The sequence below is a fragment of the Cibotium barometz genome, chromosome 26 (assembly GCF_041138505.1).
Source record: "Cibotium barometz isolate CiBa-2024 chromosome 26, ASM4113850v1, whole genome shotgun sequence".
NCBI classification, from domain to species: Eukaryota; Viridiplantae; Streptophyta; class Polypodiopsida; order Cyatheales; family Cibotiaceae; genus Cibotium; species Cibotium barometz.
Window position 1 is genome coordinate 13,033,570 of NC_141071.1, and position 288,358 is coordinate 13,321,927.

The 288,358-nt window shown below is 41.8% G+C and overlaps 2 protein-coding genes across 6 annotated transcripts; one reads left to right on the forward strand and one right to left on the reverse strand.

Moving 5' to 3' along the window:
* Positions 1–66,058: 66,058 nt before the first annotated feature.
* On the reverse strand, positions 66,059–67,392 carry LOC147623682 (uncharacterized). Its single transcript, XM_086820877.1, has 5 exons — positions 67,136–67,392; positions 66,982–67,048; positions 66,558–66,606; positions 66,417–66,461; positions 66,059–66,299 (listed from the first exon to the last, which is right to left on the reverse strand). The coding sequence occupies exons 1-5, from the start codon at positions 67,325–67,327 to the stop codon at positions 66,233–66,235; spliced, it is 420 nt and encodes a 139-aa protein (XP_086677003.1). The 5' UTR covers positions 67,328–67,392; the 3' UTR covers positions 66,059–66,232.
* Positions 67,393–90,202: 22,810 nt separating this feature from the next.
* LOC147623683 (transducin family protein / WD-40 repeat family protein) lies at positions 90,203–227,364 on the forward strand. Of its 5 annotated transcripts, none has more exons than XM_086820271.1 (18): positions 90,203–90,561; positions 90,683–90,710; positions 95,489–95,589; positions 134,545–134,748; positions 135,913–136,156; positions 167,720–167,895; positions 168,818–168,900; positions 211,003–211,075; positions 211,400–211,465; positions 211,623–211,805; positions 211,900–212,112; positions 212,254–212,338; positions 212,466–212,760; positions 212,853–213,135; positions 213,561–213,792; positions 213,893–214,107; positions 214,305–214,476; positions 227,250–227,364. In XM_086820271.1, the coding sequence occupies exons 1-17, from the start codon at positions 90,436–90,438 to the stop codon at positions 214,452–214,454; spliced, it is 2,757 nt and encodes a 918-aa protein (XP_086676397.1). In that variant the 5' UTR covers positions 90,203–90,435; the 3' UTR covers positions 214,455–214,476; positions 227,250–227,364. The 5 variants fall into 5 exon arrangements, with proteins under 5 accessions (XP_086676397.1, XP_086676398.1, XP_086676399.1 ...); XM_086820272.1 differs by lacking the exon at positions 227,250–227,364 and adding an exon at positions 216,188–217,861; XM_086820273.1 differs by lacking the exon at positions 227,250–227,364 and adding an exon at positions 214,598–214,679.
* Positions 227,365–288,358: the final 60,994 nt, after the last annotated feature.

The following is a 288,358-nucleotide window of genomic DNA, read 5'->3' on the forward strand; positions in this document are numbered from 1 at the left end:
CCTCTGGGACAACATCATAGATTGGCCTAGCGTAGCTAGATCCTCCTTTATTTGTTGGCCTCTTGGCATCTCCACTCCTCCACTAGAAACCTCCATAGAGATTTTCCCCTTCTTTGTGCTCACCATCTTCTCCCTAAATTCAAACAACCTCTTTTTTCCCTGACCTAAGGTGGTTGGTTTTCGAGACCTTTTGGATGGCTTTGAGCTTAGCCCTTCTCCTTTTCCTTCTCCACTCCTAGCTGAATCCTACCTTTGAAGAGAGCGTAAAGTTACGGCCCAATTTTTATTTTTGTGTTTAGCCTAGTGAGCTTCCGGACCTCCTTTTTGAGATTGTGGTAGAGCACTTCTACACATGCCACCCTTGCTTTTGCTTTTGCAACTTTCCCTATGCCAAATGTTTCCTGGACATGCAGTAGGGTTTGTGAGTGAGATCTCCACCACAAACCTCATCTGTTCCTACTACCTATCCTCATCAGTAGTTCCAATTATTTTGTACTCTTTGTCTTTTCCTTCAAATGGGCTTGAAAGATCCTTGCTTGCTCCTCCGCGCAACAAATTCTGGGGTGCTAGCAGTGGAAGTAGCACTTCTTGCACAGCACAGAGTCTCCCACTCGGGGCCTCTCACCCACGGATATCCGGATAAGAGACTAATCCCTCAGTTATTTCAAAACTAAATCCGAAAAGCCTTCCCTCACCCAATAGACATAGGTGAGTCCACCAGGAAAAATCTATTCTAACATAGTCAAGAGCCTTAACTAACCAAGCTGATCTGACCAAACCCGTAAGTCACATGATCAGATCAAGGAAGAGACTTGTACTTGGATCATAGAGACCAACGCTTTTTCCTCATCAAGAGGCACAGCCCTTGATTCGTTTCCATAGAACAAGGACTATCCGGGATTCGCTTCAACTATCGTAACTTAACAGAGTTGAGTCTTATTTAAGGGATCCATCAGTCCAGCCTAACCCCATCCAATCCCATGGGTTAGCCAACCGCTGTAAGGGATCCATCAGTCCAGCCTAACCCCATCCAATCCCATGGGTTAGCCAACTACCCAACCACTGTAGTGATAAGATCCATTTAGGAATTTGGTTATGTTTTGCCCCGGCGGGTACCAGGAAAAAGAGTTCCCAGGCCCCCTAGCCGGTGCTTCAAGGCTAACTTCAAGATAGTCACACCACTGACACACCCAGTATGAAATTGCCTGTTTCACAGATTCAGCTGTTAAATTGCATGTTTCACAGATTCAGCTATCTTTAAAACAATCTTTTAAAGAAACCATAGTATCACTAATCATAATCCTCCAAAATATCTAGCTTGAATTTTAATTTCCAATCATTCCTTCATTGGTGTACCTATGGCATCCTTGGTGGCAATCCAGAACGCTCACCGCCTGTTCACTCACTCAGGGGCTTTTTCAATAGTTCCTAGCTGGAACTATTGAAAATCGAGATGGACTCTCCATTGTAGATCAGCAAGATCAACCAACAGATCCATATAAAAGAGCCATGGACTCATCCGTTGAGGACCAGCAAGGCCAATCAACCAGATCCATGCCCGAGTTTAAAAAACATCTAACTCCTTGTTCTATTTTTTTCCTCGATGCACACGTGCGTATCTTTGGCAACCCAGAGCTTGAGCATCGTATGGTCAGTACCCTCTAGGCTCCTTCTTGCAGGTCACCTAGCACTTCACTCATAGGCCGCTTCCTTGGTCCCTCATCCACCATACCAAAAGCTCACTATTTAAATTGAACCGAGGTTGGTCAAGACCTCGGCCGACCTTGCTATGCGAGACGTCCTCCATTGACTCTCCGTCAGCTGTTTATGGGGAAAAAAGCATTGGTTTCTATGATCCAAGTGCAAGTTTCTTCCTTGATCTGACCAAGTGACTCACAGGTTTGGTCGGATCAATTTGGTTAGTAAAATGACCCTAACTACGTTAGAGTACATATATCCTGGTGGAATCGCCCGTGCTTTCCGGTAGGGGGAAGTTTTTTCGGGTTCAGTTTTTGAAGAACCAAGGGATTAGTCTCTTGACCAGATATCTGTGGGGGCGAGGCCCCGAGTGGAGAATCCGGTCCCATGTAAGAAGTGCTACTTTCGCTGCTAGCACCCCCAAATTCATTGCATGGAGAGGGCATGGATCTTTCAGCTCTGGTAGTATCAGAGTGAATTAACTAGAGTGGATCAACTGAGAAGCCAAAAATGTCAAAAATTTGTGAAGTGATAGTAAAGGTTGTAATTGTGTGATAAAATTCATACAAAAAATTGATATTCAGAATGAAGATTCATAAAATTGAAAGTGGACCTTCAGATGCAGTACCGCAATTGTATGGAAATCCCTAATGAGGCCTAGTCATGATGGTATTTACCTTATAATTCTAAGGACCGTGACTAGCCGTATATACCGAGGGTATAACTGCAACTCTTTACTAGAAGTATATACGAGTAAATCTAAGACCTTAAAATTATAAGTAAAAATGCTATCCAGATGATGAATTCAAATGTGGTTGATATGATTTTAAAATTCTGGTTGAGAATTAATGAGTTGATTTGGATTCTTATTGAAAACAAGATGATTCCTGAATTTTGGTTGAAAAGCGATCAGTTGAACAAAGCCACAATGAATGGGATGAGTCCCTGTGATGATGCTCGTACTAGAATGACAATAATGACTTCAGAAAATCACTACGAGATCAGTGGATTGTGCTGACAGATTGCTACTGTTAACACTTGACCTAGTGGATCCACTTAAGGGATGACAAATTAAAAACCTACATAACTGAAACTTCCATGGAGGAATATTCAAATGGAATTTTCGGCCTGATGGACCATTATTGTGTTAAGAATATGAATGATATGTTTTGAATGAATTGTTATCTTATAATGAGTTCTATATAAGGGATCTTTATCCCATGATTCTATGGAGAGCTGACCAATCTAAAGAACCCCAGAATCAGTTGGATCTAAAATCAGATTTGAATTGTAAATAAAAGGACTCAACAAGAATTTTTGTATTGATAGGATCATGGAACGAGGTCGTCGTGGTAGGAATGATAACCCCCAACTCGATGAGGAGGAAGAGCTCACTTGGATGTTCGTAAAACTCTTCATAGATCGCAACCTGAACCTTTCAAGGGTGAAGGGGAAAACTTGGGCGAGACTGTGTAGAAGTGGATCGAAGCAATGGAAGACTACTTCGATATCACCGGGTACAATGATAAGAGCAAAATGGCTCTTACAAGGCTGAAGATAGTAGAAACAGCTAGAGTAGTATGGAGAAACCACTGCAAGACAAACCGTGTGTATCGAAACACTCAAACATGGAATGATCTCAAAATTTACCTAAGGAAGAGATTCTGTCCTCCCGGCTTTTTGGTAACAAAAGATGAATGAATTCTTAGAGTTAACTCAGGGGAGCAGAACTATTGAAGTATATCACCAAGCGTTCGCTCTCCTCCTCAAATACTCGCCACCCTTGGATGAAGAACAACTGATGGCCAGGTTCATTCGGGGACTGAAGGAACCTTTTAATATCCTAGTAAAGAATGCCAAGCCTGTTTCAATGGCCGAAGCAGTGTGGATGGTGAAGGATTTCGCTAAGGCCTTTGATGTCAAGGTCCCTCCGAAGCCAGAGCACCATCCCCTTTCAAAAGGTTTTTAACTCCAGAAGGTGATTCCAACCTTCCATCATCTATGAGATATAAGGGTCAAAGCCCAAGATATGGGAAGTTCTAGAATGGAAGAAATGTCCTTTTCCGGGAACTCAATCCCTTGGAATTCAACTTCATAAGTTCCACCCTTGAACAAGGGAGTGAAATGCTATAACTGTCAAGGATTTGGACATCGCAGTATGGATTGCCCAACTCCTTTTGGAACAAGGTTTTCAGAGCGAGAAAATCAAGGATCAAGATTCCAGAATCCAGCTCCTTCCTTCCAAAATAATCAGATTTCTTTGTGCCAAAATCAAAGAAATCCCAGAGGTAGACCCTCTAACCAACTCGCAATTTTAATCCAAAGTAATGCTCTCCGCCTCAGAATAGGGGAAGTCAAAGAGAGATGTTTCCAAATGGGCTGTCCACTTCCAAGGCAATAACGCTGGAAGTGATTGAAGAAGAAGAAGAAGATGAAAGAGATCATACTCCACCTACACGAGATGAGGACATCTTGCATTTTTTAAGTAGGGTAGGATGTAAGATTCCTCCCTCCAGCTTTCGAGGTGTACAGATGTAAGAACCTCCCCTCCAGCTTTTGAGGTGTATAGATGTAAGAACCTCCTCTTCTGATCTTGTAATTATTCCCCTCTTTGAAATAAAAGAAAGATTCTGTTTTACCCTGTCTTGACCTAGAGAGAGAAAATGTCTAGAGAGAGGTAATCCAAAATTGAGATATTTTTTGATATAAAAATCCTCCTAGTGTCTAAAATGGATTTCCCCTGAAACAAAAATTCAAAAACAACTTTCCAATGTGCAATTGGAATTAATTAAAAATGGATAAAAAGGACCTTAGCCCAAGGGTCCAGATTTTCAAAAATTTTTGAATTATGCTCCAATTAAGGTTCCTATGGACCAATAAGATTAATCCAAATGTAGGGAAGAGATAAATTGAAGAATAAAAGAAAAACCCCCAAAAATAAGTAAATGCTCACATAAGATGAAGAGTTGACTAAGGACAAGGTTTATTAGTAAAAAAAACTATGAATATTACTAAAAAATTGAGATATTTTGGGTATAACGATTCAATTTTGACACCTTGGTAATAAGGAGAAGGGGACTCTTCAAGGAGGCGCCTATTTCACATGTGCGGTGGTGTTTTAAACTCAAAAATATTGTGATATTTTTATCTCTCCTCTCTCCTAGATCAAACCAAATCAAAAGGGAGCCAAACTAGGTCCAAATCTTGTCCAAATTCAACCAAACTGAACCTGGAAAATTCTAGAATGAATGAGATGTGATGTGATGTGAATCGGGATGTGAATGAATGAGATGTGATGTCATGCAAATGGGATGTAAATGTATGATATGGGATGTGAATGGATGAGATGTGATATGATGTGAATCGGGATAAGAATGAATGAGATAAGATGTGAAATGAATGAGATGAGATGTGATGTAAATTGAGATAGATGTGAAATGAATGAGGTGTGATAGGATGTGAATATGGGTTGATGCGAGTGGATGAGATGTGATGAGAATAAATGAGGAAAGATGTGATGAGATGAAACATAATGAGAATAGGAATACATATGAATTGGATGAGAATAGGAATACATATGAATTGGATATGGATTAAGTAATGTGGACAGATATGGAACAATGTGAAAGATGAGAGTTCATTATAGAAACTGTATTTATGACCTGTTTTCAAATGATTGTTTTATGCCAATAATGTTGGGAAAGCATTTTGTCCGTGTCTTGAGAATGAGGTCGTGGAGACTTAACTGATAAAGTTGCAATAGCTGACGGAGAGTCAACGAAGGACGTCTCGCGTAGCAAGGTCGATCGAGGTCTTGACCAGCCTCGGTTCGTTTTAAATGGTGAGCTTCCGGTACGGTGGATGAGGGACCAAGGAAGCGGCCTATAAGTGAAGCGCTAGGTGACCTGTGAAGAATCCTAGAGGGTGCTGACCATACAGTGCTCGGGCTCTGGGGGGGTCGCCGAAGATACCCACATGTGCATCGTGGGTGGGAAAGATATTGGAACAAGGAGTAAGAGTTGTTTTCTAAAATCAGGCATGGATCTGGTTGATTGACCTTGCTGGTCCTCAACGTATGATTCCATGGCTCTTTTATATGGATCTATTGGTTGATCTCGCTGATCTTCAACAGAGAGTCCATCTTGATTTTTATAAGTGAATTTATTTTGTCAAGTACTATGAGCTAGGAACTATCGAAAAGGCCCCTAAGGGACAAGTGGTGAGTGCTGTGGTTGCCAATGATGCCATAGGTACATCGATGATGAAGGAATGATTGGAAATTAGGATTCAACAAGATATTTTGGAGGATTATGATCAGTGACACTATGGTTTCATTAAATGATTGTTTTAAAGATAGTTGAATCTATGAAAAAGGCAATTTCATATTGGGTGTGTAAGTGGTACGACTGGCGTTAAATTTACATGAATATCCAGCTAGGGGGCCTGGGAACTCTTTTCCCTGGTACCCGAGACAAAACCTAACCAAATTCCTAATTGGATCCCATCACTACAGTGGTTGGGCGGCTGGATAACCCATGGGACTGGATGGGGTTAGGTTGGACTGATGGATCCATAAAATAAGACTCAATTCTGTTATGGTATGATAGATGAAGTAAATCCCGGATAGTAATTGTTCTATGGAAAAAGAATCAACGGCTGTGCCGCTCGATGGGAAAAAAAGCATTGGTTCCTATGATCCAAGTGCAAGTTTCTTCCTTGATCGGACCAAGTGACTTATAGGTTCGATCGAATCAGTTTGGTCAGTAATGACCGTAACTACGTAGTTAGAGGACTCTAACTACGCTAGAGTACAAATATACTGGTGGAATTGCCTGTGCTTTCCGGTAGGGGGAAGTTTTTTCGGGTTCGGTTTTTGAAGAACCAAGGGATTAGTCTCTTGACCGGATATCCATGGGCGAGGCCCCGAGTGAAGGATCCTAGCCCGTGCAAGAAGTGCTACTTCCGTTGCTAGCACCCCCAAATTCGTTGCACAGAGAGGGCAGGGATCTTTCAGCCTGGTAGTATCAAAGCGAATTGACTAAAGTGGATCAACTGAGAAGCCAAAAATGTCTAAAATTTGTGAAGTAATAGTAAAAGGTTGTAATTGTGTGATAAAATTCACACAAATTGATATTCGGAATGAAGATTCATAAAATTGAAAGTGGACCTTCAGATGCAGTACCGCAATTGTATGGAAATCCCTAACTTGCTTGAGGCCTAGTCATGATGGTATTTACCTTATAATTCCAAGGACCGTGACTATGCGTATATATCGAGGTTATAAACTGCAGCTTTTTACTACTGGCAGTATATACGAGTAAATCTAAGACCTTGAAATTATAAGTAAAAATGCTATCTAGATGATAAATTCGAATGTGGTTGATATGATTTTAAAATACTGTTGAGAATTCATGAGTTGATTTGGATTCTGATTGAAAAAAAGTTGATTCCTAAATTTTGGTTGAAAAGCGATCAGTTGAACAAAGCCACAATGAGGATGAATGGGATGAGTCCCTTTGATGATGTTCGTAATTGGAATGACGATAATGACTTCAAAAAATCACTACAAGATTAATGGATTGTGCTGACAGATTGCTACTGTTAACACTTGACCTAGTGTATCCAGTTAAGGGATGACAAATTAAAAACCTGTATAACTGAAACTTCCATGGAGGAATGTTCAAATGGAATTTTCGGTGTGATGGACCATTATTGTGTTAAGAATATGAATTTTCAGTCTAATGGACCATTCCATGGAGGAATGTTCAGATGGAATTTTCGATCTGATGGACCATTATCGTGTTAAGAATATGAATGATATGTTTTGCATGAATTGTTATCTGATAATGAGTTCTATATAAGGGATCTTTATCCCATGGTTCTGTGGAGAGCTGACCAATCTAAAGAACCCCAGAATCAGTTGGATCTAAAATCGGATTTGAATTGTAAATCAAAGGACTCGACAAGAATTTTTGTATTGATAGGATCATGGATCGAGGTCGTCGTGGTAGGAATATCACCCCCAACTCGATGAGAAAGAGCTCGACTTGGATGTTCCTAAAACTCTCCATAGATTGTAGCTTAAACCTTTCAAGGGTGAAGAGGAAAACTTGGGCGAGACTGTGTAGAAAGAATCCCATGAGAAAATCAGGGATCAAGATTCCAAACTCCAGCTCCTTCCTTCCAGAATAATCAGATTTCTTTCCGCCAAAATCAGAGACATCCCAGAGGTAGACCCTCTAACCAACTGCATTTTTAATCCAAAGTAATGCAAGACCTCAACCTCAGAATAGGGGAAGTCAAAGAGAGATGTTCCCAAATCGGTTGTCCACTTCCAAGGCAGTAACGCTGGAAGTGATTGTTGAAGAAGAAGAAGAAGATAAAAGAGATCATACTCCACCTACACGAGATAAGGACATCTCGCGTTTTTTAAGTGGGGTAGGATGTAAGATTCCTCCCTCCAGCTTTTGAGGTGTACAGGTGTAAGAACCTCCCTTCTGATCTTGTAATTATTCCCCTCTTTGAAATAAAAGAAAGATTCTGTTTTACCCTGTCTTGACCTAGAGAGCGAAAATGTCTAGAGGGAGGTAATCCAAAATTGAGATTATTTTATATATAAAAATAGTGTCTAAAATGGGTTCCCCTGAAATAGAAATTTAAAAAGAACTTTCCAATGTGCAATTGGAATTAATTGAAAATGGGTAAAACGGACCTTAGCCTAAGGGTCCAAATTTTCAGAAATTTTTGAATTATGCTCCAATTAAGGTTCCTATGGACTAATAAGATTAATCCAAATGTAGGGAGGAGATAAATTGAAGAATAAAAGAAAAACCCCCAAAAATAAGTAAATGCTCACATAAGATGAAGAGTTGACTAAGGACAAGTTTTATTAATAAAAAAACTATGAATATTACTAAAAATTTGAGATATTTTGGGTATAATGATTCAATTTTGACACCTTGGTAAGGAGAAGGGGACTCTTCAAGGAGGTGCCTATTTCACATGTGTGGTGGAGTTTTAAACTCAAAAACATTGTGATATTTTTATCTCTCCTCTCTCCTAGATCAAACCAAATCAAAAGGGCGCCAAACTAGGTCCAAATCTTGTTCAAATTCAGCAAACTGAACTTGGAAAATTCTAGAAACTAGTTGGACTTGGTTAGAGGCCTCCCTCACCTATAAATAGATCCTTAGCCCTTTGTAAAAAAAATATGAGAACTATACCATGCCAGTATTATATTGAAATAATGATATTTTCTATTATCTAAAAATCCTCTACTAAGAGATTGGAGCTTCTCTCTCTCTTCAATCTTCCTTGGAGTCTTCATCAACATACCAAACCAATTGATTGGTTGGGGGCCTCTACTTTGATCAAAGAATCAAGCAATTTAGGAGGTAAATTATGGTTTATGATTTTTTTTCTTTAATCTCCAAATGTTTCTCTCTTCTCAACCCCTCTCGAGGTTGAGAAGCATTTAATTGAATGGCTTTTTAATACAATTGAGGTTCTTTAATGAATTGTGGTGATAAAATACATAAATTTTCATTTATGCTTAAATTAAATGTTTTTTTAAGCATGTCTCTCTCTCCCCCAAAGAATGGTCATTCCTATGACCTATTCTATATTCAAATGAAGCTTCTCATGAAGCAATTCTCTAATCTAAAAGTAATTTCTATGCTTGTCAAATTGAGGCCAAATAAGTTACTTTTTAATGCTTTTATGCTATTTAATTTATGGAAAAATTAGAAATCAATTCCATAATTGGACAATGATCCAATTAGTGGTTATTCTATCATATGATATTACTAATTTTTATGCTTTCAAAATTATTGAGATTTATCAGTAATAGTAGCAAAGCAATGGTAAAATTTCTGAAAAATTAACACATAAATCATTTTCATTCATAATATGAAAAGAGGACTTCCTATCATATTCTAGGATTAATCATCCTAGGTTAATTGATTAATTCTCATCATAACCATGGATAAATTAATTTTAATGTTTATGCACAAATAGTTGTTATTAGCAAAAAGAGAAATTTCTAGTAATATATTTAAATGTTAAAAGAGAAATTCCTATGACATTTGGAATTCCATCATTGAGATGGGAAAAGAGAAATTTCTAGAATATTGGAATTAATGAGTGTTTTAATTAAATTCAAAGATGAAATTTAGATAAATTTATTTTATCTATGAGAAATATTTAAATGTTAAAAGAGGAATTCCTATGACATTTGGAATTCCATCATTGAGATGGGAAGAGAGAAATTTCTAGCATATTGAATTAATGTGTATTTTATTTTAGATGAAATTACTTTATGAGAAATATTTGATGAGATAAAAGAGGAATACCCATGACATTGAATGCAATTAATTAAATGCAAAAAGAGAAATTTCCATGGTATTTGAGATCCACGAAATTAAATGAGAAGAAGAGGAATTTTTAGTATAATTCAATTTAGGATTATTTATCAAAAGTGGCAATATGGGTAGAATTGATTTCTGTAAATCCCATGAATTCTTTTATTCAAAATAGGAATATTGAATATAATTCATTTGAGAAGTTGAGAATGAATATGAAAATAGTCGTCTTGAAAAAAGGAACCTTTAATTAGGCCAAGTAGTTGACAGAAATTTAGAAAAAGTCCCATTATTGAGATCAACCTAGAAAAAGCTATTAAATGGGAATAGCATTTGAATGGATAAGATGAGGTGAAAATAGGATGCGATAAGATGTGTATGGGATGTGATAAGATGTAAACGGGATGCGATAGGATGAAAATGGATGTGATAATATGTATATGGGATGTGATAGGATGTGATAAGATGTGATGTAATGAGAATGATTGTGGATGTGTATGTGGAAGAATGAATGTGGATGCGTATGTGGGAAGAATGGACATGGATGTGTATGTGGAATAATGAATGTGGATGTATATGTGGAAGAATGAATGTGGATGTGTGTGTGGAAGAATGAATGTGGATGTATGTGGATGTGTATGTGGAAGAATGGATGCGGATGTGTATGTGGAAGAATGGATGTGGATGTATATGTGCAAGAATGGATGTGGATGTATATGTGCAAGAATGAATGCGGATGTGTATGTGAAAGAATGAATGTGGATGTGTATGTGGAAGAATGAATGTGGATGTGTATAAGGATGTGTATGTATGTGGATGTGTATGTGAAAGAATGGATGTGGATGTGTATGTGGGAGAATGAATGTGGATGTGTATGTGGAAGAACGAATGCGGATGTGTATGTGGAAGAATATATGTGGATGTGGTGTATGTGGAAGAATGAATGTGGATGTATGTGGATGTGTATGTGGAAGAATGGATGTGGATGTATAAGTGGGAGAATGAATGTGGATGTGTATGTGGAAGAATGAATGTGGATGTGTATGTGGAAGAATGAATGTGGATGTGTATGTGGAAGAATGGATGTGGATGTGTATGTGGAAGAATGAATGTGGATGTGTATGTCGAAGAACGGATGTGGATGTGGATGTTTATGTGAAAGGATGTGATGTTGATGTGAGTGAATGAATGAGATGTGATGTGATGTGAATCGAGATGTGAATGAATGAGATGTGATGTCATGCAAATCGGATGTAAATGTATGATATGGGATGTGAATGGATGAGATGAGATGTGAAATGAATGAGATGAGATGTGAAGAGAATGAGATGAGATGTAATGTAAATTGAGATAGATGTGAAATGAATGAGGTGTGATAGGATGTGAATATGGGTTTATGCGAGTGGATAAGATGTGATCATGAATAAAATGAGGAAAGATTTGATGAGATGAACAAATAATGTGATTGGATGAGAATAGGAATACATATGAATTGGATATGGATTAAGTAATGTGGACAAATGTGGAACAATGTGAAAGACGAGAGTTCATTATAGAATCTATATTTATGACCTGTTTTTAAATGGTTGTTTTATGTCAATAATGCTGGGGAAGCATTTTGACTGTCTTGAGAATGAGGTCATGTGGAGACTTAATTGATAAAGTTGCAACAGCTGACGGAGAGCCAACGGAGGACTTCTCATGTAGCAAGGTCGGTCGAGGTCTTGACCAACCTTGGTTCGTTTTAAATGGTGAGCTTCCGGTACGGTGGATGAGGGACCAAGGAAGCGGCCTATGAGTGAAGCACTAGGTGACTTGCAAAGAATCCTAGAGGGTGCTGAGATACGATGCTCGGGCTTTGGGTCACCGAAGATACCCACACATGCATCGTGGAAGATATTGGAACAAGGAGTAAGAGTTGTTTTTTGAAATCAGGCATGGATCTGGTTGATTGACCTTGTTGGTCTCCTCGATGGATGAGTCCATGGCTCTTTTATATGGATCTGTTGGTTGATCTTGCTGATCTTCAACGGAGAGTCCATCTTAGTTTTTTATAAGTGAATATATTGTCGGGTACTATAAGCTAGGAACTATCGAAGGCCCCTGAGGGACAAGTGGTGAGTGTTCTGGTTGCCAATAATGCCATAGGTACACCGATGAAGGAATGATTAGAAATTATCCAACTGCAAGTTTCTTCCTTGATCTCACCAAGTGACTCACAGGTTCGGTCGGATCAGTTTGGTCTGTAATGACCCTCACTACATTAGAGTACAAATATCCTGGTGGAATCACCCGTGCTTTCCGGTAGGGGAAAGTTTTTCCAGGTTCGGTTTTTGAAGAACCAAGGGATTAGTCTCTTGACCGGATATCTATGGGCGAGGCCCCGACGAGTGAAGGATCCTGGCCTGCGCAAGAAGTGCTACTTTCACTGCTAGCACCCCCGAATTCGTTACGCGAAGAGGGTAGGGATCTTTCAGCTATATCAGAGCGAATTGACTAAAGTGGATCAACTAAGAAGCCAAAAATGTCAAAAATTTGTGAAGTAATAGTAAAAGGTTATAATTGTGTGATAAAATTCATACAAATTGATATTCGGAATGAAGATTCATAAAATTGAAAGTGGACCTTCAGATGCAGTACCGCAATTGTATGGAAATCCCTGACTTACTTGAGGCCTAGTCATGATGGTATTTACCTTATAATTCCAAGGACCGTGACTATGCATATATACCGAGGGTATAACTGCAGCTCTTTACATGCAGTATATACGAGTAAATCTAAGACCTTTATTTTATAAGTAAAAATGCTATCTAGATGATGAATTCGAATGTGGTTGATATGAGTTTAAAATTCTGGTGGAGAATTGATGAGTTGATTTAGATTCTAATTGAAAAAAAAAAGATGATTCCTGAATTTTGGTTGAAAAGCGATCAGTTGAACAAAGCCACAATGAGTATGAATGGGACGAGTCCCTATGATGATGTTCGTAACTGGAATGATGATAATGACTTCAGATAATCACTACAAGATTAGTGGATTATGCTGACAAATTGCTACTGTTAACACTTGACCTAGTGGATCCAGTTAAGGGATGACAAATTAAAAACCTGCATAACTAAAACTTCCATGGAGCAATGTTCAGATGGAATTTTCGGTCTCATGGACCATTATTGTGTTAAGAATATGAATGATATATTTTGAATGAATTGTTATCTTATAATGAGTTCTATATAAGGAATCTTTATTCCATGATTCAGTGGAGAGCTGATCAATCTAAAGAACCCCAGACTCAGTTGGATCTAAAGTCGGATTTGAATTGTAAATAAAAGGACTCAACAAGAATTTTCATATTGATAGGATCATGGATCGAGGTCGTCGTGGTAGGAATGATAACCCCCAACTCGATGAGGAAGAGCTCGACTTGGATGTTCGTAAAACTCTTCATAGATCGCAACCTAAACCTCTCAAGGGTGAAGGGGAAAACTTGGACAAGACTGTGGAGAAGTGGATCGCAGCAATGGAAGAGTACTTCGATGTCACCGGGTACAATGAGAAGAGCAAAATGGCTCTTGCAAGGCTGAAGATAGTAGAAACAGCCAAAGTAGCATGGAGAAACCACTGCGAGACAAACCGTGTGTATCGAAACACTCAGACATGGAATGATCTCAAAATTTACCTAAGGAAGAGATTTTGTCCCCGACTTTTTGGAAACAAAGATGAACGAATTCTTAGAGTTAACTCACGGGAGCAGAACTATTGAAGTATATCATCAAGCATTTGCTCTCCTCCTCAAATACTCGCCATTGCTGGATGAAGAACAACTGATTGGCCAGGTTCATTCAGGGACTGAACAAACCTTTGAATATCCTAGTAAAGAATGCCAAGCCAGTTTCCATGGCCAAAGCACTGCGGATGGCAAAGGATTTCGCCAAGGCCTTTGATGTCAAGGTCCCACTGAAGCCAGCACCATCCCCTTTCAAAAGGTTTTTAGCTCCAAAAGGTGATTCCAACCTTCCATCGTCTAAGAGATATAAGGGTCAAGCCCAAGATATGGGAAGTTCTAGAATGGAAGAAATGTCCTTTTCCGAGAACTCAATCCCTTGGAATTCAACTTCATAAGTTTCACCCTTGAAGAAGGGAGTGAAATGCTATAACTGTCAAGGATTTGGACATCGCAGTATGGATTGCCCAACTCCTTTTGGAACAAGGTTTTTAGGGCGAGAAAATCAAGGATCAAGATTCTAGACTCCAGCTCCTTCCTTCCAAAATAATCAAATTTCTTTCCCCAAAAATCAAAGAAATCCCAAAGGTAGACCCTCTAACCAACCTGCAGTTTTAATCCAAAGTAATGCAAGACCTCCGCCTCAGAATAGGGGAAGTCAAAGAGAGATGTTCCCAAATCCGCTGTCCACTTCCAAGGCAGTAACGCTGGAAGTGATTGAAGAAGAAGATGATGATGAAAGAGATCATACTCCACCTACACGAGATGAGGACATCTCGCATTTTTTTAATTGGGATAGGATGTAAGATTCCTCGCTCCAGCTTTTGAGGTATACATGTGTAAGAACCTCCCCTTCTGATCTTGTAATTATTCCCCTCTTTGAAATAAAAGAAAGATTATGTTTTACCCTGTCTTGACCTAGATAGAGAAAATGTCTAAAGGGAGGTAATCCAAAATTGAGATATTTTTTGATATAAAAATCCTCCTAGTGTCTAAAATGGGTTCCCCTAAAATAGAAATTCAAAAAGAACTTTCCAATGTACAATTGGAATTAATTGAAAATAGGTAAAAAGGACCTTAGCCTAAGGGTCCAGATTTTCAAAAAAAATTGAATTATGGTCCAATTAGCTCTCCTCCTCAAATACTCGCCACCCTTGGATGAAGAACAACTGATGGCCACCTTCATTCAGGGACTGAACAAACCTTTCAATATCCTAGTGAAGAATGCTAAGCCAGTTTCCATGGCCGAAGCAGTGCGGATGGCGAAGGATTTTGCCAAGGCCTTTGATGTCAAGGTCCCGCCGAAGCTAGCACCATCCCCTTTCAAAAGGTTTTTAGCTCCAGAAGGTGATTCAAGCTTTCCATCGTCTAAGAGATATAAGGGTCAAGCCCAGGATATGGGAAGTTTCAGAATGGAATAAATGTCCTTTTCCGGGAACTCAATCCCTTGGAATTCAACTTCATAAGTTCCACCCTTGAACAAGGGAGTGAAATGCTATAACTGTCAAAGGATTTGGACATCTTAGTATGGATTGCCCATTTCCTTTTGGAACAAGGTTTTCAAGGCGAGAAAATCAAGGATCAAGATTCCAGACTCCAGCTCCTTTCTTCCAGAATAATCAGATTTCTTTCTGCCAAAATCAGAGAAATCTTGGAGGTAGACCCTCTAACCAACCTATAGTTTTAATCCAAAGTAATGCAAGACCTCTGCCTCAGAATAGGGGAAGTCAAAGAGAGATGTTTCCAAATCGGCTGTCCACTTCAAGGCAATAACGCTGGAAGTGATTGAAGAAGAAGAAGAAGATGAAAGAGATCATACTCCATCTACACGATGAAAGAGATCATACTCCATCTACACGATGAGGACATCTCGTGTTTTTTAAGTGGGGTAGGATGTAAGATTCCTCCCTCCAGCTTTTGAGGTGTATAAGTGTGACAACCTCCCCTTTTGATCTTGTAATTATTCCCCTCTTTGAAATAAAAGAAAGATTCTCTTTTACCCTGTCTTGACCTAGAGAGAGATAATGTCTAGAGGGAGGTAATCCAAAATTGAGATATTTTTTTATATAAAAATCCTCCTAGTGTCTAAAATGGGTTCCCCTAAAACAAAAATTCAAAAAGAACTTTTCGATGGGTAAAAAGGACCTTAGTCTAAGGGTCCAGATTTTCAAAAATTTTTGAATTATGCTCTAATTAAGGTTCCTATGGACCAATAAGATTAATCCAAATGTAGGGAGGAGATAAATTGAAGAATAAAATAAAAACCCCCCAAAAATGAGTAAATGCTCACATAAGATGAAGAGTTGACTAAGGACAAGGTTTATTAGTTAAAAAAAACTATGAATATTACTAAAAACATGAGATATTTTGGGTATATTGATTCAATTTTGACACCTTGGTAAGAAGAAGGGGACTCTTCAAGGAGGCACCTATTTCACATGTGTGGTGGATTTTTAAACTCAAAAATATTGTGATATTTTTATCTCTCCTCTCTCCTCTCTCCTCGATCAAACCAAATCAAAAGGATGCCAAACTAGGTCCAAATCTTGTCTAAATTCAGCCAAACTGAACCTGAAAATTTCTAAAAACTAGTTGGACTTGGTTAGAGGCCTCCCTCACCTATAAATAGATCCTTAGCCATATGAAAACTATACCATGCTAGTATTATAGTGAAATAATGATATTTTTTATAGTGAAATACCATGCTAGTATTATAGTGAAATAATGATATTTTTTATTATCCTCTAAAAATCCTCTATAAATTGAAGAGATTGGAGCTTCTCTCTCTCTTCAATCTTCTTTGGAGTCTTTATCAACATACCAAACCAATTGATTGTTAGGGGCCTCTACTTTGATCAAAGAATCAAGCAATTTAGGAGGTAAATTATGGTTTATGGTCTTTTTTCTTTAATCTCCAAATGTTTCTCTCTTCTCAACCCCTCTCAAGCTTGAGAAGCATTTAATTGAATGGCTTTTTAATACAATTGAAGTTCTTTAATGAATTGTGGTGATAAAACACATAAATTTTTATTTATGCTTAAATTAAATGTTTTTTTAAGCATGTCTCTCTCTCCCCCAAAGAATGGTCATTCCTATGACCTATTCTATATTCAAATGAAGCTTCTCATGAAGCAATTCTCTAATCTAAAAGTAATTTCTATGCTTGTCAAATTGAGGCCAAATAAGTTACTTTTTAATGCTTTTATGCTATTTAATTTATGGAAAAATTAGAAATCAATTCCATAATTGGACAATGATCCAATTAGTGGTTATTCTATCATATGATATTACTAATTTTTATGCTTTCAAAATTATTGAGATTTATCAGTAATAGTAGCAAAGCAATGGTAAAATTTTTGAAAAATTAACACATAAATCATTTTCATTCATAATATGAAAAGAGGACTTCCTATCATATTCTAGGATTAATCATCCTAGGTTAATTGATTAATTCTCATCATAACCATGGATAAATTAATTTTAATGTTTATGCACAAATAGTTGTTAGCAAAAAGAGGAATTTCTAGTAATATATTTAAATGTTAAAAGAGGAATCCCTATGACATTTGGAATTCCATCATTGAGATGGGAAAAGAGAAATTCCTAGTATATTGGAATTAATGAGTATCTTAATTAAATTCAAAGATGAAATTTAGATAAATTTATTTTATCTATGAGAACTATTTAAATGTTAAAAGAGGAATTCCTATGACATTTGGAATTCCATCATTGAGATGGGAAAAGAGAAATTCCTAGCATATTGAATTAACGTGTATTTTATTTTAGATGTAATATGCAAAAAGAGGAATTCTCATGACATTGAATGCAATTAATTAAATGTAGAAGAACGAATGTGGATGTGTATAAGGATGTGTATGTGTATGTATGTGGATGTGTATGTGGAAGAATGGATGTGGATGGATGTCTATGTGGGAGAATGAATGTGGATGTGTATGTGGAAGAATGAATGCGGATGTGTATGTGGAAGAATGTATGTGGATGTGTATGTGGAAGAATGAATGTGGATGTGTATGTGTATGTATGTAGATGTGTATGTGGAAGAATGGATGTGGATGTGTATGTGGGAGAATGGATGTGGATGTGTATGTGGAAGAATGGATGTGGATGTGTATGTGGGACAATGGATGTGGATGTGTATGTAGGAGAATGGATGTGGATGTGTATGTGGAAGAATAAATGTGGATGTGTATGTGGAAGAATGGATGTAGATGTTTATGTGAAAGGATGTGATGTCGGTGTGAGTGAATGAATGAGATGTGGTGTGATGTGAATCAGGATGTGAATGAATGAGATGTGATGTCATGCGAATCAGATGTAAATGTATGATATGGGATGCGAATGGATGAGATGTGATGTGATGTGAATCGGGACAAGAATGAATGAGATGAGATGTGAAATGAATGAGATGAGATGTGATGTAAATTGAGATAGATGTGAAATGAATGAGGTGTGATAGGATGTGAATATGGGTTGATGTGAGTGGATGAGATGTGAATATGGGTTGATGTGAGTGGATGAGATGTGATGAGAATAAATGAGGAAAGATGTGATGAGATGAAAAATAATGTAATTGGATGAAAAATAATGTAATTGGATGAGAATAATGTGATTGGATGAGAATAATGTGTTAGGATGAGAATAAATGAGGAAAGATGTGATGAGATGAAAAATAATGTGATTGGATGAGAATAGGAATACATATGAATTGGATATGGATTAAGTAATGTGGACAGATGTGGAACAATGTGATTGGATGAGAATAAATGAGGAAAGATGTGATGAGATGAAAAATAATGTGATTGGATGAGGAAAGGAATACATATGAATTGGATATGGATTAAGTAATATGGACAGATGTGGAACAATGTGAAAGATGAGAGTTCATTATAGAAACTGTATTTATGACCTGTTTTTAAATGACTGTTTTATGTCAATAATGCTGGGGAAGCATTTTGATCGTCTTGAGAATGAGGTCGTGTGGAGACCTAACTGATAAAGTTGCAGCAGCAGCAGCAGCAGGTTGACGGAGAGTCAATGGAGGACGTCTCGCGTAGCAAGGTCAGTCGAGGTCTTGACCAGCTTGGAAGTTCAGAATGACCAATTCTGAAAGATCCCTTCCCTCTTCGCGCAACGAATTCGGGGGTGCTAACAGCGGAAGTAGCACTTCTTGCGTTGTACAAACCTTGTCTGCACTTCCAAAATGCACCGTTGCACTGCAATAACCAGATTTCGAGCAGAAACAGTTCTCTACCAGAACTTCCAGAAAACTACCGAAAATACCCTGCAGTGACAAAACTGGGCCCGTAACGCGCCCGAAACGCGATTTTGGCCAAAAAAATTTCATCCAATAGGATAATATACCTGTCTTATAGATTCGCTCCCGCGAAGACAGCTCCAACAATCGGAGATGTGTAGCTTCCAGAGCTACTGAGGGGGTGTTGTACCTAAACCAAGAAGGGGAAAGAGATGATGGTGGCCTTACCCATGTAGTACCGCTTCCTTCCTTGCTTGTTCTTGCCTCTTGCTTTCCTCCTTAGCTCTCACACAAACCAGGCTCTGATATACCATAAAGAGAATGTGGGGGAGAGGGAGAGCTTCAAACCCTAGCAAGCAAACACACACACACAAGAGAGAGCAAGACACAAGAGAGAGCTGGATAGCTGAATTTTCTTCTATCTTCTTCTTCTCTACTCAACCAACATAACATAAAGATAAGAGTACACACTATATGGGTTAGTACTCAACTACTACAACATACAAGGGTCGGTCCATAATGTGAACCCAACTAAATGAGCTAGTGCTATAACTATGTCAGTTTCAGTAATCTAAAATTGCTATCACACAGCGTGTCATCCCACTGGCCGCATATCACCCATAATCTCATCGACCATGCTAGTGGTGTAGATGCGGAATCTATCACTCAGGTGGGTCATCCCGCCATAGCACTAGTTGAGCTCGATATCTCAACAGGTTTGGTGTATGATTGGGACTTAACCCAGATCTACTTACAAAAAAGATGCCCAAGTTCTAAAGGTGGATTTACAAACTCGTGTGAAACGTGTGATATACTCTGTGAATACATGTGACGTGTAGTATGAAAACATTGTGAGTGAATCCAATGTAGGAGTTTGATTGTGAGTGAATCCGATCAACTCTAAGACACGTGTGATGCGTGCAAAGGTTCAGTTTGAGTAGTGAATCCGATCAACTCTAAGACACGTGCGACACATGTGAGGATATTGGGAGTGAATCCAATTAATTATTGTGAGTGAATCCAATTAATTATGTAAAGACATTGAGAGTGAATCCAATGTGAACAATTAATGTGTGTTGATAGTTATTATACCGAGGATGGTTGTCTCCTAAACTGGGAGGATTGTCATGGGAGTGATATTTTTGAAATATTTTAATCAATTTTTTGTAAAAGGAAATCTTGTAGAGAAAGCTTGGGCTAAAATAGCCATGCATCCTATTTTTTGTAAAAAGGAAGCTTGTAGAGCAATCTTGGGCTAAAATAGCCATGTATCCCATTTTTTATGGAATAAAAATCTATAAAAATACTCAAGTGGGGACGCTTTGAGCACACGCTTGGGGGGGGCAATTGGGACCCAATCTTGTTTTCTTTCTCAGTTGTGTATTTTCTATGTACACGCTTCTCAAGGTCTCGATTTTCTCATTTCAACCCCAGCCATGTGTCCACCATAGCTCCTCCTAGAAAGGGCAGGTTGCTTCTCACCTTACCTCCCACCATCCCACCATACCTCCTCCTAGAAAGGGCAAGTTGCTTCTCACCTTACCTCCCACCATCCCCTTTCCATGTGTGACCATACTCGGGGCAGTCAAAACAATGAGCAATGGATTGAGTGGAGATAGAAATTGAGAAAAATGGACCGAGTGAGAATGCATACACTCTCACATTACCTCATGAAACAATGGTGAATAACATTTACATCAATGTGGATAGCATTTGCCCATGGACCACATTCAACATGACTTGCATCTAACATTGTAGACACCATCTCTCATCTTATATAATCCATACTTGATTATACAACGATTAGAATCTCTCTCAAGAGAAGCAAGCGCATTTAACAATCCACATTTCCATGCCAATTAAATTGCAATAACTTAGAATTGAAATGTAATAACTCTTATCTCCTCTTTTATATCAACAAAATACACATATGGCAAGATATTAAAACCAAAAATTTTCTCAATAAAAACATACATATTTTACATTTAAGTATTCATAACTTGGAGCCAACAAAATTTGACCTACATAAATGAAAACATTACATTTCATGGATGAAATACAAAAATAATCCACCACCAAAACAAAGATCAATAGTTCCCAATAATATGGATGTAAATGCACTTAAAAAAAGATAATTTCTAGAGTACATCAATCATCTTCATAGTCTATATCCACAAATGAACAATGCATGGGATATTGGTCTCACGCAATGCAAACATACTAAGCGAACATACCAGGGGTCAATGGACATCTTCCTAGCCACAAACTCCACACAAGATGGAAGAACACTACATACAAATCAATGAAAGAAGAATATAAGAAAACATAATAGATAAGTATCATAAAAATCCAAAAAGTAGCATGACCAAAAGTTCACAAATCTCATGGAGTCCAAGTTTTAATAGAGGGCATGGAGAGTAATACTAGTCGAAAGGGCGACCCAGGGGTCTTATTGCATCATCCTCATCCACTTCAGGAACCACCTCATGGAAGCATGCATGCTTGGGAATCACACTCTCCACAAGAGGGGAGACTACAACCTCAATAATGTTGGCATTACTATCAAAAAAAAGTAGCATGGTCTGGCATGCTCTCAAAAGAGGAGTTATAACACAACCCATTTACATAGAAAGCCCTTTAGAAGGGCAAAAGAGTTCAAGGTAGCACCACACAAAGCTCATGCTTCTCTCAACACCACCTTGGACTGCTGAATGAAGAATAAGAACCTATACACCTATTACCATGAGGCAAGAATTGGGTGACGACGTGATGAGAGAAGTCGAATCCCAAGTCATCAAACCACTTCTTGCTCTCGACCATCTCTTGACCACCTAAAGATGTGGACTATATTCCTTCCTTTGCAGTATGTATAGCATAAAGGAATCCACCTATTTTTGAAGATGAAGTCTTAAAAACCAACCAAAATATTATAATAATTGGTCCAAATAAAAAATGATCTCATTCAATAATGAGATGAAAGACTTCCATGTCCTATCTACTAATAGTATTTATCTTCTCCCATGACCTAGAAGGACCCATAAGATATGTGAATTACCATAACCTCCTCATGGGGTTTAATACCAAGTAATGTAACACTAACTAAACTTGAGAATATTAAGAAAATCAACAAATACTTGACATGCTATTAATAGTATAGTCTAAAAGGATAAATACCTATGATCAATCTTAACATAACAAGCCAGCCTAAGTCTAAAAGCATCACATTTTCCACACCCATCCCATGCCTAACGTGATCTTCTATGAGCTCGTTTTCTAAGTAGGCATGCCTCCATGCTCCATCCATGCTTTGTAAGAGGCAATCCAAGGTGATGAAGTCCATAGATATTGGAGTCCATTTTCCTCGTGGAATACGGATGAAGTAGGCCACTTGGCTTATAAGTAAAATCCTTGTTTTGTTGGCAAGGTAAGCATTTGGAAACATAGTCATATATGTCCCTTCATAAGCCTTTACAATAGAAGCTTTGCCTCACTTTTCATAGACTTTGTAGAGACCCAAATTACCAAATAGTGGTGAAGAATGCATTTCTTGTAACACCCTTTCCTTATATGAAGAGTTAGGAACCAAATACACCTTCAGATGTGATACCATAGAAGGCCACCACTGTGCACCTTATAATGAGGAAACTTACCACTAGCACCATGCTATAATTTCTGAAACATTGGGCCAGCCACCACCACTTAATCGAGTAGGTACTCCTCTTCTATTTCCATAATCCAATCTTTGTAAACCTCCCAAATAGAAGACAAAGTACATGTTTAGGGAAGTCGTAGCTTCACAACAAGCATGTCGACACCAAGCAGTACAAACCCGTTTAAAGTTTTGAGTGATGATAGCACATTAGTCATAGGAATGGAAACCTCAAGCATGGTCAAGATCTCAAGCTCTACTGAACCAATGCTTGGACCTCCATAACCCAATCACACATGAGGGAGAAGCTAGCAATCTTCCTCTCTATTCACTCCATCTCTCTTTCTCTCTCTCTCAATCGCACTCCACATCTAGGTAATTTCAAGCAAGGTTACCTCAAGCACACTCAAGCACTCACACATGCATGCAAGCAACTCAACAAGATGCCATAGTCAAATACAAATAAAAACATGTAAGCATGTAAGAATTAAGAAGAGAACAAGATAAGCAAGAAGGAAGGAGTTCCCAAGCTTGAGCTCAATAGTAGATTATATTACGTAAAGTGTTCTTACACACCCTCATAAGTCACTTATATATAAGTGGGCTTTGCTTGGCCTGCTCACACTTATGAGGTGCCCAAAACATGTCCTAATTATATATATAAGCCTTATATGGCTGGCTTTCATTACAAAGATAAACCTTTAGCCATATACATAGGAGATACAATGCAAAGCATCTTAGCTAAGGTGGGGACTACAAAAAGTATTTGAAAAAGGAGTAACAACCTCTCCCTACACCTAGTCTACCTCCCATCCTCTGATGAGTAGTGTGAGCGAGAAGCTTTGGATGGCATCATGTCAAAGTAGAGGATTGACAAAAAAATCTTTGACGTGTTACACTAGAAAAATTCAGTCATCATGAAACACTCCTTGAATGTTCTTTGATAATAAGACGGGAGGTATCAGACTTAATTGTAGTAGCCGTATATTTGTCTCAGAGTTAGGGTGATGGCAAAATCAAATGCTAATTTTTACACTTCACTTTAATGATATATGTGCCACCCCTAAAATCTTTGAGGCATGTAGCCAACATGTGGAAGATTTTTCAAGTAACTTGGACATGTAGGTCTTCAAATCTTTCAAGTGACTTAGACATGTGGAAGATTTTTCAAGTAACTTGGACATGTAGGTCTTCAAATTTTTCAAGTGACTTAGACATGTAGTTCTTTAGATTCCTTGCACTTGCCCATGAACATGCTTGTCACTTTGAGCACCCATTGTTCAATGATAGCTTCACACGTTGGTAGTGGGGAGAGGGTAGGTTCAAAAAGTTGATCAAAAAAGAATTTGTTGCTTGCCAAATCTGAGAAGATGCCTATCTCAAACACAAATCTCTCAAGATCAACATCATCTAATCTACTAAGAATATGCTCTATGTGCATAATCTTTCCTCTCCTAAGAGCCCTCACCTCAACAAAGCCATCACTCCCCTTGTACTATATTCCTGACTACTCAAATACATGAACTATATCCACACAAATGCTTCCAAGTAAGCTATGAGAATGAGGAGCAGTGGTGGGTGGTCGAATCAAGAATGAACCCACATGTGTAATCCCTAGAAGAATATCCTGACACATATAACACAAGAATATTAGGCCTATGCTCATAGGTATCCCATGAACCCACATGTGAAGGATCATTAACCTTGTGTGTAACAATGGATGCATCACTAATCTCAAAACCTCTACTTGATTCTCATGATCATCTAATGCATCTAAAAGAACCCTAGGAAAGTAGGTAGGCATAAGCATATTATCATCCATAATGCTCGATGCCATCCCTACCCTCGAGATCATGTCCACATGATCTACCTCACACACATAACTATCACATGCATCATCATCATGTGCATATGTATCAAAATCATCATGTGCACATGTATCAATATCATCATGCACATATGTATCATCATGTGCACGTTTATCAATATCATCATGAGTATGTTTGTGCAATACAACATCATATGTATGTGTGTGCAACACATCATCATAATCATATAAATCTATGTTAAAGTGTTCTACATCCTCAAAAACATAATCAAGATGGTTCAAGAGTGTAGGAAACTCATCAACTCTGCAAAATAAGAATCATCCCATGTGAACAATGCCGAACCTTCCATGGCAAGGTATCCAAGAAATGAATCAATAAAGTTGTAATACACAGACCATTTGGACCATCTAGCACATACATCCACCTCATCTGTAAGGTTCCTCCCTTCAAAAATGGGAGAAACACTTAAGATAGTCCACTAAGTCTTATCTTGGGAAAAATTTCCTATTCATCGACACCTTGACCCTGTAGAGATTCAAGGATACGATTTATAGGTATGACCTAGCTCTATCCCGCAGGGGAAGCGTGATTTTTCTAAACATCAAATCACCCATAGGGCAATTGATCATAAATTGGGCAACTATTAGACTTGATTTCTAGAGACAACGCTTTTTTCCTCATCTTATGCAAGGCATAGCCGCTGGCCTAGTCTTCTATAATAGAGTTGCCCAAGAACCTAATTATCTAGCGTAGGGCTTTCACTTAATCTGTTGGAAAGTTACCCGACTAATCGGGTCCACCCGTCCGTAGGATGGTGCCATCGGGGCATTCCATCCTCCCACTTTCCACCCTACTCACGTATCAATTTGTTTTCTAATTAATCCTACCACATTGTTTAACATAAATAAACATATTCCTTGATTAAGGCCCTTTTTCACAAGGTTCGTTAAAACTGCCTTTTTACACAATGAAATCATACCAAAGACAAGATATATTTATATAAAAAGTTTATACATGAACCAATTCCATACAAGCCAAACCGGCTCTCTTATTCTTATACTACCGATGATCTAGAATTCGGCCTTCCAACCTCTACATGCTGGGCAAAACTCTACGGGACCATACACCTCATCGCTCTCGCTGGCGAGGACTCAAGCCGGCCTGTCGCCCTCTCAGGCTCCATCGCTCGATCCTCCCGCCCCTCAGATGGATGTCTGCACACTATTTACCGCACTAGCCTGGGCCCTCAGAACTAGGCAGCCTCATAATCTCTCGCCTCAATCGGCGATCCTTATTCTCCCAATGGTATGAGGGATACCTTGGGCCATTCTCGGGCTTTGCTAACGACACCACCCGGCTACACAAGCACGGAACGAAATTAGTGTTGAAGCCAAAAAAAATCTTGAATTCTAAAGATAACAACTTGGTCTCTGGATGATAAGCTGTGCTAAAGCAAAGTTGAGTTCCCAGGGCTTGAAATAAGGACTGCCAGAACTTTGAAGTGAAGTCGGAATCCCGATCACTTACTATCCTTTTTGGGAGACCATGAAGTTTGAGGACTTCCTTGATGAATATTCAAGCAACATCAGAAGCTTTGAAGGTCTTCTTTGCTGGTATAAGGTGAGCTACTTTGGTAAGTAAGTCCACTACTACCAGAATGGAGTCATATCCTCCTTGAATAGTGGGGAGACTTGTGACAAAATCCATACTAATGCACTCCCACTTCATTTGGGGAATATCTAAGGGTTGAAGTTTTCCATGCATCTTGACTCTTTCAGCTTTGATCCTTTGGCATGAGAGACATTGCTTCAAGTACCGAAGGACATCATTTTTCAAGCCTGCCTAATGAAAGCTCCTTCTTACGGCATTTAATGTTTTTGCATAGCCTGGGTGTCCTGTAGAGCAGGGCTATCATGAGCTTCATGGAGGATTAGTTTCTTTAAAGCAGGATCCTTAGTAGGGATACATAGCCTGTGATTGAAGTAGAGGCTTCCTTCGTGAGTGGAGTATCCTTTGATTAGATTCTTCTCTTTCTCTGAATGTCTCCCTTCTTCTACTAACTTTATCATCCTCTGATAATCTGGATCATGAGATGAGACTTCCAACTTGACCAGAATGGGATTATTTGGCATTGAAATAGCACTCAAGAAAGATTTGCGGCTAAGTGCATCTGCTACCACATTATCTTTCCCAGGGCGAAATTTGATGTCGAAGTCATATTCTTGTAGAATTTCAATCCATCTCCTTTGCCGCATGTTGAGGTTAGGCTAGGTGAAGATCCACTTTAGACTTTTGTGGTCAGTTACAAGCTGGAATTTGCCCCCCAAGAGATAATGTCTCCATAATTTGAGGCAATGAACAACTGCTAAGAGTTCCAAATCATGGGTGGCATAATTTGCTTCATATTGCTTCAGCTTGCGGGAAGTATAAGCAACTGGTCTTCCTTCTTGGCCTAAGACACCACCAAGTGCTAGACTACTAGCATCGGTAACCACTTCAAATCCTTTGGAGAAATCAGGAAGCTTTAAGACTGGGGCAGAAGTAATAATGACCTTCAGCTGATCAAAGCTATTTTGATGGATTGGCATCCACACTATTTTGCAATCCTTCTTAAGAAGATCTGTCAAAGGTGCAGCTACCAATGCATAATCTTTGATAAAAATCCTATACCATCCCGTGATTCCCAAAAACCCACAAACTTCACGAACTGATTTAGGGGGTGGCCATTCTAGAATATCCTTGACCTTGGCGGGGTCTACTGAGATGCCATCTTTGGAGACGATGAATCCAAGATACTCAATTTGATGAGTAAAGAAGGTACATTTGCTTTTCTTGGCATAGAGTTTGTGTCTGCGTAGCAATTGCAGAACTCTACGAACATGCTCCTCATGCTCTTTCATTGATTTGGAGTAGATTAAGATGTCATCAAAGAAAACAAGCACATATATCTTGCATTAGGCAGTTGAAGGCTGCAGGAGCATTGGTTAACCCGAATGACATTACAGTAAACTCATAGTGGCCATAATAGGTATTGAAGGCTGTTTTGGGTACATCTGCTTCCTTGACTTTGATCTGATAGTAACCAGACCTCAAATCTATTTTTGAGAAGACTTTGGCCCCATGAAGCCTGTCAAGAAGTTCGTCGATGCGAGGGATAGGATACTTATTCTTGACAATGACTTGATTTAGCCCTCGATAATCTATGCAGAGGCGGAGAGTCCCGTCCTTCTTCTTTTGGAAAGCTACAGGTGCTCCCCAAGGAGAGCTACTGGGGCGTACAAATCCTTGTTCAATGAGTTGGGAAAGTTTCTCCTTAAGTTCAATGGCTTCAGGAAGGGACATTTTATAGGGAGTTTTTGAGACAGGTTGAGCTCCAGGGATCACCTCGATTTCATGATCGACTTCTCGAGGAGGCGGTAACCCTGTAAGCTCGTCAGGGAAGATGTCAGAGAATTCTTGGAGCCAAGAGGGTTCTGTCTCCATACTAGGTTCAATGACTTTGTTGAGTTTGACTAAGAAAACTTGCTGACCCTTACGTGTTCCCTTGAGAAGATGTTTTGCCTTGACTACCCTAGATTTAGGTTTTCCTGTGATCCTCTAAACAGATATTACTTGGCCATGCTCATTTTCAAAAGTGATACTCCCCTGGTTACAATGAATACTAGCTTTGTTTGCAATTAACCAGTCCATCCCAAGGATTCCATCATAAATTCCTAATGGCAAGACTCTAAAGTGGCCCCATGAGTTTGTTCATTACCCAGCTCAAAATCAAGGTTTCCTATAGAGTGGCGAGATACTACTTCTTTTCCACTGGCTAACTCTAAAATCATTCTTCTAGCTGTTTTTTGACCCAAGTTTAATTTTTGTAAACACCTAGGAGAAAGGAATGAATGGGTACTGCCACAATCAATCAAAAGCTGAAATGGCTTACCGTGATGAGTGGCGGGGGTTTGGATTACACCAAATTATTTATTCGGACCTTGGTGTTCTACTGCCGCATGGACGGTGGCGCGCTCTTCTTCAGCCGTTTCCAAGGTCGGTTCTTCACTTATAACACAGGCAGTCCTAGCAACTGTTCCTCCGCGGCCTCTGCCACGGCCACTGCCTCTTGCACCTTGGTGGATAGGGGTTCCACGGCCTTGATTTCCTCTGCTACCTTGGGGAAATGATATTGCCATCTTGGGACAGTTGGCTCTAAAGTGCCCCGACTCATTGCACTCAAAACACAGAGGACCTTCTCTAGAAGAAGCAGCATACGAGCGGGGGACAGAAGAGTTGCCTTGTCGCCCTCTATTGTAGTAGGGAAAATTCTGTTGAGGTTTCTTGTAGGGTTGATCTTTAAGATTTGCCTCAGGGTAAGATCTCTTTTGATTCTTCGTTTTGTTAGCCTTCATTTCTTTCACAAGGGGCTTTGCTCGTATGAGAGCATCCAGTAATGTGCTTGGCATCATTGCTTCAAGGTGGGAATCTAAGGGTTCATTTAGCCCTTGGCAGAAATGAGCCACTTGCTGGGAAGTAGTCATAACTGGGGCAGGGTGATAAATTTGGAATAGTAGTCCTCAAGAGTTAAGCTGCACTGCCTAAGACTAAAAAACTCATTCATCTTTATGGATTCATGGGATGGGGGAAGATATCTTTCCTTCACTGCCTGCTTGATGTCTTCCCATGTTTGAGAATGCTCGATGACTTCCTTGTCACGGCACCACTGTTTCCACCAGAGCGTAGCATCTCCGATGAGGCGAAACCGTGCGAACATAGACTGATTTGCTACTCCAGTACCGGCGGTAGAGAAATAATCATCCATCGCCTCAATCCAGACTTCAGCATCCTTCTCAACCTTTGAACCTTCTCCTTTAAAGGAGGGAGGTTGCATTTGCTTGAGCAGGAGCTTCTTCTCCTGGGTATCAGTGTAAAGTGCATTGGGAAGTGGAGGGTGATCGTCCTGGCCAACATTATAAAAACAATTTTTAAGATTGCAAGATTCATATTTGCACAACGCTTATTTTTAGAGAGTAAAACATTGAAATTATTTTATTTCTAAATATTTACAAGGACAGGTTTTATTACAAAGATCTGAGACTAATATAATTAGTCTTATTTGCTATCAAAGGAAATTCCTAAGCTTGACTATGACATAAGGGTAGAGCGGTCCACATAGGTGAAATATGGGGGTTCCGCTATAGTTTCTAAGACTCTAAAAACTGATGGTAAGGGTGGTAGACTCTGGATTGGGGTAGATCCCAACACAATTAGGTAAGACCTGCATCACTTTGTCATACACCCAGCGATCCTAAGGTATACGAACCCCATCTATAGTCATAGAGGTGTCGGCCCTGGGGGTACCGACAAACCAAAATAAACGGATCATCTTCAACTTCTCAATCCAACGAATTCGCTTTAGGTCGGTGGTAAGGTTCCCAATTTGATCTACTTGGATGAAGAAGTATCTCGGCCCACGACTCCAGAAACCTCTACCCCATCCTCTTTGAATACGAGAGAAATGAGGGAGGGACATCTTCTCTAATATCTGTACCATGGTGTCGCGGAACTCGAAATTCGAGGAGTGACAGCAGGCAGTCTCGAAGATGCATTGGAAAACTAGAAACTTGGAGTAGGCATCTTCCTCTTCCTACAATCATTCAAACATCAATTCAACTTATTTGTTTTAGTAGGATGTTTTTACTAATTAGCATTACGTTAGGTAAAACATTCATTGCAAAACAATCCTTGAATGACAATTCCTAGGAGCTAAGATCGGCTCTGATACCAATTGTAAGGTTCCTCCCTTCAAAAATGGGAGAAACACTTAAGATAGTCCACTAAGTCTTATCTTGGGAAAAATTTCATATTCATCGACACCTTGACCCTGTAGAGATTCAAGGATATGATTTATAGGTATAACCTAGCTCTATCCCGCAGGGGGAGCGTGATTTTTCTAAACATCAAATCACCCATAGGGCAATTGATCATAAATTGGGCAACTACTAGACTTGATTTCTAGAGACAACGCTTTTTTCCTCATCTTATGCAAGGCACAGTCGCCACTGGCCTAGTCTTCTAGAATAGAGTTGCCCAAGAACCTAATTATCTAGCATAGGGCTTTCACTTAATCTGTTGGAAAGCTACCCGACTAATCGGGTCCACCCGTCCGTAGGATGGTGCCGTTGGGGCATTCCATCCTCTCACTTTCCACCCTACTCACGCATCAATTTGTTTTCTAATTAATCCTACTACACTGTTTGACATAAATAAACATATTCTTTGATTAAGGCCCTTTTTCACAAGGTTCGTTAAAACAGCCTTTTTACACAATGCAATCATACCACAAAGACAAGATATATTTATATAAAAAGTTTGTACATGAACCAATTCCATACAAGCCAAACCGGCTCTCTTATTCTTATACTGTTGATGATCTAGAATTCGGCCTTCCGGCCTCTACATGCTGGGAAAAACCCTATGGGACCATACACCTCATCGTCGGCTGCTGTGGCGAGGACTCAAGCCGACCTGTCACCCTCTCAGGCTCCATCGCTCGATCCTCCCACCCCTCAGAGAGATGTCTGCACACTAGGGTGGGCTTATTTACCGCACTAGCCTGGGCCCTCAGAACTAGGCAACCTCATAATCTCTCGCTTCAATCGGCTATCCTTATTCTCCCAATGGTATGAGGGATACCTTGGGCCATTCCCAGGCTTTGCTAACGACGCCGCCCAGCTACACAAGCACGGAACGAAGTTAGCGTTGAAGCCAAAAAAAATCTTGAATTCTAAAGATAACAACTTCAATGCAATTTATTAACTACAGCATTCACAATTCGTGAAGATAACAATTTCAACGCAATCTAAAGATAACAATTTCAACGCAATTTATCGAATACAGCATTACATAATTCGTAACTTCATACAATTTTTATGTTGTCATTTTAAAAGGAAAAGATACCATTCATTAACACTAATTTAAGGAAATTATCTTCTTTTAAAAATTAACCAAGCTAACCTGGCCACCATTTCCTTGGGGAGCTTGAAAATGGAGGGCTAGAGCCACATTGGGAGCATCTTCCCTCATGTCGTTATTGCGCGCTCCTCTTGAGGCAATATTTTGATGTCTCCGAGAAGAGGCCATCTTAGGCATCACCTTGTAGAGCTCGCTACTGCGATCGAAACACTTCAATCGGATCTTATTTCTGAGCTCGTTTGCTCACCGTATGAGCAAAAGAATATGGCGCACGTACCCTTTCTTGAGGCAAAAAACCCTTATTAAAGTCTACGCAAATGGGGGGGAATTGTGAGATAAGGGCAAAAACGTGGAGAGGGTTGGGAGGGGCTACTGGAAGTCTCTTCACATGGGGGGGAGGGAGAAGAGTTAAGGACACTGCCTCTAAGGAAGAGGGGGATGGAGGAATTTTAGCTTATTTGAAAATACCCAAATGAGGGGGTGTGAGAGGGGTGGCTGCAAGGGGCGGCTGTACTGCAGCAAGTACGCCACACAGGGGAGGACGGACAGCGGTACGAACGACGGCACAACAGGGCATACGCAACACAGAAATGCGTGCCGTCTGTGGAGCACCCCGGGGGTTTATATAGCTGAGGGGTGAGGGTACGAGCGTTGCACAAAGCAAGGATGAAAGGACGGTGTACCGTCAAAGCCTATGGATCAGTGGCCTGCATGGGTCTAGGGGAAAGGTACGGTGTCGGTTATCCGGGAAAGGAGTGGTACGCATGTACCTTATCTGGTCTGGGGCAGCATGGGTGTCCACGTAGGGGTACGTGGGGACCATACAGTGGGTGGTCGTCCTTTGGTTCTTGGGCGGCCATCGTACGGGCACCCTAGTAAGTGTGTACGGACTAAATTTTGGGACGGGGTACCTAAATTTGGGACGCTTGCCTCGATTTGCGTGTCGAATCGCCCCTGGAGGCGAAAAATTTTTTTGTCCGGGAGGTTCTCCTGGTCGTAGGGGTTCAGACCGTTCGTCAATCGGACGCCCGGTCGTGCATTTATTAAGGTTTAAATGTCACCGTTTTTTAACTAAAATGATTGAAATTTGCGTATAAGCTTGATCCGATGTCCGTTTTGGATGCTGTAAAATCCTATATTAGGGTAAAATCGCGCACAGATTCCAAATTTGGATTCAAAATTTGAAGATTCTAAGTATAAATGACTCAAATAATAAAATCATTGATTTTTATACCATAAAAACTCAGAATTACATGGACATTTCTTTATTAGTGAAGATGGGTATGTTACATCATCAAACAAATTCCAAGTGGCTAGTCATCAAACTCTATAGCTTGAACATCCAGCCATAGCATGAGTATGCTACATTGTCATAGCATGAAGTTGGTGAATGAGGATCTAGAGGTCTAAGCCTCAAAGTGCCAAAGGTATATGTAAACTTAGAAAAAGAGATACAAACCATGACACAAATTGAAACTCGAGATATCGGGCATAAAGCCATGATGACAATGCATGAGCACATCTCCTACAATTAAAATCTGACATGGTATCAAAATGATCTCAATATTTGGATGGCGATGATGGTGTGCACAAAAGACCTTGAAAACAAGGGAGAATATTTAACTACGTCTTCTACTCATACATCAAGGAGAAGGAGAAGGGCTAAGAGAGTAGGTCAAGGAGACTCTGTCGTTGATGATACAGGACGGTTCTGAGGAGGCAACAATCAATACTACATACATTGAGTCAACAAGCCAAGAGAATGTGTTGGCAAGAAGAAAGGAAGTGGGTAACAAGAAGAAGCCAAATGAGCCATTGAACCAAAAACACCAAGAGGGGTGGGTGATTACCCAAATGAGCCATTGAACCCAAAACACCAAGAGGGGTGGGTGACTACCCAAATGCCTAAAAGGAGATAGAGAAACTAGAGGCAACGCAATCCCTAGTTTGGGAAAGCTAGTTTAAGAAACGGTTGCAAGCCATTCGGGCCACTAAAACGATCTATCATGGATGAAACACTATGTAGGAATCAAAATAGTTGAATGTGCCAAAGCTTGGGCAAGAACACGTCGACTGACCCTCAAGAAGATGGGAAGAATGATTTGTCCTCAAGTATGTTTGAGGAAAGAGGAAACTATTCTCCGTATGACTCGATAAATCCTAACCTAGAATCTTACGATAACAAAGTTGGTCAAGTCCAAACTCCCATAAATATGGCAAGGCTAGCAGTGTATCTCTCTCCATAAATAAAAATGCCAATTGGAGCCTAGTTGAGGGAAAACCCCCAACTATGGACTAATTTAAAAGACTGGATGGAAGAAAGAATGCAAGCCAAGCCGCCAACCAAGGGAGAATTACCCTTTCCTATTGAGGAATAATTGGAATTGGTAGAAGGAAGGGAGTACCTACCAGAATTAGCTCAAATTTCAATCAACCAAATGGGAAAGTATTATGAGAGTGATGACACAAATGTAACACTTCCAATGGTGTATAAGGGTTATCTAGCTCTTGCAATCCTTAATGTGGAGCAATAGTGAGCATCAAACGAGACAATGTTGGGGGGAAAGTGGGGAAAACTAGCCTTAGAGAGAAAAAACCTCATTGTAAATAATACCATGTCATGACCTATAGAGGGGTTTTGCATAACATGAAGATGAAGTCTTCTCATTCCATTTCTGCCATACATTTGTGGTCATGAACTTTAGTGGATGCACGGATTTGTACAATGTGATACTAGGTAAACCTTTTGTGAGGAGTGTTAAGGTAGTTCACAATTGGGCTACGAATCACATTTATCTAACGAAAGGGCTCACAAATCCTGCAGGTAGATGTGCAGACATGGAAAACTCATCCCATGGAAGGGGAATTGTTTGGAAATGCTTCTGGGACCACGAAAAGGACAACCTCGATACAATTATGTTCAACCAACGGACAATAAAGAGAATCACAAGAAGAGGACATCTTGTATGGCCCACTTTTGAATGATGATTTTTGTGAAAACTAGATGTATGTACTGGCAACAATCGATGTCATGGGAAAGATTAAGACAAAGTATGTGGAGCCAAATTGGGAGAATGAAGAGATAGTCACACCACAATGTGCATGATGAGACTATATGTGATGGGACAAATATCATGGGGAAGCTCATTGTTGGAACAGCAAGATTCTGAAAGGAAGAGACTTTAGATTCAACTGCAAGGTTAAAGTTCTAAATATGAATAAAGAAGAAGCGTTATCATGCTAACCATAGTGACATTATTAGAAGAAAACCCATAGAATGCTCCATGGCTAAGATACGTCAAGGCCATGAAAATTCATGTGGAGTTCTCTAAGCATTGGAGAGAAGAGATGTTAATCCCATTTTGGATTAACAAACATGATCCTCCAATTAAGGACATTAATAAGTGTCATGAAAGGGCGCACTATAAAAGTTGTACATTATGAGATATTGGCCACCCAAGTAAGTTTTGGGGGGCGCCCAAGTGTGAATAAGGGCCAAATGTATATAAGGCATTTTCTCATAATGAAAAGACACAATCCCCTTTGTGCTATAGAGAGCTCTTCCTTGTGTCTTGAGAGAGATTGAGAGAGAGAGAGAATTCTAGCATTGTTCCTTTTCTATGCTTGTGTGATTCATGCTTGTGTGGAAAAGTGAGAGAGAGAGAGAGTGATTGCCTTATGCGACGGTGCGAGCGACTCTATAGTGACAGAGTGGAGGTGCAGCTTGGAGGATGGAGCTTAACAAGCGAGCTTGAAGGCCTCAAGGGACTCAAGTTCTAAGCATTGGTAAAAGTGCCCTACGACAGTTGTGATCTATTTCTCATCCTTTAGGTGAATGTGTTGAGTTCCCTCTTGGAGGTGTGGTAGCCCATAACATTTTTGGCGCTACTGCCCCAGGGGAAACACCTTTGTTTCTTCCATCCTCTTGGAGTTTCAGCTCCCATTGCATAAGATTCATGATTGCCCTTGCATTCTGGTAGTGCATTATGTAGAAAATGAAAGGATAAGATTTGTGTGGTAGGAAGAAATCATGAGAAATTGGTTGTGATTGTGTGTGTGTGGTGGAGTGGTCTTAGGATAGAGCTTCACTATTTATTCTTGTTAATTCTGATATTTGCATCATTGGAAGCACCAACGTGAACGAACAAGTTGGTGTTCTGTTTTTCTTCTTTTTCAAAAATTCACAAAAATCAAAAACATAAGAAGCCATAGACTATGCCAAGAACTTGCATTCCATTCCTTAGGCGTGGCACAATCAATTTGGGATCAGTTGGATAAGTATTTTTCACCCAAAAACATAAATTTCGACGTGGGAAGTTTGACGTGAAACTGTAGAAAAACGTTCACGCTGTGAACTTTTTCTACAACTTCATCCCGCGAATCGCCCCCGACATCAACGCCGCAAATCACGAGATTGCCTTGTAAAAAAAGGAAATCTTATCCTGACACTTGTGACGCCACGAAGTCTGACAAAATTTTTAATCACGTGAAAGTTCAGAAAAACGTTCATGCTATGAACTTTTTCAGAAAATCTTCACGATGTGAACCCCTTTGTGTTCACGATCGACATGAACTTTTTCTGCATACTCACGGTTTAGTCCAATCCAATGAATATTTATGCCAAGGCCACGAAGGTTGGTAAGGGAGGGACGCCTATAGCAAAGAAGAGGGGGTCTGACCCTAAAAAAAAAATCTTTGAGCATGTGAAAGTGCAAAATAACATTCATGCCGTGAAACTTTTTCTGACACTTCACACCGTGAACCATTCTCTGCAGTTTCACGACTTTAGAAATAGAACGATAGAATCGGAAGCAAAATCAAATTGGGTCGACAAAGTAGCTTATCAAATCGTACATACATGCACTTAAGATCTGGAAACTCGTCGAAGAACGATCTTACACCTGACGATAGTGTATCGAATCACCCAGGATCTTCCTATCAAAGAAGTGTGGGATCAAGACATTCCGCAAGCACACACATGAGTGTTTTAAGAAACCTGACCACCGTTGAAACTAGTAGCGAAGAGTCCATGATGAAAGGAGGGCTAAGATACGCTGGGTTTGGGGAAGAGGAGAAACCCACCTCCCCAACCAGGTCCAATGGTATCATTGATATCCCCCGGGGATTTTTTGGTCTCCAAACCAGTCATGAATGAAGAAGCGTAATCTGTAGGCATGGTTCCATCAACTAGCACTGGACTCGGACCACAACAAGAAGTGCCCATCCAAACGTCAAATTCTAGGCTGTCAAATACCGGCACCCCCTAAATGAGACGGGTCATGGAAAGTGCGGCCAGGATGGGTCAAATATTCTGAGTTAGATCTCAGAAGGAGCGAGGTGGAATGACAGCTATACGAGAACTGAGCTGAACGAAACAAGAGCTCGATACTCAAAGGGTGAGAGCTCAGCAAACAGAAACGGGAAGTTTAAACCCACTCCAATCACGAGGTAAGTAACCAGAATTGGTTATGGGAAGAAGTGAGGGAGAAATTCCAAACTTGGAACCCATAAATGAGGAATCCAGAGTGGAGGAAGGTTTTACAACCATAGAAGAGAAGGATAACCTAGCAAGAGTGGCGGGTGAAGTAGAGGACCGTTTGTACACCAAATAGGATATTCAGCAGATGATCAATCACCCTACATTCCTACAAGAGATGGAACTTCTGATTCTGCAAAGATATACGGAGGCGACTAATGATGAGCCACTCCAAGGTACAACGGCATGACCATCCCATCATGGACTAGAAATACCAAAAAGAGCCAATACAGGAAGGGGATGAGGTCTAGGAAGGGGGGGAGAAATTCCTCAAGGCCAAGGATGGATCCAACCAAGGACAAATCTGCTAAATATGGTAGCAGAGATGGGCCGAGGAATGGTCAGAGAACTAGGCACTACTCTAGAATCCCGACTCTCCCAGATAAAACCACATATCGTTTTCAAACTCATCCAAAAATTCTGTAGGGATGGAGATCCTATCCAACATGTAGAGATTTTTGAATCCACATGTGAAACCTGCAAGCCTATTAGTGATGTGACAATGATTCATGCCTTCTCACTGACCTTGGAAGAAAAAGCTCATCAATGGTTTCGAACCCTCAATCCTAAGGATAAGGTTAATTTCACAAGACTCAAGAACGTTTTTGTGCCCAATTTTACCCGAAGTGGTGACAGATGGAGCCATGTGGCATAGTTATATAATATCAAACAAAAGGAAGTTGAGTCGATGAGAGACTATATATCTCGTCTTAAGCACTTAAATTCAAGGTGCAAACTACGAGAGAGGTTAACTGATGATTAGTTATTTCCTTGCTTCCGGAGAGGGGTTAGAGACCATAAAATGCATGATTACCTGGTACTAGCCCAACCTGCTACCCTTGGTGTATGTTGCAAACTAGCAATTAAATATGAAGATAATATGCTAGAATTGCCCGCAACAACCGGAAGATGTCAAAACATCTTCAGCAACTACGACTTCTCGTGCCTTGAGTCACCAAGAAATTGGAACTCGAAGAAAGCAAGTGGAAAACATGATGGTGGATGAGCTCAGTAATTCCATATTAGATAAATTGAAAGTAAAGGAGGGAAGAGAAACATCTAGGCATGGGCATAATCATCTTTACCCCCGCAAGGAATTAGTGTGGTGCTCTATGTGTAAATTGAATCACACTACCACCAAGTGTCCACAATTAAGAGCAAGGCCATTATTCTATTGTGCCCACTGTGTAAAATTAGGAAATCATGACAATTCAATGTACAGATTTCCAAGATTTCAAAATGTTGCACAACTACTAGCACTTAGAGCCCCATTGGCTTTACCTGCGCCACCTATACAGATCATTGCTACTGTTGGACAACCCAACTCTTCCTACTTATCTACTAGGGGGATGTTCTGGATACAAGACACTTCACCTTTGCCACCACCAGTTCTACCACCACAACCACCGTGGGCTAAAATCAATCAAGTATTGATTGAAGAGCCATCAGAAGATGTTGATATGGTGCGTGAAGTAGAACTTAGCGGAGAGTACTACGAGGAAACGGCAGAGGTCACGCCAAAATATTACATCCTATAGAATAACACACCAGTACCTATGTTTCAAACCATGGTACAATGGAAGGGCAAGGACATGAACTCGAACCTGAGAAGAGGACCACTACAATGTTTTGGTTGCAGAGGGCTGCATCAAGTCACCGAGTTCCCAAACAAGAACATGGTTCATATGCACCAACCACAACAAGTGGCTGCTACGCCCAATGACATGCCAATACTCACCTATACTAAATGTGGGATTGATCATTTGATCAAGAATTGTCCATACCGTGCAAGTGGTTTGACTTCTACTACCAATCTGGCCACCATCCGGACCATTAGTGTGCAACCTCAAAATATCACACCACTCAACGTCCTAACAAGAGCTCAAGTGCAATTAGGAGAGACAAGGGAAAGAACGAGCGGATGCGAATGTTTCCAGAACTGGCCACAGGAGAAGAGTGAAAAAAGTTGGTAAGGTTGACACAAGGGTCACAATCCAAGATAGGACACAGTTTATTTACAAAACGAGCCAACCAAGGAAAGGGAATTGGACGTGCCTACCCCAATTCCGAAAGAAACAGAAGAGGGGTCCCAAGCAAACACACTGTCAAGAATGTTTGAGGAAAATGTGTTGGGGGAGTCCATCCATTCCTTCCCTATGGAGGAATACGAGACACATATATGGGGAGAACCCTCTATCTCCAAAGAACCCAAAGACATAGGAAGTCTCACGGTTGTGCTGTCCACACCTATACAAATGCCATTAGGGCAACTATTACACAATTCACCAACCCTATGGATAGACATAAAAGAATGGGTAGAAGGCAGGAATAAAGCCAGCTGATACTATAGATGAGGCTCTGCCACCTCTGGCAAAAAGAACCTTGAGACACACAAGGAAAACCCAATTCATTAAGATACTAGTTAATCAACTAGGATAATACTACAAAAGTGACGACACAAATACTACGATCCCGATTCATCATAATGGATACCAAGCACTGGCTATCCTAGATGGTGGAGCGGGGGATAGCATCATCACAAAATGTTGCTGGAAAAACTGTGGGAAACCTGATCTAAAAAAAGCAGATCTAATTGTTAAAATGGCTGATGGAACATCTTTGAGGCCCATTAGACTTCTGGAGAATGTGAAATTCAAACTCTTTACGTTTCACTACCATCATACATTTGTGGTCATGGACTTCTTGCACCAACCTGATTTTTATGACATAATATTGGGGAGACCCTTCATGAGGGAATCCAAATTGGTACATGATTGGGCCTTAGATCATGTGTATGTACGTAGGAATTCGCAAATCTTAAAGATTGATCTAAGAACATGGAAAGCACACCCCATAAAAGGGTAATTATTTGGTAATTCAGTCACAACGAAACGGACCACCTCTGTACAAATATGCCAGCCCTCGGTGGGAGATCCCAAGAAAGAAGAGGAAATGGAAATGTATGCGCGGCACTTCCTCCTCCGAACTTCAGTGAAAACTGGATGCATGTGTTGGCCACCATAGATGTGATGCAACCCAGGGGGACCCAATATGTGGAATCTAGAATCGTCCCCATGACCTCTATCTGTATGGTTAATTGGCAGACCATTAATGAAGCATCAGAAGAGAAAACATCGAGTACAGAAGGGACCATAGCAAAAGGCCGTACCAATGCTCAATGCCTCACACGGTGGTGAAAACAGAAACGATATATAGCCTAACGAAATGCCCTATTTACGAAGAAAACCCACGGATACCCAGCGGCGGCTGAGATACCTTGAGGCCACTAAGGTACACGATGAGTTCTCCAAGGATTGGGGTGAGGAGTTGAGTAAGATATTGCTGGAGGAAAGACACAAGGAGGAAGTCACCCTTCAAGAGCTAGAAACACTCAAGCTTACAAAAGCTGGGCACTGAAAATGCAATAAAGCCTTGGCAGAAGCAAAATGTGAGGCTAGAAAGATCATGGATAAAACCAAAAGTGAAAATGAGGACAAACCAGACTTGCTCTCAATACCCGACCACTTTAAAACCTATAATGTTGGTGAAGGGAAAGTGGTCCGACTAACGGCAACAAGGGTTAAGGAGGATGGGCTATCCAGATCATACGATCGCCTGACAGATGTCAAGGAAGTGGATATTGTGGGACCACGGAGGAAGGAAGCTCGACCCATATACATTGCTAAAGGACTTGACTTTGGCTGAAGAAGATGAGCTCGTCACTCTCCTTAAGGAATTTAAGGAATGTTTAGCCTGGAATTAAAAAGAGATGAAGGGGGTACCACCTGAGGTAGTACAATATACAATTTCGATCATGGAAGGGTCGAGACCAACTAGGCAAAAACCATACCAGATGAATCCTAAGTATGCGATAATTGTAAAAAGGAGGAAATAGACAAGCTCATTACTGTGGATTTCATCTATGAAATCGAACATACGGATTGGTTGTCACCAATCATGATAGTGCCAAAAAAGAATGGAAAACTTAGGGTATGTGTTGATCTTAAAAAGTTCAACGCAGCCACTAGGAAAGACCATTATCTGTGCTGCCCTATATGGAACATGTTTTGGAAAGAGTGGATGGGGAAGAGGCTTACAACTTCTTGGATGGATTCTCCGATTACAATCAAGTCTCCATAGCACCAGAGGACCAGCACAAGACAGCTTTTAATACAATGTGGGGGACATTTGCATATGAGGTTATGCCCTTCAGCCTCACCAATGGCCGAGCAACATTTCAATGGTGGCTGATGTGCATAGTCTTCAAGGACTGCTTACAAAAGTGGTTGGAGGTATTCATTGACGATCTGTGTGCACACTATTTATGGGCAAACCATCTCGCCTGCTTGAGGAAAGTGTTCGAGCGATGCCAATTATATCGCATATCCCTGAACCCTCTAAAGTGTCAGTTTTGGGTCAAACATGGTGTGATATTGGGACACGTTATCTCAAAGAATGATATATCCACGGATGATAGCAAGGTCAAGCTACTATTGGAGCTACCATCACCCACCAATTACAAGGGTGTGCAAAGATTTATGGGCCATGTGGGGTACTATCGCCGCTTCATAATTTTCTATGCTAAAATAGCTAGACCATTGTACAAGCTCCGCATTGTCTTTAATTAGACTGAGGAATGCCAGGAAGCATATGATCGACTGAAAAGCAAGCATTGGCTAGCGCACCAATTCTATGACCCCCCAATCAGGAGCTCATATTTCACGTGCATATTGATGCATCAAATTTTGCTATTGGTTGTGTACTAGCCCAGCCTGGTGAGTTCAAATTGGACTATCCAGTCTACTTCGCTAGTCGTCAGCTAAATGATGCAAAGGTGAACTACACCACCACAGAGAGGGAAGGATTGGCCATGGTTTACACCAACAAGAAATGTCGACATTACCTCTCGGCGGCCAATAAGTTTGTATTTTTCGTGGACTATCCAGTCTACTTCGCTAGTCGTCAGCTAAATGATGCAAAGGTGAACTACACCACCACAGAGAGGGAAGGATTGGCCATGGTTTACACCAACAAGAAATGTCGACATTACCTCTCGGCGGCCAATAAGTTTGTATTTTTCGTGGACCATCAAGCCTTATTATACCTAGTGAATAAGCCTTGCACCACAGGGAGAATCACATAATGGTTGCTATTATTATTGGAATTTGACTTTACAGTCCATGATAAGAAAAGGAACACAACATGTGTTAGCCAATATCATATGTCAAGAATTCCAAATGGGAAACCAACAAAACTGGTGTTGATGATGATCTCCCTGATGCTTGTTTGTTCAAGTTGGACATGGTACCCAAATGGAGTGAGGAAATCTCAGATTATCTAGCTTATGGTTATTCACAAGAAATACCTTTAAACAAAGATAAAATGCGACGGCTTATCAAGCTTGCTGCACCTTATCAATTGCAGGAGAACTATATAAGCTAAGAAAAGATAATGTGCTAAGAAGAAGCTAAGGCTAGGGAGGCCAAAGCCAAACAATTACTACACAATAGACTGATACATGTCAACATGGCTTCTGTGACTCTCTTGGACAAAGAGGAACTAAATGTTGAGCCAGCACGACTCAAGAAGGGACTTACTACAGCTAAAGGTTATGCAACAAGCATTTCATTAATACACCTCATAAAACAGAACAAGCATTAGTCCCCCACGAAGCTTGCACACACAATACCCACCAACATCTAAGGGTACACATAAGTGGCTGCCCAAGATTCAACTTAAAAATCAACTTCACAAAAAGGACACCATGAATGATATGGGGACCACAAGAAGAATCTGTAAAAAATCAAAAGTTAGACCTTGCTGACACAAATAGATTGGCAAGACTCCAAGCATCCCAATAGACCTTAAAGGTTCCACAAACAATGGGTCCGAAAGGACTTACTACGAGCACAAGGATACTACCAAGGCAATACGGCAATATGGATACCCAAACCCCACTCAGTGGGGCCAACACCACAAGTAGTTCAAGTCATAAAAAGAGAGTAGTAAGAGCATACAACATCAACTCCCAACTCAACCAAGAACCTCACCAACCCTTGTGTGGAGGAAAAAGACAACTCAGCCAAATGGGTTGGGAATTGCCAAAGCAATGAAAGTTCAGAACTGAACAAGGAACCTAAAGGTAGAAACAAAGAAGTTTAGCAAAGAGACACACAGATAGAAGCCCTCCACCACAAGGCACAGTGACAACATTATTTAGTTGGGTGGAAGGAACAATTAAAAACTCCCACATAGAGCTTAAACGATTGCATCAACAAATGCCCAAAAGTGCCCAGGTGACCCCTTGGTTCTCGTGGCAATAAAACAAAAGGGTGTCCAATGGTTGCACAATGGATACGAGGTAAGCAAGGTATCATTCACTCGTTATGTGCATGTTTGACTACTTGAGCATGAAGGAAAAAATGAGAAGGTAACGATCTTATGCATTCAAAATTCAAAAACGTTCACACCGTGAAAAAATTCAAAAAAAATATTCACGTCGTGAAACGGTAATTTTTCACGGGCCAATTAAGCAACACCACATGGTTTTCTTCATTAAGGCAGCCGCCCTTTCCGACGGCTGCGTTATAAAATCAAAATTCTTTCCTCTTTCATCATTTTGCATCGTGTGCCTCTTTAACCTTCAATTGCGTGTCGCTTCTATCTGCATCGTGTGCCTCTTTAACCTTCAATTGCATGTCGCTTCTATCTGCATCTCCCAACCTGCCATTCCAGATTTTGGACTTATTCGACTATCTCCTTTTGAGGTGGGAGCTTGATCCTTTTTCTTTTCGTTTTCTTTTTCTTCTTATATTTTTGTTGATCTTCAGGGATTGATCAAAATCTTGTCCTCACTAAGTGTACATACATTGTAATTAGTCTAAACAATTTCTTCATGGTATCCTCACATGCATCTCTACAATTTAAAAAAAAATGAAAACCCTCATAACAAACAACCTTAACAAACCATTCACAATAATAATACCCTGTTGTTTCATAGTAGAAACTCAGGTTTGGTACCTGCAGTTTCACGAAAACTCATTTTTTCACGAAACCTCACCTTTTCGCGCCTAACCTTTTCACGAAAACTCATTTTTTCATGGAACATCACCTTTTCACGCTTAAACTTTTCACGGAAACTAACTGTTTCATGGAACCTAACTTCACGGCATCCTGCAGATTCACAAACCCACTCTAACCCTGCACCTTCACGCCACAGCCTTCACCTATCTATTAACACACCCCATGATTGCTCCTACACTATAACAAACTCCTCAATTCAACTAACCAATTACCCATCCAAAAAAAAAACAAACTAGGTGATATCAACCCCACTAGTCGTCGATAGACTAATGCGATGTTCATGTACAGATGGCCTCAGAGTTAGAATCTCTCGAGACCCTAGCTGCGACTCAAGCCAACACCACTGGATCCCTAGCAAGTCAGAGAAAGAGGCTAGCATGGGGCCCAAAATCAAACTTTTTGGGCCCTTATGCCCAAGCATTCCATGGGACCATCATCAGCAAAGAAGCTCTCACAGACCATGGAAAGGTAGCCCTACATTACCATAGCCCAGAATGCCTCCAAATTCAAGAGGAGGCCGAAGCCAAAGCACAGATACTCCCAAGAAGTATCGACACAAAACTCTGTGCTGAATACCTCAAGACTTACGAGCGATGAGGGCGCCAGAAGGGGAACCATCACCAAAGCTGACGGCACTTTCGAGCAACTCCACATCAGAAGATCTCATGCGGGATGCTCTGCAACTTCCGCCCGTAGTCAAGGCCCACGCACACACCATCGACAAAATGCCTCTGGATGCAATGCTCAAGAAAAGTTCTTACAACTCAAATGGGGCCGAGTACGAAAACATCCAAGATGAGGCTATGAAAAAAGCTTGCAGGGCCATGTCCTTGATGCTACAGGTGAAGCCTGTGGATATAATAGGGTCACCTTGAACAGGATTGCAAAATCACATGAGGAGAAAGAAGAAGACTGGGCCTACTATGTCCATTCAAGAGATGGAGAGGAATTACTTAAAGGCCCACCAATCCAAAATCTGTAACCCATACCTACTCACACAAGTTCTAAATCACGTAGCAAAAAGGCCTCTCAGAGCCCGAACCAGAGGAGAATTACTTAAAGGCCCACAAATCCAAAATCTCTAACCCATACCTACTCACACAAGTTCTAAATCACGTAGCAAAAAGGCCTCTCAGACCCCGAACCAGAGGAGCACATGCAGTTGGCACTGCTACTACCAGAACAACCCAAATTAACACCTGAAGATATGCAAGAGGGGCAGGCTATCTCGCTAGAGACCCAAGCAATCATGAAGGAGATCAAGAAGGGGTGAAGGAAAAAGACAGATAAGAATATGAGGGGAGTACTTCCAGATATAGCTATTGAGTCACAGAGATTAGAGACGGAAGTGGCCCACTAAATCCGCACATACCAAGAGGCATTACAAGAGACCACTCTCAGCAGCCAAGCCACAGAGGATCCCCTGCAAAACAAGTTACTCCTCCGACAAGCCCGGCTTAATTAATATTTACAGATCTATCTCCCCTAAAAGAATCAACTTCTCTGGCAGATACGCCAACAGAGACATTGCCCGAACAAGAAGCACGAATACAGGCTGAGGAAAGACAAGGCATTGAGGCGGCCATAGCTCTAGTACAAGAAACAGAGGCCCCAATTGACGCAAGCAAAAGACAACAAAGTCGAGAGCAATCCAGGCCAGGCAAGAGAAGGCAGTAGATGAAGTAAGAATACCCCAGCTGACCTCCCTGCAAAACATAGGCTATCAACAATTCTTGTAAGAGACCATGGAAGGACTAGATGAGCTACTCAACCAACCACAGACTGGGCTGGAAGAAGAAGCAAGCACAAGTGCAATTTGGGAGCAAGAACAAAAGGTCTGGCGGTGCCACCTCCTCACAATGTACATGCTCCACGACCATAACGCTGCCCTTTGGAAACAGGTAAATGATGCATTATCCCTCATCAGTCCACATAATGATGTCAAAGTCCCGCCAAAGCCAGCTCACCATCACCTTTCAAAAGGTTTTTACTCCTAGAAGGTGATTCCAACCTTCCTCCACCTAAGAGATATCAGGGTCAAACCCACGATATGGGAAGTTCCAAAATGGAAGAAATGTTGTTTTCCCGAAACTCAATCCCCTGGAATTCAACTTCAGAAGTTCCACCCTTGAATAAGAGAGTGAAATGCTATAACTATCAAGGATTTGGACATCGCAGTATGGATTGCCCAACTCCTTTTGGATCAAGGTTTTCAGGGCAGGAAAATCAGGGATCAAGATTCCAGACACCAGCCCCTTCTATCCAGAGTAATCAGGGTTCTATCTGCCAAAATCAAGGAAATCCTAGAGGTAGACCCTCTATCCAACCTGCAATTTCAATCCAAAGTAATGCAAGAACTCCTCCTCAGAATAGGGAAAGTCAAAGAGAGTTATTTCCAAATCGGTCGTCCACTTCCAAGGCAGTAATGCTGGAAGTGATTGAAGAAGAAGATGAAGATGAAAGAGATCATACTCCACCTGCGAGATGAGGACATCTCGCGTTTTTTAAGTGGGGTAGAATGTAAGATTGTCCAGTATCTTTCCCTATAGTCAAATTCCTCTTCAGAAATATAAAAGATCTTGTTTCTACCAGTTTTGGCCCCTAGAGAGAGAAAATCTTCTAGAAGTGGTAATTCAGTTTTTAAATATTTTTGGATGGAAAAATATCTCTTGTTATTAAAATAAGTTCCCCCAAAACAAAAGTTCAAAAAGATTTTGAGAAGGTGCATTAGAAATCAAGTATAATCTGTTCAAGAGGCCTTATCCTGAGGGTCATGATTTTTTGAAATTTTAAATTAAGGTTCCTATGGGCCAATAAGATTCATCCAAATGTGTGGATGAGATAAATGGAAGAAATAAAGAAAATCCCCCCAAAAATGAGTAAATGCTCACATAAGATGAAGAGTTGACTAAGGACAAGGTTATTAGTTAAAAAAAGAGAGATATTTAGAAGAAATGATACATTTTTGACACCTCAGTATGGGAGAATTCCCCTCAATGAAGGAGGTGCCTATTTCACTTGTGTGGGAGAGTTTTAAACTCCCAAATAATGAGATATTTTTTTCTCTCCTCTCTCCTGTTTCAACTAGATCCAAAAAGTGAGCTAAACTGACCTAAAAATGGTCAAAAATTGACCAAACTGATCTGGAAAATTCTAGAATCAGTTTGCTTGGTTAGAGGCTCACTTTTTCCTATAAATAGAAGCATTCCCCTTTGTTGAAGCTTAATAGTATTTTTTGCACTGTTACCCTGCTTCTCCCAAGAGCCAAAAACTGTGAATTTACTCATAATTCATTGGTTTTTGACCTTCCCTCTTCTGAAGATTAGTGGCCACTCTTGTTTCAAACAAGAGTAGATCCCTCAAACCATCAAGCCAAAGGAAAGCTCTCAAATTCTGCTTGTAAGTTGGAGATTCTCCTCTTTTATTTCAATTTATGGTTTTTTTATGATTTTTGTCTTCTCTAAAATGATTATCATGTTATGCCTCATTGAAAAAAGGCATTCCCCTCTCTTCTTTAGTAAATCCAACCATTCTTTATCCTAGATGAATGATTAATGGATAAAATCAAGTTTTTCATAATGTTTCACTTCGATAAGTAGAAAATGTTTACATTAGAATGATTTAATTACTCTTGGTGAACTTCCAATTAATTTTAGAGAATTAAAAATTGAAAAATGATCAGCCATACAAAGGAGGTTATGGCGAAATTTTCTAAAATTGTGAAAAATAAGTTTTCATCTTTTTTTATTCAAAAAGAGTAATTCCCATCGTATATGTATTCTTAAAGTGTTAATGTTCATCCTAGGTATAAGAAACTACATACTAAAAATATTTTATTAAAAAAGTGTTACTTTCTTTAGAATTAAATTCCATGCATAGAAGGAAGTATATTGAAATTGTTATTTTGATTATAAAAGTGTGATTTTCATCATAAATGATTTTTATGCATAAATAGATGCATAAAAGAAATTCTTTTATATTAAAAGAGTGATTTTTATCATAAATGATTTGTATGCATAAAAGATATTTTTTTATATTAAAAGTGTGATTTTCATCATAAATAGTTTTTATGCATAAATAGATGCATAAAAGAAATTCTTTTATATTAAAAGAGTGATTTTCATCATAAATGATTTGTATGCATAAACATATGCACAAAAGATATTTTTTTATATTAAAAGTGTGATATTCATCATAAATAATTTTTATACATAAATAGATGCATAAAAGAAATTCTTTTATATTAAAAAAGTGATTTTCATCATAAATGATTTGTATGCATAAACATATGCATAAGAGATATTTTTTTATATTAAAAGCATGATTTTCATCATAAATAATTTTTATGCATAAATAGATGCATAAAAGAAATTCTTTTATATTAAAAGAGTGATTTTCATCATAAATGATTTGTATGCATAAACATATGCATAAAAGATATTTTTTTATATTAAAAGTGTGATTTTCATCATAAATGGATTTTATGCATAAATTAGATGCATAAGAGAAATTCTTTTATTCTAAAAGTGTAATTCCTACTAAATTGGATTTGTGCATGGAAAGATGCATAAAGAATTTATTTTAATCCAAAAGTGTTATTCTCATCAATTTTCATTTTATGCATAAATAGATGCATAAAGATTTTTTTTATTTCAAAAGAGTTATTCTCATCAATTTTGATTTTATGCATAAATAGATGCATAAAGAATTTTATTTTTAACTCGAAAGAGTTATTTTCATCAAATTTGATTTTATGCATAAATAGATGCATAAAGAATTTTATTCTTATTCCAAAAGTGTTATTCTTATCAATTTTGATTTTATGCATAGAAAGATGCATAAGAATTTTATTTTTAATTCAAAAGAGTTATTTTCATCAATTTTGATTTTATGCATAGAAAGATGCATAAAGAATTTTATTTTTAATTCAAAAGAGTTATTCTTATCAATATTGATTTTATGCATAGAAAGATGCATAAAAGATTTATTTTTATTTTGAAAGTATTATTTTCATTGAAATTAAATTTATGCATAGTTAGATGCCCAAAAGATTTATTTTTATTTTGAAAGTGTTATTCTCATTAAAATAAAATTTATGCATAGTAAAATGCATAAAAGATTTATTTTTATTTTGAAAGTGTTATTCTCGTTAAAATGGAATTTATGCATAGTAAAATGCATAAAAGATTTATTTTTATTTTGAAAGTGTTATTCTCATTAAAATAGAATTTATGCATAGTAAAATGCATAAAAGGTTTATTTTTAATTCGAAAGTGTTATTTTCCTTAAAATTGAACTTATGCCTAAATAGATGCATAAAAGGATTTTTATAAAAGTGTTATTCCTACTAAAGTTATCTTTATGCCTAATTAGATGCGTAAAGAATCTTTATATCAAAAAATTAGAATTCTCCTACATTCTATAAGATGTGATAGGAATCAGATAGATGTAATAGATGTGATAAGATGTGATAGGAATCAGATAGATGTAAATGGATGTGGATGTATGGATGTAGATGTGGAATGTGGATATGGATGTATGGATGTGAATGTGGATGTGGATGTGGATGTGGATGTGGATGTATGAATGTAGATGTGGATGTGGATGTATGAATGTGAATGTGGATATGGATGTATGAATGTGGAATGTGGAAATGGATGTATGAATGTGGAATGTGAAAATGGATGTATGGATGTGAATGTGAATGTGGATGTGGATGTGGATGTGGATGTATGAATGTGGAATGTGGAAATGGATGTATGAATGTGGAATGTGAAAATGGATGTATGGATGTGAATGTGAATGTGGATGTGGATGTGGATGTGGATGTATGAATGTAGATGTGGATGTGGATGTAAGAATGTGAATGTGGATATGGATGTATGGATGTGGATGTGGATGTGGATGTGGATGTGGATGTATGGATGTATGGATGTAGATGCAGATGTGGATGTATGTATGTGGATGTGGATGTGGATGTGGATGTATGAATGTGGATGTGGATGTGAAAATGGATGTATGAATGTGGATGTGGATATGGATGTATGTGGATGTGGATGTATGAATGTGGATGTGAAAATGGATGTATGGATGTAGATGTGGATGTATGGATGTGGATGTGGATGTGGATGTATGGATGTAGATGCGGATGTGGATGTATGTATGTGGATGTGGATGTATGAATGTGGATGTGAAAATGGATGTATGGATGTAGATGTGGATGTATGGATGTGGATATGGATGTGGATGTATGGAAGTATGTATGTGGATGTGGATGTATGAATGAGGATGTGAAAATGGATGTATGAATGTGAATGTAGATGTGGATGTATGAATGTGGAATGTGGATATGGATGTATCAATGTGGAATGTGGATATGGATGTATGGATGTGAATGTGAATGAGGATGTATGGATGTGGATGTATAGATGTAGATATGGAATGTGGATGTGGATGTATGAACGTGGATGTGAAAATGGATGTATGCATGATGTGGATGTGGAAATGGATGTGGAAATGTGAAAATGGATGTATGGATGTGGATATGGATGTGGATGTGGATGTGGATGTGGATGTATGAATGTGGATGTGGATGTATGTATGGATGTGGATGTGGATGTGGATATGGATGTATGTATGTGGATATGTATGGATGTATGTATGGATGTGGATGTGGATATGGATGTATGTATGGATGTGGATGTGGATATGGATGTATGAATGTGGATGTGGATGCATGGATGTGGATTTGGATGTGTATGTATGAATGCGGATGTGGAATTGGATGTATGAATGTGGATGTGTATGTAAAATAATGAATGCGAATGTGTATGTGAAATGATGTGTCGTCGATATGAGTGAATGGATGAGATGTGATGACATGTGAATTGGGATGTGAACATATGATATGTGATGTGAATGAATCTGAGGTGATGAGATGGAAAATGATGTGATTGGATGGGAATGAGTACACATATGAATGGAATGTGGAATAAGTAATGTGGACTGATGAGGGATAATGTGGAAAGACGAGAGTTCAATATAGAAACTGTATTTGTGACCTGTTTGTAAATGACTGTTTTATGTCAAGAATGCTAGGGCAGCATTTTGACCGTCTTGTGATTAAGGTCATGGAGACCTAACTGATAAAGTTGCAACTGCTGAGACGGAGAGTCAATGGAGGATGCCTCGCGTAGCAAGGTCGGTTGAGGTCTTGACCACCCTCAGTTCGATTTAAATGGTGAGCTTCCGGTACAGTGGATGAGGGACCAAGGAAGCGGCCTATGAGTGAAGCGCTAGGTGACCTGCGAAGGATCCTAGAGGGTGCTGACCATACGGTGCTCGAGCTCTGGGTCACCGAAGATACCCACACGTGTGTCGTGGAAGATATTGGAACAAGGAGTAAGAGTTGTTTTCTGAAACCGAGTATGGATCTGGTTGATTGACCTTGCTGGTCCTCAACTGATGAGTCCATAGCTCTCTTATATGGATCTGTTGGTTGATCTTGCTGATCTTCAACGAGGATTCCATCTTGATTTTTATAAGTGATTATCTACCGGGTACTATGAGCTAGGAACTATACCTGGGTTTGTGGAGCTTCATAAATTCTTGTAGCTCAGTGATATCCTCTAGAGATATGCTAGGATACTCAATATGTGTTTTATCAAGATTATAAAGTACGGTGGTTAACATGGCTTCTAGGTGTTTGTGGATATTTTGATATAGTTCACGAATACCAAAAGGATGATATAATGTGGACTCACACATATTTAAATGTTGGTGAGTATTATATACCTCTAACCACCCCCAGCTTATCATCCATCGTGATAACTACGAGCTACAACCTCGCAGTTGGCCGATATTTCAAGAATATCATCTAGAACAAACAGGTCTAATTTATTGATGTTGTTGTCCAGGATGTCTGAGTTTTGTAGCACCCGACACCAACTACGAAGGTTGCGCACAATGGGGTGCAAAGGATAGAAGAAAATATCTTTAGGATTAGTTAGTACTAAGTCCCCCTGAAAATTCCCATGATGACGGTAGGATCAGCATCACATTCTATATTTTGTTTAATAAGTGTTAGTTCTCATAGGCTCAGGTCATCAGATAGATTGATATCATATTAGAGTAAAGAGAGGGTAGTGTATAAAAAAAGAGAGCCAGAGTTTGAGGAGGGGTCTGAGGAGTTACTAGCAAACAAACCTATCTCCGAGGCTCGCTCAAGGAGTAGTCATCTCATCGGTTGGTTTTGTCGTTGGCTGCGTTCCTGGATGGCCAGCTGGCACTCCAACTCTTGTATGCGCGAGTCCTTCGTTGGTGAGAAGATCGAAAATAGTTGTTTCTCATACCATCCTTGCGGCATCCAACTCTTCAAAACGCCTTGTTGCTGCCTCATGTGCTCATCTGGCTGCAGCCTCCATTCCCTGAGCCTTTGTAATCTTGTAAAGTCTTTCTATGGCCAAGTCTTGACTTGCTTGGAGCTGTAGTGTTATTTGCATCGTTGCTTCTTGGTGTGTAGCCATCATTTTTTGCATTTCAAACTTATTGGTGCTAATGGTCTCATTGAGTGCTCTTATTTTTTCTACATTTGCTCTGTTGCTTTGTTCTCTTTCCTATTGGAGTTGGAGCACTCTTTGTTCTACTTCTTTCAGAGTTGAGGATATTGAATTTAGTCGTCCTTCTTGTTCTTCTTTCTTGGCTTGGGAGGTGTGTTGTAGTTCCTGTGGCTGTTTAGCCTGGATAGCCGCTTGTTCCTTGTTATGTGTGACTTTCCTTTGAAGTTGCTCCTTGGCTTGTTCCAGTTGCACTTTCAAATCTGTATTTTTGTTGATTTTTTGCACTAAAGTTTGACTCAAAACAAGATTGTTGTTTTCGAGTGTTTGGTATATCTGGCTTCCTGCTCCTCGGTAGCTTTTAAGCTTTTTAGGATAACATCCCTTTGTGTTACTTCTACTGCTTCTATTAGATTCTCTTGCAGTGTTTGAACTTGAGTGGTAGCCTCTTGGACCTACTTCCATAGCATTGTATTTCGTTCATGAAGCATATGGGTTGTAAGAAGATGGCATCGTCATACGCGTTGCTCTTGTTCCCAAAGGGAAGCACTTGGTGCTGCTGCCCCTTCCAGTGGCAAGTGCAAGAGTCCTTCCACAGTATCTTGAAAGAATCTGTCATAATCTATATTATGGAGGAAAGATGTCTCTGGTATCTCCTCTACATCCTCTAGACGTTACCAGGACTTGGTGTCTCTTCAGCCCTTTGTCATTTCTCTGTATATAGTGGCTCTTTAGGGAGCCCTACTAGGAGTGATGTGGCTTCTTCGTGTCCTTGGGACTCTGCTTCTGGCAACGCTTCCTGTTGAGACTCTTTTTGCAGAGCTCGACAGAAACAGGTGTATCTGACATTGTTGAATTTTTAAGGGGGGAAAGATTCTTGAAAATTAGTTGTGCCGGACTTTGAGGGGGAGTTAGATGATGTGCTTTCGTCCTCTCTGGAGGTGCTGCTTCCTGCTTCCTGCTACCCCAGTACTTCTTAGTATGGGCTAGCTCGGCCTCAAGCCTTTGTGTCTCCTCAGCAACATCCAGTATATATCTTCTTCTCAGTCTTCTTCTTTCTCCCTTTCTTGATCTCCTTCATGATTTCTTTTTTTTCCATCATTATGGCTTGTCCTTCTTGCATTTCTTCAGCGGTAAGTGGTGGTGGTGGTGTCTGTACTGCCAGAGTTGCATCCTTTCTTTTGGTTCTGGATCATGAAGGGGCCTCTGAGCTATGTGATTCAGCACTGTGTCATCAAATAAGGGTTGCAGATTTTTGATTGGTGTGCCTTTAGATAATTTTCCATTTCTCTGTGGATGTAATAAGCCCAGTCATCTTCTTTTTCCTCATGTACTTTAGCTATCCTGTTTAGGGGCACCCTCTTGTACCTGTCTACTGGCTTTACTTGCATAATGAGCGACATTGCTCTATAAGACTTTTCTGTTACTTCATCCTTGATGTTGTCATACTCGGCTCCATTGGAGTTGTAAGAACTCTTCTTCAACATTGCATCCAGGGGCATCTTTTTGTAATTATGTGTGTGATTGGTGGTGGTAATTGTAGAGCCTTCTGTATCAATTCTTCCGTGATCAAAACCTGCCCTTTGGTGCCATCCGCTTTAGTTACCTTTCCCCTCTTCGTGGCCTTGTCATATGTATCTTGATGTATTCTGCACACGGCTTTGTATGAATGGTTTGGGGGAGACATTGTGCCATCCCCCTAGGCCCACTTTCTCTAGTTTTTCCTTGACTTCAGCATCCTCCAAAATCTATAAGCATTCAGGACTGTGGTATTGCAGAGCTACCTTTCCATGCGCAGTAGTGTGGAGTTCTTTGCTGATGATTGCACCATGGAACGCCTAGGCATACTGACCTAGATCATCAATCTCTGTGGGCTGAAAAATATGTTGATTTGTAATGTGTGTGGGCTTATTTTTAGCATTCCTTGGATTACCCAAATGCTCTATATCAATGGAGACCTACAAGGTGTATGAAAGAAAAACAGAATCAAGTGAGTAGAAATTTTACTCGTTAAGATGTGGAGATTGATATTGCCTGAAGTGTACCTTGTAGAGACCAGATCTGATATGGTAAGTGTTTGTGGATGCTTTCTTGTGTATCTGCACACCCATTAGTATATCTGACAAAACTACTCCAGAATTCGATGAAGAACAATGCAAATCCAGTCCCTGAAGATATCTATAGAAAACCAAAAATCGCAAGCAACCCCAAAAAAAATGCGCCTGAAACAAAAAATCTGATTGCAAAACTATAGTACAAAGTACTTCATGGTCCTCTTTCTTCTTCCCAGAAGGGCTCCTTGATCCGATTCAAGAAGAAAAGCAACTCAAGGTAAAAGCTAGGATATAGCACAAGGGTGAGGAGCATACGCTCTAATACCAAATGTTAGAAATAAGGTTGCAAGAATGCGCACACACACACACACACATATACAGTGGAGAAGCTCAAGAAGGGAGCACACAATGAGATGATAGATAGATAATAAATGTGTGATGTACAAAGATAATGAGTATACCCCAAGATGGGTGTATACTAGCGCACAGGGAAAAAACCTTCTAAAGAGGAAGAAGGTGCCCCGACTGGTCCTACTGTGTTCACGCACATCACTAGCAAATATGTCTACTCTACTTTCATCAATTTCTTTAAGACAAATGTGCCTAAAATCAGATACTATGCCTTATTACTCCTATGACATTAATAGCCCATATAATGCATATGCACTCTATGAGTCTCAACAACATCATTGACTCAATATATCATGCATAGTCAAGTAGTCTGACTTGCAGACATAAGCATAAAAGCCATCAATGTACGTGGGGTCAATCATTAGTCTATCCAATAGTGAAACATGCCTTCAAGGAGTGATGCGCAACCTTATAAACTAGCAAAAACTAGTAGATCGATATCTAGAAATTATATACTCTGAGATTCAATTTGTCTAGGAGTTTGGGGGACCCATAAATTATTGTATATGCCCAAAAAACCTTATTAATAATATCAAAACCCTTACAAGGTGCAGAATATCAAACTCAGAGAAACCAATGATAGGAATCTATCAAGAATTCAAATATTGCGCCTTGCACAATATAGGTCTCAACAACGTCATATTGACCCAATATATCATGCATGGCCGAGTAGCCCATGAGTTGCAGACATGAGCATCAATGTATTTGGCCAACAATTATCCTATACTATAGAGAAACCAGCCTTCAAGGATACATGGCATGCAACATTATGTATTTGACGAGTAAAAACCAGGTGATTAATGTCCAAAAATCACACATGCAAAATCTTGGATAAGATTTTTATAAACATAATATTCAATATACAAGTCTCATCAGCATCCTGTGCAGAGCCAAGAGGTTCTTTACAAATACATGAACAGAGTATTATGAAAAAATGGCATAAGTAATTTCAAAGGCGTTCATATATGCTACCTGAGAGGAGCTCCCAGTAGTTGCAAGAACCATAGACATAGCTAGAGAAACACCGAATACGTACGGGCTAAGTGAGTATACACTCACCTTCTAGGCTCCATATATATGTCTAGCCAGGTCGTTTGCCAGTTGTTGTCATGAAGGCACATCGCCAACACCATCTCCATGCTTAAAGACCTTACTCACAAAGCGCCATATTCAGCATTGCTGTATATAGAGTACCTGACACCAGTGGGCAGCTCATAGTCATAATCCCAACCGGCCATATCCAGAATGCATGACACATGCAATCAGTAGTGGCATGTACCAAATATACGATTGCAGAGTTCGCATTATGCAACTCACTGAATGCGTATTTTTTGGGGTGTTTGTTGTAGTGTGAATGTTCCCAAATTGCGGCCACTCATGTGGTTTTTAACCAAGGCATACTTTACCAACTGATAATAGCTAATACAATGTGGAATGTGTGATTTGTGTTTGTGTGCAAAGAGGAAAAAAATAATTTTTTATGATACATGAGTAGCATGTGTGTGTGTGTGTGTGCGCGCGCGCGCACACACACACAAGGAAACTCTCATTTTTTTTAAAATGCAATTCTTTTCTCTTTCTCTCATGAAGGATAACTTTGTATGAACTCACACACAAGGATAGGCATAACCTAGACACACATTTATAAACCCTCAGAATGAAAAAAATAAAAACTAGGAAAAGCGTGATTTGTATAGTCTGCACAATCACGATGGCCCATCGCCGTGAGTGCAGAATCACAGTAACCAAAACATAGAAATTGACCCTACAAAACTACCATTACATGTGCCAATGGCTCTCTTTGAGATGAATTTAACATAAAACCAAACCATGGTTCTATACTTGCCCAATTACAGCTGAAACTATCATGTCATCAAGAATCACGACATCTCAAACTCCACTAAAATATCAAATAACCACTACACAATGTAAATACAAATGCCAAGAGCCCTAATCAATGAAAAAATCAACCATGTGTCACACCGTGATTTTTACCCTACATAATCATGATCAAGATCACCACATCATCAATTAGAGTGACACGTCAATAATCACGCCAATCTATGGTGTGACTGTAAAATCACGACTGTAGCTCCAACACCAAAATATCAAATTCAAGGACCACAATCCCCACTCATGCCTCTAGTGCATGAACAAAGGAAAATCAAGCCATATGTCACACCGAGATTCTCCACCTACAGAATCATGGGCTAGGATTGCCACATCATCTCTATCAAATCACGCCACTGTCCACCATGACTATATAATCATGGGTGATGATCACATCATAACTCTCCCCAAGTTTTGATGCACAAAGAAGTGAAAAAAAATCATGTATTGCACACTACTCTAATTCTACAGCCTCTGTAGAATCACGACGGTGACTGTCATACTCCAGAGAGTTAAAAATCACCCTCCAGTGCCCTCATCAACCCATGGGATGATTCTTCCATGTTTTTATGTAAGACCCCTCTTCCTATGCCATAAATTTAACTGAGGTATTATTTTTCTAAGATGCACATTCTAATGAGAGAATGCAAATAAAATAAGAGATTATATACATTTAAATACAATAAATTTAAAGGTTTAAGAAAAATAAAATTTAAATTAATTACCAACTTGAAATGTGAACAAGTTTCCCATGTTGATATGTGAACAAATTTTCCAAGTTGATATGTGAACAAAAATAAAATTTAAATTAATTAGCCAATTAATATGTGAAATTTTTTATTTGGAAATTTTCCATGTACATCCCCTACACACATTCGAGTTAGAAAGAGAAAATTAACACTAGAAAATATTGTGACATAAATAAATAAGTTACTATAAAAAATAATTAAATAAAATAATCTCCATGTAAATACAAATAATGCATGTGCCTAGGTGTAATAGCTTTAGTCTTGGAAATTTATAAATAAAAGAGTACACATTAATTGGTCTAAGACTTGAATGAATAAGGTGTAAAGTCTAAGATTTAATGTTTTAGCTAAATTATATAAATTAAATAAGAGGATAAGCTTGGAAACCAATAAAAAAACTCAAGGCGTGCTTAAACGAGAGAGTTAACTTGATTTAAGGGGTGGATGCATGTGGAGTGGTTGGATGCATTAAAGAGGTTGCATGAATATTAAGGGTGAGGTGCATGGATTTTGGTGGGCGCTACATACAGGAATCATGTGGGAGGGCATTACTAGTTCCCAACCCTCATTTTCATCTGTAAAAAGGCTCCCTCCCTCATTGCAAATACATGATTTTTTCTAACTTGATTAGAAGTGCATTCTACAAAAATTTAAGCACTTAGACTAGGTTTGTACAAGCTCATAACATAAGGTACGTGCCTGGTACTTCGAATCACCTTATTAAATTATGTATTGAGATTTGAGGGTACACATTTGGAGGCTCGAAGAGATAGAAGCATCAACATCATTGAATTTAGCTCCTTCATCAAATCCCAAGCTAGGTTGACAAGGTACAATGTGTACAACGAGTCAATTTAGCTTCTTCATCAAACCCCAAGCTAGGCTGACAAGGTACAGTGTGCACAACTAGTCAATTCATGCATTTTTCTTGTCCAATTTCACATATAAATAGTTTTAATCTTCTTTAAAATTAAGACACTACATACTAGAGGCTTATAGAGCTCAACTATATTAGTTAGACCTTTTTCCCCATAAATCAAGCCTTGTAAATTTTATAATCCTCTACACAAGACCCAAAACAAAGAATCTAATGACTAAGAATAATTAAATAGACTTTTAAAAAATGAAAGTAACCTTAGATTACTTTATAAATTTATCAATATTCTCTTACACTTAGTTTAATTTAAGCATGTGAATCAGGGATAATAATTGACCTAACCCTGAAAAATTAATCAATGACTTAGATTTGAATAAGCCCTCAAATTGTTAAAAAGAAAAAGACTAGTACGCATGTTTAAATTGTCCTCGAAATCTTCTTTAGAATGCTTAGAAAGATTAGAATAGTGAAATTTTAATTGACAAGTTAAAATAAAAACTTTAGAAACTTGTAGTGAGAAGTGCATAAATATGCAAATGATTACCCAAACGAGAATGAGCGATTTCCTTGCTCAATTTATGAATTTTTGATCCATGTGAATCTACTTTATTCCTAGTAAACCCTGCCAACTTCACATTTTCTCTCTAGAAAATAGTGAAGAAAATATGGCCAACCCCTAAGAAAGAAGGTGGAAGCTTACCAAATTAGAAGTGAGACTATTTCCTCTCATGAAGTTAGAGAGAGAATCCTAAAATAGAATTAAGGACCAGTAAGACTTTGTAAGACTCTTAGAAACCAAAAAACATTAAGATAAGCAAATTCAAATAAGAGAGATGGTATAATTGACCTTAGATAGACCCTCACTGTACTTGAAAGACTCTACCGACTGGAGAGCTGTGATGTCTTGTCGAGCTTGCGATGGTTTACAATGCTTCAGATATGAGTATGATGCATGTTGTTTGAATCCATGTCTTGAAATCATTGTTTGGACTTGTATTCATGTGGTGCATATATGTTGTTTATTTATGGAAGCATGTGAAGGTACCACATGTTCATGTATTGTCGTGTAGATGTCGTATATGGGCTGCATTACACGAAGGCGGTCGTCGTTCGAGACCTCTCCATCGAACGTGGGTTAGCTCCTAGAACAATTGTTTTAATGAAAAATAAGCGACTGTAGATTGATTGTAGACTAGGTGGAGCCTGGTCACTATGTATGTGTGCCCGTACTAGACATACATTGCCCCTAATGTTGAGCACTAGAGTGTACATGCTTGTAGGACTTGTAACGATTGGGTGAAACAAATCCTTGGGATTTTATGATTTTGGTGGATGATGTCTCATATGTGGACTCCTCCATGCATTGGTCTCACCAAGATCCAGGAATAACCATGATCAGCATTACATGCCGTCGTGTTGAGGATCGCAATCGTGGTGCAAGGAGATGTGTTGATGATGTGACACTGATGTGCTACCTTGCGTTTGTGCTTCTAGGACTGGTAAAACGACTGGATGAAACGGCTCCTTGGGATTTTATGGTTTTGGTGTGGATGATGTGAGACATGTGGGTTCCATGAGTTGGTCTCACCAAGATCTAGGAATAATTGTACTCAACATTGTGTGCCATTGTGTTGAGGATCACAATCGTGGCATAAGGAGATATGTGTTGATGATGTGACACTCCAGTATGTGTTACCTTGTGTTGTGTGATTGGACATATACATGATATGTGAAAAGATTTATATAAAGTTATGTTTTTATATGAAATGATTATTTTCAAAGGATTTGATGTGTGAACTATGTTTAAGTGGCATAGGTTGGCCGCCGCCGAAAAGCTAAACCCATGGGATTGAATGAGGATAATTTGAGCCTATTGATCTGGTTTAAGTAGAAAATAAAAAAAGTATTTTCTTGTCTTCAAGAAATTTCGTCACCTGATCACTATAAAGATTTTGATACGAGAAGAGTCTTTTCTTTCAGAGGAAATCATGACACGTGGACGTCAAGCACATAATGTTGTATCTGAAGTAGAGGCATTGAATAATGATGTCAAAGAAGTACTCCATATATCACAATTGAGTCCATTCTGAGAAGAAGGGAATACTCTCAGAGAAAACAGTTTTGAATTGCGTGGATTCGATAGATGAGTACTTTGACGTGCAACAAGATGGCCCTTGCTCGGCTTAAGATAACCAATATTGCCTGAAATAGTTGTTGAGTCCAACCATCTGAACAAAGATCAACTCAAATGGGAAGATATAAAGGCATACCTCCAGCATAGATTTTGTCCTCCAAGATTCCAGAAGGAAAAGATGAATGAATTCTTGGAATTCTCTCAAGCAAGAAAATCTATTGCAGCATACCATCAATGTTATGCAAGTCTTGTCCACTATGCTCCTGGAATGGATGATGAAACGCTTTCTCATCGATTCATTTGAAGGTTGGATCCTCTACTAGATAGACTGGTGAAGAATGCAAATCCCTTGTCTATAGCAAAAGCAGTAAGAACGGCTGAGGATTTCGTACGAGCTTTCCCAAAGGAAACAACTCAACAAATATCCTTACCACCCCCTCCCCTAAAGAGAACTTCAACCCTGACAAATAATTTTGGATTACCTATACCAAAGAGAAGTCAAGGACACAACCAGAGTTAAGGCTCTAAGTCCAGTAAAGCCAGTGCCAATTTTCTTATCCCAAATTGCCATTTAAATTGTAGTTCAACTCAAGAAGGAGCGCAAATGCTTCATATCAGTCAAGCCACATGATGAGTGATTGTCTGAATGCTCCGGTTGTTATTATTTTCCAACTCCAATTGCACCACGACCCCGATATCAGAGACCTACAACCTTAGTGCAGAGCAATCAGAGACCCCCACCTCAAAACTGGAAAAGTCAAATGAGGCAAATTATAGCCCAATTAACTACTATGTCTCATACCAATTTCAATTACCAACCAAGAGGAAGAAGAAAGAGACAGGATTCATGTGCCGTTAAACGTCAAAATCAGAATCAACAATTTTTGGTAATTCATACCTTAGTCGATTACCAAGGTAAAAATTTTGAGTTTAGTTTATTCAAGAAGCACTCATTCATTCATTTTGCTTGGATGCTTGTCCAAGATAGTAATCAACCAAATTCAAGGTAAACCAATGCAAGTAGAATTAGCTAGTGGGAAGATTGTTTTCATGTGCCATGAGACGGTCATGATTCGATTCTCCTTAAATAAAAACTTATCCGAATGTAAGTTCAAAATCTTCCCTTTAGACATATATGACAAAATCCTTAGAATGGATTAGCTTATTCAAAATCAAGCTCAGGTGTCTACCTGAGACATCCATGTTATTGAAGGAACTAAATGGAATTTATGTTGTTATGCTAAATCCTATAGGCAAGAAATTAAATATCCAAGAACCCAAATGGTTGAGTGAGTATGTTGATATATTTCTTGATGACTAGAACAAAATGCCTCCAACTCGTGAGGTGAATCATGAGATTTATTTGATTCTTAGAACCAAATCTACTGCAAGGACGTATAAGATGGTAGTTCCAACTAGAATATTCCTAAGACTATCTTTAATGCTTAATGTAGACATTATGAATTTACAATACTGACATTCACATCAACAAACATCCCTGCTACCTTCAATCGATTAATACACGAGATCTTCCAAAAATATTTGGATGATTTCGTCTTGGTCTTCTTTGATGGCATCCATGTCTACTCCAAAAATGGAGCCAATCATAAGAAGCATGTGTGCAAAGTCTTAGAAACCCTCAAGAAGAATAAACTTTTCACTAAGAAGAGTAAGTATACCTTCTTTACCAATCATATTGTATACCCAATATTCATAGAGCCAAAGAATGGAATATCGATTGACCCTACAAAGATGCAAGCTGTCATTGACTGATCGAAATCGAAAACGACAAAAAAAGTTAGGAAATAACTTAGAATGGATGAATGAACAGAACTAAGCCCTAGGCCAGTTCTTGTTGGGTGGCGACACCAAATATGTTTAAGTCAAGAGCTTACCTTAGTCTTTCTAAAGCATGTGACATTGCCTTCAAGTCACAAATGCAACTTCTCAATGTGGGTACACTAGGCCGTCTACCACTTCCTCACTCTATTGTCACACTGAAATGCTCCTTTACTAATGAAGTGAAGGGAGAGCTCTCTACACCTAGATGGAGAACAAAAGAGAGCCTGTGTAATGGTTCTCTCTCACAAAAGGTGAGGAAAGAAGAAGAAACTAATACAAGAGAGCAACCTACAAAAAAAACCTATTTAGCATGCATCCATCAAGCAAGCAAGATCCAATAGCATACAAGCACACAAGAATAGAGAAAAGAAGAGCTCACAAGCATTATGTTACAAGGGAATGATTTTGCATCGCTTAATATCAAAAATAACACATATATAAGTGACTAGTTTTCACATAGGCTGACCAAACAAAAAAATAATATGGTCCCTATTACTAGTCTTAAACAAGTATGTACACAATCCTTAAGACTTTCCTATTTGACATTAAGCAAGTAAGCCCACTTTATATGTTCCAAAGCCATCTTACAAAAGATAAGTGCTCGTTCGAGCGGAACCAAATAAGATGACAAAGCGTCTTACAATCAGTCAAATAAATGAAACCATATCAACCTACAGAGTGATTAACATATGACCTCTTATCACCGTAATTCTTAATTTCATTTTAGGAGCTATATATATTTCAATACATCTATTTACATTAAACCTTACAAACTATAATTATGCTTTTCCAATACGCATATGTTTATCTCTTGTCTCAAGTTTATGTAATCCATTTGCATAAGCAACAAAAAAAAAGGCCTACATTGTGCTTGTTATAACAAAGAACATATGTTTTCTTCAACCTAAAAGACTACTCATGCTTTTCTAAGGCTATCAAACTTAGGTTCCCTAAACAACCTCTAGCATGTTTTTATAAATATACTCATCAAAATCAATATGTTTTGACAAAGTTATTATTGTTTATATTTCTAAAAGACTTTAAAACACTAACCTCCTAAAAAGAAGACCATGTAGATGACATTAGGATATGCAATTTCAAGGATTTAAAAAGAAGTTTCAAAGGCACCTTTATAGTTGACATAAATGTTGTAAAATGATTAAGGATATCAAGGGTTCTACTTCTATATACAAACTTCAAGGTTGAGGGACACTTGTTTACAAGGATGCATAGGAATACCTTTAGCAAGGATAGGCGTGCTAGCATGTGTAGCATGGACCGCCATGCTTGAGTACATGGATGGGTGTATTCTTTTCCACCGTGCTCGAGCACATGGATGGGCGTATTCTCTTCTATGGTTACAGGTAGACAAGGATGAAAAAGAATTGATCCATGGATAGAGCCTAACATACTTGATAGAGGATTAATTATGTGCAAATTGAGAAGCTCATGGACTTTGGAGATTGAAGACTAGATCATGAGATGAAGCATTAAGAGTGTGAAAGATATTCCTAGCTTCTTAACTAAACCATGAGCATGCAAAAGAGGCCTTGATTTTTAAATGCAAGGACTTTAAATCAATTAAAGAACATCTATCCATTGTTGGGTGGTGGTCACATAGTCAAAGCACAGTTCCATCACACTATTAGAAACTCCATGTTGGGTTCCAATCTCCCCACTATCTCAGGTGTGGGACCAAGCAATGGTCGATTCCAAAGCAGCAGATCTACATATCCAGACCCATGCCACTCAAGACATGAACCTATGCTGAGCAAGATGCCTTGGCAACAAATGAAATTTGATATCTTTTTAGTTTTCATTATTATAACTCTCTTCAAAAAAATCAATTTTAAAAGAAAACTATACACTCTAATTTTGTTACAATTATCTATAAGGAAGACTCAGCCATGATGAGCTAGCAAAGAGCGCATGTGTGTGCGCGCGCGCATATGAATCCCTTTTTAAGTGGGTTTAGCGCCCTAAACCGCTAGCCTGCTTTGCCTTTAAGGTAAAGTCTAAATGAGCAGATCTTTGTGGGATCATCAACCCTTTCGATGGCTTCGTGAACCTAATCAAACTTCTTTAGGTAGTTTGATCAATTTTTTTCATTATCCTTGAGATTTGGATGGCTTGCTCTTTGGGTGCTACATTCATGGTAGCCCCCCTTCCCATTTCAAACACTATCCTTAGCATGTCTTTTAAGATTTGGATGGCATGGGCACGTGCACGGTGGCTGGTTGGGCAATTGCACCGCTTCGGATATAATAGACAAGGTGAAGATATATGCCACCTGTGTTCCAGCAGTCTTTGAATATATTGCCACCCTTTTTTGAGCTGCAGCAACTTATAGTCCAGTCATCAAATTCCTCTTTCAGTAGGCTTAGGTGATACTGTCTATCTTTCAGTAGGCTTAGGTGATTCTGTCCAAGTCTGAGCATGAAGTGTGTGTAGCAAAAACATAGGGTACATTGGAATGGATGCATGCAGAGAACAAGAAGCTTAAGAGGACAAATCATATCATCCTTGAGGTCATTAATTCCTTTTTTTACTTGGGTAGGTCAAGGTAAGCTACAAAGCTGAAAGTGTGAATAGCAAGAGGACCATGTAAAAGAGGGAAAATCTCTCACTTAACACCCATCCCTGCCAAAATCTGGAAGAAGGGACTGCCCATGCGTTTGAATATTTAAAGGAACTACGTTATTCAAGTCTGCACCTTCAGGCTTCCAGTCCCACACAAAACTAGGCTCCTATGCCAAGTGACAAGGCCCCTACTTGCCTGAACCCTTTCACAGGATGGAGACGAAAGCACACCGCAAGCTCAAGCACACACAAGAATCAAAATGCTCGCATGGCATCATGATGATCATGGTAATAGAGCACTTTATGCTGAAACCTCTTTTCATGTTGCTTTCTATCCCACGTTCATCTTCTTCCACACACTCCTTCCTTCACAAGTCATGAAAAGGTTGCTTTCTTTGTCATGACAGTGGCCGACATATGAGGGGGGGAGAAGCTCTACAAGAGTGAGCTTCTTTGTGTCCTTAAAACACTTGCAGCGCAAGCAATGCAGATGTTTGTAGCATAGGAGTTCAGGCAAGAGGGCTTCACAAAGGGAGGCACTAAACAGAATCAGCAAGGAAACACTAGACAACCATATCAGTCCAAGTGATCAAAGCCCATACATACACTACCTCCTCGATGAAAGTGTCATGTACCTTCCAAATTGATAATCCAAGCTCTCTGTGTCCATACTTGCTGTCCAAGGCAAGGAACCAGTAAGACCCAGAAAAACCAGATGTGCCTCCAAGTCAGAGCCGAAAACTGCAGCCAGAAAAGCTGATTCTGGTTCTTTCATGCATCCAGGCATAGAACATGGTACCACAAGTACATTTACAGGAGTCGTATTTCCGCCCCTCCCCATTCTCCATTAAGCTTGAATAGCAATACAAAAGCTTCACTTCATCATTATACCATGCCACCTCGTTGTATCCATAGACTATACAAAGCTCTCTAAACATTTAAAAAAATGAATAGATGATGTGCCTCACTGTTCTCACATCTGATCCCATTCTTGAGCTACACTGTGCACAATTTCACTTCCTTTACCATTTCTCATGATCGAGGAAGGAGCCTGCCAACCTGACGGTCAAAGTGGTCCACTGTTTGCCTCAAGACTTTTCTGAATATGGAATTAAGGAGTTGCATTGAGCCATGAATGCTTTGTGCTGCATTTATAGCTGCAAAAAAAAAAAGGGGGGGGGGGGATAATTCTATACAAGTGAAGTAGTAAGGATACAATTGGGCAGCCATACCAGCCATTCCTTTCATTTCCTCATTTATCCTGCATACCAACAGTATGACCACACCATGAAAACCAAAAACTTATCATGCTTGAGATTTTGCACCAGTCTGAGATGTTGAAAAATTTGGGATTCACCTCAGGCATGCATTAATAAACCTATTTCCTTTCGTGGCAGCATCTAATGCTGCAAAAAGAAAGTATTTATTAGACAAATAAAACAATTGAAAAATATGATAGTTTAGGCTTCAGCCACATAAACACTGTATAAGTAGATTTTATACCACTTCGAGCCAATTCTATCTTATACATGCATTGATTACACATTGAGTTGAATGCCAATGTACGGTGCATAGCAAGTGTGTGTGTGTGTGTGTGTGTGAGAAAGAGAGAGAGAGTGAGTTACATTACATCTTTGGTATGATGCCACAATGTTATATATACAACCTTGATTTCAGGAACTTGCATAGGAGAGTGTGCGAGTGTGTGTGTGTGTGTGTGTGTGTGTGTGTGTGTTACCACATACATATGTAGAGATAGAGAGAGAGAGAGAGAAGCGTACCAGCCTCTTGAAAATGACCTGCTACTTCATTGTAACATTGGAGGTGCTCAACGGAGCTAGTAGTGACCTGGTAGAAGAAGGTGAGCGACAGAAAGACATGAGAACAAGAAAATGCATCATCATCGATTGGGCCGGGGCGGGGGGGGGATAATACCTTGGTGAGGGCGGACTGGAGGGAGGAGAGAAGGGAGGAAAGGGTGTGGGCTACGGCCTGAGCGTCCTTCTCCACTGCCTCCAGGGTCCGGAGGGCCATCACCACATCCAAATCGCAAGCCTCCATGGCCGATCTCACCGACTCTGCGCTCAACTCTTCGCCTCCTCTTGCTGCTGCTTCAGCACCCGCCATAGCTAAGTAAAATAATTTTTTAATAGACGACCTTCGCACCCATAGTAGTTAAAACGTCGAAAAGTGATTTATTAAACTGCACCTATTTAAACAATCAGTGAGGAGTGGGAATATTTATATAAGGATCCACCTTAGGCAACTCGAGTGCCACAAATGTGATTAGTAACCCAAGTCATCCTCTTTGACAAATGGGATTAGTAACCCAAGTCATCCCTTTGGGACCCACGAGCTTCACCACTCTACTACATTGTGTCACACGGGCCAGAATGATGGGGACCCGGACTTCGAGCCGCGAGGCGACCCTTCCAACTGTCCTACCACATGTCTCAGCTCCATCGAGCACATCATCGCGCATTTTACCTTACGGGGTAGCTCTTGAAGGTTGTCTGAAAACCTTGAAATGGATGTTGACACCTTCTGTCTTACCTTTTTGCATTAATTATGAAGGAGAAAGGGATGTTGACACCTTCTGTCTTACCTGTTTGCATTATGAAGGAGGAAGGGCTTTGCATGCTACTCCACCCGGATTGATCCTGCATGATCTGGAAAGGGCTTTGGCTCCTCCGACCTAACCCATGCTTTGCACTATGAAGGAGTATGGGTTTTGCATGTGCTCCATCTGAACTAATTCTCTATGATTTAGAAAGGGATTCGGCTCCTCCAACTTATCCCATGTCTCGCATTGTGAAGGAGTATGGGTTTTGCATGTTGCTCCACCCGAACTAATCCTCTGTGATCTAGAAAGAGATTCAGCTCCTCCGGCCTATCCGATGTCTAACATTGTGAAGGAGTGTGGGCTTCCATTGTGTTGCTTCCACCCAAGTTGATCCTTTGTGATCTGAAGAGGGCTTTGGCTCCTCCAGCCTAACCCATTTACATTGTGAGAAGAAGTGGTGGCTCCATTGCCACAAGGCACATCATGGCCTTCATGTCGCTTACAGACACCTTGTTGGATACATTCTCCCAAATGATTCGGATTGGTAGCTTGCATTCTGCTCTTCTTTCTTGGGCACCACACCAACATGATGGCTCCATACCTGCCACATCATCAAGTTTCTTAAGATAAGCAATCTCAGCCCCATAATTGGTCATCGCTGCTGTGATTGCACGTGTGGCCTCTTTGTTTGCATGTCTTTGACCTTGTCTCGTGGCATTCCTAGCCCGCCATCCTAATCTTGGGTGCTACCCGATCCATATAATAATAGGCCACTTCGTCTTCATTGCCTGCCTTCGCTGTTTTGTAATTAAAGCATCACCTTCAATGGTGGTTACTTCTGTGAGATCCCGAGCCCATTGTTCTTCTTGTTCAAAGTGCTATCAGCCCCACCATGACCAAGTTGCATGTATCTCTAATGTATTGGTGTGCATTTTGGATCACTTAGGCTCGTGCCAACATCTCTAGCTCAACTTGCACCCTAATATCTTACCTTACATTCAACCCAACATTCCATTGCCACATAGCTGGCTGGTTAACTCTGGAATGTCTCCAAATAGACTACAAAACTCCATTCTACTCAAAAAACTGATCATTTTTTAGATGTAGCATGCCATCGTTTGGGCCCTCCCGTTGGGAGCTACGTTGTTTTTAACACCCCTGCAGCGTGGGGTCTTGGCAGGTTCGACCAACCACGCCATCCTGTGCCTTGCTTCCACTCGTTCATGATAGTTATATGTAGCCATGGGCAAATTCCTTCATCTATGCTCAAATTTGAGTCGGCAACTTTCGTGTCGTTGGCTCAATGGCCATCACATAGTCAACTCGACTTACTGCTTTTGCCATTTCTTGATGTCTTGGCATCACACGCCCTATATGGGCTTCCCAAACAAACTCTACTAAGTTCACATGCCAGAGAGATTGGGACCTGATTTTCGGGCCGCGAGGCGACCCTTCCAACCGTCCCACCACATGTGTTAGTTCCATTGGTCGCGTTGAGCGCGTCATCACACATTTTACCTTGTGGGGTCTTACCCTTCTCATGCCTCCCCAGCTCGACTCCATGGTGTTGGTAGGCTCACGGCATTCCATTCGGTTCCATGATTCCCATCGGCCTCAGCCCCTCGACTCGACATGACTCGCCAACCCGCGGCTCTGTCGTTTCCATCGTTTCCCCTCATCAGTCCTGTTTCCACATCAGCACTCACACCAGTGAGGTGGGGAGGGCATCCTCGGGGCACACACCACCACTTAACCCTAACCGCAACATGGGAGGCCTAATGTGCCTTCCCGGTGCATGGGTGCATTTTAAGTGCGCCTACGTATAGGTTCGTGCTATGCATCTCCTTCACACATCACTCCCATATAGATGCATAAAGCTTGGTGTCAACTAGCACCCCTCAAAATCCCCATGGGTCCCTAGATAGAAGTCCCAACCGTCACACATTACCTCAACGAATACACACTACCTCAACGAATACACACATACACACTATTACATTGTCTTAGTAGTGAATATATAAAATCTCTCTCTCTCTCCTCTCTCTCTCTCTCTCTCTCTCTCTCTCTCTCTCTCTCTCTCGCACTACAATATATGTGCTTTTATCATGTACAAGATCCACCTATCATAATTTAATTCAATAAAATCTGCTATTTAGTATGCTGCTGAGGTGTAACCTTTTTGTGGCAAGAGGTTGCATGTATGTTGACAAGGGAGTGGCAAACCATTCAATTTTTTTGCATTGCTTGTGGTTGGGGGAGAGGGATGGGGGGAAGGGATTGTTTAGATTAATCTTGCATTTTTGTTGGTGTTTAACCTTGTTGATGCAAGGGTCATCAGAGAACTACTTACTGCAATGTCAATTGATCAACCTCCTAATAGGAGTACATACACTCATTTTTTCACCCCTTTGTGGAGTGAGGGGAGGGGTGGACCCGAATCGATCTCCCTCATCCGGGAGGAGGAGGAGCACTTAACCTTGAAGCATGTAGTCCTGACAATTATAAAAGTGTGCCACTGCACTTAAAAAAGATATGGTTTTAAGCATTAGTAATGCTTTTACCATAGCAGTAAACATACCCTCCTTGCTATCTCAAATTCTTAGCTTAATGTAAAGTGTCCATTGGATGAGGAGGTTGTGAGGCTCCCATTTGAAATAAAGAATTGGTAGTTACATGTCCTCAAATGGGATAATATAATGAGCTTATCCTAGAAGTATGAGATGACTTGCAAGAGAGTCGGCCCTCTGTTGAGGGTTCTTTATGAAGGTCAAACACCATACAATTTGGTGCTGGTTTCCGAGCCAATGTGTTGAGGACTGTCTTGTTGAGTAGGATGTAGATCATGTTGAAGAATTTGATAGAGTATCTTGTATAGTTAGATTTAGAACAAGCTTTTAGTCATTGATGAACTTTGACATCATCCACCCTCAACTTGTGTTCTTCTATCTCTTGTGGATTTAATATAAAAAGCTGAACACTACACTTGGGTTCTTCTTTCAAAGTTCACCGAACTCCTTCTAACCCCCCCACCTCAAAAGTTCACTGAACTCCTTCCAAGCCCAACCCGTACACCTCGATTCACTGAACTCCTTCCAACCCCAACCCTTACACCTCATAACTACATGAATATAGGGTTGATCCTCATGTATTGTGGAGCATAACAGTATGTGAGCCAATTTTTATATTCTTTGAAGTGTAGCTTTCTCCAATGAGACTGCAATCCCTAATTCTCCTCTGTGGGGTATTGGATTGTCTTGTGGTGATACTTGTACTATATGTAGGGTTCTGTATGTTCTTATCAGTTGTGTCTTGTTAGGTGATGATACTTGCCATGAGCCTCCTTCACCATGAGCCTCCTTCACCATCCTAAAAAGAACCTATAAATAACCTTGGTGCACCTTACGTACCTCCCCGATTTGATGTTTATAAGGAAGAAATTCTCAAATTTGGAGAGACATCTAACTAAATGACCGAGAACCTAAGGGCACTTCTGTAAACAATTATTCTTGCCTAAGTTTGGAACATTGAGTTGGATCTACCTTTGATGAATATAGCGAATGAAAATTGAATGTCCTTCTTGAATTAAAGAGAAGATATTGTTGTATGTTGCTATAGGTTATCCCATTTAGCCTTTGTACAATCCAATGTATCAGAGATCCATAAACACTTTGATAGGATCTATGCACACCCAAGTTATGTTCTTGTAGCTATCCTCCTTTTTGAGATAGTGGTTTTAGCTCAAAAAGTGGGTTCATGTACATTATGCGCTCAATAAACTCCATTATGGATAGGAGAGGAGAGGATGTTGAAGCTTGGAGTTGCCCTTCAATAAGTGGTGAGGCAATCGGCAAGTTTACATGTTGGTTGCAAGCAAGTTCTTGTCGTTTCTCCATTTTTGGGAGAGTTCTTGTAGTCTGCTTACTACTGCTTTTTGGCCTCCACACCATGTGAGACTTTTGTGTTCTCGTCGATTAAGCACTAGTAACACTTACCATAGCGGTAAGCATACCTTCCTTCCTATCTCAGATTCCTAGCTTGATGTAAAGTGTCCATTGGGGAGATGAGGAGGTTGTGAGGTTCCCATTTAAAATAAAGAATTGGTAGCTAAAAATGAGTTTCAAGAATGTCTTCGAATGGGATAAGATAATGAGCTTATAGAAGTATGATGGTGGATAATAAATGCTATTGGATATGTCATGGAGCCATGGGATGCTACTATGACATGAACTCACTCACTTCAATGCAATCATTCATGCAAATGCAATGGTGAGGGCATAGTTGTGTTGGTTTTAATTTGCTTATGAGATGGATGGGTAATCCTATGTGGATGAGGAAGAACCATGGAATCTATGAAGGTTTTCACCATTTAATTCTTCACCAGCATTAAATTCTTGTAATGATATTGAATGTATTAACATGCAACTATAAGTGGCTTCACTTTACCAATTTGAAGCCACACACATTGTACTTACACTTCATTTTGAGAATTTAAAATATGTATGAGGATCCTTTGGCATAGGTGAAGAGGCCAAAAGGGAGCATGTCTTGAACTCTCCTTGTCGTCGTCCTTGAGTGCTTTTGGAAAAGCAGTAAAGGAGGGGGATTAGGTACTTGGAAGTGAAGACATGGCCTCAATCCCCTTGCCATAGGATTCTAAACCTTGGTAAGGAGGCAGGAACTGCGGGAGATCAGCAAGCATCGACAACGCACTTCATCAAATTGGCACCATGTCTTATGGATTGCATCTAGGAAGTGCAACCCAAGTAATCACCAATGGCAAGAATTGGCAACTTTTGAGATGCATTGGGTGTGTGCATTGGATAGTAAGATTGGGAAAATGATGGTATGCTTGAATTGATGCTTTGGATTGTTGAGATTTGGCACCAAAAACAAAGAAGACGATGCCTTTTTTTACAAAATACACATGCATGAAACTTGGAGTTGATCTTGGATGTTCCATAAAGATACCAATTGGTGTTGCACGTGCTTTTGGATGGCTCCAAGACATTGCCAATACAACTAGGAGAATCAGATAGCAATTGGGGGCACTTTTTGACAATTTCTATTAAAGCACAAAACCCTGACTCAATTCAGAATAGTTGGGCCAGATTTCAAGATGTTTGCATAACATTATAATACTCTCTAAGGGATACAATTGGAACCCTCAAGTGTCCAATTCTGATACCGTTTGCTTGTCCAACTAGCAAAGTTTATCGCAACAAGGACAAAAGTGGGCCAGTAAAAAATAGCATGTTAATTTTGGGATTTGAGCACATGGTTGGATAGTATTTTCCACTAGCATCCCAACAAACCCAAGCTCACTTTGATTTGGTTAACTAAGTCAAATGGTATAGTTGAAATTTTACAAAAGTCAAAACAAAGTGTCCCTGAACTTTGACTTTAGTCAAACCTTTTGGGGTGTAGATAGTACTAACCAATAGCTTCCCAACAAGATAAAAAAACCAAGATTTGAACCAATATTCAAGGTTTTAGGGCCAAAATTTGATTTTCAATAGTGCCACATAACCCCTAAAATAAAGAATATCATGACACCTTTAAATTTTAATGTTTTTGCATAGTTGGGTAGTGCACACCTAGAGCTCTCTATAGAACCATAAATATCCAAATTCTAACAAGATTTAAGCCTTCTACACTCTATTTCCCATTTTTAGCCATGCCCAAAGGGAGACCTCGGAAAGTAAAAGAGGCGATACTTGAAGAGTTGGAAGATATGGCAAATGCAGACAATGTGCTCATGCAAGAAGAGGTTACCAAAGATGAAGGATTGGTGCATGCTATTGGGGAGCCATCCACAAATACCATTGTGAATGCAAGTGGGCATACTAGCCCCGGTATACAAGTGGTACCGAACAATGAAATGTAATCAATGGTTAAAATGATGTGTGCAATCCTTTAAACCATTAACAATGGTCAAGTTCAACAATCTAATGCATTTGGGAACTTGGTTGAAAACATAAACAAGAATCAAGCCAACCTTGGTTGAAATCATGAACTAGAATCACGTATCCTTGCTAGAGGCTTTCAAAGGGGAATCCGTCCACCACAAGCAATGAGCCCCGATGAAGGAGTCACCTATGCAATGTGATGCAAATGTGATGGACCGTGCAAAGTCTTGAGTCCTTATCAACAACTTGAAGACTTCATGAATCAACACAAGAATTCGGGTGGCAATGTGTATGTGTAATTGGGAAATAAGGAAAATTTACCACCAAAGTCATTCTCTTTTGGGAGTTTGCCTACACATGTTCCGTCTACATCACACAGTGATGCCAAAGGGAAGCGTTAAGCATTTTATTTTACACGTGTGGATGGGTCGTGGGATCATGTTGATCCATCCGCGAGGCCACGCACAAGTAATGCCAAAGAGGATGATGATGAGTTCAAGGGTATCGAGGACATGGTGGTCTTCTCAAAGTTCAAAGGGGAGGGATCAAGCACTGAAAGGTATAATGAGTGGGTTGACAAGTTGGATATGTACTTTGAGATGAACCCAAAAAGTGATTGTGCTAAGGTGAAATTTGCCTCACTCCACATGGAGAGGTATGCACATACTTGGTGGCGACACTTGCATGACAATGGATATGAGATCACCACATGGGGTGCTTTTAAGGGTAATATGCAAAATGCCTTTACTTCCAAGTTGAGAAATGACAAGTTGATTGGTGAATGGGATGACTTGGAACAAGGTTTGGCAAGGTCAAGGAGTACACACAAAAGTTATTGAAGCTCATTCTCCATGTGGATGGATTTAGTGAAAAGTTCAAGATGCTAAAATACATCAAGGGTCTCAAAGCAAACATTGGGGAAGATGTAAGAGTACAAAAGCCTTCTACTCTCCAAGAAGCAATTATGTATGTCAAGATCTATGAAGATAAATATGCATATAGAGGCCCGACAAAGAGTGGAGGTAGGGCTGATTCAAATGCCTCAACATTTGGAAATTTTGCAAAGGATGCCTTGTCTACTCCCACCATTCCTAGGTGTCCTACCATCTATGTAAGAGTACAAAGTCCTACTCTCCAAGAAGCATATAGAGGGCCGACAAAGAGTGGAGGAAGGGCTGATTCAAATGCCTCAACATTTGGAAAGTTTATAAGGGATGCCTCGTCTACTCCCACCATTCCTAGGTATCCTACCATCCATGTAAGAGTACAAAGGCCTTCTACTCTCCAAGAAGCAATTATGTATGCCGAGAAATATGCATATAAAGGGCTAACAAAGAGTGGAGGTAGGGCTGATTCAAATGCCTCAATGTTTGGAAAGTTTGCAAGAGATGCCTCATCAACTCCCACCGTTCCTAGGTATCCTATTGTCTATGGTGGTAGTTCCAAGCCAAATTTTAGATTTGGTTTAACTTCTTCTAAAGCTTTTGAGTGGGGATGGAAAGCCACCCAATCTTTGTGCACCTTATCTCATGATTCTTATGCGGGATGCAAGGGTGCAAACACTTTCAGGTTTAAGGTCAAGGTCAATGTCAATGGAAGAGTGGCTCATGTTTTGGTGGATACCAGAAGTACGCATAGTTTTTTGAATGAGAAGTTGTTATGCACTCTCAAATTACAGCCCATACCTTTGGCAACTTTTCATGAAGTTCAAGTGGCAAATGGGGCTACAATGATGTGTCAAGATGTGAGTTTGGAGTTATCAAAAGAATACACATGCAAAGCTAATTTGTTTGTCCTTGACATAGGACCCATCGACATAGTTCTTGGTTGTGATTGGTTCTCAAGTCTTGGATCCTTCACTATGAATCTAAATTAGGGCTTTATTTGGTTTGTGCATGGTGAGACAGTGTGATGGGAGTTAGTTCATCAAAGCTTACCATGAGCAATGCTACTCAACTTAAGAGAGAGATCAAGAAGATGGGTTATGTATATGTATTATAGCTTTGCAAGGATGATGGCAATGATGTCGATAAGAAGGATATGCACAAGGGCATGTAAAAGTTTTTGGATGAGTATAAGGATGTAATAAATATGTGTTACATAACCAAGGTACACTGAGAATTGATTAATCCACAAATTAATAAATAACAAAAATAAACCATAGATACCATAGCATAACTCAAGAGCATAAAAACAAAGAACATAAGTTTGGATAACAAAAGACATTGCAAGGACTTCTATGTGTAATAAATTATAGTGTCCCATACCACCAAACATTATGTAACATCCCTCCTGCTTGGATAAGCAATTGTCCTCAGATGCATGTTTGCTTATTGTTACGAGAACAATTGTCGGATACTATATAAATTCAATTATCTTTTCTAATCATAACAAAAGACATTGTATCAAGGACTTCTATGTGTAATAAATTATAGTGTCCCATACCACCAGAAATTATCCCACATAGATCTAGAGATAAGTATGCATCGGAATCCTTCACATAGGATTAATCTCGTGTCCCATACTATAAGACTTATACATAGTGAAAAATTCATAATAAAGTATAGTTTAAGATGGAAGGGATAGTTCCTTCAAGAAGTTATGTTTTTGATGCAAAAAAACTCTCCTTGAAATTTACCAAAAAGTGTTAAATAATCAAATGAAATAAATATATTACCTCAAGAGTCGGAGTAGTCGTCATGGTATTCTTCTTCTTCATCATCATTGATCATATTGAGTCCAAGTGAAATAGACTTTGACTTTCATAGGCAATTTGATGTAATATGTCCAATCTCATTACACCTATAACAAGTGAAATAGAGTCCAAGTGAAATAGACTTTGACTTTCACAGACAATTTGATGCAATATGTCCAATCTCATTACACCTATAACACTTCTTTGAATCATGTTTATTAGCTTTTTGTGACTTATCTATCTTAGTGTCAATACCTGTGTGATGGTCATTAAGAGATGTATCAATTGATTTCAGAGAGGGTTTAGGCTTCAAAAATGTTAATGTCAAGGTTTGGTGTGCCATTGGATTCTTAGGAAAACCATTTTTTTCCTCACAATTTAAGGTTAATAAAATAGCTGAGTTAAAAGAATGCGATCAAAACATATTTACCTCTGATCGAATTATAGGTTTCAAACCTGCTATAAACTTTCTCCTTTGATCCTTGGTGTGAACCTTCTTGATTACTTGTATTTGTAACAAGGTTTGCCAAAACCTATGCACATAAGCCGATATATTCTCTTTGTGTCAAGTTGTCTGAATATAGACCATCGTTGTCGAGCCTTAGCTTTATATTATGAAGGTAGGAAATCTTTCTTGATGAGTTTCCGAAATCTCTTCCAAGATTTTGGTTTGCACTTACTAGTTCTAATGACATTCCATTATAATGCTACATTGTCCACCAAGTGATTAGTAGCACATTTGATTTTAACTTTCTCTTAGAATTTCCTATGAAAAATAATCATCTAGTTAACTGATCTAAGCAAGTATGGTGTGAGCATTCTTATTGCCATCAAAATTCTGAAAAGTAAAAGCTTTGCGGCTAATCTTCTTTTCTTTTGTAGACTCTTGAGCTATGAAAGTAGCTTGTACGGTTCTTTGAACTTGATCACCATCGGAATCTGAAGATGTAGCACTGACATGTCTATACCTCTTTTTGTGTGATAGCCTGTCTTCTAAATCCATCCTCAACTTCTTCTTAGCAAGAATCTGATTTTGAAGTGATTGAAGTTGTTCTTGAATGGTTGGGGATACAGGATAGGTTGCCATTGTAGAAGAATGAAGCAAAATAATATGAAAGTGCAAAAATCAAATAGAAAAAGTAACACTTATTCGAGTCCCGTATAATTAAAAGAAGCCTTGTTGGAGCACTTAAAGTCGATGGCATCCACACGAAGAATAATAATCCAATAATGCCTCGATATCTACAATAAATCCAAATAATAACTTGTTAAATAAGTCGTAAAAAGAGTTGAAAATTTATTGAAGAGGATAACCAGGATAATAATTTCTTGATGCCAAAGTAATGCTAAATTTGAAACCAATTGCAATGAAGTTGAGAAAATAAAATCGCTCTTCAATAAATTTGCGGCTATTCGAACTTGGCGTATGGATTAACTCTTCTTGTGGGATTGATGATGTAAGAAACCTTCAACTTTGTTAAATGTGATTTGAGCCCACTGAAATTTTCAAGATGTGACCTCTTGGACATTGAAAGCTTTAAGATTGTAAAAGATTTAAGCTTACAATGTAGATAAAGACAATGCAATTTAATAATGCAAATAAATAAATAATGATGGAAAACTTAGCTCTAGAATTGTTAAATTCGTCGTCAATTGGTTGGTCTAGTCAACGTCCTCCAAGAATTGCCGAATGTCAATATTCCTTTGATGCTCTTGGATGTCCAAAAACTTTATTGCAAGAGGCTCTCAATTTTTTTCACAAGAAAAGGTGGTCTTTTTCTACAAATCTGAAAGTCTGAATTTTTACTTTTGTTGAGTTCCCTTTCCTCCTCTTAGAAGCAAACTCCATTGGAAATCTTTTCAAGACAAGCTTTTAAGGCTTATATAAGCTTTATTATAATATAAAGCTTTCTTAGCAAAGCTTTTTAAGCTTTTTAAAGTAAGAAAATGGCGCTCTCTCTCTGGAACCCGCCGTGGTTTCTGTCCCCACTGCCGTGGAGAAAGAGAGACAAAAATCTATGCTGCCCCGCCACCGCCGCCGTGGAGAAAGGGAGAATTTGAAGCTAATTGATAAGCTCTCTCTTTCTTTCTTTTTTGAATTTTTCCCAAAAAGAAAATTCCCCTCTCGGCTCTACTGCAATGGTTTAGCAATTGGATTATTGGGCTAATACCTCCTCTAGAAGCTTATTCAATCCATACGGGTAGATCATAGAAAGGTTATGAATTTGGGAAAACCACTTTTTCAGAAAGAGGGTGGTTTTAGTCTTGTGTATAGTTATTTTCTACCTTCTTTCCTTGCCCTTGATCTTCAGTCACATCCAATGGTGCACAAAATAGCCTTGCCTTCTTTTGCCCAAAGGTCTTCCACACCTTCTCTTCCTTTATCTCTTGGATTTTTGAATGAACTCTATCTTTGTCCAAAGTCTTTGTATTCTTGTTGTAGGCTTTTTGCATGTTTTCTCTTCCCGTGCAAGTATTTTGAATTTGTTGAAAAGCCTTCAAAAATTTGCTCCAAGCCAATAACCTTTGGTAAAAATCAATTTCTTGATTTTTCTTCTTCAAATCTCCATGACCCAAATTCAATATATGAATTTTCCATGCTCTGATACCACTGTTACAGAACCAAGGTCCATGGAGAATTGATTAATTCATAAATTAATAAATAACAAAAATAAACCATAGATACCATAGCATAACTCAAGAGCATAAAATCAAAGAACATAAGATTGGGTGCAATCTCGCCCCTCATGCGTGTAGCTCCACTTCCACGGCATGAGGATTTTAAGAATTGTATTCAATAAAGAGCCTAAGGAGCTATTAATAGTTGTGCATACAAAATTGGGCTTGTTTTTCTACTTTTTACAAAAATAGCTTAAGCACTAGCGCTTGTTCACACACTAAGTGTAAATAATCAAAACTCTTCTAGCATAGTACTAGAAATATAGCAACACCATACACAAGCATGCATAAATAATTTTGTACAAACATTTGGCACGTGGCTAACAAAAATTACTCATAAAATAACCTTGTGCTCATTCGCACATTCCATTAAGTTGATTTCTACACACATTAAATCAAGCATATTTTTCTACGATCATTATGCATAAAAAATGTGATAAAATATATACTTGTAACAATATACCCAAATGTTTGCCACCAAAAAGAGATATTGATCATGGGATAGAGCTTGAGCCTAATGCTAGGCCTATTAAAAAGCCGCCATATAGATTGTCTAAAGTGGAGAAAGATAAGGTAGTGAAACAAGTGCAAGAATTGATGGATATGGGATGGGTAGAGCCAAGTCAATCTCCTTTTGCATCTCTGATGGTTCTTATGAAGAAGAAGGATGGGACCTTTTAGATGTGTGTGGATTAGCGTGATTTGAATAAAGTTTCTATCAAGAATAGATATCCCATACCTCGCATGATGATCTTTTGGATGAGTTGAAGGGTGCTCGTGTTCAACAAGATTGACTTGAGATCTAGATACCATCAAATAAGGATGAAGAGTGGTGAGACGAGTATAAGACAACATTTAGGGTCAAGAGGGGTCTTTATCATTACATGGTTATGCCATTTGGGCTATGTAATACACCCGCCATTTTTCAAGCCTTGATGAACAAAGTGCTTCAACCCTTTCTCTACAAGTTTATGTTGGTCTACTTCGGCGATATTTTGGTGTATAGTGAGGGTGAAGATGAGCACTAGAAGCAAGTGTGCATGGTTTTAGATGCCTTGCATGCCAACCAATTGTATGCCAAATGAAAGCAAATGTATGTTCGTGGCTAGTGAGGTGGAGTACCTTGGTCACATTGTTAGCAAAGATAGCATAAGAGTGGATCCCAAGAAGGTGGAGTGTGTGCAAAAGTGGCCTACTCCAACCACCAATACAACTCAATTGAGAGGGTTCTTGGGACTTGCATTATTCCATAGGAGATTCATTGAAAGGTATGTCCATATAACCGCACCTTTGAACAAGATCAAGAGAGATGTATTCTATTGGGATTTAATTGCAAATAATAGCTTTAAGGAGCTCAAGAGGATGCTTACTCGATTCCTTATTTTGGTGTGTCTCCTGACTTTTAAAAGTCATTCACTATAAGGGCAGATACACGTGGAAGAGGCATTGGTGCCATATTATATCAATATCATGGGGTAATTGCATTTAAGAGCCACAAATTAAATAACAAGGAGATCAAATTGCGAGTTTATGATGATCAAGAAATGATTACCATCTTACATATAATCAAGAAGTGGCACCATTATCTCTATGGTAGTCGTTTCTATGTGAGAGAAGTGAGCATAGGGTATTGAAATACTTTCTATCTTAACCAAATCTATATCCAAAGTAAAGAAGATGGGTGACCACTTTGCAAAACTATGATTTTAAAATCACTTACACAAAGGGGAAGGATAATTTAGTGACCGATGCTCTTTCATGGATGCAAGCTTATTCCTTTGCAAAACTATGATTTTGAAATCACTTACACAAAGGGGAAGGGATGTGGGCTTGTTCCTTGAATGCAATCTTGGAGGTACACAAAGATTGGGTCATGGACAATCTTAAATATCTCTTAGATGAGGAAGTGTCACAAATGGTGTAGAAATTATAGCAAGATACCCATGAAGATTTGCTTCATTATTATAAGCTTATTAGGGATAAGGTCTATCTTATACCTAGTTCATCATACAAGGCCAAACTAATGAAGAAAATGCATGTAACCCAAATGGTGGGTCATTTGGGTCTTTACAAAACCTTTGACAAGATAAGGAAGAGTTTCTTTTGGAAGGGGATGTAGAGAGTTGTGCATGCATATGTCTTAAAATGTTTACCATATATATTAAACAAATACCCAACACATAAAGCTGGGAGGTTTGCTTTAGCCCTTACCTTTTCTTGAGGGGAAGTGAAAACATATATCTAGGGATTTTATCACATGACTTCCTCACACAAAGAAGGGTTGGGACAGCTTGTATGTAGTGGTGGATTGGTAGACAAAAATGGCACATCATTCCTACCAAGGTCACTTATACGGCATCTATGGCTGTAAGATAATTTGTGGAGTTTGTGTTCAAATTGCATAGTATGCCTCGACAAATTGTAAGTGATCGAGATGCTGATAATATTTTGAGCTCATGGGAACCAAATTGACTCTTAGCACTACCTATCACCTAGAAAAACGGATGGGCAAACGGAGAGAGTCCACAAATGGGTGGAGACATACTTGAGGGGCTTTTGTCTCGTGACACTCAACATACAAGGGATGATTGGTTATCTTTGGTGGAATTTGCTTACAATAGCACAAATCATGTAAGCATTGGCATGTCGCCTTTTGAGGCCACTTATGGATACAAGGTGAATGCACCAATGGTAATCAACAAAGAAGAGACTACAAATCAAAATGCACAAGAGGAGGTTGAGAGAATGCAAGATCTTCTACAACAGTGCAAGGACAATATTTGAAGAAGGCTCAAAGAAGTATGAAGCAAAATGTCAATGCCCGTAAGAGATTTGTGGAGTTCAATGTGGGTGATTAGGTGCTTTTATACATACAAAAGTCAAGATACGCATCCCTTAAGGGCAATAAAAACACCAAATTGGCACATAGGTACTATGGTCCGTATACAATTGAGAGAAGAGTTGGGCAAGTGACTTACAAACTAATGCTACCAATAACTATATGCATATGTTAAAATTACAGCAATGTGATGAGCTATGGTGGATCAAATGCTAGAATCAACATCATTAACAAAGAGATTAGATGATAATTAAGACGTGATTAGTGAGCAATTAACTAATAGCTTAATGTAGGCATGGATAATCAAAAACCAGCAAATTCTCATTAGGCCAATGCCTCAATTTATAGAGTTTACATCCAAGCATCTAATCCCACTGATTTCTCCTTGATTCACTCCACCTCTTTTGCTTGATTCACTCCACCTCTTTTGGTTGATTCTCTCCACCTCTTTTGCTTGATTCTCTCCACCTCTCCCAGAATATCTCCACACTTCCTAAATCTTCTCATGCTACCCTTTATTCTCTCTCAGTAGATTCTTCTCACCTTTTCACAGGTTCTCTCACATTTAATTCTCTCTCTCTCAGAAAAGATGATCCGACTGCACTTCCTTAGGAGCCTCTATGAAGTTCGCCGATGTCGTTCCTTCTCTACTGGGTTTGCTGTAGCAGTCTCGTGACATGTGTCCTGGCTTTCCACATTTGTGGCAAGTGAAGGTCCTTCCTCCTACTCTACCTCTTCCTCGTTCTTGTCCTCGAGAGAATCCTCCTCGGGCGAAGAATGTTTTTTCTTCTCCTGCTGTTGAGTCGAGCTATTTCTTCTCTTTGCCTCTGCTTTCTTGCTCTAGAAGAGCTCCTTTTATCTTGTGTAGCTTCAATTCAGGTACATTCTTTAGTGTTGCTACAATATTTTCATATTCACCTTTGTCCACACTCTTCAGAAGCACTGCTAGTGCCTCATTATCTTTTACCTTTTTGCCAATAAAGCTGCCATTCAGGTACATTCTTTAGTGTTGCTACAATATTTTCATATTCACCTTTGTCCACACTCTTCAGAAGCACTGCTAGTGCCTCATTATCTTCTACCTTTTTGCCAATAAAGCTGCCAGTTGTTGCTTAATGCTTTTATATCTGTTCAAGTGTGTGATTAAAGGTTCACTTTCCTTCATATCCAATTTGTAGAATTGCATTAACAGATTTATCTTTGATTTTTTAGCTTGTGTGCCAAATAATTTATTGAGTTCATCCCATGCATCTTTTGCCCATTGTATCCCTGTGATGTGATGAATGATTTCATCATTTAAACTGAGTGCAATAAGTCCCAATGCTTTTTCATTCCTACTCTTCCACTCATTTTCCCCTCTCACCTCTGGGCATTCATCTCTTCCCTCAACTAGCCCCCACAGATTTTTCCTCATGAGCAGATACATGGTTTTTGTCTGCCATGTGTAAAACTGCTTCCCATTAAATTTGGCTATTTCTTGTGCTGTACTCATGATGATGTGAAGGGGGTCTTACCTCTTGATCCAATTTCAAGATTCAAGGGCAGTGTCTACTCTTTTACAACTCAATCTGGTGTTTAAGAGATAATTACAACAGATTTATCAGCATAAAATCACCAGAAATTACATTAAATCAAGGGTAACGAATTTGTACGGAATGGTTGGAGTATCAAACCATCTCCGAATTGCAATATGAAGTTATAGGGATCTGTATCAGATACCTAATGGTTAATTTGAACCCTCAATTGTACCAAAATACAGTGATTAGCAATGATTAATCATTAATTAGCAAATTAATCCTCTGTTTTGTATGCAAAAAATAGAGCATGTGGGGAGCCCAGATTTGAGGCCTTAGAGTTCAAATGAGCTCAAATCCTTTCAAGGCCATCAATAGCAATCAGTCTAGTAGAGGATTAAGCCAAGAAACACAAGATTTGACCAAACATTGAATGCTTAATCTCTGTTTTACCAAAGTCACCTGCTGCAGATTTGATGAAGAGCTTGGATCTCACTGTAGACTTGATGAAATCAAATTCTTACTTCACCAGCTTGTAGAGCATGCTTGAAAACCCCCGAGGCTAAGAGGAATTAGACCCATTTGATATGTGGAAGAGAAGATCTCAGTTTTTCTCCCAGAAATAGGCACTTGATAAATCGCGAATTTCAGCAACAACAGTCGGCGACGATTTGCGTTTTGATTCGATGGGTTGGATCGTGGAGAGCCTGGCTATGTTGCGCTAGAAGGGTTTGGGCTAATTTTGAGTGTGCAAGGAGGGGGAGCTCCTCCACTGGCTAGGGGTACAGAGGTTAGTTAAAAAAAGAGGGACAATATTAATTAGCTACTAATCTTAATTAGCAAAGTGATTAGCAAGATAATGGGCTCACAAATTGATGGATTCTAGGCTTGGCTCTGATGCCATGTTAAAATTACAGCAATGTGATGAGGTATGGTGGATTAAATGCTAGAATCAACATCATTAACAAAGTGATTAGACGATAATTAAGACGTGATTAGTGAGCAATTAACTAATAGCTTAATGATGTAAGCATGGATAATCAAAAACCAGCAAATTCTCATTAGGCCAATGCCTCAATTTATAGAGTTTACATCCAAGCATCTAATCCCACTGATTTCTCCACCTCTTTTGCTTGATTCTCTCCACCTCTCCCAGAATAGGGGCCAATAGTGGAAGTGCAAGATGAGCTACCTCCCATGAACGAGGAAGGTATGGTAGAATATGTTCCAAAAAGAGGTTGGGCACTAGAGAAAGAGTATTACACAACCGTTCTTTAGTGGGTTTACCCAATGAAGAGGCTTCATGGTAACTTGCCTTGATCTTGGTAGGATATAAGGAACTTTTGGGTGAATTTGGTTACTAGAATTTCTTGTAAATCACTATTAGAGAGCTTCATACCAATTGTTGGGAATCATGATACTTGCATTTGGGAGTGTTGATACTTGAGGTACTATAATAGGAAGCAAGTTTGGGGTTGTTTTGAAGGCATGAGATGCAGTTTTTAGTAAATTGGAGGCCATTTGAGGATGCTCTCCTATGTTGATATGACATGTTACTCACTCCTATGCTATGTGGGTATGTTGCTTAGTACTTACACACACTATAACATCAAGATAAGAAGAGTTCATACTATACAGGAAAGTAATCTACTATTAAAACATATAAGGTCCATAGTGTAAACTCAACTATATGAGTTGGCTTTATAACTATGCTATATCTCTAGTTACCAAAGTTGCTACCATAAACCTGTAAACCACTGGTGGCATATCAACCATAATCTCACCAACCATGCTGGTGGCATAAGTGTGCAGGCGTCATCCTCTCGTGTCATCATCCATATTTGTACTAGTTGGTCTTAATATCTCAACCAATTGGTATATTGGGCGACTCTCTATTGAGTGCTATGTATACTTCTTTGATAAAAGAAACTACTTAGAATGAGTTCGCTCCACTAATGTAAGTTATAAGTTCAATCAAGAGGAAGAAACCTACGACATTGTTGCTACTCATGGTTATTTTGATCATTGGTCTTCCAGTATGCTAGCTTATGAGTTATGGGACAATGTGCTTTAGAATCACTCCATGTCAAACCCAAAATTGGAATTTAAGAGGATTATCAAAGATTTGATACAACCTACATCTCTCTAGTACCTTCTTGAGTACCTTCCCCCCAATAATGTAAGAACTAGAGATATACTTTCCACTTTGAATTAATGCAAAGGTCATCCAGTACTGTAAACACTAGAGATATGCTTCTCTCTTTTGAATCGACGCAAAGGTCATCCATGAAAATTTCAACAAAATTTTGAAGATACTCCTTGGTATGTTGTGCGCATCAATCTTTGAAAAGTTACAAGGACATTAGATAGCCCAAAGGCATAACCTTGTATACATACATGCCCATTTGGTTACAAATGTCATCTTGTGCTAATCTTTTGGGTCTATCTCCACTTAATTAAATCGTCAAAATTCATGAAGGAAGCGAAAGGCTTCCTTGCCTGCTGCTCGCTCTCAAGTATGTGTTCTGTAAATAATGATGCATATTGATCCTTTACAATGGTTGCATTAACTTTTTGAGGTTAATGCAAACTTTGATCATCCCATTCTTCTTAGCGGGCATTATCACTATAGGGGGGATACCCATTCTTGTATGTTCAATCCCATTCTTCTTGGTGTGGGCATTATCACTATAGGGGGGATACCCATTCTTGTATGTTCAATCCCATTCTTCTTGGTGTGGCCATTATCACAATGGGGGATACCCATTCGTGTATGTTCAATTTCACAATTAATCTCAGGTTGCACAAAGCGTGTCAATTTCATGCTTGACCATCTTCTTGGAGTACTTGGGATTCATAGAATAAGTCATGTGCCTTGATGGCATCATAATAGAAATGATGTGATTAGCCACCTCAGGAGGGGACACCCTTCATGTTCGTGTGTATTTCCAAGTGAAGCAAACTTTGAACTCAATGCGTAGGTCTATGAGATTCTTCTCTTTAGGAGCCCGGTTTCTAAAATACACTGGCTTCAAGTCTTCATCACCAGGTCCTATAAGATCGACTTCTATCCCTTCCCATTATAAGATGTTCTAGGCTTGTCGTACTTTTGAATTTCTCATAATGTATAAGAATCTCCCACATCATACCTTTTTAAGTGCTCATGAACTTGACTAAGGTATTCGATTCTTCTAAAATGAGCTTGGCCTCCCTCGTTGCTTCGTTCGAGGATTTGTTCTTAGCTTTTCTCACATAGAGCTTTTAAAATTTTACTGAGCTTAAGAGCTTCTCCCTTCAATGGCCACTAAATTGACAAGAATCTTGGTAATGTTAAGCTCTTTCTGCCATGGATGGTAAAAATCTACGTGAGAGTCAATTGCTTCGACACATCAAAGCCAGTGATCTTATTTCCTCCCCTAAAGAGATGCAACTCTTTATTCTTAGAGTGTCTATGTCCCCATGATCGTAAATATCACCTCTAAATTTGGATGTTGTGTGTGTTACATTGCTGCTCTGTCGAGCATGTAGACACAATCTCTTTGCCATCTGAAGTGGCATACATGTAAGAATATCCATCGTCGCAAGGAAACACATCTAGTTCTCAATGTCTCCCGGCTCTGAAAGTGGAGAAAATTCTTAGTTCTTAGACAATCATAAAAATAAAGACAAGAGTATATACTATAAGGGAAACTACTCTACTATTAAAAACATATAAGGCCATATTGTGAACCCGACTATATGAGTTGGCTCTATAACTATGTTATATCTCTAGTAACCAAAGTAGCTGTCATAAACCTGTAAACCACTGGTGGCATATCAACCTAATCTCACCAACCATGTTGGTGGCATAAGTGTGGAGGTGTCATCCTCTCGTGTCATCTATATCTGTACTAGTTGGTCTTGATATCTCAACAATTGGTATATTTGGCGGTTCTCTATTGAGTGCTATGCATAGTTCTTTGATAACTTTTGCTTTGATCAGAGAAACTACTTAGAATCAGTTTGCTCCACTAATGTAAGTTATAAGTTCAATCAAGAGAGGAAGAAACCTACGACATTGTTGCTACTCATGGTTATTTTGATCATCGATCTTCCAATATGCTAGCCTATGAGTTGTGGGACAATATGTCTCAGAATCACTCCATGTCAAACCTAAAATTGAAATTTAAGAGGATTAAGAGAGATTTGATACAACCTAAATCTCTCTAGTACCTTCTTGGGTACCTTCCCCCCAGTAATGTAAACACTAGAGATATGCTATCCACTTTGAATTGATGCAAAGGTCATCCAGTATTATAAACACTAGAGATATGCTTTTCTCTTTTGAATTGATGCAAAGGTTATCCATGAAGACTTCAGTAAAATTTTGAAGATACTCCTTGGTATGTTGTGCGCATCAATCTTTGAAAAGTAATGGGGACTAGATAGCCCAAAAGGCATACATACGTGCCCATTTGGTTACAAATTCATCTTGTGCTAATCTTTTGGGTCTATCTCCACTTGATTATATCATCAAAATTCATGAAGGAAGCTATGGGCTTCCTTCATGAAACTACTTGCTCTCAAACACATGTTTCGTAAACAATGATGCATCTTGATCTTTCACAATGGTTGCATTAACCTTTTCGAGGTTAATGCATACTTTGATCCTCCCATTCTTGTATGTTCAATCCCATTCTTTTTGGTGTGGGCATTATCACAATGGGGGATACCCATTCGATTATGTTCAATCTCATAATTAATCTCAGGTTGCACAAGTGTGTCGATTTCATGCTTGACCATCTTCTTGGAGTACTTGGGATTCATAGAATAAGCCATGCGCCTTGATGGCTTAGGTCCTTCCATAATGATAGAAATGACGTGCTTGACCACCTCAAGGGGGTACACCCTTCATGTTCGTGTGTACTTCCAAGTGAACCAAACTTGGAACTCAATGCATAGGTCTATGAGATTCTTCTCTTTAGGAGCCTAATTTCTAATATACACTAGCTTCAAGTCTTCATCACCAGGTACTATAAGATTGATTTTTGTCCCCGCCCATTATAAGATGTTTTAGGCTTGTTGTAGGGCACTTTTGAATTTCTCAAAATGTATAACAATCTCCCACATTATACCTTTTGAAGTGCTCATGAACTTTCCTAGGGTCTTCACTTCTTCTAAAATGAGTTTGGCCTCCCTCTTTGCTTTGTCTGAGGCTTTGTTCTTAGCTCTTCCCACATAGACCTTTTTAAATTTCATAGAGCTTGAGGGCTTTTCCCTTCAATGGCCACTAATTTGACTAGAATCATGGTAATGTTAAGATCTTTCTGCCATGGATGGCAAAAAACTACATGGCAGTCAATTGCTTCGACACAACAAAGCCAATGATCTTATTTCCTCCCTTGAAGAGATACAACTCTTTATTCTTAAAGTCTCTATGTCCCCATGTTGCCACCTCTTGATCGTAAATGTCACCTCTAAATTTGGATGTAGTGTGCGTTACATTGCTGCTATGTTGAGCATGTAGTAGATACAATCTATTTGCCATCTGAAGTGGCATACATGGTGCTTGTTCTCTTAAGAAGAATATCCATGGTCGCAATGAAACATATCTAGTTCTCGATGTCTTCCGGATCTAGAAGCGGAGAAAACTTTGAGCTTTCATATTCTTTATCCAATATCTTGTGGCTTGGTTTAGTGTCATGGATCTAGTAGTAGTAATTGAGTCCTCTTGGCAAAAGGGCCTCTTTTCATGGGATGTTTCTTTCATGTCCACACAGATTCACTTTTAGTGTTTGGTCCCTTTTCATGCAGTATGTGTCACAATGGTACCAATTTGGGCACTCTAGGTGTGTAATGTGCCAAATGTGTCTTCCATGTCCACAAATTCACTTTCAGTGTTTGGTCCCTTTTTCAGATATATATGTAGTATGTGTCCCAATGGTACCAATCTGAGAACTCCAGTTTTGTAACGTACCAAATGCTCGAGGCTTACTAGACCGAGTTGGCTCTCTACATGATAGCTCCATACTTGTGAGAGATCCTTTAGGGACACAGGAGTGTAAGCTAGACCATTTACAAATGAGGAGAAGACACATTGAACCTTATTTGTGAGACAAATGTGTACTCTAGAGGTTGAGTCCCACCAGCACTTCTAGTCTTATAGACTATTTCATCTTACATACATTAATATAAGTTTCATTCTCTCTCCCCAACCCTCTACCACCCTAGTTATTATGAGTGCTTTACCCACTAATTTAAAGCAGAGAGAGAGAGAGAGAGAGAGAGAGAGAGAGAGAGAGAGAGAGAGAGAGAGAGAGAGAGAGAGAGAGAACTTCATTCGTGAGACAATAAGTCTCACATAGGCATTCCCACTCTCACCTCCTCATAGTGGCCTCTTTTGTCATTGACATTGCCCTCTAGGCTCCAACCTTGGATGCTAAGTACAAAAATTAAATCAGAAGGCATAAAACACAAATCTCTCTCTCTCTCTCTCTCTCTCTCTCTCTCTCTCTTTGTGCCCCAAATATTAGGCTTACCATTTGCCAATTGCATTATTTGTGTTTATAGATTATAGCCACACCAATTGTGTTTATAGATTATAGGTTAGGAGGCTGACATATTACACCTCCGACTTCATTTTGGTAGCTCATGTTGTGCACTACAAAAAATTTCACTTAAACATCATTATGATTGTAAAAGTGCCTTTGCATTGCAATATGCATTTACACATCGGCTAGGCCCAATGCTTAAAAAGACTCGTACGATTGACCAAGTCCAATCTTGGGGGACAGTTTTAAAGTGATTGGATGATTGTGTGACATTCCAATTTTGATATTTTTTGCACATTATTTCAAAAGAACCTCCCTTGTCCATGGGCAAGGGCATGATGTGAGTCAATCCCATAGGCGCCTCTTATTTCTAGCTTGGGCGTGCACTCTAATGTGTAATCTCCCTTGTAAATGCCCAAATTACTACTTTTTTATTTCTCAATACCCTTAAAATTCGAAGTTTTCTCGAGGAGGTTTTAGCACACTAGACTGTGGGGGGAGAGAACGCAATGGGAATCTTCGAACCCTACCGAGCTCTTGGCTACATCACAGACAACGTCCCTTTTGCTGTACAAAGGCGGGGCTTGGAGACCTTCGTCACCGTCAGCGTCGGCAAAGCCTTCCAAATATTTAATGTGAGCTCTCTCTCTCTCTCTCTCATACCCACACACACACACACACACACACACACTCACACATTGGCATCTTGGAGTTTCATTCACGACATGACCCTGTCTGTGTCTCTTTTCTCTGCAGTGTGCGAAGCTCTCCCTTGTTTTTGTAGGTAAGTTTCCTCGTCGCTTCTTGTACACCTTATGTTTAATTTTTTATATACCTCTCACAATCAAGGGACAAAAGACAATGGGCAAGATGTACGAATTACTCTCTTTATTGCATGGTTTATCATGGCCTAGTAGGAGCATCTGTTTTCCCTAATGTAGGGGACAACCTACAGGCCAGGGGCTTTCAAGTTAATAGAAGGCTATTCATTTCCTTATTGCAAGTTGATATTGGCCATGGCAGTGTAGATAGGACCACGTGCTATCCACAAGTGTGTGTTCTCTTTAGTGGTAGCCTTCATCATGGCCGAGTGTGCCCTTCACCTTTGGAGAAGTGATAGAAGCTTAGTTCGATGGTTTATCTATGAAGATTCGTCTACTATGCTGACATATCTTTATGCATAAACCTGCACCTACACTTTGGTGGTGATGAATCATGACGTGAGTGGGGATGTTATAGCATGTAACTAGTATTTGACTACACTCTATCTTGTAGAAAGCTGTTGTGCTTGCTTCCCAACTCCATTGGGACGAAGGGATATGCCAGTAGAGTTACTGTATGTGTTGGACCCAAGCCAAAGCGAATTACGAAAGTTTTTTTTAACAACTATGTCACTCCTCAAAATAGGTGGAAATGCAGACAATGTCCTTGTATGTGACTCACATCTGCACACTTTGAAACCATGCATTGCTATGATTGTTGCCCAACCTATTCAGATGTCTCGAGCAGCGCCATCAGCAGACTGGGGGTTGTCTCCAGAAGCATCATCACTTAATGTGATTTTGGAAGAACCTCCGGACACCGGACAAAGCAATGCTGGTTCAGTCGGCGATGCTTGCGACGATGTTGGCGTTTGCTGCTGTAACAGCTGCTGGGATGGTTCTGATAGCTCCCCCCAAGTGGCAAGATTCCGCCAACACCAAACCCCATAGCTTGCACTGCCACCGGCAGCAGCATTGGAGCGAATACCGCCACAATATTTACTGTCGTCCCTGCCACTACCGTTCCCTTCAATCCAATTGTTACTGTGTTGGAGTTTGAGTGCAAAGTTCAAAGTTAAAACATCTAAGCTTATGTGCGCTTGGGCCCTGGCTTATGGCTTTGTACACGCCCTGAGACTTAGGGATGTAAGGCATGTGCAAGCAATTCATTCCGAAAATGGAAAAACAGAATATGATACCCCTCTCTTCAATGATAAATACCTTTTGTGGAGGTACCTCTTTTTTTAATGATGAAAATGATGGAAAAGATGAGTCTTAAAATTAGATTTGGGAGGTGGTACATCCCTCAAGGCAAAGAAAGGTCCAAGCAAGGGATACAAACGAGTAGCAAAAGGGCAAGGACAAATTCCAAAGAAGTTGGTGTAAAGCCTATCAGGCGTAAAGATGGAGTGCTAAAGTCAAGGACTCTCTTAGGAAGAGTTCCAAGCTATGTGGCTAGTGTCACTACACCGGCTAGGTGTGAATGTCCTTGGGCACATCTCGTGAACAATATGTGTGTCAGCATTTCAAATGTAATAGCTACAATGCACAAAATGACTAAAAGATACATCACCACACAAGATAATATGGAAAAGACAAGCATTGCATAGTACACCACTAGGGCCACGAATGGGCTGACCTCCTGCCCAATACTAAAGTATATTATTGGAGTATTTTAATATGTCTACAAGATTTTGAGGGCTTTCGAGCTAGCTAATCCAATGCAAATGCAAATATGAAGACAAGTTACCCAAACAAGAGTGTATCGGAGTAGATTGTCGAAGCCGGACTCGTTGAAAGAGTTAAATTAGCTTGGCCACCAGTCTCATACACCTTGAGGGGAGGGAACACAAAACTGTCATTCCGAACTAACGCAGGTCCACTTATAATTCTTCAAACACAATAGCTAGGTGTTGGCAGTGTTCCTCCTCATTCTTGGAGAATACCAAGATGTCGTTGAAAAACACGCATGTGAATTTCCGATGTTCATGGAAACTGCGATCCATCATTCTATTAAACGTGGCCGGAGCATTTGTGAGTCCAATGGCATAACGAAAACTCGTATAAACCAAATGATTTCGTGAATGCTGTTTGTGTACATCTTGTGGTGCCACACACACTTGACGATACTGACTCTTAAGATCAATTCGATTGAAACATGAAAACCCATCAAGTTTATCGAGGATGTCATCTATGCATGGGATTGAAAACGTTCTTAATGGTAAGCTTGTTCAAAGCCTGGTAATCCACATCCACACGTGGAAAGAACCATCCTCCTTCTACACTAGCAAGATAGGTGAACAGCATGGAGAAGAGCTTGACTTAACCAAAACCTCGGTCCAATAATTCGGTCATGTGTTTCATAATCTCTTCTATCATGTGAAACATAGTGCCACATGTGGGGGTTCTTTGACACAAAGTTCACCTATTTGGCCCTTTACCAAATCCCCAGTGTGCATAAGGTAGTTTAGAGCTACCTCACAAGGGTTCACACTCGATTCTGTGGCCATAGAGTCTATAATGTGCAATCAAAGACTCAGCCTTTGTGGCCTCCATAAGCTTTTGAACGTGCGGGCTCTCATGAAGCATCTTCAGCTCTTCAGACTTCCTCCTTTGCGTTCAACTGCCTCTTTAGACGTTCCATCTCGGCCTTCTACACATTTGGGTCATCTTCATGCATCCCCTGTTGGCTTTGAGACTGCTGTCCCATATGTGTTCGCTCCTCCACATAACCTATATGCATATGCCTATTACCAAAGGCATTGGAAGCATGTGTATCACTTGGCTGGCCATGTGAACAAGGCCCTTGCCCACTCTGTGCATCGCTGTCCATAGTGTATGACGGCTGTTCACTTGGATCCCAATGCCCAAACAACGGTTTCTCCACTAAGGAGGGAAACAACCATGCTCTGATACCACTGAGAACGTCCTTGGGTACTGTCTCGTGAACAATACGTGCGTCAACACTTCAAATGTAATAGCCTCATTGCACAAAACAACTGAAAGATACATCATTGCACAAGATGGTCTGCAAAAGACAAGCATTGCACAGGACACCACCATTGGGGCCGCGAACGGGCCGACCTCCCCTCAATATTGAAGTATATTTTTGGAGTATTTCAATGTGTACAAGATTCCAAGGGCTTTTCAGCCAGATAATCCAAGGCAAACGCAACTATGAAGACAAGTTACCCAAACAAGAGCATGTAGATTGTGGAAGCTGGTCTCCTCGAAAGAGTTGAATTAGCTTGGTCACCAGTCTCATACACCAGTCTCCCAATATTGAAGTATATTTTTGGAGTATTTTAATGTGTACAAGATTCCAAGGGCTTTCCAGCCAGATAATCCAATGCAAACACAACTATGAAGACAAGTTACCCAAACAAGAGCATGTAGATTGTGGAAGCCGGCCTCCTCGAAAGAGTTGAATTAGCTTGGTCACCAGTCTCATACACCAATCTCCCATCAATACTGAAGTATATTTTTGAAGTATTTTAATGTGTACAAGATTCCAAGGGCTTTCCAGCCAAATAATCCAAGGCAAATGCAACTATGACGACAAGTTACCCAGACAAGAGCATGTAGATTGTGGAAGCCGGAGTTTACTTGGTCAAAGGAGCGCCCACAAGTTGGCAGCCTGCGCTTGGGTCGTTTGGGCCCCGGGTACTGGCCAGTGGCTAGTGCCCGATTTTAATGAATGTGAAAAGTAAAGGTTATAAGACCTTTACAATAAAGAACAAAGGTTTAGATTCATACTTACCACCTGCTCACATGCCACAAACCATGCCAGAATACATGACATTCACACGGTTCACGGGTGGGCATCCCGTGCTTGTGAACTGGACACGTCATAGCAGGCAATCACACAAATCAGTTTCAAGCAAGTAGAGATGTGTGCACATGCATTATGCAATGGATACATCTCCTATTCTTGGAACTTGTAGATAGCAGGTCTTACCGAGCACGGAATTGGCTCAATGGGAATCCTTAACTGTGATCCTTGATAGTGGGTTCCATGTCGTGGCCACACTATGGGTGACCCGAGGCTTGGTCTTCTGTAGGTGACACGAGGCTTGGCCTCAATACGGGCGACATGAAGCTCCCTGGTCTGTTGTATTTTGGCACGAAATAGGGGAGAGCCACTTGGACGGCCAAATGGTGATAGCTAGTAGGGCAATGCTCAAGTGTGGCTTTATCGAGCACATTGCAAGAAATTGTGGAATAGACATGAAGCAATAGTTTGAAGAGAAGGCTACTTTAGATCCAGAGGATGATCATAGGGATGCGTGTGAGTGTCTTGGCTCTTTTCACTCTTGGTGTTCGTTGCGCACCAAGATTACAGGTTTATTAAACAATTGTTTTGAAAATGTCTTCACAAAACCATGGAGTGTCTGATGAACCATCAAGTGAAACCAGTTGATTTGCTGTCAAGTGGTATGTGTATGGCTGAGCTATTCATGAGTTTGAGACCTCAACTTATGTGGTTCAAGAAAAATCTTATGCTTAGCAAAGACACTTATTATGGAGTGATCATTCAACACTTACTTTGGAGATACATTAAAAACGAAGATAAAACCAGGTTATGCTGAAAATGTCATAAAAATCATTACATAAACCAAGTCTAATAATTTAGACATTCTACAGCCTGTTTCTGTGCTAGCTCAATTGGATTCATTGGTGGGTAATATTTTACTATAGGTTGCTTACTATAGATTGATGCCCATTTTACTCATTAATTTGTCAGCTCATAGGGCATGTCTGTCTAAAAGACTTTTTACATCCTTTCAACCACAATGTGCAGGGCCACAACTTGATAAGAAATTACGTGCTCTTGCATGTTGGCGGGATTATACATATGCTGCCTCAGGACAAAGTATCTTCATTTTTCGACGTTCACAACAGGTACCTCTGCTGTTTGTAGTTTTGAAAGCAAAAAAATCTGTTTTTTCATAGAGTGGAAATTGTTTTACCGATTTAATCAAACTACCTTTGTGTAAGACTTGAAGGATGTTCTAAACTCAAGTGTCACATGTAAGAGGATGGTCCAAAGTGTGCTGCTCCCATTTAGTGCCTACACCCATCACCTTCTTCTAGAATCTGGATGCCCTTTCCTATCTCTCCTTCATCCCCTTCTTACCCTCTGTTGAGCTATACATCGGTAGTAGAGCCATGCATAGCCTGCTCCTGTCTACTCTGCCCTTTGACTCTTCGTGCTACTGCATTTTCTGCTCAGCTGAACCCCTCCCACCCCACGAACTTGGAGAACAGTCTCCCCCCCCCCCCCCCCACCAGCAAAAAAAGAAAAGAAAAAACTCGAAGAAGAGTGCAATTGAATGCAATCAATTCCGAGATTGGTAGACTATTTGTCAACAAACAAGGGCTAGTTTTTTTAGAAAGTTGCAATGCATTGTCACATGCGGAAGCTTAAACAGTAACATTAAGCACACATTAACGATAATCATACTCATCAAGTAAATGCACGGAAGACAAGCTAGAGGCAAAATATGAGTATATATAATGGATAACCTAAATCTTGATCATGCATGTCATCCTATGATGCATCGTCGCAATTCTCTACTTGCTAACACACAAGAGAAGCTCTTGCTGAGCCACCAACGTTGCTCTTGCAGTTTCTGGCATATGAATCCTCCTTGATCTTTGCTTGATGATGGTTACTACAGCCTAATGCCTCCTTTATAGGCTTGAAATGGGAAAGTTGTATGCAGGTCACTTTCCCATTTTTAGTCCATAAAACAATGCCAAAAAGTCATCTTTTGTGGCCAAACGATGCCCTAAAGGTATCCCATCCATGGGCGCATGTTTGGGGCATTTCCGGGGTGCTTGTAGGGCTGCAATATCAGATCCAAATCTGCCCTTAAATCTGCTTATATACGTGCTAGCGAGGATAAACATGTCCATGAGCATTGGGATTAATTGATGCACATGACATCCGTGTTGGGATCAAGGTCTTGCCTATGTGTTTGTTTGTGTATGTGACATAATATCTAGATATATTTTTTGTGTGTTTGACATAAGCAATGATGTCATGAGCTGAACCTTTATACCTATAAAGGTATTGTACTTGATTGAAGAAATATTCAAGTCACATCATTTGTAGTCGTGCAAATACTCTCTCTCTAAGAGCTTTGTTCTCTCTCTCTCTCTCTCTCTCTCTCTCTCTCTCTCTCTCTCTCTCTCTCCCCCCTTCTCCACACACAGAAGTCACGGAGATCTTTGAGCCACCACAGCTTAGCATTGTTCCTGCCAACCCTAACCCTAGTCTCTATCAAATAGTATCAGAGCCACCTGCCCAATGACCCGAACCACTTACATCAGCCTATCACAGTCACCATCTGCACATTGTCAGCCCATCTACACCGTTGTGTGCGTCCATCTTCCTTTTCGCCTAGAACACTGCAACCCTGGTCGCTGCCTTCATTAGTAACATGTCGTCGTTTAATCAAAGGTTTCAATAACCTTATTAAAAAGGCCATTCATCAACTGTTCGTCTCGCGTGCATCCGACTCCGTCTACTCCTTGGCACTTGTGCTCTTCTATGTGTGCTTTGAGCACGGCTACCTCACCTGGCTCGTCACCCAATGCCGCACCTATAGCTAAGTGCTGCTGCTGCACTTGCCGCCTGTGTGCATTGTGAGCAACTCGTCATTAGAAGCTGCTTCATCACATCAGCAAGATCAACTATATCAACTAATCAGAGAGCTTTAATCAATCAAAAGGTACAAAGCAAATATTTGGGCTTTTTAATTTTTTGCAAAATCTTGCTTAATCAGGTAATTTATCTTAATTGCTCCATCATTTTTCAAAATTGAGGGTATAACTCAAGCATTAAAGTGTTGCTACAACTTCCTATAGCATCCTAATTTCTTGAACACCATATCTTTCGGGAGCATGAGGTAAATTTTTTAAAATTTTATCTGCAACTATGAGCTCTCACATGTTCATATATAAGTTTTATGGCCAAGATTCCACACTTGGCAAATGAAAATAAAGTTTCATTTGATGAAAGAAAATCTGTGGGGATTGATGAAGAGCACTACCTGTATAGCCTCTTCCTTTGATAATGGTACAACAGAGGGCAAAAGGACGAAAGGACTAGATGTACGAGAGATCGAGAGCAAAACCACACAGCATGAAATATGTGAGTGAATATATAAGGGTGAGTGCAAATATGTATAAGAGCCCTCTAATATGAGGTGACTCTAGGAAGAAAGACTAGTTCAGAAGTAGAGATGATGTCGGAGCTAAAGCACGGTCGATGACGAAGGCTTGTGTTGATGTGAGGCAAAGCACTCCGAGAGGTAGTCGGTGTTGAAGGCTCGCGTTGGTGGAAGCAGTGGCGCTCGGAGGTGGTAGTGGTAGCGGAAGATGAGGTGATGTAGGCTTTGATGACAAGGGTGCTGCTGTACCTGAGGTGGTAGATGAAGAGCAGAGAGGGCTGCCGTCCCAAGTGGTGGTGGTGGAGCAACCTCTGATGACAAGGGTGCTGCAAGACGTGAAGGGTGTAGGCTTTGATGACAAGGGTGATGTGTACCTGAGGGGTGCAAGCTCTGGTGACACGGGTGCTGCATACCTGATGTGATGTCAATGGTGAAGCTAAGCAGAGAGTGGGCTGCTGTCCCGAGTGGTGCAAGCTCTGGTGACATGGGTGCTGCGAACCTGATGTGATGTTGATGGTGAAGCTAAGCAGAGAGTGGGCCCGATGGTATGATGTAGCAGAGAGTGGGCTGCTGTCCCGATGGTGAGAGCTGAGGCAAAAATGCTGATATGCTCTATGTATAGCAGAGGGGGCTGCTGTCCCATGGGCTGTGGTAAAACGCAGATGATATGCTGATGTAAGAACTGATGTGAGCCCTGATGAAAGCGCTGATGTAAGCCCTGATGTAAGGCTGAAGATAAACGCTGATGTTAGCCCAGATGTAAGCGCTGATGTAAGGCTGAAGATAAACTCTGATGTCAGCCCAGATGTAAGCGTTGATGACAGGTTGAAAACGTTGATGTAAGCCTGATGCGAAACACTGATGTAAGCCTTGAGTGAAATGCTGATGTAAGCCTGATGTGAAACGCTGAAGTCAACCTGATGTAGGCAGCCTGAACCAGCAGATGTTAAACGTAGATGATAGCAGAGAGGGCTGCTGTCCCACGGTGGCCTGTAGTCGGAGGTGGCTGCTGTCTTGGGTAGTGGCCATATGGTACTGGATATGACAATGAAGTGGTACACCAATGATGAAGGATAGGCAAGGCTATATATACTGAGGGGGGGCGGGGTGCTGGTCGGTCAGCCTAAAAGGTGTAGGCCATCTCCAGATGTCATCTCCAGATGGTGTCACGCTAGTGGCACACTCTTTAGCCTCTAGGCATTTTTGGGATTCATAGCATTCATTTCTATTTTTTCCTATTTACACATTTTTGGGTGGAGGAAAGGGCGGAGGAACTTTTCTAGAGATCCATTCATCTTGTGCCTATATATATGAGGCATTGTAGTTCATTTCTAATCAAGTTGGCTAGTGGTTCATTGATGAGTTCTTGAGTACATTGTCTCTTCTCTCATCTCTTCTTTCTCACATGGTATCAGAGCAAGTTAGTGGTGCACATAGAGCCTCCTTATCCTTCTTCCTCTCTACCTCTAGTCCTCTTCAACAACCCCGCTTTCAATGGCGTTTTTTCATTTTTTGATTTTCTGCTAAACGAATGCATTTTTGAGGATTGTGCCCGCGTGACCTACTGGAATCATCGTGGTCTACAACTTAGCAGAAGAAAGTTTTCGCAAATTTCTCATCGTTTTTGAGTTATTCTTCGCAGACTGCCTGCATGCAGAATTTCTGCTTGCGTTTTTTGCAGAAACCCTTACTCATCATCCTTGCACTCATTTAATGATGCAAAAGGCTTCAAACCAGTCCCTTACCATCCTCTACAAGTGTGTTTTTTAAAGCACTTCAATCCGAGTCCTACAACTCTACTTGCGGTGCCAACTAGTTTTCCCTACATGCGGTAGCGTTTTTTTGGAGGCTTCTTGTGGAGAGATTTGTAGCCATTTCTTGGCTGCGTTTTCATCATCAACTTCAGCCCTCTTCATGGTGTTTTGAGGTACATATTCATCCTCTTTTCTACACCTTTCTACCGGCTGAAAATTCCACTTTGCTACACACTTTGTGTTTGCGTTTTTGTGGACAATCAACTCCTCCATACTCCTTCTACCTAAGGCTACATTCTCAGCCCTCTTTTGGTGGTTTCTACGGAGTCTATTGGTTCATATATCGGCTGCGTTTTCGCACTATCTTTGTGCATATTTTGGAGATACTTCCTTGGTGGACAGCCCATCTATTGGTTGCGTTTTTGGAGGTACGACATTTCTTCCCTTGTGTTTTCCCACCCTCTCCCTATGGGATCTCGGACTCCTCTACTCCAAAAGACAAAGGCAAACTTGAAGATACTATGGATCCTACATCTCCTACGACGGTTGGACCGGCAACTACTACAACGGAAGTTGGTGCAATTCCTTCTTCGGTAGGTGCTCTACTTTCTCTTTTCCGTTATATCCATTACCTTCTACGGATCCTTTCTCTCTTTCTTCTTTGTCCTTTATGCCTTCCTATCCACATACTTCTATGCCCTCTATGGTATATCCCCCTACATCATCTATGCCTTTTATGGCAACTTCATCTACTATGATTCCTCCTTCTACTACTTCCACTATTACTCCTCTCCCCACTCAATCATATCAGCCCTTTAACCCATTCACTCAATCTTTGAGTCTTCCAAGTCTTTCCGATTCACAAAAGCTTACCCCAAACAACTACCACACTTGGTTCTTGTTTATGCAACTTCTTTTGGAAAGCGCCGGGGTGTGGTCTATAATTACTTCTCCTCATATGGTGCCTTCTCAATATCAAACCTATATGGATGCACGGACCAAAGCTTTACTTGTGCATGGCATGTCTACATCGGTTGTGTCTCAATTTCTTTCTACAAGGAGTACGGCTTAACAATTATGGCACGCTATACAAATGCAATATGGAAGACTTTCAACAGTTAAGATGGCTAAGTTGGAAGAAGATTTGGATAAGCTTTTTATCTCCGAATCCGACAACATAGTGGAGAAGCTTGGAGAATTCAATCGAATCAAGCGGCAACTTGAAGAGTTTGGTATATTGGTAAGCAATCCGGTCCACAAGCTACTTGGTAAATTGCCTTCTTCTTTTGAATCGTTCAAAGATAACATCTTTCTTCGAGTTCCTTTCTCTTCCTTTGAAGAGACTATGGGTCTTCTTCATGATAAGTGCCTTACCCGCAAGCAAAACAAAAAGGACTCGGCTTTTGTAAGCCAAGGCAAGGGCAAAGGCAAAGACAAGGGGAACGATCAACGCAAAGGCTCTAATTCCAATGCTAAAGATTCTTCAACCAAAGGCGACAAGGACAAATCAAAGGATTCTTCCAAGGAGTGCACTTTCTGTGGTCGTGGTGGCCATACGGAGGATCGTTGTTTTGCTAAGAAGGCGGCATCCAAGAAGGTAAAAGCTGAACTTGAATCCAAATCTAAGGGTTCTTCTACATCAACATCTTCTCACGACAAAGACAAAGACAAGAAGGAAGACGGTAACGCCAAGGTTGCATATGTTGCTATGTCTTCTACTTCTTCATGTGACATATCACTTGTGGTAATCAAAGATCTTGATACGCATACTGCGGATGAGTGGATTGTCGACAGTGGTGCTACCTCTCACATGACGAATAGTTCTTCCTTATTGGAAAACCATAAGTCTATCTTTTCATCAGTACACATTGGTGATACTTCGTCTCTCCCTGTGATTGGTATTGGTGATGTTTCTTTTGGAGATGCTATCTTACATGATGTTTTGCATGTGCCTAAGATGTCTGCCAACTTATTTTCTATCTCTAAGGCTACTTCTAAAGGTCTTGGGGTTTACTTTGAAGTGATTGAAATCATTGATAGACAGTCACTTTCTTGTGTGGCACATGGTTATCAAAATGCTGGGCTTTATCATATAAGCTCTTTTATAGCACAGTTGCCACCACATGACTCTCATCTTCATCAATTATTTGCTTCTCCTAAAGCACTTGTTTCTAATGAAGATAGTGATCTATGGCATTTCCGCTTTGGCCATGTTCCTCTTGCTACTTTGCAACATCTTGTCTCACATGACATGGTTACAGGTCTACCAAAGCTTCAGAAACCTCGCCATCACATTTGTTCTTCTTGTGCTCAAGGAAAGCAACATCGGGCTTCTTTTCCAGAGGAGGCTACTCATAGGGCCACACACATACTTGAGCTTATTTATGCTGATCTTGCAGGATCTATGGAAGTACAATCGCTTGGTGGATCCAAGTATTATATGCTTCTTGTGGATGACTTCTCTCGCAAATCATGGGTTTATTTCTTACCTAAGAAGTCTGATGCTCTTTCTCATTTCAAGGTTTGGCTTGCCCAAATGGAGCATCAAGCAAGTCAAAAGGTATCTTTTCTCAAGACTGACAATGGAGGTGAGTTTACAACATTTGAGGATTTTCTGGCTTCAAAAGGCATACAACGACAAACCACCATACCCTACACTCCTCAGTGGAATGGTGTGGTTGAAAGAAAGAATAGAACGGTGAAGGAAATGGCCCGCTCCCTCTTACATCATGCGACGCTATCTTCCTCCTTTTGGGGTGAGGCTATAGCTACTTCAGTTTATCTTCTCAATCGCTCTCTTACGAAAGCAGTGGACGGCATGACTCCAGAGGAGGCTTTCACAGGCCACAAGCCTACTGTTTCTCATTTTCATGTCTTTGGTTGTGTTGCTCATGTGCATGTGCCTTCTTCTAAGAGGAGGACTCTTGATGCTAAGTCCAAACCTATGATATTCACAGGATATGCTTCTCGCTCCAAAGGGTTCCGTTTTTGGGATCCTTCTCGTGAGGATATTGTTCTTTCACGTGATGCCATCTTTGATGAGCATGTTTTTGGTCTTGATGAGTTACCACCTTCTACATCTCTCTCAGATCCATTTCCATCTCTTGAGCTTGAGCCTCTCTCATTCCCTACAGTCTCATCCTCATCTACACCATCAGTTCCTACTTCATCCCCTTCATCCAGTTCGATTGCGACACCTACTACTTCATTGGATTCTACACGGACTTCTGGTCCTCCAAAATGGGTTCGCTCTCTACTTCAGGATTCAGGTATATGACTTTTAGATGCTCAACAATCTACTACACGTGTCTTATGTATATGCCCTTCAGGAAGTATTGCCTTGATGTCTCTTATTGGTGATGTGTTTGAGCCTGAAACGGTTAAGGAAGCTCTTTCCTTACCACATTGGTGTGAAGCAATGCAAGCAGAGATTTCTTCTATTGAATCTAATAACACATGGCAGTTAGTTCCATGACCTTCACATAAAAAGGTCATTGGTGTTAAGTGGATTTTCAAAGTCAAGTTTCATTCTAATGGTACTCTTGATAAGTACAAGGCACGACTTGTTGCTAAAGGTTATACTCAAAAAGAAGGTGAAGACTTTGATGAAACTTTTGCTCCTACTGCCAGATATTCTACTATTCGTGTTGTTTTTGCTCTTGCTTCTCACTATGCCTGGCCTATATATCAAATGGATGTTAAATCTGCCTTCTTGAATGGAGATTTAGAGGAGGAAGTTTATGTGGCACAACCTGAAGGTTTTATTGCACAGGGTCATGAACATGATGTGTATTTATTACAGAAAGCTCTTTATGGTCTTAAGCAAGCTTCTCGAGCTTGGTATCAGAAGATTGACAGTTTTCTCCTTTCTCTACATTTTGAGAGGACTCATGCAGATCCTAATCTTTATGTGCTTATTGTGGATGATGATAGATGCATTCTTGTGCTTTATGTGGATGATTTGACACTCACTGGCTCTAATTTGGACCTACTCAAATGGATTCAAACTCAACTCACAACATCATTTGCCATGACTGATCTTGGACTACTCCACTATTTTCTTGGTTTAGAAGTGTGGCAATTTGCTTCTGGCATCTTTCTTTGTCAAAAGAAGTATACTTTAAGGTTGCTTAAGAAATATGGCATGCATGATTGTGCATCACTCACTTGTCCCATGGATCCTAATTCAAAATTATCCAAAGATAATGATTCCCCTGAGGTTGATTCTACAGAGTATCGCCAACTTATTGGTTCTCTACTTTATTTGGTTAACACTCGGCCAGATCTCTCCTGTGCTATGAGTATTCTCAGCCAATTCTCTTCACAGCCTCGTCGATCTCACTGGCAGCAGGCAGCTTTGAGGGTTCTTCGATATCTTCATGGAACTCTTGAGTATGGCCAGATCTCTCCTGTGCTATCAGTATTCTCAGCCAATTCTCTTCACAGCCTCGTCGATCTCATTGGCAGCAGGCAGCTTTGAGGGTTCTTCGATATCTTCATGGAACTCTTGAGTATGGCATTTCTTATGCAGGTGGAGATACACTTATTGGTTACTCAGATTCTGATTGGGCAGGGTGTATTGATACTAGGCGTTCCATGTCCGGCTATTGTTTTATGCTTGGAAATGTCAAAAGCAGCGAATTACTTCTTCTTCATCGACAGAAGCAGAGTACAAGTCATATCTCGATGCCACTTTTGAAGCACTTTGGCTTTAGCAAATTCTGAATCACCTTGGATGTTCATCTACTCCGACACCCATCTACTCAGATTCACAGAGTGCTATTGCTTTAGCCAAAAATCCAGTTATTCGAGGACGATCCAAACACATTGATGTTCATTTTCATTTTGTTCGTGATTGGATTTATGAAGGTCGCATTCAGCTTGAGTATTGTCCTATCAAAGATAATGTTGCTGATTTGTTTACTCCTCGACCTACCTTGGATTATCTTCTTCAGCGCGTTGGCGTTGGTCCTCCCATCTGGACCTGAAGAGGAGGTGTTGGATAGGTGTCATCTCCAGATGGTGTCACGCTAGTGGCACACTCTTTAGCCTCTAGGCATTTTTGGGATTTATAGCATTCATTTCCATTTTTTCCTATTTACACATTTTTGGGTGGAGGAAAGGGTGGAGGAACTTTTCTAGAGATCCGTTCATCTTGTGCCTATATATATATGAGGCATTGTAGTTCATTTCTAATCAAGTTGGCTAGTGGTTCATTGATGAGTTCTTGAGTACATTGTCTCTTCTCTCATCTCTTCTTTCTCACACAGCAGCCAAGACAAAAAACCCCAAATAAAACATAAAAATACCTAGAAAAATCCCCTTTTAGGGCTTAAAAAAATACTGTTTTCTCATGGCTGATAGGGATCTACTATCCCTGCATGCTGTTGGCTGCCTCATCTAGAGGGTCAAGGCTATCAATAGCCTTTGATCAAGCCCCTGACAGAGCCACCAGCCATGGGCTGGCCTTTGGCTAGCCCATGGGCATGCATCGCTTACTGCTAAGGCTGACTCTATATGCACTATCTGATAAATTCTCCAAGTGGGTTAAAAGGACTGACTCTCGACTGACCTCTAAGGCTCGAAGATTGACCTACGTAGCTCGTGCTTGACTGTCCTTGGATTGAGGGCTCACAATGGGGTCACGACGTAACTTTTTGGCAACTTTGACTTTAAAGAGACATCGCTTAACTTCTGAATGATTGAAAATGGGCCGAAACTTTGGAATGAAAGTTTGGGACAACGCTTGCCCACTTGCTTTAGCTGTTGTTTCATGACGCAGAGATATACCCAATCCCCTTTCTTGAAGTTGACATCTCGCCTGGATTTGTTGGCTTGCCGGGTATATGCTTCTTGAGCTTTTGCAAGGCGCTTCCTAACTGACTCCATGATTTTCGAGAATGTCTCGGTGGTTTTATTGGCCTCATGAGATGGTGACACTTGTCTTGTCAAAAGAGATGAGAACCGGCGACCATATGCTGCCTCATACGGCGTCTGGCCAATACTCGATGAGTGAGTATCATTTAGGATTGCTTGAACCAAAGGAGACTATTGTTCCCATTTCGACTGTTGGTCATGATAGTATGATTTGAGAACGTCAAAGGCCAATTGATTGTATATTTCTGTTTGGCCATGTGCTTGAGGATGGAATACGTTGGACAACTACAACTTAGTCCCAAAATTGACAAACAATGCTCTCCAAAAATGGGATGTAAATTTTGGATCTCTATCTAATGTGATAGTCCGTGGCAAACCACCAATGGTGTACCAAAACCGAATGAACAAGCGAGCAATGACCTCGGCTGTGGCTGTGTGCTTGCATGGAATGAGCATGTAAAACTCACTGAATCTATCCACAATTGTCATACACTGTGTTTCTAGATCCAATTGAGGCAGGAAGAGGACCTACGAAGTCCATACTAATGTTGTGAAAGGGTCCCTTAGGAATAGACAAAAGTTGAAGTAAGCTTGCCTATTTTGTATGAGGAACTTTCACCTTTTGACATGTCTGACATGATTGGACATGTTGGTAGACATCCCGTCGCATCTTAGGTCAATAGAATGACCTCTCTAACTTCTCCAAGGTACTAATGATATCCTTATGATCCCCACCAAGAGAATCATGGGCATCGTGGAGAAGGACTTGGCGCTTTTCTTTTAGTACACAAAGACGGTTCTTGAAAAACAACCAACCATCCTGTATACAGTAGTGGCCTAGTTTTGAATTGAGGGCCAACTGATATTGAGTCCCGAACTCCTCCAAATCCGGATACTGTGTCTTCATACTGTCCAAGTCTTTGCCTTGAATTTCCAACACAATGGACTCTTGCAATGTTTGAATAGTGCCCTTTCGACTAAGCATCGGCAAGGGGTTATTTTTGCCCAGGACGTATTCAATCATTCCCCCAAATTGTTGGAACAATTGACTCCACCTGGACTGCCTGCCACTCCATTGGGCACTGGGCATGTTTTGCAATCATTCAAGTGTGTGGTGATCTGTCTTAAGCATGAAGTCCCTCCCATAAAGGAAGTGCTTCCAATGCTTAAGAGTGGTCATCATCCCTAAGAGCTCTTTGTCATATACCAAATAATTCTTTTCGGCATTAGCGGCTATAATAAGCCACTGCCCTACCATCTTGCTGGAAAACAGCTCCAATGGCAAGGTTACTAGCATTGGTAATCACCTCGAAAGGACCATCTCATGATGCCAACTTCAAAACTGGCGACTCAGAGGCAACTTTCTTCATTGCTTAGCATGCCTCTAGAGCCTTGCTCGTGATGGGACACTTTTTGAGGACGAATCTTCATGTCCTTGAGCAAGTTAGTGAGAGGTGTTGCAAAGTCAGAAAACTTGTCCATGTGTGTACTCTAGGCTTGAAAAGGACCCACAAATGAGCGGATTTCTTGAGTTGTAGTGGAAACGTCCCAACTGAGAATAGCTTGTACCTTTTCAGGATCGAGGCTAATACCTGATGAACTGATGATGTATCCCAGGTAATGGATTTCCAGTACTCCAAACTCACTCTTTTTGGCATTGATAAACAACTCATTGTCTTGCAAGAGTTGCAAAACGTGTGTCACATCTCGTTCATGCTGCTTTGCAGTTCTTGAGAAGATAAGAATGTTATCTAAGAAGATGAAGATACATTTGCCAATGAGATCCTGAAAAACCCTAGACATCCTTTCATTGAACGTCGCTGGTGCGTTGGCGAGTCGAAAGGGCATCACCACAAATTCGTAGTGGCCGTGCTCGGTCCTAAAGGCGGTTTTTGAAATGTTGGCCTTGAAGATCCGAACCTGATGGTAGCTACTTAAGATCTATCTTAGAGAAATTTTTTGCACCATTAATGTACTCTATTTTGGGCATGGGGAATCTATTCTTAATTGTTAGCTTATTGAGCGCCCTGTAATCCACACATAAGCGTGCGGACTTATCCTTCTTTTGGACAACGAGAATGGGAGCGGCAAAGGGGGAGGGAGGATTGCCGAAAAAATGCAGACCGAAGTAGCTGGGCTAACTGCTACTCCAGCTTGCTCTCCAATGCCTTTGAAAGGCGGTAGGAGAACTTGCTTGGAGGTTTTGAACCAGGAACCAACTGTATGCGATGGTGCTCAGGTCTACTGGGTGGGAGGTCGTCTCGTAGCATGATGTTGCTGTATGGATACAAAAGACCAGCCATCCGTTGCTCCATTGCGGGTGCTATTTGAACTGCATTAGACTGAGAGCAGACATATAGTAATGCACACTTTGCTCCTTTTCTAATGGCTCGTTGAGCCAGAATGTGGGAAATGAGTGGAATTCTCGGAATGCTCCGATCCTCGCGAATCATGGGGGACTAAGGAAAACCTTCAACGATAGTGAAAGTGTCTTGTCTCCAATCAGGAATGGGTGCATACTATCTAAACCATTGGATCTCGAGGTGATAAAGTTGCACAATGCGTAAGCAAAATAGAGGAGAGGGGGAGAGAGACAAAGAGAGAGACACATCAGACAATGAATGTAGCATGAGGATTTTACAATGGCAATACCAACCAGTAGTAGGTGGTATAGAGAACAAGTGCTTGTGAATGAATGAATTGGATTGAATGTGATGAGGAAAAGTGACCTTTATATAGGGAGGCATGTAGTTGGCTGACTGGATCAAAAATATTCCCACGACTATGAGAAAGTACAAGGCACCAATAAAAGGTCCAAATCTCCACAAATAGTGAGATGCACAAAATTATAACATCCCCTCTGCAGTTCATAGTGTGCAAAAGTCGGAAGAAGAAAACTGATGAAGAAGATGCGACCATGGACACCCCAGTATCGGCCAGATACTGAATTCACCGTGGAAGATGCACCTGCCACCCTCAACAACAAAGGAATCTGCTTGGCTCCGAATTCCCACACCAGTGTGCAGTGAGCTCCATGAATAGAATGATGAGCTACTGGACACACCGTGCGGATTATCCCCCAACAGTGGATTGTGAACATATCGCGTCCAAAAAAAATGAAACGGGACCCTTTAATCTTCTTGAAGAGAATAATCAAAAACTCATAAAATATATTAAATATTAAAACAACTACTTGAATTAAATTAAAAATTAAAGCATAAAACAAAACATAAGACAAGAGAAAGAAAAACATCACCATCAACACAATCAACACAAGGCTGGGTGCAATCTTCCTTCCCCTTGTGCGTGGCCTTCCCCCACACAAGAGTATTTTTATTAGCTTTTCATCAAAAATAGGCCATAGCCCCCAAAAATATACAAGGTGTGCTTTTAGAGAGTACGACACTCTTCTACAACAAAAATAGAGTGTCCCAAAAATTGGGGCTAGGGTAAAGCCTTTAGGCTTTATTAAATTCAACATTATAAATGTATTTTTTCCAATGTATCAAAATGGAAAAATCAACTACTAAGGTTACTAAATATGATGCGTATAAGAAACATTCTTCTCAACATTATTTATCAATCCTCGTAATCTTCATCACCTGAAAATATAAGCCCAATTAATAATTAAATTAATCCTACAAATATTAAACAGGCACAAACCATAACCAACTCATGACTACCAGGCGTAAGTACTCCAGGAATCACCTTGTCAATACAAACCTAACTGAAATAATCATAGACGGCCCCAAGCATATGTCATATACCGCACGTATTAATATTTATAGTGGTGTCACCCAGGATATTAACCTAGCCGGCATGACGCAAGAGTAACCTAGGCGTCCCCAAATTACTCAAGAGGGAAAAATAATATTCTTAAAGAGGACTTAAAATATATTCTCATAACATCTCTCTTGCTTGAGTTTGCAATTGTCCTCAATTGCAGGTTTGCTGGGTTTGAAAAGAACGAAGGATCTCAGGATAAGCTCGAAAAAATTTCTTGGGCATCCATTAAATATTAAATGACCATGACTATCATTCGTCAAATAACATGGATCATAACAGTCTCTCCTGTTTTTGGGAATCAACTGTCCTCAGTTGTGCAATCAATGAGTGGATGGCTTCATGGCACAAGTGGAGGACAAGATCATCACATCAAACAATTTCTGAAAATAAAACCAAACAAGTGAATGCATGTGAAATGTATCTAAGTGTCCCATTCCACAGAGGTACCTTCCACATACAAACACTCGCTGGTGAAAGATAGAAGACATAGATACGTCTGGTGTAGCCATGTAAAACCAATCTAATGTCCCATACCATAGATTAATTCCACACGACACTACCTTAAGAATAGAAGTTTGAGACGGAGTAGCTAATTCTCTCTGAAACTTTCATTCTGACATAACTTTTCTCTATCCTCAAAATTAGACTACAAGTCTTATTTCAAAAATGAATTAGGTCGAAATGGAAATTCTTATCAACTTAAGATTGAAAAATAATCACTTACATTACTTTGAATAACTTGACGAATTCTGGAGATTTGTTCTTGATCTTAATCTTGTAATTGTCTAACTAAATTCAAAAATTATAATCTTTGAATAGGTTTATAATTCTTGAATTTGTGAATCTTACTTGTAAACAATGAAATCTAAAGGGGATCTTGATCTTAAGCTTAATCTTAAACTTGAAATCAGAACTTGAAGAAAGATAGACATCTTGCTCCTAGTTGATAGCAAGAACTTGATATACTAGTAATGAATCTTGGCTTAGATTAAAAATACTTGAATGGATGAAAATTGAGAGATTAGTCTTTAATTAATCATAATTGCAATTCTTGAATAAATCTTGTTCTTAAGGGGTTTAAATCTTGTGGTTGAATATATCTTTGACTTAGAGCAATTCTTGGTCTAGAAAGAATCTTGTACTTGGATAGATCTTAAACTAGAACACTTGAAAATTTAGACAAAACTTTACTTGAATTGTTATAAACTTCGTAATTGTGATTGGTATACAACTTAAGCTTGGTTTCTTGTCACTTGAGAGCTATTTCTTTACTTTTCTCATCATCACTAAATTCGATGGTGAAGCAATTGATAACTTGAATTAAAGACTGGAGAAACTTGCTTGGTTCTTGAATCTTCAAATTGGTTTTAATCTTCTATGAAATGTCTAGCAATCATTTTTACTTGAATTTGGGCAGCTAGATCTTGAAGATAACTTTTGCTAATCTTGTCTCGATCTTTCTAGTTAGGTCACGGTATCTAAAATTCTTTTCAGGAGCTAAAGTTTTTTAACTAGGTCTAGAAGGAAAGAATATTCAGAAGACAGATACAAAAGCAAACAAAAAATTGTATACAATAAATAATTTTTAACACATACCTCCACCTTTGGTTAGTGTGTCGAGTGCGTTAACCTCTTTGGTGTCAAGCATATCCTTTGCTGCAATTTGGTTCTTCTTTTTAGTTGGGCAAGATTTAGCATAATGTCCCTTCATCTTACACCTGAAACACTTGACAATAGACAAGTTGGATACGATGTCATTGGTCGAGCTATGCATGTCAGATGCTTCCAGAGTTTTAACTTTCTTCTTAATATATTTGTTCATTCTAGACAGATGTCGTTCAATCTTTCTTTGAAAGTTGTCCCGATGCTCTTGTTCTTGATTCAAAAGAATATGGAGAGAATCAAGCTGTTCTTGAATAGTACGACGGTGCTGCGGATATTCACCCATTTCCTGACAATTAAAAGGAATAGGAAAAATTAAAACAAGAGAAAAGATAGGGTTTCTTATCTCATATGGAACGTCGAGCTAGATGTGAGTCCTGTCAAGTTAGCTCAATACATAAATGCATAATTTTTCAAGAAATAATCCATGTACTTTTACAATTAGAAAACTAGTCGTAGGTTAAAGCAACATTTTAATGATATCTTCACTAACAAGCTGTTTATATTATTTGTACTTCATGAGGATTTAGAAAACAACATTATTCACAAGAATTTGACAACTCTCAAAATTTCTCTAGAGGTAAGTTCTAAAAATCTGTAGAAGAAATCCAAACTAACTATATGTACATGTAATATGCGGAAGCTTCGGAGAAGGATCGGTACTTCAAAGCTCAGAAAACAGCACTCTTTTCGCGACGGAATTAACGCACAAACTGAAAGACGATGTGCAGAAAATAGAGAGAGAAGGGGGAGATGGAGAAGGACACAGTATTGGGTCCCAATTACCCTCTGTAGGGCCCCCACCACGGATGGTGTATTTGCTTTATTAGAATGATGTAAATCTGAAACAAATACAAAAGTACTTGACCTTTTCTTGGCTGGAAAACCTGCCCTTGACCTTCAGTCCTTCACCCCTTAGCTTTAGCAAACCCTTGGCTGTCCTGGCCCTTGAATGCTTGAGGCTCTTGGTGAATTGTGAGATGAATAATGGGATTATGGGCTGGGCTTTTATACCCTTCATAGCATCCAGTCGGCTGGCTTTATGAAGTCCCACGACTGAGATATTTTTAATAAAGTGTTTTCACACTCTATTCCATGCTTTCACACCTGGCAGCCTGCTGGCCACCCTGCGCATTCCTTCTGGACAGCTCCTGGCTGCTGGGCATGCTGCGCAGAGGTGTGGGACTGCCCCCCACACCTGGCCGACTGGCTGGGTAGGGCTCCTAACCCTGTCGGCTGCCTGTCCAGCAGCCCTAGGGCTGGCCGACAGCCCCTCCAGCCCATGCCATGGCTGGTGGGCCCACATCCTGGCCCCTTGGGGGTGGTTCTATACCTCCCCCATGCCCACACTAAGAGTGCAAATGCAAGCTCTTCTAACCTGGGGTAGCCCTATGGGCTGGCCCCTATCTCTACATGCAAACCTACATGCCTACAGAGGCCTGGCATCCAGTTGCAAACCAGATACTCAGCACATCTGACATCATTCCAGAGGGAGACTCACAGCGCGGACTGGCACTGCTTCATGTGCAGGACAATGCACACCTGACCTTGGACTCATGTGCAGGACAATGCACACCTGACCTCGGACGACTGAGATGGATCCCTGGCTGACTCGTCCCGGACTGGGCTCACATGGGACCAGTTCACCATCCCAGGTCCTGCACCTTCTGTACAGAAATGTCTACGTGGCATCCAAGTGCGGGATGCACGTGACATCCCCTTCTGCTTAACTTGACGGAAGCTGCATAGCCTCCAGATAATCCGTCAATAAAGCCGGATAATCTTCGAAAAATTCTTTGTCGAGCCATACCGCTTCATGAGTTCCTCGGTCCTGAAACTTCGTGAGAAACTGTCGTAGTCTTCGGCCTGAGCCATGCTTGAAACGGTGCAGAAGGATCTGTTCTGGAACCATTACTTCTGCTTCATCAATGATGTCTGGTTCCGCTTCGTCTTTGAGCTCTGAAGGGGGTGGACCTGCATATGGCTTTAACCAACTGACATGAAATACATCGTGCATAGTCCAACTCGGAGGTAGCTTTAACTGCATAGACACCTCATTAATCTTTTTCGGATGGGGAATGATCCGAAGCTCCTGGAAGATAACTTTGGGCATCGCTTGCCCACCTGCTTCAATCTTTGCTTCATAATCCGAAGATATACCCAATCTCCTTCCGAAAACTTCATGTCCCTTCGGTCTTTATTGGCCTGTCGAGTGTAGGCCTCTTGCGCTTTAGCCAACCTGTCTTTGACGGACTCTAGGATCTCCTGGTAAGACTCCGTCACTCTGTTCGCCTCCGGTACTGAAGACGAGGTCCTGGTTAACCATGACTGGAAAGGCCTTCCAAACGCTGCCTCATATGGAGTCCTGCCAATAGCTGAAGAAAAAGAGTCATTCAAAACAGCTTGAACTAAAGGCAAAAACGATTCCCACTTACCTTGCTGATCGTGGACATAACACTTCAACACATCAAAGGCCAATTGGTTGTATATCTCTGTCTGGCCATCTGTCTGTGGGTGGAATGCACTGGAAAAATTCAACTTAGTACCAAAATTATCAAACAATGCCCTCCAAAAATGACTGGTAAACTTGGCATCTCGGTCTGACACTATGGTCCTAGGAATCCCACCAATCGGGTACCAATGCCGAATGAATAGCTGGGGAACATCCTCGGCAGTCACATTGGCCCTGCAAGGAATAAGCATCACAAATTTGCTGAACCTGTCAACAATAGTCAAACACTGTGTATTACGCTTACTCGGACTGGGAGGCAGATTTGTGACAAAGTCCATCGAAATGTCTTGGAAAGGACCCTCAGGAATTGGCAAAGGCTGTAACAACCCTACCTTCTTTCCACGAGGAGCTTTCACCTTTTGACAAATGTCACAGCGTTGTACATATGTAAACACATCACGCCTCATCTTTGGCCAATAGTATTGCCGTTCTAATTTCTCCATAGTCGAATTCATGCCCCTGTGACCACCTGTAATGGCGTCATGGGCATCATGGAGAAGAGCTGCCCGGAATGATTTCATGACACATAGTCGGCCTTTGTAGTAAAGCCAACCATCGCGTATCAGAAAATGGCATGGTCCTATGGCATCCAATGCCTGTTCCCACTGCGTACCGAATTCCTCGGAATCCGCGTACGTGTGCTTCATGTCTTCTAGTCCTGTACCAACAAGGTCCAGTCTAGTGGTCTGAATCGTAGATACTTGTCCCTTCCTGCTCAAAGCATCGGCCACTGGATTGGCCTTTCCTGGAAGGTACTCAATCATGCCACCAAACTGCTGGAATATCTGACTCCAGCGGTGCTGTCGATCACTCCACTGTGCACTGGGCATCGTCTGAATCCAGCGCAATGCCTGATGGTCAGTGCGAACCTCAAAGTCACGGCCATACAGGAAATGTTTCCAATGTTTCAAGGCCTGAATGACTGCTAGGAGTTCACGATCGTAGACTGAGTAATTCTTTTCGGCGGGCAGTAACTTACGAGACATGTAAGCTACTGGATGACCATTCTGTTGCAATACACCTCCAATTGCGATGTTACTCGCATCGGTGATCACCTAAAATGGTTCGTCCCACGAGGCAAGGGCTAGACAAGGCGCTTCAGACAAAGCCACCTTGAGGTTCTGGAATGCCTCCAACGCTCGTGGAGTCATTCGAATCTTTTGCCTCCTTGTTTTCATTCCCTTTAGCAGATCGGTGAGATCTGCCGAGAGATCAGAAAACTTGTCAATGTGGGTGGAATATGCCTGGCATATACCCACAAATGATCTAATGTCATAAGCAGTCTGAGGTACTTCCCAGTTAACAATCTCGGCTACTTTAGCCGGATCAAGTCGAATGCCTTCGGCACTGATTATATATCCCAAGTAATGTACCTGGAACAGATAAAATTCTGACTTCTTTTCATTGATATAGAGCTCGTTGCTTTCCAGCAACTTAAGGACTTTCTCCACATCAATGTCATGCTGCTCAACTGTAGCTGAAAATATGAGTATGTCGTCCAAAAATATGAACACACACACTCCAATCAACTCCCGGAAAATACGCATCATCATGCGGTTAAATGTAGCTGGGGCGTTCGTCAAACCAAATGGCATGACCACAAATTCATAGTGGGCCCGTTCTGTACGGAAAGCTGTCTTGGGGATGTCCCCCTCAACAATCCGAACCTGGTGGTACCCACTCTTTAAATCCAATTTAGAGAACACCTTAGCTCCATTCAGCCTCTCGAGAATATAGTCAATTCGAGGCATCGGGAATCTGCTCTTGATAGTCAGCTTGTTGAGTGCACGATAATCGACACACAACCGAGAAGACCCATCTTTCTTCTTGACAAACAAGATCGGTGCTGCAAACGGCGACACGCTGGGGCGGATGAAGCCAGCTTGCAACAATTCTTGGAGTTGGCGGTCCAACTCCGATTCCATTGCCTTAGAAAGGCGATACGGAAACTTGCTCGGGGGTTCCGAGCCTGGGAGGAGGTCAATCTTGTGATCCTCCGGTCTGGACGGGGGAAGCTGGGGAGGGAGACTGTCTCGAAGAAAAATCTTCTGGAACTTTTCATGGAGAACCGAGTACTTCTCGGAAGCACTGGCCACCGTCTGGGCTGTCTGGATGTAAATCATCGCACACTGTGCGCCTTTCCTGACTGCTCTCTTAGCCTGCAAGTGGCTTATGAGCGGAAAGTTTGGAATACCTGGCTCACACTTAATGGTCACAGGGGTGTTTGACACATTCCGATCAATCTGGAACGTGTGCTTGTCCCACTTGACATCAGGGAGAAACTTGTGAAACCACTGGATCCCCAAAATTATGTCTGCTCCTACAAGAGGGGCAACCATAAAATCACGCACAAACTCTATGCCCTGAATGACCAATTTAGCACCGAGAGCTTCATACTTGACGCTCGTAGTCATACCTGTGCTAAAACCCTCAACTTGTTTGTCCATCGGAGTGAGCTCGAAACGGGCACGCCTAGCGGCCTCTTTCGTGATCACATCCTCCGTGCTGCCGCTGTCAAACAAGACAACGACTCTCTGGCCACCTATGTAGCCAAAGGTCTTGAGCAATTCGTTGCGCTCATACTCCTGGTCATGGGCGCCCTTCTGCTTATCTTCGAGCTCCCGGCTAATAATTGCTCCAACTGAAGCACCGGGGGTTGAAGAACTAGGGGTAGCCACTGGGGTCTGTGTGGGAGCTGTGCTCACCACGGAAGCTGTGGAGGCGGCGGCGGCCTTTGGAGGCTTCTTCGGACAATCCCGAGAAGTATGTCCTTTTGTGTGACAAAAGTAACATCTACCCTCCTTCCTGTACTGAGAAAGCTCCTCAGCACTCAACTTGCCACCTGTCTTGCCTGCCTCCGCTTTCTGGTCTGGAGTAAGCTTAGACGCATGGTTCGAGTTCTTGGAGCCAGAGGCTCCCGGGCTCTGTCCCGGGGAAGACCCCGTCTGGTTCTGGCTTTTGCCCCCCGAGGCGTTAGCCTTGGGAGAAGCCGGCTGGGAAGTCTTGGGCTTGCCACCATTGTGTTTCATTTCTGCACTCTGCGCAAGCGAGAGTGCGTCCTCAAAGGTGGCTGGTCTAAACATACGCACCTCCCATTGGATTTGCGTGTCCAGGCCATACAAAAACTGCCCTTTCTTGTCCGAATCAGATAAGCCTAATTGTAGACACAAGGTCGAAATTCTATTGGCAAACTAAAGGACTGGTTGCGCGTTCTGACGCGCTCCCCTGAACTCGTCTTCGAGTCGCTCAAGGTAGTGGGGCGGTAAAAACCGCTGCTTAAGGTCACGGACGAACTCGTCCCACCCATAAGCTGCCATACCTGATTTGGTGTGGGCATGAGCCCACTGAGTCCACCAAGGAATGGCCTCACCTTCCAAATACCAACTGGCTAAGATCACTTTGTCAATATCTGATTTCCTAACTGCGGCAAAGTAAGCTTCAAATTGATGTAACCATGAATACAGAGTAGTGGGATCGAGTTTACCATTATACTTACTGAAGTTCATTTTCTCGGGAAAATGATTCGAGGGCGCCGCCGGTGTCAATCTGGCGTCCAAAGCTCGGAGGTAACGCTCGTGTTCCACTCGTCGCATGGCTTCGTCTTCTCGTTGTCGAATCTCCAATGCCCGTATCTGCATCTCAAGCAAGGAGCTTGACTGCGGCTGTGACCCCTCGAGAGGGTCCCTGTGACGAGGATCTGGTATCTGGGGTACGGAAGGAGAGGGAGGAGGAGATGGAAAACGCGACGCTGGAGAGCGAGAACGCTCCTCCAGAGCCAAAATCTGCGCCTTCTGCTCGTCCAACTTGGTTGTCTGGTCTGCGAGATTGCTCGCATCATCTGCTGGAACATGTCTTGTACACTCAAGCCGGGTGCCCTAGCTCGGCTGCCTGGTGCACTCTGGTCCCATGGTTCTGGTTCTCTCTCGTCGCTGAAGTTCGCCATAGCGGGAAAATGCAGTTCCTTTCCGGAACGCAATCTGACCATCCACTATCTGTGTGGGAGACTTCCGGAGGCTTCCGGAGGCTAAAAACCAACCGTCCTTCGAGGGACAGGAGTCACTCCGAAAGGGGTAGTCCACCGGCGTCTAAAAACCAACCACACGAGCAAAAAATTTTCTGGTTTTCTTTGCTGAATCTTCGTCCTTGAAGTAGGCTCTGATACCACTGTAATATGCGGAAGCTTCGGAGAAGGATCGGTACTTCAAAACTCAGAAAACAGCACTCTTTTCGCGACGGAATTAACGCACAAACTGAAAGACGATGTGCAGAAAATAGAGAGAGAAGGGGGAGATGGAGAAGGACACAGTATTGGGTCCCAATTACCCTCTGTAGGGCTCCCACCACGGATGGTGTATTTGCTTTATTAGAATGATGTAAATCTGAAACAAATACAAAAGTACTTGACCTTTTCTTGGCTGGAAAACCTGCCCTTGACCTTCAGTCCTTCACCCCTTAGCTTTAGCAAACCCTTGGCTGTCCTGGCCCTTGAATGCTTGAGGCTCTTGGTGAATTGTGAGATGAATAATGGGATTATGGGCTGGGCTTTTATACCCTTCATAGCATCCAGTCGGCTGGCTTTATGAAGTCCCACGACTGAGATATTTTTAATAAAGTGTTTTCACACTCTATTCCATGCTTTCACACCTGGCAGCCTGCTGGCCACCCTGCGCATTCCTTTTGGACAGCTCCTGGCTGCTGGGCATGCTGCGCAGAGGTGTGGGACTGCCCCCCACACCTGGCCGACTGGCTGGGTAGGGCTCCTAACCCTGTCGGCTGCCTGTCCAGCAGCCCTAGGGCTGGCCGACAGCCCCTCCAGCCCATGCCATGGCTGGTGGGCACAATGTGGGCCGTCCTGGCCCCTTGGGGGTGGTTCTATACCTCCCCCATGCCCACACTAAGAGTGCAAATGCAAGCTCTTCTAACCTGGGGTAGCCCTATGGGCTGGCCCCTATCTCTACATGCAAACCTACATGCCTACAGAGGCCTGGCATCCAGTTGCAAACCAGATACTCAGCACATCTGACATCATTCCAGAGGGAGACTCACAGCGCGGACTGGCACTGCTTCATGTGCAGGACAATGCACACCTGACCTTGGACTCATGTGCAGGACAATGCACACCTGACCTCGGACGACTGAGATGGATCCTTGGCTGACTCGTCCCGGACTGGGCTCACATGGGACCAGTTCACCATCCCAGGTCCTGCACCTTCTGTACAGAAATGTCTACGTGGCATCCAAGTGCGGGATGCACGTGACAGTACATGAGATTCTTTTCGATAAAATATGATGGGAATAGTGAAAAAATATTTTTTTCTTTTGTAAAACATTTTATTGATCTCATTTAAGCTTATTTGAAAGCTTATAAAGCTTAGTCAAAAGCTTATATATATATATAAAGCTTTTATGTTGGTTAATAAGCTTTTAATTAAGCTTATTAAAGCTTTTATAAGCTTTACAATTTCTTTTTCTCCACGGCTATTCCGACAGCGCAGCGCGTAAGAGTAAAAAGGGGGATTTAAAAAAAAATAAAAAAATAAAAATAAAAAATTAGTGCCTCCTGCATTTCGCGCAAATCTGAAAATTCCTCCCCTTCCTGAATTCGCAGCGCTCGTCGCCGACCGGATGGAGACTCTGCGCACTGCCGCCCGGGTATGAAGGAGGGAGAGAGAGAGAAAAAAAATCAATTGGAAATTTATATATATATATATATATATATGTATTACTTTAAGCTTGCGCCCAGCGCATCAACTGAGGAGGAAAAAATAAATAAAAATTAAAAGTAATTTTTGAAAATAACTCTTGAACAATTCTCATCCCTCTATTATAGAAATTGAGCAAAGGAAAGGTTTAGCAATTCTGGTTATGGCTCCCACGCTCCTCTGCTTGCTCTTTCAATCCGTACGGACAGATTAAGAAGAGGATTAGTGAAGAGGAAGGTGGTTTTATGGTTTTGGGAAACCCACTAATGTTTTTTCACCTAGTTTTACCCTTTGGACAATAGATTGATGGAGATTGATTACCCAATGGTTAAAAACAAGCTTTATTTCATCCATACATAAACAAAAATCCCTAAACGTGTTCTTCCTTAATTTAAATTCAAGAAAATTACCAAAATCACCTCTGTTTTTGTCTCTTTCATCTCTTTTGACCGCCTTCAAGAAAATTAAATTACACCAAAGCTCTGATACCACTGAAACGGGACCTTGTAATCTTCTTGAAGAGAATAATTAAAAACTCATAAAATATATCAAATATTAAAACAACTACTTGAATTAAATTTAAAATTAAAGCATAAAACAAAACATAAGGCAAGAGAAAGAAAAACATCACCATCAACACAATCAACACAAGACTGGGTGCAATCTTTCCTCCCCCCCCCTTGTGCGTGGCCTTCCCCCATACAAGAGTATTTTTATTAACTTTTCATCATAAATAGGCCATAGCCCCCAAAAATATACAAACTGTGCTTTTAGAGAGCACGACACTCTTCTACAACAAAAATAGAGTGTCCCAAAAATTGGGCTAGGGTAAAGCCTTTAGGCTTTATTAAATTCAACATTATAAATGTATTTTTTTCAATGTATCAAAATGGAAAAATCAGCTACTAAGGTTACTAAATATGATGCGCATAAGAAACATTCTCCTCAACATTATTTATCAATTCTCGTAATCTTCATCACTTGAAAATATAAGCCCAATTAATAATTAAATTAATCCCACAAATATTAAACAGGCACAAACCATAACCAACTCATGACTACCAGGCGTAAGTACTCCAGGAATCACCCTGCCAATACAAACCTAACTGAAATAATCATAGACGGCCCCAAGCATACGTCATATACCGCATGTATTAATATTTATAGTGGTGTCACCTACGATATTAACCTAGCCGGCATGACGCAAGAGTAACCTAGGCGTCTCCAAATTACTCAAGAGGGGAAAATAATATTCTTAAAGAGGACTTAAAATATATTCTCATAATAAAAAACCTTGAATAAAGCACTTGGAACTCATCTAGTCCATAATCTCTACTACACCAAGCAATAAATAGACGTGGAACACATCCCGTCCATAGCTCCCAAAAATGAACTTGTCTCGCCAGATATTTTTCATGCTTGGAACTCCGACTCAGAGTTCCCATGCACCAGAAATGAGGAGTTGCTGACAGCTCCCTCTCCCGCCCACAAACCTCCTTTGGCTGGAAGCACATGGGAGAAGACTATGTGTATAACTATAGAAGTTGACCATCCAGGTCCTTCTTGGCTTTTGCAACCTTGGGGACACTAGAAGTATTAGAGTTATCATCTTGTATATGATCATTGCCCTTCTTTGAAAACTTGGTCTTGGCCTGTGTTGTACCTTTGGTCTTGCAATCCTTGGCCAAATGAACCTGCTTTCCACAAGAGTAGCAGTGACACTGTCCTGTTTGTTGCAGTGTAGCAAGTGCTTGATCCTGTCCACTAGGAGGAAACCTTACATCCTCCGTAGAAACAAGGATAGATTCCTCCTCCAAGAGGGAACCCATATCCACGACAATAGCACATCTTTGCAAGCAACTCTTTGTGCCACCGAAGATCTCTTCAATCTCCAAAACTTCTCCAACAAACTCTAACGCCACGGAAGGTAAGGACCGATTAGCCCCCTCTGAAAACGGAGGTAGATTAGGACTGGACTGTATCGAACAAGCCCTGGAAAACACCCACGAAGTAGGTAGAACCGCCGAAGAAGAGGCAGGCTGTTAATGCCACTAGTCGGGAGCGCTCCACACGTGAAGAAGACCACCAACTGCTGTCCAGGGCTGAAAATGCGGCCCACACACCACCAGCAACCAATCACTGAAGGAAGTGGAGGAGGAGAAAAAAAATAGGTACCAAGAAAACACCGCCACCAAGGAAGAAGTGCAGCCACCGAGGGAGAAATGCAGCACCTAAGGAGAACACGCAACCGTTGTCACCATTTGGCCACCCAATTGGTCCACCCGTGCTCTCTCATCATGTATGTACATTGGACTGGTGTCCATGGTAGTTGTATATGCCGGGGATTGATGCCACTCATGTGATACTGTGGACTTGGCTTTCCTTTGGGACTTGTACCTCTATGTACATGCTCGGAAATGCCTAGTGGATTGGTGTTCCACTGGGTCTGGTATCTCGTGTACTTGCCTGGAGTACGTCTATTTTGGTATAGTCTCATGAATGGGGATTGTCCATACCATAGTCACAAGAAACGTTTCGAGGTTTTTTTTATTTCGAGGTTTTTGGGGTTTTATTTCGAAAGGGTTCGTCCCTCTGCTAAGAAACCGTGAGGTTTCGAAAAATCAATAATTTCATAAAGTATAAATACTTAAAGAACTTATAGTAGCCATCTAAAAACATAGTGTAATGATGAAAACAATGGTATCTTCTCACACATCTCGGGGAACCATTCTTATTTTGGTGAGGCATAATGGCAATTTTGCTTGATTAGACGTCACAAGTGGTTCAATCAAGCACTCTTAAGAAATTGAAGAAGAGAAGGTTGAAATTGGGAAAGATTTAAGACATTGAAGGATGGTGTATGAAGAAAAAGGGAAAAGAAGAGAGGAGAAGAAGAGGAGAGAAGAAGAGAAAGGAAGATGAAGAGAATAAAGGAAGAGTAGAGGTGAAAGAAGTAGAAGAGGAAAAGGGAAGGAGGGAGGCAAGAGAAGAAGAGGGAAGGAAGGTGATGAGGAGGATATGGAAGAAAAATAAAAGTAAAAAAATCCCCAAAAAAATTGGGGGGGAGGGAACTAAACCTGAAATTTGGGAGAAACTGCTGTACTGGAGAGGTTTCGAGGTTTTTAAAAACCGTTTCGAAGTTTCGAGGTTTCGAAAGCTAGAAACAGATTTTTTTGTTACTATGGTCCATACCAATGCTGCATTGCATAGCATCTTTATGTGCTTGCTTGCAATTGAAATTGCATGCTGTTTTCATGCTTACTTGACCAATGTGTAGTTTCGGGTAAGGGGACGCCCGCCCGCGAACGTTGTGTGTGAAACTGTTTGCTGACATGGTTATGTGGCATGTGACAGGTGGTAAGTATTGGTCATAAACTTAGCCTTAGGAGTTAACACTAATTTATAAGTGAGTGTGTACACACTTCATTAAGTTTTGGGTGACAAAAACTCACTTATAAATTATACCAGCCCGGTGTTCAGACACATTGATGTCCCGAGGTGGACAAAACCCAATGTCCACTGCCCAGACCTTATCCCCTTTGTACAAAGGGAGTAACCAGCCATGTGTCCACTCTAGCTTGCTCCACAAAGCACCTGCCTGCCACCTACACTGGACAACTCACCACCTCACTCCTCCTCTCTCTAGAGATTGGCGCCTCCTTAATGAGGGCATTTTGGGTTGTATTTTCTGCACTTTCTCCTTCCGAACTCCATATCCAAGCTTGCTAAGGTGATTCTCAAGCTTCCAAGAGTGTTTTCGGGTGCTAATCACTCTCCTACACACTCCTAATGACTGAAATTCAGCAAAACAGCTCTCTTTATTGCTGTAATTTTTGGTCTTTTTGCTGAAAACCCTAATTTCAGTCCTCCTTTCTCAAGTTGAACCATAGGGGAAGCTTTCCCAAGGTTCCCTTCATCTTCTTGTAGACTTTTGTCGCGAAGAAATGCGACAAATCGAAGATCTCATCACTCTAAGGACTTCCATCGCGAAAACTTCCGCTATCTTCAACTCTACTTGCAATTGGTAAGTTTTTATGCTTAAATATGGAAGAAAGTAGCAGGAGGGAGGAACTGGATTACAAGATCACATACCCTGTGTAGTGTTCTTTTGTCCTACGTGCTCTCTTGCAGATTGTTGCTACCATGTGTTGGTGGAACAATAGAGAGCAGATGGTAGGGAACATGGGCACTTGAGAGGGTAGTGTGAGTTGCAAGTCTACATCGACAACCACTTGTTTGCACTACTGTATTCATATGCATTGGTATGGAAATCTGGTCAGAAATGCCCATGACACTATGTACTTAATTCTCCCAAGATCAGTAGACTTTGTTTGAGGGAGGGGCCGGCCGTTCCGGCTCATTATGTGTCTCTTGTCAATTCAGCAAATTACTTCTTGTATTGAGCACGTGTCCATCAAATCTTAGAGTATTTAAGTGTATTGATTAGCATTGTGTTCAACCAAGTTATAGCCGCCTTGAAGAAACGCAACAGGTTGATGAAAAATGCAGGTACCTCTCTCCTATAGAAAACAAACACAGATCTTCTTGTAGGAGGGTGGATCGCTGTGGGGAAGCCGGTACCTAAGCGATTGATACCATGATAAAGTTGCACAATGTGGAAGCAAAACATAGGAGAGGGGGAGAGAGACAGAGAGACATCGGACAATGAACATCTTATTATGTAGCATGAGGATTTTACAACGGCAATACCAGCCAGCAGATGGTGTAGAGAACAAGTGCTTGTGAATGAATGAACTAGATTGAATGTGATGAGGGAAAGGAACCTTTATATAGGGAGGCATGTAGCTGGCCGATTGTCCTCAAGGAGCTTGCTGACAATAACAAAAATAACCCCACGACTAGTAAATCCCCACGACTATGAGAAAGTACAAGGCATCAATAAAAGGTCCAAATCCCCACACATAGTGAGATGCACAAAATTCTAACACGAGGATCATGTGACACCCTAAAAGAGGGGAGACAATAAAATCATGCTGGAATGTGGTCCTCTGAACTTGAAACTCATACTACTGAGCTTTATGAGAAATGTGTGTACGTAGACTAAGGGTAAACCTATCCATATCTAGATGATGAGGAACCAAGGTGCACCTCATCTTGTTGGCATGCAACTCATCTAGTTTGCCAATTGCGGAGAGATGGCATTCTCGGAATTGCCCATGTCAAAGAGGACAATGAACTGCTGTCCCCTTGCAGTGCCATAGTCACACGGATGAGAGCCTTTGTTTGTCCCTCAGTCTCACCCTCCTGCTTATCATCAAATACCACTGGAGGCACTGAATTCAAAGCGGGCAAAAGCTGAACGGCATTAGAGGCTGATGATGGAGGTGTGGATGGGGCTTCTACGGTTGCTACTATGGAAGTGGATGCCTTAGCATTCTTTTAGCCTGAAACTTAGTGCAATCTTTCTTCCCGTGTCCCAAAGTGTGACAGAAGAAACAACTGTTCTCTGTCCTGTACATCACGCTGGAGATAACCTCCAATGATGCCCTCCTTAGCATTTTCCCCAGGAGTTTTCTTGGGCATAGAATCCTTCCTATTGCCTGATTGACCTTGAGAGTTTTTGTTTTGGTCTTTTTGGTCTTTGCTGTTCTGAACTCCCTTACCCTGGGTAGATGACTGTTGGGTAGATGACTGTTGTTGGGGCTTAGGGAAAGACTGTGCTTTCCTGGGCTTACCTCCATTCAGTATTAGTTCCTGATTTTGAGCGAGGGTCAGTGCCCGTGCATAAGTTTGAAGCCCAAAATTCCTAACTGAGTACCTAATGTTAGTTTCTAAACCTCGAATGAACTGCTTGAGCTTATCTTCTTCTATGCCCAACTGCTGGGCCATTGTAATAACCTTGTTGGAGTAGGTCAAAACAGGGAAACCACCCTAAGTGAGTTTGTAAAACTCGTCTTCAAGATTGGTCATGTACTGTGGTGGAAGAAAACGGGCTTTGAGGTCAGCCACGAATTAGAATTGGCATGTGATGGGGTATGTGTGAAGTGTGACCAATGCTGCCACCAAGTAACACTGTTTCCGAGTGAGTTGGGGTGCTGCCATATGGACTTTGTCTTGTGGATTTGTGATTTTAGCTAAAGGAAAATGTGCTTCAAATTGATGAATAATTGAGTAACAGTAGCATGATCACATTTACCATCATACTTACTAAAATTTGGAGAGATTCGTATGACGCTGGTGGTAGGATCGGTGGAGGATGAGGAATTCGGAGCCGGCTTGGGAAGTGATGCTAGAATCTGTGCCATCGTTTGCTGTTGCTGGATTTGCATAGCCTCCTAGTCGAATCTTTGCCGAAACTCTCGGTCGGCGTTGGTCTTCCTCATATTTGTGTGTGGCTTTCTTACCTTGTTGTTCCTCCGCACGTCTCTCTCTCTCTCTTCTTCTGCTTTTCTTTTTGCTTCTTCGTCTTTTCTTCTTTTTTCTTCACGTCGATCTTCGTCTTTTCTTTTTGCTTCTTCACGTCGATCTTCGTCTTTTCTTCTTTGTTCCTCTATAGTGAGAAGGATATGTGCCAGATCTGAGATGCCTTCTTTGGGCTTCTCTTTTTCTGTGGCAAGCTACATCTTTAGAGAATTTATTTGCTTCATCATTATTCTCAGGAGGTCTTCTGTGCTTGGCGGAAGCGTGCTTTTTGTTTGGAAGCTTTGTGCCTCCATCACTTCTTGTTGGCTTTCTTCTTGATGTGATCTCTCTCCCGACATGATGGAGGCTTGGGTGTTTTTTCTGGACCGCAGTTTTATCATCCACCGGATGCTCTCACTTCCTTACGTAGCCGAGTTGGGTCACCAACCTGATGCTTTGATACCAAGTTATATGCACTAGGCTGGGTCATGATAATTCACGACAAGGCCTTCTTTATACCTTTATGTGGTGAGAATCTTTAGCATCCAATTCAGAGAGTAGAGAGAGTGAAGAGAATGAGAATGAAAATGAAGAAAACGACACAGTATTGGGTCCCAAATACCCATTGAAGGGCCTCCCTTGCAAGTAGGAGAATGCTGAACAATGTTTGAGTAAACAAGCGATATGAATGCCCAACGCAAGGACGAGGAAGACTGTATGTTGGCTGAGAATCCACCAATCCAAGGCTTTGTTGAAGAGTCTTCGGGACATTGCTGCAAGTCCAAATAGCTGTAGAACTGCACATATGCTGGCTGAATGTTGAAGAGGATCTTCATTGGCTGCCTGGAGATGAGGAGGATGTCTAACTGCTGCCTGTACTTGCTGAATACCTGAATGACTGAGAGGGACTGAAGCGCATGCTTTTAGACTAGTTTCCACTCCAGGCCCTACACCTGTTGTACAGATATGGCCACGTGACATCCAAGTGGGGGTTGCATGTGATAAGTCATGCGAAATCCCAGTAAGCAGAGATGTGTGCACATGCATTATGCAATATATATATCTCTCGTTCTTGGAACTTGTAAATAGCAGGTCTTATTGAGCACGGAATTGGCTGTGTGGGGAGATTAAAATTGGAATCCCTAACAGTGGGTTCCATGTCTTGGTCACAATACGGGTGAAATGAGGCATGGTCTCCCATAGGTGACACGGGTCCTGGCTTCAGTATGGGTGACTCAAAGCTTCTCTATTAGTATTTGTAATAGTATCGATGTTAGTATGTGTAATATTATAACATTGTTGCTCTTGGCTATTTGCGTTACATTTCTGATCTTGAATCACCTGGTGAAGCTTGGGCTAAAATTGATTTTCTTTTTGGTGCCAGTGCTATAAATTCAAAGCTTTCTTTGAAATTTTCTTTCTTTGAGTTACAATTGAAGACACGAGAATCTCTTGTTGCACATGTCAAAAAATTGAGTCTCATGACCAACTAGCTGCAGTCAAATCTCCAGTGATCGATGATGATGCCATGGCTGTGCTTCTCAAAAGCATGCCTAAGGAGTATGACAACTTGGTCACCACCTTGAAGAATACCTAATCCAAGCTTGGAGGGAATCATCAATGGCTTACAGGAAGAAGAAAGAAGAAGCAAAGGTCATCTAAAGTTGTCATAGAACAAGGCTTTGCTGTCAAGTCCAAGGGATCATACAAAAGACGAGCCAAAGGAAAGCCTTGGAGATTATGTGATAAAAGCAATCACTTCGAAAAGGATTGTTTTAGCTTGAATATTTGTGGTATTTGTGGGAAAAGCATCATTGTGAAAAAGATTGCTATTCCAAGAAGCACTGCTAATGTTGTTGAAGAGTCTTCCACACATTAGGCTTGTCACCATTTGGCCGCCCAAGTGGTCTTCCCCTTTTTCATGCCAAGGTACGACAGGCCATGGAGCTCCGTGTCGCCCGTACTGAGGCCAGGACTCATGTCACCTATGGGAGGCTAGGCCTCGTGTCACTCGTAGTGTGGCTAGGACATGGAACCCACTATCAGGGATCCCAATTTCAAGCTTCCCATTGAGCCAGTTTTGTGCTCGAGAACTTGCATAGTTGCAATGAAATGCGTTTCATTCGGTTTGAATGAAACGAAACGTTTCATACGAATGAAACACGCTTCATTCGTGTCCACCTGGGAACTCTACGATTTAAGCGTTTTTAACCCAGATTCTTTAAAAAAAAAACTTTTAAACATGTTTTAATGTTTAAATGATGCATGCTTAATATTGTTTGCAGGGAAGGCAACATATTTTTTACATATTATAAACTTATATATAATTTTTCGGGCCTGTACCCCCCCCCTTTTTTATATGAAACGTTTTTGAAACATCTGGCATTTGAAAGAAACGCTTATGAAATGTTTATGAAATACGTTTCATGAAACGCTTGACAACTATGCTGCAAAGACATGCTCTCTACAGGTTCCCGGAATGGGAGATGTACCCATTGTATAATACTATAATGCATGTGCACGCATCTTTGCTTGCTTGAAACTGATTTCATGTGACTCCTTGCTATGACGTGTCCAGCTCACAGGCAGGGGACGCACACCTAAACTGTGTGAGTGCCTTGTATTTTGACATGGTTTGTGGCATGTGAACATGTGGTAAGTATTCATTTAAACCCTTGTTTATTTTTCTAAAGGTCATATAACCATCGCTGTTCACGTTCATTAAAGTTGGGCCCTGGCCAGTGGCTGGGGCCCAAGGGACCCATGTATGGGCAGCCCAACCTTTGGGCACCCTTTTAATCATGTGAACCCTCTTTATTGAGTGGGCACTAAAGGAGGTGTCCACCTATGTTTGAGGTGGGCTGTGCCACATGGCACATAGGGGTTGGACCCCTTCCACCTCCAACCCACCAACCTCACTCGACTCCCTCCCTCTCTCTTGGACGTTTTTGTGAAGGCAGATCTCTCTGCAAAAAGAGTCTGCAAATTGACATGTACTGAAGAGCTCCCATTGCTGTTGTACAGCTACACCTTCTGTACCTGCTGTACTGTACTGCTGTACCCGGCAGCACCTTATGTACCTGCTGTTGTAGTTGCTGCTACTGCTGTACCTGAATGCTGAACTTTACTGTACTGTATCTACTGTATCTGCTGTACCCAAGTGCTGAACTGTACTGTACTGGTGCTGTACCTGTTGTACCCAACAGCATCTACTGTACCCGACTGCTGTACTTTGATGAAAACCCTACTGTAGCGGACTGTTGTAATTTGATGAAAACCCTACTGTACCTACTGTACAGCCTAGTATACTGCTGTACTTTCTGGAAAGGTTATTTTGACTCTTCCGATGAGTCCGCCGTCCGGTTTCGACAATCTACTCCGACACACTCTTGTTTGGGCAACTTGTCTTCATATTTGCATTTGTATTGGATTATGTGTTTGGAAAGCCATGACATGCGAAAGGGTGGAGAACATTCTAAACCCTTTGTGAAAGATGTAAAGAGTGGAGGAAAGGCTGAGAATAGGTAGCCCAAGGATGCCTCTTAGAAAAAGCACAAATTTAGCCTAACCCCTGAGCAAAGGGAGCAACATGCTAAAGAGGGGAAATGCTTCTCATGTGGCAGCAAAGAGCATATGTTTTGTGAATGTCCTTAACGCAAGAATAAGGACAATGAGAATGTGCGAAAGGCAAATCTATATGCCATTCTTGATGTGCAAGGGAATATAGGAAATAATGACAAAGAGGAGATAGTTTGCAAAGCTTGGGGACAACTCAAGGATCAGCCTGCGCTCTTTATGTTTGATGATTTCAAAGCCTAAGGTATTTCTTGACGCAAACAAACCTTTTGGAGAAGCATATGAGGATGGAAATCTTGTTCATGTTTCATTTTCAGATTATCCACACTCCAGGAAAGAAGAATGTGGTGGCAGATGCATTATCGAGAAAGCCGTGTGTGGCTGTAGTCTAAGTTGCCTCACATGGGGACTTGTTTGCCATGCGTGAACTTCACCATACAGATGCTGTTTTGGGGCATATATGGACTAATCTAATGTTTTGCCTCACACAGGGACTTGTCTGCCATGCGTGAACCGTACCAAACAGATGCTGTTTTGCCTCACATGGAGACTTGTCTGCCATGCGTGAACCGTACCATACAAATGTTGTTTTGGGGCATATATGGACTGATCTAATGGCTGGTTATGTACATGCCTCCATAACCAGCTTATCTGTTGTATCAAACATGAGGCCAAAGGTTATGGATGAGTGCCATGCTTCTCGGTATGCAAAACATAGGGGTATCATATGTCACGTGCACACCCTATTGGTGTACAAGTGACATGGCATTCTTAGCATCCATAAGCATTAAGCAGATAGCATTCAAGAGCATCAAGTATTATCCAGACATTTACAACAATTATTCACAGTAGATCACAGCATGAGTATCAATGTAAGGGGTTGTTACAACACCTACAACAGGTACATAAGGCATTCAAGGCATTTAGAGCATGTAGCACATCAAGTCAAGGCATAGGGAACCAACCGACAGGGTCTGGTTAGTAGCCGACAATAGCATCTAGAGCATTTATGAAGTCATGAAGACATAGGCAAGCTGGCCGACAGCAGTATCTGGCCGAGCAACAGCATAACTTAGCATATAAATAGAAAAGCGCATCATTCATTGGAATCATCTCTTCATCGTTTGGTGGTCTTCAGCCTAAGACCCTAAGAGGGTGTGGAGTTCAGCATATTCAGCATTCAGCATCATCAGTAGCATAATCATCAGCATACATTTAGCAATTTAGCAGACATTTAGCAAATTAGTCATCATCTCCCGCCTCCTACATAGAGGAAAGCCAACATCTCAAGGGTGGACCTCAACATTGGAGAAGGGAACATTCATCATCATCAACATTCAGCATCTCTCTCTCTTCTCGAGATAGATATTCATCTAGGATAGGTGTAGATCTATTTATAGATCTTTATTGTAACCATTCATTAATATAGTTGCATTGCATTGCATTGCATTGACACCCCTCTCTGATGGATACCTCTCAGCAACATTTCTCTCTAGCCTCTCCGCCTTCCCACTCCCCCCCACCTCCTCCCCTTCCACCTCCCTCCCCTGCCGCCACCCTCATCTCCGACTCTCCCCGCAGTCGCTCCATTTGCCCCTTCCTCTTTCTCTGTGCCTGTGATCCCCCCCCCCCGGCCCCTTCGGCCTCTCCAGAGCATTCCCATCGGCCCCCTGCAGCCCTCGACCCGGAGAGGAGACAGCAGGCGAATAACGTTCGCCGCCTGATTCATCGTTTCTCAAAGCCGGTGGAGATGACCATTGCGGCCTCACCAGTGGGGGCTCTCCCACCTGAGTCTCCAAGCGGGTCCCCTAGGATCTTGGGGCAGCTTGTGGATTATAGTTTCTTCCGGTGTCTTCCGACGGAAGGGACAAACAAGTTCGAGGAGACCGTAGCCCCTATTCGAGTATGTGTGGTCTTCCACCACTCTTGACCCTCTACACCAGAGAAAGGCGCCATGATCTTCTCTTTCCCTTGAGCGCAGCCCCCGAGACAGAGTGGGATCTAGAGTCGGTGGCCGCTACCATACAGGATTAGGCAGTTGAGCTATCGCATCATTTGCAAGATCTCCGGATCATCGATGTTCTTACTCATCTATGGCCTTTGGCTAGGATGGAGCTTGGTGGATCAGCACACACAGACCAAGGAGGGGAGATGGTGACCTCCGGCCAGGAGGTGCTACTTTTTGTGTTCATGCATACCTCTCTCGCAGTACCTCTCCCCCCTTCTTATAGATACCTCCATTGTGATCGATGGAGCACGGAGAATGCATACTCTCGCGCTCGGGCAGAGTGGCAGTACATGGAGGGCAGGATCCACCTAAGCCCTCGCCCAAGACTCTTCAAGTGGAGGGAAGTTCTGGTAGTTCCGCCTCATAGCGAGATTGGTATGAGGATTGTCTTAGGGAACATTCAGGGCTTAGGGGGGCCTCAGTGCCTTCAGAGACGAGGCGTCCTTAGAGAAGAGCTGCATTGAGCTATGGTGGGGGGATCTATCGACATTCTTTTCCTTCAGGAGCACCATCTTACTGAGGGACGTACCCGCCGTTGTGGGAAGATTCTACCATGCAGGAGTCATACTTTTTGGTCTCCATCCTTTGGCCTTTCAGGGACGCAGGGAGGAGTGTGTCTCTTTGTCAGTGAGTAGCTTCTGCCGTCTGTGAGACAGGATCAAGAGTCATAGTTCCAGGACGTGCTCAGTGGGTTACCATTCTGATTGGAGAGGATAGTGTTGGCTTCCTCAACATTTATGCCTCGAAAGCAGCTGCAGGTAGAGCTGTCTTTTGGAGCAGTGTCTGACGGGCCCTTCCCCAGGCTGATTTTTGGTGCATGGGCGGTGACTTCAACATGATAGAGGCAGCAGAGGACAAACTTGGAGGTGGCATGCCGCATGACCACTGTCTCAGGGGTGGAGTACTCTGCATGGGAGGAGATGATATTGATTCTTAGGGGACATGACCCTTGGCATCTTCCAGAGTTTGGGTGCATCCCTGGGAGTCTTAGCTTTTCTCGATCGGATAGGCAGAGCACTGGCCCCAACCTGTCTCGGCTGGACATGTTTTATGTGGGCTTGCAACCGTTGAGGCATGGTTGGTATTGTGGCAGGCACTACATTTTCAGATCATGCCCTAGTTATTCTGTCCCTAGAGGACCCATGGAGGCATGATAGACATGCGAGCTCCAGGATTCCAGATAGCCTTATTCAGGACCCCGACATTTGTAGCCGGATTGAGCAGATATGGGCGGGTGTGCACTTTTCCTCAAGATCTGCAGCGTGCACTTTGGATGAGGGCCTTGGGGAGGTCAGTATTTTCTTAGAGGAGGCAGGCCTGAGGAGATTGGAGGGATTTTGGGAGCAGGAGAGGAGTCTGAGGAGGGGCCTAGCCTCTTTACATTATCTTCAAAAGAGTTCCCCGGACAGCCTGTGGATTGAGAGTCAAATTGCTGCTGCTTGCATGGAGATTCGGTCCATTGAGGAGAGGAGGGTGGAGTATAGATCCCGTGCCAGGGCCTCATTTTGGACTCAGGCCGGTGTGACAGAGTTACTGGAGACTTCTTTGAGATGGCCGGCCCTCGTAGGAGGAGAGATGGTATTCGTAGGCTATGTGGCCAGGATGGAGTTATTGTTTCTGATCCCCCGCAGGTGAGAGCCATCGCCACGGATTTCTTCCGTTCTCTTTTCACTGGTGGCCCATTATCCCCCCAAGTGATGGATGCGCACGAGAGAGTTTGGAGACACACGAGAGGTGGTTCCCCGCTCTCTTCGGTCTTTCTTATTGACCCCTTTCATTGGAGAGGAGCTGGCAGAGGCGGTGAAGGCATTATCCATGGGCAAATGCCCGGGGCGGATGGGCTTCCTACTTCTTTCTTTCTTCGCGATTGGGAACTCATGGAAGGTGGCCTTCGCGCTGCCCTCAATGAGATTATGCTCATAGGTGCCATGCTAGAGAGGCTCACAGAGGGCTTGATACATTTGATTCCCAAGGAGGGTGGTGATAGATTGGAGATCCGACAGTGGAGACCCATCACCCTTCTAGGGACGGCCTAGAAGATTTTGGCCAAGGCCATCAGCAAGTGACTTCAACCTTCCCTCCTAGACTTGATCCATGACACTTGGACTGGTTTTGTTTAGGATCGGAGTATTCTGAACAACATCTTCACCTTTTGGGAGGCGAAAGCTTTGGCCAAGATGTGACAGCAGGACCTCATTGTACTTCTCCTTGACTTTGAGAAAGCTTATGATAGGGTGGATTGGAGCTTTCTAGAGGGCACAATAAGCCGACTGGGATTCCCCATGGAGTGGATTCGTGGAGTCTCAAGGCTTTCAGCATCTCACATCCAGGTTCTCATTCAAGGAGCCCGAGGCGACAGATTCTCTCTTTCCCGCTCGGTTCGACAGGGCTGTGCTCTGGCACCGTACCTCTTTCTATTTGTCGCTGAGGCCATGAGTAGTTTTCTCTCCGCCTAGGAGACCGGACTTCAAGGATTGTGCCTTCCCCTCCGCACACAGGAGGAGCTGCTGGACTTAGAGTCTTCAAATGACACACCAGCCTACCTTGCTGGAGATGTTGGGAATCTCCAGAGATTCGCGGAGGCTATAGAGATTTTTTGCTGTGCATCAGGAGCATAGATCAATTGGCACAAGTCGTGTGGTTTTTGGGTAGGCTTAGCACCCACCCCGACTTGGTGACCAATTGAGGCTTTCTAGTGGATCTCAAGGGGCACTCCAGTCTAATACCTTGGTTGTCAGGTTGGCATTGATCTCTCCCGAGTAGCAGCCTTTCAGATTTCCGGAAGAGGCTTTGGGACAGCTTTCGGCCGAGGAAGATCACTATCTTCCTCTGGTTGACGGCACACAGGAGTCTGGCAGTGGGTACTTGGTTGGCAGTCGGAGGGCGGCCAGCAGCTTGCTCGAGGTGTGGCCACCCCCAGGAGTCTTAGCGACATTGCCTTTGGGATTGCACGAAGGCTCAGCAAATTTGGCAGCGGATTCTCCGGTGGAAGCTTAAGCATGTGATTAACATCAAGCACACGATATTAACGCTAATCATACTCATCATGCAAATGCACATAAGACAAGATAGAGACCTAATCTAATGTCTATTGCAATAGATGTGTATATAAAATGATTATAACCTAAATCTTGATTATGCATGTCATCCTATGATGCATACCAAAGATCCCTATAACCTCTACTCACTAACACACAAGAGAAGCTTTTAATCAGCCTATGCTCCTGGTGGATTATTTTGTGTGATAAGAATCAGAAGGTAGAAGACTCTGCATTTAAGATATCTCTGTAAACATATTGTCTTTTTTCAAATGTTTTGACAAGCAAAGAAACGATGAGTGAGTCCTTCGATGGAAAGCTACGTTACTGTTGAAACCAAAGAAGGATAAACTTTAGAACCCTATCCATCATGGCACTCACATTGGCTTTGTGTGTTGCAGGTTACTCAATGGTGTGCACATGAGAGTAAAGTCATGCATGTACTGTCTCTGGGCAACTATATTCTGAGTGTTGATTCAGAGGGATGGCTTTTTGTATGGGAAGCTACAAACTTGGGCAGAGAAGCCCTTCCTATGCGCAAGATCCGTTTGGAAGAGGGAGTTTCACCAACATGCTTAATGCATCCAGACACTTATCTCAACAAGGTACTTATTCTGACTGGAACTTTCAAAATTTTTACGGTTCATGTACTGTATGCAATGTAATTGGCATTCTTAACCAGTATGTATTCTGGTCCCTTAAAATTCTTGTATAAATAATCTTCAGAGCTTGTTTTAACTCTTCGGCAGCAACTCTTTTGCTGATGCCAGACCAGGCATTGAAGCCACTGGGCTTGACAAATCCATGACCACCATGTGGGCTGATGCTTGCTTCTCCTGGACTGGCTTATGCGGGATTATTGATACCCTGCTGCATTACAGCCATGTTTCTTTTCTTGATGTTCACTTGAAGGATTTGCCTTATCACATACTCTGAGCCAAGTTCAACCAAACATCCATTTTTTATACTCCATATGATTGTCTGATGAGCCTTTTAGTGTGTGACACATTTATTTCCATGGTCTCAATTTATCATGTTTTCCTGCTCCATTAGCTTCCTTTTTCTTTTCCTGAAAAGGAGAAGTTAGGGCAGTTATAAGGAGATTTTGTTAGGTATATCAAGAAATTGGGCTAATGGGGGATGTGTTGGCAAGAAGGGGTATCGCTCTGATAAGGGGATACTTACTAAGTACCTCAAGCAGGGATGTTTACCTGACAGGAGAAAAAGGGGGAGCAGGGATAGTATTAAAGCAAAGGGTGCACAGCTTTTTTATGAAGGGGCAGCAAGGGGGAGGATTTGCATTGAGCAGAGGAGAAAGTGGGGTGTGTTGGGAGCTTTTTTTATGAAGGGGCAACAAGGGGGAGGATTTGCATTGAGCAGAGGAAAAAGTGAGAGAGGGATGTGTTGGGAGGTACAAGTCAAAGCTTGTCAAAATTACATGGCTTCCAGTCAATAAGAGATTTAATTACGTGCATCAGAGGTGTCTCTCATCACCCATGGTCCCTTCTATGGTGTGAGCACGTGATGGTTGGGCGGTCTTTGGCCATGTAGTCACGGGCAGACAAGATGCATGCTAGTTTCTCTTGGGATGCTAGACAGAGCTCATTTAAAATGTGTATGGCATCACAAGAAAGGGCTGCTCATGATGGCTAGGGTTCTCTTCTTTTCATCGCCATAACATTTATGTTGTATTTGACTTCAATATTGCGTTCAATGTAAAGATCTATGTACCATTCCACTACTTATGGTCATCACTGTATGAACTGCAGGTTGTTGTTGGCACTGAAGACGGATCCTTGTACCTCTGGAATATCAGCACAGGAAAAATGCTCTACAAATTTATGGGCTGGGGCACTCCTATTCGTTGCTGCGTGTCATCTCCAGCTTTAGATGTTGTTGGTATTGGCTGTGCAGATGGGAAAATATACATCCATAATCTTCGATTTGATGAGTCTGTTGTCACTTTTAGTCATACAACAAGGGGAGCTGTTACTGCCTTATCCTTTAGAACAGGTAAGTGACAACTTTGTGAAGTTTGTAACTTTGTTGTAGAATCTGTCAGCATGTTGATGTTTATTTTACTTATTAAAGCAGGCTATCAACTGCTTTGCATGTTTACTGCTCTATGCCACTCCCTGTATACATGGTTTAGCATAAATTTCAACAGTGTAGAAGTTGAAGCATGGACATCCCTACGTGCCCATGGGTGCATGATATAAAGGTGCCATAAGTAGTGCCACATCATGCATTGGGGGTGAGTCTGTATCTTGATTTTGGAGAAGTGATGGGAACTCTGCATGCTAGCATATGTATGAGGATGGGGCTAGTGTAACATGGTTGCGAAGTATTTGTGCCTACTTCTGGGTAATATCCTAGAGGACTTCCCTTCCAGGTTATATGAAACTGCCATATAAGACGGGGCTAGTATAATATGGTTTCAATGCATTTGCACCTGGACATCTTTGAAGATGTTCCAATGCCCGCTTAGCAAGTGGGTGTTGATGGATAGATAATGCGGCTGGGCAGTGAGAAAAGGTGTTGCAATCTTGTTTCAATGGTATTTGCATATCTAGGTGAAACCGAACCGCCGGGGGGACTAGGGGCTTTGACACACTTTGTTGTACGATCAATGCGTATTAAACCTTAAACATTGGCCACAGCCGCTTAACCATATTCACAAAGCTGAAACATGAGAAAATATCCAGAATGCTGAAAACAAAACATATGCATAGGGACCCCACATTGGGGCCAAAATGGGATGACTACTCCCTGGATTCTTTATTACCAACAAGGATTATTTCAATTCTATAAGCTCTGGGGGCTTCTGAGATTCGGGCAAGCCAGATTATCCAGGTACAATACCATATACATGATAACCATATAGAATGATGTCTCATCATGATTCATAACTATATACATGGTTCCATAAAACCTGGTCAAGATCCTGTGCTGGTAGTGATTCTTTCTCTCATTCACAATAGGCCAACATACGTAAACATTCATATGTGAGATTGCCAAATAATAACCATAAGGAAAATACTACATAATCTCAACTGTAGAGATGGTAATGCGGTTGATAAGGCTGTACAACCCGTACATCAAGCTGATACATCCGGTACAGTTGGCACAACAAATACATCAAGCTAGTACATGCATCCGGTACATTAAATATAGAGGTTGGTACAATAGGTACACAGGCTCTGGTACAACCAGTACAAAGGTTGGTACAACAGGTACATAGGCCAATACAACAATAGGGAGCTTGATCCAACATTTCTTCACGATAGAATTGCTGCAGCGCAGCCTGTTGGCAGTAAGTAGCACAATTGATGTGCAAAAGGAAGGGTGGAGATGACTGATTTCTGGTTCTAGCATGACTGTGTAGAGAACCCATCCATTTGTGAGAGAGAAAATAACAGCAGTTGTCAAACTTGCCCCAAATGTGTGTCTACACCTCATAATGCTACTTGTCTGGCTAAAACATACACACATGACCCAAATGTGTGTCCACCTCATAATGCCACTTGACCACAGATGTGTTTTCTAACTTATAAAATGTCCACCTTATTAAAATGAATGTTAAAGCCTTAAAAAACTGGGGTCAGGGGTGCCCATTTAGTAACTTGTCCACACATCAATAAGTGAACCAAATAAGAGCCTCTTTCCGCGCTAAATCCTTCCCCAAATTCTTGGGTGCTTCAGGGATGATTCCCATGCGACACCTTGGCTCAAGTGACTATCTTTGTGTCCAAGGACTTGTCTCAGGCACCTAGACCAAACTTTGGGCGCTTGGCTCTTTGTATTGGATACTCCACCATTCCCAACGTTTGTACTTTCCAAATATTTGGACATCTTGCTTGAAGTCTACCAAACCCCTTCAATGCTGGGAAAGGTCTGGGCTGGTGACGCTAGAAGCTTTTTTAGAATCCATTCCAAGCATAAGTGCATTATTTTGTTCACATAGAGATGTAGGTGGCTGCGGCAACTCTATCACCCTCCAAGAAATCTTGGCATCATGCAAAACCTACAGTCAAACACCAGTACTAATGGTCCAAGAGGAAAGTCACATATTGGAGGGGTGCTGTTCTCTGAGGGGAGCAGGTTATCGATGACATTGCTACTGTTCTGTTCAATGCAAGCCATTGAATCTGTGTGGCCTCACCAACAAGGTTACATTCTCTATGCGCACATAACCGTGTGATCCATACAGTACGTTTCGTACAAATCTGTGTGGGTACAAATTATATATATATATATATATATAAAATCATTTTTGGGAGATAAGTATTATGTTATATAAATACCTTGTCTGTTACAATTCAAGTCCCATGTTTACAGCTAGAAGCCTGCGAATCTATGATAAGCAAGGTATTTCTTGACTGGGGCCTCTCGGCAGAGGTCGACTAGGAGGAGGAGAAGAAGCTTTTGCTGAAGGGAAGGCAGCCACAGGAGGTGGAGATAGCAAAGGGCAAGAGGGTGGGCCTTGGGTGCACAGAGGACATAGAGAGCAGCCCTAGCTAGTGTGCCATGGATCCGCCAGCCCTAGGCATGCAAGGGTCATCAGACCATGTAGGTCAGGGGCCAGTAGTGGGCAGATAAAGGGGGGAAGCAGGTGCATTTTAGGGGCAGCAAGGCGGTGGCCATGATCTGGAGACATGGTGCCCATGTGCAGCCAGCTCAGGGGCGCAAAAGCAACCCTGTGTGGGGGTAGCATGACCTGTCTACAGGGCGGCCAGATGGCCTGTGCACAGGCCAGCCATGTGGGGGGCCATAAGGCTGTGCTGTACAGCTAGGTACAGGCCTGCAGGGTACACAACCAGCAGCAACGTGGACGGCGAGCAGAGGAGGGCCGTGAAGAGGTTGGTTGCGCACGTGATTGTGTGGGCCGGTTGGAGAAGGAAAGCTAAAAGAGGCGTGGATGATAAAATGGGGAATAGAATGAGTAAAAACAAGCATAAATGAGCTTTTTTTGGGTGCTAATGTGGCAGGGGGCTTATTTTTAAGCCCCAGCTTTCTGAAAAGCACAAAACTGAAGCAAGGGTGCTTTTTTAAAACTCAACACCCCTATAGATTCAGTCTCACCTTTCTTGTTAGCTCATACATACAGGTTGTGCAAGATCTATGTACGCCATCTCCAAGCTCTTGGTTTCCGAAAGCTGCAAACTTCTCTTCAGCGCTGTTATCTACCCTAAAATCTTTTCTTTAAGCTTTCTTTTCTTTCCCGCACGTAACTCGTCATCTTTCTATTACTGCTTTTCTCCAAGTTAGCACGCATGTGTGCACTGACGATATATGGAGTTAGTGGGCAGTAATTGTGCGAAGTCATCCGGCAGTAATGGACATGGAGTTGGTCGGCGATGACGACTTTGAGGAAGTGAAGTCACAGGGATGGCCAAGATTTATCTGCCACTAGCAGTAAGGTTGGAAGATAAACGAGAGCTCATTATCTAGGATTCTTTAAGGGAGGATAGTGCAGGAAGGTTGGAAGATAAACGAGAGCTCATTATCTAGGATTCTGTAAGGGAGTATATTGTCGGGCACAAGGTTGATGGGTCCTCCATGCCTTTGCCAATGGATGACTATGGGGTTGTCAAGTGGTGTGAGGAGGCTTTTGCTAAGTAAGATTCAAACTGAATTTTCACACACATCTAGGTTCAGGAATGGTTCAATAGTCTTTTCACAGACCCTAAGTCATGACACTTATTTTCAAGTACGTCAATAGTCTTTTCATGGACCCTAAGTCGTGACACTTATTTTTAAGTACTTTTTTTGTACTTTTTTTTTTCCAGAAAAGAGACTTCTATTAAGTATGAGAAAAACATACAACAATCACAGCTATAAGCTGGAAGAGAATAGAATCACCCAAATATGTAAGGTGATTTCAACCACTGAGGAGCATCATGATGCCATGTAAAACCTGTGGTACTAGAGGAAAAGAAGATGCCATGGTCCCAATATGTAAGGTGATTTCAACCACTGAGGAGCATCATGATGCCATGTAAGACCTGTGGTACTAGAGGAAAGCATCAATCCACTCCCACTCTCTTGGATCCCACTGAAGATATCTGATAGGCTGCCACCATATAGCCACAAACACCAAGAGAGACGAGTCACTATCTGAGGAGAAGGGTCAGAGAACCAATGCTTCCCCGAGAGACCAACAATCCTCACTGGACTAAGCCTAGTGTTTGGTATGATCTCCTCCATACTACATCTCCTCAATCTCCTACCAGGCGTGATAGAATACATGAGGAAATCTGTATCCTCGTGGCCTGGCAGAGCAATGACCTGCAGAGGTATGCCTATCCTCGAAAAAACTCCCAGCCAACTCGGATGATAGTCTCCGTGAAAGGTCCTAGAAAGCCACTCATGTGGAATAGCTGTATCAATCTGATCAATACGAATGCGAGAGCCCCTAAGATGCTGAGTGGATGCAACTCTCCGATCCTCCGGAAGACTTGTAAAGGTCTTCCAAGCAAGAACTGTGTATGCGCATCTCTCCCATCTTGACCATTGCATATAAGGAGATGCACCAAGTGGTCGACCAGCCTCCTCCCTAATGAACTCGTTCCACATAATAGGTTATCGGTCAGCCTCGTCCAAAGACCTAGGAAGCCTTTGTCGCAAAAAATATCTAATGCTTCTCCATGCTCTGACAATGGCTGCAATAAGAGGGGAAGATGGTGCCCTAATATCAGCCTCTGTGAACAGAAAACGTGTGTTGGGCATCCAGTCTCTCTCGAACCTGGGTGTACATCTGGAAATCTGAGACAAGAAAAAATCCTTCCAAGGCTCTAGTAGAAAACCTCTGACCACAAGTTTGCAAAGCAACGCCCTGCATTGAACATCCGGATCGATAATATTCAAGCCCCCCTCTCTTTTGGGCAACTGTGAGCCAAGCTACCCTGGCACGAGTATCTGAGGTGCCATCCAAGCCCGACTAGAGAAAATTTCGGATCAATCTCCGCAATTGGCCAATGCACGCACGAGAGAAGCACCAACAAGAGGCAATAAACCAAGCTGAGGCAAGCAAAACTTGATTAGCCACCAAGGCTCTGGAGGCTAAATCTAATCTCCTGGAGCTCCAATGGAGGAGCTTCTTCCGGATACTCATAAGTACCGGAGCAAACTGCTGTGCAGGAGAAATATCAATCCCAACTTGGCATCCCAAATATCTAGCAGTACATCCTTTGTTGATCCAAGTAAAACCAAGCTCTGCACCCGAATCAACTCTCAGTGAATCACTAACCCAAAAACCACCAGATTTGTGCCAATTAATGAGTGCCCTTGCTGCCAAACAGAACTCCTCTAGTGCTACCCGGAAGGAACATAAGCATATATGTGAAGCCTCCAAAAACAGGGTTGTGTCATCAGCTAACTGAGAGTCAACCAACTCCTCATGACTACGAAGAGGCAACCTCAATCCTGAAATACCAGCAGTGGAGCGGAGAAAGATGCATCACGATACCGCTCTCCTCTATCGCCGCAAGCAAGAACTCTACTGTGGGCATCACGATACATGCATGAAACTCCCTTGATCCATCTCTAAGAGAAGTCCATATGACTAAGAGTACCCTCAAGAAAGTCCCAATCCACTCTGTCATAGGCCTTCTCAAAATCCAAGAGCAGAATGGCTAAGGGCTGATTGCTCACTTTAGCCCATTTGACGGCCTCCCAAAACGAGAAAATGTTATCAAAGATGCTCCTGCCGTGTAAGAATCCATTCTGGGTATATCATGAATAACATCCTGCAAAATTGGTTGCAATTTGATGCTCACTGCCTTAGCAAGAATCTTATAGGCAGTCCCAAGTAAGGTGATAGGTCTCCAGTGGCCAATCAATGTCTTATCCCCGCTCTTAGGAATAAGATAAATAAGCCCCTCAGTGAGAGAAGAAGGCATAGAACCTGTGTCTCACATCTCCTGCAAAGCCGATGTTATCTCAGCCCCAATCTCATCCCAAAAAGTAGTGAAAAAAAACAGGGGAGAGGCCATCCTCCCCTGGACAATTACCATGAGGTAAGGCATGAAGAGCATGACTGAACTTCTGCATAGAAAAAGAGGCGTCCAGAGCGGCACACATCTCCTCGGTGATCAAATGTGGCAATGCATTCCAAACCTTCCTCTGTGCCTTGTGTCTCATATCAGAATGCGGCTCAGCACTAAGAAGCTGGCAATAGAAATCGGTGGCAATCTGTCTAACCATTCTGAGTGAAGAGTGCCATGTGAATCCTGCAACTGCCTGACACTATCTCTGGCATGAGATGGGCCGTGAGAAGCAAAGAAATGTTTGTTACATCTGCCACCCATCTGTGTCCAAAAGGATTCCTGGTCATGGAAACGATACTCCGCGTGCTGCTCAAGAGAGTGATGAAGTTCTGCTCTAATAGTACATAAAGAATCTGCAACACCCATTGAGCATGAGGATGTTTCTCGTGCTCTTTCTACAAGGTAGCCAATCTACGTCTATTAGCCCTTTCTAAGTCCAAGGCCTCTTGCCTCGTAGACAGGGCACATGTGTGATAAAAGTCACTAATATCATAGAGAGCAGAGGCCAGGCTTTGAGAGGCCTGTAAGAAGTCATGAGATCTCCAAATATCAAGCATACGACGCGATAGTTTTGCATCTGAAAACAAATGATCAGGGATGCGTACATGGGGTGCTGATCCATGGCAATTCGGATCTCTAATACATAAAACCACTGGGCAATGATCTGATTTGGAGGTGCCTGCAGCAATCAAAGTATGTCCACCTCTGTCAAGCACCCAATCATCCACATAAAATCTGTCTTACCGTGCATAGATACATCCTACATCTCTTCTCCTGCTAGACCATGAATAAAGAAGAGTGGATGGACTCCTCAAAATGTCATCCTCATGCCAACAATCTCTACCATGAATGGAGAGTATAAACCTCTCCCAAGACGCTCTTTCAAGAGGATGCACCAAGCCCTCATGTCCACCTCTTTTATCCGTTGGCATCTCAACCATGTTAAAATTCCCACCAATAATGCAATGGTCGGCAAGAGGCATCAATGTAGTGAGAGATTTCCAAAAGGCAATCCTCTCACCTCTATGGTTAGGAGCATAGAGGTTGAGAATACCAATGCGTGCAGTACCCTACATAAGAAGGATCCACTGCGCTCTCGCAGGCAAAATGACACCATGTCCAATGATGCAAGGCAAGATCAAAGCTGAAACAGAGATACAAACACCACCCTTGGTACCAACAGCCGGTGACCAAAAGGTGTGTCCCGAGAGAAGCTTGCCTGATCTCCCACACTGACTAGCATCCAGTTTATGCTCTTGCAAGAGCAATATATCCATAGGTCCACCTGTGACTGCACAATGAAGCTGGGTTTTTACAATTTATTTCCGTCGACGCGGAAAAAAACCCCCAAGACCCTGAATGTTCCAAGAGACAATCCTCATAAAGACTCAGAGTAGGAACGACCAGATCTCGTGGTCGACGAAGGACCCCCTTTAGAGGCGGAAGTACGTCTCGCATAGGTAAGGGAGGAAAAATCTGACGATGTAAACCTTACCTCTCTCTCCCACTCCGGGGAAAAGCCAGGGCTAGTCCTCAGAACTGGAGAGGTACCATGACAATGCGAATGTGCAACATCATCCTCAAGGGTGCAATCATCCTGTAACTGTAATGCAGCATCCTCCTGTGAGGGATCTAGATCATGTGCATGCAAGGCCTCATCCTCCAAAAAAGGATCAACATCCTGTGAGGCAAGAGCTGCATAGGAGTTAGGGTGCTCCACAGGGAGTGTGGGTGAAGGGGCAGGTACGGGGGTCCGAGGGTGCCTGCCATCCCTAACCACAACCCAACGCTGTGTAGTCTGCTGTGGCAAAGGAGCAGCTGGAGTCTCGGCATCTGCAGAAGGCCTGTGATGCACGCCGCCTCCTAGCATGGCCCCTCGATTTGGGACAATCTCTAGCTGAAAACCGGCCTCGACGGGCGGTGAAACAAACACTTGCACATAAAACACTTCAACGCCATTGAGGACCTAGAAAAGGAAAACAAAGAGGGGGAGCTAGAGTGCTCCTGCAAACAGTACACGGACACCGATTGGCCCCAAAACGCAGTGGCGTCCCTTGCGGTATTTCTTTAATTGATTATAAGAGCTTTGATTACAATATAAGGCTGGGAACTCAGCCGACACAGTAGAACTTGTGAAGCCTACAAAGGAACCTGCATCTGGCTTCTTGTCCACTCGGCATCCACAAACAAACCGAGCCATTGTTCACATCGAAAGACTCTCTCACATTGAGTCTGCATACAGAAACTTTCTCCCATGATCAAGGCTGCCACAACCATCCATAGCCTCACACTATGAACAGCATCACACCCTGACACACCAGTGCTTCTGCATCACAACACAGACTCCCAAACTGTCTCTCAAAAGAGAACTCGTATCACAGCACAGCATACCATACAGTCGACACACCTGTACCAACCCTCTCTACCTTCCAAGGGTACTATCCATCTCTGTCATGGATTCCCTGTCCCCTGCCAATCAGTAGCAAGGCTGTACCAAACATGTGTCCATTCCTGTACCATGTGACCTATCTCCTGGAGAAACCCAAAAACATGTTTCCTCGAGAAACCTACGACCTGTTTCCACATGAAACCCTTAGGCCTGTTTCCCTTTGAAACTTCTGTCCTGTTTCCATACAGAACCATTCATGGCACCATTCAACAACAGTGCCAACACTGGCATACATCAAGTTACCTGTTCCCTCACGAAACATCTGGCAACCTAGAGATGCCCATATCTGTAGGTCGCTCTGTTCGTTTCTAGCACGAAGAAAACAATTTGCTCCATGAGCACGCAGCCATGCGAGCTTGCATCACTCCCATGCCAAGAAACATATTCAAGTGACCTGTACTTGCAGCCAAAAACCCAAGCACATAGCTGAATTAGCCAAAAACCCAAGCACATAGCTGAATTTGCAGCCAAACAAAAACAGCCCATAAACTGTCCCAAAACAGTCTCGGCTATGCGCCTCCTTCTGCCCGCCTCCTTCCAAGAGAAAGAGAGAGAGAGAGAAAGAGAGAGACTGTGCGTGCTGCCCTACCAACCTGCCAGCCTGTTGCAAAGAGGGAAAAGCCTTTGTGTGCTGTGTGCTGCAGCCCGACTGTGTGCCCAGATAGAGAACCAGCCAGCGTTGCTGCCCAACTGTGCGCCTGGAGAGAGAGAATCAGCCAACGTCGCTGCCCGTCCAGTTCACTGCTTTTCCACGATCACCAGGACCTGCATGCAGTCCAGCCGCCAGCTCTTTCCACCTCCAGCAGCCCTGTAGCTGCCTGCGCACAAAGGGACCTTGCAGCCTGCACCAGCACTGTCCGCCTCCCGCGGCCCTGTAACTGCCAGCATGCCTCTGTCTCCTGCCCTGCCCTTCACAGACACCTGGGAGAGAGAGAGAAAGAGTACAACGTGCTCTCTTGTGTACCCTGCCGAACAGCCCCTCCTCAGCGAAAAAGCACACACACATCAAGAGATAGGCGCCTCTTTTCTGCCCGCCAGCCCCTCTTCTTCAGAAAAGCACACACGTGGCCCCAAAATAGCATAAGGGCCACGTTTTCTTTCATGAAGGGCATTATATTGATTTTTAAAGGTTTTTGAAACCTTTTAAGTTAAAATCTTTTTGCCCCCTTCACACTTGGGGTTGTCCACACATGGGCTTCCTTTTTCACTCCAACCTGATGCCATTCACACTGTCCACCATGTCCCTGTGCACACCTGCATGTTGTCCAGAGAAAAACACAGGGTCGTAACACTAGCAATGTGACCCTGTCGACGACAAATTCGACACTGGTTAGGTCTGCTTGCAATCTCTATCCTCTGGCGGAAATGAGATCCGTCAGGTCTCTGAGAAGCATAACATGATCATCAGTAATCGATGGGTCAGGAACAAGCACAAGGACCCGGGGTACACCATCAAGAGTGGCGACAACGGCCGCGGAAGCTGAGGCGGGAGAGCTCGGGAGGATTGGTACCTCAAGAACCTGGCCAAAGGATGCCCCTATGGAAGCTGAAAACTTCCAATAGGTCTGAAGAAGAGCAGGGAACCGTAGTGAGACCGGGGTAAGGCGCTGATCCTCCACCACTGGATGAAAGCCCACCTGGTACTGAAAGAAGAAAATCTTCCTAGGACCAAGAGGAAAGGGGTTGCTAGCCAAAGCATGAGAAGTAGCTTCTGAAGAATGAAAGTCCACCTGGAAGAAGCCTCGACCAAGTAAACGAGTATCCTGAAAGTGCACAATCAGCTCCGAAGGGAGAGCTGCTAGAAGCCATTCACGGGCCTGTGAACGAGAAGGGTGGGAACCTTAGACTCTCGCAACAACGGTAGTCTGGACCTCAAGGTCAATGTCGTGCTGAAGAGAGGCGAGCTCGTCTTGTGAAAAATTGATGATTCTCCCGGCCAGTGGGGGTGATGAGAGATTGGGTGCGGCAGAAAAAGCCATAAGACCAATCAAGAAAAGTGGGTGGCCGTCTTGAATCCAGATAAAATAGCTGTTGGGAAAACGGGCGTAGAGGAAGGGGGGCAAAGGCGGGGAGCAGCTGGGGAAGCAAGGGCAAAGGGGCAGGCGGGGGTAGCAGAGGGACAGGTGGGGATTGAATAAGGCAGGGGGCGGGCAGCAAAGGGGGAGGTGGGGCAGCAAAAGGGGGGCTGGCGGGGGCAGCAAAAGGGGGCAGGCGAAGGCAGGCGGGGGGCAGCAGAGGGGCTGACGGGGGAAGCTGAAGGGCCAGCAAAAGGGGCAGGCGAAGGCAGGCGGAGGGCAGCAGAGGGGCTAGCGGGGGTAGCTGAAGGGCAGGCGGGGACTGAAAGGCTAGCGAAGGGCAGAAGTTGGGCAGGCGAAGGGGGGCGCGAAGGCAGCAGAAGGGCAGGCGAAGGCAGCAGAGGCAGGCGGGAGCAGCAAAGAAACAGGCCGAGGCAACAGAGGGCAGGCGGGGGCAGCAGCGCAGGTTCACGTCACTTGAGCACGTTGTCACTTTAGCAGCCTCTTTGTACTTTTTTGTGAAACCCCTAATTAATAATCTTTAAAAATTTGAGGTCTTTGCCGAATTGTGATGGAATCTAATTTGTTGCATGCTCTTGCTCTTCCACATGAGTGGATAGGTCTTTTTAAAACGGTGAAGAGATCAGACCTACTTTTACCATGAACCCTTCATGTTATCTGGGTGGCCCCTTGGTGGCACGTGACACACAGTCTTGTCAGAAATTGGCATAATCCAGGACAGAGTCCTAAGTTACGCAGACTTGTGGTGATGGTGATTATCCAAGATGCCTAGGTTGAAGTTTCCAGATGGCTTATAGACAGTTGGTAGAGTTGACTATGGAAGCTAGGGCGAAGGATTCGGAGTGAACATGGTGGTATCTTTCATCCTCGACTTCACATGGATTAAATTGACCCTCCAGTTCGCCTAAGGTTTGACCTTGGTGTTGAGAGAGGACTTTGGTTGCTTCAAGGTTGGGTTGTAGGGGGGAAAGTGGGCCATTCTACCTGTGATCATGCTTAACAGGGTTTTATGTGGGGTGTGCTATGGTGGTATGGGATGCCAGATCATATTCCCATGTAGGATCTCTTGAGGCTTCGTGGGTTTCTTATACGGGACACTTTATGTTTTGGCATAGTTAACCTCTGGTTATTGTGAGGAGCAGTGCTAGAGTGACAACAAAATAAGAGACTTCTTGGTTGTGAGAGCATTGGCATGTCACTCTTGGGGTGATGAGTGCTGCTCAAAAGTCTCTTGAATTTGGAGTTGGTGGTTGGGGCGGGGTCACGGTCCTGGAGATTTGGACCGTTGGGCTTGCTGGAGTGTAGTGGCTCAATCCAGGATGACTCTTGGGTTTGGCTTGGTTAGCGGATGGGCAGCCAAGGCTCCTCCACTATGGGAGGTGGCTCCGTTGTTTGTGGCCTATCCTCTTGTGGTTGGAAGAAACGCGTGATGGTCAGGTGGAGGTGGTGTGGGCGGTGTTAGGGTCGGGAGAAAGAAAGAAAGAAAGTTATAGGAAAGGCCTTCAAAAGACCCTGTGGGTCTATGAGACCAAAAGTGATCCAATAGTGTCCATGTAATCTCATCATGGTACAAAAGAAAACAAAGACTAAAGCTATGAGTTGGGAATGTCAAATCCGAGCCATACGATACAAAGTGGGACCATCATCATCATACAACCTATGGAGCTAACCCCCCGGTAGGGGGAGGGGGCCGTCAAGGATATCGAGCATGGGGTTAGCCTGTAGAAGGCTTTGTAGATCCGCCGGGCGTGGGAAGGTGGCTTTGTGCCTCTCCAAGATCTCCTCAAGATGGGGCTGATGTTTGTGTTGCTGACGAGGTCTAGGGAGTTTGGTGCGTCGGGCTCACTGTAGTGTCATGGCCCGGTCTAGACTCACGCCAGAGTGGGGTTTGGCGGGGGGTCAGGCACTCAAGAATGTGTGGGTCGATGAGACTGGGGGTATGTTATCCATGGTTGGGGTGGGGCGTCCTCTTGTGGTCGGAAGAACTGAGTGCTAGTCGCCTGGGGCGGGGTGGATGTCTCCTGTGGGGTCTCGACTCCCTAATCAATGAGTCTTTGTGGCGATGAAGCTCTAGTAGGAAGAAGCCCATGCACCGTTGATCTGGGTAATCCATGATCTTTGATAAGGGTCCAAACCCCTCTCTTGAAGAGACAGTGGAACCTCCCTCGAATTTCATAATATATGGTGCATCTGCATATGAAGTGCGAGGTATTTTCTTTTGGCTTCTACTCTTGAGGCTTTTGTGAAATACATGCTTCATTGCAAAATTCCACGTGCAGGCAGTAGTTCAGTGCAAAATTTGGTGCTGGGTTCAGTGAAAATTGGGGTTTTTTTTTTTTGGGTTTTGGTTTTGGAGATTCATGCTTAATTGCAAAATTCAAGGCAAACAAGATAATTTCATGAACGCAACTGCAGAATTTTTGCTTAATTGCAGAAATTAAAGCTAAAGACTTTGCATAAATTTGGGTTTTTTTTTTGAAATTCTTACTTAATTGCACAATTGCAGCTACTACAGGGTACACATAGATTTGGGGCTTTCGCAATTCATGTGCAATTGGCACAGAATTGAGCCCAATGGTGCATTAAAATTTGGGGCTTTTCGCATTTGTGTGCAATTGGCACATCATTCAGCTCTCTGGTGCACAAAAATTTGGGGCTTTCCTTTGTACAGGCCCTGATTGGATGTTTATGCACTAATTGTGCAAAGATTTGCATTGCTTCATGACACTCCAAACATTTATTGCAGTCTTGTATCGAGGCAAAAAGTTTGCTCAGGAATCTTTGATTGCTTGGCATAGCACTCCGATGCATTGGGTTTTCGCTTGCAGGTGCTTTTTATAGCATACTTGGTTGCAAGTTTTTGCATATCTCTTGGTAAAGAGATTTTAGCATTATGGCTGGGAATACAACCGATATATTCAGGGTTTTGTCTCAAGAGGACAAATTGGATGGCAGTAACTACTCCCTTTGGAGTTTCATGGTCTGTAACCTTCTTGTGGCCAAAGGCTTATGGGGTTGTGTGTTAGGTGAAGATGTACGCCCTGTAGACATCCTAACACACTTGGCCATGGTACTTTGCAAGCTGTAGTTCCTACTCCCTCACAGGAGCAAAAGAGCTGGGATACTCGTGATGCCCAAGCGATGGCTTTGATTGCTTTGTTAGTAAAGCGATCAATCATACCGCATATTAGGTATTGCAGGACCTCACGACGAGATTGGGATGTACTTGAAACCATGTATCATGCAAAGAATGAGCCCAGGGTTGCATCTGTCAAGAAGGAACTTGAGAACTTGGGACATGAATGATGGTGACATTATGGTTGATCATCTTACAAAGATCCAGGATCTTTGGGAGTAGTTGCTCAATATTGATGAGGTCATTCTGAAAAGGAGCTGGTTTCCAAGACATTGTCATCACTGCCAAAAACAAACTTGAACTTGCACACATCGCTCACTCTATCTATATGGGGGAACCTGGAACCAGTCTTGTTTGACGAGTTGGTTGGCTTGTTATTACAGGAGTAGTAGAATCGAAAGAACAAATCTTTCTTTATGCATGGCAGTGATGGGGATTTTGTTGCCCAAGGCAAGGGCAAAAGAAAAGCCAAAAGCAATTTTCAAAGAAAGATTGATTTGGAACTGCCTTCACAAAGGCTAAAAATGATGCAGGCAAGTCCAAGAAGAAGGGCGAATGTCACTACTGCAAAAAGGTGTGTCACTATTTGAATGAGTGCAGAAAGTGGCTTGCAAAGGAGAAGAAAAAGAAAAGGGGCATGGCTGTAGATTCTTCCTCATCACCTGCATTGAAAGATGATGTGTCAATAAATCTTGTGCAAGATGAGTGGACTTTTCTTACTTGCAGTTATGATGCGTCACGACACATGGTATTTTGACAGTGGTGCTTCTAAACACATTACCTCACAGAGGAATTTGTTTAAGAAGCTTATGGCTGTCCCTGAAGGCAAACAGGTAACATGTGTAAACAATTCTTCTTATCCAGTTCAGGGTGATGGTCAGGTGATGTCTCCTCTTTTGCTAAAAGAGGATATGCAGTGAATTTTGAAGACGACAAGTGCACAGTCAAGTGAAGGTGGCTATGCATTAGTCACATCCGGCACATTATAGCATGGGTTATCATGTTTGATAGGAGAGAGCATGATGCTCATGTGGTTACCACTCCCATAGTTGTCACGGTACGAAAATAGGATATCGTACAGGAATTTTCGGTACGATATGAAAATTTGTGATACTGTACGATAAAATATGGTTCTTTTTATTAAAGAACACCTACAAACATAGACATTTTCAATTTGGAAGAGTAGAGTCTCCATCTCTCTTGTGTGTGTGCGTTTGCTTGCTAGGGTTTGAAGCTCTCCCTCTCCTCCACATTCTCTTTATGGTATCAAAGCTTGGTTCGAGTGAGAGCGAAGGAGGCAAGCAAGAGGCAAGAACAAGCAAGGAAGGAAGCGATACTACACGGGTAAGAGCACCATCATCTCTTTCCTCTTCTTTGGTTTAGGTACAACACTCCCTCAGTAGCTCTGGGAGTTACACAACTCCGATTGAGGAGTTGTCTTCGCGGGAGAGGAGCTATAGGGCAGGTATATTGTCCTATCGGACTAATTGTTTTTGGCTAGATTCGCGTTTCGGGCGCGTTACGGGTCCCGTTTCATCACTGTAGGGTATTTTTCGGCAGTTTTTGGAAGTTTTGGTACAGACCTATTTCTGCTCGAAATCTGGTTACTGCAGTACAACAGTGCATTTTAGAAGTGCAGACAGGGCTTGCACATGTATTGTTGATACTGGGTGTATGTACATGTACTCTAGTCACATTTGGCGACACACAGGCTGTGCTGAATTACCGCTGCTGCAGCCTCTATATAGGAGATACTGCTATATTACAGGTTGCATACATAAATTGTCTGTTTGTTGCAGGATATTTAATTGCTGCAGGACACATGTCTGACGGAATTAATCAGATTGTTAGTGAGAAGCTGGATAAGAATAACTTCCATGCCTGGAAGTTCAAAATGACCAATTTCTTAATGGATAAAGGATTTTGGGATTATGTAGAAGGAGACAATGAGGAGCCTCCAGAGTTATCTGAGGAGAATTCCACTCATGCAGATATAAAGGCATTCAAGGATTGGAATCAGGGTGCAAGAGAAGTCATGTACTGGCTTTCAATTAGTGTCACAAACACTATGATAGGACACATACAGGATGCAAACACAGCATGGCAGAATCTGGTTCAGATGTTCCAGACTAACACAAAGGCAAGGAAGTTGCAATTAAAGCAAGAGTTGCCCAGTGTGGAAAAGAAAAGCATGTCCATCAATGAATATGCCTTAAAGATCAAGGGCATTGTTGAATCCCTTGGGTCTATCAATGTATCAGTGGAGGATGATGATTTGGTGAGTGTCTGTGTGAATGGGCTTGGCAAAGAATACAAGCTATTCAAGACCACCATTGCAGTTAGGGAGAATATTCTCAACTTTCGGGACTTGATATCTATTCAGGTAGAGGCAGAGGTAGAGGCCGTGGTCGAGGCCAAGGTGATGGCCGACAACGAAATCAAAATTCTGGATAACAACACGTCCAATGATTCATAGCAGCAATCATGCACAGGTGGAAGAGGCCAGTCTAGAGGCAGGGGGAGTCAAAGAGGCCGAGGTGATTGGCAAAGAAGTCAAAATGCAAATAGCATAGAGTGCTATTACTGTGGTAAACTAGGACACATGGCAAAGGATTGCTATAAAAAGCAGAATGGCATTAAAAGTGGGAAGTTGCAACAAGGCAACTATGCGTCATCTAGCAAACATGGAGGTGATGACAGTAGTGAGCAGCTGTTTGTGATGCAGTATATGCTTAGTTCCATAACAGGGGATGTGTGGATATATGGTATGTGGATTCTGGCGCCTCTAACCACATGACCAGTCATGCTGAGTGGTTTAGAGATATGCAAAAAATGGAAAAACCAGGTTATGTAGAAACAGGTGATGATACTGCGCATCCCATTGCGCATATTGGTAAAGTGCCATTGTCTATGCAGGATGGCAAAATGAAGTACTTGGCTGATGTACTTCATGTTTCGAATATTACAAAGAACCTGGTTTCTGTTGGACAGACGGTTGAGCAGGATCTGCAAGTGAGGTTTAATCCTCAAGGATGTTTTGTGGAAGACTTCAAAAATAAGTGTCGCTTGGTTGCAAAAGTTAAAAGAAATGGTAAGATGTTTACTTTGGATGTGAACATGCTTGAGATAAAGGCAGCCATGTTTGCGCATGGAACATGTGTCATTGCAGATATTGACATATGGCACAAGTGCATTGGTCATGTGAATGTACAACGACTGAAGTCTATGCAGGTCCATAATATTGATGCAGGTTTGTCAAAGTTAAGGTTGACGGTATGCATAAGGTATGTGAAGCATGCCAACTTGGTAAGCATGCCAAACATGCTTTCCCACATGAAAAGCATGTCAGTGCAAGGCCATTGGATGTCATACATTCAGATGTATGAGGACCGACCAAGACTGCAACAATTGCAGGTTGTAGGTACTATGTTATATTCATTGATGACCACACGAGGAAAGTGTGGGTTTATTTCATGAAGGAGAAAAGTGAGGTGTTTGCTCGTTTTCAGAGATTTAAATCCTTGGTCGAGAAGGAAAAAGGCATGCAAATAAAATGCCTAAGATTAGATGGTGGGGGAGAATATTTCTTCAATGAGTTTAGCGATTTCTTGAGAAAGCATGGAATCAAGAGGCAATTTACGTGCAGGTAAACTCCGCAACAGAATGGTGTTGCAAAAAAGAAAAAGAGGCACATTGCAGAAGTGGCACGTGCCTTGATGGTTGAAAAGAATATGCCACATTACTCTTGGGCAGAAGCAGTAGCAACTGCTGTGTACATTATGAACAGGACACCCACTGCAGCTGTTCATGGTATGACTCTTAAACAGAAGTTTACAGGCATAAGACCGGATGTCTCACTTGAAAGTGTTTGGGTGTACAAAGTCAAGCACAATGTTGATGGTTTAGTGAGCAAGTACAAGGCAGGATTGGTTGCCAAGCGCTATGCGCAGATTTATGGCATAGACTATGAGGAGACATTCAGCCCGGTTGCAAGAATGGCAACCGTGAGAGCCGTCATTGCTATGGCTGCAGCGAAGGGTTGGTCTTTACATCAAATGGATGTAAAGAATACTTTCTTGATGGTGGTTACAAGAAGAAGTGTACATGATGCAGCCACCATGTTATGAGAGTGATGCACATCCAGATTTTGTGTGGAGGTTAGGTAAAGCCTTGTTTGGCTTGAAGCAGGCACCCAGAGCATGGTCAAACAAGATCGGGGAGTATCTTGTTACCATTGGATTTCAGATATCCAATGCAGATTTTTCACTATATGTGAAAGACAGATAAAAGGGATCATGCTATTAGTCATCTATTTGGATGACTTGATTATCACTGGTGATAGTGATGCAAACACACATGATGTCAGGATGCTTTTGAAGCAGAAGTTTGAGATGAAGGATTTGGGTGAGTTGCGGTCTTTCTTGGGCATAGTGGTGGTGACTCGTGAGATCACCTCATGGCATTTTGCTATTGCAAAGGCAGTATGGCTTGGACATGTTGTGCAAGTATGGTATGACAGGTTGTAAGCCTATTTCAGTGCCATTGGAGCATAACACAAAGCTTTCCGTAGATATAGGTGAGCTTTTGGAGGACCCCACTACATACAGGCGCATAGTGGGTAGTTTGATCTACATGACCATTACAAGGCTAGACTTCAGCTATGTTGTTGGACTTGTGAGTCAGTTTATGGAGGCCCCTAGGAAGCCACACTTGGATGCGGCTAGACGGATCCTCAGGTACATAAAGTCCACAGTTGATTATGGACTTTTCTATGAGGCTAGCACAGAGATACAGTTGCATGGGTACACATATGCTGATTGGGCTGGTAGTATTGTAGACAGGAGATCTACGAGTGGTTTTATGTTTTCACTTGGGAGTGTTGCTGTGAGTTGGAGCAGTCAAAAGCAGCTAACAGTTGCCTTGTTGAGTACAGAGGGAGAGTACAGGGGTGTTGCTATGGGAGCTTGTGAGGTAGCTTGGTTTCAGAAGCTACTTGGTGACATGGGAGAGCCCGTGGAAAGGGCAGTTGTCATATATTGTGACAACATGAGCAGCATGCAGTTGGCCAGTAACCCAGTATATCATGCTAGAATGAAGCACATTGAGGTGCATTATCACTTTAAAAGGGAGAAGGTTCTAGCAGGGGATGTAGATCTGGTATATGTTAGCACAGAGGATCAAGTCTCTAATATCTTCACGAAAGCATTGGGCAAAGAGAATCTCCATAGGTTTAGGAGCGTACTTAGAGTGCAGTGTGGAGTTGAGCTCTAGGGAGAGTGTTGAGATATCGAGCTCAACTAGTGCTACGGCGGATATTGATGACCCGCCTGGGTGATAGCTTCCGCATCTATATCACTGGCATGGTTGGTGAGATTATGGGTGATATGCGTCCCGTGGGATGACAGAGGCTGTGTGACAACCATTTTTGATTACTAGAGACTGGCATAGTTATAGCGTCAGCTCATTTAGTCGGGTTCACATTATGGACCGACCCTTGTATATTGTAGTTGAGTACTAACCCATATAGTGTGTACTCTTATCTTTATGTTATGTTGGTTGACTAGAGAAGAAGGTAGAATAAAATTCAGCTGTCCATCTCTCTTGTGTCTTGCTCTCTCTTGTGTGTGTGTGTGTGTTTGCTTGCTAGGGTTTGAAGCTCTCCCTCTCCCCCACATTCTCTTTACATCCTCATCTACAAGAGCGAGTGTGAAGCTACCCGATCCACGCCGCACATAAGTATGCACTATGTCCCTGGAAGCACCATGAATCGTGCATCCACGGCCTTCTACTTGCACTCCTCTGTCACTACCTCCACGCCCACGACGAGTGCGAGCAGGTCGTCGATGAAACGACTCGAGCTCTCGATAGATCTCTCTACATAGATCCTCTCCTCCTCCTCATCTTGCTCTTTGTTAACACTCTCAAGAGTGCCCTATGTGAGCTTGAACGCATCCACATTTACCTACATTGTACAATGATCAAGTGACAAGCAATGTATTAGAATTTAGTTTCAATAAACATTGAAGTTTGAAATTTGAATGCTTATAAGTTATAATGTATACCTGTTCGCCGATTCCACCTTTTGCATTGTGCGCACCATGCGCAAGTTAGTGTGGAAATACACTAGCTGTAAGTGTTGTGTGCTCAAGCGATTGCCTAACTTCGTGTGTACAAGTGAGTAGGAACTCCAGTTCCTCTCACATGCATCCGAAGAGCAATCCTGAGCTAGGATTCTCAAAGCCACCTCTTGGAGGCTTGAGAGCGCATACCCAAATGTCTTCCACCAAAAGAGGGACTTCACAAGGGATTCCCTCTTCCAACAGGTAGTAGATGTAAACGCGGCTCCTCGCCTTCAGTCATTGTAGCTAATGAGCTCCTCAAGGAACTTTCCATGGCGATTCTTTGGCAATGCTTTGGGAAAGAAAGCATCTCGGGCTTCAAGTAGCTCCACGTTGGTGAAGAGGGGGGGTGATTTGTAAGCTGGATGCAATAATGCGGCAAGACCATGGACAGGTCTTCGCATCCACTTCCATCTCTTCTCCACAATGGCCAACATACCATTGCGCTTCTTCTCGTCGATGAAAGGAGAAGTGCGCAACTCCGCTATGGCCTCTCTCATGAAGTGAATGAGAAGGCCCATGGTGGCCCCTTGCATGTCGGTCATTTGCAATACCCTATAGAAGGGCGTGCCCGCAATGACAATAGTTCGGACCGACTACCAAAACTCCTCCTTTAGGCAAAGCCGTTGCATGGCTTTTGGCTCCGTCGATTCTTGCTCATCCCACTCATTCCACACTATGGAGACCAGTGTTTGGCTAAGGGAGGATTTCACATCGTAGAGGTGCTCTAAGAGGAGCCACATGTAGGCGAAGCGTGTAGATGAAGGCTTCTTCAATTCCAACTTGCTATGTTCACGGAACATGGCAAGCACCTTCACCTTTGTGGTGAAGAAGGTGACAATAGAGATAGCTTCGGTCATTACTTTCTTCATCCACACTAACTTGCTCATATCCTCCATGAGCAAGTCAATGCAATGGGAGGCACAAGGCGTCCATACTATGGAGGGATAGTCCTTCTCGAGCAATTTCCCCATCTGATAGCAATTTGAGGTGTTGTCAGTGATGACTTACACCATGTTCGCTGATCCGACCTACATGTCACAATGCACATGAATGGATGCAACGAGCGTATACAATATGAGACTTGAGTCATCACAGCCACATATCACATATGCTAAAGCCTAAACTTTAAACTTGAAAGACTTGAGTGCAATTTGAAACTTACCTCCATGATAGCTTGCTTAATATGGTGATATATGAATGCACCCGATGTTTTCCTCCTTGTGCCTTTCCACAATCCACGCCCCGCACAAAGTATGTGCCAAGAGGGCAAGAGACAAGTATGTTGATGATGTCTCTCTTCTTCCGGTCACTCCATCCATCAGAGAGGATGCTACACCCATACTTGGACCATGCTGCCCGCACCGGATTGAGAGACCTATCGATTCTCTCCCTCTCATCCACAAGCCTCTTTGTGTGCATGCCATGATACGAGATGCCGGTCCATCCTTCACATGGGCCCAAATTTGCAGTGGCTTTCACCATTGATCTACCTTGAGCACATGGAATGAGAGATTGCACTCAATAATGGTGCGTGCAATCTCTATATCCGCTAACCGTTGCCGTTCTCGGAGATGTGATAGAGAAGAAGAGACAACCCTGGTGGCTCGGGCTGTAGTGGCTTGCCTCATGGGAGACTCAAACCTTCGTCTCTTTGAGGAGGCGGAGGCGGCGGGGGAGGATGTATGACAAGGCGGGAAAATGACCTCATCATCCGCCCTTGAGCTTCTACCACTATCACGGTGAGCACCCAATCCACCCATGATCTTGTTGAAGATATCATCGGATATAGCTAGGGGGACTTCCTTGAATGGCGCAACTTGCCCCCCCACCTTTCTGAGATGTTGGAGAAGCCTAGTAACTCCACTTGTGTATTGTTTGCCACAATACTTACAAGTCCACCTATATGACTTGGACTTTACATCGGCTTTCTCTGTATGGATAGCATGCACATTGAAGGCTTCATTCTTCTCCCTCGTCATTGTATAGAGAGACAAGGAGAGCTTAGAAGTTAGAAGAGATGGATAGGCGAGAGAGAGAGAGAGAGAGAGAGAGAGAGAGAGAGAGAGAGAGAATGAAAATGAAATGAAATGATATGTTAACGTCTTGAGAAGGCCAAAATGACCTATGAGACCAAAAAGTTTACAACAATTGGTGGATCTGATACAATGTCTGTGTATAAAAGCTAAAAACAACTAAACAACTAACTGAAACTGAAACAACTACGAGGAAAAGTACGGTACTAGGAGCTCCTAATGGATAACATCTGGGAGGAAAACTCGAGCAACAAAGGTAAGCATCATACACATCACTATCCAAAGATGTCTCTCATTGGTCGATGGCGGATATCCTCAATGTCCTCCATGGTGAGTACTCTGACGGGACGTCTCCCATGCCGTGCTAGTATGGTCCTGATCCTCTGTTGTAGTCTCCGCCGGTGTCGAGATGGGCCTGTGATCTTGGGGCGCCCGGACCGCCCCAGCTCTATAGCCCGATCAATAAGTGTACCTCTTGTGCGGCTATACTCTGGGGCTAGCTGCAATGCCTGCTGGCCTGACTGCTCAATCTCTGGTCGAAAGAAGTCTGTAATGCGACGGGCCCCCCGTTGTGAGGGGGAAGGGTGGGGGGTGAACTGGGCTAAAGACTCCGGGGATGATTGACGTTCCTCTTTGCACGCACTGCATCAGGTTGGCCATGCCACCATTTGCCGGAAGCAGATTGTCAGAGGCCGATGGGTTTGCACTTCCTAGATTTATGTCTTTATCTGCATGCAGAAAAGTGGGGAGATCGAGTTGAGATCACGTACGAAAAAGTGCAGTTTTTTTACTCATTCTAGCAGTTAAAGCGGATTTGATTGTAGCGTGGACTCTGGAGACCTATTGAGACCCTCTCTATGTCTACGAAGCTCCAGCAAGTATAATCCGAGGCATCTCCGATCCTGGTATCTCATGACTCTAGAAAGTGGTCCGAAACCCTCTCTAAACAGGCAGTGAAAACGGCCTCGTATCTCATAATATACTGGACAGTGACACATGTAATGTAACTCTGTCTCTGGCTCCATCTGGCACAGTTGACAAATCCTGGCCTCAGCTGGTACTCCTCTGAATCTGCCAGTCTCAATCTCTAGCTGGTGTGAGGATGTGCGCATCTGACCAATTGCACACCGTACCCCATGAGAAAGATGAGTATCCATGTAGCTGGGTCTAATCACAAACCCATCCTCCGTGAGCTGGAGAAGATGATCTCTATAGAAAGCCATCTTCGTACCAAGCTCGTGTGTCGGCTGTATCCATGTCCTCCTAGTGTCCAGCTGAATCAAGTCCTGCCTGATAAGTCTGGTAATCTCTGCCCGTGTGAGAGAGAGGGAGGGTGCATCCAGGGAGTACTGAAATGGAGGTAGCCTCTCCATACTAAAGCCATGCAGCTGGAACCAAGCTGTCACCTGTGCATACCAACATGATCCGTCTCCCTGTGATGCCAACTGTCGTGAAGACTCCAGGGCTAAGCGAGCATATCTGTCTCTAGGGAGAGCCCAAGTGCTATGTATAAAGGAGACTGATCGAGTGAGTGCCTCTACTACCAATGGGGGGCCAGCCATCTCTGCACGGATAATATCATGTGGTACGGAGGCCTTGGCCCTAATCATCCGGGAAATCATAGAAACCAAGGGCCTCTCCATACGTCTCCATCCGTTAGTTCTACCAGCTCGGCTGTGGTGATCCACTGAGGGTCCCCATATCTCCACTCCATACAGCATGGCTGAAGTGACCAAAGTGTCAAAGAGCCAGAGCTTTGTTCAAGGTTAATGAAACTGAACCTGCGAACACATCCTCTCTAGTCTCCCCAATGCTGCATAAGCTCTGGTCAATCTGGTCTCCACTGCTCTCCTCAAGGAAAATAGTGGGCCACTAAAAACCACACCAAGGTAAGTATATGCATCTGTATACTCCACTGTCTCCTGACCATATGTAAAGGTGGGTACTGACCTCCTAACCCACTGTGCTGTGGTGTTAAACACCATCACCTTGGTTTTACCAAGGTTAACAGACAATCCACTGTCCTGTGCAAACGTGTGCAATGCATCCAAATGACGCTGCATCCCCTCTGGAGAATCTGAGATCAACACAATATGATTAGCATACAATAACTGCGGAATCCATGTCCCTGCTAGCTGTGCTCCTCTTTCACCCTCCCGCTCTACATAGTTTGAAACCTCATCCACGTACATCCCAAATAAGGTGGGAGAAAGGGGGCAGCCCTGTTTCACCCCAATAGTGAAGTGAACCATCTCAGATATACCCTGAGTAGTACGTACCTGCCCCACAACTGTTCTGTATAAAGCTTGTTGTTTCCCAAATCAGCTCTGCGGGCACTCCCATCTCCTGTAGTCTGCGCATCAGTCTTGCTCTCGGTACTGTGTCAAAAGCTTTGCGGAAATCCACAAAGCAACAATAAATCCTCCTGGCATATGATCTGCCCTCCTCAATAATAGCTCTGAGTGTCAAGATATGGTCAAGAGTGGAGAAGCCTCTCCTGAACCCTACCTGCCCTGATGCACGTATGCCCTCTCTCTCTCTGCCCATCTACTCAACTCCTGCTCAAGAATAGATGCATATAATCTAGCCAATGTGTGACCAATCATGATGGTACGATAATTCCCAGGAAGCATGGGATCCCCTGACTTGAAGATAGGCACAATCATGGACATATTCCAAGTCTCAGGAAAACCCTCACACATGGCTCGGTTAAACATCATAGCAATAAGCTCTGCAAGCATATCTCTGGCATGAATAAACTGTTCTGCTACCAAACCATCATGATCATATGCTCTCCCAGTCCTCATCCTGTCAATAGCTTTCCTTACCATCTCAGCAGTAAAGAAAGCACATGTCTCTGGGCATGGCTCCGATGGGTCTGGCAGGGGGGGCTGTCCTGCTCCTGTGTACAGGGATGCTGCATACTCACCCCAAATCTCAGTGGAGGTAATGGCTCATGTATGATGTGCATTGTGAGCCTTGAGGGAAGCTTGGGGGGTGGGCATTTTATAGGTATGGGCCATGGCATAGGCTATTGCCAAAGACTTGGCCCAAAATGTCATGTCTCATGACTCTGTTCCTCTCTGTCTGAGAGACCGTAGACGCGTCTGTGTGGTGCAGCTAGGTCATATTGTAAGGGTGGTAATCTGTCAATATCAATCTTGTGTGATGATATCCACTGTACCACCTGGGAGTACCATGACCAGGTATGTCCCTCCTCAGCAAGCTGTCTGGATGCCTCAAAAGCAGCCCGAGATACCCGATTTAGTGGGAGCTCCCGCATCTTGTGTATAAAAGATATAGTCTGGAACATGGTCTCTACTAACATAGGTGGTACAGCAAACTCCGCTCGAAGGATATCATGTGGTACTGAAGGTTTGCTGCGGATCATCCGTGAGAGCATCAAAATCTGAGGGCGCTCTATCAGGATGTAGCCAAACCTGGTGCCCATACTGCTGCTGCATACATCAATGCTAGAGTAACTAGTGTATCAAATAGCCACCCCTTAGTACGGGGCTCCTGGAAGTGTGCCTGGTGAAACTGGAGTTCCAAAATTGCTAGTGCTGCGTACCCTCGTGTCACTCTGTCTCTGGCTGCCTGTGCCATAGAGAATCTCCCTGATGAGCTGGTAAATGTGACCCCAAGGTATACATATGAGCCCACCACCTCTACCTGTCCTCGGGCTAGTGTAAGGATAGTCTGGCATCTGACTGCTGCTGATGTATGAAAGACCATAACCTTGGTTTTCCCAAGGTTCACTGTGAGTCCTCGCTGCGCACAGAAAGTGTCCAGGGCCTGTAGATGCCTTTGTAGCCCTATCCGAGTATCCGACACAAGAATGATATCATCAGCATATAATAGAATGTGTACAGTCGTACCTGAGATGTCAATCCCAGAGCCTCCTCCGTGTATGATGTAGTTCTGCTACCTGGTCCATGTATAAGCGAAAGAGTGTCGGCGAGAGAGGGCAGCCCTGCTTCACACCAATGGTGCTGGCAGTCATATCTGATAGTCCCCCTGGGCATCTAACTTGTGCAAACACTTGCTCATATAATCTGTAAATCCCGCACATCATGTCGGGGGGTATGCCCAGTGTCTGTAAGCGGTGGAAGAGGCGCTCTCTCGGGATTGTGTCGAAGGCTTTGCGGAAGTCCACAAAACAACAATAGAGTCTCTGTCTCCGTGCCCGAGTTTGGTTAATCAGGCATCTCAGGGTGAAAATGTGATCAATAGTAGAGAAGGCTCGCCGAAAACCTACCTGACCAGGGGCACGAAGCCCCTCCCTCTCAGCGTGTGCTCAATTCTGCCTCCAGGATAGCCCCATAGAGTTTGGCCAAGGTATGACCAATCATGATAGTCCTGTAATTACCGGGGTCCAACATGTCCCCAGCTTTGTGGATCGGTACAATGGTGTGCATCGTCCACTCAATCGGGAAACCTTCTACCAGAGCCCTGTTAAAGAGGTAAGCAATAAAAGGAGAGAGTGTTTCAGCTGCATAAATGAAATGCTCACCCTGTAAGCCGGTGTGATCCTCAGCTCTTCCATGTTGGAATCTATGTATAGCTCGAGATACCATATCGGTAGTAAAGAAAACCGATGAGGTCGGTGGAGTCCCGGTGGGGCGAGGGATGAGTGGCTGGTGCGGAACATCATAAAGCCCTTCTGCATAACTCTTACAGCGTTGAGGATCAGTAATTGGGGTGGGGGGGCGTGGCTCTCTGAGTCGTCACCAAGCAGTGACTGCATCTTTGCTCGCATGTGGTAGATGTCCCAGTATTGAGCCTCCTCATGTGTGCGTTGCTTACGGCGTGTAAGAGATCGCATCTGTCTACTGGCCTGCTGCTGCTGTGTTAGAGAGCTAGACACAAAATGTGTGGTGATCACAAATACAAGTCAACTCTTGCATACGAGTCACATCCATATAATATAGAAGTACAAAGTTATATGGATAGAGTGTTCTTTCACACTTGATATCCAAGGGGAAAAACCACATGGAATAAAGTGCCCTTGGTTAAGCCCTTTTCACACGTAGCACTACAATAAGTGAGCATATGCCTACAAAAGCTAAATTGCAAATGTTATTTGAGATGGATTGTTGCATTATTATTTTGGCATACAATTTGTTTAGATAGATGTTGGGATTTATGTATAGCAATCAAAGTACATTCAAAAGCTGTTGCACAAATTTGGGTCTCAAGATTGTAAGCCCATCTCTATTCCAATGGAGCCGGGGCTCAAATTGAGCATGTATGTTGTTGGAGAGCCTTTTGATATGAGTGTTTACAGCAAGCAGTGGGTTGCCTTATATACTTATGCAACACACACCCGGATATTCAGTTTGGGGTTTCCCAGTGTAGCAAATTTATGCACAGCCTAGGTACAAAGCATTGGCAAGTAGTGAAATTAGGGCTCCTTCGATCTTGCTTTAGTATATCCCGCGGGGGGGAGGGACTTGGGGGGGGGGGGGGCTTGCAGTTTCATGCTTATAGTGATTCAGATTGGGTTGGTGACTACGACACACAGGGATCCACTAGTGGGAATTGTTTCTTGTTGGGGCAGTGATGCATATCATAGTTGAGCAACATCTACTTGGAGGCTAAGTACAGAGCAACCTTTACAGCCACAGTAGATTGTGTATGGCTAAGGAGATTGATGGCTGACAGACACCCACTACCATATTCACTAACAATCAGAGTGCTATAGCTGAGGCATGAAACCCAGTATTTCATGCACGTACTAATTACATCGAGATTCATTATGATTATGTCAGAGAGAGGATACATGTAGGGGAGATCATAGGACAATGTTGCAAATCTATACACGAAGCCCTTGTCTCGAGGGAAGTTTGAAGCTTTCCGCAAAGCTTTGGGCTTACTCTTCCAGAGAGAGTGATCTGCTACCGACCTTGTACAGTTTCACATTACCACTACAAAGGAGATTTATTGGCATATATGGTATGAGTAATGCCACATGTGAACATGGGCTAACCAAGGGCACTTTTTCCCTTTGGGTTTTTTCCCTTGGAGATTTGGTGTGAAAGGACACCTTCTATTTTAGTTGTATTATTATATTATGGAGTTCACCTTCTAACTCCACACATTTCAATGCAATCTTCTCTTTGCATCTCTGATCATCTCCTGACTCATAAATAATTGATACAAATCCCTCTCTAACTGAGCAAGATAAGCCCTATTCTTCCATCGCACTAGGCGCCGGAAGGTAATCCGTGACTGTCTGTGAGTGGTAACACCCATGAGCACCTCTCTCTGTAATCTGATCCTCATCTCTCTGCACTCCTCATCATACCAGCTGTTCTGGGGCATGTTCCCAGATCGTCTCTGTGTAGGCTGACTATGGGGATATGCCTCTGATGTTGCAGCATGAAGCGTCTCTATCAATATCTGAGTGAGCTCATCTAACGGCCGTCCCGGCTCCTCGGCACATAAGGGTCTGTATATCTCATCCGTGTACACGGTGTTAGACTCCCTCGTAAAGGTATAACGAGCGTGTGTGGAGACCTGTCCCAATGGAGCGGTGCTGAACTGAAATGTGAGAGTGAAGGACAAGATAGCATGATCCACTGCTACTCCAACCGGCCTAGTGCCTACCATAAAATCCTGAAAAGAGGGAATGAGACTGGGCTGAGCCATAACATAGTCCACTGTACTAGCACCATGCCGATGTGGAAAGCTAGTCAAACTGCCCACTGTCGGGAATCTCTGTAGGCCATTCAGGATGGCCAATCCATGTGCAGTCTCCATGTCTATCAAATACCGCCCATACACTGTATGTTCCTCATCCTGTGAGAGTCTAGATAGGCCCATATCCCTAACATCAAGCTCCCTCAACATCTCCTCTGAGGTATCATAAAATACTGTCTTGTTATGGGCGGTCTTGGTATTGAAGTCCCCCAGGAGAATGATGTCACCATCCCTGGAGAACTCCCAAATGTCATCATCCAAAATAGAAAAGGGAGACTGCCCGGTAGGTGATGCATACACTGATGTACTAGGAGCAAAATAGCATATAGCAATGTAGAGATATCTGCCCGTCTCTGCCCTCAGTCTATCCCACATGTACCTAGCCTGCTCATCTTTGCGGACTATATGTATCAGTGGCTGCAGCTCCTCTCTAAACAATACTGCCACTCCTCTTGAGCCCCGTCCAGGGATTTAATATTCACGTGATCACAAGATTTTTTGTGATAATAACACATGTGAACAAGTTATTCACATGTTCTTATGTTACCGTTCACAAAATAACAGGTCACTTGTTGCCATTTGGGAACCCCTTAAAAGCGTGGCTACACATGGGAATAAGCTATTCACACGTTCTCACGTTACCATCTTCACATAATAGCAGTTACCATCTTCACATAATAGCAGGTCAGTGGCCACCTAAGGAGATTTTTTTATGCCTGATAAAGATAAATTTTTTAGGCCCTTGTGAAAGCTTTGTGAATATAACATGTGATCACAAGATTTTTTGTGTTATTAACATATGTTATTAACATGTTCACATGTTTTCGTTTACGTCAGTGAAATCCCTGGCCCCGTCCTCTATGCTCTGAATGAGTCTCCTGTCTACAAGCTGTCTCCCATCGGTATCCACTAACATGTGGCATGGACTATCCAGGAGCCTGATGCGTCTCACAGTAGAAGATGATGTCCCTCCCAGTGAAACTATTCGCAAAAGCCCCTACATCAAGGCGTAGAGATCCATTACAATTCCAAGTAACAACTTTGAGTGTAGTCCCATAGGTCTCGCGCCGTCATGAAGAGCGCCTGTCCATAATCACCACTCTACCATCTCTATAGAAGGCCACTTTCCCTCTCTCTCGGGCTGCCCTTATCTCGGGCATAACTTCTTTCATGTGGGCAAGTTGTGAGAGTGTGAGGTTATCTCCAAGAAATATTCCTGTCTTCTTGAGTGTAGGACGTCTCTTCAAGAAGTCCTTCTTCGCTTCCATGGAGGTGAAACGAATGATAAGTGCTCTCTCCTTAGAAGATTCGCCACTACCTTCTCTCTTCTTTCCCACTCTCCATGCCTTTGTGACAGGTGTGCGTGGCTTCAATGCCCATCATAGAGAAGAGCTCCTTGGTTTCCCCTTCCGCATCATCACGGTCTTTTAGACCGGACACTCGTACATGTAAGGCGCGGGTCTTCCTCCTTTGCTCCTCTTCAAGGGTCATGTTGATGATGGTGGAAGTGGGGATGGGTGGCGATTCTTTACCTTTCCCTTTCTTGGCGACCTCGATCCATTTCACTGCCTCGTTCATCTTCTTTTGTGTCTCTGTGATCACCTCCACCCATGAAGATGTCTTCTCTTTATGTTGCTCCTCCTCCTCTCGAATTATCCTCATTTGTTCCTTGATGGTATTCAGCTCTTCAATAAAGGAGGGCTGAAATTTTCCATCCTCAAGCTTGCCTTGTGAAGTGGCTTCCAACTGCTTTTTGAGGGCTGAGATTTCAGCCGCTTGACTATTAGCATGCAATTTGGCCTCCACTAGTGCCTCCTTCAAGGCTGAAATCTCAGCCTCTTGCCTAGATGTTCTCTCTTCGAGCTCTTGGATTTTGTCAAATCCCTTCTCGAGTTTGGAGAGGCGGTTTATGATTGTGGTAACGGAAGAGTCGACCATCTTCTTGTTTTCTTTGATAATTGTGCTGAGCTTGTTCTCCACCTTCACGAGCTCCTCTTTAACTCCGGTCTTGGCCATGACTTTTTGCACTACTTCCCAGAGCCAATGGACTGGAAATTAATCCATGACACTTGCACGTAGCGCGAAACAGCAGCCGCGGGGGGGGGGGGGGGGGGGGTCAAGCCATGTAGAGAAAAGAGAAGAGATTCAGCAGAGAGAGAGAGTTATGTTGCTGCCTTGGGGGCCTGAGGGTGGGTTGCTGGGTGGTTGGGTGGGTGTGTGGGTGGAGCGAGGCAGAGGGACGGGCCAGCCCAGGTGGGAGAGAGGTGGGCGAACAACAAAAAGAGAGAGAGAAATGAAAATGAAATGAAATGATATATTAACGTCTTCAAAAGGCCAAAATGACCTATGAGACCAAAAAGGTTACAACAATTGGTGGATCTGATACAATGTCTGTGTAAGGAAAGCTAAAAACAATTAAACAACTAACTGAAACTGAAACAACTATGAGGAAAAGTACGGTACCAGGAGCTCCTAATGGATAACATGTGGGAGGAAAACTCCAGCAACAAAGGTAAGCATCATACACATCACTATCCAAAGATGTCTCTCATCGGTCGATGGCGGATATCCTCAATGTCCTCCATGGTGAGCATCATACACATCACTATCCAAAGATGTCTCTTATCGGTCGATGGCGGATATCCTCAATGTCCTCCATGGTGAGAGAGAGAGAGAGAGAGAGAGAGAGAGAGAGAGAGAGGGGGGGGGGCGGCGGGGCGGCGAGCAGGGGCGAACCTCAAAGAGAGAGAGAGAGAGAGAGAGAGAGAGAGAGAGAGGGGGGGTGGCGGCAGCGAACAGAGGGAGAGAGGCGGGAGAGAGGGCGGCGAGCAGGGGCGAACAGCGAGGGAGGGCGAACAGTGAACAGGGAGAGAGGTGGGAGAGAGGGCAGGCGAGCAGGGGCGAGCAGCGAAGAGAGAGAGAGAGAGAGAGAGAGAGAGAGAGAGAGAGAGTAAAACATGAATGCAGATATATAAGTATATATAGGGTGACATTTTGATTGGTGGAAAGCTTATGAACACAGGATTCTTAAGTTTTGTTTGGAAATGCAGATGGGCAGCCTATCATTGCAGCTGGAGGCTCATCCGGAGTAATAAGCATATGGAACCTAGAGAAGCAGAAATTGCAGGCTGTTATAAAAGACGCTCACGAGTCGGCAATATGTGCTTTGCATTTTTTCCCAAATGAGCCAGTGCTACTTAGTGCTGCTGCAGATAATTCTCTGAAGGCATCTCTCTCTCTCTCTCTCTCTCTCTCTCTCTGGCTAGTTTTCATGTTGTCTTGACATCCAGTTTGCTCATAACAGCTTTTTGGTCTCATAGACTCTTCATTTTTGTAGACGTTAATACTCTCTCTCTCTCTCTCTCTCTCTCTCTCGTGCAAGATGCACCCATGTAGTGTCTTTTGATGTTTCAGATGCCTAACACTAGATTTTTTTGCTTGCTAAGCTGAACAATTTTGTAAGGTTGGTTATACACTACCTGGAAAACCAATATACACCTCCTCTCCTCCCCTCCCTCCTCTCCAACCCCCATCCCCATCCCCATCCCCCACTCCCCCCCCCCCCCCGCACACAAGCCATTGCATCGGCATGAGCGTTGGTGGGTGGGCCTTCAGATTGAACCAGCCCCTGTACACCACACACCTCCCACCTGAAATGGGGAGCAGGCCCCACTGCGGCTGAATTTATTTGATGAAGCATAAATGCCTTTTCACCTGATGGCCTGGCCCGAGGATTAAGAATGCACAGCCATTTGGTTGGATATTAATAGGGGCGCCCGATGTGGCTGCCTTGTTAGCATGCAGCTGGGAGAGGTGATTTTCAGTGGGTAATTGGGGAGCGCCCAGCTCACCAAAATAGTAGATTCTTTTTGGCTGTGCCATTCTGTTTGTAACTGGCCTAAGCTTTGATTTCTTCAAAACATTTGACCCTCTTGTTTACTTGCCATGAAGCCTAGATACTGGCTTGCCAACAAGCATGTAGAAATCATATTAGTGTATTTGCCCTTTCTTGTTTTGATCGAAGTTTCTCTTTTATCCTGCTAATCTTGTATTTGCCCTTTCTTGTTTTGATCGAAGTTTCTCTTTTATCCTGCTAATCTTGTATTTTTGCATCAATTTTGCTGCATACCTTTTGTTTGCAATGATAGATGTGGATATTTGACTCAAGTGATGGAGAAGCTCGATTGCTGCGCTTTAGGAGTGGCCATAGTGCTCCTCCAACCTTTATAAGGTACTATGCATCATTCTTTAACTTTTTACTTGCAGCATGCTGAGTAGAATGATTTGGGTATCTTTGTCTAGGTCAAGTTGGTCATGATGACCCCCCAGACTAGCCACTACTTTACTCGCTTTTCAATTCGGCTGATCCCACTTGTGCCCAATTCATTACTCAGCCTAGTTAAATCTGAGTTTCTTTCTTATTGTCCTTAACCTTTTCTCCAATTAGTACAATCATTGTATGCTGGAAGGTTGAGAATGAACAAATGGACAAGAATTTAACTGACACTTGAAAGTAGCATGGCTTTTGTAACCTCCTTAAACCCATAGAAGATTCATTGTTAACCTCTCAATATTTTGGTCTGATTGCTCAGAATGTCAAATACTAGAGTGTAATGAAGTGCTTGCAAATAAAAGTTTTCGTTAGAAGTGTCGTGTGTGAGTGCAAATAGGGGTGAAGAGGAGCTGTCACAATCTTGATGGAGAGGGTTGGTAGAGACAATTAGATATTCCCATGTGCAGTGGCATAAAGTTCTCATTCTCATTATTAGAGAAAGAAGAAGTAGAAAGGGTAAAAGTGATCAGCGATCAAGCCAGAGGGATACTGTAAAGGATGATTTGAAGAGAAAGTGTGAGGGACAGCCAGATAAGGGCACGCTAGCTTTTCTACGACAAGCAGTACATGAGATGGCTCCGATGTAGTTACAGTTATATGACAACTGGTTTTCTTATTGGATAATCATGGCCCTTAGTCCGAGGCTGAAACCTTTTCAAGTAAATCGCATTATCTTACTCAGGCCTACCCAAGTTGGCATATAATGTTGAGGCTAAATTAGACTCATGCCCAGGGATTAAACATATCTCGAGTTATTCGTTAATGAATCAGTGTAAAGTGACCTCAGAAGACACTGTCACTCCTAGAGACTAGTGAAACATAGGCTCATTATTGGAGATTCCCACAGGTGGAAGCCTGGGAACCAAGACCCACATCAAGCCTTGCCTTAGTTCAAGCATATCACCTGGAGAGTGGGCTTCATTGGTGTGGGACACAAAGGCTCAAGTCTGGAGCTAAAGCTCTGTGGTGGTCTAACATGTGTTTAGAGGACTATGCTGTCTGGGGGATCAATGCACAACATTTGGATAAGGTTTGCCTGCTTTAAAGTGGCACCAGGAGACCATTACTTTACACCTGCATCCTTCCTTCGTAAGTTATGGCATTGTGGATCTAGAGACGCAAAGCTGTGCTCTCATGTGTAAGCTTATTATCACGAGACCTACAACAGGAGCAGAGCTGTGCTCTCACATGGAACTTTGAAAGCTAATGTTAGTGGTCCACAGCAGTAGCAGAGCCTTAGAAGACATGCTCAGATCTTTATGCAGCATGGCATTGGAGTTGTTTGCTGCAAATACTTTTGGTGGAGGTTTTAGAGTGAGAGCCATATACACATGAAGACCCTGTAGTGGCTAGTCAGTGTCACAAACATGCACGTGTATACGGAACCAATTCACTACCAAAACAGCATACATACATCAACCCTTCCTGGCCTATACATGATTACCATCATTGTGAAACATTACATGAGCATATATATCCTGCAAACATAAACCAACTTGCACATGACACAGCACTAGGGGCTGAAGTTGGGCCAGCCCCCCCCTGAGGTATCTTTATTACCAACAGAAGTATTTATATGTACAAGATGCGGGTGCCCGGAGAGTACACACTCATCCAGCCGCTGACACCAGATTTATCCAATTGTGAAAACATAGGTAAACACATTACCTGCAACTCCTCGGTCACCAACCAAGGTTGAGTGGTCACCAACCACTCCTGTTGCAACACCCTTGGTCACCAACCAAGGTTGAGCGATCACCAAGCGCTCCTGTAGAAATACCCTCGGTCACCAACCAGGGTAGAGTGATCACCAACCACTCCTATACTTTGTTAGAGCGGTCACCAACCCTCTAACAAAGTGCTGTCCCAAACCTGCAAAACAGTAACCAGCCATGGTTTTGGCTTAGTGGCCACCCACAAGTTCCACCAGATCACATCCCCAGTCCTGATACTTGTCTAGGGACATGTTTGCTTAAGTTTCGTCGTGGGAAAACTCCCGCAAACCTGTAAAAACAGCCAATAATGGCCCTTACAGGCCAGCTCCTGTTGAGGCTCTGTTCACTCCGTCCAAGCCCTGTTCTCAGTAGAGTAGCACAAAAACAGTTTCAACCGCCATGCGCCAGCTTCTAGAAACAAATCTAACAGCCTGCAGCCCTGTAGATGCAGTCGGCCAGTCCTGTAGAGAGAGAAATAGCAGCCAGACAACCCTCGGACTCTTGCTCTTGGCATGTTCTCCACCTGTAGCTCATGCAAATAAGTAAACTTTCTGTTTTTCCTGTTCAAACAGCTCCTAATAGCCCACGTTTTTCAGATGAGTGCTCTACAAGTTAGGGCTGGCCCACTTTGGCCCTCCCACACCCAGAATAGCAACTCATGGAGCTATTTGGGAGTGCCTGGGTGCCCATCTCTCATAATTGGCCTTGGTTCATTAAAAATAGTCCAACCTGATGTGAACTCACTTATAAAATTATAAGTGTGTCCGCTCACACTTTAAGTGAATGTGAACCCTGCACCCAATAAACCTTAGTAACATGAAAGAATGAATAAATTGGGTTAAGTGTGCACACTTACCACCTGCAAAACACATAAGGAAACCATACGAGTCCCAAACAGGTGTGCACATGCGTATCCATGGGTTGTCCAGGCGTCCCCGGTGCCGTGGACATTCACAGGCAAAATACCAAGCAATGTCCAGGCATCGAAAACAAGTCATCCATGCATGTGCAACTCACAGACATATGCTGGTGCACAAACATAGTGGATGAGATCTCCCAATTTACATCTTGTACATCCAACTAGCCCCTTCACAGGCGTCGTCCACATAGGACCAAAAAGTACTCACCAGGATAACCATCCTTCCATGAGTCTAGAGTCACTCACCAAGGTTACTATCCTTCCTAAATCATGCCAGGAACTCACGCCAGGATACCAATCCTTCCATGGAGCCCTTCCACATGTATTCAATCATGACATCATTCCAGACGTTTGCTAGAGAAGTAGTGACATTTCCCCCGGCTTCGAATCAGTTGCCCGCAAACTGAAAAGCTTCCAAGTAGGCCTCAAGAAGATCTGGATAATCTTTAAAATATGCCTCGTCCATCCACTAGTTCCTGAACTTCACAAGGTACTTACGGACAAGCTTGCCTCTAGCAGCTCTCCGTTCCCATTGAAAAACAATATGCTCAGGCTGCAATACCTCTTCCAGCTCATCAACCTCGGGTTGATCTTCCATAGCTGGCTCCACCGGTTCAAGACCAATATATCTATTCAAGAGACTGACATGGAAAGCATTATGAATCCGCCAATGATCTGGCAACACCTGCTTGTAAGCCACGTCATTGATCTCTTCCAAGATCTGAAATGGTCCATGATACCTGCAAGATAGCTTCGGATAGTTGCCATCTTTCTTAGTCTGCTTGCGAAGGCGAGCCTTTTGGCATTTTAATAAAACCCAATCTCCATCCTTTAAATCCAATTGCTTTCTATGCTTATTTGCAGCGTTCATATGCTTATCCTAGGATCTTTGTATGGCTGTCCGGACCTGTGCAAAGGCCGTATCCAAATTCCTTACATACTCATTTGCTGCAAATATCTCATCCTTTGTGCGAAGGATAGGTGGCAAAATAATCTTTCCATAAACAATCTCAAAGGGCGCCTTGCCCGTAGAAGTATGCATTGTATTTTTGTAAGCAAACTGTACCCGTGACAAATACTTCTCCCAATCTGATTTGCGATCAGCCACATAGCATTTCAAAAGATCAAGCACTGCTGAATTTGCAATCTCACTTTGCCCATCTGTCTCTGGATGATATGCAGAAGAGAAATTCAGCTTCGTTTCCATGTTATCAAACAATGCTCGCCAAAAGAGACTTGTGGTGCGAGGATCACGATCCCCCACAATCATTTTTGGCATACCATGCCATATTGGCTTTATGGTCTTCCGTACCGGAATAAAATGTGCTTACTTACTGAACCTATCCACATGAGTCCAGATGGCATCATTCTGTTGCTGCGACTTAGGAAGACCTGTGATAAAATCCATGAAGGCTGATTCGGAATCGGCAACGGTTGAAGCAACCCTGGAGACTTATGCCTGTCAAACTTAACTTTCTGGCAAACCATGCATTGGCGCACATTGTCGTCTATGTCTTTACGCATTCCTGGCCAGAAGAAGTCTCTCTCCAAAGCCTGTGTAGTGGCAAGGATTCCTCTATGCCCTGCATAAGGCGGTGCATGGCATTCATCCATTACTTTCTGCCTCTTATCCTTATGTACACATAGGCGATTATGAAACATCAAATACCCATCACGTATGGAGTAATTCGGGGCTGTTATACCCTGCTGAAAACCAGCCCATATATGCTGAAAATCATCATCTGTATGATAAGAATTTCGCATATCTGATAAGTCTTGATGATAGGCTATTGTAATAGCACTTACTTGAGGCCTTCGGGATAGTGCATCGGCCACTACATTCTTCTTATCAGGAGTATGTAAAATCTGAAAATGAAACATAGATAGGAAGTTTGCCCATCTCATATGTTTCTCAGATAGCTTAGTCTGTGTAAGAAAATACCGTAGACTCTGATGATCAGTCTTAACGGTAAATTCAGCTCCCAAAAGATAATGCTTCCACATCGTGAGAGCATGAATCATTGCCAATAACTCTTTCTCGTAAACCTGCAAGTGGAGTTCGGCATGTTGCAACCGACGGCTTTCATATGCACTGCATGGCTTTCTTGGTTCAACACTGCACCAATACAACTCCCACATGCATCACATTCCACTGAGAAAGGTTTATGCAAATCTCGAATGATCAACACCGGTCTAGTCATGATTGCTTCCTTTAACTTAAGAAAGGCATTTCTTTGCTTGTCACCCCAGTGAAAAGTAGCTTTCTTCTTTGTTAAATTATGCAAAGATGAAGCAATCTCGGCGAAGAGATTAATAAACCGGCGATAATATGAGCATAATCCCAGAAAACTCCTAATCTCATGTACATTCTTCAATTCGGGCCAATCTTTTACAGCCTGCAACTTGGCGGGATCCTGACGTACTCCATCCTTGGATACAATATGACCAAGGTAGTGAATTTCAGCCAAGAAAAATTCACTCTTCTTGCCATTAATGTAGAGCTTATGGCGATGAAGCTCTTCAATCACTATGGCCAAATGCTCCTTATGCTGCTCTTCATCTTTAGAGAACACAATGATGTCATCAAAGAAAGTACCTGTGAACTGTCTCTGTTCTCTAAAGATACGATCCATCATACGATTAAAGGTGGCAGGAGCATTGGTAAGTCCAAACGGGACTACCAAGAACTCATAAAGCCCAAACTGCGTACGAAAAACAGTTTTTTGAATATCCTGAGGGGCCACCCATATATGATGATATCCACTCTTAAGATCGATGTGGCTAAAACATGCTGCACCCTCCAACCTATCCAAAATATCATCGATACGTGGTATCAGAAACCTGTTCTTTATTGTCACCTTGTTAAGGGCACGATAATCCACACACATCCTGTACGTCCCGTCTTTCTTTTGCACCAGCAACACAGGTGAGCAATATGGAGATGAACTAGGGCGTATCAACCCTTTCTCAAGCAAGTCATTAACCTGCGCCATCATCTCTTCTTGTCGACTTGCGCTCACCTTGTAAGGAGGTCTATTCTGGGGCGTACTCCCAGGTATCACATCAATACGATGATCCTCGGGACGCTTAGGTGGCATCTCTCCTGGTAATGCATCCGTGAAACAATCACCATAACCACGCAAAAAGTCCATGCGTTGTCGGGTTAGATGATCTACATTTACATTCTCATGTTCAGATTGTTCTCGTACAAAAACCAAGTATGAACAAGCTGACTTCTTCATTATTTTGGAAACCTGAACATGACTCGCAATAGGTATGGTACTACCTGGAGTACCAGCTTCTATAACGAGCTCTCTACCTCTACGAACAAAGCTGATTTTCTTACGAGCATGCCAAGGCATCCCTAACAAAACATCACATCCTGTGAGAGGAGCAACTAAGAAACTCTCATGATCAAGATATCCCTGTATATGAATTTGGTGTTTGCCAATGATCGGCGTTACATCAACTCCTTTACGCTCAAAAGCGGCATGTGCATTCATTTGAGTCCCAAAATCTGATACATCCAAACCTATGGCAGTAGCCATGTGTACCGAAATGAAATTATCTGTGGATGCATCATCAAACAAAAAGAGTGGGGGCTGATCCCTCAACTGTCCCCATGCTTTACATATTGTTCTATGATCTCGGGGTTGCCCTGTGTTTCCCTGCACATCGGGCACAACATTCACATGAGGCTTTTGTGCATTAGAATCTGCATTCTTGGGATTCTGCGGGCATTTGGTAAATATGTGATCCTTACTGCCACAACCAAAACATTTCCCATCACGTACATAATCAAGCCTCTGCTGTTTTGACAACCCAAAATCATTGCATTTACCCCCCCGCTTCTTAGACGAGTTTCCCTTTGTATCTGAGGCATCTTTCTGCTCACTTTTATAGGGCTGTCCACCCTTTTTTTGGTCATAACCAGCCTGTCTCTTGCCCTTTAATGAATCTGAATCTGACTTGTTTTTAACCCACTTCATATGCAAATTTTCAGCTATGAGTGCGGAGTTTATCAATTGCTGAAGAGTCTGATTTGGGTACACCTGTAAGCTCTCTTGAATGATGGGGTGCAAACTTGATTCAAACTTCCATTTCTTCTCCCCATTAGAAAGAGACATAAAGGGAGTAACTTTCAGCAGTACCTTCCAATACTTAGCTATATATGTCTACACTGTCTCCCCTTAATCCTGCTTGAATCAATCCCACTCTTTGCGTACATTCTTGGCAAAGTTTGGAGGCAAGAATTGAGCATAAAACTGAATTTTAAAGTCATCCCATGTGTGGGCAGCACTTGCATCCAAAAGCTTGGCCATCCACCAATCACTAGCTGTCTCTTCGAGATGCATACCCACATGCCCAAGTTTAGGCTTCTTAGAGAAATCTTCATTGCAAAAAGCAATTTCAAACTGTCTCACAAAAGCAAGCGCCTTCGTAGTATCCATCTTGCCATAGAAGTTCTCAAACTTCACATCTTTGTCTTCTGACTTGAACTCTCGGCTTTTCTTTTTAGAATGAGACCTGTCTCTAGCCTTATGTCTAGGCTTAGGTGACTCATGCGTGGGTCTCTTCCCACGTACTCGAGACACGCTCCTGGAGTAGTGAGAATCTTCACTTGAAGAGCGCTCTCGGCGTGAAGATGCATAACGGTGACGAGGATCTACATCTCCTGTTGTAGTGGAGTCTGCATGTTCTACCACATGGGGAGTCTTTTTTGTACTTGCATCACCCAATACATCCTTTTTTGCCTTTCAAATAAGATATGGCCAGCTCTTTAGGATCTTCATATCCCATCTCTGCTGCTGTGGCCTCAAAGGCTGTATCGTCACATGAATCCTTCTTTTTCTTTTCATTCAAAACCCTTTGCACATCAGGGTCATTCTTGAGAGACTGCAATTCAGCTGTCTCCTCACGATAGCGTCTAACTTGATGCTTGAGAGTCTCTAGCTCTGAAAGTACATTGGCCTGGTCTGAATATGCGGATTTAGAAGACCGCGGTGCATTTGAATGCTCACCAGACCTTGCTTGCATGCTTATGTTTCACAATCTGTATGCTCAGCCAAAAAAGCTTTCTGTATGCCCAAAAATCGTCTTTCTCAAGCAAAGAATGAAACCAATGCTCTGATACCACTGTCACAAACGGGCACGTGTATACGGAACCAATTCACTACCAAAATAGCATACATACATCAACCCTTCCTGGCATATACATGATTACCATCATTGTGAAACATTACAGGAGCATTTACATCCTGCAAACATAAACCAACTTGCACATGACACAGCACTAGGGGCTGAAGTTGGGCCAATCTCCACCTGAGGTATCTTTATTACCAAGAGAAGTATTTATATGTACAAGATGCAGGTGCCCGAAGAGTACACTCATCCAGCCGACACTAGATTTATCCAACTGTGAAAACATAGGTAAACCATAGTTGTCACGATACAAAAATACGATACCGTACGGGAATTTTCGGTATGATATGAAATTTTCAGATACTGTACGATAAAATATGGTTTTTCTATTAACACTTCAAAACTATGGAGCTTCAAGCTTGAATGTGAGGGAAGGTTGGGGGGGAGGGAGGAGTCTACAATGCTTGAGGAACCAGAACGTCTCTCCCAGTTGGATCTCCCAATTGTCTCCGAAAAAGAACTTGCATGGATAATGCAATACCAAAGGTCTCCTAGTGTAGCGTTTATGACTAAGGAACCATCCTTGCACAAATACGAGCAGTGCATCTAGGATGATAGGTTTAGGGACTCCTCTCTAGATCAAAATGGCCATGTCTAAATCTTCTCCCCTGTACATAACTTGAGGATCTAATTGTCTAGCCTACCTATACCAAGGATCTCCAAGTGATGTAGCAAGATTCTCTCATCCTACCAATCAAGTGTATACTACCAGTCTACCTTGCCAGATTTTGTAGGTTTCTGAGCAACCCCATATGGAATACTGAGTGGACACGAAAGTTGCGAAGTATTGCGGGCATTTGGGATCTTCGTTAAGCACGATTTCTATTTTTTTTTTAGCATTTGGAATTTTTTTCACAAGGTGGGGGAGGGGGGGGAACATACCATACGATATCTTACGGTACCGTACCGTACGAACCGTACGGTACGAATAGGTTCGTACCGGTACGAGAAACAACTATGAGGTAAACACATTACTTGCAACTCCTCTGTCACCAACCACTCGTGTTGCAACACCCTCGGTCACCAACCAAGGTTGAACGATCACCAACCGCTCTCGTAGAAATACCCTCGGTCACCAACCAGGGTAGAGTGATCACCAACCACTCCTATACTTTGATAGAGCGGTCACCAACCCTCTAACAAAGTGCTGTCCAAAACCTGCAAAACAGTAACCAGCCATGGTGCTCAAGTTTCGTCGTGAGAAAACTCCCGCAAACCTGTAAAAACAGCCAATAATTGCCCTTACAACAGTCGGCCAGCTCCTGTTGAGGCTATGTTCACTCCGTCCAAGCCCTCTTCTCAGCAGACTCAGCAGAGTAGCACAAAAACAATCCCAACAGCCATGCGCCAGCTTCTGGAAACAAATCTAACAGCCTGCAGCCCTGTAGATGCAGTCGGCCAGCCCTGTATAGAGAGAGAGAGAGAGAGAGAGAGAGAGAGAGAGAGAGAGAGAGAGAGAGAGAGAGAGAGAGAGAATGAAATGAAATGATATATTAACGTCTTCAGAAGGCCAAAATGACCTATGAGACCAAAAAGGTTACAACAATTGGTGGATCTGATACAATGTCTGTGTAAGAAAAGCTAAAAACAACTAAACAACTAACTGAAACTGAAACAACTATGAGGAAAAGTACGGTACTAGGAGCTCCTAATGGATAACATCTGGGAGGAAAACTCTAGCAACAAAGGTGAGCATCATACACATCACTATCCAAAGATGTCTCTCATCGGTCGATGGCGGATATCCTCAATGTCCTCCATGGTGAGTACTCTGACTGTAGAGAGAAATAGTAGCCAGCCAACCCTGGGACTCTTGCTCTTGGCATGTACTCCACATGTAGCTCATGCAAATGAGTAAACTTGCTGTTTTTCCTGTTCAAACAGCTCCTAACAGCCCACATTTTTCAGATGAGTGCTCTACAAGTTAGGGCTTGTCCACTTTGGCCCTCCCACATCCAGAATAGCAACTCCTGGAGCTATTTGGGAGTGCCCGGGTGCCCATCTCTCATAATTGGCCTTGGTTCATTAAAAATAGTGCAGCTTGATGTGAACTCACTTATAAAATTATAAGTGTGTCCGCCCACACTTTAAGTGAATGTAGACCCTGCACCCAATAAACCTTAGTAACATGAAACAATGAATAATTTGGGTTAAGTGTGCACACTCACCACTTGCAAAACACATCAGGAAACCATATGATTCCCAAATAGGTGTGCACACACGTATCTACGGGTTGTCCAGGCGTCCCTGGTGCCCGTGGACATTCACAGGCAAAATACCAAGCATTGTCCAGGCATCAAAAACAAGTCATCCATGCATGTGCAACTCACATGCATATGCTAGTGCACAAACATAGTGGATGACATCTCCCAACTTACGTCTTGTACATCCAACTAGCCCGTTCACAGGCGTCGTCCACACAAGACCAAAAAGTACTCACCAGGGTAACCACCCTTCTATGAGTCTAGAGTCACTCACCAGGGCTACCACCCTTCCATGAGTTCATAAATCATGCTAGGAACTCACACCGGGATACCAATCCTTCCATGGAGCCCTTCCACATGTATTCAATCATGACATCATTCCAGATGTTTGCTAGAGAAGTGGTGACAAACAGATCAATGAACTGGCAGTTTAGATTGCGGACTACTGTGGTTGTACTTGGGAGATGGACCCATTGCCATCATCGGTAGCTGATGGTGGGCTGTGGTCGCTTTGGCTTGCGGAGGGTGCCCCTGGCTTGTGTAGTTAGGTGGATGTAAAAAAGATGTCCTCTCGAGCTGCCAATTGGGTTGCAAAGGGCACCTGAAAATCATCCCCCTTGGCATAAAACAATGCAAGAGTTTGCATGCCCTAAAGGTATTTGAAAATGCACGTAACAACCTGTCAATGCTTTGTTCCTGAGTTGTGCATACACTTGTTGAGCAAGAACCCACCGAATGTGATGTTTGCACATGACCTTTAACTTCATTGCCCTCTTAGGATGTTTTTCAAGCGCATAAAAGCAGGTAGTTTTTCATGATGTGAAAAACTCCAGAATTTTCATAGTGTTGAAATGTCGACTATTGTAAAGATTATTCTTACTTGAGTTTGGAGCATTGAGTTGGATCTACCTAGCCGAGTGTTGCACAAGTAAATGAGGCATCCTAAAGCCTTGTGGTAAATGTTGGCATCTGTAATTCACCTAGTCAGGTGTGAGCTCTAATTGGGCACTGTCTTTTGTAAATAATTAACACTTTAACACTTATGAAATGGAAACAACACAAGACAAAGACAATACTGAAAATGGAACTATGCACAATGACACCACACTGGGGCCAGAACCAGACCGTCGATCCCCCCCCCCCCCCCCCCCCCCGCAATATCGAGTACATTTTTGTAGTATTTTGTTTTGTACAATGTTCCATGGGTTCTCAACCTAGATTTTCCATAAACAAAAGATGAATACAAAGACCAAACAATATGTCAAAAAAGAATCCGTCGACGAAGAATCCTTCAACAATTCCGTGTCTCACTGGAGATATGCGAACACGTTATTGGAGTTCCGGGTCCACACACGACACTGGTGTCCCTGTACTAGCACCTAACTTGCACTCTCACAATGTAGGAATGCTGAAAACAAAGGATTGGTACCATTGGACACCCCCGGACATGATACCGAACAGTAGCGGAGTAGTTGATGTTGGAGTGCGACAAGAGGAACCAGTAACCACTGGGACACGGGGAGCACCCACAAGCACAAACGAGCATGTAGGCTTCCCGAAAACAGCACCAAAATCAATTTCCACCACCAAGATGATTGGTGGCGGCAAGCCATAGAACGGCCCAACTAGCGCTGCAAACATTGTCGATGAAGAACCATGTTAACCAAAGGTAGTTCACATGCATAGAGAAGCTTGGCGTGATGATGGTAGGAGATGTAAGATCTCACAGAACTCGCGCTTCACGAGAGTAGTACTGGCAATGAGGAAATCGGATGGAAAAGTGATTCAGACTGGGCCGGATATTAGGATACTCGCTAATCCACTATTGAGAATTGCTTTTTGCTTGGGAATTCATGCATATCATGGCTTAGTAAAAAGTAGCGAACTGTGACTACCTCATCGTGTGAAGTTGAGTACATAGCAACTTTCATCGTGACAATCAATGTGTTTGGCTCAAAAGGCTTATGGTAGACTTGTGTGTGAGTTAGAATACTGCAATTCACATCCTCACTCATAGTCAGAGTACCATGACTAGCACGAAATCTAGTTTTTCATGCTAGAACCAAGCACATAGAGGTTCACTACCATGTTAGAGAGAGGTTACATGTAGGAGTGATCAACCTGGCCAACGCAAGACAACATTGCAGATATGTTCACCAAGGGACTTCTTAGACCAAAGTTTTAAGCTTTTCACAAAGCTTTAGGCTTCTATCTTTTGAATATTGATCTGCTTTGCTGCCACCACTCAGTACACACCACATTATCACTATAGGGGGGATTGGTAGGGCTTATGCACATTTAGTAGTGATAAATGTGCTAGGGGGTTGGGATAAATAAGTGCACGGGAACACACCATAGTGGTTGAGTACTTTAGGTATGGTGTGGTATGGTACATGTACTGTATGAGTACGTAAAGTACGCATCAAGATAAGTACTTTAATTATGCTTGCGTTTTTACTATATATATATATATATATATATATATATATATATATATATATATATAGTAAAATAAGATGATATGTAGCTACCATAAAAAAATAGCATGAAAGAAAATGGTAATGCTAAAATGAAAACTAAACTATTAACTACTGAGCAAGACTAAAATACTTAAAAAATGGACCAAATAAGTGTTGTACATTGAACCTCATATTTGGTACGCAAACCTTATCCGTAAGAGGTACGGTACGTATGGAGTGGTACGGAAAATATTGAAGGTACACATTGGATGAGTACAGGTACGGCATGCAACTATGGAACACACTCTTGTGTGTACCTTGTATTAGCACATGGTTTTTTAATAAATAAATATGATGTGGCCAGATATACATGGCACAAAAAGTCAACATATGACTTATCTTGTATATACGTGATGAAAAATCGAATAGATAACTTTGGCACGTTTTCTAACACAGGCTGTATTTCTCTCTCTCTCTCGCATACGTGCATCAGTGCATTAGGGCAGGCAGGGTTCAGGAGAGGTTTCTCAACTCTTGACCATATCTTGACACTCAGAGCTATTATTGAGGAGGGCAGATTATATGGCAGGAGGATTTATTGTTGCTTTGTGGATTTCCGCAAAGCTTTTGACACAGTACCGAGAGCCAGACTGATGCGTAGACTACAGGAGATGGGAGTGCCCACAGAGCTGATTTGAGGAATCATGGCTTTATACAGGACAGTTGTGGGGCAGGTACGTACTACTCAGGGTATATCTAAGATGGTTCACTTCACTATTGGGGTGAAACAGGGCTGCTCCCTTTCTCCCACCTTATTTGGGATGTATGTGGATGAGGTTTCGGACTATGTAGAGCGGGAGGGTGACAGAGGAGCATAGCTAGCAGGGACATGGATTCCGTTGTTATTGTATGCTGATCATATTGTGCTGATCTCAGATTCTCCAGAGGGGATGCAGCGTCATTTGGATGCTTTGCACACGTTTGCACAGGACAGTGGATTGTCTGTTAACCTTGGTAAAACCAAGGTGATGGTGTTTAACACCACAGCACAGTGGGTTAGAAGGTCAGTACCCACCTTTACATATGGTCAGGAGACAGTGGAGTATACAGATGCATATACTTACCTTGGTGTGGTTTTTAGTGGCCCACTATTTTCCTTGAGGAGAGCAGCGGAGACCAGATTGATCAGAGCTTATGCAGCATTGGGGAGACTAGAGAGGATGTGTTCGTAGGTTCAGTTTCAAGAACCTCGAACAAAGCTCTAGCTCTTTGACACTTTGGTCACTTCAGCCATGCTGTATGGACTGGAGATATGTGGACCCTCAGTGGATCACCAAAGCCGAGTTGGTAGAACTGATGGATGGAGACGTATGGAGAGGCCCTTGGTTTCTATGATTTCCCGGATGATTAGGGCCAAGGCCTCCGTACCACATGATATTATCCGTGCAGAGATGGCTGGCCCCCCATTGGTAGTAGAGGCACTCACTCGATCAGTCTCCTTTATACTTAGCACTTGGGCTCTCCCTAGAGACAGATATGCTCGCTTAGCCCTGGAGTCTTCACGACAGTTGGCATCACAGGGAGACGGATCATGTTGGTATGCACAGGTGACAGCTTGGTTCCAGCTGCATGGCTTTAGTATGGAGAGGCTACCTCCATTTCAGTACTCCCTGGATGCACCCTCCCTCTCTCTCACACGGGCAGAGATTACCAGACTTATCAGGCAGGACTTGATTCAGCTGGACACTAGGAGGACATGGATACAGCCGACACACGAGCTTGGTACGAAGATGGCTTTCTATAGAGATCATCTTCTCCAGCTCACAGAGGATGGGTTTGTGATTAGACCCAGCTACATGGATACTCATCTTTCTCATGGAGTACAGTGTGCTATTGGTCAGATGCGCACATCCTCACACCAACTAGAGATTGAGATTGGCAGATTCAGAGGAGTACCAGCTGAGGCTAGGATTTGTCAGCTGTGCCAGATGGAGCCAGAGACAGAGTTACATTACATGTGTCACTGTCCAGTATATTATGAGATACGAGGCCGTTTTCACTGCCTGTTTAGAGAGGGTTTCGGACCACTTTCTAGAGTCATGAGATACCAGGATCGGAGATGCCTCGGATTATACTTGCTGGAGCTTCGTAGACATAGAGGGGGTCTCTTGAGAGGGAGGGGATCAGAGAGGGAGAGACACCTACAGAGACACATTACAGACTTCTTTCGACCAGAGATTGAGCAGTCAGGCCAGCAGGCATTGCAGCTAGCCCCAGAGTATAGCTGCACCAGAGGTACACTGATTGATCGGGCTATAGAGCTGGGGCGGTCTAGGCGCCCCAAGATGAGAGGCCCATCTCGACACCGGCGGAGACTACAACAGAGGATCAGGACCATACTAGCACGGCATGGGAGACGTCCGGTCAGGGTACTCACCATGGAGGACATTGAGGATATCCGCCATCGACCGATGAGAGACATCTTTGGATAGTGATGTGTATGATGCTTACCTTTGTTGCTGGAGTTTTCCTCCCAGATGTTATCCATTAGGAGCTTCTAGTACCGTACTTTTCCTCATAGTTGTTTGAGTTTCAGTTAGTTGTTTAGTTGTTTTTAGCTTTTCTTACACAGACATTGTATCAGATCCACCAATTGTTGTAACCTTTTTGGTCTCATAGGTCATTTTGGCCTTCTGAAGACGTTAATATATCATTTCATTTCATTTCTCTCTCTCTCTCTCTCTCTCTCTCTCTCTCTCTCTCTCTCAGATCCACCATGATGTAACTTTTGGTCTCATAGGTCATTATGGCCTTTTGAAGACGTTAATATAACATTTCATTTCATTTCATTTCTCTCTGCATTTTTGTTCACTCTCTGTACACAAACCCTAATCTACAAAAAACCCCAATTTCAGCTTGTGAAAATCCAATAAGCGATGAAACAAAGTGTTTTATCAATCATAGTTGCAATCAACAAGCAAGAACACTCCAATCATCGACAATCTGTAATCTATTTCTTTCCCGTTCCCTGTAATTGATTCAAATCAACGCTCTCGCCTCGAGGAAACAATTGACACCAAATCAGAAGTATAAATGCTGCAGTTTGAGCATCTTGAGTATCTTGTAGACATCAAGCACTCGACACATGAAGATTGGTTGAAGAAAGTTGATAGAAACCCTACGTGCATATAAGATATCTTTTAGATATATAAGCCTAAGTTAGATACAACTTGACTCGTACCTAAATGTCCGCCACGTTTAGGTTAGGCACCACATTAATCTGCCCAATATCACATTCCTTACCACCTTCTCCATCAATCTTGGGGCTACCATAAGTGCATAGTACACAAAAAGTGACAAACTATTTTAGCTCCCAAATGACACTGACCATAGCTACTCCTTGGAACGGATTGGAGCCAAAGAATGGCTAGCCAGTGTCTTAGTACCGCTACCACAACTAAGTCTAGCAGTGGTATCTCATGAAGAGCATCAAGAGTTCATGATTCCAATCAAAGGACCCATGGACAACTGTCCAAATCCTTGGAAATCCCAATATTATCGAGAATGGTATCATACTGCTTCTCATAAGAGAATAAATCTCAACACAATGAAGTTCCCAATGGTACCGAGAAATCACACCACCTCTCCACCCTTTTGTGTTTGCCCACCTCAATGTACATGCCCTACCTTGGAGATCCAAAATCCCCTTATGAACAAATCTTTTCAAAGAATATCTTCTCACATACCAAAGCTAAAGCATCTCTCGTCTTGAACACTGATACGATGCTAAGGTGCATCAGGAATGCACCTAAAGAAACCCGCTAGCAAATAATGTCCTGTGAGAAGACATACAACAAATGTACTAATCAGTCATGCAAAAGGTCATCCCAGAGTTGGTGTAAAGTCGGGCTAAAACATATATGGGTGAAACCGGCCTTTAGAAACTTGACGGGCGGTGAGAAACAAACACTCACACACAAAACACTTCAACACCTTTGAGGACCTGGAAAAGGAAAACAAACAAGGGGAGCTAGAGTGCTCTTGCAAATAGTATAAGGACACCGATTGGCCCCAAAACGCAATGGCACCCCTTGCGGTATTTCTATAATTGATTATAAGAGAGCTTTGATTACATTAAGGCTGGAAACTCAGCCGTCAAAGTAGAACCCTTGAAGCCTGCAAAGACCCTGCATCATGGCTTCTTGTCCACTCGGCATCCACAAACAAGTCCAGCCATTACATCGAAAGACTCTCTCACATGAGTCTTGCATACAGAAGCTTTCTCCCACGATCAGGGTTGCCACAACTACCCATAGTCTCTCACCCTATGAGTGGTACACATCTCGATACTGCCAGTGCTCCTGCCTCACAGCAAAGACTCTAATCTGTTTCCAAAAGAGAACTCTTGTTATTATAGCACGGCATACCATAGAGAAGGCACACTTGTACAACACCTCCCTACTTTCCAAAGGTATTCTCCATCTCTACCATGGATCCCTCAACCCCTTTCCCAAATAGCAGATGTCCTTCCCTATAACCACAGATACACGATCCAAGCACGGTGCCAAAACCAAGGCTGTTTTCCACAGCAACACCTTGTGCTTTTTCCATAAAAGAGAGAAACCCACACGGCTGTGCACTTCCTGCAGCCGCCTATTGTCCTGTGCCTGCTTCCGAGAGAGAGAAGAAAGATATATTAACGTCTGCAAAAGGCCAAAATTGGCCTATGAGACAAACAAGTAGTACAATGATGTTCCTCCAGTCATCAAGAGGAAAATGTGGAGTGAGAATAAAATGGGAGTGAGAATAAAATGTACAAGTATGACAACACGACCATAGGGGACTCAATGGTGGTGTACAAACGAGAGGGTGTGGATGGAGTACTAGGGCTACTAATGCATCTCTATATGCTGAAGGGGTGATACAAGTATGATATGTTATCTACTCCTAACTCCATCTAGTCCCATAGTCTGGGTACAATATGTCATACATCCGATTTGAGGATGTCGTAAATGTCTGGAACATGCGTCCTGGATCAGAGCGAAAATGTGCCAGTTGCTCCTCGACCTCCTGCTGGTGTCCAGACCGGATGGCCGCGATCTCCTGCACACCCAGATTCAGCTTTTTTATTCAATACTTTTTCATTTTGTTGGGATGACAGAGGATACCCCATACTGGTACTCCGATTTGTCTCATAGGCCGAGTTCGGTCTTTTGGAAGACGTTAATAAAATCTTTCTTTCTTTCTTTCTGTGGTGTAGCCGTGGTGTCTGGTAGCCGGCTAGTCTGGGTCGTCGCCTAGCTCGAATCTCCTCCGCTCGCTGAGATGTCACTCCCAATGTGTGTGGCTGGGCTATTGGTGCCAATCTCTGGAAGAAGTTAGTCAACTGGGACTGTCTTCCTCCGCTATGATGTGCGGGTGTCTGAAGTAAGATCTCCCTGTCTCTGTAGTGCTAGTAGTAGTGTGCCTAGCTGTCTCTGGTCCGATCTCTCCCAGATCTGTCTAAGTGATGTGGTCCCTCTAAAAACCTTAGGATAGCATGCCCTGATCTCCTGCAAAGCACCACGCTGGCAAACAAAATGCTCCTCTGTCTCTACCCCCGTCTGGCATAATCAGCAAATGCGCTCTGCTCGAGGGATGCGTGCTGCTCTCCCAGTCTCGATCTCTAGTTGGTGTGATGAGACCCTTAGTTCGCCCAATGGCTACTCTCGCTCCATGTGATAAGTGGACCTCCAAGTATCGTGGTCGCTGGATGAAGCCGTCTGTGGAGGTGCTGAAGAAGTGGTCTTTGTAGTAGAGCATCTTCGTCGGGAGTGGCTGATTGGGAGATAGCCAAGTCTCCTGTATGTGGCCCTGCCAAATATCATGTCTCATGACTCTGTTCCTCTCTGTCTGAGAGAGGCGTGTGTGTGGTGCAGCTAGGTCATATTGTAAGGGTGGTAATCTGTCAATATCAATCGTGTGTGATGATATCCACTGTACCACCTGGGAGTACCATGACCACGTATGTCCCTCCTCTGCAAGGTTTCTAGATGCCTCAAAAGCAGCCCGAGATACCCGATTTAGTGGGAGCTCCCGCATCCTGTGTATAAAAGATATAGTTTGGAACATGGCCTCTACTAACATAGGTGGTACAGCAAACTCCGCTCGAAGGATATCATGTGGTACTGAAGGTTTGCTGTGGATCATCCGTGAGAGCATCAAAATCTGAGGGCGCTCTATCTGTGTCCATGAGGATGTAGCCAAACCTGGTGCCCATACTGTTGCTGCATACATCAATGCTGGAGTAACTAGTGTATCAAATAGCCACCCCTTAGTACGGGGCTCCTGGAAGTGTGCCTGGTGACACTGGCGTTCCAAAATTGCTAGTGCTGTGTACCCTCGTGTCACTCTGTCTCTGGCTGCCTGTGCCATAGAGAATCTCCCTGATGAGCTGGTAAATGTGACCCCAAGGTATACATATGAGCCCACCACCTCTACCTGTCCCACTCGCACTCCCAGGAGACGCGCAAGCGCACCGTGCGAGCACTCGCGCTGCCGTAAGGCACACGAAAGCTCGCCCCGCAGGCACGAAATCGGCCAAGGCACGTGCAAACCCCGCTCGCAAGGAGAGAAGGGGACAAATCGGTGCGGTGGCGGGCTGAATCTCAGCGGATCGTAGCAGCAAGGCTACTCTGCCACTTACAATACCCAGCCACATATTTAAGTCGTCTGCAAAGGATTCATCTCCCCGATCGTCTGGAATTGCCATTCAGAGCCCCCGGGGCGGCCACTTCCGCCGCCTCGGGGGAGGCTCTTGACACATGCTCTCGGGGACGCACGAGCGCCCCTACTATAATTCGGGTAACAGCCGGGGAGGTAGAGAGCGCCGCGTCTAGCACGGATTCTGACTTAGAGGCGTTCAGTCATAATCCTACACATGGTAGCTTCGCGCCACTGGCTTTTCAACCAAGTGCAATGACCAATTATGTGAATTAACGGTTCCTCTCGTACTAAGTTGAATTACTATTGCGGCACCGCTCATCAGTAGGGTAAAACTAACCTGTCTCACGACGGTCTAAACCCAGCTCACGTTCCCTATTGGTGGGTGAACAATCCAACACTTGGCGAATTCTGCTTCGCAATGATACCGGGCTAGTGTAAGGATAGTCACACTTGGGGTTGTCCACACATGGGTTTCCTTATCAACTCCAAACCAATGCCATTCACATTGTCCACCATGTCCCCGTGCCCACCTGCATACTGTCCAGAGAAAAACACAGGGTCATAACAATGGGAGCCACACCACAAGTAATATGGAAATGAGGTAATAGTCACTTGGCATTTTCCACGCTATCATAAAGACATCCTCTTGCTCGATGTTTGGTTTACTTATGCAATACGAGGCTAGACATTAAATTTGGGGTCCCCCAATTGAGCAGGTTTATGCACAGCCCACGTACCAAGCATTTGCAAGCAAGCTGTCAAGTGGGTTTTCTGCCACTTGTAGGGCACTCAATCTCTTGGATTGTTCTCTCTCTCGGTGGGGGTGGGGGTGAGTCACAACCACATGCCTTCAGTGATTCCGATTGGGTTGGATGTTACGACACTAGAGTGTCCACTAGTGGCTTTTACTTTCGTCTTGGTGATTCTTGTATTTCATGGCTCAACAAGAAGCAACCAACAAGCCAATAATGGCCACTTTGAGCTGTGAAGTTGAGTATAGGGCAACTTTATAGCTATGGTTGAGTGTATTTGACTCATACGCCTCTTATGGGTGATTTGGGTTTATCACCACCATGACATACAGTCTACAACAATTCCTTCTCCACCCCCCCGCCCCCCCGCGCCCCTTCTACAGTGATGATGTGAACATGTACAGGAATATAACTTATCAATCCCCAAAAGGCAAATCGCCCAAATCTTTGCAAAAAGATTCGAACTTTTCATGAGAAAGAGTTTTCATGATTAAATCTGCCATGTTGTCATGCCTACAGGAGCTTTCCCTGACATAATGATAATGCACCTCGCAGCCAAACCCTACCAAGCACAGCTGAACTGCTGTACAGCAGATTTGTGCAGGACAGGCTGCCTCCTAGAGCTCTTTGAAGGTGCCCAAAGCTGCCAGGTGTAGCACAGCTGCTGCTGGCTGAACTGTACCTGATGTACCAGCTAACATGTCATCATTAGAGCCTGCAAAAGCTGTTTGTACAGCCAGATCAGATTTTTTGATGGCTGTACGTCCTGCTTAATGTCGTCAACCAGCTCCTGTGTGTTGAGATCGGGGATGCGGCAGTAGCAGCAATACGCATGAGCACATGCAGTTGTGGAGATGCAGAATGTGAACTCATCTAGGACCAGGCCGGGACACTTTTTCCCTCTTTAGGAAGTTTTTCCCCCGACCGTGTGAACACCCTCTTATCCACATTTTAGGGTGTGTTTATCTTTTGTACTTGGTACACATTTCATTATCAAGCAATCTACATCGAGTTGTGTGCTAGTGTATTTGACTCAAACGCCCCTTATAGGTGATTTGGGTGTTGGATAATCATCCTCCCACTGACAATCAAAGCACATTGGCAGTTGCGAGGAACGGTGTAAGGACATTAGGTAGGAGCAAGGGAGAGCAAGTATGGTGCTGAAAATTCGTCCCCTTCAACAGCTATGGAGAAAGTTGACTTTTTGCAGGAGGGAAAGGGAGAAAGAAAGATATATTAAGCGTCTACTAAAGACCCAATGGGCCTATGAGACCAAAGTGATACAATGATGTCCATGGCATATCTCATCATGGAATGGAAAATAAAACAGAAAGAAAAGATAATCATAGCTATCTCAGTGGGGTGATACAAAACTGTCCATGGAAACTCCTCATGGAATACTAAGAACATAAAAACATGGGAGCAACATCAGCTCCGAGTAGATGGTATACCACTCTCCAAAATGTCAAGCATGGGGCTGACGAGTATGGCCGAAAGGTCTCCCTCAGCTATGCCACGTGGAAAGGTAGCTCGATGGCGCCGGAGCATGTCCTGGATCTGGAACTGATGAGGTGATCGTGGTCGATGGGGGGGTCGAGGGCGTCGGGCATGTTGGAGTGCAGAGGCTCGGTCCAAGGTAACTCCTCTTGGGCGAGGTCAGAGTAGCTCATGGAGGGTCCACAAGATCCACTATGTCGGTATCCTCCGCCTCGTGGGTCCGGAAGAAACTGGTGATGGTTGGCTGCCGAGGGAGGGGGCGGGGTGGCTGGGGCCTTTGTCTCAAGAAGGTGTCCCTGTGTCTGCGGAGCTCAAGTAGGAAGAGGCCCAGGCAACGCTGGTCCTGTAAGTCAATGATCTTGGAGAGTGGACCGAATCCCTCACGAAATAGACAGTGAAACCTCCAGCGGATCTCATAGTATACTGGGCAAAGGCATATGTAATGCTCCTTCGTCTCAACCTTTGTGTGGCATAGTCGGCAGATCCTCTCCTCTCTGGCTGTTCGTACGAGCTTCCCGGCTCTGAAGATGCGCTGAGCTTTTCCTGTCTCCACTCTGAGGCAGTGGGAAGAAACCCATATCTGGCCAATCGCAATCCGCATGGCATGGGACATGTAAACACTCAAGTAGCTGGGCTGCTGGATGAATCCATCCTCAGTGAGTGTGAGGAAGTGGTCTTCGTAAAAGTGCATCTTCGTGGGGAGCTCCGAGGGTGTGATCCATGTGCAATAAGAAGATCTGACCGGATAACCCGGTTGGTATCCTCGTGAGACAGCCGAAAAAAAGGGGAGTCCAAACTGTAGTGAAGGGGGGGTAGGCGGTCCATGCAGAGCCCATATACTGAGAGCCAAGTGGAAACTAGTGCATACCATACTCGAGAGTGCCTCTCAAGTATGGATAATCTGGTGTGGGACTGATGGTTTACTGTTGATCTTACAGGAGAACATCATGACCTGGGGCCTCTCAACTCGCTGCCAATCCTCATCGGATAAATCTGGCCCCCAGAAAGCTGGTCCATACATCAAGGGTGGTGTGACGAGGGTGTCAAAAAGCCAGCCCTTCGTCTTGGGCTCCTTGAAATGTGCCTGGAAGCATTGCCGCTCAAGTAAGCTCAAGGTTGCATATCCCCGCGTCACTCTGGCATGTGCTGCGGGAAGCATGGTAAAGCGTGGGCCACTGAAAGTGACACCAAGGTAGACATAGGACGAGACAATCTCCACAGGATCCCCTCTATATGTGAAGCTCAATCTGGATGTGACGGCCGCTTTGGGGTTAAAAGGCTACCTCATCCAATGTGTGTGTGGGGAAACCTCCACCTGCCTGTGCATAGCCTAAGGCAATTGACTAGCACACTTCAGAAGCAGAGCAAGCATTACAAAAAAAAAAGGGGAGGCTCCATGACAAATCAGTAGATCGAGTAAGCTCAACAAATCCAACTAATCAAAGACCATGTATCAAGTTAACAAAAATTCTTAAAAGTAAAATCAATTTGGGGCTTCTGAAATTTTTGAAATGTAGCTTAATTAAAGCATTAATCTTAAATGTTTTTTTTTTCAAATTCAAGGCATATATCAAGCATTCAAGTGTTGCTATAGCCATAGTTGTTTGCGGGATGCGTGCCGCACCAGAGGTACGTACAATCCGGTACGAAATGGGACGAGCGTACGGCACGAGATCCATGACGTTTTTTTTCCATGATAGTTTCATTGTTGCTGCAGTACGATCTGTTTCTTACCAGATCGTTTGGTTTCGTATTTGGCCGGTACGATACGATAAAAAAGATAGTTTTCCAGATGTTTTTTTTTGCCATTTTTATCACCATTTTTGGCCGCCTCCTCTATCTCTCACTCCCTAGCCTCTCTCCTTCAGCCCGCCATTCGCTGTTGCATCGTGTATCCCGCTTGCCCTGTACCCACCTATCCTTCGCTCAAGTCCCCAAGGCAGCAAGGCAGCTCGTGTGGGCCCCATCTCTTTCCTCTCTCTCAAGCTCTCTAGGGCCTACTACCTAGGCTCTCTCTCTCTCTCTCTCTCTCTCTCTCTCTCTCTCTTTCTGGACATCCAGAAGACATTGACAAGTTGTACGTTGATTTGTCTCATAGGTCGAGTTCGGCCTGTAGTAGACGTTAATACAGCTTGCTTTCTTTCTTTCTGTCTCTCTCTCAGCACTTTCATAGTTCATTTCATGTTCATTTTGTCCTTTTTTTTTTCTGGACATCCAGAGGACATTGACAGTTGTACATTGATTTGTCTCATAGGACGAGTTCGGCCTCTAGTAGACATTAATACATTTTTCTTTCTTTCTTTCTTTCTCCCCTTCTCTCAAGTTCTCTATATCTACTACCTAGGCTCTCTTTTTTTTTCGTGAAATGGTGTTTTATGTTATATGTAAAAATGTACATCAGCCACATGGCTCACATAGAACCTATGGTCCCCAAAAAACCCCCACAAAAGATCCTCTAAAGGATCATGACCATGCAAACGTGTATATAATAAGAAAGCCTCCTAGCCAAATAAGCATCCCAGATACAAGCATCAAAGAGGAGCCAGCCGAGCCACTGTAGACCATAACGAACTAACATCTGCATCCGGTAGCTGAGCTGAGAGAAGAGAAGAAAATTGCCAAAGCAGCAAACCGCGGATATGTAGAATGTGCCCATGTATTCGAGACAAGGAATCAAAGATGAATCCATTCCGTGTAGTCCAAATATGCCAAAGTCCTCTCCATCTAAGGAAATGGAATATCACAAGGTGACTGTCCGAAGTAATGACTTGAGGACAAATCCCAAATATCCACTGATGAGCCGAAACAGTAGACTTCTCTACTGCCTCCCAAACGCGAGAGACAAAAGACCAAATCTGATGGGCCACTGGACAACTCATGAATAGATACATAATTGTTTCAGTGCATGTCGTGCAAAAGAAGCAAGAGGCCAATGTAATTTTACGACAGCTGAGCTGATCCCGTGTAGGTAACCCTCCCACCAACATCCTCCAAATGAAAACCTTACCTTGGTAAGGGAGTTTAGACTACCAACCACGCATAAGAGTTTTTTGCCACCATGATTTAGACTTGTGCAATTCCCACACCTTATTGGCCTTGGTTGAAACCCAATCTTTCTCTGATATGAGCTGATGATAGACCTGGTTAGCTGAAAGTGATATCAAGTCACCAGATTTACATAGTGCCCAATCAAGCCAAGGCTGATCTGCAGATGGCCGAGGCAATGGAGTAAAAGGCTCAACTGCATGCATGATGTCAAGCCATAGTGGCTGAAATGTCCGAGGAACCCTAAAGTGCTGCCGAATACGACGACACGAATATGGCCTGTCACGTCCAGGTATCACAGCATCTCGGATTCTAACCAAGCCTAACCTGACCATGCGGTTGAGTCGTATGCGTGAAGCATCTCTCTCTGGCCAAACAATGACACGCGACTCCACAAATATTTCGAATTGCAAAGAGTTCAAAAGTAGTCTTTCATGACCAGGATCCCACCGAGCCAATAGTAGAACTTCATGCCAAGAAAGGAGAATATGCGATAAAATGTGAGATGAGCGAATACGGACAGGATGAGCCGCATTCACAATGTCCCACCATGAAGCCTGCACAAGTGTCCGTCCATGTGACAATCCCTCCAACTCAATCAAGTCACGAGCCATGAATACCCAAGGCTGCTCCTGCAAGCACATATCCTGAAAAAACGCCCACCTACGCGCCACCATATTCAAGCGGACATCCAGTAAAGCAGCCCCACCCATTCTTTTGGGCGTTGTAATGTGATTCCAAGCTATCCATGTTTGACCCATAATATTTCCTTGCCTTTTCCACAGCATAAACCAAATGGGAGCAACCAAACGGAGAAGAGATTTGTGCGTCCAAGGTAGCAAAGGCAAAAAATAGGAAATCATGCTAAGCATAATAACCCGAGCTACCTTAACCCTCACGTGCATAGGCCGCCCTTGAGCTTTCCAATACACATATTTATCCGAGATCTGAGCATAAATCCAAGCAAGAAGCGCTTGGGGGTCCACATCCACACCCACTGGATACCCAAGATGACGAACAATGTCTCCTGTATGCACCACACGGCCTTGCCACCCTAATGCCTCAAGATCAAATTTCGTGCATACAATGAGGGCTGATTTTGTTGAATTTATTTCCAGCCCAGAAGCCATTGCAAAATTATTCCAAGCTTCCATTGCTCGATCTATATTGGCTTTTTCGGCCTTGAGAAACATAAAAGTGTCATCCGCAAGGGCTTGAGCAACCAATTGCTTGCCATGAGGGAGATGCAAACCAACCACTTCACCATGCGATGCCTTAGCATCTAGGCGAGATAACATAGGATGAGTGGCAATGGCAAAGAAAAGAGGGCTAAGAGGACAGCCCTGCCGGAGAGAAGGGGTGAGAGAAATACCATCCGAAAGTCCTCCATTGAGCATAATCCACGTGATAGAGCCAGAGCCAAGTAAATGCACCAAATTAGCCATTTTGGGACCAAAGCCCATGGCTGTCATTAACTGAGGAAGGAAAGACCAGTTGACATGATCAAAAGCTTTTTCAAGATCCGACTGCACCATCACAATCTCTTGCTTCTTTGCCTTGGCATAATCCACTCCAATTTGAACATTAAGAATATTATGCAAAATATTCCTGCCATGCACAAATCCATATTGATATGGATGATAAAGAGTAGGAAGCACCTTCTGCAAGCGATTGGCAAAAATCTTTGTAAAGATTTTATACATAATAGCCATAAGTGAGATCGGGCGCCATTGAGCCAAAGAAGTAGGCGAAGGGACTTTGGGCAACAAACGAAGTATGCCCAACTTCCAATCGACAGGCATATATTCTGTTGGGGTAAAGGCGTTATGCCCACCCTTATAGTGTGTACAAGCCCATAAGTTATAGTACATAGTACACTTAGTACTTTTAATGTACTTAGTGCACTATGTGTACTAGTGCAATATACATGTGTGATAGGGGAGTCACACACTCACATCATGAGTTGACTTATCCCCACAACTCACTCTCTCTCTCTCTCCCTTGTTTCTCTGTGTATGTCCCACACATGAATTAACCTAACCCTAATTCTTCTCTTCTCCCATTCAACTGGTATCAGAGCCATAAGCCTAACTCGTACTGTCGTGCTGAATTCTTGGTGATGGTCGTACCCTGATTTGGTCGCTTTTCTCTGCCCATCCAACAGGAGCCAGCAGGCGTGGTGCACATGGTAGAAGCGCTGGCCACTCAGGACGGAGGGCAGTGAGCTCACTGTTGTTCGCCATAGCCAAGCTAGCAGCGCTGCCCAGCAGGCGCACTTCAGCGCCATTCAACTATTCGACTGGGTGTGTAGAAGCGTTGGGCGTTAGTCGTCGATTGGCTTACAGGCGGAGTCGGCTCACAACGCGTTGGGCGAATTCGACTGGGTGTGTAGAAGCGCTGGGCGTTAGTCGTCGACTGGCTTACAGGCGGAGTCGGCTCACAACGTGTTGGGCGGAACCTTCTCCTGTTGGGCAGCGTAGACTACCTGGTGCGTGTAATCGTGGAGACAAGTTCGTAGAGCGAAGCGTGGAGTTCCAGCGCACAGCAGGCGAAGGCGGCGGCAACTGGGCGGTCCCGTGGCGTAAAACCTCGACTACAAAGCAAGGCAGCATACGCGCGTGGAGTTCCAGCGGCAGTTCCAGCGCACAGCAGGCGAAGACTCCAACGCAACCTGGTGCGTAGCCAATCAAGTCCTGCAATCTACGACTTCCAGCCCAATACGCAGCAGCAGAGAAGAGCCAACACCCTGGAGCATGGATCCACAAGCTGTAGCAGTGTAATCACCCCCTTCTGCAACAGAGCATCAAATTTCTGCAGAGCAGCACCAAAAATCATCAACCCCATTTTGCTGCAACAAAAAGAAAAATCAGAAAATTACAAGGTATTTGCCTCAATTTTTTTTTGGGATTTGCAATTGAGCAGGTACAATCATTAATTGAGCAGGTACAGGTGCCGAATTGCTCAATTTTGAGCAAAATTGGCAAAATTGGGTGACATTGGTCACAATCAGGATCAATTTGCAGGAAATTTGATGTTGAAATTTGGGGCTTTTGATGTAATTGTGCAATTAAGCAGTCATACATGCTGTATGATGTGAGAAATCGCACATTTGGGCAAAACTGCAGCAAATTGCAGCAAATTGCAGTGCAAATTAAGGGGCTTTTGTGCCGATTGGATTGATTTGCATGCAGGCAATCGCATTTGATGTTGTGGATAATGTGTTGATGCCTTACAAGCACTCAATGTGCCTGTAAATTAAGGGGCTTTCATGTATTTGATGTATATGTGGCCAGGGGGAAAGCATCGTGAACACTCTTGATGCCTTCATGTCAACAATGTACCATGTATGATTAGAAATTGATCTTAAATCAAGGGGCTTTTTAAGATTTTATGCTTGTTGAGCTTGGCAAAACAGCAGGCAAGACATTTATGCCTTGAATCCTCAGAAATCAGCTTGCAGTCAAGGGGCTTTTGCCCAATTTCTGTTCGGAACTGTTGTATGCAGTGTTCGGGACTGTAAAATGGAAGTTGGTGCATTTGCCTGCAGGCAAGAAGGTTTTGCCATGCAAGTGGGTATACAGGCTCAAAGTTGCACCAGATGCCAAGATACAAAGCCAGGTTAGTGGCTAAGGGCTTCAAGCAGGAATATGGTGTGGACTTTGATGAGATCTTCTCTCCAGTGGTCAAAATGACCACACTTAGAGCTGTGTTAGCTTTGGTTGCGCATGATGATCTGGACTTGATTCAGATGGATGTGAAAACTGCTTTATTTCACGGTGATCTCCATGAGGAGATATATATGCAGCAGCCAGAGGGTTATGCAGTGAGTGGAAAGGAGAAGCTTGTATGCAAGCTGAAAAAGAGTCTTTATGGGCTCAAACAGGCACCAAGGGAATGGTATCATAAATTTGATACATTCATGAAATCACAGAAATTCAGGAGAAGTGACATAGATCACTGCTTATACACCAAGAAAGCTTTGGATGGCAGTCTATTGATCCTCATCTTGTATGTTGATGATATGTTGATTGCCGGGAAATCTCGTAAGGAGATGGATGCCTTGAAGAAGAGGCTGCATGAAACCTTTGATATGAAGGATTTGGGTGATGCAAATCACATTTTGGGTATGCGGATACTTCGGGACAGAAATCAGCATGTGTTGTATTTGTCTCAAAAGGAATACATTGGCAAAGTCTTGCAGAGGTTCAATATGGACGGGGGGAAGAAGACTAGTACTCCTTTGCCTCCATATGTGCTATGGACAGCCCACAGTCGGATAGAGACAGGGCTGATATGGCAAGGTTCCGTATGCTTCAGCTTGTGGCAGTCTCATGTATGCCATGGTTGCTACTAGGCCGGACATTGCATTTGCAGTGGGAGTGGTTTCTAGATACATGGCCAACCCTGGCAAGAAGCATTGGGAAGCAGTGAAAGGTGTCATGAGATACCTGAAGGGCACACAGGATTTGTGCATTTGTTTTGGCAAACAGGATGCATTAGTGCATGGTTACACGGATTCGGATTATGCCGGTCATCCAGATAACCGGAAGTCTACTACCGATTATGTATTTACATTCACAGGAGGTGCTGTGTCATGGATATCGAGGGTGCAGAAGTGCACTGCCTTATCTACTACAGAGGCCGAGTATATTGCAGCCACAGAGGCTTGCAAGGAGGCATTATGGCTATCTCGGTTAGTGGTTGATTTGGGTTATACAGGGGATATTCCATTGTTGCATTGTGACAGTCAGAGTGCCATCCAGTTGGCAAAGAACCCTGTCTTTCATGCAAAGACGAAGCATGTGGATGTGAAGTATCACTTCATCAGAGAGGTGATAGAGAACAAGCAAATTCAGCTTGTTAAGATTCATACGGATGACAACCCGGCTGATCTGTTGACAAAGAGTTTGCCTCCGGAGCGGTTTGCTCATTGCAGACACTTGATGGGCATTGGATGAGGCCAGTTTCAGCCTTGATATGGCCTTGTATATTATCATGTACATGCTGATTTTTCTTTTCCTTCATTTAAGTGCACTTTGCCTTTAAGTGGGAGGTTGTCGGGGTAAAGGCGTTATGCCCACCCTTATAGTGTGTACAAGCCCATAAGTTATAGTACATAGTACACTTAGTACTTTTAATGTACTAAGTGCACTATGTATACTAGTGCAATATACATGTGTGATAGGGGAGTCACACACTCACATCATGAGTTGACTTATCCCCACAACTCACTCTCTCTCTCTCTCCCTTGTTTCTTTGTGTATGTCCCACACATGAATTAACCTAACCCTAATTCTTCTCTTCTCCCATTCATATCCCTCATCCCAAACCCTTTGACAAATAAGCGTCAAAGGCTCTGCAAGCTGATCAGCATATTTTCGGAAAAACTCATTTGTCAAACCATCCCAACCAGGGCTCTTTCCCATGGGATGTTTGGAGAGAACAGCTTCCACTTCCCCTTGAGTAACAGGAGCATCAAGCTGAACCGCCACATCAGGGTCAACTTGATATCGTACTTCAGCAAACAATGACTCCTTTGCAGCCAGGACAGCCGGCGAGACATCCTCTCGAGGGGCAAGCAAATCTTCATAAAACCTGATGCAATGCTGAATAACCTCAGAAGGTTGAGATACAAGGTTGTCTTGGGCATCCATCAGCCTAACAATATTCTCACGCATATGTTTTTGATGCAACTTATCATAGAAGCGATGAGATTGACAGTTAGCATCCCGCAAAGCATCAAGACGTACAAGTAGTTTAAAGCAAACATATTGTGCTTCCTGCACCCTAGATAGCTCCTTTTTCAGCCATTCTATGGCATCCACAACTTCAGCATCCATGGAGTCAGTAAACATGAACGCTTGCAAGCCCTCTAAAAGCGACTCAAGAAGAGCCACATGCTGTTTTTGTATAGAGGCATTAGCAAGACCATAATGCCGTGCTAATTTCCGAGTGTTGGTAAGGAACACTGGCCAAGCATGATAATCAGCCATGGACACTCTTGTGGAGAAATGTCGTATCAACTGACGCATATAAACATCAAAAACTTCATGCTCCAAAAAGGTGTGATTTAAGTGCAAAGGCAAGCGTCCCAAACAAGCCTTTATATGCATCCATAGGATGATAGACCATTTCAAACACAAGCGGCCAATGATCCAACAAAACCTGTTGTTGCTGATCAACCATCATAGTAAGAACCTCTGGCAAAAAGAGATCTTGATGTAAAATAAACATCCTATCCAATCTAGCATAAGTGCCCCGAAAATGTTGTGAGGCATAAGTGTAACCCCTTTCATCTGGATGCAACCAAGACCACATGTCTTGTTTTAGCGACCTTGCTGCAAAAGCTTCCCACGCCATTCTCTCTGGGCCATCCATTACAGAATGAGGCGACGTGGCTTGCTCCCTGGAGACACACATATTAAAGTCTCCCACACAAAGCTAGGATGAGAGATTGAAAGAGCACACAAGTCATTCCACAGCAAACGGCGTGCACGAGCATTATTTGGAGCATACACCCCTAACAACCATAAAGGCGTATCATCCCAAACAATCTGTATGACTAGAAATCTTCCATGAACATCTTGAATCACAAGATAGGGTTGAAACTGCGAAGGAGCAGCAAACGTAACACCTGACTGCGAAGCAGGATGTCCGCTGTAGAAAACATGAAACCCCTATATACATAGGCCTTGCCAGCCAACTTATGCTGCTTATGTTCAACTGCACACAAAACATCCCAACCATGACAAAAAGTTGTACGCCAAAGCCTGAACTGCTTTTGGCGCGAAGAAATACCCTTTACATTCCATTGTACAATTTTCATAAGCCTTCCCAGAAAAGGAATCAACAAGGCCGTGTACTAGGCCCAGGACAATCTGCCAAATCACGAACCTTTTGAAGCATTGCATTTTTAGACATGGTATTTGTGATCTCAGACTGCCCTTGGAGTTCCCGAGCACGTGCCGAAGGGTAATGACCATCCCATGGCGAGGTGACCTCACCCTTCGCACCAAACACAAGAGGCAATTGTTGTTTTGCTTTTTTTGTTAGGCGACTTCTAATAGGATAGCGTTCTACTCTATCCACCCCAAGAGCCCCTGTACCCTGAGAAAGTTGGCCTCCCGGCCTCTCAATCCTGGTTTGTTGCTGGGTACCTGAACCCAAAGGGCGACAAGCATATGTATGTAAGGGCCCGTGATGAGTACTCAAAGGCCCCCGCCGAACAGCATCTGACAAATCCCCCCACGGGGCAACAAATTATGTCTTTTTACCACGTACTTCCACCCATGGCTGCTCAACCTCATTCTGAACATCCACATGTACATCCATGTGCTGGGCATCATGTAAAGGAGCATCATGCTCATCTTCCACGGGCAACTGCCCATCAACGATCCTTGGTAGCAACAACTTGTTCTTTCTTAGGACATTCGGAGACAAAGTGGCCCATCTCACCACATTTGAAACAGTGGCCAGCAAATGTATCCCACCTCAATTCATACATTAAAGGTTGCAGCCCAGCCATATTGACACGTTAATGTGTCCGCCTAGGTCTCTCAGTATCCCACAACATGCATAGACGATTTCGGTTTCTAGATGTCATTCGAGGCACCACCAAGACATCACCGATACCTCGCATGAGACCTGGTAAAACACGCCAAAACATTGGTGGGAATTGTTTCACTTCAACTCAAACTGGGCAAGCCTGGCGCAACATATCTTGGTACTCTGCCATAGGCTTCCACGGAACCACATGAACCAACTGCCCATCCAAAAAGAGTGGCACCTGCTCCAAGACTGCCCTACGGGCTTCCGAAGTGCGAAAAAGTATTTCGTAAAAGCCTCTCGGACCATCATAAATCTCCTCAAGTGCCTCAGGCGACACCAAGCGGCCCAACCATGCTCTAAGACGAGGCAACAACGGAATACACCCAGTAAAGAAGAAGATAGCAGCACGATCATGAAAATTTGCTAGCTGTTGTAGCAACAAAGGAGTCTCCATGCATACATCAGCCACACCACCATTATCTACTGCAGCCATTTGCACACTATTTGCCTTCACATATTCTTGCAGAAGCTCACCAGTGATCTGCAGCAAACGTGCAAACTCTAGAGAGGGTACCTGAGAGCTTTCCTCTGCATTCTCTCCAACATTCACCGGAGTGTAGCTTGCATCAACATCAAGCCTTTGATGTTTTTGTTGCTCCGAGGCATCTGAAGCATAACCCACATCCTTCTCGATCATCTCCTCAATAAGATCCATTTTAAGGCTATTGGCAACCATGCCACCAACAGCAGAGCAGCCGGGTCATCCAAATCCATGTACAAAAGCAAAGAAAACCCAGTCTCTCTCTCTCTCTCTCTCTCTCTCTCTCTCTCTCTCTCTCAGAGCTCTCTCTCTCTCTCTCTCTCTCTCTCTCTCTCTCTCTCTGTTGCAAGGAAAACCCTAAAACAGTAGCTTTGCTGTAGGCGAAACCCTAAAACAGTAGCTGTAAACCCCAGACAGCAACAAAACCTCTGCTTGAAACCCTAAACCCTAAAACACCACGTGTAAACCCTAAAACAGCAGCAAAATTTCTGATTGAAACCCTAAAATAGCATCTTTGTTGCAGACAAAACCCTAAAACAGCAGCTATATTGCAGACGAAACCCCAAAACAGCAGCTCTGTTACATACGAAACCCTAAATCAGCAGCTCTGTTGCAAACAAAACCCTAAAACAGCAGCTCTGTTTGCAGACGAAACCCTAAAAACATGTACAGGAAACCAAGATTCGCCCACCTAGGCTCTCTCTCTCTTTCGTCTCAACCTCTTTCTCTCTTTCGTCTCAACCTCTTTCTCTCTTTGGCAGTAAGGTCTAGACTCCACAGGAAAGGAAAAGCATGAGGCTTTTGCCTTATATACCATCACGGGCGAGAAACCTTCCGGTAATTTCAAGTCATGGAAATGGATGAGAGCAATGTCCTTAGTGAGGGTAGTTTTGGGTTGGCCACTGATGATGGGAGCGCCTCTAGCGAGGGCGTTCCTTCCCCTAGTGATTCATGTGAGGAGGAGTCAGGACTAGAGTCTAGTCTAGACATTTTTGTAGTTAGTGCTATGACTTGTTGTAACTTGGTTGAACACAATGCTAATCAATACACTTAAATATACCAAGATTTGATGGACAACATACTCATTACAAGAAATAATTTACTGAATTAACAAGTCAATGCATATAAATACAATAATGCAAACAAAGTTGTTGTCGGTGTAGACTTGCAGCTCACACTACCCACTCATACCCTGTGTAGTGTTCTCTTGTCCTACGTGCTCTCTCACAGATTGTTGCTACCATGTGTTGGTTGAACAATAGAGAGTAGATGGTAGGGAACATGGGCACTTGTGATCTTCTAATCCGGTTCCTCCCTCCTGCTACTTGCTTCCATATTTAACCATAAAAGCTTACCAATTGCAAGTAGAGTTGATGACAGTGCTTGGAGTGTTGAAATCTTCGATTTGGCGCAATTCTTCGTGACGAAAGTCTTCAAGAGGATGGAAGGAACCCCGGGAAAGCTTCCCCTATGGTTCAACTTGAGAAAGAAAGGTTGAAATTAGGGTTTTCAACAAAGGGATCAGAAATTACAGCAAGAAAGAGAGTTGTTTTGCTGAATTTCAGTCATCTCGGAAACACTCTTGGAAGCTTGGGAAACATCCTAGCAAGCTTGGATATGGAATTGGAAAGGAGAAAGTGTAGAAAATACAGCCAAAAGGCCTCATAAAGGAGGCATCTTCTTCTAGAGAGGGAGGGAAGCGTGAGGTGGTGAGTTGTCCACTCTAGGTGGCAGGTAGGTGCTTTGTGTAGTAAGCTAGAACAGACACATGGTTGGTTACTCCCTTTGTACAAAGGGGATAAGGTCTGGGCAGTGGACACTGGGTTTTGTCTACCTCGGGACATCGGTGTATGTAAACCGGGTTGGTCATATTATAAGCGAGTTTTGGTCACCCAAAACTTAATGAAGTGTGTACACACTCACTTATAAATTAGTGCTAACTCCTAAGGCTAGGTTTATGGCAATACTTACCACCTGTAACATGTCACATAACCATGTGACTAGACAATTTTACATGCACGGTTCATGGGCGGGCATCCCCTTACCCAGAACTACACATTGATCAACGAAGCATGAAAACAACATGCAATTTCAATTACAAGCAAGCACATAAAGATGCTATGCAATGTAGCATTGGTATGGATAATCCCCGTTCATGCGACTATACCAAAATAGATGTGCTCCAGGCAAGTACACGAGGTACTTGATCCAATGGAACACCAATCCACCAGGCATTTCCAGGTATGTACACATAGGGGCACAAGTCCGAACGGAAAGCAAAGTCCATTGTATCACATAAGTGGCGTCAATCCCCGGCATATACAACTGCGATGGACACCGCTTGGTCCAATGTACATACATGATGAGAAAGCACGGGTGGACCAATTGGGTGGCCAAATGGTGACACTTGTCACTTTGCATTACTATTGCAGGCCGCGGGCTATGGCTCTTATTTACGGCATGCCGCACGCATATGTTCACCATTCATGTCTCTTTGTACTAATGTTTTAACTTGTTTCTAGAATCTAGTTTATGACAACTTCTCTAGACTTTGCATCTCTAAATGTGTAAAAATATCTATTTTTCAAGTGTTTTTTTTACATGGACCGTATCTCAATCGAACTTATTTTTCAAAATTTAAAAGTCCCGTATTGGTATCGTTTTTAATACCTTTGTTTCGTACATGACAACTATGGCTATAGCCTCCTATAGCATCATGCATCATTTTCAAAAAGCCCTAATTTTTGGAAAACCCTAATTTTTAAGAAATCCTAATTTTGAAGAAATTCTAATTTTTGGGTATGGGATTAGATACTGGCATTGTAGGCATATGCTCACTTATGGTAGTGCTATGTGTGAACAGGGCTTAACCAAGGGCACTTTTTTCCATGTGGTTTTTCCCCTTGGACATCAAGTGTGAAAGGACACATAATATTTTGTAGTTCTATATTATATGGATGTGGCACACATGCAAGGGTTGACTTGCATTTTGTGGATACCACACTTTTGGCTCTCTCTCTCTCTCTCTCTCTCTCTCTCTCTCTCTCTCTCATTTCTATGTGTGAGCTTCTCTACCCTGCACCTAACCCTAATGTGCAGGTTTGTGTGTGTGAGTGTGTGAGTCCAACACCCAACATTTGGTATCACAGCTGGGAGCTGGCCCTGATATTCTGCTGCTAGAAAAATTCCTGCGAAAATCCGTCCACAGGCTGCCAAATTCCGTCGCCTGCGTTTTTCCGTCCGTCGGATTCCGTCGCCGTTGTGTTTCCGTCCGTCGGAGCTCAGCCGTCCGGCCGCTAGAGACGGGCGGCACTAGTGGGGAGCCCACCACCACCGCCCAGCTCACGGGCGGCACCGCCCTTCCCAGCCGGCGGCTGTACTGTCCACAGCCACGCTACGTGACGTCCGACAGCTACTCCGTCTACGCCGTTCCAGGCCCCCGTCTCGCTCTTCCGTTCCCGTCAGCTCCTTCCGTTTCGACTGCCCAGCATCAGTTCCGGCCGTCGACCCGTCGGGCGTCGCTTCTTCGCTCCACGCACCAGACGTGCTCGCCTTGCTCTGACCGCCCGCCTTCGCCTGCCCGATTCCTACGCATCCGTATGCTGTTCGCGTCGCTGTTCCTGCCCGGCACCAGCGCCTAGCGCCTGAATGCTCCGTCGCCTTTATTCACCGCCAGCAACTCCAAGACTCCAGCGCTGAGCCCGCTTCCGCTTCTGCCGTGTTCGCACCCTCCGCCTAGCTCGTCCGGCACCTTCCCAGCGCCCGTCTCTGCCTACGCTTGCCTGGCCTGACGCCTGCACGTCACCAGCCCAATCTGAATCACTGTATGCATAAAGCTGCAAGCTGCCCCCCCTGGGATAGAACAAACCAAGATCCAAGGTACCCTTAAGATATCGAAAAATGCGTTTGACTGCTTGCCAATGCTTTGTGCCTGGGCTGTGCATGAATTTGCTCAACAAAGACACCCCAAAAGATATGTCTGGCCTCGTGTTACACAAGTAAATGAGGCATCCCACTGCCTGGCTGTAAATGCCGGCCTCAAAAGGCTCTCCAATATCATGCATAGTAAGCCGTACACCTGGTTCTACCGGAGTAGAAATGGGCTTACATTCATCCATGTGAAACCTTTTTAGCAAACTTTTTATGTACTTAGTTTGCTGCATAACAATGCCATCATCTGTATGCATAAACTGTATGCCGAGATAGTAGTGTAAAGGCCCCAAATCTGACATATCAAATTCAGCTTTCAAATCAGCTTTGAAATCTGAAATTTGTGCTTTGCTTGTACCTGTAATGAGCATGTCATCTACATACAAGATGACTATGAGAATATCGGCATCGGTTTTCTTCACATACAATGTGCTTTCAGCTGGACTATTCTCATAACCTTGGCTGGTTAGATGAGCATGTATCTTATCATACCAAGCTCTTGGAGCTTGCTTTAACCCATACAATGCTTTGTGCAACCTGCATACTTTATGTTCCTCACCAGGAACTACAAAACCATGTGGACCAGCCAGCCATTCAGCCCCCTTCTATGGAAGAAGTGAAAGATCTTGTCAGGGAAGAGCAAACAGCCATAGACACAGCCAAGTCAAAACTTTGCAAGAAAGCAAACTTGTAGCTCCACTCATAGGTAGAACAAGGGCTAGTTCCAGCCATGCTTTGAATGTACATCGTGGGGAGTCTGCATTCGCAATGGTGGTCTCTTTGATTCAGAAGAACCTTCTTCTTATGAAGAAGCACATGAGAATGAGCATTGGTTGCAAGCTATGCAAGCTGAAATTTCTTCTATCATGAAGAATAATACATGGGATCTTGTGGAATTGCCTAAAGGCAAGCATGTAATTGGAACAAAGTGGGTGTCCAAAGTCAAAAGAAAGTCTGATGGTACTATTGACAGGTTCAAAGCAAGACTTGTGGCTAAAGGCTACTCCCAGAAAAAGGGAATAGATTATGAAGAGACTTTTGCTCCTTCTTCGAGAATGACCACAATAAGATCTGTGATTGCATTGGCTGCCCATAAAGGATGGAAAGTGCATCAATTGGATATCAAAACTGCATTCTTAAATGGGGATTTACAGGAGGAAGTATATGTAAATCAGCATATTGGTTTTGTAGTTCCTGGTGAGGAACATAAAGTATGCAGGTTGCACAAAGCATTGTATGGGTTAAAGCAAGCTCCAAGAGCTTGGTATGATAAGATACATGCTCATCTAACCAGCCAAGGTTATGAGAATAGTCCAGCTGAAAGCACATTGTATGTGAAGAAAACCGATGCCGATATTCTCATAGTCATCTTGTATGTAGATGACATGCTCATTACAGGTACAAGCAAAGCACAAATTTCAGATTTCAAAGCTGATTTGAAAGCTGAATTTGATATGTCAGATTTGGGGCCTTTACACTACTATCTCGGCATACAGTTTATGCATACAGATGATGGCATTGTTATGCAGCAAACTAAGTACATAAAAAGTTTGCTAAAAAGGTTTCACATGGATGAATGTAAGCCCATTTCTACTCCGGTAGAACCAGGTGTACGGCTTACTATGCATGATATTGGAGAGCCTTTTGAGGCCGGCATTTACAGCCAGGCAGTGGGATGCCTCATTTACTTGTGTAACACGAGGCCAGACATATCTTTTGGGGTGTCTTTGTTGAGCAAATTCATGCACAGCCCAGGCACAAAGCATTGGCAAGCAGTCAAAGGCATTTTTCGATATCTTAAGGGTCCCCTGGATCTTGGTTTGTTCTATCCCAGGGGGGGCAGCTTGCAGCTTTATGCATACAGTGATTCAGATTGGGCTGGTGATTACGATACCAGGCAATCCACCAGTGGGAATTGTTTTTTTCTTGGCAACTCATGCATATCTTGGTTGAGTAAAAAGCAACCCACTGTTGCTACATCTACTTGTGAGGCTGAGTACAGGGCAGTCTTTACAGCTACAGTAGATTGTGTATGGTTGAGGAGACTATTGGCTGATCTTCGTGAGTGTCAGCAGACACCCACCACCATTCTCACTGATAGCCAGAGTGCTATGGCCGTGGCACGAAATCCAGTATTTCATGCACGTACCAAGCACATAGAGATTCATTATCACTATGTCAGAGAGAGGCTACATGCAGGGGAGATCTTTTTATCATATTGCCCTACACAGGATAATGTTGCAGATCTATTCACAAAGGCTTTACCTCGAGAAAAGTTTGAAGCTTTCCGCAAAGCTTTGGGCTTACTCTCATACAGAGAGTGATCTGCTACCTTGTACAGGTTCACACTTCCACTACAGGGGGGATTTGTAGGCATATGCTCACTTATGGTAGTGTTATGTGTGAACAGGGCTTAACCAAGGGCACTTTTTCCCATGTGGTTTTTCCTCTTGGACATCAAGTGTGAAAGGACACATATAATATTTTGTAGTTCTATATTATATGGATGTGGCACACATGCAAGGGTTGACTTGCATTTTGTGGATACCACACTTTTGGCTCTCTCTCTCTCTCTCTCTCTCTCTCTCTGTCATTTCTTTGTGTGAGCTTCTCTACCCTGCACCTAACCCTAATGTGCAGGTTTGTGTGTGTGAGTGTGTGAGTCCAACACCCAACAGGCATTAGATACATTCCTTTGTTAAGACCTTCTCAGATTCAAAGCATTTCATGGCTTCTCACATGTTCATGGACTGTAGAGAAAGACTCTCATTCAAAGAAGGCGTGCAAACATTGTGTGATAGACAACCACGATGAAAAGAAATGCTTTCACAAAAAAACAGATGCCAATATCATTGAGGAGACAGAGCTTTTCATAGAGAAAGCAAACTATTGTTATGATGAATGGGATTTTTAAAGTCCAAGACATTTGTTGTTTTTTGTTGAGAGTTGTGTTTCTTTTTAGTTTTATGTGTTTGAGTTGATCCTTGTTTGTTCTTACCCATGGGATTCCATAAGTGGCCTGTGAAACAAGAGTCAGGTGATTTATCCTTGACTAGGAAAATTGGCATGAGAAACCATGAGCCTAGATTTATCCTTTACACTGTATGAGATAATCCCTTGAGGGAGGGGGGAGGGTGTGTTGAGTCAAGGTCTTACTTGTGTGTGAACACACTCTTATGAGTGTGGTAGTGTGTTTGTCTGTGAGCCACGAGATATGCATAACTGTAGTGAAAATGCGGAGAATCCTTTGATAAACTTGTTCAGCTTTCGAGTAATTCCAAAGACATTGTCGGTGAGACTCTTGAAGATGGCTACACCTCGAACAAACCGTCGGCCTACCTCCGATGGCCAATCATGTTATTACCGCAAGGCTGCGATGTGCCAACTACCATAGAAAGAGAGCTTTCTTTCGTGGCCAAAAACTGTTGCATAGCCTCTTTAAGAAATTTGAGAGAAATTGAGGAGGGAGGCTTTGGGAGTGCCAATGCCCCGCAGTTGCTGGAGTGCCCTCGATCATAGGCATCTGAATCGTGCAACCCAACAGGTGCGGTGTAAGCAAAGAAAGGGGTGCCAGGAGCCTCCTCTCTAGCAAAGGGATTGTACCATGTCCACTCTCCCGGATCCCACTGAAGTTGTGTGAGAGGGCGACCCTTCCGTAGCCATAACCTCCAGAATCCTTATCTGGCCACCTTGGCCGGTGGAGGATCGATGTACCAACTATGATCATGGAAACCAATCACCCTCACCCTCTACAAGGTGTATCCATTGAAATCCTCCAAAGGGGGCTTTGCTCTATTGAGTTTGCCGTGTGGTCTAATAGAGAAGGTGAGGAAGGTGGAGTTCTCAACAATGCCATTGACAGGCAAAGGCATGTTATGTTTGGTGAACACACGCTAACTCCTGCAGGGGAGGGGGGGGGTTGGGGGGGAACAAGCCACTCGGACCACCTCAGGCCGGCCCGTCAACAATCCACTCCAATTTCATCAAGGAAGCGCCTCTGGAAGCCCTTGATATGGAACCCCCTGGTCCATTACCTAGTGGTCATATGTTGGGAGTCCGTCTGCACGTACCGTGGGGAGCTTTGAGTATGGCCCTAGCTCGGTCTCTCCGAGATTGGCTTCTTTTCAGAAACCTTCCCCCGAATGCCAAAGAGAGGAGCCCCACTGGGATATAGGGCAGGGACAGACTAGGCCTTGACATCGACTCTTCCATCCCCGCCAGCATCTCCATTAAAAGCCATTTCGTACTCTGGGGCAAGGGCCTCCCAAAAACGGGGGTGCGGGCAGAGATTTTGGCTAGGAGAAAGTTCTTCCACGAACTATCAAAGGGCATGACTCTAGAGTCTGAATAGAGGGGTTGATGATGCCTAGGTCCCCCTATGTCAAGGCTGGATGATCACTATGTAGGCCACCTTGGCCCGTGCAGGCTCCCATCGCTACCAGCCCAAAGAAGGTTGTGGTTCAACTGTTGATGAGTGTGACCAATGCAAGGCTGGGAAAAGGCCCAGCAAGAGGTGATGTACCCATAGTGGCGAGAAGAACGTGGTTCGCTACCACAACCCAGCCAGCTAAGGAAAGCCTGGCTGAACTCCAATATAACTTCTTCTTCAGAATGCTCATAAGAAGAGGCGCTGGCTGCTGCCCCGGAGAAATGCCAATACCAACCTGGCATCCAAGATAATGAACGGGAGTGCCGCTCGAGATCCACTGAAAAGCCTCAACTAGCCTCCAAGTCGGGGCGGGCGATGAGCCATTCTAGAAACCACACGTCTTGAGCCAGTTGAGCTAAGCGCCGGATGCACAGCAGAAGATCTCAATCGCTTCCACAAATCTCTGGAGATTCCCCTCATCTCTGGATAAGTACGCTGCTGTGTCATCGGCAAAATCTGAGTCAAGCAGCTCCTCCTGCAAGGGGACGGGAAGATGCAGCCCCTGCAGCCCTCCCTGTCTCCTGTGCGCGGAGAGAAGGTCCATGGAGATGTCAATGCTTATTGACTGTGGAAAAGGTTATTGACTGTCCATGACTTAGAGTTCTGCTCATTTGGGGACTGCCGCATACTGATTCATTATTTGCCTTTGCTGTTTTTGGAATCGGCATTGCAGAACTGGCACTGAATGTCTGTCTCGTGCCTCTCCAAGTTTTTTTAGTGTTCCAGAATGCTTGTCGTCTGGTTGGACAAGTGTAGGGCTGGTCGGCTGGTCCACATCCCCAAAATGCACCTAATTAGTTTCCACACTTGGGCACTTGGCCTAGACATGCTTGGTTGGCCATTGGCTGTTTGGATTGTGCCTATTCTTCCCCTTGAGCTTGCTATTACTGTGAACCATTTCCATGTGGCACTCTCTTCATCTATTACTTTCATGTTTCTTACGAGGGTAGACATATTGATAAGATTCTTGTTTGACATTCATCTGCCTGTATTTCCTAGATTTTTGGTTCAAGATTACTAAACATTTTTGTGCATTGAAATGTGTGATGTCAAGATACTATGGGACTGGACGCCATATCCTATCTGCAGGGCAAGATCGGGCCTTTAGAGTGTTTTCAACAATTCAGGTACCAAGATATATCATGTGGACTAGTGAATTGCAAAAGGAATTATGTAGGCATGCGTTCTCTTTCTTGTTTTTGTTGTGAATGGGAGAGTCCTTCATGGGTGTGCAAGAGGATGGTTGTCGGTTTTTTCCTCCATAGTGAAAATTGAACGAGAGGGTATTGTGGGGGTAGGGGTGTGTGTGTGTTGGGGGGGGGGGTGTTTGAGATTTGGGCACTTGCGTCTCTCATGTGACAGATTTCCTTCCACATTATTTGTGGATGGATGTGGTCGAGAAGAAATGGACAGGCTGATCTTCACCATTAATGGTTTTTGGGCTTGTGCAGGATCAGCAAAGCAGAGAACTGTCCCAAGGACATGTAGCAAAACGAGCAAAAAAACTGAAACTGAAGGTACTGTTCGTGAGCAGGCCCATGTGCCCAGAAGGAGGGGGGGGGGGGGGAAATGGGAATTCAAACCCTGACACCTAAATGTCAAATACGTAACCCACACCATGAAGACAATGAAATTGTGCTAGCATAAATAGTCTACTTACTTTTTTTTTGACAGGAAGAAGAGTTGAAGCTGCATCCAGTGGTTTGCTTTGATGCAGCTGAAATACGTGAACGGGATTGGTGCAATGTTGTCACCTGCCACATGGATGATACGGTGGCTTACTCTTGGCGTCTACAGAACTTTGTTATCGGGGAACACATTTTAAAGCCCACAATTGAAAGTTGTGGTCCCGTGATGGTAAGCAAGGAAACAGGCTAGTTTGATAATTATGCGACTTTCTTTGCTTGTTGGAGCTTGCATGCTCTAATGATTTGAAACAATGCATTTTCAGGCTTGTACATTAAGTTCTTGTGGGAACTTTGCATTGCTTGGGACTGAAGCAGGGCATGTGGAACGGTTCAACATCCAATCAGGTTCAAGCCGACAAATCTACCATGATGTTAATCTGACGCATTCGAAAGCGCATGAGGGAGCGATTGTTGGCCTTGCTTGTGATGCCACTAATACACTGATCGTTAGTGGGGGTTATGATTGCTATGTCAAGGTATGGTGCTCATACATCTGCCATGTCAGCACACGTATGGATAGTGCACGCAAGTACGTTATGCACTTGATATGTGCACAAAGTTAGAAAAACATGTATTTGCCGCTGAGAAGGTGATATGGTTTATTTTTTGGTTTATAGGTGTGGGATTTCAAGGGGTCCCGGCTAAGATCCAGTTGGTCTGTTGGCTCACCTCTTGTCAAAATGATTTTTCACCGTGGGAGTGGTATGCACCTCTTCCATGTGTAGCCACAGGACAAAATGCACACATATATGTGCATGCACTTGGACGTATTTAAAAGGTGGAGTTTTTTTGTTTAGAAATTTAGCAGCAATGGTCTGTTTTACCCCAGGACTGGTGGCAACTGCTTCCGATGACATGGTATTGCGTGTATATGATGTGATAGCTGCAAAACTGGTCCGCCAGTTCCAAGGCCAGAATGACCGGATAACAGACCTATGCTTTAGTGGGGATGGAAAGTGGATTTTGTCTTCTGCTATGGATGGGACAGTTCGGGTTTGGGATGTGGTTTCTGCCAAGCAGTTGGATGCAATGCGTGTAGATGATCCTGTGACCTCTCTTTCTTTATCGCCCAGCATGGATATGCTAGCAACAACCCATGTTGGCCATAATGGAATTTACATGTGGTGTGTACCTTCGGGAATTGTGTTTTTTTTTTCTAGTATCTGGAATTTTAAGAACTCTAGTAATGAATCCTTGGATCTTGATGTGGATGCAGGGCTAATCGGCTCATTTACTCTGGTTTACCTGACTCTGAAAACTATGGGAGTGGGAAAGATGTGGTTAAGGTGTCACTGCCGACTGTCTCTTTGGCAGAGGATGTAGATGTGGAAGATGGTTCACCGAGTGTAGAACCAGTAGGTACGAAAATCCAACCACCAGTGTCAGTGCATGAGGACGAGGAGTTCATTAATACTTCTCAGATCATGCCCCAGCTGGTGACGCTATCACTGCTCCCCAAATCTCAGTGGCAAAGCCTTGTGAACTTGGACATAATTAAGGTCTCTCTCTCTCTTTCTCTCTCTCACTCCCTCTCTGTGGTCCGCTGGCTTGGCTAGGGTTGAAAGAATCATCTTTTTCAAATCATGAAATCTTATCTCATTTCTGTGTTTGCACGGGGTACGTATGCATGTGCATGTGTATGCGTGCTTGTGTGCATGCTTGTGCATGTGCATATGAACGTTTTGTGTGGGGTGGGGGGGGTGTGTATGTGTGCAAAGGTACGCAAGTGTGTGCACGCACACATGAGACTGCTAATTTACATTTATCCTTTGACAACTTGTGATACTGCTCATAGTTGATGTCTATATTTATATTCTCAGTTCTTTCTTGCATGTTTTAACACAGATTTTAAGAGTTGAAAAGTAATCATTGATTTAAGGTCAAGAATCTTGTCTTATCCAAGTGTTTTTGAGGTTTATGGCAGATGCGAAACAAGCCAACTGAAGCACCTAAGAAACCAGAGAAAGCACCTTTTTTTCTGCCTACGTTGCCCTCTCTATCGGGTGATCTTACCTTTGTAAACTTGAGGGGCACAGCTGGCGCAGTAAATTCTGATGGAAAAGAGGCAGTAAGGCCTTCTGCTCTTAAGACAGATGAAAGAGATCATGGGTCTCTCTTTCTGAGATTGCTGTATTCATGTTCCGAATCTGGTGATTGTATGTATAATAAACCTTGCAGATATTTAAACTTTCCACGTTCCTTCCTGTTTTTAGGTTCGATTCTTAATGTTCATAAAATGTTTTTTCCGGTGTACAGTTGGGCTGCTTTTATCATTTCTCAAGGGTTTGTCACCATCAGAGATAGATGTCGAGTTTCAGATGCTGAGGGTAATTGATGATTCGGACTCCGTAGATGCAAGTAGAGGGAAACAGTTGCAAGAGATAGGGATTGCATTGGACTTCCTTGAGGAGGAGATACGCTCAAACCGAGACTTTGAATTTGTTCAAGCTTTGACTCGACTCTTTCTGAAGGTGAGAAATAGTGACCTAACAGTACGCCTTGAGGTTGTTATACTGTCAGCACCCAGCCCTGCTTGTGCTGTTTTTGAAGTCCTTTTGTAAAGATTTCTAGTGTGTGAAGCATACATGAAGCCATTAAGTGGCCATGCAGTGTTAAGGTTGGAATGTATTGCAAGCTGGCTGACCTTCTGAGAAACCATTGTGTGCAGATACATGGAGAAACCATCATGCAGCAGCCGTTTTTACAGGAGAAAGCAAAGTCACTTTTGGATTTAGAAGCGGCTAGTTGGCAGAGGCTGGATCACATGTTCCAGAATGTGCGGTGCACCTTGAGTTTTCTAAGCAATGCACTGTACTAGCCTAGTCTTCTTTTCCTCTCAGGTGACATCTTTGACCCCATTGCAAGTTGAACCATCAAGTTTTTGATGATGGACAACAAGCATAGTGGCTGGAATGAAGCATTATGTTGGCTGTGTGTGCTGATGTGGTTTGATTGTTGAAGCTTTTGAGTTCAGGCTGTATCAAGGTCTATAGACACAGATGGTCTTTCTAGCTGCAAGTTCTTGAAGGCATGAAGAAGAGAAGTCATCCATAGTCACAGGGGATGTGGGGGACGGACCACTGGGACGGGGGAATGCCGTTCCATAACGTGCGGGAACCGCAACGGGCTGGGGACGTGTGAGTCCACGATGTAGCAAGGGGACGGCGATTCGGGGACGTTGGGACGGCTGGCCATGTGGGACGGGACAGGGACGGGATGGTCAACTGACCGTTGTGCAACATTGACTGCAGTCTGCCGTTACTCGTAGCCGTTGCGCCTTGTAACCGTTGGGCGACTTGTAGCCGTTGAGCAGCCCTCCCCACTTGGCCCATGGCTATAAGAAGAGCCTCGATTGGCACATGCTATAGGAACTTCAAGTCTTCAAGTCTTCAAGACACACCTGGGTCCGCCTTGTCACTTGCTCTAGCCTTTTAGCTCTTGCAACACTCCTCAAGGCTCCTCAACTTTCAAGGCTCAAGTGGGAAGCTCACTGGCTCAACACTCCTCAACTTTCAAGGCTCAAGACTCAAGTGGGCATTGGGCAAGGCTCAAGCACTCCTCAAGCCTCAAGGCTCACGTGGCATTGGGTAAGTTGTAATTTCAAGTTGTCACTTGTAGTCTTGTTGCTCTCCTACACTCACCTCTTGCTCTAGCCTCTCCATTGGCAAGCCTCTCCTAGTACCTACATCTCTCTCCTACACTCACCTCCATTGCTCAAGGCTCAAGCCTCTCCTACATCTCTCTCCTACACTCACCTCCTCTTGCTTTAGCCTCTCCTACATCTCTCTTCTGCACTCACCTCCATTGCTCAAGCCTTTTTGGCACTTGCCTCCATGGCATCTTCATCGCAACCATCCCCTGCACCTCGTTTCGGCGGCGCCAATATGAATAGAGGAAGGAGGACTGAAGGTTGGTCTTGGTGGGAAGAGGTCAACTCCGATCATCGTGGAAGTGGGGGAGGCTCTCGCCCATGGTCGTGCAAGCTATGTCCATATAGGCGAATGGGTGGGGCGGATAAAGTGAGAACTCACCTCTTGCGTGAGCCCGGTCATGAGGTCCGATTTTGTGATAAGGTCACACCGGAGACGAGAAGGAGGCTTCTTGAACGTGTTGCCGCACATGAGGCCTTGCTTTCAAGGAGGAGAGTGTCGCATGTGGCCGTGGATCCCGCAACACTAGTGAGACCATCCCAAGGTTCGGCATCTGCATCGACATCCCCATGTGCATCCCACTTCATCGGCACCCGCGGGCACATCACCCGCCCCACGAGAATGGGCCCCAACACCATCCTCCTCTATGCCGACCGCATGCACACACTCACGCTGGCAAGGTACTCTTGAGGGTGGTTGGGACCCCAAGAAGAAGCAAGAGGTGGATACGGCCATAGCCCGCTTCTTCTTTCATGACCACATTGCTTTCCATGCTGCCAGTAATCAAGAATTAAGATGTCTAGCTTAGGATCTATCATTTTACAATGTTCCTCTTACAAGTTACTCAAACTTCGGTTTTTGAAGTTGATCGGTTATTAAATTATTCATTTTTTGTGGATAGATCGAACTACTTCAAGGTCATGGTGAAGAAGATAGGGGAGTATGGTCCAAACTATACGCCCCCATCATCGGAGTCCTTGCGTACCACATTGCTAGAGGAGGAGAAGAGGCTTGTGGAGCAAGCAACAGAAAACACGAAGCGACAATGGGCAAGGAATGGAAGGAGTGATAGCCGATGGATGGAGTGATACGCGGAAGAGGTCCATCCATGGTCTTGTCGCATATTCCCACGGTGAGATGTACTTCATCGCCTCACATGATGATTTTGGGATTGGGAAGAGTGCTGATGTGCTAGCATTAGAGTGGGCTAGTGGCATAGAGATCATCGGCCCAGTCCTAGGTGTGGGCTTGTTGTTGATGGGGAGACTTCAAAGAGGGCAGCTGGAGCGATCATTGAGAGCATGTACACCAACATCACTGTGTCATATTGCATGGCACATTGCTTAAATAAGCTCTTGAAGGATATTGGGGGCTTGCCATGGATCCGGCCTATCATCCAAGTGGGCAGCCAAATAGTGACATTTGTCACACACCATCAGTTCCTACGCCATGAACTCTCCAAAAAATCTAGCCGTGAGCTCCTCAAATACTCAGATACGAAATTCGCCTACAACTTCTTGATGCTCCACCGATTGAAAGAGTGTAGTGGTGCATTGAGACAGTTGTTCATTAGTGAGACAGGAGCTCTATGCAAGGAAAAAGCAGAGAGCCTTGATTTTTGGGAAAAAGTGAAGTGCATTGATGTTATGGTTCAACCTATTGTGCACTTGATGAGGCTTGTGGATGGTATGAAGCCATGCATCGGCAAGGTATATCAGGCTATGGACAGCATGATAGAGAAGCTGAGGGATTTGGAGAAAGATGAGGATAGGTATGAGGAGATCGGTGCCCTATGTGTGCGTAGGTGGAACTCCTACTCCTCTCCTTTGCATGCATCAACCTATGTGGTGGACCTTGAGTTTCAGGGTAAAGAGCAAGAAAGTGACGCAGAGGTGAGCAAGCTATGAAGACTTGTCTTGACTCGACTTGTCCTTGACCCAAATGCTAGGCGGAAGAACCGTGAACAGTTGTCCAGGTATAGGAGATTTCACGGCTCTATGGAGACATGGATGCAACAGGATGATAGCTTCAAAGTTGGGGCTGCTTTGTGGTGGGAAGATTTTGGTTTGGATGGCCCTAAGCTTTAGCATCTAGCCATCCGCATTCTCAGCTAGGCAGTGAGTTCCTCTTGCCTAGAGCAATTTTGGAGCTCATACAGTCACATTGCATCGAAAAAGAGGAATCGTATTGGGGTGGAACGGGCAAATGATCTAGTCTTTGTGAGTGCAAACTTGCGAATGCTTTGCAAGAGTGCAACTGTAAAGGCTGATGCATTTACTGAGTGGGAGATGTCTCAGGATGATGAGGGGTTGGAGGAGCAAGTGGAGGACATCTCTATGGAGCCTGTAGGCATTGCAGGGACCCATGATCGTGAGGCTAGCACTTCCCATGCCCCTTGAGGCTTTTTGACATTTGTACTACTCGTGATAGTCTCTTTTTGTATGCCACTTATGTGGATAGGGCCTAGGCCTTTGCCCTTGTCTTTTGCTTTAGCCTTTGGCACCTAGGTCCTGGGTGCTCGATCTCCTTTTGTGTAACACCCTTTTTTTTGGCTAGTATGACTTAATATTGATGCTTTGGAAGTGTAAAGTGACTTTGTTTTAGTATTGTTAAGTTTCTTGAATGAGTGCTTACTTAAAATTGCATATTTTGTATGTTGTCCCATGTTGTCCCCTGTTCCCCATTTCGTTCCTAGGAATCCCCATCCCCATCCCCGTTCCCCGTCCCATGTGACTATGCTTTCATCAAGGATGGCGGTTTTTTCGACATTAAAACAATGCTGTAATAGTCTACACAACGTCCAATCTCATTCTTAAACAAGACTAGAGTGTTACCTTTTTAGCCTAAGTTTTATACGTTGAGAAAGGTTCAATTTATTTGCGAGTGGTGGGTGGGGTTTGGAGGGGCCAGGGCCAGTTGATGCAAAGAGATGGGTGACATTTTGCTGAAAGTGTAGTTGATAGTCTATTTCATTATCATATCATGAAGAGGATCATATGCCTAGTTCTGAAGCAATTTTTTTTTAATAAAAAATTTCTTGCTTTCTGGTTTGTGGTTTAGTGATATGAAAGGGTTTGTTCATGGGGTGGTTGGGCCACTCATCTAGCTTTGTCATGATTAGATATGTACGTATGTGTGTGTGTGTACGTATGTGTGTATGTACGCGCATGATGTGATAATAAGGTGAGGGACATTGCTTGTTAACTTGTGCAATGAACCTCCATACATTATTGCTCATGTAGATTGCATGATGAAGGTGAGGCCCGTGACATGTAGACGACATTGATCTCAGGTGATGGTAACTCTCTAGGTCTAGAGGGAGAGCTAGAGCTAGGTTGTAGGAGCTTTGTCTAGGAAAGTACTCTAATGAAATTATCCTAAAAGGGGGAAATATCTCAGACCATGTTTCATGAGAAAGAAGTTTGAATCGATTGTCCCCTTCGCACTGCTAGTGGACTTCAAATCCGAATTGTAAGGAGGCATAGCTAAAAATCAACAAAAGCCTACAGTGGTTAGGCAGATCTGCAAGCTACAAGGCATGGAGAGAATTTTTTTGCAACATTTTGAGATGAGGGGTTTGTAGAAGATTTTCATGCAATTGAAAAAATTTCGTCAAAGGGGATTGTGTGTGTGCATGCACGTGTGTGGCAAGAGTAATTGCCACAAGAAGCCAAAGTGGGAAGGTTTCAACCAATAGGTAATTTGGGGCTTGCTAGTCTTACTAGTGACAAAAAGGGATAATGTTTGGAGTTTACATAATGTGAGTGTTGAGTATCCTTAACAAGTGTCTTACAGACAAAAGAGCACTTGTAAAGTACGTCATAGCGAGGACTTCAAAGGTTGGAGGATGAAGATGAAGCAAGAATATTGGAAAGCTACTTTGATATAACAATTAATGTGGAATAACATTGGTGTTACAATGACAAGGACATTGATAATGAATTCAGCTCCATATATTGAAGGTGAAATGACAGGAAGCAAATCCAATGGCAACATACACCAAAGGTTGTTATCATTAAGGTTGCAAAGGATTAGGCCTTCATAATGTAAGAACAACTCAAGAATAGTTAACAGAGACTAGATGCAATAATCACCAAGGCTATAGCTACAAAGAGAGTATATTTGGTGCTCCATTTGTATAGGTCCTCGCTTAAAGTAAGTGTTCCTACTTAAGAACAAGAATTATCATTGTAAATATGTAAAATAGTGGGCAACTATGACATTGAAAGCCACATGTGGAGCTTAGAGGTAACCTAGGTAAAATACAAGTGCCTTAACTACCAAAACGTGTATCAATTGATGTGATGTTGTAAAATAAAATTCAAATTATAAAAAGTAACCAGAAGTTGCTAAAGAGATACATGGGATTATTATATAGTTTACTTAGCTAAAAGCATTGAGACTTTGGTGAAGAATAGATACATCACACTTGGGCATGATGTTCTCAAGGAGGCGCAATGTAAACATTTGTACCAATCCACCAATCCATCCTTAACCACCAAAAGGGAAAGACTCTAGGAAGAAGCTTGTTATCCCATAACTCTCACTTAGATGAAGAGGTAGCAGGGTTAGGGAATATCCTTCAAGGAAAACCTAAGAACTTGCCCTATTGAATATAAACTGTTCCTAAGGATTTAGCCAATGTTGGATGGCGGCACGAGTCTAGAGGACTTGTTGAGAAGCAAGGTGATGCACCATTGGGGAACGTAGACTTTGTCAATCAAATTAGCAAATGAGACAGAAGTGTAAAAGCAACTGGGACTAATGGTGCCAATTGTCACGCTCCTCACTTAACAATAGTCAATTGCAAGTGAAGTCAAGGATCATATTGAAATTTAGTATCGCATTGCTATAAGTATAGTCAATAAATGTTATGGTTACAGAGAAAAGAGAAGTCAGGCAGACTAGATAATGTATTATTTGAATCTTCAGTGTGTACGTTATGGCCAATACTTGATAGGATTTGGGAGCAAACTCTTAGGAAGGACAACTCTTGGTGTGGAAAACATGTGTGGACTAGGTGAAGTGGCATGTGGACCAATCTTATGTACAGAAGAGAGAAGGAATCAACTATGTATATAAATTATGGAATTGGCCTAGCCAAGCAGGTACACCATGCTTTAGCTTTGCAGATATGATTTTGGATAAAGCAATACAATTTACTGGGCTACACATAATCTCATTTGGACTCTTTATATATGAGAGATGGTTTTTACATTTTGGCTTCAAGCGTAATAAAGGTTTATTGAGGCAAGTCAATTGTGTGGACGAGAAGAAAGGAGGAGGAAAAGGAAGCACAAGGGTACACTATGAAAAGAGTACAGAACTTCATAGAGTGTAACTGGATTCCGTAAATACCCATACTGAAAATGGGTTAGTTTGTCGATAAACCTTCGTTGTGTTTCTGAAGATGAAAGTCGTCTTAGAAGGGAGGAAGGACTTCATAGTGCTTTGGATGTTGTTTAGTAATGTAAAATGAGATTTACCAAGAAGCTTTACAATTGTGGGTTTAGATATTTGGAATGTCTCTTTGCAAGCAACTCCGTGCATGATGAGAAATTGAGTATGAGGTTCTGGTGACAAGATAAGGTTTAAAAAACTTAGAGACCATATATGTAATACACAATGATGCAGCTTTTTTAAAGTTTGTGGAGTCTTGATCAGACAACGGTGCTTAAATAATATGGTGGATCCTCATTTGCATTAAGTAGTTTAATTATAACTAGGAAGGGGGTAGTTAAATGCCTTGGAATTTGTTGAGTGCAAGTGTAAGGAGTGATTCCATACTCCTCCGTCCTAGAATCTTCTCAATAAGGATATAAATGGATCTTCTATTATTAATTTCCATCATAAAGGCAATAATTTTGTAGATCTTTAGGTATCTCCAATGAAGCGGTTGATAAGGATCTTCTATAGTATCGGAGCTTAAGTGCTTGCTAGTAGAAATAGTGCATAAAGTCTAGTCTTTTTATTGTATAGAATACTAGGAGTGATGGCTTCCACTTTGGCTGTTGTGCTACTGTTGTGCTACTGTTTTCTAGTCCTACATATTCGTCCACTAGCCTTCATAGAAGGCAAGCCTTATGGGATAAACGACACTCTCTGGAAATTCAAAATCAATGTCGTTCTAGAATCTTATGAGCTTCTAGAAACTATTTTAAGAAAGGATGCAGAACCACCAATCCCAACAATAGTACAAACACACTTCCACTAGATGCTATGCTTCTTCGGGCATGGAAGAGGCACAATGTTGATGCACTTTATGCCATCATCACCAGCGTAAGTTATTCTGTTCTTACTCTGATTCAACACATAACTAAGGTATCAGATGACCTTGACCATACTGAGGAATTAGTATGGGACTCGTATAAGACCAGGATTGAGAACCTAGAGAATCAGCTTACTTGATGAAGGAGAAATTTGTCGAAGGAGAAACTGCGAAAGCATTTTCATGCGGATCAAGAATCTGTGGAATTAAATGGTTGCTCTAGGGATTAAAAAGAGTAATAATGAGGAACTATCCTAGAGGTGCATCCAAATTCTTTTACAAAAGTACCGATGGCTTGGTTTACGACATTAAACACTCATGTTAGAGTACCACCTCTATTATTTGGAGAATTTAGTGCTATGTTGCTTGAGGAGGAGATGCAGTGAAGACCTATGATAGTGGAGAATTTAGTGCTATGTTGCTTGAGGAGATGCAATGGAGACCTATGATAGTGGTGATGTTGCATTTTCGATCGACCAATCTTAAAAGGAAAAAGGTGTAACATCTTTTGATATTAAGAAGAATCATTCAAAGAATAACAAGTTTCAAGGGAGCTGCTATAACTGTGATAACAAGAAGGGTCACAATATCGAAGACTGTAGAAAGAAGCATGTTAATGAGAAGAATGACACCCTGAAGTCTTCATGGAAGAAAAAGGAATTAGTTAACAATGCTTAGACCGAGCTTGAACTTTGGGTCGCCATTGAAGAGGTATGCTCAGGCTCCAGTTGGATAATTCATGGATTTTGGATAGTGAAGCATCCCAATACATGACCAGTAAAAGAGTTGGTGTCGTTCGTAGAAGCCTCTATAGGAACTCATAAGTGTCGTTATTGTTAGGAATAATGCTAAATATCCAACAGAAGGGTTTGAAACCATCTCTTTTATGGTAGCTATAGGTGAAGAGAAGAAGCTGTTATGTGCTCTATGTACCTTTAAGGACTAAGGTGCAATACTCTGTATATGAATTGAGTGCTCTTATAGAGCACCCTTACAGATACGAGCACGAGCAGGATTTGGCATGAGCGATTTGGTCGCATCGGATTTGCAGTGCTAGAGGACATGCAAAAAAAGGGAACGATAGTTAATTTACCTTTATTTTTAGAATTGTAGGAATCGTGTGAGGTTTGCATAGTGGGCAAGCAATATCACAAGACATTTCCACATGAGATAAGATATAAAGAAAAGACTTCTCTAGAGCTGGCACATGTTGATCTTTGTGTTAAATGTATACTACCCCATTAGGGGCATCTTCTTACTTTATGCAATTAGTCGATGACGATTACAATAGGAAGATATGGGTTTATTTCCTTTGGAATAATGCTGAAGCTTTTGGCAAGTTCAAAGAGTGGCATAAGCTTGTAGAGAATGAGACAGGAATGAAGGTGAAAATTTTTTGTACAAATCAAGGAGGAGAATTCCTTTCAATGAAATTCGAAAGTTATTTCAAGGAGAATGGCATCAAGCACAAACTCACCACTGCTCACACACCTCAACAAAATGGTGTTATAGAACATCGTAATTGGACCGTCGTGGAGATAGCTTGATGCATGCTAAAAGGGAAAGGATTACAAGGCACTTTCTAGATTGAAGCAGTAAGCACATCAGTTTACATCCTCAATTAGAGCTACATAAAGGCACTCAAGGATATTACACTGCAAGAGACCTACTCTGGTAAGAAACCTTTAGTGCCTCATTTCAAAACGTTTGGTTGTGAATACTATGAACATATACTAGATGCATCTAGAAAGAAGCTTGACGCCAAAAGTAAGAAGTCCTGTGGAACACCGTCGTGGAGATGGCTCAATGCATGCTAAAAGAGAAATGGTTACTTTCATTATCATTATGTACAAGAGCTATTTGAGGATGAGATAGTGGAGCTTGAGTACTGTTCTATGGACCAAAATTGTGCCGATATCTTCATCAAGGCTGTTTGGAAGGATTAGCTCACTTGGCATCTTCATCGGCTTGGATAGGACAAGAACATAATCTGCCTTTGGGAAGACATTGAGGGGGGGGGTGTTAGTATACACTCAATGCCTGTCTCTCACAGCATGTATTTCACATCTATGTTTGGTGGACATTTGTAAAGGCCCCCATTATGAGGAGAAGCCATTGGTGTATATATCTTTGGTGGGAATCCTAGCTTAGATGCGGATGGTGTCGTCATTGATGGTTAAGAGATGGTCAAGGATGCAAGCATTAGTTGGGGCCCAATGATAAGGGTTTATTATTAGTGGGGTGGTGGTTGATTGGCTGCTTTAGCAGATGGTTAGGGTATGGTCAAGGGTGCAAGCATTAGCTGACGCTCGCTGGTTAGCTAGGGCTTGATGGTATGGGTTTATTATTAGTGGGGCGATGGTTGATTGGCCACGTTTTAAGGTCTTGATGGTATGGGTGCAGTGGTCGATTAGCCACATTTTGAGGGCAGTGACCGTGTCTATTCCGTGTAACCGTCCGCCTTGTGTATGCGCATCTAGCACACCACTTTGTAGCACTATATATGGACATGGTTATCACAAGTTAAGGTATCCAATGCTTGTGAGTATCCACACCCTCTACACTTAATACTTCATCCATCTGAAGTCTGTCTAGATCACCATCTAAGCTTGGTGGACAACACCATCACATTGTACCTATCTCAGACTTTTAAATTCTCTTCATTGTCTATCTATTGCATTGTTTAGTGCACTTTGTTTTGCTATCTATCTTTCCACCGAGTGTATTATATTCTTATATTTTCAATTTCATTCTTATCGAACTTTAGGTGAATTTGTTGGGATTGAGGTGAGTGGTGAGGTTTTCTTCACAATGTTCGATTTTGGCAACCATATGATGGAATTACCATCATAGTATCCTTGTTGTTGAAGTACATGCACAGGCACCCATCTTTGACGAACACTGTAATTTGGTGGTCGATGTGCTTGGTGTTGAGGCTTTCTTCTTTGTGCAAGCTTAGGGGACTTTGTGATGCGCTTGGGGATCTAAGCTTTGGTATTTCTTTAGTAGTATCCTTGTGCCTGTAGTAGTGTTTTTGGTATCCACTCTTGTTGCATTGGTGGAGTTCTTTGAGGAACTCGCATAAGCTTTTGTGGATGGTGTTGTTGAGTACTCTTCTTGTTCCTTGTCCTCGTAGTGCTGCGTTTAGGAAGAGGTTTTGACTGTCGAGGCACCCAAATTTGATTGGCACCTTTATAGTAGCCTCGAGCTATAAGTAGCTGCTTCTCCACCTACATTTTGATACTATTAAGATACCTTGATTTTGGTTGTTGTGGTGGAGTTTCTTTTGGGTTGATGTGGAAGGTTTGGGATCCTCCTTGATTTTGGTTGGTGCTGAGGCTGTGGGTTTGAGACTCATGGGCATTGTTGTTGATGATGAAGTTAGAGTCTCTTCTAGAAAGGTTGTCGATGACGAGGCCTTTGAGCATGTGGTTATCTCCTTTGATGAGGTTTGTCAAAGGATCCACGGCCTTTCCTTTGAGTTCCCTGTTAGAGATAGATTGTTGGGCTCTGGGAACTTCTTTAGGAATAGCTGTTGATTGCGAGGTTTTGGCATCGAACTTCATAGGCAAGGATCGAGTTGAAGAAGTTGATGCTTTATCGAAGTTGGTTGTTGATGCAGATGGTAGGTCCTTGTGTAGAGGGACTTTTGTGGAAGAGTCTTGTATCCGTTTGCATTCTGCATCATAGAAATCAATTAAAGTTGGATCCTCTTCCTTGCAGTATGATATTATCAACTTTTTATCGTTGACCATCATGATGAGTATTGCTAGCAAAGCACAGTGGTGCTTGGGTAGCAACATTTCATTTATGTCCCAAGATTAAATCTGCTTCCAGCACATACTCAACCACAAAAACTTGCAAGTAAGGGGGTTAGTTTCAATATACATTGTATGTTCAAAGTACCCCAAACATGGCATGTTCAAGTGTTGTGTAAGGGTAATTCTTTCAAGATGTGTCGTGAAGTGTTGGTTGACCTAACAAATCCCATAGCTCGAGGGTCATGAGATTGTATTCTTGTGTTGGATAAAGCTGCGCTTGAGGTGTGGTGATTTTATTTGCAATTTTCAATCCAACCAAAATCTTAAGAATCTTTTCTGTAAGATATGTTAGAAGTTCTAGCTCGTGCAAGGTTTCTTGCTCCCGTAATAGTAATTATACATTGCTTGCATGAGTGTTTTAGGTGAATGTTTGCATGGATTCATCTAGTGAAGACAATGATTCACTTATCCAAGGTCCACCAAAGACGACATCATACTCAAGGGAATCTAGGGTAACATGAAATGTAAATTCCATATCGCCATCGATTGTTCGAGTAGTGTATGTAAAGGAACCTGGAACTTTAATGTTTTGTCCATTGGCTCCTCTTGCAAGACTATTGCTTGTAGGGATGAGTTAAGGTTGTCCCAATGACACCCAAGTGTCTATTGTAATGATGTTATGACTAGCTCGAGGGCTAATCAATGCGCGTTTACGCTGAACATTATTGCCTGTAGGGAAATCCAACCATACTATGATCGAATCTTCCAAAGGAACCATTTGTGTTTCGGTTATTGTAATGATGTTATGACTAGCTCGAGGGCTAATCAATGCGCGTTTACGCTGAACATCATTGCCTGTAGGGAAATCCAACCATACTATGATAGAATCTTTCAAAGGAACCATTTGTGTTTCGGTTATTGTTTCAGCTTCAGATATTGTCTGTTTCATATTCCCATTCACTTTCATCCTTTGTTTGGGTCTCAGCTTTTTCAAGAGTACCCAATGCGTACACTGATACACTTGGCCCTCTGACAATTCTTAATAAGGGTTATTTGGAAACTTTGCAAATCCTCACAGTCTTGTTTCATGGACTTCGTTATATCCTTTGTATAACTCAGGTTGAGTCATTCAAGGTGCAAGTGCCGATGTGATGCTAGCTGTATTATGAAAGAAGAGCATTCCTACGAATGAGGTTTTGAGAGACTGTTTTAATCTTATAAGGGAATTATCGAATTCCTCATGTACTTTCTCAAGCCTATAGTTCGTACAATCTGTCTCAAATGACTCTTCTGTAGAGAGTATGTCTTCCTCTTGTGAAAGGGAAAGTGGTACTCCTCTAGGCTTTGTATCTTGGTTGTTGTTTTAGGATTGGCATTATAACACTCAATCACAACCGATGACCTTGTAAGACATTCAACCGAGCTAAGCATGCTCTCTCGAGCTTGCTTTTTGTCCGCATATGTCATGTGATTATTATTATCCATTTGAGGTGGTTGGGTGGGTTTTAGTTTCTTGATTGGTCTATGTGGTGCACTGAGCAAAGAGTAAGAACTTGTTTCGTCCTCACTTAGTGATGTACTAAAACTTGTTTCATTTTCTGACTTTTTTTTTGGTTTGTCAGTTTTTCATTATGTTTACCCATGTGACGAGATCGAATTTTCTTTTGGGTTTTTGTATCTTGTGTCATACATATAGGTGTTGAGGTTTGTGTGGTGGTCTTTGATGTGGATGCTTCTGCATCCTGTATAGCTTTTGGCTCTTTCGTATTTATGTACCCTTTTGGGTTTATGTCCTATATAGACTTCTTTTTTGAGAGTTTTTTGTTCCTTGTCTTTCTTTGATTTAGAAGGTTTTGGTTTCTCTTTTAGGTTATATTTTAAAGCATGTTCTTCTAACAATATTGAGGTATTGTCTTTTGTTTTCCTTTTGACAGTTTCTCTTGCCTTGCCTTGAAAGCGTGTAAGCACATTCAAAGGTACCGTGGACAATTACCTGTTTTGTACACTTTAGATGTTAAGAGTTGTATTTTGTGAGACAAGTTGCATTGAAGAAACTCGTCTTAGATAATCTTGGAACATGTGATCAATGCCACATCGTTCATACATTGGTCGCAAAGTGTTAGTGACTATGGTATGGAAGTATTCGAAACTGTGCAGTCTGCCATCTTGTGAGATCCACGACAATAGAAACACTGTGAGACTCTTGTCCTCTCTGCGCATCGGACTCTCGAGTGCTAGCAGCAGAAGTAGCAACCTCACGCGTAGTGCAGAGTCTCCCACTTAGGGCGTCATCCACGAATGTCCGAGCAAGGGACTAGTCCGAAAAGGAAAAAACTTTTCTTACCCAGAAAGCATAGGCGTTTCCTCTAGGAAAAATCTTCTAACGTATTCAAGAGCCTTAACTGTCCTTTATATTCCGATCGAACCCGTAGGTCACAAAGTCGAACCAAAGAAAGAACCTGCACTTGGTTCATAGAGACCAATGCTTTTTTTCCCATCATAAGAGGCACAACCGTTGATTCTTTTTCAAAGAACAAGAATTATCCTATGACTTACTTCATCTATCTTAAATAGAATTGAATTTTATTATAGGAATCCATCGATCCAGCCTAACCCCATTCAATTCCATGGGTTAGCGAATCGCCCAACCACTGTATTGATGAGATTCATTATAAAAATTTAGTTATGTTTTGTCCCGAGTACCAGGGAAAAGAGTTTCCAAGTCTCCTAGCCGGCTCTCATGCAAAAAGTAAATAGACACCACTCACGCATCCAATATGAAATTGATTTTTTCTCAGATTCAACTATTTTCAAAACAGAATTGCAATAAAACCATAGTGTTTCCATCATAATCCTCAGTATTCCATTTTCAGGGTTCAAGTTTCAACTTTTTCACTTTTCAACCATAAATCTAAATTTCAATCATTCCTTCCTCGGCGTACCTATGGCATCATTGGCAACCAGAATGCTCGCCACCTGCTCAGCAATCCCTCTGGGTTCGCCTAGTACTTCACTCAGGGACATTTTCAATAGTTCCTAGCTCAAAGTACCCAGGTGTATAATCAAGATTTTTTCATAAAATCTATATGGACTCTCCGTTTTTGAAGATCAGCTAGATCAACCAACAAGATCCATTTATCCAAAAGAGCCATTGACTCATCTGTTGAAGACCAGCAAGGTCAATCAACCAGATCCATGTCCGTGTTTAGAAAAATAACTCCAACTCATTTTCTTCCTCGACGTACACGTGGGTATCCTGGGTGACCCAAGGCCCGAGCATCGTATGGTCAGCACCCTCTAGGCTCCTTTTCGTAGGCGACCTAGCGCTTCACTCATAGGCCGCTTCCTTGGCCCTTCATCCACTGTATGAAAGCTCACCATTTTAACCGAATCGAGGCTGATCAAGACCTCGGTCGACCTTGCCACGTGAGGCGTCTTTCTTTGACTCTCCGTCAACTATTGCAACATTTTTCACTGAGGTCCCACGACCTCATTCCATAAGATAGCCAAAATGCTTCCCTAGCATTCTTGACGTAAAACAATCTTGAAAAAAAAGTTTCATATGTAAATACAGTTTTCAAACAAAATTCCTATCTTTCCATATCATTCCTCATCATTTCTCTTTGGATGCTTTCTTAACGATCCGTCGGGGTGAGTCATCCCATATTCCACATTATTTCACACCATTCCTCATTAATTCATATCATCCCACATCATTCCACAGCATTCACATCATTCCACACATCAATCCACATCACTCCACATAGCAATCCACACATCAATCCACATCAACCACATCAATCCACATCAACGCACATCAATCCACATTGCTTCACATCATTCCACATCAGTTCACATCAGTCCACAAGTTCACATCATTCCATACATCACCCACATCATTCCACACAATACTACACATCATCCCATATCATTCTACACCTCAATTCAATTTTCACAAACAAGATGGCCTCTTTTCGCTTTGAGCGAATCAGATTTGATTATAACCATTCCTTGACCTAGTTATCAGAATTTTTGTTCCACAATCAAGCAGGTTAAAAGTACAATTGCTCTACTTTTTATATGACAGAACTTTCTAAGTCTCGCCCATTACTTGGCTTAGTCAAAGGTAACTTTTTTCGACTCAATTCAATTAAGTCTAAATTTTCATTCACTTTTGGATCCTCGATCCTTTCAAGAATTTCAGAATTCTTTTCCAAGAAATCTAGGAATATGTCAGTCACCACAAGTATTTACATTCATCCAACTAGGTATGTTTCTGGTCTTTTTCTGGGAAATCCTTTCCTTGTTCAGAATGTACTTAAGATTCTATTTTTCGAGAATCTAGATATATACTTCATAATTTCAAAAGTTAAATATGTCCGTGATTTCGCTTTCTGATTAAAATTTATCCATGTTTTCTCCATGCATTCTTATGAATATTTTTACCTTTTTTTCTCAAAATTTTTAAAATAAAATATGCTCAATATTCCTCTTTTTGAATAAAATATTTATACATACATCCTTATGGGTGTATAAAATCAATTATACCCATAATTCCTCTTTCAGCATAACAAAACAAACTAATTCATTTTTATCTAAATGAATTATATTTATAATCTTTTTCAATAATTCTCATAAATTGAATGAATCTAGAAACATTTGTGCATAACCTTCTTTATATTTCTAACAAATGAATAATGCTCAAAACTCAATTTTTAACATAAAATTTATTATGCATAAATTCATTTTCTAATGATGATGAAAATTTTGCCATAGCTTCTCCGCATTTATTATGAAATGAGAATGCTCAAAATTACACTTTTAGCATAAAATTTAGTTTATGTATAAACGTTCATTTTCTAATGATACAAATTTTGCCATAGCTTCCTCGCATTTTCTATGAAATGAGAATGCATAAAATTACACTCTTAGCATAAAATTTAATTTATGCATAAACCTTTGATTTTCTAATGATAAAATTTTGTCAAAGCTTCCTCGCATTTTCTATGAAATGGGAATGCTCAAAATTTTACTTTTAATATAAAAATTCATTTATGTATAAATCTAAGCATAAACATAAACATTACTTCATTTAAACAACATAAATCAAGAAAGGTATGGTTTTAAGAGGAAAAACATGAGATAAAATGCTTCCCAAGCATGTAGAGAGGTTGGGAAGAAGATTAACATCTAAAGAGAATAAACATCATTGTTCAAGCTTACCCTTAGTTTGATTGATTCTTTATCTTGCAAAAGTTGTGTAGTCCTGAAAAGGAAGAGGCTTGGCTACCAAGAAAAGAGGGTAATCTTCAAGAGAAGAAGAGGTTTAGTGAAGTACCAAAGCTTCACAATGGAGAGGCAAGGAAGAGAGAGAAATGAATTACACTAAAATGAAAATTACACTAGCATGAAAATACTTTAATATGAAAATACAAAGGAATAGGGCTCTATTAATAGGTGAGGGAGGTCACCAACCAAGCCCAACTAGGATCTAGAGGCTTCCAGCTTCAGTTTGATCCAATTTGGACAAGTTTCAAACTACTTATGTTTACTTTTTGATCTAGTTTGAAAGAGAAAAGATAAGAGTTGAAATATCTAGCTACTTTATGATTTTTTTTGAATAAGAAATGACCTTCTTGATGTGATTTCTAGGCGCCTCCTTGATGAGGGGTTCTCTCTCTCTCTCTCTCTCTCTCTCTCTCTCTCTCTCTCTCCTGAGGTGTCAAAATTTACATTTTTTATACTAAAGTATCAGTACTAGTCAACTCTTCATCTTATGTGAAAATTTACTCATTTTTTGTGGATTCTTTTTTCTTCTTGAATTTTTCTTATTCAAACACTTGGATTAATCTTATAGGTTCATTAGAACCCTCTTTTAGATCTTAATCCATAATTTTTTGAAAATAGGTACGCTTAGGCTAGGGTGTCCAGTGCACATATTCAATTAATTTCTAATGCACATTGAAAACTCTTTTTAAACTTTTATTTCAGAGAAATTCATCTTAAAATTAAAGGGTAACTTTTTATCCTAAAATATCTCAAAATTATATTCTCTAGAATATTGTCTCTCTCTAGACCAAAACATGATCAAACAAGCTCTTTTTTCGTACTGAAAAGGGGGATGATTACGAGAGACTGAAGGGGAGGTTCTTACATCTTTACATTATCAAAGTTGGAGAGAGAAATCTTACATCTTATCCCACTTAAAAAACGCGAGATATCCTCATCTCGAAGCTGGAGGATAATCTGTTACATCTCTTTCTTCTTCTATTACTTCCAGCGTTACTGCTTCTTTGGAAGTTGATGGCTGATTTGGGAAGCTCTCTCTTTGACTTCCTCAATTCTGAGAGTGAGGTCTTACATTACTTTGCATCGAAGGTGAGGGTTGGTTAGGGAATCTACTTGTGGGGTTTCTCTGATTTTGTCGGGAAGAACCTTGATTACTCTGGAAGGAAGGAGCTAGAATCTAGAATCTTAGTCCTGAAAACCGTGATCCAAAAGGAGTTGGGCGTTTCATGCTACGATGAGCGTATTCTTGCCAGTTAAAGCATCTATTTCCTCTGTTCAAGGATGGAACTTCTGAAGTTGAGTTCGAAGGAATTGTGTTCCGAGGGAAAGGCCTTCCTTCGATTGTGAAACTTTTCGTATCCTAGATTTAATTAGGACCTTACTGTCTCTTAGGAGGTGGAAAGTTGGAATCACTTTTCGGGGTTTGGAATCTTTTGAAAGACGAGGGTGTTAGCTTCGGCGAGACCTTGACAACAAAGGCCTTGGCGAAATCCTTTGCCATCCGCACTGCTTCAGCCATAGGAACTGGCTTAGTAGTCTTCACCAAGGTATCCAAGGGTTCGTTCATTCCCCGAATGAACACGACCATTAGCTGTTCTTCCTCTGTGTGAACGATTATTTGAGGAGGAGAGTGAATGCCTTGTAATATTCCTCCATAGTTTGGCTCCCTTGGGTCAGCTTAAGAAACTGATTGATCTTTGTTTTCGAGAAGCCTGAAGGACAAATCTCTTTCTGAGGTTCCTTTAGATCATCCCACGCCTGGGTGTTTAAATTCAAGCGGTTTGTCTTGCAGTGGTTCCTCCATGCTACTCTGGCTGTCTCTATGATCTTCAGCCTAGCAAGAGCCACCTTACTTTTATTGTTGTAACCTATGACATCGAAGTACTCCATAGCTTCGATCCACTTCTCTATTGTTTCTTCCGAGTGCTCTCCTTTCAGCTTTGAAAGGTCCAGGTTGAGATTTATGAAGATCCTTGTGAACATATGGGTCGAGCTCTTCCTCATCGATTCAGGGGCTAACATTTCTACCACGAGACGATCTCGATCCATGATTCTATCAATACAAAAATTCTTTGTCAAGTCTCTTTTTCCAACTTAACAAGACACTCAAAGAATCTCAGGTGAAAAAACCACTTTATTTATAATTCGAATCCAAAAAGGAATTAAACTTTAGATCTAACTGATTCTAGGGTTCCTTAAAGTTTAGTCAACCCTCTCAGAATCCTGGGATAAAGATCCCTTTTATAGAAAGAAACATACAGAATTCATTATCGGAAAATAGATCATTCATATCCTTAACACAATAATGGTCCATCAGACCAATAATTTTTAATTAACATCTGAACATTCCCCACAGGAATTTCAATTATGCAGGTTCTCAATTTTTTATTCCACAATTGGGTCCACTTGGCCAAAGGTCAAGGTACGAACAATCTATTAGTACGATCCACTAATCTTATAGTGATCTAAAAGTCTTGAACGTCTTTCAAGTTACTAACATCATCACTAGTATTCTCTCCATTCATCATCATCATGACTTATTCAACTCATCTACTTTCAATCAAAATTCAAAAAAAGTCATCATCCTTCAATCAGAACCCAAATCATTTCATCAATTTTCAACTAGAATTCTAAAATCATATCAACCAGCATTCGAAATCATCATCTAGAATAGCATTTTTGCTAATAACTTTAAGGTCTTAGATTCACTCGTATATAGTGTCAATATAAAGCTGCAATTATATCCGGTATATACGGGTCTTAGATTCACTCGTATATAGTGTCAGTATAAAGCTGCAATTATACCCACGGTATATACGGGTTTCCACGACCCTTGGTGTTATAAGGCAATTGCGATTATATCTAAGCCTCAAGCAAGTCGGGGATTCCACACAATTGCGGTACTTCCATCTAAAAACTTAATTTTTAATTTATGAATTTTATTTTGAATATTAACTCATACGAATTTCAACACACAATTACAATCTTTCACTGATAATTCATAAATTTTTGACATTTCTTGTTTCTTGGTTTATCAACTTCAACCAAATCGCTCTAATACCAGCTGTGAGACCTTTGTCCTCTCTATGTATCGGACTTTGGAGTGCTAGCAACGGAAGTAGCAACCTCTCTGAGGGCAGAGCTTCCCACTCGGGACCTCACCCACGAATGTCCGGGCAAGGAACTAGTCTGGCGGCTCTTCCAAAATCGAACCCGAAAAAAACTTTCCTCACCTAGAACGCATAGGCGATTCCTCTAGGAAAAATCTTTTAGCATAGTCAAGAGACTTAACTATCCTTTGTATTCCGACCGAACCCGCGGATCACATAGCCGAATCAAAGGAGGAACTTGCACTTGGTTCATAGAGACCAATGCTTTTTCTCCCATCAAAGGAGGCACAGCCATTGATTCTTTTCCATAGAATAAGAATTATCCCGTGATTTATTTCATCTATCGATACTTGAATAGAATTGAATTTTTTTATAGGAATCCATCGATCTAGCCTAACCCCATCCAATCCCTTGGGTTAGCCAATCGCCTAACCACTGTATTGATGAGATCCTTTATAAAAATTTTGTTATGTTGTCCCGAGTACCAGGGAAAAGAGTTCCCAGGTCCCCTAGCCGGCTCTCATAAAAAATTAAATAGATACCACTCACGCACCTAATATGAAATAGCTTTTTTCTCAGATTCAACTATTTTAAAAACAGAATTGCAATAAAACCACAGTGTTTCCATCATAATCCTCAGTATTCCATTTTCAGGGTCCAAGTTCTAACTTTTTTACTTTCCAATCATAAGTCCAAATTTCAATCATTCCTTCCTCGGCGTACCTATGGCATCATCGACAACCTGAACGCTCACCACCTGGTCAGTCCCTCTAGGCTCACCTAGTACTTCACTAAGGGGCCTTTTCAATAGTTCCTAGCTCATAGTACCTAGGAGTATAACACACCATTCCTCATTAATTCACATCATCCCACATCATTCACATCATTGCACACATCAATCCACATTAATCCACACATCAATCCACATTAACCATATCAACCCACATCAATCCACATCGCTTCACATCATTCCACTCATCAATCCACATTATTTCACATCATTCCACACATCACGCGCACCACACATCACCACACATTATCCCACATCATTTCAAACCTCAATCCAATTTCCACAAACAAGATGGTCTCTTTTTGCTTTGAGCGAATTAGGTTTGATTATCAATTTTCCTTGATCTAATTATCAAAATTTTTGTTTCATAATCAATCAAGTTAAAAGTACAGTTACTCTATTTTTTATACTGACAGAACTTGCTAAGTCTCGGCCATTACTTAGCTTAGTAAAAGGTACCTTTTTCTCGACTCAGTAAAAGGTACCTTTTTCTTGACTCAGTAAAAGGTAACTTTTTCTCGACTCAATTCAATTAAGTCTAAATGTCCATTTACTTTTGGATCCTCGATCCTTTTAAGAATTTTAGAATCCTTTTTTAGGGAATCTAGGAACAAGTCAGTCACAAGTATTTACATTCATCCAACTAAGCATGTTTCTGGTCTTTTTCTAGGAAATTCTTTTCTCGTTTAGAATGTACTTAAGATTCTATTCTTCGAGAATCTAAACGTATACTTTATAATTTCAAAAGTTAAATATGTTTGTGATTTCTCTTTTTGATTAAAATTTACCATGTTTTCTTGATGCATTCTTATGAATATTTTTATGTTCTTTTTTAAAAAAAATTAAAATAAAATATGTTCAATATTTCTCTTTTTGAATAAAAGATTTATGCATACATCCTTATGGGGTCTACAAAATCAATTATATCCATAATTTCTCTTTCAGCATAAAACATTTATGCACACATACTAATTCATTTTTATCTAAATGAATTATATTCATAATCCTTTCCAATAATTCTCATAAATTGAATGAATCTAGAAACATTTGTGTATAACGTTCTTTATTTTTCTAGCAAATGAATAATACTCAAAACTTCACTTTTAGCATAAAATTTATTATGCATAATTTATTTTTTAATGATAAAAATTGTCATAGCTTCTCGTATTTATTATGAAATGAGAATGTTCAAAATTACACTTAGCATAAAATTTAATTTATACATAAACCTTGATTTTCTAACGATACAAATTTTGCTATAGCTTCCTTGTATTTTCTATGAAATAAGAATGCTCAAAATTACACTTTTAGCATAAAATTTAATTTATGAATAAACTTTTATTTTCTAATGATAAAATTTTACCATAGTTTCTCCGCATTTTCTATGAAATGAGAATGTTCAATATTTCAATTTAATATAAAAATTTTGTTATGCATAAAATAAGCATAAGCATAAACATAAATATAAACATAAACATAAATATTACTTCATTTAAATAACAACATAAGTCAAGAAAGGCATGGTTTTAAGAGGAAACCATGAGATAAAATGCTTCCCAAGCATGTAGAGGTTGGGAAGAAGATTAACATTTAAAGAGAGAATAAACATCATTGTTTAGGCTTATCCTTGGTGTGCTTGATTTTTTATCTTGGAAAAGTTGTGTAGCCCTCAAGGAAGAGGCTTGGCCACCAAGAGAAGAGGGTAATCTTCAAGAGAAGAAGAGGTTTAGTGAAGCACCAAAGCTTCACAATGGACAGGCAAGAAAGAGGGATAGAGAAATTACACTAAAATGAAAATTGCAATGGAAAAATACTCTAATATGAAAATACAAAGGAATGGGGCTCTATTTATAGGTGAGAGAGGTCACTCAAGAAGCTCAACTAAGATCTAGGGCTTCTACTTTCAGTTTGATGCAATTTGTATAAGTTTTAGACTAGTTATGTTCACTTTTTGATCTAGTTTGGAAGAGAAGAGATGAGAGATGAAATATCTAGCTACTTTATGATTTTTTTTGAATAAAAAATGACCTCTTTGATGTGATTTCTAGGTGTCTCCTTGATGAGGGGTTCTCTCTCTTCTAAGGTGTCAAAAGTCACATTTTTAATACTACTTTGTGTTTTACTACAAGTTATCTATCCAATGTTTGATAGAATAGAAGAGGATGAGATCCTTGATTTTGTTGATGAGTCTGGAGAGGCAAGGCTATCTAGACAAGCATGGAAAGTCAAGAGGATCAAGCTAAAAAGAACACAATGAGGATTCTAGTAGTAAGGATGCAAATGATTCCAACAAGGATGCTAAAGAAGGGGACAAAGATTTTCCCTTGGGCACTATCACAAATGACAAATAAAAAGATGCTAAATCCTCCCATAGAAATGGCATAGGAAAGGAAGACCATAGGAAAGGAAGACAAGCCCTAGTAGTAGGTGAGACTTTTGAGATTTGAATGCAGAAGCTTTTGAGGAACCACCAGAATTGCATCAGGAGGCAAGATACCACTAGAAACGCATCAAAGAAACACTTTTAATCCCACCAATCTATTTTTTAAAGTAGAAGACAGACTTATCGAAGAAGTTTCCAAGGATCTCTCCCATCTACCTATAATTCATGACTATGATGAAGCCATTTATAGACTAGTTAAGAATCTTCCTTGTCGAGAGCTAATTCATGGAATCCATAGGCTCAAGGTCCCACTTATGCATATCTACCTCAAGAAACCTTTCAAGAAATGGCTAGAAAACATCCCAATTGAAGATCACAGTGAAGGTTAGCAGACCATAGAGCCTTTAATAATGTTGAGATGAAGAACAATGATGGCTCCATTACCTTCACAATCTAGGCTACTTAGCCACATATTGTGCTATACCAGTAGTCAATTAATACATAAATCCAATGTATATGCCACTACATAGGCACATGAGGCCAAGAAGAAGATTAACCCTCTCCTCCTCAGCTTCCCAAAGTTTTAATCTCCACCATTCTTTATGATCACATCAAAAGAATGGATGTATGGGTTGATCGCATAGTTTTATTACTTCATTTCAAGTAATCTAGTTTACCACAGTTGTATCTCACTTCAAAGAAGGGAAGGTCCCTATGCAATGGCACAAATATGATAAATCACATGTGCAAGGCCTTGCCTTTGACATCAACCTCAAGCCCACACTTTGACAAATCTATGTGCTATTCACGTGCATATGATTTTTTGGAAGCATTCAGGATGTGAGCATTTAAGCTCATCTTTTTGGGCTAAACTTTGTGTTCACACCTAAAAAACAATGGAAAGCCACTCCAACATCTAAAAGTGGTGTAACACTTCCATATGATGAGATCATCACACAAAGATAAGTTGAAGATCCTCTCATCAACATGCCCATCATCATTCACAGCTTCTCAAGATAGAAGCTGGTCTAGGCAAGGGGGTTGTTAAATCTTTTTTTACATTTGAAATCCTTGCCTCTAGCCTAGGATTAGTTGACATTATGTATGGCCATGGTCGTAATTGGATGTTGTATTGAAATCCAACCATAAGCCTTGTATGGGTAGAGAAGGTAGGCAATGAGAACCCACTTAAGTTGGGCAAGAAAAGTCTATTTAGATATATACAACTTTTGATAATCCAAAAAGGAGAATTCAATCATTTCTCAAGTTGGACGGGCAAAGTCCAACTAAGTTAGTTGAGCAAAGTCCATTTGTGAATATACAACTTTTGATAATGTGAAAGGGAGGATTCAATCATTTCTCAAGTGCACAGCTTTCTTCTTGTCTCAAGATCTTACCTTCTTACTTGCTTGTTTGTGGATGCATGCTTGTGTGTGTGGATGGAATGTGTTAAGTGTGCATGCTTGCTAGCTTGAGTGAGACCGTGATTGAGCATGAGTGGAGAAGAGAGTGGTTCAAGATTTCCAGATTAACCATTGCCTTTTTCTAGCTTGAGTGAGAGTGTGATTGAGCATGAGTGGAGAAGAGAGTGGTTCAAGATTTCCAGATTAACCATTGCCTTTTTCTAGCTTGAGTGAGACTGTGATTGAGCATGAGTGGAGAAGAGAGTGGTTCAAGATTTCTACATTAACCATTGCCTTTTAGAGGGATTACTTAGGAGATTAAGAGTAGCGGAAGGGATCAACAAGAGGCATTGACACACCTCTTGGCCTCTTTAGACTCTCTAATAGGGATTTCTATGATCTGAGACACTAGCAATATGGTTCCTTACTGGAGCTTCCTAGTCCGTTGATAAGGGTTTTTGGTAGTCCAAACATAGGGAAAGTATTAGATTTGATTAATTGTTAAGGTCTGTTAAAACTTTAAAGTAAGGGTGCCCCATACCAAAAGCTCACTCATGGGCTTAGCTAGGCTATGGAGGAAGAAAGGAGGGTGACCATCAAATGAGGATTTAAAAAAAGGGGTGGAAAAAGTATAGTTTTATTAGAATTGAAATGAAAGCCCATTGAATTTTATAATGTTCATGGGTAGTCAATTTATGAAGTGTGGACCTACAACCTACAAAACAAAAATAGAGAACACGTTGAGCCATTTCTATGCATAAAAACCAAGGGAGAAGGGGTTTTCATGCATCGATTTCCACCCTAGCTCCCTGGTGTGAGATGTCAGCATAACAAGTATGAAGGGTGATGATGACAAGATTCCTCTCCCTATTGACCAATTGGTTGAGCATAATCTCAAATCATAGAGATATGAAATAATAAAAAGAGAACCCTGCAGCAAGAGTAAGCCCATGTCAATAGATGCATGGATTTATGTGTTTTGTCCTTTGCTGGTGCTAAGTATAATGAGATACTATGGTCCTTTGCTGGTGTCAAGTATAATGAGAGACTATGGTCCTTATTAGCTACATTTTTTTTAAAGATACTTCACAGTTCTCCATCATTCCTTTGAGTACACCTACGAACATGGATGTATTAATGCCTAATAGTAACAAGTTGGATAGAAATATTTACCAAATATGAAAATTGTAGATGAAAATGTAATGTTTCTAAGAGACTTATGAAATATCACAACAAGGATGAAGAAAATACCTCATATGACCTTTTGCAACATCTATGAAGAACAAGCGTCACAAATTGGAGATGAAAGAGCATGATATTATGGCATCTTTCTTAACGAGCATCAAAGAGGTATGTGATGATATGCACGAGATTGGTGATCAAGCATATCTTCAAAATAGATTACTAACAACGGTTAGAGAAGATATGACTCTTAAGATGGGTTTTTAAAAAGATGACTCCTTAAGAGGTGTTTTTGGGAATCAAACATAAGATTTCTCATTTGATAGTGTTTGGTTGTGACGCTATGTGCATGTACGAGATGACAGGAGGAGAAAATAAGATGCAAAATAAAAGAAAAATGCATCTTTATTAGCTATGCTTTGAATGAGAAGGCATACTATTTTGTTCTATTCCATTAATGAAAGGATAGTTATAATAAACAATGATATCATTTTTTATGTGAAAAAGAGTGCTAATTTCTCTCAGCAAACTTAGGGCATCAACTCATCATTGAGGTTTGGTGATGAGGATGATCAAGAAAATAAAGTCTCTTAACATGAGGATGACATCAACATTTCAACCCATGACCAACTTCAAAACCTTGAAATCAGCCTTTATATAGGGCTTTTCTAGACAAGGTGATCGATGGAGTGCAGCAACGGAACTCTATTCAATTGAGCATCAACCTTTTAAATTATTAGAGATTTTATCCTTCGGATAAAACTCTTGGACTCACGTTGTGAGTCATGGGAAAAATTAAATGATGTTCAATTGAGGAGATGTTTCATAATGGGCTTGAAGAATAACAGCTTACACAACTTAATCATTGTTTCCAATCAGAAAATATTTGATCAATGTTGTAAATAAGCAATACATTTAGATGACAACATGCTAGAAGAGGATCATGCTACAAGGAGTTCCTCATCTAAACCAAGTGAAGCAATGGAAAAAGAAAGATCGATCTCGGAATTAACATTTTTAGAATTTTATGCAGCCTTGCTTAAAACCTTACAGCCAACATCTCTAAGAGAGGATGAAAACTTTCAAAACCACACATCCTTAATGCCTCTCAAAGTGAGGAACGAGATGCCTTCTGTTAAGTGCAGTCAGCTACGACCATCCCAATCCTCATTGTGCATACAAGACACATGTCCTTCTATACTGCATACATTGTAAAACCTTTGACCATGATACTAAGAAGTGTCCCGCTTCATCCACAATGGACTCAAAACCTCCATCTCCAGTTAACCAAACAGAATGAGTCCAAAGGGTAGAAACTACTCGGACACTTCAGTGTTTGTAAGATTCCTCTCTCCAAATTTGATGATGTAAAGATATAAGAACCTCCCCTTCAGTCTCTTGTAATCACCGCTCCTTTCAGAATAGAAAAAGAGCTTGTTTGACTATGTTTTGATCTAGAGAGAATATAATTTTGAGATATTTTTGGATACGAATTTATCCTTTAATTTTAAAATGAATTCCCCTTGAAACAGAAGTTTAAAAAGAGTTTTTCAATGTGCATTAGAAATTAATTGAATATGTTCACTGGACACCTTAGCTTAGGGATACCTATTTTCATAAAATTATGGATTAAGGTCCAAAGAGTGTTCTAATAGACCTATAGGATTATTCCAAGTGTTTGAATAAGAAAACTGCAAGAACAAAAAAAAACCCACCAAAAATGAGTAAATTTTCACATAAGATGAAGAGTTGACTAGTACTGGTACTCTAGTAAATGAGCCTTCTAACCTTAGAACAAAGTATTCTAAGGTACCAGTAAGGGTCTAGTAACTCTAGTAAATCAGCCTTCTAACATTAGAACAAAGTATTCTAAGGTACCACTAAGGGTCCGCTAAGTTTTGCACTAAGGATAGATGCTAGATCAGGGTGCCTAGAGTCCTTGAATCTCTCCACCTTCCTTAGATTTCTCCCCTGACTCACCTAAAAGGTGATGCCTACATCAAGGGCATGTACCTACCAGACCTATACCTAGTAACTCTAGTAAATGAGCCTTCTAACCTTTGAACAAAGTATTCTAAGGTACCTTTAAGGGTCCACTATCTCTAGTAAACGAGCCTTCTAACCTTAGAACAAAGTATCCTAAGGTACAACTAAGGGTCCAGTAACTCTAGTAAATCACTCTTCTAACCTTAGAACAAAGTATTCTAAGGTGCCACTAAGGGTCCGCTAAGTTTTGTACTAAGGATAGATGCGCTAGATCACTTAAATTATAACAATGGTGGGTAGCCTAGTGGAGCATGGTGGAGTCATGTGCTAGGCATTGGTCAATTTTGAAGTCGCCATGTTGGTCATGTTTCCAAGTGAGGGGGATGGGGGTGACTATTGGTGGTAGGTTTAGTTGGAGGGGCACCTTGGCAGGAGGTGCCTTGGCCAGTGGGTTCTCCCTTAGTGAGGTGGTGGTGACCTTGTGAGTTCTCCCTTGGTTGGATGGCACCCGATAGGAGGTGCCTTGGTCGGTGGTGGGTTTTTTGTTAGTGAGGTGGTGGCGACCTTGGGAGTTCTCCCATCATATGGCCTCTATGGTTTCTATCTCCAAACTAGTAGGGGGTAGCAGAGTGATTTCTACCATTTGGTACGGTGATCATTGTGCAGATGGGGGGTTGATCAACCAACTGTTGGAGTGGGTGGTGAGGGGGAGACTTTTAAAGAAGGGAGGGGAGTGATTGGGTCTAAATGTGGTGACAAAGTATGTCCTGATGGTCTACCTTTTTCTTTCCATTGTGTGATACATGTGTACCAATGCCTATAGTACCACGAGATGATGTATCTACATTACTTGCATCTATCCTTAACCTACCTAACCAAGATTAACACTGACTCCACTACTTAGGACTCTTTAGGTCCACTAAGCATCTATGAGATTACTACTTTACATATGGAACAACATCATTACTTCTTATATATGGATATTCAGTTGCCTTCACTGGTGCATACTAAATACTCATTTCAACAAAGATAGCATCATTGCTTACTCGCATCTCGCAGGTAATAGGTTTATAGCATCTCTAACCTTTCTGCTCCAAAGCATAACTAATGAAGATACATTTCTCTGCTTTGTAACCTTAGTTCATCATTGAGTTTATTGTGTTCAAGCACTCTTGTAAGCAAGGCATCTTCCATCCAAAGTTTGTCTAGAGCACCATCAAAGCTCCTTACTCAAAGCACACGAGTGGGTGGATGCCATCATTTTATAATCAAGTTTTTACAAGTAATAATATTGTTTACTCTCCACCACTTCGCTCTACAGTTGAGTGCTTTGTGTTGTGTTAATCTAGCGTTTGCTATTGTGTATTCTTACAAACCTCACCCAATACCTCCACTTAGCCCTCTAGGAAGTATCATGAGTGTTTATCTATGAAGGATATAACCACTAAACCTCCATATGTTCACCGAATTATGTAAAAAAGTGCCAGCAAAATATATGCACATGTTGATTTTTAAAGGAGACATTAACTTGGAGCAACCAACAGATATTTATAATTATGGATTATATAAAGACCTAGATTCATGTGAAAGGCCTCCAAGAAAGTCCATTAGTTGCTATATTTATGACCCGATTGGCATGGAAACTCTTTACCATCATATTATGGCCCAAATAAAAGAGTAGAAAGTAGCCTTAAAGGTACCTTAGAATACTTTGTTCTAAGGTTAGAAGGCTCATTTACTAGAGTTACTAGGTATAGGTCTAGTAGGTACATTCCCTTGATGTAGGCATCACCTTTTAGGTGAGTTAGGGGATAAATATAAGGAAGGTGGAGAGATTCAAGGGCTCTAGGCACCCTCCTTGGGATGATATAAGGTAGATTCAGATAGATTGAGATATTGATGGGTATCATAGACCTCAACCCACCCCTGGCTAATTGTCCACTGGTAGCTGTGAGCAACAACCTCGTAGTTGGCCAGTGTGGATGGCATGTCATCTGCACGAATAGGTCGAGTTTGTCAAACAATGTCATCTAGAATGATAGAATGTTAATAACACCCGACACCAACTTGTGTGCTTTGTTGAGCTGTTCACGTTCAGTTTGGAGGTTAGACACCTTATGTTCAAAAGAAACTTTTTCTTCCTTGATTTGCCTAGTGTACCCTTCTTCTTTGGCTTGGAAGGTGGCATGGGCATCCCTCAGTTGTCGTGTGTGTTGCTCTTCTTTCTCTTTGTTATGTGCCACCTCCTTCTGAAGCTGTTCTTTAGCTTGGTCTACCTGAGTCATGAGCTCCTTGTTCTCTTTGGTTCTCCTGACTATTGTCTTGCTTAGGAACTTGTTATGTTCCTCCAATGCTGTTAACCTTGCTTCTTGGTCCTCACCAGTCTTCAAACTTCTAATAATGACCTCTTTGTGGGTGGCTTCCGCTGCAGCTAGCTGGGCTTTTAGAGCTTGCACTTGGTTTATTCTGTCTCTGACCTACTTCCATACTTCTGCATGATAGTTGTGTAGCAAATGCATGGTCATGCGATGGCATCGCCATACTTTTTGTTCGTGTGACCACACATCAGTGCTGGTAGAGGCTGAGCCGTCTGTTTTGTGAAATTGTAGCTATAGCAGCTTGTCCATACCTTCCATGCTTTCTTCAAGGAATGTACCTGCATCTTTTGGCATATCCAAATATTCTAAGAAGGATTTGGCTCCTTGGTTACTTTCGAAGTCCAATCTTCTTTGCTTACTTTAGAGTAAGAGGCGGGGATCAAATTTATAGATACACAAAGCAAAAAGAAAAAAGGTACTTTGCATGGCTATCCACTAAATTTAGAAAAGTAGATGCATGGCTTTTTCCTAAATTTAGAAAAGTAGCTACATGACTATCCCCTTTATTTAGAAAAGTAAATGAATGGAATGAACATATTCAAGCCATCGACATATAACCATAACAATTGTCCTGTTAAAATATTAAAAAAATGAAAAGTAAATAGTCCTGCTAGAGAATTGAGACAAAGGACATTTTATTATTGCAACATGAAGGATCTTTTAAAAACTACAGTACAATGTCATCAACAATACTAGGTCCTTTTCACATTGTTCTCCTGTTGTTTGCTGAACATTCTCATTAGGTTCTCCTTCTTTAAAGTGGGTTGATGTATAAACATATTATGGTTCACATCTAACCCAAAGATACGCAAATATACAAACTAAAGGTGCTTGCATGCATAATATGATCATCCAACATCTACCCTGATTTGAAAATCGGGACATGTGCATGATGGATTCTTTCCCATAGTGACATGGTATTTTTCATTGCATACTAGTGATTCCTCACTCTCAATTACAAACACTTTCATTTGCCCGACCTTAATGACCAAATGCTTAAATACCTAGCTGTGCTTGAAATTTTTAAATCTATTCTCTTATCTGCCATATTTGATATGTCACTTCTGTATCTTGTTGACCATTAGCCTATATCATTTGTTTCCTGATATTGTCCCTTTTGTAACATAAACCCACCAACCTCCAATGCTCAGATCTCATCCACAGTGAGGTTTGTACCTCGCCCCACACTGGCCAAACAACCGGGGGTCTAGAAGGTGATTGATAGATGGTATTACATACTCTCCAAGTATGATCCATGCTGCTATTACAAAACCACATGAACTCACGCCTTTGACCCCAGACCATTCTCTCATACCATAGAAAGAAGGAGTTGGAACACCTTGCCCATTCGGAGTTCTTGATGCTCATTTTGCACTTACCATGTTGGCCACCTGTGGGGCAAGTTACCTTGATGTGCAGATATGTTCGACGTATAGTCTACATTGAATCATGTATGTCACGCTCCATAATTTCCTACACCTCTGCTTCAGTTGTCTCTCCCTTTGCATTCTGTTGACCACCTTCTGTAGCTAAAGGAATAGTGGGTGGAAAGCTTAATATCCTACCTTGTTTCTTGTGTGGTTGGTTTTGTATGACATACCGTGGACGATGTGATGAGTTATCTTCCTCAAGATTTATAACTATGGGTTTTCGACACTGACTAACGGTAATGTTATCACCAAAAAAGTTTGGTTGCATGTGTATTGGTGTGCCACTGAGTGCTTTCTCCACCAATCTGCTAGTGCTTGATGGACTTGGAGCTTTTGATGTTCTAGCCTTCTCAATCAACTTTGTTATTGTAGGGCTTGCCTCGTGATATTTACCTTGCATGAATGCATGCTTCTTTGTGGATTGTAAAAAGGCATTAGCGAGGTCTGAAAAATAGCTGCATCATATAAAGAGAGGGTTCCCCTGAAATCATCTCCTGCTAACCAACTTGCATGTTTCGTTTCTACTAGATTGGTGGTCGGCATGTGCCGCACACTAGCATCGTCAACATCTTACAATAGGAGATTAAGTTAATTTTGCAAGCTCCAATCACATTCTATAGCCAGATCGTTAAGTTGACAATTCAGATTCAAAATACAAGCTATTCTTTTTGAAAACCAAGAAAGTAGAACTTACCTCTACAAGATGTTTCCTTCAATGGGGATATCTAGTATGCCACCAACTAAGCCAACAATCCATAGCTGGTAAGTTTGCATCAGTGAATTTATCGTTCATCCACCACAATCTAATGTGTTTGTATTTTAAAAGTGCCTCTTGCTCAGTCATACACAATGTCACTAACGACATAGTCGCTTGTGCTCTTCTTGAAAATTCATAACTACATATTGTATTATATGGATATTCAAGCTTTGTTTCCAATGAAAAAGACACGAACGCTCACGACCTTCCAATATATTCTCTGGTCCATTATCCTAGACTGTCCTAATTGCCCTCTAGTTGGCTCCAGTCTCATCAGTCCATGAAGCAAAAAAAAGAAGAAGCTTGGAGAAGCCTTTTGGACCACAACATTATTCATCATCTCCCAGAAAAGCACTTGTGCCATTGTGTGCTCCTCTTTCATTTCGTAAGTTGCAATTGCCATGAGCTCTTATAGGCTGCATACCATCATACAACAATTAGAAAAATACTAAAAACAAGAATTTTATAAGATCAAACTGTACCTTGGATCATATACATGTGCAGCCATTGTTGTCCATCCTTGCACATGCATGATGTGATCAAAACAAACCCAAGCCTTCCTCAAATCCCCATCTCCTTTTTGGTGTGCATACGGTTCACCAAATCTAAACCCAATATAAATCTTGTGGTTGACATTTTAAACACATAACACCGGTTTGACTCATCTACCTAGGAAAATGACTACCATGGAAGAACTCAAAAGCGCATTGTCTCTTCAATTCTAAGATACTTGACTTTGCTCCTTGTACTAAACCATTGATCCTAGAAACATGCACCATCCTCCTAAATCTACAAGAGAATTGAACAACTTAACAAACTATATAAATGTTCATTTATAGGAATTACCAAACAATTAAAATCAATATGGAATTAACATTACCTTTGACATTGAATTAGGGGATACATGTGTTCTAATAATAGTGACAACTCCATGTTGCTAATATTTGATTCATTCTTTGTATGCTTCTTGACAAATGCATCCAATACAAGTTGTTTAGTGATATCCATTTGTACCTTCCTTGGACCACTTGTAGCCATCTCCGAAACTACCTCTTGCACAAGTTCTCTTATCTTTTGAAATGCCTACCTTGATGTGCCCCTTTACATCTAATGCAAAATTTCTCCTTGATGTATCATCAATCTCGACATATGTGGGTCAGCAGGCATATAATAGTACACCGTAGCACCACACATTCTTCTACATACAGGTTTGTTCTTACAATAGAAATAAGCTAGTGATCCATATCCATCCGTTGTTAAGCCCAAAGAGGGAAGTTTCTATGTGAGATTGTCTATTATGTGAAAAATGATATAAGATTCCTTTCTCCAGCTTTTGAGATGTAAAGGTGTAAACCTCCCCTTCAATCTCTGTAATCATCTCCTAATTCAGAATGCAAGAAGACATTGTTTTGGTCTAGAGAGAGAAAATATTCTAGAGAAAGATAATACAATTCTCAAATATTTTTAAATAAGTATTTTCTTACAAGAGATCCCCTGAAATAGAATCTTAAAAAGAGTTTTTCAATGTGCATTAGAAATTAATTGAATATGTGTATTGGACATCTTGTCCTAGGAGTATATAATTTCGAAAAATTTTGATTAAGGTCCAAATAATATTCAAAAAGGGCCAATAAGGTTAATTCAAGTGTTGGAATAAGAAAAAGGCAAAGAATAAAAGAAAATCTCTCAAAAATGAGTAAATTCTCATATAAGATGAAGAGCTGACTGGGTTTATTAGTAAAAATAAATAAAAAAATTAGTTAAAAAAAGAAAATTTTGACACCTCAGAATAAAGAGAAGGGCTCGTGAAGGAGGTGCCTAGAAATCACATCAAGGGAGTATTTTTAATCCAAAAAATGATATATTTTCATCTCTCCTCCTTCAAACCAAATGAAAAAAGTGAGCCAAACTAGTCAAAAACTTATCCAATGAATTAAACCGGAGCAGCCGGAAGCCTTTAGATTCTAGTTGGACTTGGTTGGTGGCCTCCCTCTCCTATAAATAGACGCCTATTTCTTTGTATTTTCATATTGGTGTAGCTCTATGCTGGTGTAATTTCTAGTTTAGTATTTTTCTATTATCTCTCTACCTTGCCTCTCCATTGTGAAGCTTTGGGGTTTCACTTATCCTCTTCTTCTCTTGGAGATTACCCCCTTTTACTTGGTGGCCAAGCTTCTTCTTTGAGGGCTCCACATTTTCCTAAAGAATCAAGCCAAAAACTAAGGGTAAGCCTAAACAATGGTATTTTTCTCTCTTCTAAATGGTAATCCTCTTCGCAATCCCTCTAATGCTTGGGAAGCATTTTAATCTATGGTTTCTTCTTTAAAATCATATTTTTTAATTATATTATTAAAATAGATTAATGCTAATCTTTTATTCTTAAAAGTAATGTTTTGATTTCTAAATCTCTCTTTTCGTAAGAATACTTACCTTGATGGATTAATCCTCTTGGAAGGATAGATCTTCATCCTAATCTCATTTTCTTAACCAAAGCTTTAGACTTAACAAGCTAGAGATAGAGATTAAGTATTTTTATGATTTTTAATCTAATTAAAATGAGGATTAGTTTAATTATGCTTGTTTTATGTTAAGAAAATTCATATTTATTTATTCTAAAGTGAAAGAGAGCTTCGGCTAACATTCTTATAACTATTTTCATATAAAAATCATATTTAGGTATTTTTCTTAAATAAATAAGGTGCTTAAATATAATTATGATTATGTTTAAACTTAAGTTTATGCATACATCAATTTTTATGTTAAAAGTGTTATTTTAACCTTTTTTAATTCATAGAAAATACGAGAAAGTTATGGTAAAATTTTATCAATAGAAATTAAAGGTTTAGGCATAAATAATTTTTATTCTAAAAGAGAAACTTTGAGTATTATTATTTCATAGAAAATGCGAGAAAACTATGGTAGTATTTTTATTATTAAAATAAATTATATGCATAATTAATTTTTATACTAAAAGTGAAATTTTAAGTATTCTCATTTCATAGAAAATATGAGAAAGTTATGTTAAAATCTTAATTATTAGAAAATAGAATTTATGCATAAATAACTTTTATATCAAAAGTCAAATTTTGAGTATTATCATTTCTTAGAAAATATGGGAAAGCTATGAAAAAATTTATATCATTAGAGCATGAATTTATGCATAATAAATTTTATGCTAAAAGTGAAGTTTTGAGAATTATTCATTTGCTTGAAAAATAAAGAAGGTTATGTATAAATTTTTAGATTCATTCAATTTATGAGAATTATAAAAATGATTTATGTAGATAAAAATGAATTAGTGTTTAAGCTGAAAGAGAAAATATGGGTATAATTGATTTTGTAAATCTCATGAGATCGTATGCATAAATCTTTTATTCAGAAAGAAGAATATTAAGTATATTTTTTTTTAAAAATTTAGAATAAGGAGGAATTATTCATGGGAATGCATCATGAAATCATGGTGGATAAAATTTTAATCAAAAAGAAAAATCACAAACATAATTAACTTTTCGAATTACGAAGTATATGTTTAGATTCTCGAAAAATAGAATCTTGAAATACGTTCTGAATGGGAAAAGAATTTCTCAAAAAAGATCAGAAACATCCTTAGTTGAATGAATGTGAATAATTGTGACTGATTTATTCTTAGATTCCTTGGAAAAGGAATCCGGAACTCTTGAAAAGAGCGAGGATCCAAAGAGAATAGAAATTTAGACTTAACTGAATTGAGTCGAGAAAAGTTATCTTTAACTGAGACAAGTAACGGTCGAGACTTAGAAAAGTCTTGTCAATATAAAAAGTAGAGTAACTGTACTTTTAATCTCTGGTTGATGTGAGGATTGATGTAGAGTGATGTGAATGAATGTGGGAATGATGTGAATGGATGTGAAATGATGTGAATGAATGTGGGAATGATGTGAATGGATGTGAAATGATGTGGGATGATGTGAATGAATGTGAAAATGATGTGGGATGATGTGAATGAATGTGGGAATGATGTGATGATGTGAATGAATGTGAGAATGATGGTAGGATGATGTGAATGGATGTGAGATGATGTGAGTGAATGTGAAATGATGTGAGTAGATGTGAATGAATGTGGGATGATGTGAATGGATGTGAATTGATGTGAGATGATGAGAGTGGATGTGAATTGATGTGATGATGAGAGTGGATGTGAATTGATGTGAAAAAATAATGAGAAATGAAGTGAAATGGTAAGAAATGATGAGGAATAATGTGAAAGGATGTGTAATGAGATGAGAATTATGTTTGGAACTATATTTTGTATGTGAAACCTGTTTTTTTAAAGATTGTTTTATGTCAAGTATGTTGGGGAAAGCATTTTGACTATCTTGTGGAATGAGGTCGTGGGAGGACTTAAGTGAAAATGTTGCACAACAGCTGATGGAGAATCAAAGAAAGACGTCTCACGTGGCAAGATCGGTCGAGATCTTGACCAGCCTCGGTTTGGTTAAAATGATGAGCTTCTGGTACGGTGGATGAGGGACCAAGGACGTAGCCTATGAGTGAAGGGCTAGGTCACTTGTGCGAAGGAACCTAGAGGGTGCTGACCATACGGTGCTCGGACCCAGGATACCTATGTGTGTGTCGAGAAAGAAAAATGAGTTGGAGTTTGTTTTTTAAACACGGGCATGGATCTGGTTGATTGGCCTTGCTGGTCTTTAACGGATGAGTTCATGGCTCCTTTACATGGATCTTGTTGTTTGATCTAGCTGATCTTCAATGGAGAGTCTATATGGATTTTATGTGATTATATTCCTAGGTACTATGGGCTAGGAACTATTGAAAAGGTCCTTGAGTGGCAGGTGGTGAGCGTTCTAGTTGCCAATAATGCCATAGGTACACTGAGACAAGAATGAATGGAATATTTGATTATATTCCTGGGTACTATGGGCTAGGAACTATTGAAAAGACCCCTGAGTGAGTAGGTGGTAAGTGTTCTGGTTGTTGCCAATGATGCCATAGGTATGCCGAGGAAAGAATGATTGGAATTGGACCCTGGAAATGGAATACTGAGGACTATGATGGAAACACTGTGGTTTTATTGCAATGCTGTTTTGGAGATAGTTGAGTCTAAGAAAAGGAAATTTCATATTGGATGCGTAAGTGGTGTGTCTATTTAAGTTTTACATGAGAGCCGGCTAGGGGGCCTGGGGGAACTCTTTTCCCTAGTACCCGGGACAAAACATAACCAAATATTTATAATGGATCCTATTAATACAATGGTTGGACGGTTGGCAAACCCATGGGATTGGATAGGGTTAGGCTAGACTGATGGATTCCTATAATAAAATTCAATTATGTTCAAGTGACAATAGTTTAAGTAAGTCACAGGATAATCCTTGTTCTATCAACGTCTGTGCCTCTTTGATGGGAAAAAAAGCAGTGGTCTCTATGAACCAAGTGCAAGTTCCTTCTTTGATAAGGCCATGTGACTCACGGGTTTGGTCAGAATACAAAGGTTACTTTAGGCCCTTGACTAGGTTAGAAGATTTTTTCCTGGAGGAATCACCTATGCTTTCTGGGCAAGGGAAGTTTTTTTCAGGTTCGGTTTTGGAAGAACCGTCGGATTAGTCTCTTGTCCGGACATTCGTGGGCGAGGCCCCGAGTGGGAAGCTCTACCCTTCCTGTGCAAGAGGTTGCTACTTTCGCATACTAGCACTCCAAAATTTGATGCGTAGAGAGGGCAGGGATCTCAAAGCTGGTATGAGAGCAAATTGGCTGAAGTTGATAAACCAAGGAAGCAAGAAATGTCAAAAATTTATGAGTTACCAATAAAAGATTGTAATTGTGTATTAAAACTTGTACTAATTGATATTCAGGATGGAAATTGGATTTTTAGATGGAAGTACCGCAATTGTGTGGAATCCCTGACTTGCTTGAGGCCTAGATATGATGACATTTACCTTATAATACCAAGGATCATGACCACCTGATATATCATGGATATATTACAGCTCTTTACTGACAATATATACGAGTGAATCTAAGACCTTGAAGCTATAAGCAAAAATGCTATCCTACATGATGATTTTTCGAATGCTAGTTGATATGATATTAGAATTTTGGTTGAGAATTGATGAAATAATTTGGATTCTGGTTGAAAGATGATGATTCTGAATTTTGGTTGAAAGAAGATAAGTTGAATTAAGTCATAATGTTAATGAATGGAGAGAATCCCAATGATGATGTTAGTAACTTGGAGGACGATCAAGACCTTCAACAGATCACTATGGGATTAGTGGATCGTGCTGACAAGATTGTTCGCAGAGCTTGTTGACCTTAGACCCAGTAAACCCAATTGTGGAATAACAAATTGAGAACCTATATAACTGAAATTCCCATGGGGGGAATGTTCAGATGAAATTACTGGTCTGATGGACCATTATTGTGTTAAGGATATGAATGAACTATTTTCTGATAATGAGTTCTGTATGTTTCTTCTTATAGAAGGGATCTTTATCCCAAGATTCTAAGAGGGTTGACCAAACTTTAAGGAACCCCAGCATCAGTTGGATCTAAAGTTTAACTCCTTTCAGATTTGAATTATAAATAAAGTGGTCTTTTCACTTGAGATTCCTTGAGCATCTTATTAAGTTGGAAAAACGGACTTGATAAAGAAAAGAAAGAGTCCCTCCCCAGATAGCTGCACAGCATGAACCGCCACAATAGCTGATGTAGTGGTAAGAAGAAAGAGGACGGATAAGTTTATGTCACCATTAATGATCAAGTCTAAAATCTTCAGTTCTCAATTAGGAAATGGATTTTTTGAATTAAGTACCTCCTTGGGAGTAAAAGATGATTTTTTCAAGATTATCCTCCTTGCGAGATTATCCTCCAGCTGGTGAGATGAGGACATCTCACGTTTTTTAAGTGGGGTAGGATGTAAGATTCCTTCCTCCAGCATTTGAGATGTAAAGGTGTAAGAACCTCCCCTTCAGTCTCTGTAATCATCCTATAATTCAGAATGCAAGAAAACATTGTTTTACCCTGTTTTTGGCCTAGAGAGAAAATATTCTAGAGAGAGAATACAGTTTTGAAATATTTTTAGATAAGTATTTTCTCCTAGTCAATAAGAAGAGATCTCCTGAAACAGAATCTTAAAAAGAGTTTTCCAATGTGCATTAGAAATTAATTGAATGTGTATTGGACATCTTGGTCTAGGAATATATAATTTCGAAAACTTTTGATTAAGGTTCAAATAGTGTTCAAAAAGGACCAATAAGGTTAATCCAAGTGTTGGAATAAGAAAAAGGCAAAGAATAAAAGAAAATCCCTCAAAAATGAGTAAATTCTCACATAAGATGAAGAGTTGACTAGTATTGGATTTATTAGTAAAAAAATAGAATTTTTTAGTAAAAAAATAAAAAATTTTGACGCCTAAACAATGGTGTTTTTCTCTCTTCTAAATGGTAATCTTCTTCCCAATCCCTCTAATGCTTGGGAAGCATTTTAATCTATGGTTTCTTCTTTAAAATCATATTTTTTTAATTATATTGTTAAAATAGATTAATGCTAATCTTTTATACTTAAAAGTAATGTTTTGATTTCTAAATCTCTCTTTTCGTAAGAATACTCACCTTCATGGATTATTTCTTCTTGGAAGGATAAATCTTAGTCCTAATCTCATTTTCTTAACTAGATCTCTAGACCTAATAAGCTAGAGATAGAGATTAAGTATTTTTATGATTTTTAATCTAATTAAAATAAGGATTAGTTTATTTATGCTTGTTTTATGTTAAAAAAAATTATATTTATTCATTCTAAAGTGAAAGAGAGCTTCGGCTAATATTCTTATAATTATTTTCATATGAAAATCATATTTGGATATTTTTCTTAAATAAATAAGGTGCTTAAATATAATTATATTTATGTTTAAACTTAGGTTTATGCATAAACTAATTTTTATATTAAAACTGTTATTTTAACCATTTTTAATTCATAGAAAATACGAGAAAGTTACGGTAAAATTTTATAAGTAAAAAATGAAGGTTAAGACATAAATAATTTTTATTCTAAAAGAGGAACTTTGATTATTATTATTTCATAGAGAATGCAAGAAAACTATGGTAGAATTTTTATTATTAAAAAAACTAAATTTTATGCATAATTAATTTTTATACTAAAAGTGAAATTTTAAGTATTCTCATTTCATAGAAAATATAGGAAAGTTATGGTAAAATCTTTATCATTAGAAAATGGAATGTAAGCATACATAACTTTTATATCAAAAGTTGAATTTTGAGTATTATCATTTCTTTAAAAATGTGGGGAAGCTATGGAAAAATTTATATCATTAGAGAATGAATTTATGCATAATAAATTTTATGCTAAAAGTGGAGTTTTGAGAATTATTCATTTGCCTGAAAAATAAAGAAGGTTATGGACAAATTTCTAGATTCATGCAATTTATGAGAATTATGGAAATGATTCATGTAGATAAAAATGAATTAGTATTTAAGTTGAAAGAGGAAATATGGGTATAATTGATTTTGTAAATCCCATGAGATCGTATGCATAAATCCTTTATTCAAAAAGAAGAATATTGAGTATATTGTATTTTGAAAAAAAATGGGATAAGAATGAGGAAATATTCATGGGAATGCATCGTGAAATCATGGTGGATAAAATTTTAATCAGAAAGGAAAATCACAAGCATAATAAACTTTTGGAATTACGAAGTATATGTCTAGATTCTCAAAAAATATAATCTTGGGATACATTTTGAACGGAAAAAGGATTTCCCAGAAAAATACCATAAACACGCTTAGTTGAATGAATGGGTGACTGATTTATTCTTAGATTCCCTGGTGGGAAAGGAATCCATGAATCTTGAAAGGATCAAGGATCCAAAAGAGAATGAAAATTTTGACTTAACTGAATTGAGTCGAGAAAAGTTGTCTTTAATTCAGCTAAGTAATGGCCGAGACTAGAAAAGTCCTGTCAGTATAAAAAGTAGAGTAACTATACTTTTAATCTGGTTGATGTGAGGATTGATATAGAGTGATGAGATGATGTGAATGAATGTGGGAATGATGTAGGATAATGTGAATGGATGTGGGATGATGTGAATGGATGTGAATGGATGTGGGATGATGTGAATGGATGTGAAAATGATGTGGGATGATGTGAATGAATGTGGGATGATGTGAATGGATGTGAATCGATGTGAGTGGATGTGAATTGGTGTGAGATGATGTGAGTGGATGTGAGATGATGTGAGTGGATGTGAGATGATGTGAATGAATGTGGGAATGATGTGAATGGATGTGAATTGATGTGAGATGATGAGACTAGATGTGAATTGAATGTGAATGGATGTGAATGGATGTGAATTGATGTGAGATGATGAGACTAGATGTGAATTGATGTGAAATAATGTGATGTGAATTGATATAGAAAAATGTGGGATAATGAGAAATGATATGAGATGATGAGAAATGAAGTGGAATGGTAAGAAATGATGAGGAATGGTAAGAAATGATGTGTAATGATGAGGAAAGATGGGAATTATGTTTGGAATTGTATTTTGTATGTGAAACCTATTTTTTTAAAGATTGTTTTACGTTAAGTATACTAGGGGAAGCATTTTGACTATCTTGTGGAATGAAGCCGTGGGGACCTAAGTGGAAATGTTGTAACAGCTATTGACGGAGACTCAAAGAAGGACGTCTCACGTAGCAAGATCCGCCGAGGTCTTGACCAGCCTCGGTTTGGTTAAAATGGTGAGCTTCCGATACGGTGGATGAGGGACCAAGGAAGCGGCCTATGAGTGAAGTGCTAGGTTACCTATGCGAAGAAACCTAGAGGGTGCTGACCATACAGTGCTTGGGCTTTGGGTTGCACAGAATACCCATGCGTGCGTTGAGGAAAAAAAACAAGTTGGAGTTTGTTTTCTGAACACGGGCATGGATCTGGTTGATTGGCCTTGTCGGTCTTCAACGGATGAGTTTATGTCTCTTTTACATGGATCTTGTTGGTTGATCTAGCTGATCCAACGGAGAGTCCATATGGATTTTATGTAATTATATTCCTAAGTACTATGGGCTAGGAACTATTGAAAAGGCCTCTTAGTGAGCAGGTGGTGAGCGTTCTGGTTGCTAATGATGTCATAGGTACGCTGAGGGGAAGGAATGAATGAAATACTTGATTATATTCTTGGGTATTATGGGCTAGGAACTATTGAAAAGGCCTCTAAGTGAGTAGGTGGTGAGCGTTCTGGTTGCCAAATGATGCCATATGTATACAGAGGAAAGAATGATTGGAATTGGACCCTGGAAATGGAATACTGAGGACTATGATGGAAACACTGTGGTTTTATTGCAATGCTGTTTTGGAGATAGTTGAGTCTAAGAAAAGGCAATTTCATATTGGGTGCGTAAGTGGTGTGTCTATTTAAGTTTTGCATGAGAGTCAGCTAGGGATCATTCTACAAAGATAATGGCATTTTTTAGGGATCCTTTGAAGAGAGTCCGTGCACTTCTGAACCAGGAGTGTCCACTGGAGCTACAACATGTCTTTAATATGTTGCATAAGGCCAACCTGGGAGACATGACCTTTATTGTTAAAGGTTTCTGTGAGACCCCTCTGCCCCCTCTGCGCACTGGTTTCCCGGTTTTTGCTAGCAGAAGTGGAAGTAGCTTCCTCTTGCATGGGAAAGGGTTTCCCACTCAGGGCCTCGCCCTCAAATGTTCGGACATGAGACTAATTTGGTGGTCATTCCAAAACCGAAACCGGGAAAATTTACCTTGCTCGGAAAACGGGGACGATTCCACCTTTTTGATTTTCTTAACAACGAATTTTCCAATGGGGTCAAGAGACTAAACTATCCTTCACCTGATTAAACCAGATAGAAGGAAAACTATCACTGACTTAGTTTGAAGAATTCAGCGCTTTTTTCCTAACCAAAATCAGGCACATCCATTGATCTAATCATTTGAGGAAATCAACACTTTTTTCCTAACCGAAGTCAGGCACAGCCATTGATCTACTCATTTGAGAAATCCTTCCGGTTTTTATTTAACTACTCAAATTTTAAGCGTATTCCTATTATTTCAATTTAATTATTAAAACTCCAGTGATTCCAGCCTATCCGGCCCATGGGTTAGCCACCACCCAACCACTGGAATCGGTAGAACCAGACAATTACTTACCCACCCATAATTGAATGCCTTTCTTAACTTTTGCTTTTGAATACAAATACGCTCACACTCCTCTTTAAAAATTTAACATATAAAATAATCCATTGACAAACAGTTATTGGTTACAGATGTCATAACTCAAAAATTCCATCCAGTCCCTTATTTCTCAAAAAACAGTATCATTCTGGACTCTTGAGACCAATTGGTCAGCGAGATCCAGTAATAGATTATAATAATCATTTCGTCCATCATACATATCTTCCACGACATATGTATGGGTGTCCTAGGCACCGCGAGCCCATGCATCTCCTGGTCAGAACCCTCCAGGATCCTTCTTAGGTGTCTTGGCACTTCACTCAGGGACCGCTTCGTCGGCCCTCGCCCATCGTACCGGAAGCGCACCATTTTTCAACCATACCGAGGCTGGTCAAGACCTGGGTAGGCTTTGCTGTGTGAGCCGTCCTTTGAACACTTCTCGCCACAGTTGTTGCAACCAAACTTTCCTTAGAAAAACATATACCAAATGCTCCCTCTAGCATTCTGGCATAAGACAATCCTTTAAGAAAATAGGGTTTCTAAGCAAGTTTTCAATTTGAGTTTCTTTTGGATACAAGGAGTATTTCTTGAATCAGTATCCCCAAAACTTCATGATCGAAATTCTGAATTTCATACCAGAATTCGAATTCTATAACCTTGATCCACAGATCAATTCGAAGGGTCTCAAACTTAGTTTCAGATTTGGTAGGAGTTTTGAGTGTATTTTTCTAAACTGGTCACACCTTCTTTCCTCTCAAAACTGACGAAAGAGTTTAGTCTTGGTCATAGTCTGATTCAAGGTTCGAGTCGGATAAGATTTTTCCTGAACTATCTTTCTCAAAAAGGTTTGATAATTCAGTTACTATTTTACTGAATTTCTTTCTTTGGATATTCACTTAAGTGATTTCTAAATTAGTTACGAATTTCAATGAGGAATAGATTAATCATTTATCTGAATCTTTTGATCTCGATAGATTTCTTGAATTTTCTTTTTACAATCCGTGTGAATATAAAACGATAGAAATTTCTTTCTTAGAGTATTTAATTATTCATTTATCAAATACTCATAGAATTTAAACATAGAGTTTAAGAGAATTCTAATTTTGATATAAAAATTCTTTATGCATCTATTTATGCATAAAAATCAACTTCAATGGGAATAACACTTTTATTAAAAAAATCCTTTTACGTATCTATTTATGCATAGAATCAAATTTAATAGGAATAACACTTTTATTTAAAAAAATCCTTTTATGCATCTATTTATGCATAGAATCAAATTTAATAGAAATAACACTTTTGTAATAAAAAAATTCTTTTATGCATCTTTCTATGCATAGAAATTAAATTTAATAAGAATAACACTTTTATAATTAAAAAAATTTCTTTATGCATCTTTCTATGCATAGAAATCAAATTTAATAAGAATAACACTTTTATAATAAAAAAATTTCTTTATGCATCTTTCTATGGATAGAAATCAAATTTAATAAGAATAACACTTTTGTAATAAAAAAATTTCCTTTATGCATCTTTCTATAAATAGAAATCAAATTTAATATGAATAACACTTTTAGAATAATTTTTTTTCTTTAGGCATCTTTCTATGCATAGAAAGTAAATTTAATAAGAATAATACTTTTATAATAAAAAAAATTTCTTTATGCATCTTTCTATGCATAAAAATAAAATTTAATAAGAATAACACTTTTATAATAAAAAAAATTCTTTATGCATCTTTCTATGCATATAAATCCAATTTAATAAGAATAACACTTTTATAATAAAAAAATTTCCTTTATGCATCTTTCTATGCATAGAAATCAAATTTAATAAAAATAACACTTTTATAATAAAATTTCCTTTATGCATCTTTCTATGCATATAAATCAAATTTAATAATTAATATCAATGATATCCATGCATATTAATAGGTGAATATATACATGGAGTAATTAGAATATTTCTTTTAGATGCAAAAAATGGTGGGAATTACTCTTTTGGAATAACATAAAAATAAACTTTCTTTTTTATAAAATCTTAGAAAATTTTACCATAACCTCCTTTGTATGGCTGATCATTTTTCATTTTTATCTATCTTCACTTAACTTAATTAACGTAATTTAGAATTATAAAACTCTAATCTACATAATTTTCTAAATTCAAGAGAGTAAACAATCAGAAGAGTTTAATTAATCACTTAGTTAATCTTTCTAGGATTAAGAAAGGTTGGAATGTAAAGAAGAGAAGGGTTTTCATCAAAGGCATAGCATAGCATTTGAATTTAATTCAATCATTTACAAAACATAAAAATCAAGAAAATCATAGATTTTTTAAAATTCGTAAACAAAGTAAGAAAATTAACTTACATAGAGCTTGTAAGCTCTCCTTTGGCTTGAGGGATTGAGGGTTCTACTCTTGTTTGAAGAAATAGTAGCCACCAATTCACTTTGAAGAGGATTAGGCAAAAAATAATTGAATTATTAAAAAATTCAATGTAGATGGCTCAGGACACGAGTAGAGTAACATAGTGCATAAATACCATTAAGCTTTTACAAAGGAGGAGGCTTTATTCATAGGAAAAAGTGAGCCTCTAACCAAGCAAACTGATTCTAAAATTTTTCACATCAGTTTGGTCAATTTTTGACCATTTTTTGGTCAGTTCAGCTTACTTTTTGGATCTAGTTTTGAAATAGGAGAGAGGAGAGATAAAAATATCATATTTTATTGATTAAAAATTGGAGATAATGATGAGAAAAAGGTGTCTACTTCATGAGGGGAGATCCCCACTCTGAGGTGTCAAAATTTAGTTTTTTAATTCTTTTCTTTGGTCCTTAGTCCACTCTTCATCTTATGTGAGCATTTACTCATTTTTGAGATATTTTTCTTTTATTCTTCAATTTATCTCCTTCCTACATTTGGATTAATCTTATTGGTCCATAAGAACCTTAATTAGATCATAATCTAAAATTTTCAAAAAATCTTGACCCTTAAGCTAAGGTCTTTTTTGTGCACATTATAATCTATTTCTAATGCACCTTAGGAATTTCTTTTTAAACTTCTGTTTCGAGGGAATTTATTTTAATAAGAAGGGCTATTTTTCTATCTAAATATATCTAAAAACTAAATTATCTCTTTCTAGGTCAAAACAGGTAGAAATAAGATCTTTTATTATTCTGAAAAGGAGATTGATTACAGGGGAAGAAACTGGACATCTTGAGGGGCTGGGGAGGAATCTTATATCCTCTCCTACTTGTAAAACACGAGATGTTCTCATCTCGCAAACTAAGGGTAATCCCACATTAGTTCGACTTCTTTCTCCTAGGTGGTATCTTCAAAAAGGATATAACTTCCATTTGACTAATAATTCTCTCAGAATTCTGTTCCTGAGAACTCTCGAACAACAAGGATTTCTTCAGGTTGGAGTTGCATCTATCCTTGGATTGAAGAAGTTAAGAGTTTATCATTAAGCACATGATTCGGGCTCGGTACATACTTCTTAAGTAGGCTGACATGAAATACATTATGTACTTTGAGATGAGGAGGCAAAAGAAGTTCATAGGCTAAGTCACCTACTTTCTTTGTAATCAGAATGCCCCATAGTATCTAGGGGATAACTTCTTATACTTCCCAAGAGATAGAGAACTTCTTTTGGGACATACTCGAATGAAGACCATATCTGTTTCTTTGAATTTTCTGTTAGACCTCTTCTTATCTGCATACTACTTCTGTCTATCCTGGGTGGCTTTTATATCCTTGCGGATTGACTGCATCTGCTGCTCCATGTCGTCAAGCATATGTCTGAACATCTTAACCCTAATCAATGGGTCGGACCAAGTTAATGGTGTTAGGCAGTCTTGTCCATACAGAACTTTGAAAGGGCTCATCCCGATACTTCGGTGATAAGAAGTATTGTAGGCGAATTCGACTAGGTACAGATAGCTTAGCCACTTCTTGGGTTTCCTGTCTCACCGCATGACCGAAGTATATCTTCGATTACTTGATTCACCCTTTCTATTTGACCATCAGTCTTGGAGTGGTAAGCTGTGCTGAGATCCAAGAAAGTTCCTACAACATTGAAGAATGCAGTCCAATATCTTGATGTGAATTTGGGATCTCGATCACTTACTATTCTCATGGGTAGGCCATGCAATTTGAAGATTTCCTTGAGGAACAATCTGGCCACATCCACTGCAATGTAGGTTTCTTATACTGGAATCAGATGGGCAACTTTGGTTAGTCTGTCAACTACCACGAAGATGGAGTTATAACCTGATTGCACTGAAGGTAGTCCAGTAATAAAATCCATATTGATACATTCCCACTTCATTTGGGGGATGTCTAATGGATGTAACTTCCCAGGCATTTTTACTCTCTCAGCTTTGACTTTGTGACATATCAGGCATTGACGTACATGATTAAGTACATCCTTTTTTAGTCCAGGCCAAAAGAAGCTTTTCTTTACAAACATGTAGGTCTTGATGAAACTAGGATGTCGTGCTATAAGGCTATCATGGGATTCATTCAGAATTTGACCCTTAGTTCCCTCATCATTGGGAATGCATAGCCTGCTATTATAATACATAATTCCTTCATCCAGGCTGTACCCTTGAACTCGGTTCAACCTTCCACAAGATCATTGTTGATATAATAAGACACATTGAACAAGCCGAGGCACTTGGACACATGACCATTGAATGAAGTCAAGGTTAGATCAAGATCCTAAAGTGCCGGTTTACCCATTCTAGCCTAGGTTTCATAAGACATAAGGCTTAAATCAGGTCCCGTGTCAAGTAAACATAATGAAGGAAACATTTTGTTCATGGTAGATAATCCAAGGTACACTTGTCCTTGTGGTATATAATCATCATTTCCCCAATTGTTGCTAGCCAAGTGGCTGGTTTGAATTGTTGATAGCCTGCTAGATTGTTGTTTAGTCTTCTTGATATACGAGCTCTAGCTTCTAGCTGAGTTGGCTTTTGTTTCTCTTTCTCCTCTTGTTTCCTTTGTTTAGCTTCATGGATTTTTGTGAGTATGGTTTTTGTATGTTAACCAAAACATACTACCTTGCACAAGAGAGGGAGAGAAGAAGATAATAAAGCCATGTAAGGGACTGTTTGGAGACTTGGATTTAGGCAACCCTAATGAGGGTTGACTCACCTATGTGAGGCCACTAGGGGCTCATTCCACCACCACTTATGTCACCCAATTGGAGATCCACAAGATAGGTAATGAGCAAGGAAGAAGGGAGCTATGGAAAGCTCTACCTCCACTCAATGCCAATGTGCATGCAAGAGGGATCTTGAGAGAAATATAAGAGAACGGAGAGGAGAAGAGAAGCTAGACTAACATCATCCACTCCATGCACATACAACAATCAAGCAAGCATTCATAACTCATTCATAAACACAAGCATGCAACCATAAGAGAGAGAGAGAGAGAGAGAGAGAGAGAGAGAGAGAAATGAAATGATATGTTAACATCCTCAAAAGGCCAAAATGACCTATGAGACCAAAAAGGTTACAATAATTGGTGGATCTGATACAATGTCTGTGTAAGAAAAGCTAAAACAACTAAACAACTAACTGAAACTGAAACAACAACTAAGAGGAAAAAGTAAAAAATAAGTAAGGTACTAGGAGCTCCTAATGGATAACATCTGGGAAGGAAAACTCCAGCAACAAAGGTAAGCATCATATACATCACTATCCAAAGATGTCTCTCATCGATCGATGGCGGCAGATATCCTCAATGTCCTCCATGGTGAGTACTCTGACTGGACCTCTCCCATGCCATTCTAGTATGGTCCTGATCCTCTGTTGTAGTCTCCGCCGGTGTCGGGATGGGCCTCTCATCTTGGGGTGCCTAGACCGCCCCAGCTCTATAGCTTGATCAATCATTGTACCTCTAGTGCGGCTACACTCTGGGGCTAGTTGTAATGCCTGCTGGCCTGACTGCTCAATCTCTGGTCAAAAGAAGTTTGTAATCTGCCTCTGTAGGTGTCTCTCCCTCTCTGATCCCCTCCCTCTCAAGAGACCCTCTCTATGTCTACGCAGCTCCAGCAAGTATAATCTGAGGCATCTCTGATCCTGGTATCTCATGACTCTAGAAAGTGGTTCAAAACCCTCTTTGAATAGGCAGTGAAAACGGCCTCGTATCTCATAATATACTGGATAGTGACATATGTAATGTAACTCTGTCTCTGGCTCCATCTGGCACAACTGACAAATCCTAGCCTCAGCTGTACTCCTCTGAATTTGCCAGTCTCAATCTCTAGCTGGTGTGAGGATGTGCGCATCTGACCAATAGCACACTGTACCCCATGAGAAAGATGAGTATCCATGTAGCTAGGTCTAATTACAAACCCATCCTCCGTGAACTGGAGAAGATGATCTCTATAGAAAGCCATCTTCATACCAAGCTCGTGTGTCGGTTGTATCCATGTCCTCCTAGTGTCCAGCTGAGTCAAGTCCTGCCTGATAAGTCTGGTAATCTCTGCCCGTGTGAGAGAGAGGGAGGGTGCATCCAGGGAGTACTAAAATGGAGGTAGCCTATCCATACTAAAGCCATGCAGTTGGAACCAAGCTGTCATCTGTGCATACCAACATGATCCGTCTCCCTGTGGTGATGCCAACTGTCGTGAAGACTCTAGGGCTAAGCGAGCATATCTGTCTCTAGGGAGAGCCCAAGTGCTATGTATAAAGGAGACTGATCGAGTGAGTAACTCTGCTACCAATGGGGGGGCAGCCATCTTTGCACGGATAATATCATGTGGTACAGAGGCCTTGGCCCTAATCATCCGGGAAATCATAGAAACCAAGGGCCTCTCCATACATCTGCATCCATCAGTGCTCCCAACTCAGCTGTGGTGATCCACTGAGGGTCCCCATATCTCCACTCCATACAGCATGGCTGAAGTGACCAAAGTGTCAAAGAGCCAGAGCTTTGTTCGAGGTTCCTGAAACTGAACTTGCGAACACATCCTCTCTAGTCTCCCCAATGCTGCATTAGCTCTGGTCAATCTGGTCTTCGCTGCTCTCCTCAAGGAAAATAGTGGGCCACTAAAAACCACACCAAGGTAAGTATATGCATCTGTATACTCCACTATCTCTCCTGACCATATGTAAAGGTGGGTACTGATCTCCTAACCCAATGTGTTGTGGTGTTAAACACCATCACCATGGTTTTACCAAGGCTAACACACTGTCCTGTGCAAATGTGTGCAATGCATCCAAATGACACTGCATCCCCTCTGGAGAATCTGAGATCAGCACAATATCATCAGCATACAATAACAGCGGAATCCATGTCCCTGCTAACTGTGCTCCTTTGTCACCCTCCCGCTCTACATAGTCCGAAACCTCATCCACATACATCCCAAATAAGGTGGGAGAAAGGGGGCAGCCCTGTTTCACCCCAATAGTGGAGTGAACCATCTCAGATATACCCTGAGTAGTACGTACCTGCCCCACAACTGTCCTGTATAAAGCCATGATTCCCCAAATCAGCTCTGTGGGGGTACTCCCATCTCCTGTAGTCTGTGCATCGATCTGGCTCTCGGTACTGTGTCAAAAGCTTTGCAGAAATCCACAAAGCAACAATAAATCCTCCTGCCATATAATCTGCCCTCCTCAATAATAGCTCTGAGTGTCAAGATATGGTCAAGAGTGGAGAAACCTCTCCTGAACACTGCCTGCCCTGATGCATGTATGCCCTCTCTCTCTGCCCATCTACTCAACTCCTGCTCAAGAATAGATGCATATAATCTAGCCACCAATGTGTGACCAATCATGCTGGTATGATAATTCCCAGGAAGCATGGGATCCCCTGACTTGAAGATAGGCACAATCGTGGACATATTCCAAGTCTCAGGGAAACCCTCACACATGGCTCGGTTAAACATCATAGCAATAAGCTTTGCAAGCATATCTCTGGCATGAATAAAGTGCTCTGCTACCAAACCATCATGATCATATGCTCTCCCAGTCCTCATCCTGTCAATAGCTTTCCTTACCATCTCAGCAGTAAAGAAAGCACATGTCTCTGGGCATGGCTCCAATGGGTCTGGTAGGGGCGGCTGTCCTGGTGCTGTGTACAGGGATGCTGCATACTCACCCCAAATCTCTGTGGAGGTAATGGCTGGTGACGGTGAATGCTCATGGAATAGTCTCCATGCCTTGCCTGAGTCCTGACTCATAAAGAACTCATACAAATCCCTCTCTAACTGAGCAAGATAAGCCCTCTTCTTCCGTCGCACTAGGCGGTGCTAGAAGGTAATCCGTGACTGTCTGTGAGTGGTAACACCCATGAGAACCTCTCTCTGGAATCTGATCCTCATCTCTCTGCACTCCTCATCTCTTTGCACTCCTCATCATACCAACTATTCTGGGGCATGTTCCTAAATCGTCTCCGTGTAGGCTGACTATGGGGATATGCCTCTGATGCTGCAGCATGAAGCGTCTCTATCAATATCTGAGTGAGCTCATCTAATGGTTGTCCCGGCTCCTCGGCACATAAGCGTCTATATATCTCATCCGTGTACACGGTGTCACTCACCCTCGTAAAGGTATAACGAGTGTGTGTGGAGACCTGTCCCAATGGAGCAGTGCTGAACTGAAATGTGAGAGTGAAGGACAAGATAGCATGATCCACTGCTACTCCAACCGGCCTACTAGTGCCTACCATAAAATCCTGAAAAGAGGGAATGAGACTGGGATGAGCCATAACATAGTCCACTGTACTAGCACCATGCCGATGTGGAAAGCTAGTGAAACCGCCCGTTGTCGGGAATCTCTGTAGGCCATTCTCAGGATGGCCAATCCATGTGCAGTCCCCATGTCTATTAAATACCGCCCATACATTGTATGTTCCTCATCTTGTGAGAGTCTAGATAGGCCCATATCCCTAACATTAAGCTCCCTCAACATCTCCTCTGAGGTATAAAATATTGTCTGGTTATGGGCGGTCCTGGCATTGAAGTCCCCTAGGAGAGTGATGTCACCATCCTTGGAGAACTCCCAAATGTCATCATCCAAAATAGAAAAGGGAGACTGTCCGCTGCTAGGTGATGCATACACTGATGTACTAGGATCAAAATAGCATATAGCAATGTAGAGATATCTGCCCATCTCTGCTTCGGTTCACGGGTTCTGTGGTGTCGGGAAGTTATAAAGAAGTTTTGGGTTCTTGGCCTTCTCCTAATGAAAGAGGATCCATGCCCAACGTAGCAGCATATTTGGGGTTGAACCGGAGCTAGCGCAGAGCCTTACAGTACTGGTCGTCCTAGGTGTATGGTTTGAGAAGGAATGGATGCCGCTAGGTCGGCTGCTTTCCCCATGAGGTTAAACGTGATGGGGAAAGTAACAGCGGGGCAAGGGGCTTGTGGTAGGCCACCGCGTTATCAAGGGGGGTGCTTGTGCTTCCAGCCACGATGCTTAGCGTCGAGGTAGGGGCACAGGACGTGGAGGTCCATGCGGTTTGTTACCCTGGTAATGGGTACCTCCTGGAGTTGTTGACCAAGTAGGATTTGTATGGCCTGCTCAAACCCCGTGCGATCGAGTGGATTGCGCTAATTGATGGGGTTTAGCAGAGGGACGATCTCCTCTTGATCTCGTGGTGGTGGCAGGGGGATTTCTCCTTCTTCTTCCAAGGGTGGTTGGAGGGGATTTTGGGTGGTGGTTGTGACGAAGGTGGAGTGGTGTGGCCAATGATGAGGCGATGGTGGGAAGGCTTGAAATAAGTAATGGGGGGCCTGGCTGATGTTGAGGGTAAATTTGTGATGGATTTGGGTAGGCCTAAGTTGAGAGTTAAAGTGGTAGGTGAGAGAGGAGTTGGTGAGGGAGATGGAGTGGGGAGATGAGGGGGTGTAGAGGACTGTGAGGGGACGAGAGTGAGTGTGGTGGTGGTGGGGGTGGTTGGGTGCTTGTGCTGGGGTGAGAGGAGCTGGGAGAGAAGGTTAATGGGGGGGAGATGAAGGTGGGGGTTGCTGAGGGTGGTGGGTGCCTGCTAGGGCTCCTCCACCGCCACTGTCATCGTTGTCCTCATCGAGCCGGTGTTGTAAGGGTTTTTGGAGTGGAAAAATGTTTTGGGGGGAATGTCTAGGAGCAAGAGTTTCGTGGCAGTGTCCATTAGCATGTCGACCCTTCTTTCAAGTACGGTGGGAGCTTGAAGCACCGGAGGGATTTGTAAGCAGCATAAACAATTTCCCAATCAGAGGCCTTCTATAGTTTTGGGGGAGGAATAAGGGTAAGGGCATAGCCCATCAGGTACAGCAAGGTCAATGGGTTTAGTATGTTTGGTTTGCTGGTCTCGTAGTAGCGAAGGAGATGGAACCAGTTCCAGAAGGTTTGCTTGGAGTCGATGGACAGGGAGGTCAAAAAAGATGGAGGGGTGGGTGAAAGAGAGTTGTCCCCGTGAAAGAAGAGGGTGGCTAGGAGGGAGATGCTATGGGGTGGTGGGAGTTTGGTTAGTATATAAGAGAAGGTGGTTTGGGATAGGGGTTGATTGATAAATATGTTAGGTTGTAGTAGGTGAAGGCGTATGGTTCAAAAATATAGCTCAAGGGTTTGTGAGGGGTTTTGGGGGGGGAATGTCTAGGAGCAAGAGTTCCGTGGATGGGCAGTGTCCATCAATGTGTCGACCCTTCTTTCGACGCCGTTGGGGACAAGCCTAGAGGAGCTGGGTGGGTAAGGTCCTCATAGTGGCTGAAGGACAATGTTTGGTGTGGCTAGAAGCTTATGGCATGAAGGAAGTCAGGCACGTATATGAACACTTGAAGGATCTAGATAGTGTTCTCTATCACCCTTTGGGAACATTAAAGTTATTTTGTGAAATTTATCGGTTCCTAAAAGGAATCCTAACAGGAGAAGCCCAAAGGTTAGATTGGACAGTGGACTTAATGAACTACCCCAAGGTAGAAGCTGTGGAGGTTCCTCATTTGCATTCCTTGTATAATATATTGGGAGAGCTAAGGCAAGAATCTCATGCAAATAACCAAAAGACTCATGGAGCTTACTTACCCTTGCATTGAGGTAAGAAATAGCATAGAGTTTATGCCTACATTGGAAGGACTGTAGATAGTACCTTATGAGGGTCCACCACCTATGCAGCACAGTAGTTTAGATAATGTTGGGCAGCAAGCATTAGGGGAAGGTTGAGGTCTATAGGGGCCCTTTAAGCTGCCATATTATGATTTTAATGACTTTTTGTTAAAATGTTAAGTTTCTTTGACTTTAGATACCTTCTTATTCTTCAAATGGCTAGAAGTTTGAATTTCAAAGTTTCCCGCCAAAATTGAATTTAAAATTGAGTGGGCAGCAAAACCATATCATGTGACATATCTATGGAAAGAGCTTAGCCGCGAGTAGATTCTGGATCTCTAATCTCCGACAAATTTTGAGCTCATATATAGAAGTTATGGATGTCCGAAATTTCAAAAACTCCCTCCCCCCACTTTTTGGGAATGAAAAGTACAAAAAGGCATCTTCTAGAGAATCTTTGACCACCTTTAATCACCCAACATTTTTGTATACATGGCATCACATGATTGGCCCTTTTCCTTAATAACCTTTTAATCACATGGCATCTTAAAGGGCCCCTATAGACCTCAACCTTCCCCTAATGAAAACATAGCTTGGTGGAGGGAAGCATCTTAAATTCCTATGGAAGAATAGGTTGATCCCAGAGATGGATTTTGCCAATCCTGTAGATGACACAATAGCATCAAAACAGAGGAACAACCTAGGTATAATATCTTTCACTTTGAGCAAGTAGTTCCTAATACTGTCTTCATGGAACTTTTTGCAAAAGAAGATATGTTCACTCAGATTCCAGAGGACACTTGGAATTAATCAAAGAGGAAAACCCTTGGTTGCAGCCCACAACTTTTCTTTGAGGCACTTATGCAGGTAAGCACATTTGATCCTCAATTCCCATATGACCCTACTTTAGGAGTCAAAACACCCACAACAAAAATGATGGAACGGAGGCCCTATTAGGCCTATCCTGCAAGGGGTGATATGGTGGAACATATCAAGCAGCATAGATGGCAAGAAAATGATTTATGGGAGCCATTAGCAAAGTATACGTAGTTCAAGAATCCTCACTTGGCTGATCTACTTGATGTACATATTATTGCTTTCTTGATAGAATACTCCTCTGAAAGATGGAAAAAGGAACATCCGATTGAGGAAAGAGGAGGATACACATTACCTCTAAGATATAGTGAAAGGAAACTAGGATGGGAGGGAGCAAAACCAAAATGGAGACAAAGCTACTTGTAGGTGGATCACTATGCCTATGCCTATGCCTACTACAATTCACCAAGGAGCCTACGTGTCAGCCCATGCTATATGCCCTATCCTAGAAGGTGGACTAATGCAGTCTTCAAAGATAAACATGGTAGGAATCCCCACTGTATCTTTAATTATCCTAAGTTCCACCCGTCAACTTTCATAGATGTGCAGGAAATAAGAAGTCATCTAAAGACATTATACTATGCGTGGATGCAAATTTTTTATCCTTCTTTTGTGGTGGCTATGGGTTAAACTCATGCAGCTCATTATTAAACTTTTATATGTTCCTCATACAAGAACCAAATGCGGTAGAGAGCAGTTATTGTGTATGATCTCAATGAAGGACCTAATGAGGATGTGGTGACTTTCTACTTCCATCGGTCTTAGGTTTCTACCCAGGTACATGCTCTATGATTTTGAGACAATGGGTAGATACATAAGTATTGCTTCCCTACAAAGCTTTCAGAAGGGTATGCGCATTTATCGAGCTAAAACCTCCGAGTTAAAAATGCCGAGCTATAATTTTCCACATACATTAATTCATATATTTATCCAAGAAATTATACAACATACTAGAAAAAACGGTTAGTGGGGATACATGTTCAGGAGAATTTCTTGGCATGGCCTACACTACAAGCACACAAGACCTCCATATGCACCCTATTTACTCATAGAAAGTACCTAGGGAAGAGTCCATAGCATGGCTATCTTCTCCATTGCATTACCATGACCTCCTTTTCATCTCTACTTCCCCCCCCCCTTAGGGAAAGTACTTAAGGAGGAGTCCCTACGAGAGCAAGATCTCCTCTGCATGCACATGAACCAGGATAACATGGTATGAAAGAAAGAAAGCCCAAGTAGCGAAAGTACTTGGGATAGCTTGAGAAGAAGGAAAGCCCAAGTACTTTCGCTAGCGAAAGTACTTGGGACGACTTTTCGAAATTGCCATAACTCTCACATCTAATGTCCAAATATAGTCATCCAGCCACTCAAATCGAAGGGAAAATGCCATTTGAGCACATTGAATGGATTAAATCTCACAAAAAACATGATTTACTATGAAATTTTAAAAAATAAATATCTAGATCTACAATTGGATAAGTTTAAAAGCTATTTCTTATGCTTTTTTTCAGTGATATTACTTAAGTCTATCCTACTATGTATCTGGGATGATCTCCTCTAGAGACCCATGAAATCCTTGTCCTTCCTACTTTTGTTGATAAAGTGCATGGAGAGGAGTCTCATACATGGCATGATCTCCTTTACATATGCCTACATTCACGTGTCTTAAATCCACCAGTCTCTCTCCATGCCACCCTCACATGTAACTCCTAATATTCAGTTGTGCTTGTTTTTTGGCCATCATATAATATCAATGTTTCTTTCTCAGAACATAATAAATACATGATTTAATAATATATCTATATTTATTGGATAAACATGTTGGTGGGATCATGTGATTTTTCTCAAAAAGTTAGTAATTTCTCCTCTTTTGTGACACTCGGAAGCTCGTGGTGGGTTTTAACTCGGAAAATGGTAGGTCCCCTTGTAGAAGAACCCAATACTCCCTAGAATTAAGGCATTTGGATTGGCAGCATACTGCCAAAAAGTTTTTGTAATATGGAGTCGCCTACCTAAAAGTGGTAGGCATAAGAGTTCAAGTCTAGTCGTTCAGTAGGTTTTTTTCCCACTGGCATAGTCTTGCAAATTTTTTCAAAGTCACTAGTTTTCTGACCACTAGCATAGTCTTGTCACTTTTCAACAATATATTTTAAAATCTTCTCGCATATGCTAAAGGCATCGCCAATCTAGGTATTAGCATAAGAGTAAAAAATCACCTATGATTTTTTGGTCAAGGGCATAGTCTTGCAAAAAGTCATGCATCTATATCAACTTGTACACACTTGTATCTTTATATATTATTTAAACAAAAAAAAAAACACACACACACACACATGCACGCACACGTACACACATGAAACACTTGAAGTATAGAACAGGGAAACCTTGCCAACAAGAGCCATCCATGTACATCTCTAGATGGGGGATCTTGGCAAGATATTCCTAGCCTAAGATGCAACCCATTGCCTGGATTACCCCTCAATTTCTCTTCTTGCACATTGTAAGGTTCCCCCCTCCCACAAATGGGGGAAACGCTTAAGATAGTCCACTAAGTCTTATCTTAGAGAAAATTTCCTACTCATCGACACCTTGACCATACAGAGATTCAAGGATACGATTCATAGGTAAGACCTAGTTCTATCCCGCAGGGGGAGCGTGGTCTTCTAAAAATCAAATCACCCATAGGGTAATTGATCATAATTTGGGCAACTACTAGTCTTGAATCCTAGAGACAACGCTTTTTTCCTCATCCATGCAAGGCACAGCCGTTGGCCTAGTCTTCTAGAATAGAATTGCTCGAGAACCTATTTATCTAACGTAGGGCTTTCACTTAATATGTTGGAAAGCTACCCAACTAATCGAGTCCACCCGTCCGTAGGATGGTGCCGTCGGGGCATTCCATCCTCCCACTTTTCACCCTACTCACGCGTCAATTTGTTTTCTAATTAATCCTACCACACTGTTTGACATAAACAAACATGTTTCTTAATTAAGGCCCTTTCACAAGGTTTATTAAAACAGCCTTTGCCTTTTTCCACAATACAATAATGCCAAAGATAAGATTTATAAAAACAAAGTTTAAACATGAATGAATTTCATACAAGCCAAACTGGCTCTCTTATTCTTTTCCTTTATACCGCCGATGATCTAGAATTCGGCCTTTCAGCCTCCACATGCTGGGCAAAATCCTACGGGACCATACACCTCATCGTCGGCCGCCGCTGGCGAGGACTCAAGCCGGCCTGTCGCCCTCTCAGGCTCCATCGCTCGATCCTCCCGCCGCCCCTCAGAGGGATGTCTGCGCACTAGGGTGGGCTAATTCACCGCACTAGCCTGGGCCCTCAGAACTAAGCAGCATCATCACAATCACTTGCCTCAATCAGCAAACCTCATTCTCCCAATGGTATGAGGGATACCATGGGCCAACTCCAGGCCTTACTAACGTCTCCGCCGTCCGGTTATACAAGCACAAGAACGGGGCAGCGTCAAGGCAGGGAGAGTTGTACCTGTACCTTAATTTAACCAAGATAACAATCCATTTACTCACTAAACCATAGGACTACAATCCATGTTACTTTCTTAAGAAAACAATCCTTTTCTCACACAGATTTTAGCATTTCAACTTGAGATTGCGATACGACATTCTTTATTAAGGCATATGCTGTTACTTAAAAGAATACAAACTTTAAATGGTAAATCAATCAAATAGATCACTGTAACAATCAATAGAGAAGCCGGGGCCATACCTCAACCCCTAAGAATGATATGTAAATGAAAAACAAAATATGTATATACCTTATAGAAATTTGTCGTTTATCGTTGTCCTTGCTCGTTAACAAGAGCTTTAGAACTTGACATATGAGAATAGAGTCTTCTAATACCTTGTCTTATGATTGAAATCATCCAATCATCTCCAAGCTTTATCTCCTCTTACTCATACTGTGACTCTTCTCTCTTTCTAAGATCTATGGTGGCAAAATAGCCTTCTCTTACAGGACTATGGCATACTATTCTTTCTCTAAAAGAAAAGCTATGGAGTTTTGGTCTCTTCCTCCGAAAGACTATAGCAATCTAAGCTTCTTTTCTGAGATATTAGATAAGAACGAAGGGATATATGCATCTCAAACTCTAGGATTACCTTGTGGCTACTTGCTGTCTTCTCACAGTTTTCTCTATGTAAAGACCCTGACAGAAACAGAAAACTATTTCGGTCATAACTCTCTGATACAAACTCAGAATATGGTCATGTAACCAGTCAAAAGAACGGGAAGGCATCTGGTCTACAAGCCAGCGCAGGCGGAATAGGCAAAAACGTGTGTATATAGCCACAAACGCACCATCTTTGGAAATGCGTTGTTTCTCTTATATTTTTAGTATACATGGACTCTAAATGTGTAAAAGTACTCTAAATATGACCTCTTATCACCTAAACTCGAAATTCTATTTTTGGGGATACTTATCTCTTAATAGAACTATTCTTATGTTCTTATTTCTTTTAGGATTTTTGAAGCTAATATTTTTATTCTAACACTTTTCTAATGTTTCTAGCCTTATTGTCTCACTCTTTCTAATTACACTCTCTTTTCTTATTGAAATCTATATTAAAAGAGACACATACATACATGGCTTGGGAGGGACGTTACAATCTCCCCTACTTAAAAGATTCGAGATGTCCTCATCTCGCGAGCTGGGGTAGTATCTAAGTGAATCCTCTTGTCTCTTTCAAAGTGGTGTCCCCACACTAGGTAAAAATCCTCTTTTATCTAAACATTGTTCTTAAAGAGTCTTTTATTTCATGTGCTTGGCTCGTTTTGTTGTGCCTCCAAAAGGTCTTTATTATTCTAAAGTTAATTGGCCTTATTATCCTAATTTCATGCATCCATATACCTCTCATATGATATGAACCTTCGAATTCCTTATTCTATACGCCCATGTAATATGGTACTTAATAAATTATTATGGAGAAACATAAGGGAATCAATCCTTTACGTAATCTAACCTATGATAGCAATTTCATAATCTTAGAATCGTCTTGTAGAATACTTCTATTCATCATGCATATTACTTCACATGAATCTTGCACCAATCATCTTCTATTTACTTATAGAAATACTTGTTGAATTCGATTATTTTTAACACTGCTATCCCTATTTCTTGACCTAATTTTTACTCTAGCTCATGATTCCTTGTAGCCAGGGGTGGGCTTGACGTTCCTCTTGAATTAGGAGACCTCTTCTTGATTAACATGGAAGGACTCATATCCTTCTCGACACTTTCTATACAAAAAAACTTTATCACAGTCTCTGGCTATACTTATGGCTTCTGAAATAGAGGATGGTTTTACATTCTTGATGAGGTTATTCAAAGATAGATTAAGCTTCCAAATGAATCGATGGAGAAGAGCTACCTCATCCATCTCTAGAGCAAATCGGAGAAGTTTAACAAAAGTTTGGTGGTATTCTTTTAGGGTCTTTCCCTCTTCGGTTAGCTCCAAAAATTCGTTCATTTTATCCTCTCGAAATCCTAGAGGACAAAACCTTTCACGAAGGTGTACTTTCATGGCATCTCATATAACTGATTTTAGCTCCAATGGTTAGATTAACAACAATGCTTGTAACTTTCTAGCTCCAATGGTTAGATTGACAAGAATGCTTCCAACTAATTTGGCATTTCTTATGATTTTTAGACACGAGAAAGGGTGAGCTTGCTTCTTTCATTGTATCCATTAAAAGTTCAAAACTATCAATTATTTATTATAGCACCACATTTGAAGGCAATCAGGATTAATACATCTGAGATCTTCATTTTTTTTAGAATTACACATCTGGTATCTTGGGATTAACACATCCAAAGATTATCAGGATTGACATATCTAAGAGCATGATTCTCTGGGAATTACACATCCAAAGTTAGACTTGTCTGAGATGGGTTCTAGATCTTGGATGATCGTCCTAGTGTACAGTATCGAATGGATGACAATCACACGTCAACTATTCAAATCTTAATGGAGTTACAATCTTAATAATTTATAATATGCAAGTTAATGAGATATATCCTGAAAATTTCTCTAAACAAAGTTTTGGTCTATCCTATTCTATTCAGTCTCTCACTAGTTTCTTAATTTGATCACTCTATGTTTTTTTCCTCACAAAAGGTTTTCTCCCCAATCTTATTTCTCAAATTTATTGTACAAATATCTTGCGTGTGCACCCCCAAGATACAAGCATAATTTCATAGAATGATTGTCCCAACATGTGAGGATGTTCAAACCACTTCTATGGCCAGTATAGATGATTGATTCGTCCTCATATGATAAACAATCACTTGTTTTAATTCCTTGATAGTTAACCTTTGAAAAACAAATCTTAGGAACTAAGATCGGCTCTGATACCACTTGTAAGGTTCCCCCCTCCCACAAATGGGGGAAACGCTTAAGATAGTCCACTAAGTCTTATCTTAGAGAAAATTTCCTACTCATCGACACCTTGACCATACAGAGATTCAAGGATACGATTCATAGGTAAGACCTAGTTCTATCCCGCAGGGGGAGCGTGGTCTTCCTACTCATCGACACCTTGACCATACAGAGATTCAAGGATACGATTCATAGGTAAGACCTAGTTCTATCCCGCAGGGGGAGCGTGGTCTTCTAAAAATCAAATCACCCATAGGGTAATTGATCATAATTTGGGCAACTACTAGTCTTGAATCCTAGAGACAACGCTTTTTTTCTCATCCATGCAAGGCACAGCCGTTGGCCTAGTCTTCTAGAATAGAATTGCTCGAGAACCTATGTATCTAATGTAGGGCTTTCACTTAATATGTTGGAAAGCTACCCAACTAATCGGGTCCACCCGTCCGTAGGATGGTGCCGTCGGGGCATTCCATCCTTCCACTTTCCACCCTACTCACGCGTCAATTTGTTTTCTAATTAATCCTACCACACTGTTTGACATAAACAAACATGTTCCTTAATTAAGGCCCTTTCACAAGGTTTATTAAAACAGCCTTTGCCTTTTTCCACAATACAATAATGCCAAAGATAAGATTTATAAAAACAAAGTTTAAACATGAATGAATTTCATACAAGCCAAACTGGCTCTCTTATTCTTTTCCTTTATACCGCCGATGATCTAGAATTCGGCCTTCCAGCCTCCACATGCTGGGCAAAACCCTACGGGACCATACACCTCATCGTCGGCCGCCGCTGGCGAGGACTCAAGCTGGCCTGTCGCCCTGGCCTGTCGCCCTCTCAGGCTCCATCGCTCGATCCTCCCGCCCCTCAGAGGGATGTCTGCGCACTAGGGTGGGCTAATTCACCGCACTAGCCTGGGCCCTCAGAACTAGGCAGCATCATCACAATCACTTGCCTCAATCGGCAAACCTCATTCTCCCAATGGTATGAGGGATACCATGGGCCAACTCCAGGCCTTACTAACGTCTCCACCGTTCGGTTATACAAGCACAAGAACGGGGCAGCGTCAAGGCAGGGAGAGTTGTACCTGTACCTTAATTTAACCAAGATAACAATCCATTTACTCACTAAACCATAGGACTACAATCCATGTTACTTTCTTAAGAAAACAATCCTTTTCTCACACAGATTTTAGCATTTCAACTTGAGATTGCAATAAGACATTCTTTATTAAGGCATATGCTGTTACTTAAAAGAATACAAACTTTAAATGGTAAATCAATCAAATAGATCACTGTAACAATCAATAGAGAAGCCGGGGCCATACCTCAACCCCTAAGAATGATATGTAAATGAAAAACAAAATATGTATATACCTTATAGAAATTTGTCGTTTATCGTTGTCCTTGCTCGTTAACAAGAGCTTTAGAACTTGACATATGAGAATAGAGTCTTCTAATACCTTGTCTTACGATTGAAATCATCCAATCATCTCCAAGCTTTATCTCCTCTTACTCATACTGTGACTCTTCTCTCTTTCTAAGATCTATGGTGGCAAAATAGCCTTCTCTTACAGGGCTATGGCATACTATTCTTTCTCTAAAAGAAAAGCTATGGAGTTTTGGTCTCTTCCTCCGAAAGACTATAGCAATCTAAGCTTCTTTTCTGAGATATTAGATAAGAACGAAGGGATATATGCATCTCAAACTCTAGGATTACCTTGTGGCTACTTGCTGTCTTCTCACAGTTTTCCCCTGACAGAAACAGCAAACTGTTTCGGGCATAACTCTCTGATACAAACTCAGAATATGGTCATGTAACCAGTCAAAAGAACGGGAAGGCATCTAGTCTACAAGCCAGCGCAGGCGGAATAGGCAAAAACGTGTGTATATAGCCACAAACGCACCATCTTTGGAAATGCGTTGTTTCTCTTATATTTTTAGTATGCATGGACTCTAAATGTGTAAAAGTACTCTAAATATGACCTCTTATCACCTAAACTCGAAATTCTATTTTTGGGGATACTTATCTCTTAATAGAACTATTCTTATGTTGTTATTTCTTTTAGGATTTTTAAGCTAATATTTTTATTCTAACACTTTTCTAATGTTTCTAGCCTTATTGTCTCACTCTTTCTAATTACACTCTCTTTTCTTATTGAAATCTATATTAAAAGAGACACATACATACATGGCTTGGGAGGGACGTTACAATCTCCCCCACTTAAAAGATTCGAGATGTCCTCATCTCGCGAGCTGGGGTAGTATCTAAGTGAATCCTCTTGTCTCTTTCAAAGTGGTGTCCCCACACTAGGTAAAAATCCTCTTTTATCTAAACATTGTTCTTAAAGAGTCTTTTATTTCATGTGCTTGGCTCGTTTTGTTGTGCCTCCAAAAGGTCTTTATTATTCTAAAGTTAATTGGCCTTATTATCCTAATTTCATGCATCCATATACCTCTCATATGATATGAACCTTCGAATTCCTTATTCTATATGCCCATGTAATATGGTACTTAATAAATTATTATGGAGAAACATAAGGGAATCAATCCTTTACGTAATCTAACCTATGATAGCAATTTCATAATCTTAGAATCGTCTTGTAGAATACTTCTATTCATCATGCATATTACTTCACATGAATCTTGCACCAATCATCTTCTATTTACTTATAGAAGTACTTGTTGAATTCGGTTATTTTTAACACTGCTATCCCTATTTCTTGACCTAATTTTTGCTCTAGCTCATGATTCCTTGTAGCCAGGGGTGGGCTTGACGTTCCTCTTGAATTAGGAGACCTCTTCTTGATTAACATGGAAGGACTCATGTCCTTCTCGACACTTTCTATACAAAAAAACTTTATCACAGTCTCTGGCTATACATATGGCTTCTGAAATAGAGGATGGTTTTACATTCTTGATGAGGTTATTCAAAGATAGATTAAGCTTCCAAATGAATCGATGGAGAAGAGCTACCTCATCCATCTCTAGAGCAAATCGGAGAAGTTTAACAAAAGTTTGGTGGTATTCTTTTAGGGTCTTTCCTTCTTGGGTTAGCTCCAAAAATGCGTTCATTTTATCCTCTCGAAATCCTAGAGGACAAAACCTTTCACGAAGGTGCACTTTCATGGCATCTCATATAACTGATTTTAGCTCCAATGGTTAGATTAACAACAATGCTTGTAACTTTCTAGCTCTAATGGTTAGATTGACAACAATGCTTCCAACTAATTTGGCATTTCTTATGATTTTTAGACACGAGCAAGGGTGAGCTTGCTTCTTTCATTGTATCCATTAAAAGTTCAAAACTATCAATTATTTATTATAGCACCACATTTGAAGGCAATCAGGATTAATACATCTGAGATCTTCATTTTTTTGAGAATTACACATCTGGTATCTTGGGATTAACACATCCAAAGATTATCAGGATTGACATATCTAAGAGCATGATCCTCTGGAAATTACACATCCAAAGTTAAACTTGTCTGAGATGGGTTCTAGATCTTGGATGATCATCCTAGTGTACAGTATCGAATGGATGACATTCACACGTCAACTATTCAAATCTTAATGGAGTTACAATCTTAATAATTTATAATATGCAAGTTAATGAGATATATCCTGAAAATTTCTCTAAACAAAGTTTCGGTCTATCCTATTCTATTCAGTCTCTCACTAGTTTCTTAATTTGATCACTCTATGTTTTTTTCCTCACAAAAGGTTTTCTCCCCAATCTTATTTCTCAAATTTATTGTACAAATATCTTGCGTGTGCACCCCCAAGATACAACCACAATTTCATAGAATGATTGTCCCAACATGTGAGGATATTCAAACCACTTCTATGGCCAGTAGAGATGATTGATTCGTCCTCATATGATAAACAATCACTTGTTTTAATCCCTTGATAGTTAACCTTTGAAAAACAAATCCTAGGAACTAAGATCGGCTCTGATACCACTTGTAAGGTTCCCCCCTCCCACAAATGGGGGAAACGCTTAAGATAGTCCACTAAGTCTTATCTTAGAGAAAATTTCCTACTCATCGACACCTTGACCATACAGAGATTCAAGGATACGATTCATAGGTAAGACCTAGTTCTATCCCGCAGGGAGAGCGTGGTCTTCTAAAAATCAAATCACCCATAGGGTAATTGATCATAATTTGGGCAACTACTAGTCTTGAATCCTAGAGACAACGCTTTTTTCCTCATCCATGCAAGGCACAGCCGTTGGCCTAGTCTTCTAGAATAGAATTGCTCGAGAACCTATTTATCTAACGTAGGGCTTTCACTTAATATGTTGGAAAGCTACCCAACTAATCGGGTCCACCCGTCCGTAGGATGGTGCCGTCGGGGCATTCCATCCTCCCACTTTCCACCCTACTCACGCGTCAATTTGTTTTCTAATTAATCCTACCACACTGTTTGACATAAACAAACATGTTCCTTAATTAAGGCCCTTTCACAAGGTTTATTAAAACAGCCTTTGCCTTTTTCCACAATACAATAATGCCAAAGATAAGATTTATAAAAACAAAGTTTAAACATGAATGAATTTCATACAAGCCAAACTGGCTCTCTTATTCTTTTCCTTTGTACCGCCGATGATTTAGAATTCGGCCTTCCAGCCTCCACATGCTGGGCAAAACCCTACGGGACCATACACCTCATCGTCGGCCGCTGGCGAGGACTCAAGCCGGCCTGTCGCCCTCGGCCTGTCGCCCTCTCATGCTCCATCGCTCGATCCTCCCGCCCCTCAGAGGGATGTCTGCGCACTAGGGTGGGCTAATTCACCGCACTAGCCTGGGCCCTCAGAACTAGGCAGCATCATCACAATCACTTGCCTCAATCGGCAAACCTCATTCTCCCAATGGTATGAGGGATACCATGGGCCAACTCCAGGCCTTACTAACGTCTCTGCCGTCCGGTTATACAAGCACAAGAATGGGGCAGCGTCAAGGCAGGGAGAGTTGTACCTGTACCTTAATTTAACCAAGATAACAATCCATTTACTCACTAAACCATAGGACTACAATCCATGTTACTTTCTTAAGAAAACAATCCTTTTCTCACACAGATTTTAGCATTTCAACTTGAGATTGCGATAAGACATTCTTTATTAAGGCATATGCTGTTACTTAAAAGAATACAAACTTTAAATGGTAAATCAATCAAATAAATCACTGTAATCATCAATAGAGAAGCCGGGGCCATACCTCAACCCCTAAGAATGATATGTAAATGAAAAATAAAATATGTATATACCTTATAGAAATTTGTCGTTTATCGTTGTCCTTGCTCGTTAACAAGAGCTTTAGAACTTGACATATGAGAATAGAGTCTTCTAATACCTTGTCTTACGATTGAAATCATCCAATCATCTCCAAGCTTTATCTCCTCTTACTCATACTGTGACTCTTCTCTCTTTCTAAGATCTATGGTGGCAAAATAGCCTTCTCTTTACAGGGCTATGGCATACTATTCTTTCTCTAAAAGAAAAGCTATGGAGTTTTGGTCTCTTCCTCCGAAAGACTATAGCAATCTAAGCTTCTTTTCTGAGATATTAGATAAGAACGAAGGGATATATGCATCTCAAACTCTAGGATTACCTTGTGGTTACTTGCTGTCTTCTCACAGTTTTCTCTATGTAAAGACCCTGACAGAAACAGCAAACTGTTTCAGTCATAACTCTTTGATAAAAACTCAGAATATGGTCATGTAACCAGTCAAAAGAACGGGAAGGCATTTGGTCTACAAGCCAACGCGGTTGGAATAGGCAAAAACGTGTGTATATAGCCACAAACGCACCATCTTTGGAAATGCATTGTTTTTCCGTATTTTTAGTATGCATGGACTCTAAATGTGTAAAAGTACTCTAAATATGACCTCTTATCACCTAAACTTGAAATTCTATTTTTGGGGATACTTATCTCTTAATAGAACTATTCTTATGTTCTTATTTCTTTTAGGATTTTTGAAGCTAATATTTTTATTCTAACACTTTTCTAATGTTTCTAGCCTTATTGTCTCACTCTTTCTAATTACACTCTCTTTTCTTATTGAAATCTATATTAAAAGAGACACATACATACATGGCTTGGGAGGGACGTTACACACATGTTCATTTGGAGCATATAGGCACTAGCAATTTTCAAGTGCATGCATTAGGCACTCTTATTTGTTTATACCCGTGCACATGCATCTGCACTTAACATTTGGCTTCACCAATTTCAACATTGACAACCAATCTGTACTGCTACATCATGCCATTATCTCAAAAACCTTCCAAGGACCTTACACTTCACAAGCCCTATTCATCGCCACACTTAAGAAAGCTCAATCATCAATTCAGTAACATTGAGGCCTCTACAATGACAACCCAATGATCTTTTTAGTATGGTTGATCTTCAAATTTCCCCAGACTTTGATTTTTCGTGCATAGGTCTGAGGATGCACAGGGGGATGTTAACCACATTCCCAATTGTGGTGTGGTGGTTAACTAGGCGGTTGGCTTAGGCGGGCCCACCAACATATTTTTCAAAGGCCCTCTAAGCAAAGCAAGTGGTCATCATCATCAAGTTATTTCAAAAGGGTCACTTGTAATTTTTGAACCACGCGAGCGGGTTTTTTAGCACTTCATGTAATAATTTATGATCTATGCATGAAGTGTCATGATTTCTTTTGTGTAGTTTACTTCTTTCTAGAGTTGTTCTTTTGCTTGTTCAAGCTTGGCGTTGAGATCAGCATTCTCTTTGATCTTTTGTACTATTGTTTGGCTTAACACAAGGTTATTATTCTCCAGTGAGTTGTACATTTTCTCCTGCTCTTCTGTAGCCTTCAAACTCTTCATAATAACTTCCTTGTGGGTCGACTCAGCTGCTTCTAGTTTTGCCTTTAACTTTTGCACTTGTGCTGATGTATCTTTGACTTGCTTCCACAGTGCATTGTTGTGGTCGTGGAGCATATGTGTTGTTAGGAGATGGCATCGCCAAACTTTATACTCCTGCTCCCACATTGCATTGGTGCCTAATTCTGTCTCCAGCCTAGTTGGTGGTTGGTTGAGCAGCTCGTCAAGTCCCTCTACAATCTCCTGCAAGAATTGTTCGTAATTGATGTTTTGGAGGGAGGCAAGCTGTGGTAGTCCTTCTTCGTCTTCCAATCTCCTCCTCTTGCTCAGACTTAATGGCTCTAGAGTTCTTTGGCGCTTACTTGCCTCCATGGTTACTTTAGGTTCTAGTACTTGGCTATGGCTGCCTCTCCATATCTTGTTTCTTCAACTTGTATGAGTGTTGCTGGTTTTGGAGCTGTTTTTATTGGTGTGTCTGCCAGACTGGAATCCTTGAGAGGAGATCAATCGGTAAATATAAGTTGGGCCGGGCTTGTTGGAGGAGTAAGCTATTGCTGGGGTTCCTGTGTTATCTGACTAAGAATATTTTCCTTTAGTGCCTCTTGGTATGTACGGATTTTAGTGGCCGCTTCTTCCTCTAGTCTCTGTGACTTTGCTACAACATCAGTGATTACCTCCCTCATCCTTCTATCTGTTCTCTTCTTTCAATCTTTCTTCATCTACTTGATTATATCCTTGGATTCCATTAAGATGGCATGCCCTTCTTATACATCTTCGGCTGTTAATGTGGGCGGATCTGGTAGTAGGGCCAGCTGCATGTGTTCCTCTGGTTCAGGCTCCTTGAGAGGTCTTTTGGTGACATGATTGAGCACCTGTGTGAGAAAGTAAGGGTTAGATATCTTAGATTGGTGGGCCTTCAAATAGTTTTCCATCTCCTTATGTAGATAGAATGCCTAATCTTCTTCCTTCTCTTCATGTACTTTGGCTATTCTATTAAGACCCACTCTGTTGTATTATCTGTCTACGGGCTTTATCTGCAGCATCATTAAAGACATTACCATGCATGCCTTCTCTATAGCTCCATCTTGGATATTTTCATATTTTGCACCATTGGAATTATAGGAATTCTTCTTCAACATGTCCTTCAAAGTCATCTTGTCAATGTTGTGTATGTGGGCCCTGATTGCAGAGCACGAAGTTGTAGAGCTTCTCTTATTAAGTCCTCTATGATGAGGAGCTCTTCAATAGTGCCATCTCCCTTGGTGATTCTCCCTCTTTTGGTTTGCTTGTCATATGTCTTCAAGTACTTCGCACAGAGTTTTGTGTCAATAGTCAAGGGGAGTATCTCTACCATTCTTTCGAGACCGACTTTGTCTAACTTGGCCTTCACTTCAGCATCTTCCAGTATCTGTAGACACTCCGGGCTGTGGTACTAGAGAGCTACCTTTCCATGGGCTGTAACAGTTTCCTTCCGAATGAGGGTTCCATGGAACGGTTGGGCATAAGGACCCGAGAAATTCAGCTTTGGTTTCTATGTCCCCCATCATTTTTGGCTGACTAGGGATCCAATGGTACTGCTTGCTTGAGTGGTTGATGGGTTCTCATGGGCTTCAGACTTTGAGGCCGACATCTATATCAAGCACATAAGATCAATTGAATGACTGGTGGGATTGATATCATTCTCTTTTTCTTTTTCTTTTTCCTTCTCTTTTTTTTCTGTAAGTAAATTAGTTCATGGCAGAGTAGGAGTTAGTACGTGAATGTGCAGGTCATGAAAAAGTGAGCCTGTGAAAGTGCAAGAGTAGTTTCCGTGAAAGACAGGCGTGAAAGTGTCAGTCCATGAAAGTCTGTTTTGTGAAATGCACTGGCGTGAAGGGCTCTGGCATGAAAGACTCAAGCATAAGGGCTCAGGCGCGTGAAAGCCTCAAGCGTGAAGGGCTCTGGCCGTGAAAGGCTCAGGCGTGAAGGGCTCTAGCCGTGAAAGTGCAAGAATTATTCCGTGAAGTGCTCTTGCTATGAAAGGCTATTTCGTGAAAGGCATTGGCCATGAAATGCTTAGGCAAAGGCTCAGGCGTGAAGGGCTACGGCTGAAAGGCTTAGGCGTGAAAGGCTCAGGCGTGAAGGGATCAGGCATGAAGGGCTCTGGCCATAAAAGTACAGGAATTGTTTCGTGAACGGCATTGTCCGTGAAAGGTTCAGTCGTGAACAATTTTTACATGAAAGTGTAGGAATTTTTTCGTGAACAGTACTGGCCATGAAAGGCTCAAGCGTGAATAGCTTTTACGTGAAAGTGCAAGAACTTTTTTGTGAGAGTGCAGACATAATTTTTTGTGAGAGTGCAGACATAATTTTTGTGAGAGTGTAACATTACATTTAATCATTTGATTTGGTGTATGTGGAGACACCAATCTTTAATAAATTTTTTGGATTAAATTACTCCTAAAAAGCCAGATCATTTGTGTTAACATTCAATGTGTATTGTGTTTGAAGAACACAAAATGGAGACAAAAACAACCACCAAAAAAAGAAAAAGAAAAGTAAAGAAAAAATGAGTAGAAAAAACGAGTGTATCAATCTCCCACCTCGAAAGAGTAGTCGAGAATCGATGGAGAGAGATGGCGAGCTCGGATGATGCACAGGGCAGCGAAATCAATCACATGATGCGAAATGACCAAAAAGGAAGAAAATCGATTTTGTAATGCAGTCGTCGGACAGGGTGGCTCTCTTAATGAAGAATGCCACATGGCATTACATGATTGGCTATCAAAAAATTACCGTTTCATGGCATGAAACGTTTTGAACTCTTTCATGGCATGAAACTCTATAAGGTGGTTCACGGCATGAATGGCTATAATGTGGTTCACGGCATGAACCCTTTTTTCTCTAGTTTCACGTGGAATGCATAAGATCAAATTTTTCTCTTTTTTTTTCCTTTGTGCTCAAGCAGCCACACATGCACATGATGAGTGAATGATGCATTACTTACCTTGTACCCATTTGTGCACTCATTGGATACCTTTTGTTTATCTCCATGAGAATCAGGGCCACCTAGGCTCTTTTGGGCATTTGCTGATGTGCAGTCGTTCTAGTTCCATGTGGGAGTTTTTTCTTGTTCCTTCCACCCAACAGAAAAAATTTGGTTCCTGTGTGTGGTTGTGTGGAGAGCTTCCATCTGCATCTCCTCCCTGAATTTCTTTGTTTTTACTCTTAAGTTCCTTGCTTAGTTCTGTAGACAAAGTGGGTACTTTCGTTGCTTTGGGAATTCCCAACCCGTTTGGCTGGGGTTGCTTTTTCCTCCAAGGGTTGGTGTGGTGCTAGCTTGGATTGGGAGTAGATATTGCACACTTTTACCATCCTCTTTTTGATGACTTGACCTGTTTGTGGTATTTGCCACACTGAGTTTGTTTTGGGTACACATATTGTTGCATTGCCTTGGTAGTATCCTTGTGCTTGTAGTAAATCCTTTCGGACCCATTGCTCATGGGCTCCTCGAGGTCTCCTTAGATGCTTGGAGTCCTGCCAATTGGTTTGAGTCCAAAACATCTGACCTTTGAATTGTTTGTAGGCTCTTCTTGGCTTCCTTATATCATTTACGGTGTCCATCTTGTTTGGTTGATCTGTTAGTTGATTCTTGGGCACCCACTTCTATGTACCCTTGGATGTAGGGTATTGTGTGGGTAAGCATTGCGGAACGGCGGTTGCTGGTCCTGTCCCCTCTGAGGTGTTGCCATTACATTCGTTTGCTCATTAGTTATGATTTGCTTTCCTCTGTTTGTCAAGCTCCATAAGGGTATGGACATGACCTTCTCGCCCGTGCTTATATTAATGTTGTTCGTTCTTCCCATTAGATGTTGCATTTACTAGCACAGATCCAAGATCTTCCTAGAATCATCTCTTCTTCCAACCTGCAGGCATGACAAACACCTTCCCAACCAAGGAATTATTTTTGATGGAAATGTTAACATTTTAAAATCCCTCGGCTTTTGTGGCTACGAACTTGCACATCAGTGGGTTCAAGGTGTGGTTTACCTAATGCTACGAACTTGTGAATGCTACGAACTTGCGCATCAGCGGGTTCAAGGTGTGGTTTACCTAATGCTACCCAAATCAAGTTATGACGACCTCGTATCTATTAATGCAATGCTTGTTGCATGGCCTTTAGCTGAAGTAAGTCCCACCTTGAGTCGTGCTACCGCAATGTTTAGTTCCCCTTTGTCCAAAAGGGTCACAGAAGCCATGTTGACATGTAGCAGTCTTTTGTGCAATAATTGTTTGGCTTTGATCTCTTTAGCCTTAGCCTCTTCTTGTGCTTACTGTATCTTTTCTTTTACAAGCTATTTCTTTTTTTTCAAGAGATGTTCTTGTAAGAGCATCTCTTGGGTCACTTGTCCAAAATATTTTTTTAATTTACTTTCATTGACATAACCCTCCAATTGGACGCCGCCAACTGTCTCAGTTCGGACAAACCCCTGAGGTGTGATTTTCGATACTCGGAAAGGTCCCAAGCCTCAGTATTTAAGTTTCTTTTTCCTGGCACTACCGACACCATACATGGAGGACAAGGTCCCCCATTTCAAGTTTTTTTGCTTAAGGTTTTTGTCGAACTTGTGTTTCCTTCGTAATTTTTCAACCATGAGTCCATGTGATGCTATTAGTCTAGTCTCATCGAGCTTTTCTAAGTCAATTAGCCTTTCGGCTAATACATTCTCCGTTAGCCACTCTTGTACGATAATCCTTAAGCTTGGGACTAGGTATTCCATAGGCATAACTGCTTCCACACCATAAGCTAGACGGAAGGGAGTGTAACCCATTGCTACCTTATATAATGTTCGATAGGCCCATAGGGCTACTGTTAGCTTATGTTCCCAGTCTGTTCAACTTGCTTCCAAGGTTTTTATCAAGATAGTACACAAAATCTTGTTTATACTCTTTGCTTGACCATTGGCCTGTGGATAATAAGGTGATGATTTTTGATGGATCAATAAGAATCTTCTAAGTAAATGATCAATCATCTCATTGATAAAATGTGAGCCACGATCACTCACTAATTCAATGGGCAACCGAACCTCGAGATGATTTGCTCATATAAGAATTTTGCAGTTGTTCGTGCATCAGCTCTCTTTGAAGCTCTAGCTTCTACCCACTTCGTGAAATAGTCTATGTATCAGGCTTGGGATGGATGTGCTACTGGACTAATCGATCCCACAAAATCTATCCCCCATTTCTCAAATGGTTGTCTCACAATAATAGGGGTGAGCAGCATCTTGTCCTTTGGCTGTGGGATAGCGAAACATTGGCATTCTTTGTATCTTTTGACAAATTCTATGGCATCCCCAAATAACGTAGGCCACCATAGTCCTACTTGAAGCACTTTTCAAGCTGTGATTTCTCTAGCAAAATTCCCGCCTGCTATTCCTGAATGAGTCTCTTCCAATATGGTGACGAACTCATCCTCTCTAACACATCGTCTGAGCACCTTATCTTTTCCCAGCTTATATAGTTCTCCCACAATCAATTGATAGGGTGCAGGTAGCTTGATAAGCTGCCGCATTTTATCTTTATTCAAAGGTATTTCTTGCAAAAAACCATAAGCTAGATACTCTCAGATTTCTTCGCTCCATTCGGGTACCATGACCAACTTAAATAAACAAGCATCAGGAAGGTCATCATCAACACCAGTTTGCTAGTTCCCAATTTGGAATTCTTAACAAGTGGTCGGCCAACACATGTTGTGTTCCCTTCCTTACCCGTGACTATAAAGTCAAATTCCAACAACAATAGTAACCATCATGTGATTCTCCCCGTGGTGCAAGTTTTATTTACTAGGTATAGTAAGGTTTGACGGTCCACGAAAAATATGAATTTGTTGGCCAAGAGGTAATGTCGATATTTCTTGACGGCGTAAACCATGGCCAATCCTTCTCTCTGTGGTGGTGTAATTCACCTTTGCATCAT

Bases quoted from the DNA above. Each gene is read 5' to 3' on its own strand.
- LOC147623683 (XM_086820271.1), top strand. From the start codon at position 90,436: ATGGGAATCTTCGAACCCTACCGAGCTCTTGGCTACATCACAGACAAC. The intron at 90,711-95,488 runs GTAAGTTTCCTC...CACAATGTGCAG, and splicing joins GCTCTCCCTTGTTTTTGTAG to GGCCACAACTTGATAAGAAA. The intron at 211,466-211,622 runs GTACTGTTCGTG...TTTTTTTGACAG, and splicing joins CAAAAAAACTGAAACTGAAG to GAAGAAGAGTTGAAGCTGCA.
- LOC147623682 (XM_086820877.1), bottom strand. From the start codon at position 67,327: ATGGCGGGTGCTGAAGCAGCAGCAAGAGGAGGCGAAGAGTTGAGCGCA. The intron at 66,462-66,557 runs GTGAATCCCAAA...GTTGGTATGCAG, and splicing joins TTTATTAATGCATGCCTGAG to GATAAATGAGGAAATGAAAG. The intron at 66,300-66,416 runs GTATCCTTACTA...TTCCATATTCAG, and splicing joins GCTGGTATGGCTGCCCAATT to AAAAGTCTTGAGGCAAACAG.